The following is a 212,856-nucleotide window of genomic DNA, read 5'->3' as shown; positions in this document are numbered from 1 at the left end:
CAATGCATTCGTTAGTAAAAAAGCAGTCTTGCATTGAAAAGACTATGAATTCAATATTTGAGGCACAATTATTTACAATTTGTTATATCACAAATATGTATGAAGCATATTGTACACAAAATTATAAAGTAACCTTTTCTTTAAATAATCATTTAATTACGACTCTATTCCGACTTCAATGCACATTATTGTATTTGCTCCAGTGTCATTACATCCCTTGTGAGATAATACACAGTTCCCGTGTCATTATATCTGATTATCCTTCGTGTTTGTTATTTAAAAATGGTTTGCATGCTATATTCTACAGCCAGGCGTGGCGGACAACGTCATCGCTTCCAGTTAACTTCCTCTATTTAAAAGATGCTCTTGCACATCTCAGCATCAAAGCCTCGCTGTGTGACCCGGGAGGGAGTATGTGACACTGACAGAGAGTGAGAGCATCAATCCGGGGGAACACAAACATGGTTGCGGGTGAGTCAGACAAGTGAATAAAAAAAGAGCAGGATTTAATTAAGGATGCTTATTTAAAAAAAATGCTGTTTTTATTCAAATGTTTTCAGAAATAATGAAGATCTTTTATTTTGCATTTTTGTTTTAAATCGAAGGAAAATCGTTCGTCTCTTTTTATAACACATTTTTTATTAAGACATATAGTTAATGTCGACATCCAGCTGTGGTTCAAAAATCCAGTATGAGGAACTTTTTCGAGGCTACCTTCGTGAGAGACTTTATCATTCATCATACAAAGGGGAAAAACACATTCAAGCCCTGGTATCAGTGTGTCCCTGTCATCACCAAATAAAATACTAAGTTATCAGGTTTTAAATTATGTTTATTATATAGTATTCTGTCCTTTATTAGCACTAAAAGAGTTTACTAGTAATCAAATATAAAGGTAATAATAAGCACATCAATAAAAGTCTAATTCATGAAATTAAACACATCTTGCAATGCAATCAATAAACCACTGGAAGTACTTTAACTAAGAAATGTGTTTGTGTGTTTTGTTTCTGCGATTGCATCCCCCCTATGTATTCATTTAAAATTGCCCCAGGCTGTTTAGTAAAAATATCTGAAATGAATTTACATGTTTCTTTTCCCCAGCTGTCGTTCTGCTGTGTGCTGTGTGGCTGCTCTGCTCTGATGGGGTGGCACCGCAGCATCAGGCCTGCCTGCCAAGTCCTGAGGTAAAAGCAGCAAAGATCTTCACTGTGTTTTAACAGAGAGAATATAAGTAGTTACTTTATATGTCTGAAACATTTTTGAGTTAAACAGTTATTCCTTGGTTAACGTGAGGATGATGTACAGGGACTGGAACTGAGGGTTGGACATGCAGGGAATTTACATAACAGGTTTTACAGATCATTTTGTGTTTACTTCTAATGCACGTTAGTCCAGCACATACGTTGTGGCCCAGTCTTTGCCCAGAGTCTCCCAGTCCTTAGAATTAACTAAGATGTACTGATTGTCTCTTAGATATGCTCACTTTGAAACCAAAAGACAAAACGTGAGAGCAACAAGAGGTTGTGAAACATCAGAAAGGGAAATGACAAAAACTTGACTAAAAAGGAAACATTGTATTTCTACTTGTCAGTTAAAAATCTGTCAGTTTATGTGTCATCTTTATAAAACTTCCTTAAGAAACACAAGCTGTTCAAGTCCCAGAAGAAGCATAAAGCTAGTAATATTGGTGTGGCTTTTTGATTAAGACATCTCTATATAATCCACAGACCTTTAATGTGAACTGTCCTTTTGAAACGACTGGTACAAAGTGCGCTTTCTTGTAAATGTATTTGTGACACCAACACAAAATCTTGATCTTGATACCTTACCAAAAGCTACTCGATGCAGTATTATTGAATGTTAAGTTTCGTCTTTTAGGTGGCGTGTTTTGTACCTGCGGACTATCTGAATGCATCTGGTTCAGTCAGCGTTGAGATGTCTGTCGGTCAGAAACTCATCATCTCCCTGCAGCACTTCTCCGAACACCCTGTTTGCCACTGGATCCGAGCAGCAGACCCAGTAATCACAGTGTAAGTTCATTTTAACACAGCTTTTTACAAATGTTTTTGATATGTGTTTTTTATATATTGAATGATTTTCTTAAACCTCATCAGAAACGGGAGTGATTCCATGGTCCTACCAACGTATTCTGAGGCCTATTCAGGGGAGTGCACACTGAGATGTGAAACAAGCGATGGGGCTGGTTCCTCGATGAACGTGGCTCTGAAAGTGATGATGAGTAAGTTCCAGCTCTCTCATATCTCCTCACATCTCTGATATGCTAAGTCAGACAGCAAACCAACACTTTAATGCTGAAAAATGAAGTGAAATCTTTGTTTTTATAGAACGTCCCTCAAAACCAAAGCTGACCATTCAAAAAGATGGACGCAATCAAAACTCCCCTTCTTTGACATGCATCTCTGAGGGCTCCCCAGAGCTCACTCTTGAATGGTCTGGGTAAGGTTAGCCGATAACAACGTATTCTAACTCTCGTAAAAGTTGGATTTCCTAAATGTTCATCTTCCTTTTGAACAGAGGAGAAGGTAGAGTGGTTTCTGCAAACAGTCGACCTGCAAGAAGCTCTTTATCCACCACTCAATATTCTGAGAAAGGAGTGATGTGCTGTGCCACTAACGCTGCAGGACAAGAATGCTCCCAACTCTATGACTACGGTAATTCAATATTTCAACAAATTAATTCAATACACCAATGGTCACAGCTGTACACTTACCAAGTTTCCCATTTGAACCACCTGAAACGTGGGAGGAAAAGCAGTTTACAGCCAATGAGTGAATATTAAATCAGGTGCTGGCAAATAGTTATGAGTAAATCAAGACCCTACTCTGTGTTTCAGACCTTGACAGAGACTTTATGAAAGATTATGAGGTTTCTAATGTGACCGTGAGCCCTGGTGAGCCTTTACTCCTTCGCTGTCGAGCAAAACACCCGTCTATGAGGTTGAAACTTGGGTGGGAAAAGGACGGAAGAAAATTAGACATTGAAACATATGGATGCTCTTCAAATGTCAAGAACGAGGTATTAACACCAATTCACCTTTAGTAATGCATACATCCCAAACTATTGCATCATTCAAACAATATGACACGTGTTTTTATCCCAGATCTGCATTAAATCTGACTCTCATGAAGGAAGTTCGATGTACTACCTGTTTTTCGAATCAGTTGGCCTGGACCATAGTGGCACATATACCTGCAGGACACCACACAAAAAAACAAAGTCTGTCAACATTCACGTCCAAGGTCAGTTTCACCTGATTCAACTTTCTCATTTACACCTTTAACATGTTTGTACTAGATGTTCAATAACTGATTTTGTTCCTGTGTTGCCTCAGCTGAGGGTTTCCTCTCCGTCCAGCTGAATAAGAGCAAGATCATCCACGCTCACAACGCCTCCAGATCCTGTCTGCAGGCCAGTGTTTCCTACCACCCTGTGCTGCAACACTGCTCCTGGGAGACTCCTGATAAAGAAATGATCCAATGCCAAATGAAAACTTGGGTTACAAAACAAAGGTAGTTGTGTACTGATGGCAAAATTACTGTATAATCCCGTGACTTGTACTATTCACGAGGCATGACTGGTTTCATATTTATTTTCTCAGGACTGTGATGCTATGTGATACCCTCAAATCAGGGCATTATAAACTGCACCTGGAAGCTGGAGGAGTAAAAGAAACAAAGACTATTTCAGTGTGTGTTGTAGGTAAGAGAGAGGGTGTCTAGTTTCTACAAACGCATGCACAACTATATCTGAAAAAGGAGATTGACTATTGACTTTGTTGCAGACCCGCCAAAGTTAAGATTCAGGATTGACAACAACTATGACAACTTGACCTTTGAGACTGAGACTCTTGTGCCAGCAAACTATACCTGGAAGTCTTGTGTGATGTCCAACGACAGGTATGCTCACTGTCAGACTGTCACATTACAGCCTCTGTTGTACACCCATATTTTCCTCAACTCCCTGCTCTTTGTCTCAAAGCAGCAGTGAAACAGAGTTTAACTGGAACGAGATCCCTGAAGGCTCTCACACAGACTCTGACGTCTCATGTCAGAAGACGATCAGGAGCTCTCTGAGCAGAAGTCTAGTGAATGGACACTGCGTACAGTTCTGCCTGACAAACTCAGTCGGCTCCTGGTGCGAAACGCAATACTTAATAACGGACCATACACGAATGTCCCCCATAGGTAAGGAGATTAATCTTCACATTTAAATCATAAAATGAAAGTGCTGCTACTCACGATCCTTTCCTCTCTCTCTGTTTTAGCTGCTCTAGATCTTGATAACAAAACCATATTGTTGCTGAAAGTTGGCAGCTTGCTTCTGGTGCTGGCTTTGACAGTAGTTGTCGTGGCGCTCATATACTTTGTCAAAAAGAAGGTATGTTTTGCACACTGACACACACAAAACACACACACACACATGAGGATATGACCGTTACTAGTTTGTGTTCCCAATAGAAACCTAAGTACCAGTCTCAGCTTCAGATGATCCAGATGGTTGGACCCAATGACAATGATTACATCTACATTAACTTCAAGGAATTTGGTTACGACAAGCAATGGGAGTTCCCCAGGGAGAACCTGGAACTGGGTATGAACTGCAACCACAAACATGATAGCAGACTTCCGGAACTATACACATCCCTTACTTGAGTAAAAATAAAAAAGCTACTCTAAAATGTAGAAAGGAGGTAGACCTAAATGGAATACAAGTACCTCAAAAGTGTGCTGAGTGTCCCTGTGTCCTCCCCAGGTCCAGAACTGGGCTCGGGGGCTTTTGGCATGGTGGTCCAGGCTACGGCTTACGGCATCCACAAGCCTGGAGTCTCACAGCAGGTGGCCGTCAAGATGCTTAAAGGTCAGCTTTCATTTATTTATTCCGTGGAGGATATGCAAACATGCTATGAAGGTCATTTCAGCAGCTGTTGTGATATTTGACGCTGCAGAGAAACACCAGACGGTGGAGAAAGAGGCCCTGATGTCCGAGCTGAAGATGCTGACTCACATCGGTCAACACGCAAACATTGTGAACCTGCTCGGGGCATGCACAGACTCAGGTGCAGTTGGTGGAAATTGTTAGCCAATCCCACACATTTATACACACTTACAGCATCACTAATAATCTTGCCTGTCCCAAAATGTGTTTCCCCGATGCAGGACCCACATACCTGATTTTCCAGTACTGCTGTTATGGAGATATGCTGAACTACCTGAAGACCCACAGAGAGCTCTACCACAAGTCTGTCACCGACGCTTTCACCAAGGACCGATTCAGCAGCATTTACCACAACCTGCGGCACAAGAACAGCTCTAGGTGGGGACAGGGGGAAACAAGGGGTGGGGGGAGAAATATTGGGAATAATCTGGCAAAAAAGGGACAAGGGTAGATCAGGCATATCTGAAAAAAAGACTGAAGTTCACCTGTGTGTTTCCTTCAGTGAGGGAGACAAAGCAGTGGATAATTACGTGCCCATGCACAGCTCTATCACCAGAGGGCAGGAGGACATCGCCCTGCTCCCCATCAACCCCGGCGACATGGACAGTATTGAAGGTGATACAATACCTCCTGCATGTCAGACCACTTTCAGTTCTCCGTGCACAGAGTAGCAGATCCACTAACTGGTTCTGGTTTCTCTGCAGACCCTTTGATGTATGAAGACCTGAATGATCTGATTGAGGACACGCAGACTCTGACCTTCAACGACCTGCTCAGCTTTGCCTTCCAGGTGGCCAAAGGCATGGAGTTCCTCTCCTCCAAGAATGTAAGAGACGAAGGGCCACACTGTTGAAACGTCCCACATTTACACTGGTCAGCCACTCACTTCACTGTCACAAACAACTATATTTATTAGCGATAAATCATTTGTTTTATCAAGATAATCAACGGTTCTACCTTCTTTGAATTACTAAGTATTAAGGGAAAGAAAACAAGCTGATTGATGAATTAAGGAAATAGATATGGCCATTTCACACAGTTAGAGAAAAAGAGTCCTTTGTAAAGAGAGGGACTTCCTTTATCAATATGCTCTCACACTCTTGGATTGTAGATTTAACTTTATCCTTTCTTTATTAAACATTCCTAACCTATTATATTTCCAAATCCAGATCTGTTTTAGCCAGGTTTTTAGGGGTATTATAAAAGATAATTGTTGTCAACCTCCAAAACTAGCATTTTAGTCCAGTAAATAGACAGATTCATGAAGAATACAAAATGTGTAAATACCGCACACCTAGGCCTGGTCTATCTGTGTTTGCATCCTGATTGGTCCGTCTGTCTGCAGTGCATCCATCGAGACCTGGCGGCCCGTAACGTGCTGGTGACGAAGGGCAGACTGGTGAAGATTGGCGACTTCGGACTGGCTCGGGACATCGACAACGACTCCAACTACGTCGTGAGAGGAAATGTACGTCAGACATTTACATCGCAGCATTTATTGGTTGTATTAGTTTTATCCCTTCTCACACATTTAATGGGTGAACTGGCCTTGCAGGTGCGTTTGCCAGTGAAGTGGATGGCACCAGAGAGCACCTTCCAGGGCATCTACACCATGAAGAGTGACGTCTGGGCTTATGGCATCCTGCTCTGGGAGATCTTCTCACTTGGTAACCCTTCAGAGGTTTTTAAAATGAGCTGCACATTAAAAACACAAGCACATAATCAACTCTGTGTGTGTGTGCGTGTGTGTGTGTGTGTGTGTGTGTGTGTGTGTGTGTGTGTGTGTGTGTGTGTGTGTGTGTGTGTGTGTGTGTGTGTGTGTGTGTGTGTGTGTGTGTGTGTGTGTGTGTGTGTGTGTGTGTGTGTGTGTGTGGCTCTCAGGTGTTACTCCGTACCCGGGCATGAAGGTGGACCACACGTTCTATTCGATGATCGAGAGAGGATTTAAGATGGAGTGTCCTTACTACGCCAACGACTCTGTGTGAGTGTCTCCTGTGTGCAGCCCTTGTTGTGTTTCATCAGTATAATCACCATGAGGTCGAAACTGTTTAAATACGCATGCTGCTTTAGATCAGCGACCACATCTGTAGTATGTGGTCGCTGATAGAAAGTAACTTGGTATATTTTTACGGTACTTTACTTGTTTCCGTTCCTTTTTTCCTGTTTCTACTTCCCTACATTTATTGGGAAATGTTGTCCTTTTTATTTCACTACAGTTATTACAACAACCAAAAAAGAACCTGAGAGTGCATTAAGAATTTCCAGCCTGTTGAATTTTTGCGGGCTTTTGTTCAAGATAGCTCCACCACGATCAGCGGCAACGGGAAAACACACTACTGCTTTTCTATTTTACGGAACAGGATTAGGACGATGGGAATGTGAACTTATTTTATTCTGTGAAATCCTTTTGGGGGACAATTTAGATTCTCTCTGAAAAATCAAATTATTTCGCATGTGGCCCTAATCCTCTTCCATACTACCTAAATATTTAGCTTGTAATGGAATATTTTACATTGTTATAATATATCATTCCACTTCAGTAAAGCATCTGACTGATTCTTCCTCTACTGTTTTCAAAACCAAACAGTAGTCCAGCGACCTGTTGACCTCTATTTATCACTGGTAAATCAGAATCAACTTATAAAATCTGCTTTCTCCATGACTTACTTCTGCAGGTACGGGATGATGTGTAAGTGTTGGGCTCTGGATCCCTGCGACCGGCCAACTTTCTCCAAACTGGTGTCCTTCGTGTGTGACCAGCTGACAGTCAGAGAGGAGCAGGTGGGTCAACACAGTGTGGGTAGAAAGGGGGAACACTTTGCACCTCCACAGCTGGACAGAAATATTAATATTCTTTCTCTCCTCTTCCTCTTTCAGCTGTACCATAACTTTCCCGACCAGACATCCAGCGACTACCAGAACGCCTCGACCATTTTGGACATTTCTGCCTTGTCACAACAAAACGAGAACAAGGCGGCCAACAATTACTGTCAAACCCACACCACTGAAGAAAGCAAAGCAGAAGTGTCCGACTCTGAGGCCGCAGAGGAGAAGCTGAAGACCTCTGAGGCAGACTGATAACCTTTCACTGGATGCACTGGAGAAAAACACGCATTAAATATTCAGACTTTGGTATTTTTCTCATAGTATCTCAAGATAACTGGAGAATGCACTTGCTTTATACCCTTTTATTATATCATCACAAAATAAGATTTTATGAAATGTGGCCTGAATATAAAAACGTTGTTGAATATTGTTCAGATGTGCAGCTAAAATTAGAAACTGTTTCAATGATACAAATTCTCAGGACTGTAGGCATGTTAAAGATGGAGTTGTTATTTTTCACGCATGCATGCTGTAGCAACTGTTTGGTTTTACATTTGATCATTATGACATGTATTTGTATGCTATGGTTACAATTATGTGTGTGTTTTTTTTTATACTATGTCAGCAGCTATTACTTAAACCACATTTTGTGCACTTATATATTGTTAACAAAACCAGCCTTTTCTACTGAGAAAAAAAATGGTGGATTTCTTATTTGTCTTTTGTTTTTTAAGCATTCGACCTGCAATAACATGCACATTTCACAATAAAAGGTTAACGACGATGAGTGAGCATGTTTCCGATGTGTGAAAAGTGATCTTCATACTACGCAATAACACTTTGGGTCATAATCTCTGGGGGGAATAAGGGGGTTATCCATGTTTTTCACATGGCAAGAGTGTAAAAGGGTAAATAAAGGTGTCAAACAAATATAGTGGAGGAGCTAAAAAGCACAATATTTGCTAGAGGACTAAAGTAGCATCAAATCTGAACAAATGCAGTTACCTGTATTGTGTATATTCCAGCAGTGCAGGAAATGAAACCTCTGTAATAAGAGTCCTGAGGAGTAAACCGTGTACAGCAGGCGGAGCAGTTTCACCTTCCCTCGGGGCAGGGAGTGTTGGGTAATGGAGGAAGTGAGTTGCGTTTAAATACACAGTTTACCTGGGAAAGGCTGAGCTGCAGATCGTGAGCACATTTATAAACAATTACACATTTTTAGGAAGCACAAAACCGTCATAAATATTACATTAATTAAGATAAATTAAAGGAAGAAAGGAGACAGCTGTTTGTTGAAGTTGCCTCTAAGTTGCATTATGTACCTGGTTTCCACTTGCAAATTGAGTCAATTTCCTTCATATGTAACCAAGCATTTGTTTATTTTCATTCTATAGGCATGGATGAGAAATAGAAAACGTAAAGTAAAGACCCCACCAATTCCAGAAAAGACAATAAATAGCCTAACACAGAAAAAAGCATTTCGAGTTGTGGGTTTCCTTCTCCACGCGCTAGGGGGCGCCAGAGCTCAGTCTGCATATTGGAGAAGCGTCTTAATTTTGCACCTTTCAACTCTACAGCAAACTCCTCTTTTCAACACCAAATTATTGGCTGCAGATTTGACAAAGAAAATATTAACCACAGCAGGGAGCTTTTCCTCTGTGTGTCCAACAGTGCATTAACCCCTTGGTACAAACTTGTGTCCGAAGGTCATTTAAACGCTGTCCAAACTATTGGGAGAGTCCCTGCACCAACATGGACATCGCAACAGTAAACGCTCTCCCTTACGAGGATTTTGTGGATATTCTGGGCAATGTGGTGGAGAAGTGTCCCATTATAACAGCTGCTGTGTGGTCGGGGCGTCCCTTTCTGAGCCTGGCTGCTCTGGAGGCTGCAATCAGTGAATTCATCGATGCTCTCCCAGAATCAGGTGGGATAAAGACCTAAAAGAAAGTGTGACTTGGCTCTGATACACAGTGTTTGAATCTTGTATATTCACTCGAGTAGCTACTGTACTTATTTTATCCTGCTTCATACTTATGCCTCACAGATTTGGGAGCTGTTATTGTACTTTTTACTGCATTACATTTACCGGGTTAAAGATTCTGATTATAGCAGATACAAAAATATATATATCAACCAATAAATCAGCTATGATATATTATGAGTTAAGATATCCAGCATGAAGGTAATGAACTTTACCAGCTGTGATAACCATATTAATTCATAGTGATCATAATCTGGTAAATGATGTGATTCTGAATTGGGCCATAATAAATACCCAGTACTTTATAATATATTTTGATGCCAACACTTTTTGTACTTTTACTTAAGCAAGATTTTAAACGAAGGACTTTTACTTGTAACAGGGTATTTTAAGAATGTAGTTATTGTACTTAAGTAAATGACCTGAACCTACTTTCTCCACGTCCAGGTAAAGAGGGCATCCTCAGGTGTCACCCAGATCTCGCGGGAAGAGACCTCCAGAGCGGCTCGTTGACCCGGGAGTCTCACGAGGAGCAGGCCGGGTCCGGGATGAACGCTCTGAACTCGGGGGAAGCCTCGCGCATGGCCCGGCTCAACCAGGAGTACAAGGAGCGCTTTGGGTTCCCTTTTGTGATCTGCGCCCGGATGAACGACAAGGAGAACATTTTACGACAGCTGTCCGCGCGGTGCCAGAACGAGCGCGCTGTGGAGAGGGCGTGCGGCATCGAGGAGGTGAAGAAGATATGTCACCTGCGTCTGCAAAGCATCGTGCTCACTGACAACAAGTTATGAGACTTTACTGGAGTTTATGTTGGATTTGTATCAGTGTGACCCGGCTGTGAAGACCGCCATTGTTCCCAGACCTGATAGGCTTTGTGATAGCTTTATTCCAAATGTGTGTTAATCATACTGTACAATGGATTCAACAATAAAATATATGCACCATTGATTCTAATGTATCAATTTACATTATATAACCTATATACAAGCGGATAATATGGCAAATACAGTCATATTACGCATATATACAACCATAAAGTTAGTGTACTAGTCCCATGTCTGAGGTGTAAAGCTTGATTCTATTATAGGTGCCACTGAATCCATGACTGTGGGGATATGAAATAGTCCCTGCATGATGTGGTTGTCTCAGCATGCAAGGTGCTCCAAAACTGAAAGAAAGGTCCCTCCTGACAGAAGTTATAAAGGTTCATGAAAAACTGGCACTTAATTGAAATTGCTTAACTCTAAAGTCTGCACGATCAATTAGGAATCTTTGTTCCTAAACAAAATACTCAGATTACCTGAGAACGTGGATCTGAAGTCCATTTCTGGATGGGCTTCCATTTAAACAAAGTCAAATGTCCCTGCAATATGAGTCTAACGTCGGCACTTAATTAAAGTGACTTCACTCAAGAGACTTTTGGGTTTTATCCTCAGTATTCCTAAATATGTAAATCCTCTGAAATTGGAATTCCTGAAAAGTGGATGAAAGTCCAGTTGGGTTTCCATAGAAACAAACTAAAACGTCCTGCAGGATGAGTTAAGTCTATGCGGTCTCTCTGGCTCCAGCTGCCGGGAGGGAGTGACCGTGCAGCGGGGAAACAGGAGGAGAGGTGGGGGGAGGTCCGGTGGTGGAGGTGAGACCCGCCGCCGTCTCCCCCTGGTCCCCGGAGGTGATAGAAGAGTCCTGGTCTGGGTCGGTCCCCCTCCCCCTCCTGCGGTCCTCCTCCTTCTTCCACTTCATGCGCCGGTTCTGGAACCAGATCTTGATGTGTCTCTCCGTGAGGCTGAGGGTCAGCGCCAGCTCCACGCGCCGCGGCCTCGAGATGTACCTGTTGAACAGGAACTCCTTCTCGAGCTCCAGCAGCTGGGCGCGCGTGTAGGCAGTCCTCGTGCGTTTGTTTTCCTCAGATTCCGCCATCACGTATGGTCCTGGAAAAACAGAAAATAAGTGTTCTTAAAAGTTTGGAAATCAGCTGATAAAGACATATGGTGCTTTTACCTTTTAGAAAGTACAAGAAACATAAAAAACAAACACAATTACAAACAGTTCGGGTCTTAAATAATAATAAGTGAATGATTACAACGTTCTCTGTGTTGCATGACAGGGGAGAATATCATTAAACTCACTATGACCATGTTTGCTAAACTAATTACTGCTGATTTATTTTGAATAGTTGATGTTTATTTTTTTAATAGAAAATGTTTTATATTTATTACATTTTGTTTTAATCTTCGTGGTTCTCCCCGTCAGTCTGGTTGTAATGCACGATAGCAAACCTTTAATACAAAATAAAATATGTTTTCTTTTACAATTGAATAAATCAGAATCACGTGTTTGAAGTTTTTTTTTTAAGAATTACGTTTTTTGAATCTTGAAACCAAGCTTTTGAACAGAAGGAAGCGTGAGTCATTTATCAGGGGCACTGTTTATAGGCTCGCTTCTTCCCCATATCTCAAGCCCTGTCATTGTACATTTGAATTATTATTATGAATACATATTATTATTATACATTCGAGGCTAAGTATTACATCTGTATTTGTTATAAGCTGAATTATTTAACAGGCAATGAAAACAAGGTGTACATGTGTGTTCTGATTGCCAGTAAAGGACACACTCATTTCTCTGGTAAATGTTACAGAAATTCACAATTACTGGAGATCTGACCGGACACCAAACTCTGTCTTAGTCCGAGTTGGAACAGGTGAAAGCTGAGAGATGTATTGTTTTTAAACCACAGAATTCTTCATATTACAATCAGGAAAGTGAATCCAAAAATCATTTAATTCCAGGAACATAATCAAAAAAAATATTGGGAAAATATGAACTTAAACTCGTACTATTTTGCTTCAAACACAAAATCAATTGAGTGGTGTACTAAATGAGCAAGAGAGACAAATTAAACTTTGAGAAATATCTGCTATTACGTCCCGAAATTGAAATTGAGACAGTAAGATCAACTTTAACTACTTTTTATTAGATTAATTACTTGTATTGAGCATTTTTTGGGGGGGGATATAATCAATTTATCGTAATGCGGATTATTAGCCTGCCACTTATTTATAAAACTTAATTCTCCTCTAAAGAAAAACCTCAGTGTCAAATTAAAAACGTATATTTACAGAAGTAAATAACACATCTTCGCCACACTTCAGTCATCAATCTCAACAACTGTGCGTAAAATAATCCAAAAGTATCCAACGTCACAGAGAAGTCTGTTTCCGGACTTTGAATAAAGGACCAAATGAATACCTGCATTTGTATTATAAATGTTCATTGATATGACAATGGACAGAACACTTTACAGATATTTTAAACCAAGACACTTTGTGCTATAGTCTTTATTCTCCTCACGTTTGGAAACACGCTAGTCAGAAAACACATTTAAAGTCCAATGAAAAAAAGCTAACAGTCAAATCAAATAGCGTCACAAAGAGAACATGATTTAATTAATGATCATTTAATTTAAACTTTACTCAATTTATTTTCTCAGATCAAAATAGATCGTAGTAGATTTGGTTTGGTGTTTTTAACGGCCTAGTATACTCTATAGTAGCTATACAGCCTATTGATGATAAGATTGGTGTGAATATGTTTTGTAAAGACAAAAAAACCCACATTTTTGATCCGATAAGACCTGATAAAGGCCAGCGCTGACCTTCCGGGCCTTTTACACTTTGACTGACAAGGTAAACTGAAACACCCAGGACCATATTGTTGGGAGCATGATGTCAGAGGCCTGAGAAACTCCGACTCGCTGTGCTATGACTACAGAGGGATGTATACAACTGTTCTGAATTAAGCTGAGGAGAAACAGATTCATTTTCCATTATGATCCTAAAACACTTCATTAAAGGGTTACTCACAATGACAGATATTGGCTATTTAAGAACCTCAAATGTCTCCGTGTTGGGAATGTAAAGTTAAATGTAGATTATATTCTAACAGTTACTTCAGCTACACGTTTAACTAAATTATGGGCCGCTTTATTTGAGTATTTTTCGGCAATATCAGCCCTTTCATCCTTAAAAACCGATATGTATAAAAGCGTTACCTGCCCACTGCCCCTTCCAAGTGTGTGAGTGAGACTTGGTGCTTTTCATCCAGGGGAAAGGCAGGTGATACCTGCTCTGGTCCCCCGTGTCTCCATAGCCTGCAGCGGGCTGGAGAGGCTGCTGCTGGAGCCCCGGATGCTGGTGGTGGTGCAGCTGAGGCACACCTGGGTCTTCCCGCATGGGGAGACTGTAAGAGGCCGAGATGTCAGGAAGGCTGGCGGTCTCCAAGGCTCCCATGGCCGGCGGAGTGTACACGGAGTGCCGGCTCATGTAGAGGCACGGCGGCGGGCTGTGGCTGTAGTCCTCCGCCTGGGATCTCTGGTAGGCACAGGAGTCTTTAAAAACCTGGGAAGGGTAGTAATGATCTTCCCGATTCATGGCTTCCGAGGACCCGCACATGTACTGTACCTGCGTCGTTCTGCTCCACCTGAAAGTGGCGCAACTGCGAGGCCCCGGCGGGTCCACGCAGGTGAGTCACTTTGACACCATGTGACTCCGCAGCGCACAGGCCATTGGTTTCACTGTTTGCAGACCTGCAGAGCTCAGTTTCCAGGATCTTCTGAAGCTTGTCGGATTTTCAGTAAATCAATGGCACTCTGTAAATACCTGGCACCCACCTGTGTTTGGAGACAGGTGAATCTGTGAGAAATGGTTATAGAGGTCTGGCAGGCTTCTCTTGCAGGACTGTCCTCAAACAATGCGCCATCGACACTTTATATGGATATCCCCTGTCTGCACTGCATCAATCGATATGTATGGGTGCAAACATTGGCTGACCCACCAGATAAGAGACCTGGATGGAGGGACAGTTGTCTTGGAAACTCTGGTGAAACGCTCAAACAACATACAGCCTTTCTGTTTCATTTGTCTACACTTTTCTGAGTTTAAGATGTACCCAATGCTTCATTTAACACCATTTAGCACGCCTGGGCCCTGCACGAAGGGCCCTCGGAGTTAACAAACACAGGGTTGCACTCTCGCCATGTTTGCTGGCCATTAGCCTTTAGCAGGTGTGTGTCCGCCCCATTAAACAGCCGCTCTCCTGGTTAACCAATTAAGGTTGGAGTGAGCAACAGAACTCAATTAACCTGCACAGTGACCCCACAACCTCCCCAGCTCACCTGCGGGTTTATGCAACATTTCTAGTCGCATCATCAGAGTGATTTACCTATTTTTCATGTACATTATGCAGGCTTTTACCTTGATAGTGTGTATCAATAGTCTATTTGCACAGAGTTCTTCAAAAGCAATTATGGCACTTTCCACGGTATCTTAATGGGGCACTCAGCGATGCAATAAAGTTCAAGTAAACCAATTCTATACAAATCACCCCCTGCACTATGCCTTAATGGTGTTTATATTTGATCATTGTTCTAGAGAGGAAGGAAACAGTTAACCCGAGCTGCTCTCCACCACACTGGAGGTTGACAATGAGATTTATGAAGCATGAGGATGTTAAACGCATTTTAGCTGACTTTTTCCAGACACAAAATATGAAGTAATGGCTCGAGCGAGGAGTAATGCAGCTTCATAATACATCCACGGGTAATCGTGAACACAGAATGGCTGTTGCCTAGTTTATAAAACGCTGTTGTAAAAGCTACACACATGGAGACACGCCACAGGGAAGACATAAACAGCATCTTGTTCAAGCTTGAGTACATGTCCATCTGCTGTCCTGAAACCACAGTGACCCCACTCAAACACATGGAGGTTTTATCGCTGCATTATTAGTATTATAGTGAAGTTATCATTATTACAGGCTTATTAAATCACTATTAATCCACCGATGGAGATCGCTTGTTCAACAGGACTCAGGAAAACACTATTTCTTTTCTCCTTTGACAAACAGAACCATTTCTGATAGCCGGTGTAAACATGTCCAAAAACTTTGACACGCGATAAAAAGTGCTCACCCAGTGGCGACAGCAGCGCGGCTTATGTAAACATTATGACCGGTGGATAATGACAGAAGAATGGTAATGACATTATAATAGAAATCAAACCTGCTCGGCTGTAGGTGAAACGTCATAACAACTATGAGTCCTGTGAGGGGGGGGGGGCAAGAATCTGTATTGTGAAAAGTGCTGGGCTGCAACGGCAACTTGATATTTTATTGACTCTGCTTTTAGTGGAAAATACGGGGTGAAAGAACATTGAAAAGGTCATCAAATCAACTTCATTACTACAAAATGGTTCATTTAAAAGTAAACAGTGAGAACATTTTCCGCCAACAGGAAGACAAACTTAAATTAAAGTCTCCCCAGACAGGTAGACAGAGGTCTGTCAGTGTGCCAGCAGCTCTGTGAGGCGTTCAGTGTTCTCTGTGCAGGTGGTGTAAAATAAGATGTCCTCCTCTGCAGTCGTTACTCATGAAGCCTGTCTTTGTCTCTGTTGTGTCCATCCCTCCCATGTCTCCGGCCCCCGTTGTCCTTGTGGCTCCTCTCTTTGTCTCGATCCTGCTTCTTGTCTTTGTGTTTGCCACTGTCCCTGTGATGGTGTTTATGGTCTGTGGGATGGTGATCTCTGGGAGGGGTTCTGCTACGATGGCGGCTTCTCTCCGGGGACTCGCTTCTCGTCCTCGAGTGTCCGTCCCTGGAGTCTCCGCTGCGTCGCTGAAGGTTGGTGGAGCGCAGCGTGTTGAGGAGGAAGCGCTTGTTGGTGCTCCTCAGGGGACACTTTAACCTGGAACAGACAACCTTTAAAACTCTCATTTACCTCTGATACCTATGGATGCTGACTACTAGAGAGCAGTCTTTGCATTCAAAGGGCCATGCTCATTAAGATGTTGTAACCAGAAACGTAACATTTTACACATATGGCCTATTTTCCTCGTATTGTGCAGCCCTATCATGTTATATGAACCTTCTATGTAGTGTTTTTCGTTGTAGTGTTATGATCACAGACCCTGGGGAGAGTAATGTGTAAAGCAGCAGCCACTTGAGATCCTAAACAAACAAACTAGTTGAGAATAAAGCATAGAAAGGAGACAGATTGTACTGAATCTTAACACAACACACTCAAGCACGAGAAATGTCCTCAGTGCATGCACAGCTAAGCAGCCGGCACATGTCCAATGACAGCTGATACAGATGGCATGTCAAACACATTACTCACCATCCTGCAGGGCCCATCGTCTCCGCTCTCACTCGCGCTCTGTCAGTCTCCTTCAGCAGCTCCTCCACTGCACGCCTTCACAGGACAGGACACGACAGGACAAGAGAGAAGGTGAGGACACAGACGTGGTGTAAAGTAACTAAGTATATTTACTCAAGTACAATTGCGAGATATTCTGGTTTTCTTGCTAGTTTGTACTCATAACCCACTACAATTCAGAGGTAAATCATGTACTTTTACTCATCTAGATTGATTTAATACCTATAGAGATTAGTATTAATGATGGTAAATATAATCAGCCCTTAAATCAGACTGTAGTTCACCTGGAGTAAATCCAGCAGCTACCCTGCAGTATACAAAGCCATTCAAACTAGCTGCACCTTTACCAGCTCTGAGAACACTTTAATGATCAATCATTATAAAACATATCAGAGATATTATTCTGAAATGGACCAATCAAACAATGACTACTCTTACTGTCGCTACTTTAAGTACATTTAGAGGAGAATACTTTTCTACTTCAGTAACACTTTGAATGAATGACTTGACACAGATAGCACAGACCCTAAAGGGGGAGATCATTTAATTTAGAGAAAGAAAGCGGAGTGATACAGAGGAGAAAGTGAGTCGTTAGTGTCCTTGTTTGACCCAAGCTGCTCAATCAGCATCAGGAAAGGAGGTCCACTCATTTTAGCCGACCTTTGACCACAGCATAGGCGACTAATAGGGGGTTTCATTACAACCACACACGTCTTACAACACAGTAAATTCAAACAGCTGTGGACCAGAAATATCTCCGTCCTAACTGATGGAGGAGTGCTACGGTTTTACTAGCTAGAAGTGTAGGCAGCTGTTAACAGAAGACTAACAATAAAGTAGTTCCTCACTTTTCCAGTTCGTTATCCTCTCCCATGGCGTTATTGCAATTCACACACTGTTAAATAAAATAAAGTTAATTCGACCAAAATCGATAGTTTCTTAATTAACGCGAGCAAACACTTGTGTTTACTTCACCGCGAGGTCCTTCGGGCGAGGACCCTGTGTCTTTAGCTGTCCTTAGTGATGCCTGACAATAAAGCCACTTTCGATCTTTTTGTGATATCAAACACATTGTTATGCATATATCTTCATATGAAAAGTAACTGCAGCAATACATATAATCTGATACTGGTGGTTATTGATAATGGGGAACTGATTTGATAGTTTATGAGCCATTATTAGTTGTTTCTTAACATCCAGATCTACAGATGATTTAGTAGACAGTAACTACAGTTTATACGATTGCACTCTTTTCTACTGACACATTCTAAAATGTCTACTTCTTCTAAAATACTCCAAACATTAAGTTAATATAAAAAGACTTACTTTCACAGTACAGTTATTAAGAAGAGGTGAGTGAGGGTTTCTCTTTTTCATTTCGAGCAGGCTCTTTGAAAGCCACCTCGGATACTTCTCTGGATTGACAGCCACAAGTCCCGCCCACTCCCATTGACTGACAGCAATGGGCGGAGTCAGCGCCTCCAAAGGCACGGGGGCGTTTTCGTGCGGGTTTGCGGAACGGGCCGTTGCGGTGAATGCGTGATTGAGGTCCTAACAATCGTCCCCCTTTTTGGGGACGGAGTGCACGGCACGGAGGAGAAGCATCCAGAGAAGGTAACATCACATCTGTTTCTATTCACATCCTGCAGGAGAAGGTGTCAGTGTGGCTTTGCATTGATATTGCCATTGTCGCCTCATCTGTTTTCGCTTTTCCTGCTGCTGGAGGGTGGGATGGACTCAGACAGATGGGGGGCAATGATTACAAAATGTCTAATTGAATGTTTTAACGGGATACTAAAAGACCATGACACTTCACATGTAGTGTTGCCATGGTGAATTGGAACTATGACAGTGAAACAAATCTGATAATTATCAATTAAATCGGTGTCCGTTTTTTGTTGTTATCATTGCATGTCTGACTGTTTAGCTCATTGCAAACGGACCTTGCAGAACAGCAGCAGCAGGCCTGCTCTTGCAAGTGGCTATCAGCCTTTGTAGATTCTGTTTTAAGATAAGGGACGATGAGATGGGGTTTATTGAAATGTAGGGTAAGCCGACTGGACCAGAGTTTTTAAATCTGTGGCCTAAAACATCATCTCATCTTGTTTGAAAATGTCATTCCTACAAGCGAGGTTGTCCATGGCTTGCTCTGTGCTGTAAGATTAAATTGTCATCTCTGGAAAAAAATGAAAAACGAGCAGAGACAGGTGCAGGGCCAAGAGTGTTATTTATTAATATGGAGAAAGCAGTGCAATGACAATAAAAGCATGGCCTTGGACTGTCACTCAGAGTCTCACAGTGGGAAAAGGGAGATATTTCACCTGCATTTGATAGTGTTCTGATGACTTGCGTCAAAGAGTCTTTTCCTACTATGTTTAAAATAGATTTAAGTGCTTTTCATGGCAGGGGCTCTTAACAGCTGCCCCAGTGAAAACCTGAAGATGTTACTTATTGATAAAGACTATTTGCAGGACCCAAACAGCTCTTGTGAAGGATGTGTTTTTGCTTCTTGGCTGTGAAGACTTCTACTTGCATGTCTACAAGTCTGTGTGTGATGTGGTGATGTCACAGCTTTGTTACAGGAACAGAGAAGCCTTGTGTCCTCATGATTAATTCATGTCCAGCTGCGGGATAGAGACAGAAGCAGCCAGTCACACACAGACAGGAGCACGTACTTAAAGGAGGCTGAAATAAGTAACTACCGGTCCGGTAGCCAAGGAGACAGGGGAGACAGGTTGTCACAGAAATGGGTATAGCCAGGGAAGCAGACAAAAAAGCAGCTAAAACCAAGGGATGCTCTCATCATCGTGGAGCTTTCGGGCTGCAGAGCATCCTGCTCAGAGAAATCAGTCAGAAACAGGTTTAATAGGTTCACACATACGAGGAATATGCCTTGGGGTATATGGTGCATTCTTAAACAGGGTTAAAGAGGATGAACTGTAAGAAAAACAACCCAACCCAAAATGGAAATGCATGAAATATAGATAAACAAAACATTACGTACAGTATACTATAATAAAATACTGTGCAGTATTGTTATGGAAAGTGGAAAGCTGTGCAGATATTAAGACAGATAGATACTTTATTGAGCATACCAACATAGGAAAGTATATATAGAGGTAGCTTTATATACAAAATATTCAGACGGTGGTGCAGGACTGACGGAACTACGATGAATTTAATAAAAAACAAGACATTGTTTGCATCGTGGGGGTCCGGGGCCTTGTTGATGAGGCCGGTAGCAGACGGGGAGAAAATGCATCTGTTGTGTGTCTCCTCTGCATCCTTTTCCTCGGCTACACTCTGAATGTCAAGCCCCACTGAGCAGAACAGGCTCCAGGTCGTCATGGAGACAAGAGCAGACCCCCGCTGCAAACAGAGGCAGGTAGTCAGTGTGTCTTGGCCGGGGCCTGCTGCGAGCCGAGGAACGCCCTCTGCTGTCCACCCATTGCATCAGGCCCGGGGGGGGGGGGGGGGGGGGGCTTTGCTAACAGAGCGTCTGAAGGTCTTGAATGTGAAACGCTGTGGAAATGATCACACAGTGCGTCGGCTCTGGGGACGCACTCTCCTCGTGGAGTGCTTTATTTCAAGACTTTGCTGTAGGCATGTTCTCTGCAGAGGAGTGCATCTGCTGCGCACGGACAGAAATATCAGGCTGGCTGAGGGGAATGTGAAAGAATTGATTCTGTGTTCTCTTCCAGAGCCTCGCACATCTGTCTCTTCTTCTTGCCCTGTGCCACTTTCACATGTTCACATCCATTAATCTCTCTATCCCCTCATTTTATTCCTTACTCCCTCTTCTTGGCTCAAGCCTCTGCTCCTTTTTTCTACCCCCGGCTGCCACGACTCTTCCTCTCTGTTGCTTTCCCAATCCCACTTCCTCTGATCTGTGTCCTCCCTCTGCCTCAATCCCAGATAATTCCCTCTCTGTGGAATTGGAAGATTGCAACAGGCGAGAGCAAAAGAGAGATTATACTGCCAGATTAGTAGACAGGAGCAGCAATACATAATCTCAGCACACACACACACACACACACACACACACACACACACAGTGACCCTTTTGATCACGTGCACAAAGCGTTTGCCACATGAATAAACGCACGAGCACATAATCAGACACTTGTTGTTTTCCCTGAAACAGCTGTTTAACCCTCTGTCTCTGACCTCTGACCTGCATGGTGATGTGCCATCAGCCACAGGGGGGCATCTGTCCTCTCTGCCACCTCTTGTGTGGCCTGAAACATTATCTCATCTAGTTTTGAAATGTCAATCCTGCAAGCGAGGTTGCTCATGGCCTGCTCTGTGTTGAGAGATTATATTGTCATCTCTGAAAAAAAATCTACAGAAAGCGGTGCAGTGAAGAAATGCACATAGTCAGGCACTTGTTGTTCTTCTGAAACAGCTGTTTAACACTCTGACCTCTGACCTGCAGGGTGATGTGCCATCAGCCACTGGGGGGCATCTGTCCTCTCTGCCACCTCTTCCTCTTGTGAAGCTTTTGGGACAGGAGTGCGGGTGCCCCTTCCCAACACTGCAGCCCCACTGGAGTCATTCGTGCCAAAGCTAGGTTGCGTGGAAGCAGCGGAGATGGGCAGCCCGGGCAGTGAGGTGGGTCTAACCGGGCCGGTGGAGCCAGCTTTAGAGGCTCTGTGTCCCGAGTGTGGCCAGATCCACCGCAGCTGGGAGAACCACCTCTACAACTACCGCCTGGAAGTGGACGACGACCTGGTGTGCCACATCTGCCTGCAGCCGCTGGTGCAGCCTCTGGACACGCCGTGCGGACACACCTTCTGCGCCCGCTGCCTGCGGAGCTTCCTGAAGGAGAGGGACTTCTGCCCGCTGGACCGGACGCGGCTGCAGCTGCAGGCCTGCCGCAGGTCCAGCATACTGGTGCATAAGCTGCTGGACAAGCTGTCCGTCTCCTGCCCTTTGACCCCCATGTGCTCCCTCAGCATGCCGCGCTGTGACCTGGAGGCTCATCTCAAACACAGGTAATGAAGCTCACATGATGAATGCTTTCATTAAAGCCAAGTCAAGCAAGATTTCACAAGCCCTTCAGTTTGTTGTAGATGAATTGAAATGAATTGCATAATTAACGATGAGACTATGATGTAATGGTTTGAGAAAAACATTTCATTTAAGGACACTTTGGGCCCATTCTTTTTCAATTTTCTGGACTATCTGTTAATGGATAAATGAATTGATGGATTGATAATGAAGAGTAAATCTCCTTTAAAACTGTAAACAGTTGAAGCACCTCCTCCCTCGCAGTCGGCTTGTTTCTGCCAGGAACTCTTAGAGATGTTCTAGTTCTTACTGCGGAGCATTTGGACTCACCTGCCACCCTTAACCTAAAGGGTTTCCGTTCCTTTGGCTTTTGGCCCATTTGGACCAGGTGCTGTGAGACCCTGAGGGGATTATTGGGCTGTATAGGTCATGTGACGGGGGATTAGTGTTTCCCTACCGCAGTCATGGGTTGACTGACCAGGAGCTCCATATTCTCATTCTGCCATCATGCTGAGCAACTTCAACACCAGAGACCTTTTCAACCACTTCTTCTGCGAGACAGCCAAAGGCAACCCTGGCCTGTGGTGAGTCCGACACGGCGGGGTGAGGGTCGGCGTGACTTGGGATGGCACTTTACGCTCTACCTTTCCTTCTGTGTGTCTCTTTCTGACTTGCTATGCTGCCCTGTAATGCAAGGTGGTGTGTGATTTGGATTGTGCATCAACGTTGCCATAAGTTAGGCTGCTGTTGTTGGGTGGATTCAGTGTACAGCATATCAGAGGTAAGCAGTGTTTGCAGAAAATACACATCATGAAGTAATTGTAGTTCTTGGTACGAAGTTGTTGGTCTTTTGGTAAACTGAGCTGTAGTTGTGAGGACACATACTGTGGAAAACATCTACAGTTAAATTAATTGAGATGGTGTCTTTGATAAGTAGCCATCCATCCTAATTGGCTTTCTTATTTCCCTGTATCCAGTGATCACCTAACACCAGAGTTAAGTAAAGTAGATTTACCATAACAAGCTCACTCTAACAGGCTATTGCCAACAAGGTGTCAAAGTCTTTTTTGGTCAGTTGTTTTTAAACCGCCACAAAAATCACGTCTTTAGTGAGACTTTAGCCCCTCTAGGAAGTCACTTAACAGTAAAAAATAAGCAGAGGAAAGCCATTCAAAGTCAGCAATCTGACTCCGTTAACACGTCGGTAACAGCAAAGTGTCTAAATGTAACTAACGTTTGCTAAAATTAGCCACCGTAAGCTTCCAGTCACAACAGACCCCAACCTGCAGCAGTGAAATCCCTGAGTCTGTTTCAGGCAGTGAAGGTGTTATTCTGGGACCGGTTATGTCTTATCAGCAGCCTGATGAAGGGCTTTTGATCTACAGAGCTTTTACCCCATCACATGAGCAGAATGGTATGTCTCAGCGAAGGTGGCACGCATCATGTCGGTGTCTAAAGGACAGGGGAAGGTGGTTTAGGAGGGATCAAACGAGGTTGATCTGAGGACTAACGTGACATTCCTCAGTGGAGATTAAACCTCTGAGCCGCGCAGGTTTGTCGCTCCTATACTCTGCAGGTCTTAGATAGCAACAGGAGTCAGGAGAGGAGACACAAGATTAAAAGATGAGAGGTCAAGCCAGGACACTTTGTTCCACGGTGGGGAAGGTGAGCTGGATGATCTGATCACTGGAGACACTTTCACTCTTCCTGGACAAGAGTGATTCAATTAAAGCCTCTATAAAAGTTTGGATTTTACATATTGGTTAGAAAGCTTTCCCCTTTTTGGTCTTGATGGAAATGATAAAGATGTAACAGTGAATTCAAAACTATTGTAAGTATTGCAAGAGCATATTATCATAGGACAGCAATACACATTTCAATGATTCAATAAGCTCATAGCTGCCATCTGCAGTGAATACCTCAGAGTCAATTAAGAGTGAGAGCACATTGATCCCGTTTGTCTGTCTGGGTTTATTTTTAATTGTCTCGCAGTCAACACTTTCTATTTGTGGGACAGAAGTCTTGGAATGGCTGAACCTTTCAGGGTTTTATAACTGACTGTTATGTCATCATCAGTGCCGCCGCTCCCATAACGCGCATTACGCGCTGTGCGTAGGGCACCAAGTGTCGAGGGGGCACCACCAAAAATAGCCTAATGAAAAATCGTCATAATAATTATAAGGCCGAAATTATTTCAGTAGACTATAGAAATATGAGGCACTTTTTAGGCATACTACTCAAAGGTACCGATGGTGCCCCCCTCTCCCCTCCCCCCTCCCCTCCCCACTCACTCATCACAACTAATAATGTTTTTTTATTGGGGGGGGGGGGGAGGGCATCATGAAGGAATTATGCTTAGGGCACCAAAATGGCTAGCAGCGGCACTGGTCATCATCCAATCTTTTAGCCCAACAAAATGCATAATTTATACTGGTTTCAGCTTCTTAAATGTGAGTATATCCTGGGTTCATTGGTTTAAACTGCATCTATCCACTTATTGTTGGGCTTTTTTTTAATTATTTCCGAATCCGAACCAATGAGTATATCTTGAAATATGATTGAAAATGTGTTAGTGCAGCCCTACATAGAGTGGACGATAGGAAATCAAAAATATGAAGCAATGTTCTCTGGTATTTTTCGCTGTAATCATCAGTGTGCCTGATCTTTTCTACACAAATACTTCTTCACTGTTTCTGCTGAATCCCTCCATGTGGCCCTAAGGAGGGGACACACAAAAAGAGTCTCTGATGGGATCAATTGCATCACATTAAATTAAAGGTCCAGTGTGTAGGGTTTAGGGGAATCTATTAGCAGGTTCTCATTAGAGTTTAATGGTGTGTTTTTGTTAAGAGCCCTCCATAAACACATCAAGTGAGTCCTCTTTCACCACCATGTGCTCAGAAAGGACCAACCTAACGCTCTAGAGACGGCCTTTCACACTACCTGAAGTGGAAGGGGTGTTGAGTTTGTTGCAATCTGCCACCTCGCCACTAGATGCCACTAAATCCCACACACTGGACCTTTAACTGATGCTGAACCTGATTTTCTTTACACGTCAGATGGACTAACAAACTGACGCCTGTTGCTTGGTGAAAGGTGTCCCGGGACGAGGAGTCAGCAGACCAACGTGGACGGTCCGCGGTGTGAGAGCGGGGATGAACGCGTGATGGTGACCAGCCCCCCCAGGTCGCCCCGCTCCCCACAGACCGTGTTGAGGGACCGCACGCCCTCGCCGCCCTCTGGGTCTGATAACACCGGCGGCAATGGGCCCGTGTGGACGGACGACGCCGGCCTCGATAACCCCGCCTTTGAGGAGAGCACGGAGGAAGAAAGTGAGTGGATCTGGGCTTGTAAGAAGGGTCAGTCAATACAGGTTAGATTGAGATCAAATTAACCACACAGTAGAAATAATCCAGACCAGACCGGATTCGAATCCTCCTCGTGGCTTTTTGCTCCATCCTTTCTCCCCATTTCCTGCCTCTCCTCCTCTACAAGGAGCGCCCATATGATAACCTTCAGAAAAATAAATGATCCATCTCTTACTCTACCTCTAGGTGTGGTAGGTCTGGAGTGTGTGGTCCCCAGGGTGAAGCGGCCCCTCAGTAACCCATGCATCCACCTGCTCCGCTCAGTCAGCTCCACCTCCTCCGGATGGGACTGTCCCGAGTCTCCGCCCCTCTCTGCTGAAGAAGGTATGACATCTCTTCCTGAATTTGACTGAGGTAATCACATCCAGGTGACATTAGGAGTTTTGAGATTCAGCTGTGCGTTGTGATGTGTGTGTTTCCATGAAGGCTGTGTAAAGCTGCCCTCGCTTCCTGAAGGGGAGATAACTGCCATCGAGGTCCACCGGGCGAACCCGTACGTGGAGCTGGGCATCAGCGTGGTGGGGGGGAACGAGACGCCGCTCATCAACGTGGTGATTCAGGAAGTGTACAGAGACGGGGTCATCGCAAGGGACGGGAGGCTGCTGGCCGGGGATCAGATACTGCAGGTAAACCAAAACACCATGACTCATTTCATACAGGAATGGAGCGTCTCAAACATGTGAATGAGATGTTTACTGTACATTCATATGTGACTATTGGACTTATTTGTCAGAGAGAGAGACAGACAGAAAACTCCAAATGTGAATGCCTGAATATCATTGGCCAAAATAACAAACGACTGCATAATTAAAAATGTAATTCTCATCCTTTCTTTGACCCGTTTCTCCCAAGGTGAACAATGTGGACATCAGTAACGTCCCCCACAGTTTTGCCCGCTCCACACTGGCTCGCCCCTGCACCACTTTGCAGCTTACGGTGTTGAGGGAGCGCCGCTGTGCCTCCCGGGCACCTCCCTCCTCTTCCTCCTCCTCCACCCCCGCTGTGCCCCACGCACCCTGCTCCACCCCCGAGGGCGCCCCCTCTAGCCCCGCCACCCTGAGGATCACCCTGCACAAGCGGGACTCCACGGAGCAGCTCGGCATCAAGCTGGTGCGGCGGACGGATGAGTCCGGAGTGTTTGTGCTGGATCTGCTGGATGGAGGCCTGGCAGCGAAGGACGGCCGGCTGAGGAGCAACGACCGCGTGCTCACGGTCAACGAACAGGACCTCCGGCACGGGACCCCGGAGCAGGCGGCACAGATCATACAGGTGAGCAGGGCTTCCTATGGTCTTCAAACCAAAAGTGAAAAGCCATAAATAACAAAATATGAATAAAGAGGCATGCATAAAACATTAAAGATAAAAACAATAATTATAAAGCCCAAAGTATTTATGTTGCACATCAGAGGTGTTATACTCTAATGAGAAATTAAGTCCATAAAACTCTGTCCTCCCAGGCCAGCGGAGAGCGAGTCCACCTCACCATTTGCCGACCCACCAAACCAACTTCTCCTTCACCGCCTAAATCCAGCTCCACCCGAGACCTCTACTGCCTTGATCACTTCCTGCCTAACCACAGCTGCACCCCGAGCCCTGTGCCCGTCAACCTGTCCCGCTCCAGCACCCACAGAGTGAGCAGTGTGTGTGTGTGTGTGTGTGTGTGTGTGTGTGTGTGTGTGTGTGTGTGTGTCTTTGTACACATTAGGTTGGAGAACACATGTCTTTCCTTTTACGTTTTTATCAAATTGGTTTAAAGCTTTGGTTTCTTTGAGATAAATATGGGTGATTTTTGTTTGGAAATTAGTCCAAACTGAAGCTTTGTGTCCCCAAGGACCTCTCCCAGTGTGTGACCTGTAAGGAGAAACACATTACGGTGAAGAAGGAGCCCCTCGAGTCTCTGGGCATGACGGTGGCAGGAGGGCGGGGCAGTAAGAGCGGCGAGCTGCCCATCTTTGTGACCAGCGTCCAACCACATGGCTGCCTGGCGCGGGACGGGCGAATCAAACGAGGTGAGCACCTCCTTTAGTAACGACAAGAACAGGAACAATTCAGATCAATAATCATCATACATCTCCAATAAAGGCAGGAACTACAGCGTCTTCCTCTCCCTCCTTCAGGTGACGTGCTGCTGAGCATCAACGGGCAGGACCTGACGTACCTGAGCCACAGCGAGGCGGTGGGCACCCTGAAGGCCAGCGCCGCCTCGCCCTCCGTCCAGCTGCGGGTGCTGGAGGTCAGCATGGTGGTGGAGGAGCACGACCGCGACGAGCTGCTGCCTCACACACACGACAGCGACTTCGATGCTAACTGGTCTCCATCATGGGTCATGTGGCTGGGATTACCCAGGTGGGCACATTTGAACAGACAGAATTGTCTCATCACATTGATTATAACAAACTTAAATAATGGTATGATGATGTTTGAAGGATTAATCAGCTTCATTCTCTTCCTGCAGCTACCTGCACAGTAGTCATGAGATCGTCCTGCGGAGGAGCCACCCGGGCAGCTGGGGCTTCAGCATCGTGGGCGGTTACGAGGAAACCCATGGCAACCAGGCGTTCTTCATCAAGACCATCGTCCTCGGCACGCCTGCGTACTACGACGGCCGCCTTAAGTGAGTGATCGGTTCATCACGTGACTGTCTGTGGCTTCTGTTAGCAGTGAAATGAGATGGGGATTTTAACATTAAAGCATGGAGACATGTCACAGGAGAGACAATTACTAAATGAATCCGAACAGGAACTCAATAGAGCCCCTTTAACGGTCATTTCAAGCTCCCTGCCCCGCTGACTGTCTTCAAAAGATGTTCTGTAACGTAGAGCTGTTTGAAAGCCATCTCTACTCGCTGTCAGGTCCTGTTTATAATCCCCACTGACCTGTCTCTCCGCGTCGCTCTAGGTGTGGAGACATGATCGTGGCAGTGAACGGCCTGTCGACAGCAGGGATGAGCCACTCAGCACTCGTACCCATGCTGAAGGAGCAGCGCAGCCGGGTGGCGCTCACTGTGGTCTCCTGGCCCGGCAGCCTGGTGTAGCCGGGGCCGAAACCACACCACACAGAATGTTTCTATATTGGGAACGACCTTGGCCAAAGTGAACTGGTACACACTACTGTACATCGCTCCATACCGGGCTTAATCCAGGACCAAAAGCATCCAGAACTGTAGTAGACCCAGCAGGACCAGGTGGGAACTGATCCAGACCGTGCCATGTCACCTGACAGACTCACACACACTGCTGTGCTCATATGGTCATGTTGTTATCACTCCTGCAGGGGGAGGGGGGCGGGGGGGGACTGGTACTGCAGGGTCTGTGTTCACCTCACCGGGCAGTTGCTGTATTCAGGTGGATGCATGGCAGACATATTCAAATAAATTAGCCATGATCCTCCATCATCTAGGATAACAACTCGTAATCAAGATGCTCTGCAGCACCATCCAGCTGAATAAGCCTCGGGCCTTATTAGAAAAACCTGCCGCACCCTGGGGGGGGGGCTCGACTGCCCTTAGGCCTCATCACCATGACAACCAGCTGTCCCATCAGCCGGAGTTTTATACATGTGTGTGAATGTGTATACCGTTTGTTTAATAAACACATTTCCTTGGAAGGATTAATGGCTCTACAGCGTGCTTTTTAACCGGGCGAGGGGGGGTTGTGTGTCGATGAGAGAGGCAGTTTACTAGGATAGTGCTGAAATAAGGAGGCTTTATTTTCACATTTCCAACAGAAAATCATGTGAACACGTGCAAGCAGATGTTTATATAATGAAGCCTCAGTTGGTTTTAGGGTTTGTCTTGTAGAGTTGTGTTGCGCAGCTTCGCAGTGAGCTTGGTGGTCTCTGCTTGATAAACTGCCTTTCTGAGCCGCTTTAAAACACGCCAGGGCTGGTTCTTGTTCGGACGCAGTCTCTGCAAGAGGAGCACAAATATAATTATAATACAAGGACATCATGGAGGGGAGAAAAGTCACATTTACCATAAAAACAGAGATGCATTACCTTCAGCTTTCTCTTTGCTGGGTCATGCACCACTCCATGTCGCCACAGGCTTTCCTGATAAAAATGAGAGCAGTTACCCTTTACACTGTGGCAGCAATTTAACAAAGCTCCCAGCATCTCAGGAACACTTTTTTGTGTAACAATTTGTAGTTCAGTTTCTTATTTTCTAATACTTGTATAAAATATCTGACAAGCCAATGAGACCAGTTACCATTTACACTGTAGCAGCAATTTAACTATTTAAAAATCTCCCAAAATCACAACGTTAGTTATACCAACAATGTTTAAATACAGGTCTTATTTTTAGGGGTGAGTGTTTTGTAATATCAAGTGGCTGGAATTGGGTTTGTGCTGTTCAAAACACCTTGAGAAAAATGTTAAAAGTATTCTTGCCAAAATCAATTTCCTGTTTCTCAGGATAAACGCAATCTCATTCAACCCAGTTCATTCTGTAAAAAATGTCCCTAAATTCCAGATAAAACTACCTCACAGGGAGTAAGGTCTACATAATCCAGAGAAATTTAAGAAATAAAACCGTAAGCGAGTAAAACCCAAACTATCAGGAAGGATGGACATCACTTTGACCCAGCATTTTATATCAAATTGCAGGCTTACCTTCATGGCGAAGCTCTTCCCACAGCCGGCGTACAAACAGCTGTAGGGCTTCTTGCCCTCATGCTCTCCTAGAACATGACTCTCCAGGTTAAAGCGACGACTGAACGTCTTATCACAGCCGTTCCTGTTGCACGAAAGCATCCTCTTGTCCTCTGAGTGCACGCGCAGCTGGTGCTGCTGTCTGAACCAGGCGTTGTTAAACAGCTTGTTGCACTCTGCACAAAGCACCTTCACTAAAATAATAAAAAGGTATTAAATACAAGCGCCATGTGAGTAATGTTTTGCAGCACTACTCTACCTTTATGTTCTTTTCTGTGCTTCAGATGTTGGTTCCACGTCTTTCCCTGAAAAGGACACGCTTCCGTCTCACAAGGGTAACCTGCAGGAGAGAGTTTTGTTAAAACGCACAAACAAAGAAAATATTTATGGTTATCAACTCACCTTCGTGTACTTTCTGATGATGCTTCAGCTTTCTGAAAGAGGGAAATTCTCTTGTGCAGCCACTGGCAGTACAACTGCATTAGAAGATAAATAAAATATCAGATATCACATCGCCAAGGACGGATACTAATGCATCAGAGGTGCAGCTACTCACTGAAATGGCAGAATCCCTAGGTGTTCACACAAATGGGCTTTCAGCTGGTTCCTCTTGCTGAATTCTTTACCACAGCCCTTATGGTCGCACTGAAAGAGAGCAAAGACGAACCACTACATCATCACACACCCAGACCTACGTGTGATAAAAGAAAAAAATGCACATTTTAGGATTATCCTACTCGATATTGCTTCTTCTTGTGCTGGTGAACTCGAGCCATGTGGTTCTTCATGCTAGTGTTTGTGACAAAGCCTTTGGAGCATCCATCAGCCATACACCTGGAGACCAGAGAGAGGGTAACAGTTCAAAGCAATGCCAAGGTTACATGTTATTATGACCAGGCATTTTAAATAGGGAACACAGTGGCTTACTTGTGTGGTTTTTCTCCACTGTGATTGAGCTCATGTCTGGTGAGTTGATAGCGAGCGCTGAAGCTCTTGTCACAGTTCTCACATGAGAAGGTTTTCTGAGATTTGGGAAACATGTGTCACATTACTCCACTTTCTCATGTGTCTTCTTCTGTTTGGCCACTTACCAATCCTGTGTGTTTGCAAAGATGAGCCTCAAGCTTCCATGACTTACTGAACAGAGCTTTACAATCAAAAAAAGCACAAACAAAGCTTTTGTGACTTTGCAACCTCTCCCCCATCTTTAATAAGAGATGTCAGATGTTGTGTTTTGGTCACAGACAATGCTATAGCCTAAAAGGGGCAGGACGAGTTCTGACCTACAATGCAGCTGCACCACCTGTGCCTAATTTATCTTATTGGGATGTACCAATTAGAGCAGGACGGGGGTGTCCTACTCCACTGAAACTGAAAAACCTGAAAGCGATTTGATAATCTAACATATTTACTACAATAAATGGATATTCTTTCTCACATTTACACACTTAAGCAACATATAAGCTGCTTAGATGATTTGGACCCCTGAGTTTAATCCCATTGACACTCAACCATTATAAACGCCCATGACTCTTTCCTCCACAGTGATTGATTCAGGCTTTAAAAATGTCAACCCGGCTCCTTCAGTGTGTGTCCCTATCTGCTGATCTGCTGTGTGTTTCTGTGAATGTGTGCATGTGTGTGGTGAGCAGAGAGGCGACTGTCTGTCTCCATTAATCACACACACACACACACACACACACACACACACACACACACACACACACACACACACACACACACACACACACACACACACACACACACACACACATACACACACACACACACACATACACAAAGAATTTACTGCTCTAATCTTAATCGTATCAACCCCCCAATATTGTTTTCTGATAGGTGTGATTTATTGTACACTGAAAGATCCTTTGTGACCAACAGAGCTGAAACTAAATCAAACTTTCTTAGCCCTTAAGCATTCTTTGAAAAAATGTAACAAACAACAAACAATCAGATATTACTCAACTAGAGATACTTGTGGGGTTTGATGACCACTAGCTAATGTTTGCTAATGTTAGCTTACTTTAAGAAAATGACGTAATACGACTCTTCACTATTTTAGCTAAATGCTAATCAGTGTCACATTAAAGCTGTGCTAACTTTAGCTAAACAGTAGCCACTCTAGCTACAATTGACAATAATGCTAAAACGTTGTATCAGTAGCACAAGTAGAGACTCATAAACCAGCTAAGTGACTCAGTAACTGACTCATGGACCAATATATGTCTAAGGTTAACTAACATAAGCTAACTTTAGCTGCTAATAAACTACTGGTCACCTCACTATTGAAAGCTGTACACGTGTGAGGTGTTTTCATTTAGGTGTAGAATAAGACCATTTCTTTCTTCTCTTAAAACTTAAATACAATCTCAATGCTGAAACTGTCAATTAATGATATCAGTCAATTAATAGACAGATTAAAGCGATACGTTTAGGTTAGCCATAACGCCAAAACCTTGTGTAAGAATATCACAACTCGAGAATTAAGTCATTGTCATTAAATCCAATAGTTATCATTGTTTGCAATACAGATACATCTATTTCAACCCTTTTATGAAATATTTAAATGAGCTAAGATTAGTCATATCTTTGGGTAGAATGCATCCATGTACCAGACAAGGTGAATTGAATTGAGAAGGGTGCGTTGCCTGTTTCGAAATTCAACTTTGCATTTGTAAGAACAGTTTTTTTGTACATGGACTTGCTTTAGAGACACTTTTAGGTCTTGTTGGAGAAAGACAAAGACACTAACAATCCAATAACACTATCTGCCTTGTCCAAACATTGGAGTTCACCCTCTGAACCCGTGCCATGCTCTCATGTGAAACCTTTGACTGACTCCTGTGAATGAGGCCTATTGAGAGCCTGTTGGGCGTTACCTCGCTGCCCTCCCACGCTTCAGGTGAGCAAGCCTGGGTCAGTTGACAACATTATCAGCCTCTCCTCATCCGGTCCCCCCACCTCAGGGCCAGGATCAATACAGCAGGCCCAATATCCACATATATGACCATGCCTGCCCCCGTCTCTGATAACCACACAGACTCTATCACCCCACCTATCACACACACAGATACAGCATGCACTCTGTTTGGCCTGCAGCGGGATTTCCTTGAGCCTTTGTCAAAGTTCCAGACCTTTCCCAAACACACACACATCATGTGGACATACACTGTTCACACCCATGATTTCATCACAAATATGACTTTTAAGACCCCTGAGGACATTTTTTCTACAAATACAGGCCTGGAAGGGGGTCAAGGGGATCAGTATGAAAGGGTTGCTACATCCAGATCATATATGAGTTTAATGAATATGATGCATTAATTGGATTAAATTATCCTAGTAGAAAAAAGGTTTTAATTAGCCCAACTTTGACCTGTCTCAACACAATGTTAAAAAGGTGTTTTTTATGCTTTGAAAACCACAAATGTAATCACTAATGTCCTCGGAGAAATCTCAGACACAATCAAGGCACTAGAACTGGACTTGAAATCTATATTTGACTTGATAACATTACAGAAAATCCTAAGATAACATGTTTTTTGTTATCTGGATGAACCTATCCTTTAAATTAAGTGAGATCAGGTGAAATAAATGTGAAATTTCATAAAGTGCATCATTTCCACACACGGCTCCTCTTGCATCAGCGGTGTCCACGTCCAATTATCTGTTTGTGTGTGTGTGTGGTTAATGTGTAACACCGCGGGTCGATACGGCTGCTGGCTGAGCTGACAGACTCAATCTGTGTGTGTCAAACATGTGTGATTAAAGAGTTCATAGTGCTCCACGGCTTTTATCCACCATCATCTTCCCTCCCTCTGGCCGGCTTTCTCTCTGCCTCTCCTTCTGTTTACTTTTTCCTCCTTCAATCAGTAACCTCCATGAGTCAGTGTATCTGTGAGAACACACACACACACACACACACACACACACACACACACACATACAAAGGGCTCACTGTAAATGTAAAGGCCGGATGATGCTATAAGAACAAAGCTGGAAAGACTTGCAATCCACATTTTTGCTCATTTGATACATTTTTTAACTAAAAAGTGGGAAAACACAGAAAAATATGGAGGGATTTTTCACCTTATCTCAAAACTACAAGCAAAACCCAGATCAATACAGAGGGCTTTGGCTGCCACCCGCTCATTGATTGATGGTATTTTATTTTTCCATCTGTTTTTTCCTGATTCCCTTCAGGTTGTTGGATACTTATTACTCGGTCCTGATAAGAGTTGAGTCTGAGTTATCTAACCTGAGGCCTGCAGGGTTATGAAGGTGATGAAAGACAACCAGTGCAGGTTTATCTCAACACCATTGTCCAGGAGGACAGTACATCATCCATTTTGCCTTTCCTCATTTAAAAAAACAGCTCACTTCCAGATACTTTTAACTGATGCATCCACAGAAATGGAATATAATCCTAGAGCTGGTTCCCTGTTGGCCTTCTCGCTCCTGACCACACACACTTCACGCTGTCAGCTGCTCCCTATCTCTGTAAACTGGTCCTAATTCGTGTCAATATTGGGTAAAGTACTGAGGTGCAATGAGATAACCTATTTGTCACATAACCAGCCAGCCATTCAGCCTCCACTGATTAAACAGCACACATCAAGTGGTCTACCACACACACACACACACACACACACACACACACACACACACACACACACACACACACACACACACACACACACACACACACACACACCGTGACAGGCAGCTCATATACACACAGGTATGACTGATATATATTTTTTTATCTAGGGGAAAATACATAAGAGGATGAAGGTTACTTGGGAAATAAAAGCGATATGTCACTATAGAGGAACAACTGTAACTATTATCTTAATCTCATTCACAAAAATGACATGTATTGCCCATGATGTACAATTAATTGCTTTGTCGTGCTCATATTGTTTTCAGAAGTGAGTTAAAGTGTACATATTAATTACTATTTTACTTTCCCAGAAATGTTTTTGTAAATTAACTTCTGGCAATTACTCGAGAAAATATTTCAGATTTTGTGTTTGGATGGGGAATAACACATATGGTTCACAATTAAATTAAGGAAGCTTTGACACTGATTAAATAATTCAGGGGTTTATTGAATCTGTGCAGTGAGGAGATCGACTTTTAGCCATGTCCCGGTGCATGCTGCCACCCAGTGTACAATCCTTGTCACTACCTGAGGAATCTACTGTGTGATCGTGATACTCTGAACACAGGACATCGCCTTAATTCAAATTGACAGATGGTGTTTCAGGTGCGAGTCATTGAGCATGGCAATAGTGCACATAACATTTTCCCAAACTGGGAGCAAGAACAGTATATTCAATCTAACCTAATATTTCAATGAACTCTAGTCCCACTTATAACCAAATAGTTGATTTGATACATCCAGAATTTAAGTTTTGTTTACACAAGTCTTATGTTGAGGCTTCAATTTCTCATCAGTGGGCCTATAGGCAGAGGCTGCTAGTTGACGATGGAAACAGGTCAAACTTAGACCAGAGACCTGTGAGTGTGAGGATGTAAAATGCTTGTGCCACATGTGCTGGTCACTCTCAGATCGCCGGTGAAATATAAAAGTGCGTTTGATTTCATTTAGTAATCAAAGGAGGAGAATCATCACTGAGTGACAGCACATCATAACACGTAAACAGAAGTAATGTGTGAACAGATGAGAACTTGACAGCCAGTGTGTGTACAAATGGTTTTATTTTCATCAGCACTTTTTTATGCCATGAACTCATAGGGGATGGGCTCCAGCAGCTGGGGCACGTTCTTCTTGGTGGTGATGAAGTGAGCATCACGGGGAGGAGCAGGCTGTGGGGACAAGAAAGAGGGCGATTTTAGATCTACTTATACGACTAATATGACGAGACAATTTTGGACTAGACCATTGAGACATTCCCATTAGAATGATGCTTTAAATTGTTTTAGTTTGACGTAAACTAAACGTGATCTTAAATCCCTGTTTCTGCATCGCTTTCCTCAGAGAGTTTCTTTAAAACAAAGAATCCTACATACTTTCATTTAAAAACAAACATGACTAAATTTTGCATGATGTCATACCTGTCTCTTCAGCTCAATCCAGCTGCCCAACTGCTTGGCCTCCACCTTCTTGGCCTCGTTGGCTTTGACGCGCTGCAGGAAACTGTCCCTGCTCTTTGAGTGCTTCACATGCTCAATACGCACGTTAATCCTCTTGGCCAGGATCTTTCCCCTGTAAAAGACAAGTTCATATCAAACACAAGAAACTGATTGACATGTTTCAATTACTGCATTCCTGTCTTCTGTCTCCTCAACACAGCCCCAGGTCAAACAGGAGTCTGGATGGGGTGCTTAAGGATGAAATACTTTTCCCCATGTGAATGACCACTGAGGACATGAAGAATCCAGGTGGCAAAGTGAAAATGGGGGTCACATCCCACTGACAGTCGAGATAAGGAGTCTGAACACTTACACAAGATTGAAGACAGGATTTAACATTTCCTGGATTCATTTAAAGATTATAGTCACTACTTTCTGAAGGATGGAGGTGTCTGATTATCTATCCTAATCATTCAAAGGGCAATACCTAACCTCGACATCTTTCAAGCGTTCTGTAAATTGAGCATTAACATTTTCTCCACCCCTAAGGATAGTGAAGAACATGCTTTCAAACATTTAACTAATGCCAACTCTGTCAAAGACTGATCTGTCTAAAGCAGTCGTGAGACCACAGAAGAAAGAAAGTCTGAAACTTTGAACACTCAAGACCTTTGGTGTGTCTTAGCCTTCAGTCACAAGAGTATACTTGGGTAGGTCAGAAAATAAATGCCACTTCCTACTTACTTGACCTGCTTGTTGACAATGATGCCGACAGCATGTTGGGTAACGTTGTACACACGACCTGTCTTGCCGTGGTAGCACTTGTGGGGCATTCCCTTCTGGATGGTACCTGTGCCCTGAAAATAGAAAATACATAACATTTTAACGATAAGCAAAAGGTATATTGTTTACCATTAGGAGGACGCAGCATGGAACCAATGGAAAGTCAACATGGCAGATCAATACCCATTAAAACCTCAGTGTGCACCTTTATCATATTTTTAGTGTGCAGTTCCTTGGGAAATGTTCATCCAGACTAAGACCTACATGTCACAATTTAAGCACATCTCTCTACAACCTGGTGAATAATGTCAAGGAACACTTAATATTTCAGAGGACCTAACAGAACATAATATTCCAAGTATTTTTTATGTTAAAATGTAGTTGTGTTTTTGAGAGTGTGGACCACAGTAAATATGCATCATGTTTACCAGTAGGTGACTGTTTACATGCAGTTTAACATACTGGACACCAAGAACAAGGTTACTGTTCAACTCGTATCCTGAATCTTACCTTGATATCAACAATATCTCCTTTCTTGTAGATGCGCATGTAAGTGGACAGAGGAATTGGACCTGCGAAGTAAATTCAAACAATTAATTGATGATTTTAATGACTAAACAATCGTTATAAAAGCCCAATTTTGTCCCAGATGACATTAACAACAAGGGAAATAAACCAAAAGCATGGTTAAGCTGGTGTTTAACCGAGTACTCACCATGTTTGCGGAACTGCCTGCTGAACATGTACCTCGTCCCCCTCCTCTTTCCTCTGGTGTTCGTCATGATGCCTGATTTCTGAGAGAAAATTAACATCAGTTAGTCATGATAGAGCCTTCAGATTTACCTCTAATGTAAACTTGTAATACAACTATTAAAAGAGAGGAACAAGTAACGTCAACCGAGTGACAAATCACACTTAGGACCTAAGCTTACAGGAAAGAAATAAGCTCGTTGTATTGTAAGAACTGAGCTAATTGAATGACAACACACTTGGTGTATTATATTCCTGAAGCATGCACATACAGGTGTCTTGATCCATCACAATATGGCACTGCTAATTGCAACGACTGAGTTAGGGGAGATATGCTAACTTAAGGCTAGCAACAGAATACATGTCATGAAGAGGCAGAATTACCAGCTAGGCAGCACTGTAACGTTATCTGCAGTATAAAGCAAGCCAAAAATACCACTATAAGTAGTTTAACAGCGGGTGAAACTGGGTTTAAGTGGAAAAGACTGTTACTCTGCTATCGTTTCTCTGTCTGCCAGGCCCGCATGGAGAACCACGCTGTTCGTCCTGCTCACTTTCAACGGTAAATATCACTAAATCAAACGCTTTCTTAGGCTCTGTTAACCCACTGATATGTAAGGGAAGAGCTAAGACGCATATATGGATGCAATTGGGTATGAATGATGTGAGAATAAAGTAGAAAATAACAATTAATACGGAGAGGATCTTACCCCCGGTCTCTACAAGATGGCGGGTACGGCGAAAAGAGAGACTGAAAGACCCCAAACTCCGCCTTGTGAAATACAGTCAAGGTAGGCTACGACACTGCCTGAACAAAAGCCATGTAGGGGCTGGTATGCGGACCCACAGTCAACTCACGAATTACAACGAAACTTTGAAGTTCAATTTCCTTTAGCGAATTTGTCCTAAATCATGTAACATTTTTGTGATTTTCTGTATACTTTGTACGTTGGCGCAAACAGCATTCACAGCATGATGATGCGCATGCGCAAAAGGAAAGCTATCCTTTATTTTCTTTTGATGATGTTAACTTTAGCAAGTATTTTAATGATCTTTAATATGGCATATTCAACTGAGCTTTTTTCAGAAGGTAAGAAATGTATTATGAGACATTTGTAACCCTGAATAATGCGATCCACTTAAGCAGAGGCTGAAAAACAACTAGCAGTGAATGCTGTATAAAGATGTTTCCTTTATTTATTAAAGAACATATATAAACATCATATCTTCTGTATACAACAAAGTGGAAACCAGTGGTAGGTATATAAAGTAATGGGTCAAATAAATACAGTTTCATATTAAATATGTGTTACATAAAGATTTAGTTCTGATTGGCTTTTTATAATGTTTTTAACAGTACTACTTTTCATGAAGCCCAAAATGGAGCGACTGTAGATTCAGAAAGTACCCGGGTCATCCGGGGCCTTTTGTTTATAGAGCATGCGCACTAGAGTTTTCTCTTATGCCCCACCATTGATCTCAGCTCAGTCAAATAGGGGAGTATTTTTGTCTTAAATTACTTCTGAAATGACCTTTTAGTTAAACACATCTTTATAATCTGGAGGCACCAGGAAACTCAACATTCAGTGCTTAAAATATACCGATTTATAAAAAATATATAATTAAAAAAATATATATAAATATAAATACCTAAAAGACAGAAAAGGAAAACAATTCTGGATTCGGCTTTTAGCGCATTTTACAACTTTAAGGCCCTATTGATTTAAATAATGGCTACAGAAGTGTTCGTGCACGGTAGTTTATTTATCGTAATTACACATTGATTACAGGCATCTCTTTGCCAATGTAAGTCCATTTTAAAACGTCTTTATTGGGGCCAAAATGACGTCACGGCAGCTGTAGTACCACCACTTGGCCACTACGGTCATTCCAAAAATCCGCTTCAACGGCCGTCGCACTTCCTGGGACACGAGGGGAGCCAGCCCAGTCTTGTCAGCGCGCGGCGGTGGTTGAAGATGGCGCTAGCCGAATGGAAATCCTAATGACAGTCTCCAAATTTGCCTCTTTTTGTACCATGGTGAGTTCACTACAGCCTTTACGCTGACATTATGAAGTCTACGGAGTGATACGGAACTAGTGTCTGGACACTTATGGGCGTTTTTACCGTGTGTGGTTATAAATAAGAGCAGGCAATTCTGTGCTACCCAAGCAGATTTCCTAGCAAAAAGCGAGCAGAGATTCCTCGCTCTGATCTCTATTAGCTACTATCAGGGACGTCAGATTGTGACTCTTTAGTGTTATTAAACTCATACCTTGACGACTTATTTGGTTATATATGTGTCACAGCCTTTTTGAGAGCAGTGACATTGCACCTGCTGCAGCTGGGGTTCAAAGCAGCTAGGTGGCTAACGTGAAGCGTTAAAGCTACACCAATTTTACGTCCTGCCAACTGGAAAACAGCAGGGTAAGGATTCACTTTGGACCGGAAGGCGATTAATCTGCAGTATGTGGAGAAAATCTGTGGGGAAAAAGAGTAATTTACGTGTTGGCCTTTACTACCAGATATGATGTACGCAGGCTATGACGACATGGTTTATGTGCGCAGCTCCATGTCCACTCTGCAGTTTGTTGCTGTCCACAGATCGTACTCTGTTAACCCTTCATACATCATTAAGGGTGAATGCGTTTCCTCAAACAAATCCCGGGTCCTGTGCTAAGGTCAATGACATCTGCATTTATTTTATTTTCACACGTTTGTTATTTCAGGGGGTTTTGCATTTAAAACCTTTTTTTGGAACAGTGGTGCAAAAGTACATAAAAGTGTTGGCACCAAAATATCCTAAAAGTACTTGTTATGCAGAGTGGCCCATTCAAGCACCATATACTTTGAAATGTAGTGTTCATATTATTAGTGCATTAATGTGTTGATCACTTCAATGTTGCACTTGTTAAATATGTAGTTTATTTGAATCACCACTGGGTAGCTTGACCTATAATAATACTATATGCCTGCTTTGAGCTGAGAGGGCAGATTTTAAGTGGAAGTGAAATGCCTTGTCTTAATGCACCCATTAGTTTTATTTTGTATCGCTGTAACACAGTTCCTTAAAACTGCTGATCCAGTGCAACCTAAAATATGACTAGCTTTATGATAACAACCTGTGTATTTTTAGGGCGCCAATGCCTCTGCTCTGGAGAAAGAGATTGGATCTGAGCAGTTTCCGGTCAATGAGCACTACTTCGGCCTGGTCAATGTAAGTACATGATGCACAGGGTTTTTAGTTATTTATTGCTACCTGTATGGTTTCTCACACTCGATCTGACTGCTTAGCATGTGATTTCTTTTTTTAGTTTGGAAACACCTGCTACTGCAACTCGGTGCTGCAGGCTCTGTACTTCTGCAGACCGTTTCGGGAGAAGATCTTAGCGTACCGCAGTCAGCCTCGACGTAAGGAGAACCTGCTCACCTGCCTGGCTGACCTGTTCCACAGTATCGCCAACCAGAAGAGGAAAGTGGGCGTCATCCCGCCCAAGAAGTTCATCACACGGCTTCGCAAAGAGAATGGTAAGATGCTGCACGAGACCCTGAAGTACCCACCGAACATGTGTAATAGCTGAATTGTAACTCTTGACGTCTCTCTGGGATTTCTTCCACAGAGTTGTTTGACAACTACATGCAGCAGGATGCCCACGAGTTCCTGAATTACCTGCTCAACACCATCGCAGATCTGCTGCAGGAGGAGAGGAAGCAGGACAAGACCAATGGCCGCGTTGCCAACGGCACATTGGACTCTCAGAACAACAACAGCAATGCCACGCCCGCTCCAACCTGGGTCCACGAGATCTTCCAAGGCACTCTGACCAACGAGACGCGCTGCCTCACCTGTGAAACGGTAAGACGCATCACTGCTGTTTACTGGTTTTTTACACAAAACATCTTGTTCCGTGTGTCACCAGAGTCTTGTTCGAACATGTTTTATCCAAACACTCCTCCTGCAGATTTCAGGGATTATGAAACAAACACAATGCTCAGAGGAGCTTTGCTTTGTTTGTGCTTTAGTTTTTTCAGTGCAAACAATAATTTGTGTAAATGCAATATGGGTGCAGTATTTGAATTTATTTGCTTTTGGCTTGTTTTGACTCCCTCTTTTCGCTACAGATAAGCAGCAAAGATGAGGACTTTCTGGACCTTTCTGTGGATGTAGAACAGAATACCTCTATCACACACTGCCTCAGGTAATACACAGCATGTGGGAGCAGAACTGGCCCATTGATTGACTGAAAATGAGTCAGCAACTGTTATAGAAAGTCAATAATAAAATGCATTTGGTTGCTCCGGTTTCTTTTTTCTTTGTCTAACATTATAATAAACAGACTTTCTTTGGGATTAGACTCTTGGTATGACTTCAGATTGTGCTAATCCTTTCTTTGTGACTCCTCAGAGGCTTCAGTAACACAGAGACACTGTGCAGTGAGTACAAATACTACTGTGAAGAATGTAGAAGCAAGCAGGAGGCACACAAGAGGTCAGTCCACTTCTTTTTCCTGTGTGTTTTTCATGTGTATTAATGCATTCCTGTGTGTGGTTGGATGCTCCTATCTACCCTGTGATATTTGTGGCGTAGGATGCGCGTGAAGAAGCTGCCGATGATCCTGGCTCTGCACCTGAAGCGCTTTAAGTACATGGAGCAGCTGCAGCGCTACACCAAGCTGTCCTATCGCGTCGTCTTCCCCCTGGAGCTCCGCCTCTTCAACACCTCCGGGGACGCCACCAATCCGGAGAGGCTGTACGACCTGGTCGCCGTGGTGGTGCATTGTGGGAGGTGTGTAGGTGATCGCACAACCAGAATGCAACACTTTCTTTTAAAAGCAGTTTCCACAGCAACTGTAGAGAAAGGCAGACGCATACATGTTCTATTTATAAAAGGCATGTAAGGGAAAGATACATTAATATATCACATTCAGCAGGAGAACAAACACAGTGCTGGCGGAAACACACTCCAGCCCCTTGGTACGGAAGTCTATTAAATTAAATAGAGTTGAGAAATGAAGTCTGGAGGCCTCCTCTAAGTAGTCTGTCCTTTCCCTCTGAGATTTACTCCCAGTTGAGCTCCCTCAGCCGGGTTATTTTGGAAACGTATCATGAAATTGATGTCAGATTTTAGGCCAAATATCATCTGGGATTTCAGCAAACTAGGATCCTGTCGGCTATCGACGTTAGCCTGTAAGGGGAGAGTGAATATTTATGGGATATCAAAACTGCATCAAGACTGCCTTTTCTGTTTGCTGGTCATTGTTTACAATCCAATAAGCAACATGAGATGCGATGCGTCCTGCCTCCTTTGCCCTCCACACGGGCTGCAACCAAACAAAATCAGCCAAATAAACTTGGACTTTATCAACTTTGCCTACAGAGTCTGGATTCATGCATCTGTTCAAATAGAGATGCTTTAAGATATCATTTGGGATGGCACTGAATAGTAAATGAAATTCTTCTCCAACTCAAGGAAATTCCCTTAGCTCTGCCATTTTTGAGACAGTATAAAATAGACCATACAGCCTGTATCGTAAAAGAGGCTCTACGATATTAGTCAGACCAAAGTATTCACACCAAATGTAGTCCTTCACTGTCAGCTTTCCACTAAGTTTTTGTTTGCAGCTGCACATTTTTGTGTTCCTCTAAAAGCCCCGTACACCCACGCTGGTGCTTCCACCTAATGGGAAGGTGAGAGCGTTTACACACACCCACACAGGAGTCTGCTCGGGCAAATGAGTGGAATCACCTGTGTGGGTGGGCCTGTTTAAAGTGTGGGTGATATGGTCATAGAGGATAAAGCTTGCTCTAATAACCTGCTCTGTTCCTTTTCAGTGGTCCAAACAGGGGTCACTACATCGCCATTGTCAAAAGTCATGACTTCTGGTTGCTGTTTGACGACGATATTGTGGAGGTGAGTGAGTTCCCTTGAGGCTACGTTTTATTTTACGGCACATTTCTGTTTCTAACCCTGCTGTACGTCGTCCTCCTGTTGTAGAAAATCGATGCACAGGCCATAGAGGAATTCTACGGTCTCACGTCTGAAATCTCCAAGAACTCCGAGTCCGGCTACATCCTCTTCTACCAGTCCAGAGACTAACCGCCACCAGAGGAAGTCAATCTCGACGGCTCGCAGCGGACCCTGAACGCACCACAGCAGCCCGCCTGGTCTCACACCTGCTCAGCTGTGTTTCATACTCGTGCTTTTACATGCTGCAGCTAAACCATGGAAGTCTCCCCCATTGCCCCTGTCCCCATACCCAACCCCCTTCCTCCCCCGTTTTACTGGACGCTGCTGCCGGGACAATGAGACGATAATGAATGAAAACTGTGTCAAGATTGTTTTTAAAAAAAGACTTTGAATGAGGGTTGTACAGATATCGGTCGGTCATACGCGTATTAGGTTTTTCTTGGGTGTGGGGTATTTAATAATTCATATGATGTAACATCGGCCTGCACCCCCCACCCCCCCTCGCACTGTTATTCTGCACTGGGATTTACTGAGTGGCTTTTCATCATGCATGTAAAGGAGGATGGGTGGGGGGGTGAGCGTCCGTCTCACGGGGCGCCGGGCTTTCTACAGTGTACAGAATGGTATTTGTATAAATATTACAAGAAGATAATATTATTGGAAATTGTTAGACCTTGAAAAGATGTATTAACACTATGGTGCACTTTTGATACCGTTTTGTAGGTGTTGGCGAGTTTAATGTGAGGGTTTGCTTGAAAAGGCCTGTTGTAAAGCGATCATTTTCTGTTTTAAAGAAAAAGAAATAAAGCCAGTAAGATTGAAGCAGGGCGTGCTCTCCTTCCTCAGCCCACAGGTGCACTGATGACTCATAGGAGCTCAACATCGCCTCTCAGTGGTCACACCTGGGACCTCCCTGCAACAGGAGCTATTTTTAATCCATTCAGACACAAATGGCAGGTACTTTGGAAAAAAAACAGCCTGATTAATACTCGGTCAGCTCACTGCGATCACATGCACATCAGGAGAGGAGGCAGCGCCGCAAGGATGGAGAAGATGGAGGAGGAGGAGGAGGGGGGGGGGGGGGGTGACACACATCAGGGAGGCTGTTAATAGCACGGGGAGGACAGGAATACCAGGAGCCGCAGCATCTGAAGTTTGAGTCAGAAAGAATCAAATCGAAACAGTGCTTTGTGCAGATGAATCAGGTGAGCCGGTATTAGATGTATGGCTGAGACACGTGTTGACATTAAAAGAAGCACAATAACAGATGCAGATCAGATCAGATGGACCTTCATTGACCCCTGTAAGGAAATCCAGGTCGTATAGCAGCAACAGGATAAGACAGAAACACATGTGGTTCGGTAAACATCTCAAAATAGAAGATCAAACAGAAACAGAGTGAAAATATTCAAACTATAAACAATATACATATCCTCACTACACAACACGGATATTCAGAAGAAGAGACTATAAAATATACAGAATAAATTAGAATCATCTCTGAAATGCCTACTAAAGGGACATGGACATATATTTGAAGTGTGTTTAATCTGTAAAGTCTCTGAGTTTCTCTCTCGCACTGTTGCTTTTAATTCTAATTCTAATCTAAATATAGAGCAATGGACACACCTGTTTGTCCTTGAGCTCTTTACCGGGGTTCAGCCGGTCTCTTGGGGTCTCGCCGGTGTGGGACTCCTCCTCCTCCATCACCGACCCCCTCCTTCCTCCCCTTCTTTCCGCCGCTGCACAGCCGCAGTGCACGGCGATGCTCGGCGCTTTTTTTCTCCTTCTCCTTCTCCTTCTTCCATCCTCCCCGCTCTGAGGTACCGAGGAGCAGCATCCCCCTCCCCGGGCTCCGTCCCACCATCCCTCTCAAGAACATGGACTCACAGGGCTGTCGTTCTTCCATCTAGACGGGAAGTCTCACAGAGTCAAGGTGGGTTTCTGCAGGACTGGGATTATTGCGCATCCTCGACATGCATGTTTTTTCTTCCTGCTGACGTGGTCCTCTCGTGCAAGGTGCACAGAGTGTAAAGCAGCACCATATGGCCACCAGTGTGAGATGCATTTATGGCGGTGGTGGTTTTATTTCCATCGCGGCTGCGGTGTCTTCTGTTATGGAAAGCTGCATTATATGTCTCTCACAGCGGCGTGAATTCTTACCGGTTCCGGTGGAGGATCATGGATGTAATTTAGGGAAATGTGGCCTGAAATCTGCTGCAAAGCCTGCTGTGGTTTTCAATTATGCTCTTCAATTATGCTGTTCACCTGTGGTGTCGCCTCCAGGCCTCTGTTAGAATCATTTAATTCCCAGAGGAAAATACACGGCCTGTCTGGACCACCTTAAATGGACAATGGACTACAGATGTGAATGGGTTTAATTATATTACCTGGTCCAGAGCAACAAATGGTGATATTCATGTTTTTAACTGTAAATAGCCCCTCCTTAATAATATAAATGTACATTTCTATTGTTTAAAAAGAGACATTAGTTTTGGTGTTACTCAAGGTTTCTCCTCTTCTGCATAGCGTATACCAATACCTGTACCACATGTATAACCTTCTAAGGTTAACTATGAAGAATCAGTAAAAACCAACACAGACCCAGTGCCGTGCACAGAGGTGGGGTGGGTTGGGTTGGTTTGTGGGGGGGGGGTGCCTTATTTTTTGTGTTCAGAATTAGTAGAGCTAAAAACATTACCCAGGAATAGACGCTATAACTTATTTATGATGCTCCTTGAACCTGTTGGGGTTGTGCTTTCCTCTCAGATATCATTGTGTGTTTGTCCGTGTCAATTTCAGACGGGGGGCACAATGAGTGAAGAGCCAGCAGTCACCCAAAGCTGGCTGACCCCTGACCCAACAGCCTGGGCGAGTGGAGGCGGGGGTCTGATGGACAACAGCACCAGTCTGGGGACGTTTCCAGCGGATTCCCTCACGCCAAGCCAGCTGCCCCTGCTGGTGAACCCTTGGGACATCGTGCTGTGCACCTCGGGCACGCTGATCGCCTGTGAGAACGCTCTGGTGGTTCTGGTGATCTGGCAGAACCCGGCACTCAGAGCCCCCATGTTCCTGCTAATCGGCAGCCTGGCACTGGCCGACCTGTTGGCCGGCCTGGGCCTGGTGCTCCACTTCACCTGTGCCTACTTGCTCCAATCTGAATCGGCCCAGCTTCTGACGGTGGGCCTGGTGGTGGCCTCCTTCTCCGCCTCTGTGTTCAGCCTGCTGGCCATCACCATCGACCGCTACCTGTCGCTGTACTACGCCCTCACCTACAACTCTGAGCGCACCGCGGCCTTTACTTACACCATGCTGGTGCTGCTGTGGGGGCTCTCCCTGTGTCTGGGCCTGCTGCCGGTCACGGGGGTCAACTGCCTGGCAGAGGAGGCCACATGCAGCGTGGTGCGGCCCCTCACCAAAAACAACATCGCCGTGCTGTCTGTCTCCTTCCTGCTGCTCTTCGGCCTCATGCTGCAGCTCTACGTCCAGATCTGCAAGATAGTGATGCGCCACGCTCACCAGATCGCCCTGCAGCACCACTTCCTGGCTGCCTCGCCGCACTACGTCACAACGCGGAAGGGCGTCTCCACGCTGGCCATCATCCTGGGTACCTTTGCCGCCTGCTGGATGCCATTCACTGTCTACTCGCTGATTGCCGACTACACCTACCCTCCACTGTACACCTATGCCACGCTGGTGCCTGCCACCTACAACTCCGTCATCAACCCGGTCATCTACGCCTTCAGGAACCAGGAGATCCAGAAGGCTCTGTGGCTGGTGTGCTGCGGCTGTGTGCCGGCCAGCGTGGCCCAGCGTGCTCGGACCCCCAGTGCCGTCTGACCCAACAGACCCAGGTGGGAAGAGAGTGGCGCCCTGAGTCAGCTCTGCTCCTCGCTGGATGTGTCTGGTGTCAAAGGGAGCAGCAGTGGGGGGGGAGGCCGGGGGGAGGCAGCAGAGGTCCATGGTTTCAGCTCTGGGTGAGACTTTCCTGGCAGAGGCGATTTTGTAAGTTATCCACAGCCCACATGGATGGATTTTTTTTCTTTGTTGCACTCACCATATAGGGCAAGGTGTCTCACTGTCTTCCCCAGTACAGATGGCCACTGCGCGGGCAGCATCCCGCCCCCCTTCCAACCACGCCCTTCCTCTGTTCTGCAGAGAGCGCTGAGAGCCTCACATGTTTAACAGGCAGCAGCCTTATGTGCATTTAGCTGCCAGCACTGGAGCTTTGGTTGCTTGTTTTTCTTGAAATAGCGGAGGGATTGTTAGTTTGCACCTCTGTGCGTAAAAGCGCACGGAGGATTTATTGAATGCGGTGAGGAGAGGGAAGGAGAGAGAGAATTCTCACGCAGGCATTTCCAGATAAAGGCCGTCTGGATCCCGTCTCTCTGCTGCTGCACTCTGAACGTGAGTCGAAAGCTAAAGAGCCGCGGAGAGCTAAAAATAGATCCGGGACTCTGTGATCCTTCCGCGCCCTGCGTCCTCCACAGACGCTGGGGAAGAAACGAAGCCGTTTCTCCTCCTCCTCCTCCTCCTCCTCCTCCTCCTCCTCCTCCTCCTCCTCCTCCTCCTCCTCCACAGTCTTCTGTTCTCTACGGGTTGTACGTGAATGTGTTTTGGTCTATCAGACAGAGCCACAGGAGATCTCACCATTAACCCTTCCTCCATTTTTTTTACTAATTAACGGAGGCAGCAAACCGAGTATAAGCCTATCAGATTATGTAACCACCCTCAATCCCCTTTTTCACTTTTTAAATGGAGATTGCTAAAGACTTTTTGACTGTCTGGAGAATGTTATATCCTTTTTATATTGTAAAAATGTAGAAAATCCCTCAGATGTTAACAGGAATTTGAATTTAAAGGTCTTTTTGAATAGGATAACACACATGTCAAATGTCTTATCCCTATGGATATAACATTAGCATGATCAGATCACTACAAACCTGGAGCCAAAGTAGCACAATGGTGACTTTGTGTGAATAATTTACTTACTAATTTGATATTTCTGGCTCCTAATGAGCTCAACGCAAACCACATATCGGATGTGCATGCTGTGTAATTTGCATGAATCAAACACACATGCCCTTCTATTCCTCCTGAGGTCACATGCGCCACTGCCAGCCATGTGTCAGTGTACCCAGATGTCATCGTGACACTAATAACTCCTAGATGTGCTTATGTACACAGTGTACCTCACATGTATACCCTTGAATGAGCTACAATCATCCCTAGATGGTCACAAGAGTTTTGAAAAATGTGGATTTCTAGATATTTTGGCTGTATGGTGCCGATACATTTGTTAAGAGGCTTTAGAGTCACCATTAGAGTCCTGCTGAGTGTGAAGCCAAAATCATAACACCTACCAGCTGCTGTGAGTCATTCTTTTTGGGTCTTGAGAATGAGTTTGCAAACCCGAAGAACATGCTAACACCTTCATCTCTTCATATCTTGTCAGCAATAACTAGCCCCTGAATGGTAGTTATTATTTTTTGTAGATGTGAAGCAATACTCAGACAGCAATAACATCACGTCGCTCCATGACTTCTTCTGCAATGTGAAGCAGCGTACTGGCTGCTCAGGTAGGGCTGTGTAGTAGTGAATGGGCTCCGAGTGATGCTTCAGTGACACATCTTCAAAAAGGTGTTGGTGAAATCACTCGAGATCAAACGACTCATTTGTCACTGCCTCATTCTTCTGCAAAGATCTTTTCTCGAGCCAAAACCTGGCTCTTTTTATCGCGCCGGGTTGAGAAATCGTTTTGTTGCCTCTGCTTTTCTGTGAGCATACGAACTGTCCCGTGACTTCAAGTGTCGGTGTGTGATTGTGTGTTTTTCGTGCATACCGTATGAGTTGCATGGGTGTGTGCATGTTTGTGTGTTCCAGCAGCTCAGCAGACCAGGTTCTGTCTCCTTGTGCGGGGAGGTATATGACTTCCTGTTGACCCTCTGACCTTTGAGGAAAATGCTGCCAGTCTTCCTGTCAATCCTGAGAAAAGTGGCCTCGTTCCATGTTTGCAGAGCTCTTATTGGAAGGGAGATAGGACAAGGACGCTCCGGCACTTCAAGCCAAAGTGAAAGGGACTCTGAAGGTCCTAGTCCTGCTGTGCGTTTCCTGTCTCTAAATCACTTATCCTCCACTTTAAATCAACCTGATTGAGGCGTCCGCTAGGTGACCTCTGAATCATTCTATGAGCTAAAAATGGTCTCTTCCAGATACAAAGATAATGCTTCTTCTTTCATTCCTTGCTGCCTCTCCTCTAAGGGAGGAAGAGGCATTTGAGGAGCTCCGAATTATCATCTTTTTGGCCTCAAGAATAAGGGATGAATAGCATATCTGAGCACTGGAACGTGGACTTGTGTCAGACTGAATCCGGTCGCTTTATTTCCGAGGCCACCAGGTCAGACGTCACAAACCATCACAATTCCTTTTGGAGAAAATTCTATATTTTGTTATATTCATTGAAAAGTTCTATTTTTTTCCTCTCGAGTCTGGCCTGGATCCTTTCAGATTCTGTACGATGTAACGGCGCTGTAAAGCCTTTTTTCTGAATGTAGTAATAACTTGTTTATCTGATTCCCCCCCTCCTCTTCACTCTTGTTTCTGTAAATACGGCATGCCGAGGAGGAGGAGGGGCTTTATACCACCCTGCACGGTGCTACCCAAGTTTGGTTGCACCGTTTACATTTTTTTGAATGAATTTTCTCCGCCGTTGATGTAGAAACTTTTCTGTTAGGCTTCAATATGCACCAGTTTGTAAAGGCTGGATTAAACGGACTTGATTGGCTACACAGACGGGGGAGATATTCTCTGAATGTTTTCCTGCAGCAGACTGTGTTGTTCATGATGGAGCAGGTGTGAACAAGGGCTTTGTATCCAAGAATAGAAGTGATGTTGGATGTAGTACTTCTGTAAACACACACCTGTTAATCCAAATGCTTCACGGTGTAATAATGTGTAGCCAATGACTTGTTGTTCAGCTGGAATGGTTACCAATCTAGAGCTAAATACACTAAAGGGCCTGTGAATGTGTGTGTTTTGGGGGTGGGGGGGTGGGGGGGTGGGGTTGAGGTAACAGCATCTTGTGTAGATGTATGCGTAGTTATCAATGTGAAATGCACTTTATTTTTTGGATGAAAACGGCACAACAAATTCTGCAAAATGAAACACGATAATCAACATGCACTAACTTAAAAACTGAGATATTCTTAACAAAAAAACCCTATGTGTGTGTGTGTGTGTGTGTGTGTGTGTGTGTGTGTGTGTGTGTGTGTGTGTGTGTGTGTGAACGTGGTGTCTATTTTTAAAGGTGTTAGTTGTACTTTTTATTATTGCTTTTGGTTAGAGGTCGCTCGGTGGAGAGATCCTGTTTATTTTGTATTAAAGACAACCCAAACAAGTGCTGTGCAGAAAGACTCCCGCCTCGACTCATTTGGCTCATCCTCGCCGGTGTCAGACATTCCCGTTTCCCTGGCAACTCCCTTCTCAACTGTTCTGTTGCCATGGAAACTGATGAGCCAGGTACTGCGTGACGACGAACAGAAAAAGAGACATGGCAGCCCGAAGCCACGGTCCGTCATTCATCTTTTTTTATTTTTCTCCGGGTCAAAGGTTACAGAGCTCGCACTAGCATATGCATAACCCCCCCCCCACCCCCCAGATCCTCCCTCCCTCCCTCCCTCCCTCCCACCCCTCCCTCCCACACAGCGATGATCGATTGCTCAATCATGTTTATATTCAATATTACATTTCCTCTTTACTTCCAGTTAATGTTAATGTCTTGCCCGGTGATTCTACAGCAAGTGTTTCAGTATAAACATTTAAAAAAAGATGAGTACATTGGTTACCTCGAGAGGAAAAGCTGCTAATTCTTCTAACACTCTCAAGCTCCGACTATACATGGAATAATAAGCACCTTCACAGGGTGTCTATATAGTGTTAGAACAGGTACATCCACTGGGGTGTATTCACAAAGCTTTGAAGTACAGACTACATGTTAATGATTCAGAGAGTATGACGGCATCTTATCAGTGTCTTTACAGTGTTGAACACCCCCCCCCCTTTTCCAGTTTTGAACCATTCAGCTTATATCAACCTACAGCATGTGATTGTGTTTCAGTGTGTGGTAACCCGTGAGTGTGGTACAGTGGGCATTCTATAAGTGAGATTTGATTGTGTGTGTGTGTGTGTGTGTGTGTGTGTGTGTGTGTTTGTGTATGTGTATTATAAGTGGTTATCCTATTGGTGTGTGTGAGTGTGTGTATGTTAATCCGACCAATCGTTCTCCTCCAACTCGGAGTCGTCCTCGGAGTCCGAGTACTCCACAGCGATGCGCCGTGACAGGATGGTGGCCACGTCGTTCCCGACCGGCTCCCTCTTGGCCTGCTGCTCCTGCTGCTCCTGCACCTTCTTCAGCTGGATGCCTGCGGGGAAATTATGGGATGTGTTTAAAACTGGCATGCTTATAATATACACAGTGGAGATCACAGGACGAACAAAGGGAGGTCAATTAAGGTGTTTTTAACTTCATCACAGGATCAGTTCTGGATTGTTGACAAAGCTCAATATCAAAAATACTATTTTGTTTAAATAGGTTTGAGCATTTGTTGTAAACTAGTTGAAAAATCTAACCTAGATATAACTGAGTGATGGATAGAAGTACTAACGCTGTGTTGCTAAGCTGCTCCCTAGGTCAGTTTTGTTCTACTAGAGTAATAAATACAAGAGGTTTTCATAAAATGGAGGAAAACATTGTTGATTAAATAAAGAGGCATTCAAATGACACACCTTTTTAGGCATTATTTTCACTTCAGTATAAACCTCAGACATGGCTTACACAGGTTTTTAAACACGTGTATGATAACAGGAACCCTGCAGTGATACATCAGTGCAGATGTGAATACCCAAATAAAGATTTCTGTCTTTGGTTAAATATACATATTCATGTGTTTGCATGAACCCATGAATCATAGCGCTGCAGATCTCACCTTCCTGTCACATCACAAGTCACAATAAGTCACAAAAAAAATGAAGTCACACAGAAACTTACTCTTACCCATACGGATCGCGGCGAGCAGGTCGCTGCGGGCGTCGTTGACGGCGGCGCTCTCAGCGGGGGCAGAGGAGGACATCTTGTGGGAAGCACCAGCTAACTGGGGGAGAGGAGGAGGACCGGGGGGAGGCGGGACCGCCTGGGCTCCACCTAAAGGCGGGGGAGGAGGAGAGAAGCCACCGGCGCCGATCATCGGCATCGGACCTCCGGGAGGGGAGGCGAAGGCTGTGAGGGAGGAGGGGATGAGAGGGGCAGGAGGCGGGGGAGGGGGGCCAGTGTTGGCATAGCCATCCATGCTGCAAGAGAGAGGAAATAAAAGAGTGAGTGGAGAGTTTTAAGATGTCTGTAGTTTGGTTTGCTATCAAGTACATAATGAGCCACTAGGTGGCAGCACCGGCTCAAAGTTCATTCATAAAATAAGTTCTGAGTAAAGACACACACATCATTAGTGAGATATGAGCGCATAAGCTTGAAAAACAACACTAACAGCCCCTCAGATCCCATTGGCTCTGCTTGTACCTGTAGTCCATTGGTGGGAGGGACATGGAGCCCCCGTTCATGGCCTCAGAGGGTGGAGGAGGCAGTGGGTTTTGGTGGTGGTGGTGGTGAGTACGACCCAGTGTCCCACCCTGATAACCCATCATGGCCCTGCCTCTCATGTCATGTTCCCCACCTCCTCGGGGGGCGTGGCCCGCAGCCATCTGCGCAGCCAGGACGCTGGGCGGGGGGCCGGAGTAGGTGTGGGCGTGGCCGGCGTGGTTCATCATGTTGGGGTAGTGGTGCTGATCTGCACCGTGACCCCTGGACAGAAGAATATGGAAAGTAAGATCACCTTTTATAGTCACATGTCAAATATGTAGCCAGTAATCAAACTCTACTTGTGTCCTCAGGACCTCACCTGTTCTCTGGAGACATGGAGCCCTCAGAGGAGGCCCCTCGGTCTCGGTGAATGGTGTGTCGGTGGTCCGGCCTCAGCTCTTTATCCAGAGCCATCATGTTCCACTCCTGCCGACGGTTCCTCGCCTTACGGACCTTCTTCACCTCCCGCTGTAACGTCCCGTCGACGTCACGCTTCTGCTCCTGGAGGAAGGGAGGGTGGGAGGAATCAGTGTTTCAATTTTGTTAAAATGAATGTAAACTAGAAGGTGTTCTTAAATGGACAAGAATAGAATTACTTCCACTAAGAATAATCACCTGATATCAGTATTTGGAAAGTAATTTGGTCGGATAATTGACATGACATTGGACAGAATATCTGTGAGATTGTATATTTAACTATAGATTGCTCTGTTTCTCTAGGACAGAATCGTACCTTCTGCTTCCTCTTCTCTTTCCTCTTATCCTCGGTGTCCTGCAGCATCTTCTCCTTCCACAGGTTGAAGAAGTAGGACGGATCGGTGTAGAACTTAAGTGCTTCCTTCCCGTCATCCCTGCAGAAACACACAGCAAGAATTCAAACAGGCGCTCTAAAGTCTGTGTATACAAACATGTATGAATGAGAGGCAGACAGAAGGCCAGTATTTTACATGTGGAGGTATGAATATTGTAAAAGTAGAGGAGGCTGATGAACCTAGATAACTGGAACTGACAGGATGAAGGGCAGGGAGACAGAAAGAAAGGGAAACATGTGCCATGTAGTCGGGGTTAGGAGTTGGATTCCCACCGGAGCACGCCATGCTAAATATGTAATGCACCCAAAGCACTGGAAAGCACAGCGGATAAAAGCAGCAGCAGGAAATAGCACCAAATCTGCAATTTCACCGGGAATGTGGGTCAGAAAGGAGGAGACAAAATCCAATCAAGAACACGGGATGACTTTAAGTGGAACTGGAAAAGTAGAACGCATGGTTTTAAAAAAGCAATATGTGACAATTAACACGTGTGAATCTAATGTTCTAGTTTGGGGAGTGTGTGTGCATCAATAACCCACACCTGTACACTGAGAGGATGCTGAGGGGCGGGGGCTTGTCACTCAGATTGTAAATATCTTTGACGGGGTTGGGCACGCTGCTCTTGGACACCACCTGCTGGTCTTGAGTGGTGGAGCTCTTGAAGGCTTTCCTCATGTTGATGTCTTGTAGGGAAACTGAGGGCAATAAAATAAGTTCAAAAGGACCGGTAGAAACATGAGTGATAACACTTGGATGATGAACAATGTCTTCCTGAGCTTTAATTAACGATGCAACTAAATTAACACTATATTTCTTCATGATTTTCTAAAACAATGCAATAGTTTTTGCTATAGAATTCCAGAAAATAGGGAACATTTCACTAAATAACTTGTTCAATTTTTCCTTTTAAAATCAGCACATTTTCACATTTAGAAAACCAGAACCAGAGATTTTCTTGTACTTTTTAACTTAAAGCCATAAAATAATCTTCACCTTTAGTGTGAAGGAACTTTTTTCTTGCTCTTAAAGTCCCTGTTTTGACCTTATATTTTATAAAGTATCAGTAGCCATAGTGAAAACATAGTTTAAACTTGGACGATGAGTAATCACTTCCTGTGTCCCCCCTCTCACCTTCCTCCACGGTGGAGTCCAGCTGCGTGACCTTGACGGCCAGCCGGTCGATGCGGTCCTGCAGAGAGTTGGCTCGCAGATAGAAAATGTTGGCCTCTTTGAAAAGCTCGCCGAATATATCCTCTGCATGTTTACCTGGAGAGTGGAGAGATGGGAAATTTGAGGAGAAAGACGCAGACTTGCATCTGAAAGCCGTCAGAGACTGGTGTCTGATCGATGCCACGGTAACGTGACACAACGAGAAGCTGGAGTCTGAGCAGGAAATGGCATCTCATGCGGCTCCATTTAGCAACATCGCTCATCAATAAATGCATCTGCACTGCCCACAGAAATGCTGCTACATTACCTCAGGGGGGGGAGGTTAAAAGCACTGAACCATCTGTAGAAATATAAAACACTATCACCCTCACATCAACATCTGCAAGGCTTCTGATCCCATTATTCTAATCAGTAACTGGTCCTAACCAAGATTCCCACTTGTGTCTTTAACCCTGTGTTTTGGCTAATAACCCGGACAAGAAGGGATGACCCTGCTTTGAAACAGAGTTAAGTAATGGTCAAGGTCGGAAGTAAAGCATAATAAAAGTTGTAAGACTGTTAGCCCAGGATTTATGGCACTATAAACTTTAAGCGCTAGGGCTGTTAGCTCAGGGACTCATTAGTGAGAAAGGATTTAGAATACCAGATTGCTAAGCTAAAGAGATACTGCAATTGAGACTGGGATAGAAAACATGCCCAGAACAAAGTGTTTCAATAACATTTATCTGTTGTGTGTAAAACAGTGGCAGGGTAAACACACGCTCAGGGCTATTTGTGTCCCTCCTGCTGACAGGATGTGCTGCAGGAAAAACATTTGGAGGAAGGATGAAGCACGGATCCGGCATGCTGCGCCCGCTCAACTCTGACCTCTGTGAGGATCCTTGTGGTCCACTAACGTGCACACACACACACACACTTAAATATAGCCCCCACAGCTGCTGCTGAAAGGCCCACTCCCAGTGCAGGAACTTCAGGACAATAAGAGACAGAGACTGGAGAAACTGGGCCAAAACACACGGGGTCAATGGTGAGACGGAGACGGGTTGAGATCCATAAACACAGTGAGCAAAAGAGAGGGAAAACTGAGGGTGAGTGGGGGAGGGTAAATGTCAAACAACACATAACACACGGTTGACGCGTTATGAAACAAGGGCATGGAAACGGAAGATGGGCGAGGGGATGGATGCCCTTGGCGCTGTAATAACTCTATGGGATGCATTTACAGTCAGCATAACAATCAATATGAAACCCATCCGGGCCTACTTCACACTGTAACACACACACACACACACACACACACACACACACACACACACACACACACACACACAGCTGTCTTAACAAGTTTTGCAGAGCTATCTGAAAGGATTACATTTCCTCCCTTGATGCTGCGGTGCCAGCGCTCTTAAAAGTCTGCTGATGGCCCAGTGACCCCCCCGGGCCTCGTAACCATGACAACGCCCAAATCAATCACAGCTTCTGGTTTAGGGATGAAGCCATGTGATGCTGTCCCGCCACAAAGAGGCCACACACACACACACACACACACACACACACACACACACACACACACACACACACACACACACAGCGTGGTCATACTGAAGTGAGCGGGATCTGTAGCCCGAGGACGCTGGGAATGTTTTTAATGCTAACTCAAAAAGAGGTTTCTTTGTGTGTGTGTGTGTGTGTGTGTGTGTGTGTGTGTGTGTGTGTGTGTGTGTGTGTGTGTGTGTGTGTGTGTGTGTGTGTCTTACTGAGGCTGCTGAGCTGACGGATGATGGCGGAGAGTGTGTTGTTCATCACACACTCCAGCTCGCTGCCGATGCCCTCTGGGAGCTCCCCTCTGCAGAGGTGGCGGGGCTCGATGTTCCTCTTCACCAGCGGCATGGCGAGGCCTCACACCGTCACACACTGCAGGGACACACAAAAGCCCACACACGGTTTTTACACACTGGTACCCCGCTCACAGAGGATGAATGCAGGAAACCAGCGTGCCAGATGCCGGCCGACTTCATGTGATGTTCATGAGCATGACAGTCTGTACACATCTGCCACAGAGTGGGGGGGGACATATATCAACGTAACACAGAGGATCTGGAGGCTTTCACAATCCAATTAAGGCTGGACTAATTGACTCCTTATCAATTTATTTACTGATGATTTTCTAATTTAACTACTGAATCATTTGTTCGATAAAATATCAGAAAATAGGAACATTTCCGACTTGAAATATGAAATAGCTAGTATGATGCAACCAAACTCATAATGTTCCGCCTTTATACAAGCTAATAATAACATATGCAAAAGCTGAAAAAAAATATTCATCAATTTATCTTCTGTCAACTGATGAAATGTACTTGTTTTTATTAAACTCTTGTCTTGTTTTAAAGGCTTGAATACAGTTAAAACATCAAATTATTTTACAGTTTTAAACAGAAATGAACAGCAGATATTAGCTCCTTGCCAATTCACAATGATCCTCTTGAGTACTGAGTAACGACACTGGATTTTTCTGCAACACCGAGCCCTATTTGCCCCTGCATGAAGTCCAAAGATAATAACGGTGCAGTAAATAATCATGACCTCCCTGTCTACGTCCGTATCTCCCTGTATATTCATTTCCTTTCTTTGCGTTGCTGCTGTTGACGTAAGGGATGGAATTTTAATATGAGCTTATTGTGTTTCTAGCCTCTTCCTGTTTCTACAGTCCGTACAAACGCGGGGTGAGCCGGTGTTAGGGGGGACTGAGAGTGATGACCACCAGTGTCCCAAAGCCAGATGACTTGTGGCGACCAGCAGAGAGATTAAAGCATTAGGGAGAGGAAGATGCCAGCTTATCCCAGGCCGGCCTGTCAGACACCCAGCTGGAACCCTGACACACACACAGATCAGGGGCACGGTCCCACAAACACAAAAGAAAACCTAGCAGTTTCCTATTTTGAACTTTGCTTCTTAAACTAGACACTCTCTGTAGTTCAAAAACACTACAAACAATTCCCCAGAGCAGTAAAATTCCCAAGGTGCTTCAGAGCAGCCATCTTATCTGAGCCTCTTCCGGCTTCCTGTGTTTTTCGGCCTCAACCTGGCTCTCCTGTTTCCTCCCTGTCTCAGCTTCCTGTCCGAACACTCCGCCAGAACAATGCAATGAGAAGCGACAGATGGAAATACACTCAACCCGTTTTTAGATCCCCTCATCAAATGATTCCACCCTGATTGCAGTTCCAGACTTTCTTCCTGGTGCAAAAAAAAAGATGAAAAGTCAACTCCAGTGAAAAGCAGGTTGGAGAGACACGGGGGCTCTGGCAGCGGGACAGAGACTAATAATAGACGGCAGGTACTACAAATACAACTCTTTACTGTTGGACCGTGCAGATACTCATTTATAATCACAAAAAATAGACGAGAAGTAAGTTTTATAACACACGTTAAAACAAAATATGCCTTTTAAGTGGCTAACGAGAGTCCAAACAGTGAGCTAACTTATGTTCATTTAATACTACTTTAAACTTCTACTCTTCTACATTTTGGGAGCAAATGTTGTACTTTATACTTATTTTACACATTTATTACATGAATTCTGATTTTGCACACACAATTCTATGATTATGATGATTATCTGGTATAAATTAAACCCTCAAACATTAAATTTAAGTCACTAAAAGTGTATTAAAGGAACAATTATTGGACAAAGAAATGTTCCAGCTTCTATAATGCTTTTGTTTTAAAATATTGGATATGTTTTCTGCAGTGAGTGACTCGAGTGAAGACTCTGAGTACTTGTTCCAACACTGGTTACATCATCAGCACAATAAAGGACAGACGAAGCAAGCAGCTATCAGTGTCTCAGCACAAAAAAACCCACTTCTGTTCGCCGCCGCCAATTCCCACCAGCCGGGTCCTCATCTGGCCCCGTTATCTAAGCTAGCGACCCCCTACAAACCCTAGCGGCCCCTCACCAAAAACAAAGGGTAAAATTACACCACATAAAGGACACTGAATGCACCAATGAGGTTTGGCTTAGAGCCTCTGAGTCTAGCATTTAGAAACAGCGCGCTCCTCCATATGAGAGGGAGGGGATGCAAATGAGAAGATTGCATGTTTCTGCTTTTACTGTCTGGCTGGCATGACAATCACATCAATGAGGCGAAATAATGAGCAAACTGAAGGGGGGGGGGAGGAAGAAGAGGAGGAGGAGGGAGGAGGAAGCCTTGTCTGCTTGTGAGAAACGAGGGGAAAGTAGTAGAGGCAGGGACACCATGTGGGATACAAGTGAGACAGTGAATGAGGTGTTGTGTGAGACAGTGTGTGAGAAAAAGCGGTGCTGGATTAAAAAAAAGTGTGTGTGTTTGTGTTTGTGAGGGAGAAAAGGGTGTATGGGGTGGGGGGAGGGGTACGAAAAGGGACCTCGGGGAAGCCACTGTGAAAGGTTCCCGGGACAATAGAGCTTCGTTCACACGGCAACAGCACTAGCTCTCCCATGCATCCTCCCCCCTCCTCCTCTTCCTCCTCGTCTTCGACCTTCTTTAAGGCCCCCAGTACTCTTTGCAATGAACGCTGCTCTGCTCACATGGGGGAGAAAGAGAGGGGAGAGTAAAGCCCGAACATAATCCAGAGACACCACAGTATTAGCAAACACACACTCACATGCTTCCTGCACGCCTCTCTGTCATGTGTGGTTAATTCATACAACAGGCACACAAACACACCAGGTGGGCTTTAAAGTGTCCCGTTAGCAGCATGTAAGCTACAGTAAAGGATGTCCTGTGAGGGGGGACATGCAGGTTCAGGGTCTTCCTCTCGGTGAGGCCTTTACTACAGATGTGAACTCCATTAAAATCTGAGAGCGAGTCGTTATGAATGCATGAGCCGGTGCAGCTTCTCGTGTCGCTGGCTCCGATGGTATGAATAATGCAGGCCGGATTACGTCAGGTCACACTGCCCTAAATATGACGTCAAATTCTGCCGTGACACTGCGCCTGTCCAGGAACCTCACCTCGTCCCAATACTACTCAGAGGTAGTGAAACACCGAGGCACTCTGGGTAATAATATCTACTGAATAGTGGATCCTTTTGGTAGTTTCGAAATAACTTTGGCCTTCTGTTAGCAGCAAAATAACCTCTCTTAGCTCAGCGTTTCAGGATATAATGTTGTATTTCTGTCATGTATTACCTAATATAAGGAACATTGGGATTCCTTTGCACATCAACTACGTGATTTTGCCATATTTTCTGTTGATATCTTTTTAAAAATCCATCAATTCGACCAAATCCTTTTATCTGTTGAGTAAATCTGCAGGATTCATTTACTCAAATACCTGCCTAATGCAAACATGACCCCAAATCGGTCATAATCCTAATGGAGATACAATGCACTAAATAGCTGATTATTGTTGTAGAAGAGGATATGATGTATTAAAACATGCAGTGATAAATCAGATATTAAAAACAGTACATGCTTGACAGTTGCTTTTTTCCTCATGACATCATCAGTTGAACATTTGAAGCATTTCCCACATTGAGTTTTATGTTTTGCATTTGTTTAGTATTCATTTTGACATTTGATTAGTCAAAATCTATTAATTTAAGACTTTGAAAATCTATTAATTGACATTCAGTATTTGCAGAAAGATTTGAAACGATATTTTTGCTGTAAATAAAAGGTAGTTTCATTGTTAAGTCAGAATATTCTCTAATTATCACCACATGAATGTCATTGTAAAGGTATTAAACTGTAGTGTTTCTGCTGTCTTAAAATTCACAATTCATCCCCCCCCCCCACACACACACACACACACACACACACACACACGGACACACACGCGCGCGTGAACTAATGGCAACCGCGATCAATCAGTGTTCCGCACCGCCGCTTCCCGTTACTGATGGACTGACCCACATCTGTTCCTCCGCCTTCGGTTCTCGGGAATTTCTGCCAGTTTTAATCATAATTTCAATCCGCCGTTTTCTGCAGAGATGCCTCACAACCCAATATCCATTATGGAGTTAAAAAAAAGCACTAAAGTTAACCAGCAGCGGGGAGGATTTAGACTATTTAAGGCGGGTTTTGGTCACCCAGAGTCGGCTTATTATCCTTAACCAGGGGTCCGTATTAACTGACCACTCGGTTAGCTCGTCCAGTGGTCGAGTTATTATGGACCAATTAGACTACACTTAGCAGACATTGCCACACACATTTCATTATTTACATATAAGCGGTCATTAGAGGGTGTAAAAAGTACAATTAGACCCTCACCAGCACGTGAAATATTAGAAGAAATCAGCCCGTCCGCATGTCCTGTTAGATACTCCTATTAGCTCTTCCATCCTGTGTCCCCCAGCCGTCTGGCCGCTCCGGGGAAACAATCCTTTGAGGACGAGGACACGCCCATCGCGACACATGCACCAATCACATCGCCGAGCAGGGGATTTAACACATGACTGACGTTCAAATCAACCAATGGGAGCGCTCGAACAGGATGAGTGACAGGGAGACTCCCCAGCTCGGAAGCGGTGTTGCGAATGGAAGGGGCGGGGCTTCGGTTGGGCGTTGCTGAAGAGATTAACTAGGGTTTCTTTTTTACGCTATTAGACAGGTCCCATTCCTTGTGAAATTATAAAAATCTTCATGGGTCTCTGGGGATTTTGCAGACCTATTTAGATAACGCAGAGAAGAGGGAGCTTAAGAGGGTTTTTTTAGGAGCTTAAAAACATGCTCCAGACAGTGATGCTGAGAATGAGCTGGGTAGTATTGTGTAATAGACTGAAATATCTGGCCAGCATCCTGCAGGAAAAGGTTCAAAAGGAGGACTTGCTATACTTAGATCTTTACTCTCCTAGGTGTTTGTAGACAAAAAGGGAGAGGGGAATGGGAGACATCTAAGCAGGGGAAGGGAGCAGAGAAGTCTCTAGACGGTGGACTGGGTTTAGTCCAAAGGGGAAGGGAGTTTTCATTATTGACAATGCACTTATATTCCTTGACAAGGGGGAAAGCTACATCCTACATTTGTTATACAGCTGCCAGTTTAACATATATAATTGATTTAGCCATGAACGCCAAAGCACACATGTATGTGACTGTGTGATGGAGTGGTGCAGGCTTGCAGCCCTGTAGCTTTAAGCCTTAAAATAACTTACATTGCATCATATCAATGGGTCAATGGAACAAAAGCACATTGTAGTGTCTGAAAAATGGAGAGCCTTCCTGTGTAGTGTGAAGAATATCACAATAAAACATTGAGCCATTCAGCACATGTAGTCACTATTCCTGCAAACCATCAGGATAAACTGAAGTATAGAGAAATGATTAGCTTTGTGAAGTAGGGATTGCAATAGAAACAGGAAGTCATTGCAGGTGGCTTCCTACAAACAACTGGCAATATCAATGTTTCCACTTTTATTGTCAGGATACTTGCTTCATGTAAAATATTTCAATACAATACAGTACAATGCATGTTCCGCTGCCACCCTCCATGCGATTGGTGGGTTTCTCATCATGTAATGAGTCTTACCCACAGCGTACAGCAGCTGAGCGCTCAGCCGCACTCGCCGTTAAAAACAAAACCATGAAAACAGATTAAATTAACTACTAAAATATTTGTCTCTTTTTTTTTGTTGTCCTTCTGAACAAAAACCCTCAACGCCACAGCTGTGGGGGCTCCACATCCTCCCAGAATGCATCACAGCAGCTCAATCCAGTCCTCAGCTGAGCCCTCACACACAAAATAAACAGACAGACAGACAGACAGACAGACAGACAGACAGACAGACAGACAGACAGACAGACAGACAGACAGACAGACAGGAGGACAGTCGGACAGGAAGTCTGTCACCGCTGGCAGTCACATAGCAGCTTTCAATCTCATCCAAGCTTCGACGGGAAGAAGGTTGAGAAGGGCTGGGGAAGGTGGGGGTGTGGAGACAGGTGTAGAAAAAGAGGGGCGGAGATGACACAGCAGATTAAACCCCCCACCCCGAAAGAAAAACCCAGCCATCCTCTCTCGGCTGCTCTGAATAAGACAGGAAACAGGAACTGGTAGGACTCCCCCAGAGTGTCCGCTCTTCCGCCTGGGGAGATGTGTGTGTTAGCTTGAAGAAGTGCTGACCTAACAGCCTGCTGCAGAGAAAGTGCCCTCTGTAGGGTGGGGGGGGTTTGTTGCCTTGGACACCCCCACCACATCCCTCAGTACAGTCTTTCAGATGGGCAGGGTGAGGGCTGTGTATATACATGTATAATGTGTGTGTGTGTATGTGTGTGTGTGTGTGTTTGGGAGGGGTGTCTCAGTAGCGGTGGGTCTGGTGGGAGTACTGCGGGGGCTGCTGGGAGGTAGAGGAGTATCCCATGCTGCTTTGGGGCAGTGATGTGCTTGGTCCAGGGTTCTGGTAGGCAGCATGTGGATTGGAGCGCTGCAGGGAGGGGGAGAACAGGAGGACGTTACATCTAAAGTGTGCACAGGCGTGCTGATCGGAAACTGGTTCAAGGCTGTGATGGAGGAGAGACCTACCTGGTAGTCTGAGTTCATGATGAGGCCACCTGAGGTAGTGGTGGGGGGGACGACTCGCACTTTCTTCAGAGGCGGGCCCTGGGCGTGGCTGTTGTCTTGGTTACCGGTGTGCCCCGCCCCGTTTGTGTGGTTGTTCCCCTGTTGCTGCTGCTGGTTTTTCTAGTATGGAATAAGATAAGAACATTGGACTGCAAGTGTTATTTCATTACCGTCTTGATATCGATGTTTGCATTTTTGGATTTTTGTAAAGTTATGAAAGCGCTTTGATTACATTTCTTACTTTGTCTGCTTTGTCCTCCGGCTCCTCCTCCGTCAGGAACTCCCTCTTGGGGTAGGGGATCTGGCAGCCTGCAAACACACTGGAGAAAAACAGGCAAAGAGGCTCGTCAAACATTCATTCAAAGGGCTCCGGGCCAATTAGCGAGGGACTTGGGGTTGGTAGCGTCCCTCGGCTCATGTGACTCGAGCCAAGGAGTCTGCTACAGAATGTGTGTGTGTGTGTGTGTGTGTGTGTGTGTGTGTGTGTGTGTCTCACTCTGAAGTCGGCAGGGGCTCCTCTAAAAAGTAGGGGTCCTGCATGGCCTGCTCTGATGTGATTCTACGGATGGGGTCCATGGTGAGCAGCTTCTGCAGCTTTAGTGGAACAGGAAGCCGTTAATAGCAGCCCATAATGACAAAGCATGCTCCATTGGTCATCGAGAACCACACTTCATTGTTAGGAGTCTTTACATTATGCAAATGACATGCAATCGCCCCAATTCAAGGCATTTTCACTCACCAAGTGGAATGCTTTGCTGTCTGGTTTCACTTTATGTTTTTCCATGTACTTTATAAGGCTGCAGTTTGTGTATCTGTGAGAGAAAGGGAACACATGTTATTAATGCCATGCCTTCAGTGCTGCAACAAGCAGACTTATTACATGGTTGTCTTTCTGCCAGCAGACAGAGCACTTTGCTCTAACTGTTTCTGATCTTAGAGAAAAGTAGGACAGTGCTACTGTGCACACTCACGTGTTCCTCCTAAAGTCTTTCATCAGCGTGGAGTGTTCTGGCATCTTTTTGATGTCCTCCCAGTCTTTATCTGTCGAATGAAGGAAAGACAGGATTACAGCATGTCACACCCTCCCTCCCTCCCTCCCGTTAGGAGCAGATTATTAAGGTTAGAGGGTCTGGATTGCAATCTCTTGCTTACGGTTTACCCACAACAATCCCCTTGTTCCATCAGAAGCATCTTGAGTTTTGGGTTTCATTTACAGGGTAAGATCAGTTTCTGACATCTGCATGTTTTTATACAATAACATTTTCACTGATTTGAAAGTTTAATCATCTGACAGAATCAAAACAAAATGCATCAGAAAGAGAAGTGATTACACAACTAGAGCAGCAGAGAGGGTGGAAGCAGAGCTATCAGCAGCAGCTTAAGTGAACTGGAAAATATAGGCCCAAATGTAGCGCTGCAAGGAGAAGTTTGTGTTTGTGATTTGGCTTCAGATATCCTGTCAGTGGAGTGGTGTTCAGGCCCAACAGACCACAGTACTGCCTCAAGGAAAAATAATCTGCCTCTGCTAGGAATGGTAAAAGCCTTCTTCCAGAGTATTCTCCATTTGCAGCCCGTTGGTATGCTAGCAGCTGATGGCATTAAATACATGCATTGTCATAGGGACTAATTTCCCTTAATATCAAAAGCAATGAATCGTCTTTAAAAGCCTTTTTCTCTGAGCGTCCCCCCCCTCTAATATCTGTCAGCAGACAACTCTCACCTGCAGGGAAGCCCATGACGTTAAAGATGCGGTCGAGTTGGTCATGATGGTAGGGGTTACTGGTCTTGATGTCCTCCTGGCGACAGTGGAATATGGGCTCAGACGTCAGCAGCTCTGCAAAGATGCAGCCAATCGCCCAAATATCTGAAGAACAGAAGAGCAATGAAACGTTTTTATTTTATTAAGTGGCTGTAAGTGTGGGAAGAGGTGCAGACAGATGGTGTTGCACAATCCTCACCGATGGCTTTGGTGTAGTGCCGGGCCCCCAGCAGCAGTTCAGGTGCTCTGTACCAGAAGGTGACCACCACAGGGTCGAGATCGGCTAAAGGCTTCAGCGGTGAATTGAAGAGGCGGGCAAACCCCATGTCCGCTGCACGACACACATCACAGTCAGTAAGGTCATAGCAAACTAAAACGATTAATGATTTAATAAGAAGAGGAGACAATGCACACACCAATCTTTACTCTACCCCTCTCCGGCCCTTCTCCCATCACTAAAATGTTAGCTGGTTTCTGTGGAAGAGGGAGATATTTCAACAATGCAGATATTTTGAACATTTACAGAAAAAATGTGAGCTCATGATTTCACTCAAACCAACACTTACTATAATTAGAAGATGAGCTTTATAGCTACTGTAGCTAGCATAGACTGTGAGAACTGGATTTGTGAAGGAAACTGAATGAAATGCTTCTTCAGACTTTCCCGAAGACCTGCAGGTGTTACTAAAACTCTGTGTTGCTGTCCTCTAGTGGACAGAACATGCAGCCCACAGGAGGCATCCCTTTTCTATCTCACTTTGTTTAAACCGATAGTTTTTATTCCTGAAGACTTGTTTTGATGAACAAAATACAGGATTAGCTAGAAAGCTAGAAGAGCTAAGCTGACAAAATCTACAGAAATGGAAATACATTTCAGTTTTTAAGTAAAAAACCTTGAGCTACAACAACTAGAGAGGGTGTTTATGTTAAAATGCATGGCCAAACGTGGTAAAATGTCACCATAAATCAATGCACAATAACATTTCAGACGTGTAAAATAAGGTAGTTAACCAAAAACTCAACACATGTAGATTCATACAGCACCAGATGGTCGATCTCTACCCTCATCCCTAACAATGTTCCAGTCTTTCATCAACTGCTCCCTTCTCCCAAAATATTTTCCCTTTCCCGCCTCCTCCCTCATCAATCCTCTTACAAGGTCTCTGTGGAGGACCCAGTTAGCGTGGAGGTAATGGATGCCGTCCAGGATCTGGTAGAGCAGGGACTTGACCATTCCTCTGGGCAGCTGCAGGGGCTTCTTGTTGGCCTTGGATGCTCTGTGGAACTTAATGATGTGCTGCAGAAAGACAAGACAGCGGTAATTATGGTCTGTTTCTGCGCTCATTTTGTGCAATTTTCCTTATTTGCATGTTCACAAAAGTAATTCCACGCTGCAGGGAAGATGAGGCTGATGATTGCTGCATGTGTTTCCACTTCTTCTGATACCCTGCCATGGGTAATGCAGCAGAGCTTTTGCCACCAAACTCTTCTTGGTTTGGGTTTTAATGAGATTTAGCAATGCATAATGAAATCAGTATGTTTCAGTATGAGTGGTGAGTGAGTGTGAGTGTGAGTGTGTGTTTACCCAGAGGTCATGTTCGGCATAGTCAAAGAGCAGCCAGACTTTTCGGTCTGCGTGTGACAGGAACACCTTCTGCAGGGAGATGACGTTGGGATGCTTCAGCTCCCGCAGCAGCTGCAACACACAGATCCACTTAGAGGACACACACACACACTCTCATGGCAGAAAACATGGATGACAACAAGTTAAAGTGTGCTAGGTGATGTCCCTAGTGTCTAAAAGTGTGGGGTATTTACTGTGAGTGGACACAATATCGATCATAGACGATAAAATGCGGTCTCTTCCCTTTGCATGCATTAGACTAATGTCACTTTTCTTCTTCTGTAGTCCTGTATCATGTCTGTTGTTTACCTACCTAAAGCCACTTTGAGAAGGTTATTACATAAGCCATCTAGGAAGGGCATGAGTGTGCTGAACGAGACCGAGCAAAGGGACAACGTAAGCCTTACTGCGATCTCTCTGCAGGCTGACATGGAGATGCCGGTGCCTTCAATCTGCTTGAGGGCGTAGTCCTTATCATCCTTCCTGCAAACAGAGAGAGAGGCAGAGCAACATCAACACCAGACCAGACTGCGGGCCCCCTGAGAGCCGTCTGCACTTTGCAGCTGGCCCGGAGAGAAGAGGCCGAGTTGTATTACCTCCAGATTTGTGTAATCTAGCTCACCTCTGAGGCTCAAACAAAACAAGGGGAGAGGAAACAGGCACTGTATGGCAGCCAGCGAGGGACAAACCGAGCCCCGGGACTGGCTCTGACTTGAAAGAATTGGTTATAACCCCTCCCTCCTCCTGGCCTAAATCCTCTCATGTGCTTCCTCTGGCTCTACCCAAACACATTAGCTCACTGTCTCATAAACGTTAGCCTCCTAAAGCCAACACAAACATCTCTAAACTCTTTGGGGCTCTTCTGTGTGGCTCCGGCTGCCAGTGTGTCCGGGTTATGATAATGGGCCTGGATGGGCCTTGGAGCTGAAGCTGCCTACAGCTCTGATCCAGACACAGTTAAGACGGGTGTAAAGGGAGAAGGGAAATTAATGAAAGGTTTGGAAATTAAAGATGGGTGGTGCCTTGGTTTTCTTAGGGTTTAAGATACTGAACATGAGCCAATGAGTACAGAAAGTTTGAGACCAGCAAAGGATCATTTTTTATCCTTGCCTCAAATTTTAATGGCATCTCACAATTAAATTGAAGGAAAAAAGACAGAGAATAAACAGAAGGAGTGAAGATGGACGAAGGTTAAGAGTAAAAAAGAGCATGGAATCAATTGGAAAATAAAAGGCCAATTTTGTGGCAATCAACTGCAAATCCTCTTATGTGCACTAAATGTAACATGGCCTATCAGTGTGCAACAAAACAGGACAACATAGATGCTTTACAAACATAAAAGAAGGAGGAAGCCACAAAAAAAACACAACAGGAAGCTTCCTCAGCATCCTGACCATAAAGGGTAACTGCATTAAATGTCCCCCTTTTCTTAGAAATTAAACACATTTGGGAGAGGCAGGGGGGTGGAGAGGGTTCACTGTGTGATTCTGCGTACATTATGTGAGATTTTCTACATTTAACGTAAGTTTATGCCCCGGGGAAGATAAGGCTGCATGTGTTTCCACTTCTTTGTGGTGGGAAATGTGGGAGTGTTGCAGCTCTGTGGCAGAGAGCGGCTCTTTAACTCAGCTCTGATACCCCGCCAAGTTTAATGCAGCAGAGCTTTTGCTACCAAATTCTTCTTGGTATGGGTTTTAATGAGATTTAGCAATGCCTAATGAGAACCAGTTTCAGTTTCCTTCCGTACAATTGGGTGATTGTAAATGTGAGTTCACGTGTAAAGATATTAACCTTGAAAAAGAACATCCCTTTCTTTAAAACAGATCACCAGCCTGTTGGTCATCATGTCAACCACAACTTTATATTCTCTTATTTCTTGCATCTTTTGTATTGTTTCATATATATTTATGTTGCCTTGTTGGAGGATGCTGGGACATAAGATTGCCATTGCCATAACTAAACTGTAGCTACTCTGTATATGACCATAAAGCCTTTTACACACAATAGTGAAGCAGGTGTTTGAGTTTTTACGCACAACAGGATTTATTATCATCCAAAAAGTAAAGGGTTATTGCAATAAATGTCCCCATATTTCTTTAAATATTGCATACGAGGAAAATACCAGTAATTAAATGTATTTTTTAAAAACAAAACAACAAAATAGTGCACGAGTAGAAATGAAATAGTGCGAGTTTATTTTGCGAGACCAACTTGCAAGTAAAGGGCAATTGCGATAAGTGTGTCTCATCCTCTTAATATTGCATAACAGAAATTAAATGCATTTAGGAGAGGGAGGGGGGCTAGAGGCCTTGCACTCACCCATCTTTTCTCTTCGCCTTGTAAACATGACCGTAGGTGCCTCTTCCCACTTTGCAGCCTTCGTACTCGAACAGGTCCTCGACGCGCTCTCTTTCGCCGGTCAGCTTCACTTTAAAGTCATAGTCCATTTTCACCACAGATGAGGGTAAAGGGGTCTTCTCCTTCCCTTTTTAAAGCGTCACTTCTGGGAAGCAACAAGGCTACAACAGCGAGCTCGGTTCGGGTGATTTATCTCGTCCCCAGCCCAGCTTCCACATGGAGTTTTCCGGTTAAATTGTTCCTACCGGAGGGGATGCACGGTGCTCGGTGAGAGTCCAAGTGGGAAAACGAGACAGAAATGTATTCCTTTCTCTTGTTGCTGCGTTTCCCTCAGCCGGTATCTGGAGAGACGCACTTCGCGCTATACGGCACTGTCGCAAAACTGTCGTGAAGACAAGTCCTGCAGACGCAGCAGAGAAAGAGCCAAAGGGATTGTTTATTAGAATCAGAACACCTTTATCTGTCCCACAGATGGGACAGAACAGCCATAAATAGCAAACTATTAATAAAGAGGCATGCATAAAATAATAAAGATAAAAATAAAAGTTATGCAAATTTCAATTTTATAAAACTACACATCTAGGTGGACAACAAAAAGTACCAGTGACTATATATTTTAAGTGTAGCAAGAAGTGCAATACCAGACAGGTAACATAAGTGGAAGTGGAAGTGTATATTACACATTATTAGAGAGGCGACAATAAAAGTGTATCTTATCTTAAATAAGATCGTTTTTTAATGATCCATTTCTTTCAAACAACATTACATATTTGCCTATGAAATGATGTCAGTTCCACACACAATGGAGTAACTACTTAAGTCATGTTGTTACAATCAGTGCACCCATAATAAAACAAAACAAGGTTTGATATGTTCGGCGTTGCTGCGTTACGTAGGAACCAATATACCAAGAGAGGTTGTGTACGACGGACTGGTTTAGTGTAGCACTACTGGTCCCATCTTGGTTGAGAGAGAAGGGACAGCAAAGCAAACCGTCCATATTATCGCTGCTTTGTCAGGTAGTAAATTCCTTTTGACATCATTGACATCTCTTCTAAAACAATGCTGTGGTTGAGGGTTATGCTCCGTTTACATTGACTTGTTCATAAAACCGTTTGTTACATTTATATATGAGGAGTTATTCTGCTATCCGCTAACGTTAGATGAGCTAACATGCTAAAGCCTTGTTAGCTTATAAACCGTTGCGCATTTAAATGTCTGAAATGTTGAAATGTCTACAAAACTGTCTGTTGTTTTCACGCAGTTTGTCGTGGCCAGATTTGAACGTTTTAATAATCTATTAATGTCATAAAGCCGACTACATTCTTTGTCTTCTTTGCCCTGCGTTTACATGGAGACCTCCGCTTAGTTTTATCGGGGCCCGCCTTAGCAGAGCAGTGATTGGACGCTGAGCCTGTCCGTCATTAACTCTAGGCCTGTGATTGGTGGCTAACCAGGATGACAACGCCAGTTTTGTTGCTTTATTCCCCTGCTTTCAACATGGCCTTCCGTAGCTGCTGTTGTAACCTGGCTAACATTAGCTCACATTAAGACTACGTTGTTAAAGGGATCTTTATTGGCTGTCAGTGAATGAATTAGGATTTATCAACATACTACGTTGGTCTTTGTGCTAAAAGTTAGCAAGATTACTGTAGCCTTCCTCACTCTGTTGCTGGTGGAGTCTTTCGATAGAAAATGGATGTCGTCCTCGGTTAGAAATTAGTCAAGAGTGAGTAATATAAAGGCTAAGTTAATAAAACAATGCCTCTCTGCATTCAATGTTACCTATTATATCTTAGTCAAAAAAGGGAAAGATATATAACTCAGAAAAACTTTATATTCTTTATCTTTCCAAAAAAGAATCAAATAGCCATTTGCTTCAACAATATATTAAATGACATAGGAGCATGTCCACTTCCTCGGTGGAATTGCAGAGGCATAACATGTGAACTCAGCCCTTCTTTTATGATTGCTATATGTGACACTATAGTGGACATTCCAGGCCTGACTGACAATCCCTTCTGTCTGCCAGCACTTTTCACGGTGATGGACCCTCCTGGTGGGGGAGATGAACGGCGCAGGCAAGCAGAGCGTCTTCGTCGGGAGGAGGCATACTATCACTTCATTAATGACTTGAGTGAAGAGGAGTACCGCCTAATGAGAGACAGCAACCTGCTGGGCACACCTGGTGAGGACGGACACATGTTTGTATGTCATGTTAGATGACGTACTTGTATCACACAGATAACAAAGAGTACAATATGGGACTGTTTGATATCATAATCTGCTTTCACAATAGGACGTTTATTCTTGGCCCCTTTGCTGCTGACAGCACATGACAACCTCCATGCTCATATGTTTCACAGGGGAGGTGACTGCTGAGGAGCTTCGGCATCGCCTTGATGGCGCAAAAGAGCGCATGTCGTCTCAGCCACGCACTGAGCAGCGCCCACAGACTGCTGATTCTGGAGAACAGCAGGGCAGCAGTGGTGACGGAGAGGGGAGAGGGCCTGGAGGGAGACGAGGAGCAGGTAGGGAGGAGGCATTTATCTTTATCTGATCTTTATTACCTTGCTTTTAATACTATTAATATGACTTGAGTTATAGCAGTATTGATGAACAAAGAAGCCAATAAACATCACATAATAATATTACGTAATGTTGAAGGACTTGAAATAAAGTTGTCTCAAGGAAATGTCAATAGCTTTATAAAGGTTTCCCAATACAGTCAACTGATTTTGGGATATATACATGTTTGTTTACAGTCTTACCCATACTTACTTTTTTACAGGGGGCGCAGAGCCTGGGGCAGAAACGTCTAATGGTGACTCATTACTGGAGTGGCTTAACACTTTCAGACGCACTGGTAATGCTACTCGCAGTGGGCAGAGTGGAAACCAAACATGGCGGGCCGTCAGCCGGACCAACCCTAACAGTGGAGAATTCCGCTTTAGCCTGGAGATCAACATTAACCATGATCAGCCAGAGCCGGGGGAGCATAACGACGCTGCGGACTCTGCAGAGCTGCCAGTGAATGCCCCCAACACAACCTCACCCTCTATACGTACTGCTGCTTCTTTCTCCAGCCCTCGCCCTTCATCCACGCCAAGACAAGTCCCGTACCCCACCCCCCGCCCAGCCCTCAGTAGGAGGATGCAGACGCGCCGTACTCGCAGCAGCACTACCACTCTTTCCATGAGTCCCTCTGCAATTTCTGCACCAGCTGCCCCCCCAGCAGTAGCGCAGAGGAGAAGTGCCACTTTGCACTCTTTAGCTCCTCCCCCTAGTGTTCCCAACCCTCCTCTTGATCAAACTACACCTTTGCAACATCAAGGTGTGAATGCAGAGGTAGAGCAGGCCAGTGATGGTATGTCTGCTTCTATAGACTGTCCCCGTGTGTCACCGCTGGAAGGGTCTCCAGCAGATGGACTTGAATCTCGTGGCAGTAGGACTCGTTCCCGTGGTCGTGCACGCAGGGCCGCAACAGGGGGCGGGAGCTCCCCACGCTTGTCGAGGCGTAGCCGTTCCCCCTTGCACAGAATACCTGTTGCCGTTAACACTCCACCATTAAGCAGTGGAGTCAGTGGCTCCAGCATCCCCACTGCTGAGCCAGGCAGTGGCACAAGCTCTGTTTCCGTGGAGACCGTGGCAGAACCTGCAGTTCTATCTGAGCCAGCTGCAGAGACAGGAGAACGAGAAAGTGAATCGCATGCAGCGGGAGCTGGAAGTTCAGCGGTGCGACGTCACCCCACTATCATGTTGGACCTGCAGGTTAGAAGAATTCGACCTGGAGAAAACCGTGATCGGGACAGCATCGCCAGCAGAACGCGTTCCCGCGCCAGGGTGGCTGAGAATACCGTCACATTTGAGAGTGACAGTGGTGGATTCAGACGCACCATCTCCCGCTCCGAGCGAGCTGGGATCCGCACCTATGTGAGCACTATCCGGATTCCTCTCAGGCGCATCAGTGAGACGGGCCTGGGGGAGCCCAACTCCACCGCCCTGCGCTCCATCCTGCGCCAGATCATGACCGGATTTGGGGAGCTGAGCTCTCTAATGGAGACAGAGGCAGATTCTGAAACTGTTGCACCTAGCCACGCAGACGCTAGTGTTACAAATAGTAGCACCGGCCCAGCTAGTCGTTTACATACGACTGAGAGTGTAGCTGGCCAGGTTGGTACAGGTGGGGTGGATCAGGAGAGGGTGGGGCAGGTGGGAAGTGAGGAGGAACAGGGGGGGCAGGCCAGGCTGGGAGCAGCGGTAGTGAGTCCCACAGAGGGACGAGCAACCAGCAGAGACACCAACAACCTGGTAGAAAATGGTACCCTACCCATCCTGAGGCTGGCGCACTTCTTCTTGCTCAACGACGAGGAGGACGACGAACATCCTAGGGGCTGACCAAAGAGCAGATTGACAATCTAGTCACACGTACCTATGGTCAGGCCAACCTGGAGGGGGAGATTGGTCGAGCGTGCAGTGTTTGCATCAATGAGTATGCACAGGGCAACAAGCTGCGGCGCCTGCCTTGCTCCCATGAGTTTCACATCCACTGCATAGACCGCTGGCTCTCTGAAAACAACACCTGCCCCATCTGCAGGCAGCCCATCCTCGCAGTGCATCATGACTGACCTATTTGCTCACAAACACAACTACCAAGTTCCTGGCTGGCTGAACTGAGCAGACCCAAGTGGGCTTTGCATGTACATAGCGCTTTCATGGTTACATTTATTTGAAAATATCCATTGTGTTGAAGTGGAAGAAGGTTGAACCAAAAGTGCAGAAAAAAAAACCTATAAATGCAGAGAATTAATAAAACTTTATTTTTTTAGACTTTGTTTTCAGCAACTTCTTACTGTTTTAAGTTCATCTTCCTATGACCCGTTTAACTGGTCTCTGTCACAAAGCTTAAGACGCCCTGTCAATGGATGGCATTAATGCTTAAGGAGCTCCTGTAGCCGCTGCTGACTAGTCTCACTTTAATGTCTGAAACACGTGACGTCTCTTTGTCACAACTGGTCTTCACAAAACACTTCTAGATTTGATTTATTCTGTATAAGCTGTAAATAACTCGACACCGCTTGTGTTTAAGAGATTTAAAGCAAGCCGCTCCTCACATGCCAACTGTTTGAAATGGAAGCAGAAAACCTTTTCTTTTTTAAGTCACCATTTTAAAGCTTCGGCCTCCATTTTAAGGTGTCCCTTTACAGAGGGTTAAGAAACTTTGGGGATGTGTATGAGCTATGTATTTCATTTTTAAACCAGTTTTATTTTGTATGTTTAGTGATATTTGTTTAAGCCCTTTCGATGAACTTATTCTATATAATTGCAATACAGAATTCATCCATAAAAGTCCCTCAATGAAATGTTGGAATCATTACCAATGTGAGCAGCACAATTGAACTGAAATGCAGAAATCATGTGATAATCAGGAATTCAGAGATGTAAAATGTAGTATGAGTTGTGCAATACAGAGAGAAGAGACAGTGTTGTTTGTTTTGCTGTTCATTGTTGTTTACATTGTAATGCCTGATTATCATCTACACTTAAAAACAAAGTCTTGTTTACCCTGAAATCAATGTTTCCTCTTGGTTCCTGTTGCTGTTTCGTACCTGACCCATGGACCGGTGTTATTCCATTAAGTACCTTAAAAAACTTGGATCATGGTTTGAAAGAAAATAGATTTTTCAAGTGTTTTTTGCAAAATATCAAGTCATTGGATGAGACAGGCGCTGGAATATAATTTTTGAAGTAACTGCTTTAGATTTGGCTCCAAAACTTCATTTTGTGCAGTGTTGGTAATGTGAGTTCTGCACGCTCTTTATAGTTAGTCTTAACATTGCATTACGCACATATTGGCATTAATGTAGCACAGGTGAATTATTTGGCTGAAGTCAGTGTGTTGTCACCAGGGTCCCTTTGCACATCAACAGTACACAGGAACTACTACATCTCTGCAGTCACATGTCACTACAACTCTAAGAATGATTCAGCTGTATGTAAGAGTGAGAGTGGAGTATGTGTATGGGTTAATTGTGTGTGCATGTGAGTTTGTGTGTGTTCTGAAGGAAAGGGCAAGTGTCCCAGTAAACCCAGATTCTCTATAGGCTTCAGTTCCACTTTACAGACATTAGTTTGGGGCCATTGAAGTGAATATTTATTCTGTTATTCCTATTTAATAAGATTGAATCAAGTTTTGAAATATGTATGATGTTACAATGTGATGAGAGTAAACAGTTAAGATAAATATGTTACTATGTAATACATTGAAGACGAGGGTTTTCTTCTCTTCTCCTTAACAATGGAATAAAATGCAGCTTTGTTATGCTTGGAAATCTTGGTGTAAATGAGTATACTGTTTGTGTGTGTGCGCGCGACCGGTATCAACGGCTTTCCACCGCTGCTACCTACAGGCTATTTGGATTTCTCCATTCTGTTTTTACAAATCTGTTACACAAATGAAGACAGGTAAAGTGAAAGATGCTGTGTACTTTATTGTACATGTGTGTACACATTTTGGTAGGTGTAAGTTATATTGCCGTTAAACTGTTGACGATGGGGTGAGTACTAACGTAACGGTTTTACTTTGGCCCTCTCTTCAACATGTTTAAGTTAACTGCATTGACTAATCATGTAGTTTGATATTTTTTAATTAAGAAATAACCCATAGCTCCTGTAAAAAATGACAAGGTTAATTTCTAAACAAAATGAGTCCATCTTTCAATAAACACCAAGTTGACTGACTAGTAAAAATCTAACACATCTAGTTAGCTGTTATGAGCAAAGAATAGCGAATATTAGCAACTTAAATTAGATAACAGTAGCTAGATTTAGCTGTGCAGGGTGTTAACTGTTATTATTGAGTCAATTAAATTACTTGGGACTTTAGCTAACATAACGTTACAGGTGCTACTGTTCAACAAGCTACCTTTTGGTTTACTGTCATCCCTATTGTGCTAAATGACAAATTGAGCAGGTGTAAAATAAACCTGAGAGCCATATTTCAGTCGCTTACAAAGTAGTTTATTGCATAACAAGCCACATATGAGAGTATTTCGTGCCTTATTTCTTTTAATGGGTTATCTATTTTTATAAAGTGATAACATAACATGACTTTAATTCAGTTGTACTTCAATCTTTGTACTCAGAGGCCAGTACGCGCGTTCGCATCTGATCATACGATGCGCGCCCCCGTGGCTCCATTGAATGAATTGAATGGGCAACAAAACCGTAAGCAAGCCACAGAGGACCTGAGCGGAAGTGGGAGAGTTGGTTTTTCACAATAAAGACTTCAGATCAGACGCGGGGAACAATTGTTTTTATTATAAACAAAATTGCCAATGTTTTTATTTATTTATCAGCTAGTCATTTTGTAGTACAATGAGATAATGTAAAAAATGATCTATACAGGTTCCTCTACTGTGACCGGTTAAGCTTTCTGGACTAAACTTAACCCTGGCATTATTTTTACTAGTCAATATTTGTTTAAATAAGGGAAGCCTTACCTTAAAATGTAAACATCCTATTCATCTTACCTTTAGTCAAACGTATTTTATTTTGAAAGCAGTAACCGGAAGTATCACCTTCTTCGTACGGTCTATGGCGCTCTATGGTGGCTGGCTGCAGCTGCCCTCTATGCAACATTACCTCCGCGGACTAGCCGAGAAATAATGACCAGTGAGCCGCAGCCCAGACCCGGAGCAGCGGGCCCCTGCTCTGCCGGAGAACCGTGAGCATGCCCCGGCTTGGAAAACCTCTTCCCATCCTCTCAGGAAGCCATTCAAGATGTATTTCAACCGGAGAGCCAAGAAGATACACACCGAGGGGGGTAAGCTAAAAAACAACAACAAACACCTTATTTCATCTTTGCACAATCAAGCTTTCACCAGCCTTTTAATTCGAGTTCTGTCATCTGTCATTGCAAGATATCTGTCTCAGTGAAGATAACAGGCCTGTAAATGATATATAGCGGCCTGTAGATAATCGTGCGTATTTAATATGTGCTTGGCATAATAACGGGACTTGTTCGGGACTGCGGCATGCATGTGACTTGCTGTACCAGTACTTATCCTCCAGTCTCGACTCTTTTTTTGGCAGAGGATGCAAGGGCAAGCAGACTGCAAGTGTCTGCTTCAGGTAGCCCGGTATGCCCTTTATATGAATTCGCAATGTTACATAAGATAACACAACATATTTATTCCTGCTAGGATGAATCGGAGTATTGTGTGACTCACTTAAATATACTGTATTTCCCATGGCATCAATATGGTAATAGATAGTTGTGTTGCAACAGCCCCTTGTATCCAGGTCACCTGAATCACAACATATGGGAGATTTCCCTCTGGATTTACTTGCCTACATTTTTCCATTATAAATATGAGAAGGATTTTTAGCATTTGAAACCCCAAGCTCATATAGACCATTCCAAGAACAGCCTAAACATTGCTGATATGAAATCCATGTGACCATGTGGAAAGCACACCTGACCCGAAGGCCATCAACATCCTTTAGCAACAACACAGCTTTTAACAATGTGTTGGGAAGTGCCTGTTTCTGCAAGATACTGTTTGAACCAAAGCTGTTATTTATACTCCCCATGACTCACTGTTTAGTGAGGGCTATAGTCACACTTTCTGGTAAAAAATACTTCCTATTTCCCCAGGGAAGGAGCTAGAAACACAAAGCTGCATCGGATGATTTCACACGTCACAAACAGATGTCGGAATGGAGAGGAGCATGTGTTTTGCTCATCCAGGGGCTTTTAATAGTGACTGGCATATATTGTTGGGCTTTGCTTTGCTGATGTGTGTGTGTGTGTGTGTGTGTGTGTGTGTGTGTGTGTGTGTGTGTGTGTGTGTGTGTGTGTGTGTGTGTGTGTATTACTGTATATGTGGGACCGCATGCCTCACGCAGCTTCCAGAAATAGAAAGCAGGGCAAACTGTGAGAACACATGAGCGCCAACTGGGCCACACTGCCCCAGGCCAGAAGTTCTATCGTTACAAGCCATTATATATTTTATAGAATATATATATATATATATATATGCACAGTATATATATATCGCTGTTATATTGACCTATGTTGACCATATTGACCTATTCCAGCAGTGGCTCAGTCAGTAGGGGCTTGGACTGGGAATCGTAGGGTCGCCGGTTCAAGTCCCCAAACAGACTTGAAATATGGAAAGTGGACTGCTACTTGCAGAGGTCCCAGTTCACCTCCTAGGCCCTGCTGTGGTGCCCTTGAGCAAGGCACCGGACACCTCCCCACAATAGCTGCCCACTGCTCCCAGTACTAGGATGGGTTAAATGCAGAGGACACATTTCACTGTGTGTGCTCTGCTGTGTGCATGTGTGTGACTATAAAGAGGGTTTCATCCTCCGATTCTATGCATTCACTAGTTTACTTCTTGTTTGTGTGGAGTAACTATCGTGGGACTTCCAGTAACTCTAGTGTATACTTTATTGCTTTCGGGGAACTGAGGAGGGTTTACTACTGCCATATTTATAGCATGGGTGTGGAGTGGAAGCATGAGTGTCAGAGGCCTTCACTGTGTCCTCATGTAGCCTGACATCTCAAATCTTTGATCCAATTAGCAAACTTCCAACCTGTCATATCCCGGGTGATGACGTCCGCAGCTAGCAATCTGTCCCATTTACGACCATGAGTAGACCTTAAAAAGAGAAACAGTACTCACAAAGGTTAAGATAGCAGAGAATACTGTGGGAAACAATTGTTTTAGTAATACAAAAACCTATTTTCCTTTTTAAGAGCACATCGTACCCTGTGTTGATATCATCAGTTTGTGCAAGTCATGCAGCTCAGCCAACCGTCAACAATGCATCTGTTTGGGAAAGATAATGCCTGGTAGTCATGGCTACTTCTAAGCTAACAAGGTCTCATTGGGGAGATACACAAATAAATTGCAGCAATGATGTATTACAAAGGTTGGACACAGGGGGGCACTCCTGCTCAAGCTAATCTGTGTGCATCTCCTCAGGAGTACATCTATCACAGGCAGCCATGAAACCATCCCACTTTTAACGCATCCAGCATCCAAGCTCACGTTTACATTTGAGTGATTGACACATATTGTGTTTATTGACGTCCTGTCTTGTGTGTGTGTGTGTTGTTCTCTCCTGCCACGGCTCTCTGGTGCCCACAGAGCAGTTAGTGTTGACCACCCTTAGGCAGGAGGCTTCTGACCTGCAGGACCCAGGCCAAGGTGCTGCTATGTGTGCGCGCCTCACGGACAGGTTTGACAAAAGTGAGTTTGCTCGAATTAGACTGGATGACGCCACATTTGTGTCCGGAAGTCCTTTAGGTGCATGGCCATCAGCTGTAGGAGCAGGTGTCTCCAAACCCCCGGCCCTCAAGAGCTACATGTCCTGCTATGTCTCTAGTTCTTATCTGAAATTATTTCCCTGCTGTGGACCCTGATAATCTGTAGCTCCTCGGGGCCTGGAGTGATTAATGCAGAAACCTTTCACTGCATGTGCTTCAAGATAGTGGGGTCACGTCAGACAGAGGTGGGAAGTAACTAAGTACATTTACTCACTGTACTGAAGTACAATTGTGAGGTACCTTACTTGAGTATTTCCATTTTGTTGCTTCTGTATACTTCTACTCCACAACATTTATTTCACAACTTTAGCTACTTTTACTTAACTCGAGTAAAGCATCTGAATACTTCTTCCACCACTGAGTCAGACCATGCACACAACAGACTGATTTCACTGGCACTTCAAGCTAGATTTTTATTATCTACACACATGCATGCTGTTGAACACAACATCTCAATGTGTGTGTATACATGGCATGTCTATATACAGCATGGACATGAACACGGCTGCATGCGTGTATGACATATAGTGGATTTAGACAGGAAGCACGTTGGGTAGAAGCATGTAGTATTGCATGTTTTTCTGGTATCAAAACCTGTATGTTCACCCTTTTGTGTGAGAGACTGGTTCCATCACTCAATGTGTGTGTGTATATTTGTGAATATGCAGACATTAGTGTGTGCTGCTGGACACCTGTAGGATTATCAGGTTATATATTAGCAGCAGGTGAAGTTGCAGAGCAGACACAGAGGGGATTATCCTGCTCGTTACAGTGGCTTGTTAAGAGGCTTTCTTTGCCTTACTTCTTACTCTGTTACGGTTGCAAATGGACCCACTGGGACTGCCTGAGGCTAGGTCGACCAAGACTTGCAAATAGGGGCCTGCGGGTCGGGGACGGGGACAGCCATGGGACATGGACGTCACCCAGACGGACGATGCTCCGTTGGTAATGCTATTCTAACCACACTGCAGGGTCGTAGGGGGGAGATCTAGTGTTTTCTTAAGAGATTGAAATGTGGTCTTGAATCGGAGTTTAGCTCAAGAACACGTTGGCAGGCTCGTGGCTGTTAGGGGATTAAAACCTGAGACCTTGCTGTTACGGGGCAATGACTTTGCGGCCATGTTGCCAACTGGGGAAAACAAAATGTGCCGGGGTGTTCTCTGACTGCCAAAGTGCAATTGCATTTGAAACTGTTTTGACAGTTTTAACATACCAGCAATGTGGAGCCTGCCACCCATTAGCCTAATACAGTTATCTGAACTGCGTGGACATAATACATCGAATTAAAGTACGTTTTTCAGTGCAGCTTACAGGCTGCTTCAACAGCTGGGGATAATTGTAGCTATTCTACTGTAACCGCGGTTTGGATTATTTCCTTTCTGGCTCATATCCTTTAAACTCGGGCTGAGGTGTTGGAATGAAGTGCATTAAGCATGATTGAATTAAACATGTAAGCCCCGAAAAGGTTTTATTTATGCCGCTTAAAAGCACAATTCTGGCAAGTCTGTGCTCATTAACACGCCGGCTGTGATCGGGGCTGTTTCTAGAGTCTGGTAACCGAGGCACAGCTCCTGGTGAAATATGCTCTGCCATACTGGAAAATGTGGATGAATTATGCAGCCGGTCTCAATCAATTATTCAGCAGCCTAGCTTTTTAACAGGAAAAGTTTGGCTCCAGTCCAGGGAAACTTGAGGCTCAGCCCAAAAAGAAAAAGTTAATACTCCATATTAAGATATTATGAAGCTGAGTGAGAAATCTTCAAATGACATGATGGATGTAATTGTTTATTTCCCACTTGTTCTTCCAAAGGGAACTGGGGATTTGAATCCATTGTGTTAAGTATGACTGAAAGGCATTAATGACTGAAGTACATGTTAAGAGAGATGGTAAATGGGCTGTTAAGCTTCCCTTTAATGGACGGATGTTTGGCTTATTAATGTTGTTTAGAAGAAAAGGGACACGTCTTGTTTACGCCTCACCAACCAAATGGGTAGCTGGTAGCGCAGGGTATGAGATCAAAGTGTTTGTCGAGGTTCGGATCGGTATAGTCTTACCTGTTCTGGCCGCAGGTTATCGGACCTATGGTACCTGGACGCTTCACGTGTAATTGACCTGGGCTCTGCTCTGCCGGGGTTTTCTGCTGACTCATCAGTGGCGCATTGGTAATGAGTTAGGTTGACTGCGCTGCATCAGAGATGAGTAACCCAGGCATTGATCCGTCCTCAGAAGTGAATCAGAGCTGAAGTGGGCTGCTGAGAAAGACGCTATTGATCTGCTCAGAAAGGTAGAGGTGAAGGGGGGGGGGGAATAAAATATATAAACAGGATTGCTTAGTGATAGGTCAGATTGTGTGTTACCCTTCACTACCCTTTAACCTTTTATCATCTTTAGTCATCTCCACAATCACCTGCTATCTTGATTGACCTCAGTGCCGTTCGCAGTGTGGAGTGCAGGGCTGAGATTGTGACTTATAGCTCTGTTGGGTGCAGCAGGTAATAGCCCAGTCAGAGTTATAGAGATGAGGGATAGGCTGCCTCATTATCATTCTGCTTGGATAGACTTTGACCCTTGCTCTCTCGGCCTGGTTTATAGCACTGCCCTAAAGGTTTCAGAATCAGAATTCGTACTCCCAAAGCGGGGAAATGTTCAGTGTTACAGCAAAAGGAGCATAGCAGATACAAAAGAAATGCAATAATACAAAAGCACACATAAAGATGTAAAACAATATGTATTTTCTTACATAAAAGTGACTATCGCACCGTGCAAGAGTTGATACTGCACATTACAGTACATAGTAAACAAGCTGACTTTTTACCTGTAATTAATCCAAAATCCAAAGAAAGGTCTCCCCTTAGAATAACCTCCAGATGCACTCTAAAGTGTATTTTAGCCGTTTCCTGTAAAGAACCACAACCTTTTGTCTCTTTCTATGCTAAAGTGAAGTCTGATGAGATTATAGTGCATCCAGTGTAGATAAGCCGGGCAGTTTTTCGCTTACAATTCATCAGCCACTTCACAGCAGCAGGCTTGAGTGGCATATAATGATATTTTGGTTATTGAGGGGAGAGAAAGGCCCGGATTGTATAGTGCCGCAGAAAAGGAGTTTCAAGACTGCAGAAATTCAATCTGCTAAACCCTGCCAGTGCTTATTCGTTTCTAAATTATTCACAGCAATTAACCTGTTGTTGTTTTAACTTACAGCCTCGCTCACAGACAGAGGCACACAATGCAGCCATAGCAAGAAACTATAAGAACCCACAGAAAAATAATTACAATTCAGCTCTCACAGCTTGTGGAAGGTAACTTAGTAAATGTACTCAAGTACTATACTTAAACAGCAGTTTGACATCATTGTACTTTACTCAAGTATTATCAAGCAGAGGTTGAAAAGTAAACATGATATGTTTACTTTCCAACCTCTGCTTGTTGAAGTATCAGAACAATGAAAGGATTTGACCTGTAGCTTCCCACACTCTCTGGGTTATTATATTGTATCTCATTACTGGATTTGCATCCTCGCTATCTATGCAAACTATTGAGAATGTGTTGAATCCTGCAGTGAGTGGACAGGGTTGTTGAAATGATATTATCAAAACAATGACAGGATTTTGTGGCTTACCTGTAGCTTCCCAGATATCTGCACTCTAGGTTATTCACTTGATCTCATTACTGGACTTGCATCTGCGCAAACTACTGAGAAAGTTGTGGATCCTCTAGTGCTTTTAAACACGATCACAATAAGTGATCTCCTGATGCATGGCTCCTTCCTCATGCATGTCACTTGACCCGACCACAAGATCCAAGGAGATATCAGGCTTCTGGCCCTTTAAAAGCGGAGCCCAAGCCTTCCCCTCCGCAGCAGTGACTTACTGAAGGAGCTCCATATGGCTACTTCCTCTTGTTGTCTGCACTACTGAGGCGCTCGCCATCAAACCGGAGGAATAGGAGATCGTTTAACCCGAAAAAAATCCGTTTCGAGGCGGCAGGTGGCCAGATGACACGCCTGCGGAGCTTGCAGTATCTTTCACCGGGAGTTTACTCTGCAGCGAGGCCGAAGGAGGAGCGAGGAGGCACGCTGCATCTGTCCGCGCCCAGGTCCGCTGTAGCAGCTGAGTACACTGAGCAGACCTGTTTGCACTGCTCTCACTATCTCCCTGCAGAACCGATCTCAATACCAGCATTAAGGATAGAATAGAGTCCCGCTGCAGGAGAGCATGCAGGGAGATCCTGACGCGTTACAATGCCACAAAGCCTTGGCGGGGAATGGGGGGTGGGGGTGGGGACAGGAGAAGCGTTCATCCTCTTCCCACTTTTTTTAGCATAATTTCTGCATGTAGTGACAGTCGCGATGCACGCCGGGTCTTCTCCTGTGTTACATATGGAAAGGTTGCTGATAATGTAACACACGGTGTGTTTGTTCGCCATTGTGCATCCCTCAGCACATCCATTATACACAGGGGGTCCCGTGGGCGTGTGTGTGCATTGACGGTACCTGCATAATAATACTGAAAAACAAGTGGGGGGTTTATACCGGGAAACGTCAGTGAATCGACCGCACCGGCTTCAGCACACATCAGCACAGAGTATCCTCTAGTCCTGATTGGGAGCCTTTTGAACCACGTCCGTCTGTGTGTGTGTGTCTCTCTCTCCCACTATCTCCCTCCCTCTCTCTATCTCTCACCACCTCTCCGCTGACACTCACCCAGCCTCGCCTCTCTCCCATCACTCTAACGGTGCAGGACCTGCGTGCTCGTCCGGAGGATACCGAAAGGCAGATGATGAGATGTCCGGGACTACTTCCCAGGCGGAACCGGTAGACGCCACCGCCCGATCGGTGCTGCTCAACCGGGCACAGACCACCAAGTTCTGCGACAACCATGTCAGGTGAGTGGGCTGCTATAAACCATGTTTTGGTTTTGGTTCACCTTCTAATACAGCATGCTTGATAAACCAGGAGAGGAGATCACATCTTATCTGACTTGTATTTCCTTTTTATTCTGAGGTGGGGATAAGCTCATGTTGAGTGTCTAGCTTCAGTTTTAGTAGTATTTAAATAGTTGCTGCTTTATACTTCTACCTCATACAATTCATAGGTAATCATGTGATTTTACTCCACTGCATAAATGAACAGCTTTAGCTACTTTTAACAAAATACATCTCTATATCATCTATAAATGTAATTATGTACACACAGAAAGGCATCTGTTCTGCACGATGATTACTTAGCAAACAGCTGGTAGAGTAGATCAAAACTTTCTGTTTATTCAGAGGGGGTTTCAAGCTCTCTGTGTGTGTTAACTTCGCTTCTAGTATTTGGGTCAGAAAGGTCAGGTTCTAGGGATTCTGTGTCTTCCTAAAGGACACTCCAGCTTTCTGGATATTTGCTTTAGAGCGGCTTTACACCCGTATTGTCAGGTTGAAGGACAACCTGTTACAGCCTGTTTGTATGTTTTTCCTCCCGACATGCCATGTGCAACGAGCAGACTTTGGACCACTGTGGATTGACTTAAACATGTCTCTCTTTCTTTTAGTTTTGCTTTAAATCACATGTTAAGCTTTATTGATAAGGCTTTTTTTAATAACTCACTTATTAATACACCTATGACCTAGGAGACTGACGTATATCTCCACCTGAAGTCCACTTGGGAATCTCAGCTTAACCACTTTACGTGACAGTGTTGCTTATTAAGTACGTCCTAATGAATATTAAAAGGTGCCAATGAGTAAAGTAACCACACTGGCATGCGTTTATCTCAGAAAGCGCCTTAGCTGTGTGTGATTTCTGAATCCTAGTCCTTAATACTTGTAGTAAGGACTTCAGACCCCACTAAGTATTGAAACACACTTTAAAAGTTTGTCAGTGTTTCTCATATTGTGTAAACGTCTTTTGGAGGCTCTCTGTGAATTAACGGTGAATATCTGAATGTATTTCACACCGTGTTCTTATCTGTTCTAGGCAGGCAGGGCCTTATTAACAGCAAAACGGTTGTAAAAAATAAAAGACACAAGTGGGTGGTAGATTTACATCCCTAACCAACCAAAAACTATAGTAATTTATTAAGTGACTGGTCAATTTTTAACTTTTAACAGACATTTCGGTGTTCACCCAACACCACCTTTTCAGCCTATAGGAAGGGGCATGAGCAGTGTCATACCAAAGTGAGGAACTCTCTTTTATAAGTATCATCCTAACTATAGTCTGCATATTTCATGGGATGTTTGAGGCCGTAAATATTGTATTTGCAGTTTAAATTAGACATGCGGCAGTTTAATTTGTCCCTGTCTTTACCTTTTATTATTCCTATCCGTACTGTGCTTGGCGCCATAAGGCCGTTCTGTGAGTTGAATGTCATTGACATTCAGTAGTCTGCCATTTACTGTCAGGTGATTTAATTTCACTTTCAAAAGAGCCTATTTGAACTCTAGGAATAAGATTAAGGTGAGTGCTCCCTGGCTCCTCTCATTGGGTCACATGTGCCCTGCGCTGCGTGCTGATTGGACAGCCAGGAGCACTCTGATGCCCCTGTGTTCCTGTAACTCTGTAGTTTATGTTTGAAAGGTTCAATAGCATTATTGATTTCTCAGAGATTAAAGCCTTGTAGCTTTTATCTGTGTACTCAACTGGCCTCTTCTGAAATCCCTAGGCCTTCCACACTTTCATATTTCTCTGTGGATGTGTTCATACAAACTCAATGTTCACAAACGCAGCAAAGTCACCTGCTCTATTATCCTCAAATCTACCTGCCTTTCTTTTTCCTCCTCTAAAAGGGCTCGATTTCCCAAGTGTTTATTTCAGCCTACATAAAGAAAACAGAACTTTCCTTTATTCAAAAGCACGTCAGAACACACAGCTGCAGGAGAGCCTCCCCCCCTGTAGCTAACAGCTGCTAGCACTGCCAGTATGTTGGACGTCTACAGGATGAAAAATAACACACAGCTCGATGCCCAGTCCAATTGAAGTGTGTGTGTGTGTGTGTGTGTGTGTGTAATGTGATATCACTTGACTTTGATTAGATTAAGGCAGCATTATCTACTGGATCATAGGTGTAGTATCACCAACTCTGAGCTAGCCAGAGCATCAGGGTCAGGACAGTGCGAGTGTGTGTGACAGCTGTTGCTACTCTGTCTTGTGTGTAAAGTCGTGCTCTTTGTGTGTGTGTGTGTGTGTGTGTGTGACAGATGGAAAAAGCGGTTCACCTCATGGAGATTCTGGACTGTGATGGGAGGGTTACTTTTGACCCATTTGGTGCATGCGCTTGATGCACTCAGTATCCATTGAACAAACACTCCTCCTCTCACTCAGTCCACACAGGAAATAACAAGGCAGGCTTTTTAATTCAAGGCGGACTTTTTCATTTTGTATTTTTAGCGCCTTGAAAAGCTCTTAGCTCCTGGCTAAAACAGCGCTAATCAATACAGCTGTCTGATCAATACAGCTGATTGACAGATGAGTTGAGGTGGCCAAGGTTTATTTTATGGGTCTAAATTTGGTTTGCTGGATTTAAAGTATTTGATTTTTTATAGGTGTAATGTGTGTGCACCCCATCATGGCTCTAAATTTGCCCGATGGAGTGTTTCTAATAGATTTTTCAAGTGAAACCCAAATGGAGTCAGTTATTCAGCCGCTTGTCAGGTGAAAGGACCATTAGCACTCAACTCTTCCTAATGCACCACCTGGCTCTGTCTCCATCTGTCTCATTGTAAACAAGTAGTAAAGTGTCTTCTTCTTCTTCTCTTCCTCTGCAGTACCACCAAGTATGGAGTCCTCACCTTCCTGCCCCGGTTCCTGTACGAGCAGATCAGGCGGGCTGCGAACGCCTTCTTCCTGTTCATCGCACTCATGCAGGTAAACCCCCACGCACAAAACCAGGCCAGTGATCGCCGCTGATTCCCACACACGCTGTAGATGACGCATCCTGAAAATGTTGGATTAAAACATTCCCACATGCTCTGCTATTTTAGCTGCGTTGTATTGATTGTTGAGTATTTTTCTATATGCCTATATTTGGTACATTTGCTCAGAAAGCCTTTCAATGTGTAACAGAAGCTGTAAATTACTGAGTGTGGGAAGGTGGTATTGGTTATTTCCATCTGGTTAGTAATAGACATCTTGCCAATGCAAAGGCTTCAGGTCCAAAGGCAGCTGAGGGATGACATGCACATCTAAGCAATTGTATCATGAATCATTGGAGTAATGCCACCCTGTAATTGCTACCAACCTCCTCTCCCCCATGAATGGATGCAGAAGATGGGCACTTTCGTTTCTCCCTCTGTGTGATCCTCATAGTAAAAGCTGTACTTTCTCCCATCAAAGATTCATCACATACAGAACACTCATTCATTATCCTCCATTCCCTTCCTGTTCTAATGTTCGTCTGAGGAACTCTGTAGTGGTACCATTACGGTTGCTTTCAGCCACTCAACAACTGCACTGATAACTGCTCTCTTGAATCCTATCAGCAAATCCCAGATGTATCGCCGACGGGTCGCTACACCACGCTGGTCCCGCTCATCTTCATCCTCACTGTGGCCGGGATCAAGGAGATCATTGAGGACTATGTGAGTGTCTCTAGCAGATGGGATTACTCTGCTGTGGTAGTGAAGTACATTTCCAAATAAAGGAATCATCTGATGTATTAAAAGCTTATTTTCCTGCCTTTTTTTCCCCAGAAAAGACACAAAGCAGACAACACGGTGAACAACAAGAAGACAACAGGTAAGCGTGTCTGTGCTCGTCGCCTGTCCGTGCGCTTTTCCATGAGCGTGTCTATTCCTGTGTGGTTTTCCTTTCATGGCTGACTGAATGGCTGTTGTCTGTCACTCACTATAGTGCGTGCCCCAGACAAAAAAGTTTAGTGGCCATGAATACTGTATGAGTGTGGCTCTATAGGCTGACTGATGGCTGTGTTGTCCTTGTCTCTCAGTGCTGCGGAGCGGAGCTTGGCAGACCATCATCTGGAAACAGGTATCGCTATCATCACACCCTTCATCTCTCTCAGCCAATCAGACCTGTGCCTCGCCTGTCCTCGCCCAGTTTAACCATTGACTTTAATAATTAAAGAGGCCCTGTTATGCTTTTCAGGGTGCTCCCTTTCCTTCAGTGTCTTTCATAGCTTTCTGTGCAGGTAAATGGTCAGCAAAGGCTAAAATCCCAAAGTTCCCTCCAGTATAATAAAGGTATTGTAAAATGATACTGCTAGGGTAGATGCATTACGGTGAAAGCAAACACTTTAAACACATAAAGTACGTATGACGTAATAAATGTTTTGTTAAATTGGAGATTAAATATCTAATGTCTTGGCTTATTTTAAGTTATTCCATATATTCTGCTCCTGTGGCAGCCCTGTAGTCTCTCAGTCTGCTTTCGGTCAGGATCTGCCTGTAAAACGATACTAGTCCAATTAGTATTGACGCTTTACAGCCAGATAACAAGTGAGTTAGTGGGCAATCTTTCCAATATTCCCCAAAGTTTTCTGCACTTTCTCTGAACCAGTGAGCGATTTCTTCCAGTGCAATCCTCGCCAAGTGAGCAAAGCAGAATGAACCCCCTGTCTTCACAGAACAGTGCATGTTCACTGTGTCCTTGTACTACAGATAACCGTTTCCCTCTCGATGGGGTCTCTCTCTCTCTCTCGATTGTACTCATTAACCGAGTCCAGCTGTGTACAGTCTTGCTCCAGCGGCTCAAATCAAATCAAACTTGAGTCTTTGTTGCTTAGTGTACAGCAGGAATGTGGACCCCTTGTTACTCAAGGTCAGAAAAGGTGGAGGAATTTGTTCCAGCTGCCCCGCTGACTCAATACAGTCCATGTTAAAGAGAGGCAAGGTTTCCTGAAATGCTCTTTTTTTGAACACTTTTTTGCAAGAAACTGCTTTCTTTTTTATCTCCTTTTCTGTTATCTACATGCTTGTATTTATTTGTGCCTTTCTTGCTTTGGTTGCAGCCTAATGAAAAGAGTTAGAGCTACGCACCGCTGTGCTCTGTCACTTATCTCAAGACTTCCTCTCGCTCTGTTGGCTGCTTCTCAGTTGGTCACTAAATAACCTGCTTCTTGTTTCCTCTCTCCCCCCCTTACCCCACCCATGACCCCTTACCTGACCCTTAACCCCCTTCCTGTTCCTTCCCTCCACCTCCTTTCTCTCACGCTGTTGCACTGCTGCGTCCGGCCACCAGGTGGCAGTAGGAGACATAGTGAAGGTGACCAATGGCCAGCACCTTCCAGCTGACATGGTCATTGTGTCCTCCAGGTCAGACTTGAAGTGTGTGTGTGTGTGTGTGTATGTTTGTGTGTGTGTGTCATACAACTTGTTTCTAACTTGAAATAATATAAAGGTAGAGAATAATCATAATTGAGAAGCAATATTATTTATAATTATTTCTTAATTGATTATTTGATATTGTAATTGGTCATTGACTGATTTCCTGTTGATTGATCTATAACTCATCTTCAGCACTTCAATATGTTGATGCCTCTACTCCACAGCGAGCCGCAGGCCATGTGTTACACTGAGACCTCCAACCTGGACGGAGAAACCAACCTGAAGATCAGACAGGTACGACACCGAAGAAAGTCTTTGTCAGACACTGAAAAATGTTGGTGAACTTACTGCCTCCTACTCCTGACGTCTGCATCCACCTGTTTTGAATTATGATCCATCATTTATCAAAAGTACTCCATCACAAAACGTTCCTTGACTCATGACTTATGATTATTTCTCCCAGGGTCTCTCGCTCACGGCTACCTATCAGACCCTGGAGGATTTGATTGGTCTGTCTGGTCGTTTGGAGTGTGAAGGCCCCAACAGACACCTGTACGACTTCACTGGGACTCTGCGGCTCGAGAACCAGAAGTGAGACACACACACACTCACACTCACACTATCTCTCAGTCAGACAGTGTTCTTCCTGATTACAAATGTGTTGTATCTGCATTGATTTCTCCTGTGTTGTTGTTGATCACCTCCCTTCTCTCTCCTCAGTCCCGCTCCTCTGGGTCCGGACCAGGTGTTGCTGCGCGGCGCTCAGCTCCGAAACACGCAGTGGGTTGTGGGAATTATTGTCTACACTGGCCATGACTCTAAACTGATGCAGGTAAACACAGCCTCATGTCTGAATTCAGTACATGTAATACAATGTGCGAAACATCCTGGCTTCAAGGCAGGTGTAATTAGAATCTGTGTTACTAAGGAATGTGATTAACATAATTTGGAGCTTTTAACTGAGTGGCACATTGAGAACTGGGAGCACATCCAATTCCCTGTGTTGGGATGCTTACTGTTTCGTCTGCGAATTTGTAATCGTGTATGTCAAATTAAATGAGTGAAGCACAAAGTGTTGAGAGACTCCAGCTCTGTCCTAATGTCAGTGTTTTTATCCAGAACTCCACCAAGGCCCCCCTGAAGCGCTCTAATGTGGAGCGGGTCACCAACATGCAGATCCTGGTGCTGTTTGGCATCCTGCTGGTCATGGCCCTGATCAGCTCTGTGGGCGCCGCCATCTGGAACAAAGAGCACACCGAAGAGTCCTGCTGGTACCTGAACCGGGCCGGTGAGAAAACACACACACACACACACACACACACACACACACACACACACACACACACACACATTTCCCCAGAGATGGAAGGAGTACGCAGGTCTTAAGTTAAAGTAGAAGTACCAGAGTGTAAGATACTCTGTTACAGGTGATATGTTTTGAATATAATTACAGACGACATCTCCACCAACTTTGCGTACAACCTGCTGACGTTCATCATCCTGTACAACAACCTGATCCCCATCAGCCTGCTGGTCACTCTGGAGGTGGTCAAGTTCACACAGGCGCTCTTCATCAACTGGGTACGCTCTGTGTGTGTGTGTGTGTGTGTGTGTTTGTGATGCAAACTAACCTAACCTTTGTGTTGTCAACTGGCCGCTTTTGTCCTCCTTTTGTCCGCATACCGTATAAATCATATCTGAAATCTGCACTACCCAGTAAAGTCAAATTCATTCTGACCACAAGTTTGACTTTCATTGTGGAATTTATGGTCAAAGAACTAATTCATACAAAATTAAACCACGTTATAGTTAATGAAAGGCGTAAAGGTGAACTGATTTTACGATATTGACACTGGAAAACCACAGATGCTTTACATCCCTAATTCAAATTAGTGATCATTATTTTTTCTGCAAATAACGTCATACATTTTTGTCTGTTGGGAAGGTAAAGTCGTCAAATGTTCCTAATAACTAAGCTGCTATTTATACCCCCCCCCCCCCTCAGGACATGGAGATGTATTACGCAGAAACAGACACCCCTGCTATGGCTCGAACGTCCAATCTGAATGAGGAACTGGGACAGGTCAGCCCCCCCCCCCCTCTTTATAATCACTCACCTGAAGAGTGGAAAGATGAGCTGACAGTTGTTTTTCTATTTTCTGTTCCAGGTGAAGTATCTCTTCTCCGACAAGACAGGAACTCTGACCTGTAACATCATGCACTTTAAGAAGTGTACCATCGCAGGACTCACATATGGGTCAGTCATCTCTTTGTTTTGTACATTCTTCGGCTTTGTCTGTAATTCAAATCAACCTGCAAGAACAAATCTAGCTCAGAATCCCACTTAATGCAAATAACCTCCTTTTTAATCTCTATTTTTAACTTAATTCATGTCCCAGTCTAACTTGTATTAAAGCATCAGCTGTTAATACTTTTACTGAACTAATCAAATCATCAACTGATTGATTCCTTTTCCAACACACCCTCATCCATCACTGCAGCCACTTCCCTGACCTTGACTGTGATCGTTCGATGGAGGACTTCAGGTGAGCCTCCTCTGATCCGGCTTTCTGACTTTCTGACTTTCCTGTCATCCTTTTAGGCTTTGCATGTGTTTAATAAATGCACCACTGATCACTAAAAACTCACCTATCATAGCCTGACGTGCTGTTTGAGTTCCAAACACATTTTCTTTGCCATTGAATGTATGTTTCTTATCTCACAGCACTCTGCCGGCCAGCCCCAATAACTCCACAGAGTTTGACGACCCAACTCTAGTCCAAAACATTGAGACCCATGTAAGTGTGTGGGAGAGAAACTGAGCCTTTGCAGACCATTTACATGCACACACACTACAGGAAAGGGACATCCCCAAAAACCATAATAGAGTCTCTTTAAATTAAATATATCCTGCTCAAAAATGACGAGAGGATGCTAATGAAATGATCCGCTCTCAGTCCACGTCCCCTCAGATCTGCGAGTTCCTGACGATGATGGCAGTGTGCCACACGGTGGTCCCAGAGCGGGAGGAAAACGAGCTCATTTACCAGGCCTCTTCTCCAGATGAAGGAGCGCTGGTGAAAGGAGCCAAAGGACTGGGCTTCGTCTTCACAGCGAGAACCCCGCATTCAGTCATCATCGAGGCTGTGAGTGTGTGTCAGTGTGTTTCTCTGCAGGATGAGCCGCTTCTCACCACAGCTGACCGTCTGTTGTTTATTTCAGAGAGGAAAGGAGATGAGCTATGAGCTGCTGAACGTGCTCGAGTTCTCCAGGTAATAATATATCAATAAGTGACTCTGTTATATGAGACTGTACTGTGTTTCCAACCTAAAGCCACTGCTTCCTTCACAGTAACCGCAAACGCATGTCTGTGGTGGTGCGGACCCCCACCGGGAGGCTGAGGCTGTACTGCAAAGGAGCTGTATGTTATCTCCTTTATACATTTGATAAAGCAGTTCGAATGTCTTTAAAATGTTGTTGTTATTGATGGTTTTCTGTGTTTTTGCAGGATAATGTCATTTTTGAGCGCCTGACTGAGGCATCCCAGTACAAAGAATTAACTTTAGCTCATCTGGAACAGTTTGCTACTGAAGGTAAGAGACATTTGAGAGCAGGAGAAAGGAGACATAGCTGAGATGCTCTGTTTCTAATTGAAAATACTTAATCCCACATTTGGTTAAAGCTTGAATTACACAATCCTTCCTGTTTCTCAGTGTTTCAACTGAGTTAGAAACATGGTGTATTCTCCACTCACTGATCGTGTTGTCCTCCTCCCATCCGTCCAGGTCTGAGGACTCTGTGCTTCGCCTATGTCGACCTGGAGGAAGAGGCTTACCAGGAGTGGCTGAAAGAGTACACTACTGTCAGCACGGTGCTCAAAGACCGCGCTCAGAAACTAGAGGAGTGCTACGAATTACTGGAAAAGGTAAACACAACGTCAAGCGACACAAACGCACACTTCATGTTGGCCAGCAGGGGGCAGAGCAGCTCCATTGATTCCTACACTGATAGAAACATGATGCTTTCTCATTACTAATCACATCTGCAAACTGCAATACACAATTAGACGTCCCTTTTTACAAGTGTATGTACTTAAAAGCAGATTGTAAACAAAAATTCTGCTCTTTATTTAATGGTAATCTTGTATTTGTTTACGAGAAATAAAGCACTAAATGGGGAATACGTGAGAAAAATAATACAGCTGTTTCAGAAAAAGGGTTTTTTAAGAGAGTTGTACTTCTAGGGATGTATAAGGATTTAGAGTTAAGGGTCTAGGTGAGAAAAGTAAGTGAAGAGGGAAGAAAAGAGGAAGCAGGAGGAGTGGGGGGGGGGCTCAGACTGGGAGACCACAAGGGTAATTACCTGCACCAGGCTGCCAAAAGCCCCATAAAACCGAAGTCAACAACACTGCAGTGTTAACTTGTGTGTCTGTGTGAGCGTCCGAGTGCGTCTAATGAGGGTACATATGCATTTAAATGCTGAACAAATTAAAGTAGGGGGGGGGGGGGGTTAAGGTAATGGGTTACTTCTTGGCACGAAGACACAGAGCTGGTACAGAGCTGCCGTACCAACTGAACTCGCTGGCATGGTGCTCGTCCTCTAACTAGATATGGATGATGTTCTCTGGAGAGAAAGAGCCCTCACATGCCGCGGAGGAATCCTAAATATGATTTATTTTAACCCACTTATTCTGTGCCATTTTTAGCCTCTTTCAAAATAAAGAGAACTCAGAGATAACATAGTGTTCCTGCGTTGCTCTTGTTCAACCACCCGTCTTCCTTCTCAAATCACTCATTTGTTTATATAGTTTTCATTTAAAATGATCCCTTTCTTCTTCTCTTGTATCCCCCAACAGAACCTGCTGCTGCTGGGCGCCACGGCCATAGAGGACCGTCTGCAGGCCGGCGTCCCTGAGACGATCGCCACTCTGATGAGGGCCGACATCAAGATCTGGGTCCTCACCGGAGACAAACAGGAGACCGCCATCAACATAGGTGAGAGAATCCTCCCTAATGTGAGTCAAAGGAGGGCGAGCCATGGAAAGTAAGAGCTGTGAGGATGCTGTTAACTGGAAGTCCCCTTGTCCCTGCAGCGGCGTAGGAAACCGTATTTATTGTGGAGTTAATTAAATCACTGCAAGAAGAATAGCCGCCATTATGTGGGCTGTGAAATGCCAGACATGTCTCCAATCTCTAAGTGAAAGGGCCAGTGCACGCAGGGCAGAGGAGACTTTGGCTTGGCAGTAATTAGAGGAGGTTTGTCCACAATAACTCCAAGTAGAGTCTGGACACCCTCTGAACTGCTTTGTAATTTCTCCCTCGCCTTTTTATAATTAAACTGCTTCCTGAACCTGATGTTCAGGGGCTTGTTTTGCTGTTTGATCGCTGCATGATGCATTTGAAGTATGCATAACACACTACAACGGAGATAAGACAGTCCGGAGGCTGAGTGGAGTCGGATAGCTGTGGAAATCCAGGCGTACATGAGACCAGTTTCTCCCCTTGTGTTTTGGGTTTGAGCAAATCTAATCTCCCCCCCCCCCCCCCCCCCCATTCTCCACCTATCCGTCTCTCAGGTTACTCCTGTCGTCTGGTGACTCACGGCATGTCCCTCATCATCGTCAACGAGGACTCTCTGGATGTGAGTACACGTTATTTCTGTGTACAGGATTGGGATTTGTTGTGTGTACAGGAAGGAGGTTGATGTGTCGTAGGGTTTCGAGCATGTTACCGTGGAAACTAAGGTGTGGTCCGCAGCCAGATTGGTGGGTGGGGCTCTTTGTGTGCTCACAGGTGCAGGTAATTAAAGTCTCTGGTGTCCCGGTGGAGATGAAAAGAGACGAGTAGTGAAGCATCACATCTTCCCCTCTTCTTCTATCTAAATGTGAGCACAGACTGCATGTGTGTTCCTGCTGCTATTCAGAGGGACGTCTGAGCTCCGCACATTAGATCTGTTCCCCCGAGCTTCATGTTCTTTGCATTCAGGCTTCTTAACCTAAATGGTCTGATTCCTGTCATGTGTCTCTGTGTGTCTGTCTCGCTTTCACACACTCCATGACCCACAACATGTGTGCCCCCACACACACACACACACACACACACACACACACACACACACACACACACACACACACACACACACACAATCCCAGTGTGTTGACTTTTACAGAGTTTGTTTATACGCAAGACTGGGGAGATTATGCCTCGTAAACTTTAAGCGTCGGAAGTGTGTGTGTGTGTGTGTGTGTGTGTGTGTGTGTGTGTGTGTGTGTGTGTGTGTGTGTGTGTGTGTGTGTGTGTGTGTGTGTGTGTGTGTGTGTGTGTGTGTGTGTGTGTGTGTGTGTGTGTGTGTGTGTGTGTGTGTGTGTGTGTGTGTGTGTGTGTGTGTGTGTGTGTGTGTGTGTGTGTGTGTGTGTGTGTGTGTGTGTGTGTTTATGGGTGTGTATGGGCACAAAGAGGGATTTTTTTTTAGTCATAGCACAATCTTTAGAAACCTATATGTGGGATCCAGTGCGAAAACGTTCACTTTGTCCATAATTTCAAATGTAATTGCGCCACTTCACACCTATAACGGCTGCATTTTCTCAGTTATGCTAACTTCTACTAAAGGAAACGTATGGGATTTTACATTCCCATGACTCAAAGTGGGCCAGACAGCATGCAAGGCCACTCAGACGCTGGGTAAACTGAGCTGCACGGGGTGACCATTTAATGTCAAGGTAATATAGAAACTCAAGCCTGAGAACTGCCTACGCTATAAGTACGAGAGGGTAAAGCTAACACAGTTAGCACTCTTTAAGTGAATCATTGTTAATACGGTTTGGAAGATCTTATTAGCGGCCTCCACATACTGTACTCTTCTACTATAGACTTCACAGTCTGGTCGGCGGTCTGGGTCAGAGCATTCGGCTCCAACAGGTGACAAACTAAAAAAGTAGCTTCATGCTCCGCCGTTATTGCTTAGACATATTTGACATTCCTGTCCATAGGCTTTAATTGCCGTCAGAGGAAATGTTATACTTATCTTCTTTGAGAAATTCTTCTCCAGAGATTACACAGACATGGAGGTGGATCCAATAGCACTTAAGACAAGAGCTTCTTGTTGTCATGTAAGTCTCTTTCTGCACCTACATGCCAGAACCTCTCATCTGAAATACTTCCAGGCAGGAGAAGGACCTCTCCTACAGGTGAATGACATGTAATGAGTCAGGGTACGGCAGCGATGAAGGCCATCGTTGAGGTGCTGTTTTAAGACGGGACTTCCAGTATAAACAAATAGTACTTAGTGATTAGAGCTGGCGACCCGAGTACCCTGTCACTCACCAATAAAGCTAATCTGACTCAAAGAAAATACTCTGAAAACACAAAGAAACAACCAGTGGGAATATAGTGTGAGTCTATTGAAGGGGCCCTATTATGCTTTTTAGGGTTTCCCCTTTCTTGTAGTGTGTTGTATAGGTTTTAGTGCATGTAAATGGTCTGCAGGGGTGAAAATCCAACATTTCTCCACCTCCTTTAGACTCTTTTGTTTACTTCCAGAACATAGTGACATCACTATATAACATTGCACTTCTCTTTGCTTGCACATCACTAAGCGGTGGACCAATCACAACAGAGTCCCAGCCCCAGCAGAGTAGGCCCCTCTGAAATGATCCGTTCAATACTCCATTTAGCAGCAACTCAAAACAACTCGGTTCAGTCTGAAATCCATCTTTCAGCTGGCCTCGGTACACAGAAATGGCAAACATGCACCCTGCTGATGTGTCCTTGAGCAAGCTTTTGGAAATGCACCAGCTCAGGGTCATTATCACTCAGGAGGGATCTTTTGTAAAATAGTTGTACTGACATAGCTCTATATGGCACACGGAGACAGCAGAGTGGAGAGGGACAGCTGGGTGACATGTAACATAAACCACGGGGGTGGAATTCTACATGTGACGGGTTCATGAGCTACAGTATGCATGGCGCAAGCCTTCAAGAGGGAGGAAATGCAACGCAGCAAACATGAGAGAGGACAAACAAACGGCTGCATTCTAACCCATGTACAAAAATGAGAATAATGAAATCATCCCCTTATAGGATAACCCTTGATTGAGCAGCCTGGTCGCCACAGGCACAAACGATTGTCCGAGGTGCAACGATACACAAAATACAGTAATGCCGTCCCACTGACAGTCAGAGATACTTCAGATGAACACATCAGTAACTTGATTAGATGTATACTCCGAAATAGGGATGTTCAAAGGTAGCATGGTAGCGTGTGGTGTCACAGTCACGCCTGGCAGTCAGCAGGACTTCAAAGCGCTCCGGTGGTGACTGCTGGTCGGCGCGGATGAAAGCGACACAGCACAAAACTTATCTCACACTTAAAATAACTGCCACTGGCTCAGCTTCTTCATGGCCGTGGGACCGTCCTGAACGTGTTAGCGAAAACAGGAGCTGCTTATCGAAGTCTCACCTCCAATTTGACCTATTGCCCTCGTTTTAAAAACAAAAAAATAGTCCCACCGTATCACTCCCTTCCTGCTGTAACGGTGGATTTTGCAGTTGTTCAGTTTTAGCAGCAGATGCACTCCCCCCGTCACCACCCCTACTTTATTCCCCATGTCTCCTTCACACTGCTACCTCCACATCTGTCAGCACCCTCTCTGTGCACAGGAAGCAGCTATTCTAGGAAAAAAGTGTGTTTGTGTGTGTGTGTGTGTGTGTGTGTGTGTGTGTGTGTGTGGGAATCGAAGTGTTTATTGTACTTCATGTATGAGATGGACAATCTGGACGGACGAAGAAAGAGAGGGGGAAATGTGAAGGCGATGAGTGAGTAGTAATGCGATCTCCTTTTGGTGCTCCTCCTCATCAAAACAAACCGTGTGATCAGTGCCTCCTGGGTAAACGCTTCGCGACCGCTGAAGCTGTGACGAGCGCCATCTGTCACCTTCATCACATGCCACACACACACTGAGCCCCGCCCCCTTTTGTTTTAGTCTAGTGGTCAGCTCTTAGAGTCCTATTGTGCACCAGTACCCCAAAGTTTCATGTTAGAAATGTACAGTACGGGTCCCCAGCACATAGAAACTGCCGGATGCTGACGTGCATGTTGGTTAATTTGCACAATTAGCATAAGTTGCGTCAATAAGCAGTAATTGGCATAGGCAGACAATAGTTGAGAAATGCCTCGACTGATCTGGAGTGTTTTTTTTAGGTTACTGAGGATGTTGAATCAATTTCTGACATTTTCAGTATGAAGCACGGCAGCTTTAACTAGAAAGTGGCTACATTTGTACTCCTGGTGGGCTGATTCTGATCAATTCTGGGTAGATTTCAAAGTTTTAGGTGACACAAAGCTGCCATTTTTGTATCAAACATTGATTCAACATCCTCAATATATTGTGATGAAACTGTAAAGGAATACAGTTACCTTCCTTTGTGTCCTGATTACGTAATCCTGTTGCATGTAATCCATAACTCCTCAAGCCTGCATATTTCTGCCTCTAAAACAGTCTCTCTCTCTCACACACACACACACACACACACACACACACACACACACACACACACACACACACACACACACACACACACACACACACACACACACTGTTTACCCTAGATGCAGTGGCACATGATCACCCTGATCATCTCAATAGTTCTGAATATACATTACATCCAACTTTCCCACAACCCCCCTTTCCCGTCACGCTGCCTGCAGTACAACTCTTAAGCAAACAACATCTTTCTTCTGCTCATTAATCATCTTTATACACACACACACACACACACACACACACACACACATATTTTGAAGCGCATCAACTTGCATGCTCTGTGGCTCGGCCAAATTGCAAATTCTTATACGTTCTGAACATTTGTCTTCCCTTCTGTCCACGTGTGTCTGTTTGTCTATCAGCAGTGTGTGTGTGTGTGTGTGTGTGTGTGTGTGTGTGTGTGTGTTTGTGTGTGTGGGGCTCAGACAGCAGAGGATGTGGGTGTTTGCACAGATGCACAGTCTGATAATTAAACGCTGTATTAAATCTCAGTGGTGACAGAATCTGCACTTTGGATATGAGCTTCCTTTCTCCGCCTTCTCTTCACTCCGTCTCTTTTACTTTTTACCCAAGTTCACACTGCCTTTCCCTTTTGTCATTCCCTGATTTACAGAGGTAGATTGTTTCTAGCGTTTACCTTTGAACCTTGCTTCATGATTTTTTTGTATATTCTATGTACATTTGTCATGATTGTAGGAGAGATTTAGCTCTGTGGATGTAAAGGCTGGTCTGGAATGGATCAACATTTGGCTTCCCTTATCCTCCTTGTGTGCATTTATATATAAAGAGAGAGGTGTGTGTGTGTGTGTGTGTGTGTGTGTGTGTGTGTGTGTGTGTGTGTGTGTGTGTGTGTGTGTGTGTGTGTGTGTGTGTGTGTGTGTGTGTGTGTGTGTGTGTGTGTGTGTGTGTGTGTGTGTGTGTGTGTGTGTGTGTGTGTGTGTGTGTGTGTGTGTGTGTGTGTGTGTGTGTGTGTTTTAGGGTAAAGCATGCAACGAGAGAAGGTGACCTGTGTTATCTCAAACGGCCTCCATGCCCTTCTCATTTGCGGTCCAAATATAAACCTGATAAAATTCCACGCAGAAGGGGTGTGTGTGTGTGTGTGTGTGTGTGTGTGTGTGTGTGTGTGTGTGTGTGTGTGTGTGACCTCTTTCAGCTCAGATGCTTATGAAAAATAAACATTTGGTTTGGCACCGAAACGCCCGCTAATGACTTCTGTCTTATTGCACCCGGTGCAATCAAAGAATTCAGCTCATTTGTTCCTCTAACGTCTGCAGATCAGCGGGGAGTTCAGCGTGAGAAAGAGAAACGTTTCTCAGTAATGGATTTTCTTTTTCTACTCTCATGTTTGTTCTCGTTGAGCAAGTGTTAACAGATCGTAGTGGACCGTTTTGTGAGCTGTTTCCTTTCGTGTTCAGACCCTGCTCTTTCTCAGGAGGATGCTGTTGGGTCTGGACTTGCTGTGCTCGGGTGAATGGCCGCCTGTTTGCTTTAACTAGTGTTTGTACCTTAGTTACCTTTTTTTAATCTGCTATAGCTCCCTGCAGACTTAGCCTGGTTATTATCCCAGGTTATGTTAAGCTCTGACTTGACCTGCTGTGACAAGTCGCTGTGTTGTATTAGCACCTCACTGCTGGGCTGCTGAAATGTCTGCATTCACGTGAGGATTAAAGTGTGTGTGAAGTGTGTGCACTTTAATGCACTATTATGGATGGAGACATATCTGGCAATATATAGAGTTATTAAGGTCTTCTCATCCTTTAACAGCTGCAAAATGTAAATGAAACACACACACACACATGCATCACTTATTATAAACCAGGGATATAATAAATATTATTCCAAAAAGCTTTTACTTTTGATGCTAATGCTTTTCTACTTTGACTTGAATCTAGGACTTGTAACAGAGTATTCCTACACTCTGATCTTGTTCTTGAGTTAAAGTAGAAGTACCAGAGTACTTCTTCCCGCCCAAATGCACTGTTTTCATACACGACTCTTCACTTACAGCTGTTTACTTTGCTGCTGAGGCTTTCTGTACCCATTCCTCTGTGATGAAGTGAGGACAAGCTGGAGTCAGTTTTGTCAGATTCTCCTCTCTAACACGTGCATGACACACACACACACACACAAACACACACACACACACACACACACACACAATCCCAGTGCACTTACATACAAACACACACATGTTTCACTCCTCTGTAAAAACACACACACACACACACACAGAGTCAATTTGAGTTCCAGGACTCTGACAACCTGTAATCTCCTTTAATCCCTTCATTATGTTTTTGTTTTCCTTTCCCCCTGTTTGGGGAAAAAGGTGAATGCAAACAGGAATTCCGGCGTACAAAGAAAAACACACCGCCTCAGGCTGAGAAAACAAGAGCGGGGAACTTTTTATTTTGTGGGGGGGGGACACTTGCATGTGAGCATAGCTATTTGGCAAGAAGAAGAGAGGCCGCATTGTTCTTATGATTGGGTTACATACATGTATACGAGTGTGTGTGTGTGCTGCACATGCTGACCGGTAGACAGCGGGGTCGTCTCTCTGCGGGTCACTGACTCTCCGGTCCGATGGCCGCCAATAACCCACTGTGTGCATTCTTCACGCCGCCAAGCCTTCGAATGCTTGTCGCTCTTGTGTCTCTGAACGTTTGGCCTCGTGTCTCTGATGGCCGTGTGTTTGGCGGGGTTGGCTCCGTTTCCACAAACAGCTCCTGTTGTTTTGTTTCTGCGTCAGTTCTTATTTATTATGAGTATAAGCTGAACTCAACATGTGCGCCAAACAAAGCTGTCCCCTGATGGACGGTCGATGACCTGTTTGCTATAGGGTTTGACATTTGATGGATAAAACATCTGCTGAGTAGCTCTCACCTGGAGATCTCCTTAATGTAAAGCACACTCAACATTAGCTCCTGCTAACCACTGATTCACTGGTTTAATGACGACCCTTTTTTAAAGCTATTTCTTGTTGGAGAATCAGCTGGACCACACAAGGCAGGGATGATACATATTGAACCATTTTGATGCTCTGTAACATCGGGGCCGAGGAAATGCTAATTTCAGCTATCAGGTGTGTGTCAGTGTGTGTGAGTGTGTGGTAGCGTGCCTGCTCCTCCACCTGGAATTCATTACGACTCCGGGGGGATGTTTATTTTCTCTATTAATCCGTGTTCCTCTATTATCAAGAGCTCCATCAAAACTGCCCCAAACTACTGCCCTGCAGGAAGGCTGGCATCTACACAAACAAACACACACACATCATTTTTCTAGTCTTTATTCCCCTAGTGTGTGTGTCTTTGCATGTGTTGTAAAGACTTCAGATTTGACGCCGTGGTTCATCGTGTCTCCAGGTCTTCGTGTTGTGATAATGTCAAACACAACTGTGAACTTTATACTGACATTCTTCATTGTTTAGTACACAGAAGCGCATTCCTTCCCCAGATGAAAGCAGCTCTAGGAACCAGAAGCATATGTCTTCCATTTACCCGCAGCGATTCTGACCTTTTCTACAAATTTGTGTGTGTTTTGATTTGATTTAACAGAAACCTGAACATGCGCTCACTTTATGGGCCAGATTGCATCAGAAAAAGAGTCTTTTTCAGGGTCAAGGAAAAGGGAAAAACTAACCCCCCCCCCCCCCTCTCTGTTTCCTCGCAGGCGACCCGAGCCACGCTGACGACTCACTGCTCGTCCCTGGGCGACTCTCTGGGGAAGGAGAACGAGCTGGCACTGATCATTGACGGTCAGACGCTGAAGTATGCTCTGTCCTTCGAGCTGCGCCAGGCCTTCCTGGACTTGGCGTTGTCCTGCAAGGCTGTCATCTGCTGCCGGTAGGGAAGACTCATCCATCACACACATTCACACACATATTCCCTTACATAAGCAATCTATCATTCACAGGGTATCTAGACAAACTCCAATTGAGTGCTTGTTGGTCTTTTTAAGGTCTTTACTGTGCATGTAAATGGTCTGCAGAGGCTAAAATCCCTGTTCCGTCCATAGGGAGTTTTTCTCCAACACGGACACAATTAGCAGGCTCTGAAAATAAACTTTAATGCAGTATTTTAACCAACAAAGTCTCTGTCACGCAGACCCTTGTTTGGTGTGTGTACCTGCGTGTGTGTTTGGGTCGTCGGCTGCACACGGTCGGCACATGAAGGCGTGCAATAAAAGCCTTTCCCGCTGCACAGCAGGAGGAGGGTAATACACTGCATGGAAATGTCAAAGCCGTGACTCACTAACTGGTGGCACCCCAGGAATGGGCACCAACATACACTCACACACACACGTTGTCATTATACTGTACATTTCCATTCATACAAAGTGCACTCTGTTCCTAGAATGTTTACTGCGTGTTCCCTTTTTTGGTCATGTTCCACTCCGGCACCAGCTGTGATGTTTAACAAAGACTTTCCACCCGGCTTTTATGTGTGTGATCGTGCGTGCGTGCGTGCGTGCGTGCGTGCGTGCGTGCGTGCGTGCGTGTGTGCGTGTTTGTGTGTGTGTGTGTGATCGTGCGTGTGTGTGTGTGTGTGTGTGTGTGCGCGCAGCCAGAAGGGAAGTAATTGACTCTCCCTTACATATCCAGGCCATATCCGGACTCAGTCTCTCTGGCCTTGTGAACAGCCTCTCGCTTCCTTTCCTCTTTCCTTAACTCCATCCCTACTCCCTCCTCCTCTACATCTCCCGTGCGCTACCTTGCTTTGTGCTGGGAGACTGTAAAACAGATGTTTGTGTAGAGTAGAGGTATAAAAAAGCATAACATGTACTGCAAAATTGTACTTGGGTACAGTAAATGAACTTAGTTCTCCTCTAATTCTCCTCCACTGGGGAAATGCACACCCCAGGATGCTTTGGGAGGTCCCGACCTGCACTTTGGGAACCAGCGCCGTAGGTGATTCCCAATGTGAGAGTGCCATAACAGTGTTAATGAGGAGCCTGTATATAATGAGCGTTAGCTTTAAGACTTTAAAGGGTCGCCCCTCCTGTATGTGTGTGATGTTCGGAAATTTTGGAATTTTGGAATGTGTTTGTTTCGGGCGCACTCGTACGCTTGGCTTCCTGACTTCACTGTGCGTTTGTTTATAGGAGGACTTAGCGGCTGCTTATTTTCTGCTCAGTTCCACCGTGAAGAGCGCCGGGAGCCTTTCATCTCTCCAACGCCACTTTACACAATCCCAGACTCTGTGAGCGGTGTTTAGAGGAAAGGTAGAGCGGCGGAGAGGCGGAGAGATAAAGAGAGATTTGTGGTCGGAGGCCAAGAGACGCTCAGGCACACACACACTCTCCAAAAACACACTCACACACACTCACACACAACAAAGAGCAGAGGTTGGTCCCATCCTTCTGCAGAAACTGCTGAGGTTTTCCTCTGTGAGCTTGTGGGGGGAAGTCAGTGTGTTTGTGCGTGTGTGTAAATGTGTGTTTACGCACACGCCTGTGTATGAATACTAAGCAGACCACCCAGCTCTGTGATTCCAGCTTGACCGGCACATGATCCTTCTTACATATTCATAGAAGAGAGACCGTCTTTATGACCTGTTGGCTCCTGCCGTGTGTGTGTGTGTGTGTGTGTGTGTGTGTGTGTGTGTGTGTGTGTGTGTGTGTGTGTGTGTGTGTGTGTGTGTGTGTGTGTGTGTGTGTGTGTGTGTGTGTGTGTGTGTGTGTGTGTGTGTGTGTGTGTGTGTGTGTGTGTGTGTGTGTGTGTGTGTGTGTGTGTGTGTGTGTGTGTGTGTGTGTGTGTGGGGCATTCATCTGCTCATAATTAGGTTTTGCCATATCTGTATCAAAGCACCTCGCTGCATTCTGTTTGCATGTGACGCTCCATGCAGCTGCACATTATTAGATTTTCTAATATCATTATCTGAACACGGATGAACATGGCAGGGATTTAATGCGACACACACACACACACACACACACACACACACACACACACACACACACACACACACACACACACACACACACACACACAGATACAGTCGTTGTGAAAGTAACTCCTCCTCTTTTTTAGGAGAAGCCCGTGTTGATACTCTCACTATCACCTCATATATCACTGAGGCTCAGGTAATTACTATCATCTCTGAAATGTAAAGTAAATATTTAACACCTGGATTATGTTAATCTCTAGTAGTGCAGCCAACAGGCAAATGGGCTACTGTGCATCCACAATTTCTGAATGAAATACCACATTTTATAAACATTTTCAGCGTTGGTCTCACTCTACACATACTGTAAGACTCCTCTGTACTGTGGGAAATATAACATGCTTTGTTATACAGGTATCCCCACTCCCAGTATCACATGTCTCCTTCTTTGTAGATGTATGTGATTTCACAGAGCGATGCAGGTAGTAGGAACAAGGCTCACTTAAGCTGTGTTCATGAGAGTGACAGGCAGGCAAAGCATGTTATGAATGAGAGATGGACCAATCACTCATTTTCTATATTACACCATTAGTACACATAAATACTCCTGTTACTCTGTTTTTACGCCCACGTTTCACACATGGACACAAATGATTGTTTCCCAATGATAAAGAAACCATTTAAGGGTTAAAGTGCTTAGAAAAAAAGGAGTAAATCCCGAGTGAGACCATGTGATACGATGGTTGGAAGAAAGCCGTAACTGATGGGAGAGCCCCTTCCCAAACCTCCCAACAGAACACCAACCCACCAGAGGCCATGGGTTGGAGCCGTGTTCTCATATGTCTGCAGATGTAACACACTGCACCATAAAATGCAACACCTCCCCCGTCGTCTCTCAGCCCCTCCCCAGCCCCCGGAGGGAGACGTCTGTAATCGAGCCTCCCTGATTCCCTCATTGTCACCGAAGACACAGAACCGGTTATGAATAGAGGGATCAATGATACAGGTCAAGAGGGTGGAGTACCACTGGAAGCTCCCTGAACACACACACACACACACACACACACACACACACACACACACTGTACACATACACATATAGAAACGCAGCGAGTTTTATTAACAGTGAATCATTGTTTCCTCCTTTCTAGGGAGGAGTGTGCGTGTATTCCTGCCATCTTTCCTACTTCACCTTCAACTGTTTCTCACTTTTCAGGCTTTATTTTTCATCTCTAATTGCCGCCTTTTATTTCAAAATGTGTTTCTTGTTTTCCATTTTCCCAGTGTTCCTGTATGTGTACGGGTGTGTATGCCTATGGACCGTATCAAAGACTCCCCTCCAACACACACAAACTTGAGCCCCCTTCTCATGGATCCTTCCGAGGACAATCTGCCATCCCCTAATTTGACTAAAGTGTTCTGAATCTGTCCTCTCTTCTCCTTCTGCAGAGTGTCCCCGCTGCAGAAGTCGGAGATCGTGGACATGGTGAAGAAGCACGTGAAGGCGATCACGCTGGCGATAGGCGACGGCGCCAACGACGTGGGGATGATTCAGACGGCTCATGTGGGAGTCGGGATCAGCGGCAACGAGGGCATGCAGGCCACCAACTCCTCCGACTACTCCATAGCACAGGTGGGACGCAGACACGGAGACATGCAGAGGACAGTCCTTCATGCTCCATTAGGCTCGTGCAGATACGTTACAGGCTTCATGTGAACGTAGAGAATGGATTTATGCTCCGTCCTGCACCCTGATCCAGTGTCTTATGAATCCTTACCTGCTTAAACTGATCACAGAGGGTCATTCAATCTAACAAAAGACTGTTTAATCAGATAAGAAGAGTCCTACTTTAATAAATGCTTTCATTCCATCCCTTTTCCACACAACTCTTAAATAAGTTGCCCAACAGGACAGCTAAATAATCTAAAAAAGAGGATGCCTGTTAGAAATGTCCCACAGTTGTTCTTCTCATTATTAATAAACTCAATTTAGATTGATTAAAGGAGTCAAATATCGATTACACATCCTATGATTTTGGCTATTGTTTGACATTTTATAGACCAAACAATTGATTGTAAAAGAAAGACTCAGATAGATTTATAGCTATCATCTGTGTTACTCTACTCTCTGTTATCTGTGTGACCCATAACACCAACTTTATGCAGTTGTAAACGGGATGAAACCGGACAGTGTTCTCCTCATTACTGCTGACTCACTTTCACTGTTCTCTGAGCCTCTGGGCATCTCACACAGCTTGCCTGTATCAGTGGGAATCCTTGTTGTCACATTCTTTATGTTATCTCTGCTCCATTTCTGTCTCAAATGTTCTTGTTACCACTTTATGTTGTCTTTTATTTGTAGTAATGAATCTCTCTCTGCTCTCCTCTCCCCTGATTGGTAGTTCTCCTACCTAGAGAAGCTGCTATTGGTCCACGGGGCCTGGAGCTACAACCGTGTCACCAAGTGCATCCTCTACTGTTTCTACAAGAACGTGGTCCTGTACATTATAGAGGTAACACACACACACACACACACACACACACACACACACACACACACCGTTACATTAACAGAGACGTTCTGCAGCTGTTTGTCGACATGGCTGACAGTGATGGACGAGCTGCCCTTCTGGTGTCTGCTTTCTGTCTCTTTTAAACACACACACACACACACACACACACACACACACACTGAAAAGAAACGTGTGTTTAGATCAGCAGCTACGAGACCTTGGGTGTGTGTGTCAGCTGTGCTCCCCCCCCTCACCCTGTGTCTCACATTAAGGATGCCAGCAGGTGCAGGTCCTCATGGGAGACTACTGTCCCGCTCACTCCACAACTGTGTGTGTGTGTGTGTGTGTGTATATGTGTGTTTGTGTGTGTGTGTGTGTCCATGATTATCTCACATGATTGGCTCCCTGCAGGGCTCTGTGCCAAAGGTTAGAGACTGTCTCTGTCCACTTAGTGGAGACAGAATAAGGGGGATGGTTGTGTGTGTGTTTGTGTGTTTGTGGCTGTGTGTTTTTTGAGTATCTGACCTCACCCCTGGGCTGTATGCTGCACTGTATGCCCGAGGAATGCCACAACCCCCAGCAGTGGCCCCAAACATTTTCTCTATCTGCCCTAAGATCTGTGTGTGTGTGTGTGTGTGTGTGTGTGTGTGTGTGTGTGTGTGTGTGTGTGTGTGTGTGTGTGTGTGTGTGTGTGTGTGTGTGTGTGTGTGTGTGTGTGTGTGTGTGTGTGTGTGTGTGTGTGTGTGTGTGTGTGTGTGTGTGTGTGTGTGTGTGTGTGTGTGTGTGTGTGTGTGTGTGTGTGTGTCAAGGCGTTAATGAAGTCCTCCCCTGAGCCAGTCATATTTGGAAGCTGTGTTTTCAGTAAATTATCTTCTATAAAATCTGAAAACGGTCTCGGAGCCAGCCGCAACCTGCATGAAGAATGCGTTTACAGCTTCACTTTAATGGAGGCACAGGAAGTGCAACTGGCATGATTTATATTTAAAAACCAATGCAACACGGCCAGAAGAGTCATTACGCTTTGGGGTAATTAGGCAGAACAAATGGGAAACCGTCTCACATAAACAGAACTGTTTATTGCTCTCATGTTTCATAAAACCATGACCACACGATACCTGAACAAAGTACAAAATGTTCCGTGCGTGAACCTCTCATTTTGTAAACAGAAGCACACATTTGGCCATGCTGCTGTTTCCACTATCAGTACCTCCCTAAGGCAGATTTACCCCCCCGCCATTGTCCCTCTCATCCCCTCTCATCCCTCTCTTTGTGTCCCAGCTCTGGTTCGCCTTTGTGAACGGGTTCTCTGGACAGATCCTATTTGAGCGCTGGTGTATAGGCCTCTACAACGTGGTGAGTACCCGCCCTTACTCTTTCCCATTCCTCCTCTCAGTCCCACCCCCCCTCCCTGTTCACTTTAAGTGTGTGTCTCGCTCTCTACCTATCTCTACGTTAATCTCACTCTACTTTGTTTCCTTATCTCTGCCAGAAATGTTTGTATGCATGCAGAGTTTTCTCTTTTGGTATATGTCCCACTGCAGATTCATGGAATTCCTTTTAAAGGGGCCCTGTTCTTCTCATTCGGGTTCATATCAGCATGTAGTGTCTCTACTGTCACATGTTTGTATGCTTTAATGTTCAAAAAGCTCTTTACTTCTCTCATAGTGCCTGCTCTTTCAGTCTGCAGACCATTTACATGCATGCAAAACCTATAGAACACACCACAGGAACGGGAAAACCCCACAAGGCATAATAGGGCCTCTTTAATGCCGCCGCTGATTGTCAAAGTGTGCACATGCTGCTCTGTCAGGGTGTGTTTTAATGGCTGTGTGTGTATCTTGTGTGTGACGCAGATATTTACCGCCCTGCCTCCGTTCACTCTGGGAATATTCGACCGGCCGTGCAGCCAGCAGAACATGCTCCGATTCCCGCAGCTCTACCGAATCACCCAGAATGCTGAGGGCTTCAACACCAAGGTACACACACACACACACACACACACACACACACACACACACACACACACACACACACACACACACACACACACGCACACACACACAGTTGGGATTGACGGGTGATGCCTGCTGTTTGTTTGGGACGCCGGCGGATAAACAAGCGTGGCATAGGGGGACTGGGATGTTTCCATGGCTACTCCTAATGATATTCACAGGAATAATGAAGCCTTTCATTTTGGACGGTACACTAGCAGCCCGACCTACTGTGTGTGTGGGAGTGTGTGTGTGGAGGGCACTTCTGATGGCAGGAACACAGTGGAAGGTGTGTGTGGGGGCATATATGTGCTTTGGCATTAATCTCTACTGACTTGTTTCTCTACCCCCCCCCCATCCCTCTCTCTGTCTCTCAGGTGTTCTGGGGGACTTGTATCAATGCACTGATTCATTCAATTATTCTCTTCTGGTTTCCGCTCAAAATGTTAGAGCATGGTAAGAAACAAGACCGAGAAACTCACACACATCCTCATAATTCTGGCTGGTTTCACTTTGTCATGAGGTGTGTGTGTGTGTGTGTGTGTGTGTGTGTGTGTGTGTGTGTGTGTGTGTGTGTGTGTGTGTGTGTGTGTGTGTTCCCACAGACTCCCCGTTCAGCAGCGGTCAGGGAAATGACTACCTGTTTGTTGGGAATATGGTGTACACAGTAAGCATTTTACTTGTATTTTCTGTGTTTGTATTTAGTTTGTATTCCTGTCTTTTTACACACACACACACACACACACACACACACACACACACACACACACACACACACACACACACAGTATTTTTGTACACGGTGCAGCTTCCTCAGAGTCTCCAGTCGTCTAGCCACTCTGTCTCCCCCTCACATTCATCCCTCTCTTCTCTTTATTCACTCGTCCACTATCGTTTTACTCCCATACAGTCTGTCGTGAATGTCAGCAGAGTTTATTTGTTGTGTATTATACGTGTGTGTGTGTGTGTGTGTGTGTGTGTGTGTGTGTGTAGAGAGTATTTAACAGACATTGCTGAGTTTCCTATATAATGAATTATCTTATCATTAATGTTATCTCCACAGTCGCCAGAAAACTAATCCAGTTTCTCTCTTATTCTCGTGTGTGTGTGTGTGTGTGTGTGTGTGTGTGTGTGTGTGTGTGTGTAGTATGTGGTGGTTACAGTATGTCTGAAAGCAGGAATGGAGACCACCGCTTGGACCAAGGTAAGGACATTAACAAGCAACACCGCATGTGCTGTATTTTACTCAACGGTTGATAAATAAAGAGGGAGGTGGGCAGGGGGGGGGGGCACTGTGAGGATTTCAGTGTGAGGTTTCCATGTTACCTGCTCTAAATGCTTCATATTCAGGGCAGACGGTGTGGTGCACCTTGATCTGGTGGTAGGAGCTTGAGGTTTCTCTAACAAACTCACTGGTGGCTGCAGTTTCCCGTCATTCCTGTTCAGTATTTTAAACCTCTCCACTTACAAAAACACTGAGAAAATGTCCAAATGTTAATATAATAACACTTAAAAATCAATCAAAGGTATTCTCTGGGAAGCAGCTGCATGAAGTGTTGAATGTGCTTTAACAGATTGAGGATGGAATAGACGTCGAGGAGAAAAGCAGACCAGTGAGATTACCATCTGTTACAGCGAATACAGAAAGAGCCAATTCATTCAATTTAATTTAGAGCCCAGATGTTCCCCTTGTTTCTTAAAGAATAGTCCATTAAATTCATCAGAATTATTGTGTTTTGACACTCATCTAAACGGTTAGTGTCAAAACACACAACACACATCTGTTAGCTTTGGCTAGCTCACAATTAGCTTGAAGTTAGCTCTTGATTGTGAGGAATGACCTGTGTATAGTCCCAGACCCTGAACAGGCAGTATGGGTAAAAAGCATACTTGAAACATGTCTTATTATGGTGCCAAATAATATATCAGATGACTGAAATGTATAGGGGCTAAACTGGAGCCGCTGCATATGAACGTTGCCTATGTTGAACAGTTAAAATAATGATGTTTTAAACAGAGAAATGAAACCAGAGTATTTGGTTCAAAGTTTTTGGAACAAAGTCTTATGGATGTAGACCTTTCAATGGAGCCTGGTGTTTTCAGGTTCATATCAGTATTTAGTGTCTCTACTTTAAAGCTCTGTATTTATCGTCATTGATCAACCACTTAGAGATGTCCCGCCCCTTAGCCTATCACGCACAATGTGTTGGAGCGCTACAGTAGACATTTTAAGCCTTTGCAGACCCTTTACATGCACAGAAACCTACACTACAGGAGAGGGTCAAGCCCAGCAGGGCCTCTTTAAAGCAGCAGCAGCCATGACTGTGACACGGTTCGGAGAGCGGCGGGGTGGACAGGATGGCGCTGACACTTTTGTCCGCTCAGCTGTCCACACAACAGCCCGGTGGTAATGAAGCAATTCTCACTGGAATTCACACGGTGTCCCGTTTCAGCAGAGCAGGACGAGGACACGGGGAGCAGTGAGGGACTGGTTGTGTATATATCTGACCCACGCTGTATTCCTTAATCTCCATCCCCCTTTTACCCCCAGTTTTCCCACCTGGCGGTATGGGGAAGCATGGCGCTCTGGATGGTCTTCTTCGCCGTCTACTCCGCCATCTGGCCCTCCATCCCCATCGCCCCCGACATGCTGGGCCAGGCAAGTCTCTCTCCTTAAACATGTGTCAGTCATTTCAGTAACAGGGGGCGACGGGGGTTAAAATAACCCTCTCCTCTGCATCCGGGGGGTCAAACAGACGGGGGATGCAAAGTGTAAAAATGTATAGGTTATTATCCTCTGATTGTACTGGTCCCGCCCCCTTGAGATCAAATGTACCCCTGAACTAAAACGAGTGTGACGACCCGGCATCACTGGCCCCTCCCTTGTTCTCGGTTGCCACTACATGGCGCCTACGAGACTCACCTCCTGGGTGTTCTGCTGCAGCCCCGGGGGGGTAGATTTACGCCTCACCCAGCCCCTCGCACCAGGCTTCCTGCACCTGCTGCGTGTCACCCGAGCCCTGGATTTTTACTGCCCTCTGCGGAGGTGTTGACTCAAGAGCTGGTGATGAGGATCCAGTCGGGGGGTGAGGAGACCTCTTGATTGAGAGACTCATTTGAGAGTTTCGGGGGTGAGGCGAGGTGCCCCGCTGATTCATGGGAGGGGGAGCGGACAGGGCCGTCTAAACTCCCCTCAGCCCCATTAATTCAATTTGTGTCAGAAATCAGGAATGCGGTCGAATATCTCAGCAGCTGCTCAGACTGACTGGGGAATGGTCAGAGACACTCACCTCCCCGCCTCAACTCAACTATTCCTCCCCCCCTAACTACCCCATTACCTCTCTTATTTCCCCTGCTCCTGCTATCTATATTTCCATCTGTTCATGGGGGACAGGGTTTGGAAAAGAGAGGTATATTTCTGTGAGGTTTGGTGTGATTTGTGTTGATTGAGAAGCGGTGGAGACCAGGAGTCTGTTTCTGTGCGGCAACAAAGCAGAGAACATCATTTAGCTTTCCTCCGTCCTCAGACTGCGTACAGAACACGTGATATAAAGTGTGGGCTGTAGAAATGGATGTGCGTGTGTCGGTGTTTGTCACACAGAGGGACTCAACGTGGATCATCTGTGACTCGCTTGTGTTCCACTGGATATTCATTCTCCAAAAACCCCTGCACACACACTTCAATCAAGAAAGGAGTGCAGATCAAAATATGAGCCCATGTTCAGATTACGAGACAGTTTAATTTCTCAGTCCTATTTTTTTTAGATACATTTCCCGTAAACGTTGCTCCCCCCCCCTAGACAAAGACTTGTGAAACACCACAGAGCTCCTGCAGATAACCAAAGGATAACACATGAGAAACGGAGGGATTAACAGTGACAGGCGGGGGCAGGCAGCGGGAGATACACTCACTAATAATGAGAGGAGGTTGTGAAAGAGTGAGATTGCAGGGAGCCACAGGAGAGAGGAGAGAGGAGGACTGAGGAGGAGTCGTGGCAGACGGACAAATTGAGACAGTGGTTGGATGCATGATTAATCCCTGGAGACACACTGAGGAGGGGGTCAGAGGTCAAAAGGGTCTGTGGTTAGCAAGTATTTTAGCTCTTAAATCTGGTATTTGCTGTGTGAGAAAGCTCAGGGTTCCTGTAGAATATGCTAAGCTAACGTCGCTGTGAAAGGCTTTCAATGTGCTTTGTCTCCTCTTTCCACGTGTTTGAAAAATGACTCAATACTGGATCTGAATTAATATGCGAGGGAAATAAAGGGGCCTGTGTGTCGTCCCTGCAGGCTGGCAAGGTGATGCAGTGCTGGTACTTCTGGCTGGGTCTGATCCTGGTGCCGGTTGCGTGTTTACTCAAAGACTTCGCCTGGATCGCGTAAGTAGAACACATTTAATATAAATACGTGGGAAATCCATACTGAGGCTATTTAGCCGAAGCGAGGCGTTTAAATAACCCATATTGAGTCTGTGTCAACACTTCATGTTCTAAATCACACGTGTCGGCAGAGGAACACTCAGAGTTTCCTGCATGGTGTCTGACGGGCTTATTCCTGCTTTCAGCACCCGCCGCACTGTGAGGAAGTCTCTGCTGGAGGAGGTGCAGGAGCTGGAGGCCCGGGCTGTGGACCCGGGGGCCGCGGTGCTGAGGGACGCCAGCGGCCGCAGGTATGCACAGTACTGCAAAGCATCATGGGATCACACCTGCATCATCTACTACAAGCTGAAAATGAGCATCATATGTCCTCTTTAACACATTTACAACCAAAGACAGGTCATAATATGTGGCAGAACTTCTGTGTTTATGCATTAAAGTGTGTAGATGTACCCAGTCACCGTCTAAGGTACGTTTGTGAGTAAATGTATTTCTAACCCCCCCCCCCCCCCCCCCCGGTGGCCTCGTCCACAGGGCCGAAGCCAAGGCTGAGGTCCCATAGAGCCCCAGCTGTCACATGATCACAGAGGTAGTTTCTGTGTGACCTCAAACGACCTGTGTGCCCCCCTGTAAGCTCTGGAGTGACCTTCACCTCTTTCCCCACTAAATGAGTTCACACCTCCCTCTGTTTATCTTCTTATTCATCCTCTGTTTCATCTTTACATTTCTCTCCTTATTCTTCATTCCTCCATCTGTGGATTGCTTCACAGGTGGTTCAATGTGAGCTGCTGTGCAGACCTGGTGTGTTTCTGGACTTGTTTGTATTTCTCTGTGTGATGTAGTCGTGTTGTGTCACTAGAGTTAGACGAAAGACCCCTAAAAAATACCCTTTGATTATATTACTCAAAGTTATCATCGTTTTTTATGCAAAATGTAAGACTCTTTGCACCCTGATGCGAATACTTTGATCTTAATGAAGCATCTGAGTACTTTCTCCACCACAGTTTTGGTCATAAGGATTAATTTTTCTAATATTCTGCTGATATGACTCATTATAATAAAGAAGCAGCTGTGAGTGAGTCACAAGAAAAGCCTCTCTCTCTCAGAGCAGTTTCTGCATGAGGTGTGTTTTCAAGGGTGTGTAACCACAGTACTGCCCCACACAAGGCCCCGTCCTGGACTAACCCTGCTTGTAAAACCCAGGAGGAAAAAAAGAGGAATGGGTCCTCTCCATTTAAAATAAGAGAAGAAGAAGCAGTGGAGCAGAAAGATGGGGGGAAGCACATCTGTGTTTGTAGGCATGGGAAAGTTAGAGCACAGGAGCGCCTCCAGGGGAGGGTTCAGACGGAGCACATCCTCTGGGTTCTTTATATCAGAAAGAAACATTAAAGAGCCCTTCATCTCTTCGTCCTGCTCCATTTATTATTCTATCATCCACTCCGCACCGTCATCTATCCAGCAGACATTGAGAAGATCTTTAGGGAACTTCAGAGCCGCTCCTCTGTTCCCAACGGTCCCGCACAGTATTGAGAATTCCTAACCTTGGGAAGGCTGGCTGTGGTCCATCACTACTCCAATGATCATCACAAGAGTCAGTGTAGTGTGAGTGTAAAGCCCCCCCCGGCAGATAAGTGCAGAAACCGTATTCTTTCTCACAGAATTGGCCAAAAAAGCGACTTTTTGACGTGGCTGCTGGTCTCACTGTCCCCCGGTAACATCCAACGCCTCTGCTTAATGACTTTAATAGCGGTAATGATAGGTTTAAAAGTGGGATAGGTATCCGACTAAATTAGAGTGTGTGTACATGTGTGTGTGTGCATGCATTGCTGTGCAATATCTGGAAAGGGCTTAGTTATTTTTGGTCACAGGAGGAGAGGAGCCGTGACGGCGTGTGGTCTCCGAACACAGGATCCAGTCTTCTGCTCTGAAAGGGGGAGAGGAGAGGAGAGGAGAGAGGTGTTGGCGGGGGGGGGGTGGGCAGGCAGGGGAATAGTTTACTGTGGATGTCCTGTTAGCCTGCAGCCACTTTTTGAATTTCCGAGGGTTAAATTGCATCGTCAGGAGCCGTGTCTATCCAATCCCAACGTTTGGGATTTGAATCCACAGTATTCTGTTTGCTCATTGATCTGTGAAGGAGGAGGAATCCACTTTATTTTACACCCTTAAGTGTTCTGCTTAAGGACAGTTGAAGGATGAATGGTTGTCAATGGGAATTAAGGCATTAGTTTATTCAAATGTCTCAAAAAGCAGCAAAAAGTTCACCAATGCATCAACATGACCATTCCCCTGTAGCTAGTAATGGTGTGCTGCAGTAGTGTCAGTATTAAGGCATCTCTCTTTAATGGCTGATTGTTTAGTAGTAATGTGCCGTCACTGTGCAGCTACTGATCCTTCTTCCCTTCCTCTGCAGTCTAAACGAACGAGCCCATCTGCTGACAAGAGTCTTTAGGAAAGCGCCTTCTAGCGTGGGACGATCCAACTCGGTGCAGCAGACTGTGTCACGTGAGTGTCCTCTCCGAACACATACTGTAATAATAGTAATACCATAAAACACTTGGGTTTCATTTCTCTTATTGACCCGTTCATGCATGAAATGAAGTCTAAGACGATGAGAAGAAACACTGTTTGGACTCAGATTTGTTAGAAATCTGGTAAACCTTGCAGAGAGAACGAGGCGTGTTTCTATCCGCTGTAAACAACACATTTTCAAAACAATTCCCAGTTTTTGGCCCGAAACACATACACACATCTTTGCTTTCGTTTCTTCCAACATGTGTTTATTCCGGTGGCCGACCCGTGCAAACGCGCTGCTACACCTTCCGAAACGATCATAATATGTGATAAAGTTAGAACATTAACCCTTCTCTTTAATGTTGTAATCACTCAGGCCTCGGGTTGCCAGGTTCTCTGAAAGAGTCCCGTTATGTTTGTCATACTCAGTCTGATTGATCTAGATGTGAAATATTTCCTTATTCCTTTTGGCCGCATATCAAAACATTAGGAACTTCTCAGATGTTCAGAATCATAGCAGCTGATTTTTGCCTCAGTGTGGACAGAGAACCAGAACAGCACAGACCAAAGGTTTGAGGGGTTTTGGTGTTAGCAAATACCTTATCTTCAGAAAGTTATTTTTAGCTCACAAACAGCAGAACCGCTGAAGTAAAATTCAACTCTCATTTAAGATTTCCCTCCCCCCTTGTCTCCCTGCAGATGGATACGCCTTCTCTCAAGAAGAGCACGGCGTGGTGTCCCAGTCCCAGGTAGTGCGCTCCTACGACACCACCCGCGAACGCCCCAGCCTCTAGCCCCACCCCTGACCACGGCTTCAGCTCACCGTTAGCAACGGTTATCAAGGTGACAGCGGAGACAGACTCATGTGACACCTTCCCGCGGGTGACAGACCCCCTGCTGTGGCCTTACTGGAACTGCGACCCGACCCCTCGCCCAGGGAAGGGGCTCACGGTCAGGCGTGGAGGCCGAAGACTCGAGAGAAGGCCGACTATACGGGAAAAAAAACACTAAGCTGCACAGGCATGAGCGATCTTAACCACGCACAGACATGACGAGTCAAACTCAGAGACTGCTCCTCATATCCGTATACCCCTCAGACTGGGTTTGCTCCATGCCACTGTGTGTATATCCCTGTGTGTGTGTGTGTGTGTGTGTGTGTGTGTATCCGCCTGTGCATGTGTGTGTGCACGCGTTGGCGCTGCCGTGTTTGTGTGCATGTGTGTGTATTCGCTTCATCTCTTCTCAGGAGGGGGGTTCAGCTCGTCTGTCATCACAGGAGGGGAGGGGAGGGGAGGGGAAGTCAAAATAAACACACACACACACGCACTGATGAATTCCTTTAAAAAGAGAGGGAGGGACGGCCAGAGCCCTGAACCCCAGCTACTCCTCCACCCCCTCTATGGTATCGCAGCAGCAAGCCTCACTGCCAAACACACAGAGATGCCACTGAGGCTGAACACACACCGGACCACCCCCCCCGCTGCTTATCTCCATACTTGTCCCCCGTTATCTCCGTATCTATCTCCCCGCCGCGCTGCAGCCTCCACGTATCGCCGCCTCCTTGTCTTGGCCAGTTTTTAAATGAAATGTTGGTTTCCTGTCGTTGCTTTCCGACCGCTCCTGTGATTCCTGACGTCAGCTGACAGGCAGTAGAGCTTCCTCCTTCACTCATGTTGGATTTCCAATTTTACCTGGACTGTTTTCTTTTTTTATCATTATTATTATTATTATTAAAGTGGACATTAATGTGTAATGTGTTTTCCTCTTTTCATTCATGCCTGTTTTTGTACTCATAGAGGGAATATTTTACTTGAACTAATACACAAACTGAAGGGATCTGATGGAGACTGGATCATGTGTTCCTCTGGCTCTGGGATGGGTGTGACTGTAGCGTCCTGTGTATGTGTGAGTGTGTGAGAGAAAGGACACTGGTTCAGAAAGTGAGAGAGAGTTAAGGGTGGGAGAGAGGGGGTTGTCCATCCAAGTCCTAATCATTAAATCTAATCAATCCATGGCCTGACCCGGTGTCTCCGTCTCTTCACTGTGCGCTGTCATGTGATCAGGTGGTGTTTTTATTCAAACTGTCCCTACATCGTCTACTGCCAGCTCATGGAGTGCTATTGTGAACCTGGAAATGTTGAGTCCCGCAAAGTTTGGCAAACGTGCATAAATGAGTTAAAATTAGCATCTGCAGCTAATAGCACAGCACAATTTTGGAGGTTTTTCAGGATGCTGAGTCCATTTCAGACATTTTCAGCATCCTAAATGGCACTTTTAACCAGAAAGTGGACATATTTTTACTCCTGGTTGGGTGATTTAGATTTTTAGGGGACTCTGGATCCTTTGGGTTGGACAGATTGCTTATTTATTTGATGAAAAATGTCCACAGGTAATACTTTTCATCTTATGCTCTCTTTATCTAACGGTAAAACACTACTCATCAGCCCACCGAGAGTACAAACATGCCATTATTGATCCTGAATCTGTCAGAAATGGATTCAGCATACTCAATTACCCCCAATACCTCTCCTAGTCTGCAGAGGCTGTAATGCAGTTAATTGTTTATTAACACCGCTTATGCTAGTTGTGCAAATAGCCCAACATATGCAGGTGACCATCCGGCAGCTTCTATGTGCTGGGGACCCCTACTGTACATTTCTATCATGAAACTTTGGGGTCCTCTGGTACACTGACCGGGTAGAGGGAGAACAGGCTTGATTTGACATGAGATGTGTTTGATTTCCAACCTGTCCCACGCTCCCTCTGTTAAAGCTCCTGAGAGTCACCGCAGACAGAGCATTAGAGGATTCATACCCCCCCCCCCCTCTCCTTTCCCACCCACCTTCCTGGATGAGGCCCAGCCCAATCTGTTACAGCTGCAGTATGGAGAATGGATCGAGCCGTTTCTGCTTTTCAACTCCTCCCCTGTGGCTCCTCTTTCCAGATGATCCTGCAGGAGGCTGCCAGGGCTGCGCCTCCTCACGGTCGTAGCTTTAGAGCGCCCATTGTTGTGTTTTATTGTTCGTCCTCGGTGTGATCGACAGGTATCCACTGTGGGAGGTAGAGCTGTCTGTGGATGTGCGTAATGAGTGTTTCTGATAGCTTAACCAGGAGTTTGTTTGTGTTTCAACAGGATTAGGAGTGTGAGACAGTTCTTTGTGTAAAACCCATTCACCTCACAGATCTGTCTCTTTGTTAACAAAGTATGTAAATCTCATTCCCTCCACACAAAGCCCTGCCTGAGATATGCTTACGACTGTAGGTGAAACACATCAGCGCTCAGCACACCGGTTTCTGTTTAAAAGTTGTTTATTTTCTTTGAATTCATGAAAAATGACATCAAATTGGATCACTTTTCATACATCTGTCGGTGGTGTGTTACAGACATGGTGCTCGGTCGTATAGATGAGGAACACACACACAGTTTCAGTTCTTTGGGACATCACAGGCTGCAGCTCAGTGGAGCAGCACATTCCTCAGGTTGCATGTTACTGAATCACCAGTGACCCAGCTGCACAACAGAGCAAAGAGACTTATTTTTCTTGGATTAAAAAGCCTGAAACGTGCCATTTCTGTGCCGTTTCTTAAGTGGGAAATAATGAGTCAGAGCTGCCCTGAGCTAACACACTGAACTCTGGCAGTGTTAAATGCACACACACACCTCTGAGGGCAGTTTTCAATGTATAATTAACCTGCCTCTCACTTTCAAGGTACATTAACTGCGAGTCTTGGCTGAATATTTAAATTTTCTGTGTTTCTGCTCTGGTTTGGGAGGGTTCTTTGGTTTTGGGGGGGTTGTATGGCAGGGTGGAGCGTCACAGTCTACGTCCTGTGCTCACTTCATTACAGTTTAAAGGGTCTGCAGGGAGATGGCGACTGCCTTTCACATCACACCACCTGCATTTCCCATTACACACTCACAGTTACTCTGGACCACATCCCTCCGCACTCCCCACTCACTCTCACATACAGAACAAACATCTCCGACACGCTCAACACAAACAAACACACCGAGCGTCTGAACAAGTGCTGATGGCATGAGAACAGCATGTGGTCAGAACTTGTTTTTTCATTTCGCTGCTATAAATCATCCGGTCATCACTCATTCTGAATCTTTTCTCACAGATTTATTTGAGTGAGCCGTGCACGATGGCCCACCTGGGCAGTAAATCCTCCTTTATGCGAGACAGAAGTATTGTTTATGCATCCATCATCTCAGTCAGGAGATCACATGACACTAAACAGACACACACAACACACAAGGTGGGCCCTGCAGCCAGCAGCAGCTCTACCAGTCCTTCATGTGAGCTTCTCTTCCACTGTAAAAGTCTCTGGTGCGGCCCCCCCCCCCCCTCCCCCCTCAGGTTCAACTTCCCAACAGAGTGGTCTCCTCACACAGTCACTGCAGGGTATTTCTGCTCACTGTTGACACTGCACCCCATGTTGGGAGGAGGGCAGGGGGACTGCAGGGGTCTGTACCCCCCCTGAGTGGGGTCCATGAAGGTGGCGGCCGGGTGGGCGTACCCGATGTACTGCGGGTGCAGAAACTGTCCCTGGTGGGGCATGATCTGCGTGGCCTGCTGGCAGTTGAGCACGGAGAAGTTGGTGGGCATGTTGACGAAGACGCTGGCGTCCGGGGGGAGGCAGCAGGAGGCCTGGGCCCGCATGAGAGGAGGGGGGACGTTGCGGGGGGCGGCGGGCGGAGCAGAGGAGCTGGAGGAGGTGGCTGTGCTGGACTGACGGGACGAGGAACCCCTGGAGGTCCCGGCGCTGGACATCATAGGGATGGTTTCCAGGAGGCGACCCCCGCCGGACCCTCCTCCTGACGCCCCCCCTGAGGAGAGTTCCTGTTTGGGGCGGAGGCAGCGGCAGCAGCACACGGCCACCACGGAGCCCACCAGGATGAACGCCACGAACACGGAGCCCACGATCAGGAAGGGCACATAGATGGGCACTGCAGGGGGGAGAGGGGACAGGTTAGAGTGTGGAACACGTTTGTGATTATACTCCAAATCAGCCGAGTCATTTTTAAATCCACCTAAACTTCAAAGCCCCACATACACTCGTCTTGCTTCCCTGCACAGGCAAAGCTCCTACATGTGAGAGCAGATCTGGTGAGACAGTGAAACAAAAGAGTGAGCACAGAGGAGTGTTTGGACTCGAGTCCCCAGGGAGCCCCGGGCCCTCGTTAGCAGTTATTAACTTTGTTTTGATCTGTTTTAATCCCGAGCACCCTGCTGTGTCCCCAGCCTCGACCCTGCAGACCTGTGTGTGTGTGTGTGTGTGTTTGTGTGTGTGTGTGTCCGGGTGACATTCTTAAGCCCGGCTGGCAGCAAATATTTGTGACCCTCCTCCTTTTTTCCCTCCGTCTATTTATGAGCGACCCTTTGAAGGGGTTGAACTCCAGCACTTGGCTCCTGCTTAAAGAACGGTATTAAGGCTGATTCGAAGTAGCTGCTCATTCAGACCTTTTAAATAAAAGCGGTAAGTCAATTTCATCTAACTGACTTTCTGTTTAAAAAAGCAGATCAGACCGGTAAGAAAGTGCTCACCAATCAGTGTGATTCGCTGGGTCAAATAGCTCAGGCATGACTTCACAGATACACATCTCGACATTTTTACGTGTTAAGATCTCCGGTTCCAGTCTGATGTCTGTAAATTGGCTAAGTGAGGCGGAGAAGCTCCAGCAACAACCTTGAAACATGATCAACGATTAGTTTCCTTACAAAGAAATAACAGTTTTTGTTCTCATTCCACCTTTTAGCAGGAACAGGGTGACGTCACCTTCCTTATTCCCATGCACACACCTTACCAACACAATAACCATGTTACATTATAATTGATTAGTTTAGTTTAATTGTTCCCACAGGGTGTAGTTATTTTCCGCTCTGAATGTGCCTGTGTGTTATGAGGTGTAAGTGTAAGCCGAAGAAAGAGAGGTGGCAACGGGCTCCGGTTTCCCTTTGTCTCTTTGAAATACATCCAGGCGGCCTTGAGAAACGTTTCAAAATGCTCATCAAAAGTAGCGGGGTATTAGAGGGCTTACTGCGGGGAACCTGTGAAGAGCTGGGGGACATTCAAGTGCTCGGGCGGTAAGTCCAGGTGACAAAAGACACAGGCCAGCAGGACTCTGGGACATGAAACAAACCGGGACCTTGACCCGTTTCCTTTTACCACGGAGCGCTGTCACCTCCACTGGTTAATGCCCCTCACGGCTCCACAGTAAACAGGTCTTAACAGGAACTCTGTCATGGCTTTATGTGTAAATTAAAGAGGCCCTACTGTGCTTCTGGGGGGTTTCCCTTTCCCTGTAGTGTGTTATATAGGTTTTAGTGCATGTAAATGGTCTGCAAAGGGTAAAATCTCAAAGTTCCTGAGCATACTGACATCACTATGTACCACTCACGCTTGTATTGGCTAGCGCTCCGACACATTGTACGTGAAGGGGCGGGTCTTAAATACTGATATGAACCTTGAAAGAGCATTAAACTAAACGTCCTCTTTGAGAGCGAAATGTCTGCTTCTTTTCCTGCACTTATATGGCCTCCACCTCTCTGCCTCCACTCCCTTTTTTCTGCATGGCTGCTGAGGATTAGTAATCACAAAAACGTTTACTTCATCCCCACGTTTAACTGCAGAGCTGCTTTCCAAAACACTACGATAAATCAGTGATGCAGGGGGTGAGGGAGGGCTGCTGAAAGTTAACCAAACAGAGTGCTGCAGGAATACCCAGAAAGAACTCCTAAATATCACAAGTACAATCTGTGAGTGAAAAACGTTTAAATATATCGCTGTACGGATTATAAGGGTCATCTGGGACGTTGTGAACAAGGCAGGAAAGAAGCTCTGCAGATATTTGGATTGAAATCAAAGCATTGCACTTATTTAAATGATTTAATGATGACACTACATGGAGAGTGATGGCATGTCATTGACCTGTGGGGGGGACATAAATATTTAAAAATAAAAAATCCATCGCACAGTTCTGGAGATAAATCTGGTCCATGGAGCCATGCTTGTTAGAAATATGGAGAAGAAGAATCGAGCAGTATAAAATGCAAAGTAACCTCCAAACGGCCCGTTCAGTAAATGAACCTCACACTGCTGAGCGTGCACTTACTGAACCGGGACAACTGTTCCAACTTAAAAAAAAAAGGCTTGTGTTTCCTCCGCTCCTGCTAATGCGTGATGTTCTCATTCTGTGCCCACGGTGGTTAAACCCCGGCTATTGTTCGCTGTCACTCCTCCACACCTGTCGCTGCAGTTGAGCTGTGGCAGGCTCGGTAACAGCCCACCCCCCCACCACCTACTTAAGCTCTTGTTTTGGGCACGGTCTTTGTGGCTGGACTCTCCCTCGGATATCCCACGGGCGTTCTCCTGTTCCTAAACACCATATGTTCCTTCATGTTGAGCACATTAATAATTTCCTGTCTGTTACCCATTGACAATACACGGTGTATCTCTCCCGGATGATTAATAGCCTATGAAATGTAGTTTTTTGAGAGGAAAAAGGGCTGCTTTTCTTTAAGTTATCTTGGCTGCAGGCCACTGGATGAAATGTATATTCCTCTTCCTGCAGTGATAAGGCAGGATTGTCACAGCAAATGACAGATTATAGCTGGAGGTCCAAAAGAGGGCATGATTTCCTCCAGGGAAACACGAGGCAGGCCTGGGGTTCTGCCTCTCTTTATTTTATCTTTATGGTGATCTTTAATTCAACATATGATGCAGCTTCTAGGGCTTTATGGGGGATTAACTTGTGGGAATGTACGCATGATGAATGAGGAGAAAGCATTTTTACCTACTCCACTGAACAAGTTAAAAAGTAAGCGTTAAATGTTCAGGGAAGTAAGTCAATATTTGACTGCAGTTTTGGTAACGATGCCTCCTTTAATGCACTTTAAACGTGTCTTGTCTGAAGCAGGTGTGAATCCCTGAAAAGCCCAGAGACCCCAGAGAGTCTGCAGTGTGTGTGTGTGTGTGTGTGTGTGTGTGTGTGTGTGTGTGTGTGTGTGTGTGTGTGGAGGGGGAAGGGGGTTACAGGAGCAGAGGGACTCCTCGATCCTGGAAGGAAATGATACATAACGTGATTTGTGTTTTTTATGAGCAGAGCTGTCAGCGCCTTTGATGAACCACTGTCCAAGATCCGGTCAAGTCCAAACCTGATCCCCGTGGGGACGGGGCGATGTGAACCCGGCCCCTCCTGCCCTGTTACAGGCCAGAACAAACACAGCTATTTATAAGTGCAGCTCGGCGCAGTTTGCCATTTGTGAGTGGAGTTTAACTGGGTTTTTTTTTTTTTGGAGGAGTCTGCTGCTGTCTCCTGTGCAGCTGTCAGGACCGGCAGCAGATGAGCCTTTTAACGGGGGAGATGGGGGAGACACTGAGGGACAGTTGAACTCCTGAGGGGAAACCCAATAGGTCTGAAATGAACAATATCAGTCATTGCAGTCGTTTACTATCAGTTGACTCACTTCCAGCTTCATTCTTTTGGAATAAACCTTAAAAAGCAAAGGTTTGGCTGAGATTTAGTCGTTATTTGTTTGCAGATTGTACGTTTTATTTATGAGATTACATTTTATTTTCTCTCAAACTCTTCCTTCTGCGTGATACTGAAGAAGTGTTGCCTGATCTTAGTGGCACAAACTTGACTCCATAAGATAAACGCTTCACTCACCCCTGTGCTGAAGCAACAGCTCAATTAGTTTTAGTGCTACTGACATAAATCACAGTGAGACAGTCTGTGAGGGTTATGTATATAAGGATTAGTGGGCTTTTACAGTGCCAATACCCACTCCAAATCCTCCAAATTACATATTTCAAGCATCATCCTGTTATGTTAATCTCTCTATTGGATTGTGTTGTTTTACACACTAAGTACATTTCCCTCAAGTCCGGTACTGAAAATGAAATGGTGTAAGATCTGGATTTATGATGGTAAGTATAATCAGCCCTTAAATCAGACTGTAGTTCACCTGCAGTAAATCCAGCAGCTACCCTGCAGTATACAAAGCCATTCAAACTAGCTGCACCTTTACCAGCTCTGAGAACACTTTAATGATCAATCATTATAAAACATATCAGAGATATTATTCTGAAATGGACCAATCAGACAATGAGTACTTTTACTGTCGCTACTTTAAGTACATTTAGAGGAGAGTACTTTCTACTTTCACTGGAGGAACATTTAGAATACTTTTACTGAGACAGAGTATTCCTACACTCTGGTACTTCTGCTTTACTCAAGTACAACATCTGAGTACTTCTACTTTACTCAAATACAAGATCTGAGTACTTCTACTTTACTCAAGTACAAGATCTGAGTACTTCTACTTTACTCAAGTACAAGATCTGAGTACTTCTACTTTACTCAAGTACAAGATCTGAGTACTTCTACGTTACTCAAGTACAAGATCTGAGTACTTCTACTTTTACTCAAGTACAAGATCTGAGTACTTCTACTTTTACTCAAGTACAAGATCTGAGTACTTCTACTTTTACTCAAGTACAAGATCTGAGTACTTCTACTTTTACTCAAGTACAAGATCTGAGTACTTCTCCCACCTCTGATCTTGGTAGAAGTTGCTGAAACAGTAGAAGTTCTGGGTAAATACCTGCACCGTTGTCCTTGTCCTCTTTATTCCCGGGCCCGGGCGCCACAGCCTGCCGGTCGTTGTCACAGCTCCCCTGATCCAGCCGCGCCTCGGTGCTGGAGCAGCAGTAGCGAAGCTCACATTTCCCGCAGCAGATGATGGCATCCTGTCCATCGATCTTCTCTGGACACTGGAACCCTTCCTTCCACGCGCCCTGGTTGTCGTGCCAGCCGTGGCAATACTCCCCGCTGGCTTTCACGTCGATAATAACCAGGAGTAGGGTCACAATCGCGGTGACAGACATCGGGAAACTGCCTCTCCTCATCCTCGGGACGCACGCTGTTGCGCACAGAGAGAGACAGAGAGGCTTTCACTCCCCGCGTGTTACCCGGTGAGGGGAGAGATATGGGGGGTCGGTGAAACACAGGGAGAAGTGGGGATGATGAGAGGGAGGAATAAACCACTTAGAAGCTGTCATTTGTTAGAGAAATCCCGTGCGTAAAATTTGCGTAATTTTAGATCCAACGTATCCAAAATAGGCTCTGCAGTGTGGGCGAATATCCAAGAGTTGTAGAAACAAAAACGCTATGGAAAATTACATTAAAAATTCTCTAAGCTTAAGTAATACTCCAGTTGTTTTGCTAGAATCCAGTTTGGAGAGGCTAAATGATCTCTGGCACCGCAGAGAGGCTGCTCATGTCTCCAAACTCTTCAAATGGCTTTCCACAGGGATGCAGAGAATCCAACTCTTGTAGCCTGATCCATGCCGCTGTCACCCCTGAGACCCCTCACCGCCAAACCCCGTGCGTAAAAAGAAGATTTCAAACTTTTGTGACTTGGTCCGCATTGTTGGGCGTCAGAAGTGAGCCAGTCTAGTCCGGGTCAGAGTAGCCCGGTTGAACTAAAGCGCGCAGAGACTACCCAACTGTGCGTCAGAGGGAGAGGGGCGTGTAGGAAATCAGACGCCAATACACAACCTCCTTAATCAAGTTATACGTCTCCGGGACTACCAGTGTTAAGATTAAGAGTAACATATAACTTCCGGTACAAACCTATCAAATAAAAGTCCAATAAATGTGCTTGTTGCAACTTTATAGGCTATTTAAGTGAAGTGAGATGATTTAAAATACTGATTTTACAATAGAAAAGTATACATTGTTTGAGTTTGAGCACAAAAATGTCTATCTTGCTGGGAATGTTCTGATATAGTTGTTCTACTTTTCAGATCTGCTGTTTTACATTGGCTACACTAGCTATCAATTCTGAATGTGTTGGTTGTCAATATCATGTAGTTGTCCAGTCATGCCCTCTTCATGCTAAACTTAGCAATCAACCACTTTTTCGACCCCTATATTGTGCTTTTAATTTGAAATTAAATTACCTCATTTCCGGTTGCTCGTTAAGGCTGTCTTTACGCTGCTTCTGTCATTACTTCATCAGAGGTTTTCTTGAAACAAATGCCTTAGAGTTCCATTAAACCTCACCAGGGTTACTTTTGTTTGAGTTGTGTTGGTTAGTTTTCTTATGGTGGAATAAAGCTGAGACTTTTACAGTTCAACTCTGCTCCTGAAGTCTGGTAGCCCTCCTCTGCCCTCACCAACAGGGATTTACTTGGTGACAGCGTCCTCTAGTGGAGTTTCTAGATGCTATATCTCCACTTAACACCAGATAAACTTGATGAAACAATGAGTATATAATTGCTATATATAACTTTCTTGAGTATCTTCTTCTTTGATAACTAACTATTCTAATAACTCTTATCAACAACAGTAAATCTGCTTAAATGTCAATGCATCTGTATTAAAAGTACATGAATAAACACACAGGCAGGGCCATTCTACTTCATAGGGTTTTGTACTTTTGATATATTTGCCTAAAATAGGTCTTAATGCATGACTTAAGCTACTTTTAATAGATTTTTTTTTTACACTGTGGTTCTTCATAGCAGCATGTAAAGCAGTTAGCACCACTCAAACAGCTAGCTACAACATTAACATGCTGCTTAAATTGTGTGCATTTGTAATCACAACAACAACAACAACTACATAATAACACACTTATCGATGTAACACTTACTATGTCTGTTTCGCGGCATGATTAAACTTTTGTTTTGTATTCTTACTTATTTATTTGATGATTCCTCTTGCACCGCTGAGCCTCCATTTCTCAACAGAACTACAGTTCCCATAATGCTCTTCGCGGTGTCCGTGGGAACAGGAAGTGGCGCGAAACTGTTGAAAAACTGTCACCAAACCAACCTGAAGAGGATAGTTTGATGCTGTTCAGATTATAGTGTTGTTTTAAAGTTATACACAATTTAAAGCTCCTTAAATACGACTTACAGTGACTTCGCAACGGGAAACGTAAGTGTTGTTTCAATGTTTGTCCAGCGTTGTATGAAATTATCAGCTAAAGTTGAGCAAAGCGATACGAACCAGTGTAAACAGATAGCTAACTGTGTTACTGATGAACACATACAGCTAGTCTCATTAGCTGTGCGTTAAGTGAATGTATGAAAGTAAATGTATAAGTACAGTACTTGAGTACATATACTTAGCTACTGTACACCTCTGCTAAACTTCATATTGTGTGTGAGCAGATGTCGTTTATGAGAGGTGGGCGTCCACAACAACACAGCAAAGGAAAAAGGCCTGTTCGCCCCCCCAAGAAGGCAGCACCTACAAAGAGAGACTGGGTGGTGAGTACAGACACCTGCGCGAAAATGATGCAATGTCTTTGTTGAAATTGTATTTTCTTGTGTTGAATGAGTACTGACAGCCCTCTCTCTTTCAGAGCACTGTCAATGACCTGTCCGTGCACAAGCTGTCACCTGCAGAGCTGGTAAGGTTTTCGAATGTGTGCCTTGTTAGTGTGCGTCTAACTTATTATGATCAACTGTTTATAGTGCACATATTTCCTGCCTAATTTGCTTGTCTGTTTGATCTCTTCTGCTTCAGAGCCATCGCCATGAGATCCACAAGTCCCACAACAAGGCAGCGGCTCAGTGGGAGCTGAGAGAGAAAGCCCTACAGAGGCGCCTCAGACACGTGGGGAGCCCTGCACCGCTCGACAGCGCCAGCCTCAACATCATCAGGGAGGTGTGTGTGAGACGATGATTACCTGTTACCGGGAGTGTTTCTTTTCCTTACTCAATGTTTGTGTGGTGTTTTTTCACTGCTGCAGGTGTTCTCTGACCAGCTGCTGCTTCAGGATGTGCTGGCTCGCTCTGACAGAGCCATGGCTGTGGTCAAAGACTTATTTGGAGATGCTCCACGCAGGCAGACTGGTACAAAGATTCCCTTTCACTCTCTTGTAGCTTTGACAAAAGCAGACACAACATATTAAAGTATTGTTTTTATTGTAGAGTAGTATATGTTATTTATCTTTATTATTTCCTCCTGAGATTTTACTTGAGGTTTGTGTATTTCTGCAGGTCATCCCAGTGTGACGAGGGCTCCAAACTGCGGATCTGACTCAGGACTTCCTGTACTTCAAAGACCAGATCCTCCGACTCAGCTGTCCGTGCTCAGCCAGTCTATGATGGACCAACAGGTGTGGCAAGATATTGTCATATGTGTGTTTTCTTCATCAGCTTTGATTTTTAATAAAACATTTTTTGTAAAAACATTTAATGCAAGTCTGCGTTTTTTAACATCCTAGTTTTGCCTTCCTGGGTAAACATTTTGGTCCATATTAATGTGTTTTGCATATGTGTACTGTTTTATTCCAGGCTCTTAATGAACTAGAAGCTTCAGAGGAAGACTACAGCGATGAAGATACAGGTCGTACTTCCCGATCAGAATATCATGTAATCAAAAGGTGATTATACCTGCAAAACATTACACAATCTGAAACTGATTTGTGTAGGGGGGAAATATAAAATGTTAAGCTTTTAGTAAGTAGATTGTTTTGATGCTCTTCATTGCTTGTGATAATATCCTTTGCAGGGCCAATGTACGAAAAATAAAGGCAGAGTCTCGGGGTAGAGGGATACAGCGACAAAAAGCCAATCGTCCCAACTCTGAGCAGGCAGTCAGGGATAAAGCTCCTGTAACCCCCTGCACGTCAGACAGAGCTCCAGGACATGCAGGTAGGACGAAAAAGATGAGGATGACAGTTAGAAATCAGAAGGCAAATCCTCCACATCAACACTCATCCCGCCTTGTTTCAGCTCTCAATGCCACGGTGGCTGTTCAGCGCTTTAGATCCAGACAGAGCCAGTCAGAGGAAGCCATGGAGGAGCCGTCAGTCCTGGTTTCTCAGGTCTTGAACCCTGAGCCTCTAAACCAGTCAGGTAATAACAAGAAGCCATCTGTCTCTTAAACAGCAGAAAAGCTACTGACTCCCAAACAATGTATATGACCATTTTTCCAGGCAGGATCAGTAGTCGCCCCAGCAGGAACAGGAAGTGTGTTTTTCAGAGTTCACAGCTGGAAGGTTCCTCTGTGGACTCCCTCAGTGGGGACCAGTCCAGCCTTGGTCTGCTGCAGGCCATGCTGGGTCAGGTGGAGGCGGACCTGGATACTCTGAGTCCTGACACTGCACCACCTTCAGCACAGAGTCAGAATCCTCACAGAACACAAGGCCTCACTGGGTTCTCCGTTGCCTTGGTCTCCACCCTGGGACGATTGGCGCACCTCCTCAAACAGGTGCAGTAATGGACTCGCTCACTTACATGAATATAAAACCTGCAAAAACAAGGCTACTGTCATCTCAGTGCTATCTGAATAAACAGTAGCCTTTGGAACAGATCATTCCTAATTCCAATAATGCATTGGTCCTCAGAGGGAAGAGGAAGCTGATGGAGATGCTCGGGAGAGAAGAAGGCTAGAGGAGGAGTTGAAGGAGCAGCGTGGGCTGATCGATGCTCTCACTGCGGAGACGATGACTCTGAGAGAGGAGGCCGCTGCCCTGCAGGTGAGACAGATTCTACACGCGTCTGAAATTACCTTACTCCACATTTCAAACTGTGCTCATAACTTCTCTTTGTGTGTCTCAGGCCGGGCTGCAGCAGCGCACAGAAGAGCTGGAGCAGAAGTTGGACACAGTGGTGCTGGTGATGGGGGGACTCGGTCTACTGGAAGCTCACGTTGACCCCCCGCAAGACCCTCATGTTATAGGTTCGTCTTTAACAGCTTGTCAATCCGCACTCGTTGCTGAGCGAGATCCTCCACAACCACCAGCCTCAGCTTTTCCAGCTGTCCTACTCTCCTCCCCTCAACAGAGAGACAACTGGCGACAAATTCCTGGTAACAGCCGGATTCTTTTTCTGATTTAAGTTGAATACATTCATGTTATTGCACTCGTTCAGTTTTGAGAAGATTCATTTGACCCCTCTTTTCAGCGACACTTCCCAATCCAATGCACCGGGATCTTCCTCCTGTAGATATCCTACGTTCCCGAGAGGACGCTCCCTCCCACTGCTCTGCCTCCAGCCACTCCAGCCTTCCTCTCTCCAGCCTTCCTCTCGCCAGCTTACCCTCTTCTTCCTCACTATCGCTGACCTCAGACCACCTCAGCTCACAGCTCTCACCTGAAGCCATGCTGGCTGAGATCGCTCAGCTGAGCAGGCAGAACGACCTGATTAAGGCCCAGCTCAGCCAGGCTAAGGGCCCCAGGTCAGGGTCTGGAGGATCTCCTAACAGCAGCATAGAGCAGAGGAGGCTGAGCTCCAGCAGCACGGGGAGGGTCACACCACAGAGTGTCGGAGAGAGGGGGACGTCAGGGTCAGGCAGCAAAGGGAGGAGGAGTCAAACTGTCCAGGCAGCTGATCGAGAGCAACTGACCAATCAGGTGAGTCTCAAGTTAAAGGCTAAAATCTTTACACCATTGGACTCCTTTGTATACTTCCGTAACATAGTGACATCATTATAACACTTGTTCAACCAAGGATTTGTTTTCTCCTGCTCAGGCAACACCACCAAGCCCCCCCCCTGTGAGCACATTGGAGCAGCGCCTCCTGGAGCTGAACAGACAGAGTGCAGCAGCGCGGGGCCGACTGCTGGAACTCATCGACAAACAGAAGCAGAGTGTTGCAGCCAGAGTTTCCCCCTCTCACTCCCCTGTCCCTCCCTCAGCCTTCAGCCCACATTCAGCAGGTAGAATGAAAAACATGTTCCTGTCCAGCTGTGTGATGCCCTCTCACTGTGCAACATGACTGTATCATGTCATTCTCAGATGGAGGGGGGAGTCCAGAGGGCTCCATGCTGCTGCAGAGGGGAGGTGTGGAGAGACGGTGAGTCAGAGTTTTAAATGAAAGTGATATTCAGAAACAGTTCGCAGGGATTCGTTATATTGTTATATATCTTTGCTGCAGATCTGCTGGCTCTGAAGTGTCTTCTCACAGTCTTGGAGGAGAATCAAAACACAGCCAAACACAGGTATACACACACACACACACACACACGTTTACACACCGAACTGTTCCTCTTCTATAACTTCTTTTCTTTTCCACAACAGATGGAGAAACGTAGAGAGAGGGAGGGCTGGTTTTCTCTGTCCGCTCATGTGACATGACAAGAAGAAGAGTATTTATTAAACCTGTGTTTTTATTTTTGTGTCTGTGTTTTTAAATGACTGAATTAAATATGTTTGAAAATCTCATTTGTATTTTTTTTCTCATTGTTTCTATAAGTGATGTTTTAGACGCTTGTTGAATCACATCTCATCACGATGTGTGTATTTCTGTTTCTCTGCTTGTGTTTTGGTTTTAACTCTCACTGTTTCTAAGCCTTTGACACATTTTTGATATCTTTCAGTTCCTGTGTGTTTGTGTTTTATGTGAATTGTGTTCCAGTAGGTCATAAAGAACGACAGGAAAAGTGAGATGCTTCAACCCACTGTGTCTTCCTGTGTTGTGGCTGCAGCTTAAGTATGGCCTCTGCTGGCTATTTCTGGTACACAAAGATGTGATGCCTTCACACAAACATTTGTTTTCCTGCTTTTTTCAGAAGTCTTGGTTTATCTCTGTCTGTGGTCCCTGCAGTCATCATTTTTCCTTAAGAAATCTATGCCAGACAGCTCATTCTGACTGATTTAATGGCCTTTGCATCATTTAAATGGCAGAAATATAGCACTAACTATTTTTGTCTTGCTCTGCATATAGATACTTCTGCTTTGTCTGATTTCTGCATATTGTGATGACAGCTCCATGTTTCTGTATGAAGTGTTCATATGATATGCAACAGGTTGTGTTTGTGTGTGCAGGAGAAGATGGTGCAGTACCAACAAAGACCAGCAGGTGGCAGTCTGGAGTCATTTATCAGAAACACAACAGCAGGTAAACCAATTTTTAATGTCACCTGATCGGCTCAGAGTAAAATGCTTTTGCTTGGTTAAACTAAAGGGGGAGTAAGAAACACCAGGGTGAATTTGGTGAGATTATGAGCATTCTGTCCAAAGTTAGAGGGGCGGGTCGCCAACTCCAGCAGCTATAACACCAGCTCTGCCAGATCTAGAAAGCCCCCTTTAACAAGACTTTTGAAGTTAACGGTATTTTAATGTCCTTCTGTGTCTTATTTGATCTCTTTCTTATGTTATACAGTTTATAAATCCTGGTTTTCAGAGGAGGAAGCAACCAGATGTCCAGCTGAACTTCATACAGGTACATAAAGACTCAGGTTCAACACACACCACCATCTTCCTGATCCATACGTGGCAGGATATGAGGAATATAAGTGGATATATAACATAATATATAAGGGCAGGTTAGTATCAGTACTGAGTACACATCCAGTTTGCATTGTAACAGTCCTACAGGATCATATAACTGAGTGATGTTATGGTTATCAATAAGTAATAGAGTAAAAACAAAACATGAAATGTAAATATTCAAGTGAGGTACACTTATGTCCAAAAAGTACTTGAGTAAATGAACTTAGATGTATGATTTTTGTATTACTGTTGTTGTATTTCTTGTAGTTTTGATAATGTATACTTTTATTTCTGTTAGCGTTATGACCACCTATACCCTTCTCCGTTATGAGGAAGAGTTCTGCAATCATTTGCATTTACAGTACAACTTCAGAAGGATTTACATTGTCATTGTGTATTAAAGGGACGTGTTTCCACTTGATAGTAAAGATGCTGATGGGAATCAAAGGGGTACCGCAGCTGGAATTGAACCAGCACTCTTGATGTATTGACTCTGCACTGAAAGGCACTCTCCTGTGACTCCGTTCATTCATCGGCCGCTGCTCTTCTGTGCAGCTCCTTGTGCTCTGAATCAAAAAGCCATAAATAAGTGGTGTAAAGCGGACTCTTCCACTCCAGGTGGGGTTTGCTGAGGGTGGGGGGGTTCAGACGGTGCTGCTGGAGTAGGAAGGAGAGCACTTGAGTTTTCCAGTCACTCAGGAGTGCAGTGTGGGCATCCACAATGGCCGGCAGGGGAATCAAAAGGAGTAAATATTGCAGATAATAACAGGCCGGGGGCATAAAGGGGCCGGGGACAGCGGCCGTAATTGTGGGGTCAGAGGTCACCGGGGGGAGGCGGGCAGGGCTTATTGTGCCCGGCCAGGCTGAGTGAAGGACAGGGTGAATGGGGATTAACCCCAGCCCAGTGCCTCTCAATGCCCCCCCTCCACTACAGGGCAAGGAGAAGGTTCCCATGTGACTCCCACCACCCCCACCCCCACCCACCATCACTATCTGAGCAGCCTCCACACACCTCCTTCACATACACACACCTCCTTTACTCTTCATCCTCACACATCCATGTTTTTATAGCAGAGGCAAATCATTTAACTGATTTAATTATGAGTTCTTCAATTAAAAAAACACCCAATTAAACTGCAGTAAAGACACACACACACACACACACACACACACACACACACACACACACACACACACACACACACACACACACACACACACACACACACACACACACACACACACACAAATGTAGGGGTGTGGAGGATGGTGAGGAGAGGAGGGGGGTAGTTTTCTTTACTCATTTAAATGTGCCCCCACTTCACCTCAGTGAAGGAGGCTGAAGTCACTCAGGAAAACACACACACTAAAGCTTGTGCACACACTCACACACCGCTGCCTTTGATAGCATCCAAAGTGACGATGTAACAGAGTCTAGACTCCAGGAGCAGCTTCTTAAAACATGGGAGAGATTGTTATTCTTACTTCTGCTTTTTGTAGTTTTTACCATATGTTTTAGTTAGTTATCACAGGATGGATTTATTACGTAAATGCTTTTAGGATATTTCTTGTTTCTGCAAAATCAGTTGAACTGCTGTTGTTTCTTTAGTAGTTATTTTTTAATAATAATTATGCCAGAGACCATTTATCCAAATAACCTATCTGGATAACATAACCTCTGTGTGTTAATTAATAGAAGTTCAAATAAGTCATGCAATCTTTATTATAATATTGATTATTTAGTCTTATTTATTGAGATTTCCTTAAGTGCTGCAGTGGTGTAATCCTGCCACTAGAGGGCACTGTTCGTGTTCTGCAGAGGACTTTATGTTGCACTTTCTTACCAACTTTCTTTTTTCCCCAAAACATTTTATGAATTTAATAAAACTGCTCCTAACACTCACAACACAATAAAAAGAGATATATTCTTTGTGGTCAATAATACAATATTTTCAGCTTTTAACGTAGAAACGAGGCATTTAGATGAACCAGATTAAATTAAATGATCCAAGTTGTTTTTACCTCAATGGTTTAACTACCACATGTCTCACTGGGACATTAGAACATTTCTATTCTGTCATAAGTTTGTTTTCAGATGCATTTTGTTGAATCCATCCTGCAGCCTTCTCATCAAAAGAGCCTTTAATCTGTCTCATGTTTTAGAATCAGCGTGGTGTGACATGTGCGTGACCAGGAACCTCTGCGTGTGCGTGTGTGTGTGTGTGAGAGTTACAGTGTGTGTGCCCATGTGCTCAGGGGTGCGCTAGGCAGCTGTGCAGAGCTCTGATCTGAAGCGGGCTATTGCTTGCTGTAAAAATATTATTGCAAGTGTTTATTATTGCTGCTGTGTGTGTGTGTGTGTGTGTGTGTGTGTGTGTGTGTGTGTGTGTGTGTGTGTGTGTGTGTGTGTGTGTGTGTGTGTGTGTGTGTGTGTGTGTGTGTGTGTGTGTGTGTGTGTGTGTGTGTGTGTGTGTGTGTGTGTGTGCAGCACGGGCTGGTGGAGAGTATGTGGAGGGATAGTGGTGGTACTGGTAGTGGTGGGAGGGGAGGGGTGGTTGCTCTCTCTTCTCCACCTCTCTCTGTTTCCCACCGGCCAGCCCTCAAACCCGTGGCCCAGTGCACCCTGGGTAATGGGGAGCCCTATTGGAGTAGATTAGTTCCGGCTGGATCCCAGATAGAGTTCTGACAGGCAGGAGAAACGAGCTCTCAGCGTGACCCCCTACTTCCCCCACACACACCCCTGTCTCTGGCACAATGGGCAAGGCAAGGGAAGGGCTTTTTAAACAACTGGAGCTTCACTCTACTCCTCTGCACCCCACCCCCCCCCACCCCCGTTACACTGCGGCACACATTCAACCTTTGACTAGTCTCTTTTAAAACTAACCACCTTACTTTTCCCTCTTTCTGAATCTTGACAAATAAAACAAATCCCTCCCTCCCCAGGTCACCTTGTAGTAAATATGATACATGCAGCATGCTCTGTGTGGTGCATGCCTCAGTAGGAGCCACAGTGTATTTCATTCACACTCAACATGGATTTAAAGGATTTTCTTGACTCCAGTTTGAGTTCTTATATCTTGACTTCCTCTTCCTATGAAAGCATCGTCTGACCTTATGCTTCCTTTCCAACACTATTTGGGGAATGTAATGCTCCATGCTGTCTGTATCTAGCTCTGTGTGTTTGCCTGCACATGATGAGTTTTCATTTTGACCTTTTATCCTTATTTAAAGGATCTTTTCTCCCTCTCTTTCCCGTTTGAGTTCCTTTATGAACTTATGAACTGCCCTCCTGCTTTCTCCCCAGCACTATTGATGAGTATTGCAGATGCAGTGCTCAGTGTGCTGCCTGCAGAGCTGGCTGCATACATCAGGATCAGACGCAGTGCTTTGTGTCTCCCTGACAAACCCTCTCATCCACCATGTTGGACACCTGTGGCACACACTGACATCCATTAGACACATTCCTCTGCAGAGCGGCATCATTCACACACATTCCCCTCGGCAGCTTCATCCTCTTTTATTTCCCACTCCACCCCCCTCAGATCCTCTCTTTCTTCTCCTCTCCTTTTCCCTCTCCCCCTCTTTCTCCACACATAATTGATTAAGGGCCGTTTTCATAAATCAATTTGGGACGCACATCAGTCAGCCCTGAATGGAGGGAACCCCCCTCTGAGCAGCGATATTAATCTACCTCAGCATGCCCTGCCACTCTCACTCACACACACACACACACACACACACACACACACACACGCACACACACACACACACACACACACACACACACACACACACACACACACACACACACACAGCCGTAGAGTTTGTTTTCTTTACTCTGAGTTTTGGCCGTTGCAGGTCGGCAAACATGAAATATGCAAACGTTTTTTAGCAGTTTTGCAGACACACTAGGACCTCGAACCGGCGATCTCTCTCTCACACACACACACACACACACACACACACACACACACACACACACACACACACACACACACACACACACACACACACACACACACACACACACTTTCCACTTTCCACTCAGGCTGAATAGCTTTGCTTGTGTGAAGAAATTGGAAGAGAAATGTGGCTGTTGACGGGGGTAAAAGGGTTTGATGGATTATAGAGGAGGATAAAATCTGAGGCAAGCAAAAATAAAAAGTGGAATCTTTTTAATGGAAGTCCAATTCATTCACATGTCTCTGCCGAACATCCCTAAACAAACAAATATGTTGTTTTTACACTCAGCAGTCTGTCTCCAAGACAAACGCGTCTCACTGCTGTTTAGAATTACGCCGGTTTAATTGTCATTACTATTAAGTGACTTCATCTCTCTCTCTCCATGTGTCTCCAACTAGGAGCTGTTGTTTTGGATGTTTTGATATTAATGTAACCATGGCGCCGCCCTTTCTCATTAGAAAAAAACCCTGCAATGGATTCTGGGAAGCCTGCAACAGCTGCAAGTGATATGCCTGACTTTCCCCCTCGGTTTAGATTTTCTGACACTCTGCTCGAAGTTTTTCCTTCACCTTGATCTTTTGTTCTTTCTTTTATTACCTCCTTTGTACCCCCGTGGCTCCGGCTCTATTTGTTCCCTGTACCTTCCCTCCGTCTCCCCCCTGCCTTTCTCCGTGCTCCAGGGTGTTGGCTTTAGTGGTAGTGAAAGCTGCTTTGCCTTAAAAAACAGTTTGTCTTAATGAGTAGCGGGGGGGGGGGGGTGAGGCAGGAGAGAGAGGGCTGGGGGGTCACAGCTGAAGCCAATTGCGTCCCTTTCCTGTCTGAGGTGCTGCTGGCCGGGGTCAAGCTCAGGGTCACGCCGCTTCGTCACTCCGGTGCCGGTTCTGAATAGCCGCCAGCAAGTGTGTGAGTGTACGTGTGTGTGTGTGTACAAGCCGGCGTGTGTTTTCGTACGAGTTAAGAGAAGAGGGGCAAGAGCCACATCTGTTTCTGATCCCCCAGAAAGCCTTGCTCTCCGGACCTGGAGGTGCTGGCGTGCCTGTGGAGGAGAGGGAGGGGGAGAGAGAGGGCGAGTGAGCGGTCACACGCACATACAGCATGTGTCGGGTACGATGTGGCCTGTTTTTACTGCCTCCTCCACTTCCTCCCACTTTTACATTTGCAGAACGTTAAAATATAAGACGGCAAATATAGGACAAAAAATATGTGCCATAAACGGTCACTGTTAGCTTAGCTTAGCATATAGACGGGAAACATGGGCGAACAGAGCCTGGATCTGTCCAAAGGTCACTAAATCACCTCTTAAATTCACAAAGGAACATGTAAATACCAAATATTACATATTGTGGCACAGAGGTTATCTCCAGGACACTTTCCCTTCCCTGTAGTGTGTTATATAGGTTTCAGTGCATGTCAATGGTCTGCAAAGGCTAAAATCCCTGTGCTCCCTCATATTTTGAATTGTGACTTTTGCTTTTTTACCATATGACATTTTGTAATCCACAAACATAAAATATCTCACAACCTCCTGCACTGTGGGCCTCACTCCCCCCGCCCCCTCTATCTTCTTCATCCTCCTCCTCCTCCTCTTCCTCTTCTCCTCCGTCTCTGACTGCGTGGAGAAGGTAAGTTTGAGATGAAACACCACGTCAGTCTTTGAACGCAGCCCGTAAAACAGACGCATATTAACGAGCGTGACTAACAAGCTGCAGAGCTGGATCACACTGTGCACACACACACACACACACACACACACACACACACACACACACACATACTTTTTTCTGCTTGATATAGTTTTCTTTCTCTCCCTTTATATCTTTTTCTTCTCATTTGCAGATTTTCTCCATTTTCCACACGTTTTATGCATGATATATTTCACATCTGTTTTTAAACCTTTCTGAATTTTCTCTTTTTCTTCCAAAAGCATAATTCCAGCTCTGTTCAACTGGAGTCTTATTTTAGAAGCATAGTTTTGGCCACGGCTTCTATCGGTTGTGATAAGATTGCAGGCCACTCACCAGAGTAATTGCTGAGATCTGGGAGCACTGAGTCAACAACAAAGTCTGCAGAAAAACACAAGAGGTCAGATAACCAGACTGGTTGTAAAAGAATCGTTTAACCAGATCGTCTGGAAGGTAAAAACTAACTGTGAGCTCAGGAAAATTGGCCCTTATTATCCTAATTTAACTGAGGAACTACAGCAAGCACATTAGGTCAAAGTTCAATCGGGAAGTCTGTAAAGTATGATGGATGATTTGGGGCATAATTGTCCTGCTTTCTTTTGTTTTCTCATCTATATGCTCTGCTTTTTGTCCGGCTTGATTACTATTTAATCATGTTTTTATAAAACTGAGACCAGGTCTTCCTCTACAGAGGCCTAACCAATTAATGCTTAATATTAGACTTGAATGCTTTTGCTTTTTAATCACAAATCAAGTCTAAAAGCCAGATTGTGTAACTTTATTAGACTGCTTTTAAAAGAAGGAATACACAATCATCCTATTTTCTATAAAAACTTGATTTCATAAAAGATAAATGAAAGATTTTACTTAAAGAAGAACAGCTCAAATATAGACAGAGCAACGAGTTAGCTTAGCACAAAGACTGAACATGTGGAACCGGCTAGCCTCTGTCAAAATGTGACAAAATGTTGATTTCCCAGGAAAAAAAATGAGTATTACAGCTACGTTTTCATAGTCCATATTTAAGTCTATAGTTTTCTGACTTAAAGAAGTAACTGAGCAAGTTCCTTCCCCAGTTTGGTAAAACTATTTTTGAAAATATCTGACGCAGGTCCTCAGCTCACTACCTGTTTCCTTTCCTCTATCTATTTCTATTTTATCTCTTCCCCTCCTTCTCCATTGTCTCTATTCGTGTCCTCAAGGATACACACACACACACACACACACACACACACACACACACACACACACACACACACACACTCTCGCTAACTCTTTCCTATGACACACACTCATATCCCCCAGTCAGAGTCCCAGGCTCTCCGCCCGACACACCTGAGCTAATAAAGTGAAACTTTCTTGCCAGGAAAAGCTATTCCCCCCCTCCCCTCTCTTTTCTCCCCCTCTCCTCCCCCCTAAATGCCTCCATTTCAGTCCCTGAGGCCCTAAAAACTGCCCTATACTTAACTTCTCCCAAACCCCTGAACACCACCATGTCCACCATCGCCCCCCAACCTTTCTCCTGTTCCCTAACTCCTCTCTGGCTTCGTCCCTGAGGGCCTTAAGCCGCCGAGCATTAACCACTCCCCCCGTCTCCCCCCTTTTCCCCACTCCAGGCTACTCCAGAGAGGTTCTTTACAGCCCTGTCATCCCTGCCAGAGCAGTAAAAAACACATCTGGAACTGCACTCTACGTTCTGCGCTCTCACCCCGTGTTTAAGAAGCCCACCCTCTCTTACCTCCCCCTTCATCCCCACCCCCATCCCTTTCCCTCACACTGCGAGGGCCGCGCCACAGGAAAAACACCCCCATAACGAGCTACAAACACTGAAATAACACTGTTACCCTAAGTGAGATGTTCCTAATGAGGGCGGGAGAGGAGCGTGACAGAGAGGCACACATATTGGGGGGAGGAGGGGGAGAGAAAGGACGCCGTGAAACAGGCATGTTGGATTCGACTGTATTCATCCACCCACACGGGCCGAGGCCATTTTGGATCTCGGTTAAGCCTCCCTCCCCGTGTTGTTTCATGAGTTTGTCGTACGACCCCAGGTTCGCTCTGTTCGGGCTTTGTGTGAGAAAGTGTCTCCTGGTCTGAGGCGTGACTATATATACATTTAATAAGGGCCTGTGTGGCGGGGTAATGGGCGGTTGGGCTCGCCTCTGGTACGGGGAGGAAATGTCAGCAGCAGATAGAGAGCTAAGAGAGCATAGAGAAAACAAATTGATTCTCTGAAATTGCCACCTCATATGCTCTGATTGAGGTGTGTGTGTGTGTGTGTGTGTGTGTGTGTGTGTGTGTGTGTGTGTGTGTGTGTGTGTGTGTGTGTGTGTGTGTGTGTGTGTGTGTGTGAAGCACTTTCCTCCCTGTGTGAGAAACTGGGCTGTTGTTCATCTCCCTCTTTCTCCTTTTTCCGGAATTGGCTCCAGAGATGGATCATAAAAGCTTATGAAATCCTCCGGCTGTTCCACTCTCCCTCTCTTTTCTTTTTTTTAAATCAGGATGAGAGGAAAGAGGAGGATGAGTGAGTGAGTGGGGGGGGGGATAAAGTATAACTCCTCCTCTGTCGCATTTTCTGAAATGAAAGATTTCAAAATGAGACGAATAACTCGAGGAGAGATTGGATTTCATTCGGAGCCAAGAACCGTTTTAACCAAGACCATGTGCCACTTCTTGGCTGGTTTGTGTGTGTGTGTGTGTGTGTGTGTGTGTGTGTGTGTGTGTGTGTGTGTGTGTGTGTGTGTGTGTGTGTGTGTGTGTGTGTGTGTGTGTGTGTGTGTGTGTGTGTGTGAAACAGAGGGTCAGGTTTCTGCGCTGAGGGGAGGTTCTGGGTGCTGTAAGGGAAAGAGAGCAGTGCTGCGGTAGGTAAATAGGGCCTGACCCAGGCTTCTCCCTCTGCCAGAATCTTTTTTGTTTTGTTTTTGTGTTTTTTCTCCTTTCTGCAAATCTTTAGGGGGGGGGGAGGTGGGGGAAGAATGGAGGTGGAGGGGGAATGTGTGTGGGGGGGTGGGCTGGCTATTAACGAGCACCATCGTTTTTCTAATTAGTGCTTTGGGGAATATTTTCTTAAGGACTGTCGACCCTCCCTGCAGAGCTTTTTGGGAGAAATGCGCGAGTGTGTGCATGTGTGTACAGTATGTGTGTGAGTGCATGTATGTGTGTGTTTCTCTTTGTGCATGTGTGTAAAGTATGTGTGTGTGAGTGCATGTATGGGTGTGTTTGGTTTTCCATTTTCAATCTGCGTGTTTTGCATGTTACGCAGAGTCTGACTTTATTTTCTGTCCTCTAAACTTATTCATGACTCTACACATGTTCACACGACTCTTGTCACATCCCCAAAGGTATGCATGGACACACACACGCCCCCACACACACTCCGCACTCCCAGTTCATTAAATCGAGGGGTTTCAGATCGTCTCCCCTTCCTGTATTCTCAGAACTCAAGAGCAAAGGAAATTTTCCTTTCTCTTTTCTTCCCTCTCCAAACTTTCTTTTCTCCTTTCTGCTGTTTCTTTTCAGCGAGTCTGCTGCGCTCGTCCTCGCTTTGATCCCCTCTCTTCTCTCCCCCCTCATCCCCTCCCAGGGCCTCTAGCCAGCTCACTGGAGCGGTTTCCTGAGTCTGCCCAGATTAATGAGTGTAACTTAGTGTGTGTGTATGTGTGTGAGGGAGAAAGAATGCCTCAGTGTACCACAAATTGTGAGTGTGTGAGTTTGCATATACTGTGTGTGTGTGTGTGTGTGTGTGTGTGTGTGTGTGTGTGTGTGTGTGTGTGTGTGTGTGTGTGTGTGTGTGTGTGTGTGTGTGTGTGTGTGTGTGTGTCTGTGTGTGTCTGTGTGTGTGTGTGTGTGTGTGTGTGTGTTCTGCGGTTTCCAAACCAAACTTTATTTTGTGGATTTTCTTTCTTCAGAGATCATCAAAGTGAGTGATTCCACAGAAGGCTGGCGTACGAGTTGCATCTGGGCTGTTTGTTTGAGAAAAAAATCCCCAATCACGAGGATGCCGGGATACGATTGCAATCAAGCGGCAGACTTCTGCACAAAGAAGCCAAAAAATGCTCCTAAATTTCCCCTTTGTGACACCGAGGGTCAGTCTGTGAGTTCTTGGCTGGAAACTTCCTCCACATACTGAGATTGTGCAAAACAATCACAAGCCAACTGATTAGAATTCCTCCATGAAGTGCTAAAAATAATCCCCTGATTGGAGCCATGTGTTGAATTTGGGGCGGTGGGAGTACAGAGGTGTGTGTGTTTGATCCAGTGTGTGTGTGTGTACTGCGGTGGGTCGCACAGAGAGGCAGGAGGCAGCAGAGGGTGGGATGGATCAAACCGGAGAGAAAAAACAGTTTGTCTTTTCTCTGAGCTCTGATAATAACGCCACGTGAGTCCCCGCTGCACAGCGTTTATTTACTCTCACAACTCAGTGTACACACTTTCGCTCTCACACACACACATGCACACACTGTCGTCAGCACTGCAGACAAACACAAACACACACAAACGCCTTCCAGCAGACTTACAAATATGGACATAAACATGTAATCACAGCCATGCAGGGTCCAGTTTCCCATTCCTCTCTTCCCTGACACACACACACACTCATGCAGACACACACAGATGGGAGGAGGAGTGATGGAGTAAAGGGGGCTCATAATGGCCATGTGGATTCAGTTAGGATGTATTCCACCTGAGAGCATATTTAATCAAAGAAAAACGACAGAGTGAATACATTTTCTTTGCCAGGTAGGTTTCCAAGAAACTCAACTTGGGTGGTTTCTCATCTGTTCCAGTTAAGTGACATAAAACTGAAAAAAAGTAGAAGCCAGTTCTGTCTGTTTCTGTGATTCAGGACAGAGTTTTTACAAAGCGTTCTAAGAGATGCTTCACTACATGCATATGCTGAAGAATAAACCCTGCGCTGCATTAATTTTACTCACATTTTGATGCACAACAAAGATACAGTCATGGCACGAAGGGATGGTCTTGCTCAAGTGTCTGCTGTGACTCTCCAGACCCTTGTTGACTCATAAAGCCCCCATTGTGGGAGCCCCTATCACTCTGTCATAACTGAAGGGCGCTGGCATGGCAACAGAGAGGAAGCACTGTCCCATCTGCTCCGTATTTGAGCGCATCACGCAGATTGTAAATCAGGAGAGAAAGATTACTGTAGATTCTAGCAGTTGTTGTCATTCTGGATTTGGAAAACGTGTGAGTGGCTAATTTAGCTGTCAATCAACAAGGAGAGGTTTGAGAGCCTGGAGGAAAGTGGGCGGGATATCCTCTGGGAGTGTGTGGTTGGACAGCGGGTTGGAGGCAGTGTCTGCTTATTTGATAAGAAGTCGTCCGTCAGGAAGGAAAACAAACAGCCGAGCGTGCTGCTACTGCAGGGCCGGAGGAAGAGCTGTTACTAGAGCACAACACAATATTTATACTGCTGGACACACACACACACACACACACACACACACACACACACACACACACACACACACACACACACACACACACACACACACACACACACACACACACACACACACACACACACACACACTCTCACTCACTCACTCACTCACAGAAGCTCGCCAGGACATTTACCTGCACACATGTAGCGGTGGACAAACACTGAGATGTGTGTGCATACACAGAACCACAGAGGGGAAGCAGCTGCTGGGGGGGGGGGGGACAGAATCTGAAACACATGATTTTAGTCAGACAAACAACAGAGATTGTGGGGATGCGTCGGTGCAAATTGAGCTAGTTGGCCCTACATTTACCGTGGGAAATAGGAAGACAATGTCCTAATAGATCCAGTGCTTTACAGTGACTTAGATGTGCTCCCCAGGATGAGTCAGTAGCTGATTGACTGAACCTGCAGTCTGTTTTGAGCCAGTTCAGGTGTTGTTGTTCTGTATACCTCTGTAAGGTGTTCTTATTATTGTGTCCACCCCGTGTGCTCTCATGCCGCCTGTATGTAAGAGCATCTCGAGGATTTGTTTGTTTTAGTTTGGGAGCCGAGGGAGCAAGTGCCCTGACCTCCTGGCTTCAGAGCCCCGCCCTCCGGCTGTGACTGACGGATAGCATCAGTCCAGCTTCTTATCAGCTCCCTGCCCTCTGATCTGGGATCTGTGAGGAGGGAGGAAGGGTGAGGAGGAGGAGGAGGGGTAAGGGGGGGGACATGCCAAGGCAACAGGGCGCACAAGACAACAGTTATGCACATATATGGACAGGTAGAGCTCTGTTTCTCTGCTCTGTTTTGTGATTTATGAGACTATTTTTGTCTGACAGATATGACAAATGATCAAAAAACAACTGAGTGTAGTTTCTGTTTAGCTGAAGAACCGGGCAGATTTATTACATAGATTCTTTCTCCCTTGCTTTCTTTATCGTGTGTGTGTGTGTGTGTGTGTGTGTGTGTGTGTGTGTGTGTGTGTGTGTGTGTGTGTGTGTGTGTGTGTGTGTGTTATTGCGGCCTGTGTTTGGGAGTCTCTGTAAGTCATTTGGTGTGTTTTTTGGAGCGGGTGAGATCATGCTTCTGCTCTGACGCTGAACATAAAGAGTCATTGAGAGCAGTGTGGACCTTAGGCCAAGTCTGGAGGTACAGGGGAAACTGCACACACACACACACACACACACACACACACACACACACACACACACACACACACACACACACACACACACACACACACACACACACACACACACACACACACACACACACACACACACTTTCTGAGTGCAGGGCTCCCGAGGGCCAGGGGGACTATCGTTTTCTCCGTTAATTATGACCGTCTGGCAGGCTGGAGAGCAGGAAGTCAGAGAGGGAGAGATGGAAAGAGGGAGGGATGGTAGATAGATGATAGGAGCGAGTATAGGGTGGGGGGGTGAGAAAGCAAGTCAAAATAAGGGAGGAGAAAAACCAAGATGGATGATGGGACGAAAGAGGGAAAAGTATGAAGGGGGAGTCCGAAAAAATGATGGGGGAGAGCTCCAAATAAGACCATATGCGGGGAGTGTGTGGACGGTAGAACCAGGTGCTGGATAAAAGGTGGAATGCCATGTTTTTTCTTTTAGGTTTTCAGGCGTTCACTCCCTGACTGCTGATGTACGACTCGCACTCCCCGACCTTGGCTTTCAGTCGACCTTTTGACCCTTTCAGCAGCACCGGCTCGTACCTATAACTTAACTTTACTACGCAACCCTTTCTCCTCTGATGGGTCGTTCTTCATCTCACTCCCCCTAGAGCAGGAGCGGGATGTGAGGACGGTGGAGGCTAAAGCAGTCAGTGGTGGGGAAAGTATTCAGATTCAAAATGTAGTAGAGTAGAAGCATTGAGTAGCGTAACATTAAACTACTCAGTGAAGTACAAGTACCTCAAATGTGTACTTGTTCTTAGTAACCCCCCCCCCCCTGCTATATGAGCACAGCGGATTTAACCGGCTCCAGGGCCAATTAGGACAGTCGGCCACATCTGGACCCAGTTAGAGTAACAGTCAAAACTCACACTCCGCTCCAACAGGGATATAAAGTCACAACTTTTTAGACGACCGACTAGTTAAGCTTTATTCCACAAAGAGCAGGGGATATTTACGGCTCTGAGGCAGTCATAACATGGCTGCGCAGATAAAACCTGAAAGCGGAGAAGGCAGCGTGAGACGGAGCGAGGCTGGCTGTCAGATTATGTCAATAAGAGGATTTTATTTCCATGTTGCAACACACTGGTTATGTTTGAGGCTTTTGCTCAGGGCAAACAATTACTGGAAACAATCGCAAGATCTCTCGGCACTGACAATGCTCCGAGTTTTGCCTCCAAGTGTCTATTAAGATTACAGGCCCAGGCCAAGGAACACACTGATCATGGAAAGTTTGGATTCCAATGAGAGCACGGATCTTCTGGAATATATTTGATTTAAAAAAGAAAAGTAAAAATCAGAAGAAGATTATTATAATTTGACAGATAGATCAGCAGTCTGCCCGTTTCTGTTCCTAATGATAAGCTAGGCTAACCTCGTGCAGTTGTTGGTACGATTACCAATCAGAGCAGCCTGGGCTGGTTTCAGACAGAGGGTGAAAAGAGGAGCTGCAGCACAGACAGTCTGAGAAACATAAAGAGCTTTTTGAACATTAAAGCATGGAGACATGTCCCAGACATTACATACTGAAATGAAGCTGAACATTAGCACAGGAGAGAAATGGATCTCTCTTTTGGTCTAAAGAACTCATGTCAGCAAGCTTTTTTTAATAAGGAGGGTTTAAATGAATACCAGACTTTGACGCAGACTGCTGCACCAGATTTATAAATGAAGAAGCGAGGCAGCTAAGAACACCAAATGGAAATTGCTCATATATGAGTATTGGACCAGAAGCCTTTGCACTGTGGAAACAACAGCCAATGGAACCGGATCCAAACAGAAATGGAAAATTACACATTTCAGCTTCAAGCTATGTGACGACGACGCAGTGCTGGATAGTCATCAAGTTGCAAAATCTCTGGAACAAACAAGTAAACATAGCGAATGAAATAAATCAAACTGAGCTCGGCAAACAGATGCCATCACTGCTGCATGAAACTCCGCTACAATAAAAAACAGTTGCAGAAAATTGCTTCCCGGAGTCTCAGTGGAGAAGCGCGGCAGAAAAACAGCATCTAATCAGAGCCGTCACACACACATTCCTCACCATGACACACACTGCAACTCAGCCTGAGGTCCGACCCCACCTGAGTCTGGATCCCTGTCTCAACAGCTCAATCGCACTGGAATGAGAACCAATAACAGCCAATTACCCTCCATATCCCTCAAACACACACACACACACACACACACACACACACACACACACACACACACACACACACGGAGAGCAAGCTTTACATCAGTGAGAATGATAAAGGACAATAAAATCTCCGGATATGAAAAGCTCCTGAGGCAGCACAGTAAAAGTTCAAGATGCTCTCTCTCTCTCTCTCTCTGTGTGTGTGTGTGTGTGTGTGTGTGTGTGTGTGTGTGTGTGTGTGTGTGTGTGTGTGTGTGTGTGTGTGTGTGTGTGTGTGTGTGTGTGTGTGTGTGTGTGTGTGTGTGTGTGTGTGTGTGTGTGTGTGTGTGTGTGTGTGTGTGTGTGTGTGTGTGTCTGTCTGTCTGACAGCATAAATCTCCTCTCATGACTTGTACTGACACTTTTGATTGTGCGTCTTGATGTGAGGCCAGAGGCAGAATCATCAGCGTGTATTTATAAAAAAAGCTGAGTTAAGTTAAGAAATAGCACCTTCTGTTCATGGCAGTGATTTTCAGCTACTTAATTATATACTCCATTACGCTTATCTGATGCCGGTAGTTACCAACAGGCACACGTTCAAGCTTTGTGCAAAACTAAAAGCCCATAAATGCGATGTATTATTAGAGGAATTACTAAAGAATCTTTGCTTTGTTATGAAGGAACTACTAATTGTAGAATTCCAGTACAAACTCACCAGTTATTTTTGACAGATGATGCTTTATTTTGCTTGGGACGGCAAACAAAAGGGAACATTAGGGATTAATCAGTCCTACGTTTTACAAAAATAACAATTGAGCCTTTAGTATTCAGTGTATAGTTATTTTCTTTACTATAATGGAGCTTTTATGTCGGGGATCTTGTGCTTTTGTTGTCTTCTAACATCTCCATTGTATCGGACATTATGGAAATAACAATAATAATCGTTTGTAGTTTTTTTCCGTAAATGAATCAAACCTACAATAATACCCGCTCTAAAGCTCATTAATCAACACATTTTATCTCGTTTGTACTGTCCAGTCTCTATGCTAGGCTAGGCTAACAGCTGTAGCTTCATATGTACCATACACACGAGAGGAGCATACATTTTCTTTTCCCACCCTCTGAAAGAAACAAAACTATTTTTACTATTTTTTAATTTTAGAACATCACTGGCAATATCCGGGTTAAATCCTGGATCCCCCACAGTCCTCACATTGGACAGTAACAAATGTCCAACATGCTTTCCGTCCACTGGATTTGAGATAGATGATGTGCCTGAAGCTGCAGTTCAGAGGTCATAAAACTACCATTTACTTCTCCATATGAAGACATTTTCCCATGAGCTCCTCTGAGCCTTTTTATTATTATTTAGGAGTGCTGGAAAGAAAGTTAAGAGAAGTTGTGGGAAAAACAGCTGACTTTGAACTCCTCATCGGAAGTCTCTGATGTGCTCTGCAGACCTTCAGCTCCTGGTCTTTTTTGCTGTGCACATGCTGAATAAACGTCAGGAAGTCCTGCCACTGCGCTGCTGAATCTACCTCCTCTCACGCTTCATTTAATCCTTTATTCAGAAACTGTAATGGTATTATGTGTCGGGACAGGAAGGCCTTCAGCGTGTCGGCGTAGAAACACCTGTTGTTTGAATGTCTGGGTTTTTGTAAAGATTTGCACCATGACTGAGGGTGTGTGTGCAGTGTGGATGAACCCTGAAACTCACACAGAGCTTAAGGTTGTTGTTGTTTACCCGAGAAATCCACTTTATAGATTAGGCTTCAATTGTCTCCAGTGTTAACACATTAAAGTCTTCCATAGCTTGGATGTGTTGAACCCATCGAGTAAACTGTTGAAGATAGACGACAGAATCAGTGTTATTTTTATGCAAAGCCTAAAAAAGAGTAGGGTTAGGGTAAGTGCTTTTCCTAGTTCTTGCAGGTTCATATTTGTTTTCAGTGTCTCCATTGTGATAATGTTCAAAAAGTCCCAGTCTGCTCTGATTGGTTAGCTGGCTGAGGGGATTTCAGGCTTTGCAAAACCTTTACACGCACAAAGAAAACCCAAAAACCTGAAGAGGCACAAAGAAGTGATCCCTTTACGGACAGTATGGACAGGAGGGATGCCTTTACTCTGATAGTCTTACTGAAGACTTCACCCAGAAGGATCAATAATCAAACACGTTGAAAAGAGAGAGCTATGGTGCATGAGTCCTCTTCTGTCTTGCTCTTGTGAGCGTGAGAGTGAAAGTGTGCTGATGTAGTCCTCCAAAGACACAAGAGTGTGTTTGATTCAATCTGGTTTTGTCACAGTGAGGAAGTGACACAGCTGCTAAGGTCAGCAGGAAACAGAGAGGGAAGGAGAGAGTGGGTCGTTGTCATGGCGCCGGGCCAAACAATGGAGGGACGAGGTCGGAGAGGAGGCAGCATCGAGAGAGGAAAAATCACCTCAGACACACACACACACACACACACACACACACACACACACACACACACTCACACTGATGATGAACACACCGTTTAATGATGAGACACACTGGACGAGTTCACACCTGACAGCCAACACCTAAAGCTCTTCTTTGTTGGTGAAACGCACAAATCTCTCCCACACACCAACGCTCCCCGCTCTCCTCTACTTTCATAAACACATTTATAATCATCTACATGACAATCTGTGTGGGGCTCTATGGCGAGGCTCGGGGGTGACAAGGGTGAGCGCTGAAGGGAAGCAGTGCATGCTGGGATTGCGGCCTGCTGAGAGAGCGGCATTCTGGGAGGCGGTGTCCTGCGGGCAGGGCCTCTGGGGGATGCAGTATGGTTAATAGGCCTTTCATGGCCGGCCCACAAAGCCTTTTGTCCCGAGCTAATTCATCCAGCCCTGCATGGAGAGATGGAGAGGGGGGAGGGGCACCTTGGAGGGGTTTTTTGGGGTTGGGAGTCCCCCATTTTTTCTCCCTCTCTCTACTCAGTGCAGGGTGAGGGAGCCACATTCAAACAGCTCGGTAGCAACAGCACCAAAACATTGGCAGAGGTTGCAAAGTGCTGGCAGGCTGCAGCACAACACTGGAGAAAACGTCCTGACGCTGGAACATCCTGCTGTTTGGCCCGGTGTGTCACTCAACGATGCACATCATTTCATATTTTCTTTATTAAAAAAAGCTGATTGTCCACACACACACACACACACTTTCCCCTGAACAAGAGCAACAGGTGTTACAGCGTGTCATGTCAGTGAAGGCAGCCCTGCTGTGCTGCAACAACCCCTCAGGTACATCATGGTGGGAGTTCCTGCGTTCACGGGGGCGAGACGGAAAACTTCCCACCATCGGACCCCCCTATCAAACCCTGTGATCTGCGAATAGTCAGTTATTAATGAAGTGGACGGGAACGGCTCCCCCCGATTCAAAGTGTGCTGATTGAAGTGGAGAAGAGAATTCCAGAGCGAGAACACAGGGGGGATCGAGCTGTGATCACTGTTGTGTGTGTGTGTGTGTGTGTGTGTGTGTGTGTGTGTGTGTGTGTGTGTGTGTGTGTGTGTGTGTGTGTGTGTGTGTGTGTGTGTGTGTGTGTGTGTGTGTGTGTGTGTGTGTTGCACAGTCCTGACTGGTCCCGTCCAGTTCACAACAACACAGCACTGCACAGCTGCACTGGAGGGCCTGCAGGCTTCAATGGACGGGGGTCAATACAAACTCTGTGGGGACCAACATACCAAATCAGGGGGAACAGAGCAGGGGGAGGGGGAGGGGGCGCACTTTTCTCCTCCAGGACACCGTAGTTCTCAAGAAATTAAGTTTCAAGGACTCTTTATTGTGAAAGATACATGTATGTGGTGTAAAAGCCCGTGAACCGGGTTGCAGTTTTACGCACAACCTCTAAAGTCCTCTTGTGCTGTGCGTAAGGATCTGTGCAGAGCAGAAAAGGCGGTGCAGTACCCGACTCTGGGATTTTGGGAGCCAGTTCCTATTGTTCAGATCCCTCCTCCTGCTTGGGAAGTGGGAGGACCCGAAAAGGCGTCGCAAAAGGGAGAATTGTTTGAGAGCTCAGTCATCCAAAAACGGCCTTTCAATGTGAGAACTTGGGGAGCCGAAGAAAATGTCGGTGGCATCGCAGTAAATTACCAAAGCAGCGAGGCTTTAGAGGGAAAAGAGAAGTAAAAGCTTTTGTTTTTTGGGACTTAAACTCACCGCAGAGGAGGCGAAGAGAAGTTCGGTCGGTTTTAAACGCGGTGTGAGCACCAAATCCAGAAGTTTGGGTGAGTTTTATCCCTTCATGCGGTCCATATGTTTTTGCGGTGTTACGCTTTGTATCAGCATGTTTCACTAAGTTATTGATACAAGGAGAAGTTTGTTTGCAACTCGACGGAAGTTTTTACTCCTCACGTTTCAGTTACAGACATAGCTCTGATTTAGGTTTTAGATTACTACAACTGAATGCTGGGGACTACTTTGATAGCCGCATTTGTTTTGTTATTTTTCATCTTTTTGATGCGCGTCGACTTTACTACAACTTATCTATATCATAAATGTAGTTATTTCAGCGGAAGCGTGCGGCGTGGCTTTCGGATTTGGAGTTATTTATAATAAGAAACGTAAACTTTGCTTACGGTCTTAGCCTGTTGATTGGTTGAGCTCCTCGTCCAGATTTGACCAAAGTTTTACCTAATTTTCAGCCCGATATTTGCAGTACGATACATGAACATGGAGAGGAATCAGCTTTATGTGACACGTTGCAGAGTTTCACAGCTGTGTTTTAGCACTTTAAGTGCGTTTTTTGGTGGAAATGTGTGTGCTATTTGCAGGCCGCAGCCTATAGTCGCTCCCATAGGGTAACCGAAAACAGACATGGTGAGCTCTGCCAGATTTACCCCCATATTATCATCAGGCTGGGATCCAGTGACCATCACATTCAAAGGCTTTATTGCCATATGCAGAGAAGCTAAAGTGTAGTTCTGGCAATGCAAATCATAAGTCTCATGCTGCTCCAATAATGCAACATAAATCTATATAAGACATAAACAATAAGGAAATAAAAAACAATGCGAATAGTTCAAGGAATATCAGAATAGTGCAAGGAATACCAGAATAGTGCAAGGAATATCAGAATAGTTCAAGGAATAACAGAATAGTGCAAGGAATATCAGAATAGTTCAAGGAATAACAGAATAGTGCAAGGAATAACAGAATAGTTCAAGGAATAACAGAATAGTTCAAGGAATAACAGAATAGTGCAAAGCTGCAGACATGAAGGATGATTTCAAAAGTGCATCATGTTACTTAATAATGTAGATTTGCGTCATTTAAAAATAAGGATTATTTGAAAATGCATCCTGAAAATGCACAAGATAGGCTGCGCAGATTGTATCATTGGCAAAAACACAACACTACCTGAGTGCATTTCAATACAACCCCCCTCCCCCTGTTCTGAACCAAAGTCTGGTGAGAGAATAACCTAATTAAAGCTCCTATAAACTGACAGCTGCTCGGTGCACTTCTGTCCGGACAGTCTCCTGATTTCATCCTCTCTTTCAGGTTTGATTTAATGAGAAAATGTTTGCCTTAATCCCGGGGGCTGCTAATGAGTGTTTGGCCCGGTGTGTCACTCACCGTGGGGGTGAGGCATAGGGGGGTGAGTCCTGCAGGAACAGCCGCAGGGGCTCAAGTTTCCAACCCCAGGTGTCGTTTTGTTATTTGGATTACATTTAGCCTGCATGCAGGACCCTCAGAGATCCAGTGACAGACATGGCATCAGACAACAGGCTGCGATTGTTCCCCCTGAATCAATGTCACTTGGATTAAAAGTCGAAACGAATGGCCTGGCCTCCTCCAATTAGGCGCACAGTTTATACGGGAATTAATTGGTCTCAGTAAATAAAATAAAAAGAGAGAGAGAGAGAGAGAGAGCCCCTTGTTGTTGTTTTTGTTGTTGATCAGCTCTGGCAGGCGGGTGGATCAAAGTTGGGACTAATTGATTCCAGTCTGATTATCTGCCTGTTTCTCACACTGTCTGCCCTCTTTGATTACTGATGTGGAACCTGGAAAAACCCCATAATGGGGCGTTAATCAATCATGCAGCTTTTACATAATACTTCCACGTCAAGCAGTACTGTAGGCTGCGCATACGAGTCCTGCAGGGATACTACAGGGGATAGGAAAGAACAAGGAGACCCAGTTAAGTAAGGAATACCACAGATGCACTGTGAATCTCTATAGAAGCTGTATAATGTTTATTCAGTATACATTACTGAAGGAAAAGCTTTCAGGTAGTACCGAAATAACATCCAAATCGTTTTCTGAATACTTTGACCCCCATCATCAATTTATTTAGGCATATTTCTAACATAACGCGTCTCAAATGTGAGGATTTGTTGCTTTTCTGTATTTGTTTTGATCTTACTTTAACTATTTTGGACCAAATAAGTCACGCAGAAACTGGGATATAACCAGACAAATTGATGATGACACTGTGAAATGCAGCATTAGATTAGACCCAATCCATTACTGAATACCACAGGCACACTCTCAGGTCCCTTTGGAGTTTTATAATATACAGTTCAGGACGCTGTGATGACTGAAACGCTGTCAGGCTGCAGTCACACGCCAAAAACCTAAAGTTAATTTGTTCTTCTTTGATCGCGAAGTAGTTCCAATGAACAGCGTAAAACAGATGTCCTGCAGGGAGCGCTTATATCTACTCCTTCTTTGTCCATTAGGTGTATAACAGTCTGTCCGCTACACGTTTTGGACTGAAATGCTGATACCTCTAGACGAAAGAGACCTCTGCGTCAGGACAGGAAACCTCCTTTATTGTCTTTTGGTTACAGAGCCTGATTTGTGTCAGAATTTAAGTCATTTTCTCCCTCACAGTATCCAGCTGCACCTTTTTACAATGAAGCTTTAAATTATATGTGATTGATCTTGGTTACCTGCCAAACCGACTGCCAGTTTTCCTGACCAAGAGCTGGTGAATAGATTGTCCTGCAGTCTATAGGAGCTGAGTGTAAAGGAAAGTGTGGCTTTAGGTGTGCAGCCAATAGAAATAGTTTCTCCCTTGTATCTTAGTTTGAAATTCACTCCACATTTTGAACTGTGCAAGACACAAGTTGAAGGGTTTGACTTGATGTATTTTGAGATTGCAAACAGCCAGCGGTCCCATCAGGACGGCCGCTGCTGCTCCAGTTCTGACGTTTGCGAGCCTAACTTCCCCGAGCTGTGACCGCGGGGCTGGAAATCAGCATTGTTATTTTAGAGGGTGTAGCATTGGCGTTAATTGACAACGGCGAAAAAAGTCCCTCCTGAGGGCACGCTTTCATCTCTATGACAGCGGGTACACTCATGCAGTCATAACAGCCTGCAGGCCCGATCTGAGGGCCTTTCCTGCACAGATGTGTGTGTAAGTGATAGCTCCTGTCCAATCAGGATTATCTCTGTGCGCTGGAATGTATCGCTTGTCATTGTGGTGCTCACCTGCACGGTCGTTTTGAGATTACTGCATTAGAGGAAGAGGGAAAGAGTGTGTGTGTGTGAAAGACAGACCTTAGAGAAGTACTCAGATCTTGTACTTAACTAAAAGTAGAAGTAACAGAGTGTAGGAATACTCTGTTACAAATAAAAGTCCTGCATTCAAAATGTTCCTCAAGTAAAAGTAGAAACGTATTGGCGAGGTAAGGGTGTAGTTTACACTTTGTAGTTCCTTAGTTCATTTTCAGAAACCTCATCTCCAAATAAGGCTGGCTGGTTTCCTCGAGCCGGACATTATTGGCCCGTTGACATGCGCTGCATTAGTCCTCTGGCGCTGACAGATTGGAGGCTCTTGCCCCGGGAGGGTTTCTGTGTCCAGTCAGACATCGGAGAACCAGAGAGGGACACCTGGAGCAGCAGGTGGCCGGGCTCCAGGCTCTTCCCCTGGGGCTGCATACCTCTCTCCTCCTGATCCTGCCCAGCAGCCAGGACCACAGAGGAGGAGGAGGAGGAGGAGGAGGAGGTGGAGGAGGAGGAGGAATGTGAGGGGAAAAGTGAAGGAGAAAGTTCTGACAGCGAGTTGGAGAGCTTAATTAAAACCGATCAAACAGTGAGAGGTTAGGAAGGCGAGGGAGAGTTGCAAAGATGAAAACATGTGAGAGGCTTGATGTGTTCTCTTATTTTAAACACCTGGTAATTGATTAATGAACATGTATGGCAGAGGTGGTGGAAGTACTCAGCTCTTGTACTTAAGTAAAAGTAGAAGTACCAGAGTGTAGGATACTCTGGTACAGTACAATTAAACGTATTGGCATCAAAAAATTAAGAAGTACCAAAAGTAAAACTGCTAATTATGCAGATTGTCCATTTTCCAGTTGGCCAGTAGTTGAGTAGAAGTATGCAAGATTAAATGTCCTTTTTCACTTTTCCAACACAAACGCCTTTTCTGAAGTCCAATCTGTGGAACCATATGTCGATGCTGGTCCCGTTTGTATCTGTATCTCATAAATCTAATCACGCTCTCATTTGTTGTCCCAACAGCCTAATAAGGGATTATCCAAAGCATTCAAAGCAGCTGAGTTGATTTGTTCCACTACTTAAAGTAAAAGTCAAGAAGCTCTTGATTGGATAATGAAGTTACCTCTCTCTGTTACACACACACACACACACACACACACACACACTGTGAGTCCGCAGTGAGCGCTGTTAGATCATTGATCAACTCCAGACTCGGGTAAGAAAGCAACGTGTGTGTGTAGACAAATAGGCCTGTGTGTGCAAAGCAGATATTTGGACAAAGATTAGGGGGTGTTATTACGAGCCAAAAGCAACCCAGACACTCTAATAGATCACACACACACACACACACACACACACACACACGCACACACACACACACACACACACACGATTGGGGCTGCTCAATTCAGACCCCGGTCACTCTTCCCTGTCTTGATTGCATGCATTTTTTAAATCTGCGTCATTTCTGTGAGCTTTATGAGACATGCCTTTGCTTTTCGTGCACTTTAACTCTTGTTTTGTGCCGTTTTATTAACTGCGGAGTGTGTGTGCAAACAGTAAAAGCACCAATCTGGGTTGTGTTGCAGAGCTTTTTAACCAATAATCAGATTTAAAGTGTTGCCCCAGAGAGAGTAAAACTCATCATTGAAGAATGTCAAACTGGCAGGAGAAGACATGATTCAACAGAATAAATCACTGGGCACCAGATTAGTTAGTTATCGAGCCCCTGAGGTTATCACAACTGGAATTTTCCATCGGCAGCGCTCTTCTCTCTCTCTCTGTCTCTCGCTCTCTCTCTTTCTGTCTCTCGTGTGTGAGGTTTTTGTTCTATATTTCAGAGTTTTCTCTCCTGAGTGACGGGACACATGGGAGCTCTGGCTGCTACAGCTCAAATCCAGCTTCTGACAGCGCTCTTTGAAAACTAGCCTCTTACTCCAGCTGTTTCTCCTTTTTTAAGAAACCTGTCAGAGCAGCAGCTTTCACGTTATAACCGTGGAGCAACAACGCCCCGAATCTGTTTAATTTCCTGCCTCCTTTTTCTGATTCCTCTCGTATCTGTTTTTCCTATTCCGTTCCCCTCCAGTCGTTCCATAACGCTTTTTCTCCATCCCCCTCCTCCTTATCTCGATTTCCTAATGCCTCCTCGTATCTGTTTTTCATATAATATTTGACCCTCTCTGCTTTCCCCTTCCTTCCTTCGTCTCCCACTGAGATTTCTAGAGCCAGCCCCCCCCCCTCCCTCCTGGTTCCTGCTGAATAATGGGGAGAAATTGCTCTTGATTTATAATTGGTTCCATTCACTCTGATGCATGAGCTGCCAAAAGAGTTTGGGGCCCCTTTTCTCCCCCTCACATCCCTCCCTCCTCCCCTCCCTACGATGCAGGAACACACAGGGAGCTGCAGATATGTACAGCTATGAAAGTCCATATTGGCCTGTGTAGTTTATCTGTTGCCGGGCAGAAGTGGTAGTCTGTTTTGTTGCCTGTTGACGTTTGGTGTTGGAAAAACTTCCTGAGGTCTGCATATTTATGTGCCTCTGTGAGTATACTTTTACCATATAATAAGAGTTTGTGTGATTGCTTGCTTATGCGTCATCAATTTTGTGTGTGTGTGGTGTGTGTGTGTGTGTGTGTGTGTGTGTGCGCGCAGGGAAAGAATAGTTGTGGGTGAATGAAATATGTAGCTGCTCTGATGAGCACTGTGAAATCCTGGGTATTAGTTAGCTTTCCCAGCTCTGTATGGGAATGATTATGTGTGTGTGTGTGTGATACTGAGACTCACTGAAAGATGTGTGTGTGTCACTAAGTTAGACACACACACACACACACACACACACACACACACTCATCATCATCATAAGCTTATCATTAAATAGCTTGTTTTGTATGAGCAACAGTCCAGAGTGATTTAGTCTTATTTGAGAAACTGTAAACAGATAATGTTTTAAATAACAGGTAGCTGATTAACCATGTGTTTGCATGTATGACAGAGGTGGGAGAAGTACTCAGGTCTTGTACTTGAGTAAAGTAGAAGTACTCAGATCTTGTACTTGAGTAAAGTAGAAGTACTCAGGTCTTGTACTTGAGTAAAGTAGAAGTACTCAGGTCTTGTTCTTGAGTAAAGTAGAAGTACTCAGGTCTTGTACTTGAGTAAAGTAGAAGTAACTCAGATCTTGTACTTGAGTAAAGTAGAAGTACTCAGGTCTTGTACTTGAGTAAAGTAGAAGTACCAGAGTGTAGGAATACTCTGTCACAGTAAAAGTATTCTAAATGTTCCTCCAGTGAAAGTAGAAAGTGCTCTCCTCTAAATGTACTTAAAGTAGTGACAGTAAAAGTAGTCATTGTCTGATTGGTCCATTTCAGAATAATATCTCTGATATGTTTTATAATGATTGATCATTAAAGTGTTCTCAGAGCTGGTAAAGGTGCAGCTAGTTTGAATGGCTTTGTATACTGCAGGGTAGCTGCTGGATTTACTGCAGGTGAACTAAAGTCTGATTTAAGGGAGATTATATTCACCATCATTCATCCTAATCTGCCTAGCAACTGAAGGGATTAAATACATGTAGTGGAGGAAAAGTCCACCTTTTACCTCTGAATTGTAGTGGAGTAGAAGGAAAAAGTTAAGTGTTCTTTAAAATTACAGTTCTTGAGTAAATGTACTGAGTTACCTTACACCACTGATATGATATGTATACAGTTTGTTTTTAATACATTTTCCCAGTAAAAGTGTTGAAAATCTTCAGTTTTTTTAGATGTATCTAGCTGTCCATCCTTTGTTTTTATCCGTCCTTTTTCTGTTTATCTGCTTTTCTTTCCTTCTGTCTCCCGATCTTCTGTACAAAAAGGAGCAAAGAATGGATACACGATAGACTATCACCTATTTGTTTCATCCTATCATCCCTCTTTTCCTACAAGCATCTTTCCTTCCTCCTGTCATTTATCCATCTTTCCTACCTTCTCTCTATCCCTCCCTCCCTCCTGTTTGAATCAGAATCGTTTTATTAAGTAGGTTCACACATGCGAGGAATATGCATTGGTCTAAATGTCACATTCAAAGACCCAGCAAGAGGATTCTAGAACAATAATGAGTATATTATAGAAGCTACTGTGATTGGCTAACAGCACCAGCGTCCCTCTGGCTCTCCTGATGATCCGGTCCCGTTCCCATGGTCCTGGTGGGCAGGCTGGCATCCCTCAGCAGGAATGTGGGTGGGTGTGTTTGACGTGGCTCGGTAATTAGCTCTCCGTGGTTAATTCAGCTTCGTTATCTAAATTATGCAAATGCCTCGGTGCCTAATTGATTAGAACGCCCCCCCCTCTACATCCAGATCCCTCTCGTTAATCCTCGAGACGCTCGTTAGTGTCGGGTAAAGAGGAGGGGGGGCGGGAATTGGACGGGCATATAGCTCGTTAATACTTTGTGAAGCGTGTGTGTATTATGAAGGAGGAGGAGTGGGGGGGGGGTGGATTCCCAATCCCTCGTTAGGGATGCTGCGTTTGATGTGTAATTTTATGGCATGAGAATGTCTGGAGTGGAGGATTTGGACTCCACCTGTTGGGTTCCGGTGCCAAGACGAGACTCCACAAGGTTCTCTTGTGTCCGGCAGACAGATGGGAATAGATTTCCAGATCTGGACTCTGCCAAGTTTCTGCTCGTGTGAAGAACAACAGAGACCCTCCTCTTCACTCTGCATTATGTGATCCTTCTCCAGACATGTGATACCATGATAGACACATTGAACTTGTATTTTCTAGTTGAATACTCGATTCTGATTGGTCAATTTGGACATTTCAGAGGTGTTTAATCGATAACTCACCGCTGATGAGCAAAATAATGACTGTTGCTGAGGAGGGTGAAGGGAGAGAAGGGAAGAGGTTAAAAGTTACGTTGTTATCGCAGCCTTTGGTACGCCATGGAACGGACTACATCGTGAGTGAAGTCGTAGTTTATTTAGTATGTGGTCTAATAAGTGTCATTATTGGCCAAAAGATCTCCCAACAGAAGGGTGTCCTCTTTTTCTTTCATCCTTCCATAACGCACACTTATAGCAGTACCATTTGTTTTCTGACGATCTACAGACTAAGCTGTTTCATCAGTGTATTTAGTGGCTGGTCTGACGGTGTGTTTGTTAAGCACTCTCCGGTCCCTCCTCATCCTCCCCCTTTCCACTTTTGACATATTGAACTTATGATTTTATGTTCATCTCGTCTGGGAATTCATAGTCTGAAAAATAGTAGATTTTAGTTCATCATTATTAGATTTCCTATCCCTGATCACCTGTCCCTCCGCAAACCTCTCCCTACTCCTGGTTGCCCCCCCCCCCCCCCCTGTGTGATGGTCTGATGGTAACCCCGGTGTGTTTGTTAAGCAATCTCCGGACCCTCCTCACCCCCCCCCCCCTTTCACCAACAAACCCCGGGGCAACCCAGGAGAGCAGGGGGTACATTGACAGGGCCGAGAGGGGGAAAATGTGTTAGGACACTCGGCGACGCTCTCACACACTCCCTCACACACACACACACACCCTCTCATCGGCCGCCAGTTGACATCCTCTCCGTTCTGCTTTCTCACTCGCCCTCTCCACCCATAAACCCCCTTTTCCCCCACCCCCTCCCCTCCCAGAACTCTCAAACCTCTTTGGTCATTGAGCCCATCAGCTCTTCCCCGGGCCCTTCAGAGCAGCGTCTCCCCTTTTCTCCGGGGGTCCGCGGGGTCTTTGTCCGTGCGCCGGCTCACTGCTTTACAATGACTCTCCACTCTATTAAGGTGCGTTCTGCCTGTTAGCGTCGCCAGGGGCAACCGGCCTCCCGCATGGCAGCTATGCAGCGCGGCATTGTGGGCCGCGGGCCCCCGAGCGGAGCAGTTGAACCCCCGGCACTCCTCACACTTGACACCGCATGTGTTTATCTAAAGCGGGGGGTGGGGGCTTTGTGGTGTTTGGAGAACCTCGAGAATGGAGGGGGGTGGGGGGGGGGGTACTCGGGGTGTAAAAAGACGTAAAACTGGGTGAGGATTCAAGATTCAAGAACTTTATTGTCATTGTTAAAACACAACCAAATATATTTAGTGACGGTCCTGAAGCGGCAACACAGAGTAAAATACAAGTTTGGAAATGAAACGACTCTTAAAACCTAGAATTAGGAAAATATGTGGATTTAATTTAGAAAATTAGAGCAAAACTACATCTGAAAACTGATATTTGAAGAAAAATGATTTCCATTAATACAGGCCACAGCAGAACTCAGCTGCACCTCTTTATGTTTGACTTTATTTGTTATTCACAGCCCTTCATAGAGAAATAGAGAGACATAAGCAGCATAATCATAAATACATACAGCTGGGATAAGCACGTTAAACTGATCGAGCACCAATATGTTCGATGAGGATCGCACTTTATTCCACCTGATCATTTCAAACATTGTGGGAATTTCTCACTTGCTTTACTACTTAGGAAAACACAAACGATTCCTACTTATTTCTCGTAATAAGAATAACAAATAATTGAAAATGACAAAGAATTGGTTTGAAGATAATACCTTTAACAGCTCACAATGGAATTATCTAGTAAAGGACGTTTATGGGATGGAGGGGATAACGAGGAAATCAGAAACTAGCTAGTGTTTATTTAGTTTGCCTTGTAATCAATCATTTCTTAAAATGCAAATCGAAATAATAAAAACCTGGGTGAGTTTGTGGAGGTGATAAATATTCAACAGCTCCCCCCCCCACCACCACCACCACCACCAGCCCCTCCTGTGTGTCCTCTCCATGCCAGAAAGCAGATGGAATGTGAGGCGGCTCCAGTCTGGTTTTATCCAATTAGCAGGGTTGTCAAAATGAATTTATCCACGGAGGCAGCGGGACAATGGCAGTGGCAGTGGCCCCGGGAGAACAGGGGCCCCGGTGTCTTTACTTAGCACGCTCACAATGAACTTCTGTCAAGTGACTCTCCCACCACGACATATAAGGCCCTCGCATACCTACACACACATGCACGATGCATGCCTGCACACCATCACCCTCGTCCATCTTCAGGTCCTTAGAGTCAGGACACAGGGTATCCCCTCCAGGTCAGCTCTGAAGTCACACGCCTTTAAGTCCAAAAGTCGAGATGCTTCCCGAATGTGTACCGATATATTTCACAGCGTTGTCTCTCTCTTCCTGTTACTGACTCTTGTATCTCAGCCCAGGATAGCTTCCAAAAGCATTGATCAAATACCACAAGCGCTCTTTTATCCAAATTGTAAAACACTTTTTGTTGTATTACAAGGAACTTATCTGAATAAAAATGTGCATTTAATCTGAATCAGTGACATCATGGGGGATGTTATATTCACTTAAAGCATCTCAACATGTCAAAGTAAAAGAACAAAGTCCAATTATGAAACTGAAACCTTTGCATTGAAGGGCCCCTTTAAGGATGTCCTCACCTGCACGGTCCACCTGTTGCAGGGGCATGGTTTTGTTTAAGATATTTCAATAGTAAGGCAATGCAATACCTCATAACCAAATAAATACCGGAGTACTAATGTTCCTACAAAGCCTGTTTCTCATCCAACAACTAAAACAAAACCTCTCAAATGTTAAAAATCAAAGCAGATGTGCAAAACAACTATCATATGAATGATGGAGGATCAGATTGAACACCACAGCTTTGAATCGGACCAACTTCCTGCAGAAAAGACACGTTTCAATTGCTTACTATGGGAGTTTGTTTTACACATTTGAAATGTATTTATTTTCCTCCTTTTGGGTCACTCTGTCAGATCTCACAGTAGTTGAGTGTCAGTTCCTCCACATGATTACACAAATAGATGTACTCCCCTATAATCATCCTCCTGCTCCAGCGCTGGCAGATCTGAGAGCAGTTCACAGAGTTCTGCTCACTGCGCCGTCACTGAAGTATGTTTTAATTCAACAGTGTTGGACACGCAGTGCTCAGTTGAACAAAACAGTCACGGGAACACTTTAACACGCACACACATTCCCCCAGTTCTTAATTTAGGAGAGCTGTCCGTGTTGGGGCTCTGGTTTTTATCAGTTTCGCTGAAGCGTAGGAGGCTCTTCTCTGCGACTTCTCCGGGAACGATGGATGGAAAAAGTTGGACGTGGATGTCAGGGCCAACTCTTCATCTTGAGGCAGGGTATCCGCTAAGCAAACACAGGACCCAGCTGACCAATGAATCAGACCGACGGGCTCAGAGGAGTACGACTGTTTTTAGGGAGTGATGATGTACGAGGGGCCGGCTCATACTCTATCAGAGCTCTGTCTCTTCTCCTGTATCTCTTTCGTTTCTGTGGGAAATGTTCTCCTTGGGGAAGTAGTGTGTGTGGTTTACTGTTGGTGGCTCTCTCAGTTGGGACAGGTGCTGGGTACAGATGTGTGTTTTTATGGGCAGTCGTCCCATAAGAAAGCAGACTACTGAAGCCACAGACCTTCAGCTATGCTTTCAGGTTCCCCAGCAGCTAGTTGTTTGTTTACCCACTAAACCCACTACTGATGGGTCACTCTGAGAGAACGAGTGAGAGGATTACACTTTACATGTATCTGCAGGGCTCTTATCAAAGAGGCCCTGTTGTGCTTTCTGAGGTTTTCCATTTCCTGTTGTGAGTTATAGGTCTTTGTGCATCACATCAGACTGGGCTCTGGTCTCAGAGGGCGTTGCACAGGCAGGATGAGAGAAAGAGCTTTTTGAACATTAATGCTTGGAGACATGTCCCAGTAGAGACACTGCATACTGATGTGAACCTGAACATATGAATAAATGGCTTTTATCAATAAGATACATCTAAACTACTTGAATACCTGTCATAGCTCCTCCTTACATCTTATAAGTGCATGTTTTGTTTCACTTAGTCTAAAAACTGAGATTAAGTGTTCTTCTGCAGAAATTAGTTAAGAGCAACACATTTGAGAAGCCAAAGCTCATTTTTGGCATCTTTTCATGATAAATTTAGACATGAAAATAGTTATCTTCTGACTTTTTGTTTTAGTTTGTCTGGCCCACGACTTGATTTACTCTCTGCTCTCATGTAATTTGTTAGGTCACATCTTTTTTTCCAGCTCTAAAAGTCAACTGTAGCACAAAACAAAACACATCGATGAAATGTTGCTCGTTAATATCTTGAAGAATTAGCAGCTAAAGAGCCAAAAGAGATTTTGAAGTTGGACTTGCATTCATTAGTCAGAAACTGGACTCCACACGGCATTAGCCTGATAAATTAATAAGGCGTCTGTTGATTCACAGAGTAATTCATCGACTAGCCTAATCATTCCCGTTCTGTTGGGCTGGAGTTCATCACGGCTCCTTATGTCGTGAGAATTAACAAGCTGAAATTGTTTACGCACACTCATAATGTGCAATCAAAGCGCAGCAGAGCGATGTGTGGCGAGATCGACCGCAATTTTTCCGTCCTTCTGCTGCTTCGCTCATTTTCAATAAATGTGCCAGGCAGCCAAACATTTCCCCTGCTGCCATCAGATGATGAAGGTGCACTCTAAGAGTTTCCATTCTCTTACTGTGTGTGTGTGTGTGTGTGTGTGTGTGTGTGTGTGTGTGTGTGTGTGTGTGTGTGTGTGTGTGTGTGTGTAGTCCCTAGTCACTCTGAGCTTCATCAATCATCCCATTGCCATAATAAGATCAGGACAAATATGTATGAGAACGTTTTGTGCTCCATCGTTGCCCGTTAAGTGTGTGTGCATGTTCAGCGAAATGCATGTATACGATATAGGGAAGGGGGGAGAGGGGAGAGGGAGGAGGGGGGGGGAGTTCTGCAGGACCACCCTCCTCATCCTGACGGGAAGTTGTTAGTTTAACCTGACAGGAAAGAATTTGGAAAAACTTGGCAGTAAGCGACAGGGGAGAGAGAAAGCTCCCCTCTCTGCATTAACTGTTCATAGACTGTCCGTTACCATCTCCACCCCCCCCCCACCCCCCATAATAAAAACCCTCCATCTCTCACACACTCCCCGATATATATTTCACTCCCCCTCCTCTCACTGCCTCTCATTAGTCATTCTTTGTCCCGGCTCCTGAATGCACCCTGTGTGTGTTGCCCCCCCCCCTTTTTCCCCCTCTACCTGTATCGGTTTCACCTGAGCGGGAAGGTGGAGGGGTCGGGTTACGGCCCGCAGAATGAGGCGCCCCTTTGATGAGCGCTGGCTGGATGCAGGCGGAGGGTCAGCGTGGGATGGGGGCTGGCGGAAAAGAAAGGCTGTATTTGTGTCTGGAGTTTGGCTGCTGAGGGTAGCGGGTTGTGTTTCCTTTAATGGCCGACTGTGTGTGTGTGTGTGTGTGTTTGTGTGTGTGTGTGTGTGTGTGTGCTTGTACGAGGGTTACTTTAAAATGAAATCAGTTCTCAAATGGGAGAATTTGCTGCCCTTAGTCTGTTTTTAGATATAAATAATCTTTAGTATCCGTATGCACGAAGAAATGTCAAGCCGTGTGTGTGTGTGTGTGTGTGTGTGTGTGTGTGTGTGTGTGTGTGTGTGTGTGTGTGTGTGTGTGTGTGTGTGTGTGTGTGTGTGTGTGTGTGTGTGTGTGTGTGTGTGTGTGTGTGTGTGTGTGTGTGTGTGTGTGTGTGTGTGTGTGTGTGTGTGTGTGTGTGTGTGTGTGTGTGTGTGTGTGTGTGTGTGTGTGTGTGTGTGTGTGTGTATACAAGAAGCTTATGAATCAGCTGTTCAGACGCTTGATGCTGTTTGTTTTAAATGTACCAGCTCTGTGAGTGACCCCCTGACCCTCCCTGTGTGTGTTTCAGGAGGTAGTGTATGGAAGATGTCTGGAAAGCGAGACTGGACTCCGTGGATGAAAAAGAGAAGGGCTCCAGTGTTGTGCGCGCTGGGTGCAGTGCTGCTGTGCTGCCTGCAGGGCGGAGCCTCTCTCTCTGGTGAGTATTTACCTGCAGAAATGTTCCCTGCTCTCTGTCGGACTGTTTATGACTCGTGTATGAAGGCCTTATATTAGTTTTCCCAAACACCTGGTGCAGGATAAGTCTTGCCAAGAACCAAATCTCCTGGCTCGGTCTCAGGAAGGGATGGGGGGTGATTTATACGTGCGTTGGCAGCAGGAACAGCAGCTTACTTGAGATGAACTGAAGAAGTGGGCAGTTTGCATGAGTGGCACCGGCCAACACTAATGAAGTGAGAGAGAAAAGGAGTTCTGTGCTGCAGCGATCAGACCAGTGAGAGAGGAATGCATCATAAATTAATCGCAATCAAGTCCTTTTCAAACAGAAACGCCAAACGTTTGATGGTTACAGGTTCTCAAATGTAAGAATGAGCTTCTCTCTTAGCGCGCATTATGACTTCTTGATGAAGATACTGAGCTCCATGATGTTCCACAGAGTCACACTGCTAGGAAATGTTGACTCTATGCTGATTCACAAGTTTAAAAAGTATCGTTTATGTCCTTATAACCTCTCTGCTGGAATTATAAGCCACTAATTGAATGTTACATCGAAATTAAATTAATGGACAACTATTTTGAGGATGCATTGATTTAAAAAAAGTAGTTTTTTGAGCAAAACTCCTAAATTTTAAAGCTACAAAATGTGCTGCCCTGTTAGTATTTTTTGAGACTGGGTCATAATGGAAATAATTGTGGGCTTAAAAAACTGTGTATGTCCAAAGAAATTCCAAGGTGCCACATTCAGAAATGTCTTTGAATTCAGATGTTTTATTAGTTTTTAATCCTCTGTATCCTCTGTGTACCCTCCCCCTCAGATGAGGTGCCGTTCTTCACAGAGGAGCCCATGTCCGTGGTGCAGAAGCTGGGCGGCAGCGTGAATCTCCGCTGCAGCGCCCGGCCCTCCTCCGCCAACATCAGCTGGCGCCTGAACGGCATGGAGCTGCTGGACGGGTATCTGGGTGTGGTGTTGGGCCCCAACACCCTGTACATTCCCACCCTCTCCAACCTGACTGTGGGCCGGTACCAGTGTGTGGCCAGCACCGCCGCCGGGTCCCTGGCTAGCGTTCCTGCTAACGTCACCGCTGCCAGTGAGTAGACGCCCACACAACGAGAGACAAATAAACAGACACACACACACACACACACACACACACACACACACACACACAGAGGCCCCGCTGTAGTTAGTCAGCATCCAGAGACTTAATGTGCCTTGATTAAAACCAAAACATTGAGGGGGGAGTATTTGTTACGACTCAGTAAAGTTTTCCACTGCGGAGTGTCTAATCCTCACCAACTTCTGATCATAAACACATCGATGTAACCTCCTGATGTTGAGTGTGTGTAACAACAGCTGCTCCGTGTGTGTGTTGTATTTGATGTGCATCATGGGACCGAGCTGGGGGCCCGAAAAGCTGTGTAACTTGAGCCGGAGGAATGGAGGGGACCCAGGGGCCGGTCAGACCTGGGAAGAGGGGACTTCTAGCCTGGGGGCCCCCTGCTTCCATCGGCCCCTCTGCTCCACACAACACCACATTCCTCTCCACAGGGCCCGACAGCAGGGCTCGGCAAAAATTATGGCCCCGTAATTGGGTAAAGGGCTGGGGGGAGATAAGAGGGGGTGGACGGAGGATATGGCTCAGTAGAACACACCATTAGGTTTGAACTGGGATGTAAAGTATATTTACAGTTTTCCACTATACTTACAGTATTCCTACACACTTGTACTTAAACTGAAGTACCAGATCTGAGTACCCCCCACCCCCCCCGGGTACAAAAAGCTGTATTGTTTTACTCTTAAAGATGTGATGTACGAGGCTGGAGAAACTGGAGGAGTTTCAGACCAGTCGAGACAAGATCCTCACACAAGATGAGACGTGATGTCACATTCTCTGTCTCACACACACATTTCTCTCTCTCCACCCTGTCACTTTCTCTCCTCTCTTTCCTCCTCTCATTATCCTTCACTTTCCCCCACTCTTTTTATCATCCCCATTTGTTTTTTATCTGAATTCTCCTCTCCAGCGAGGCAGTTATTGATGGTGGATGAATCGTGTTGAGATAACCTCATGTGGAGCCAGACTGAGTGTCCCGCCTCCCCCCTAAAAATCCTCTCTAATTTAATAACGGTCTCTCCTCGGCCACCCCCGAACTGCCTAAGGAATTGCTCCGCGGGGAGTGTGTACGTGCCTGCTTTTCCAATCTCTAGTTGTGCGCACATGTTTTTTTTGTGCTGGGGAGAGGTTGATTCCAGACGTCTTCTCTCTGCAGGGCTCTTTTGGCATCGGTTAAAAGCTCCTCGTTTGAATTCTTGTGCAGACTCCCCTTCATCGTTGCAGAAAAACAGGGACATGTATCTGCGCAACATGTTGCACAAACATGTTATCATTCAGACACACACACACACACACACACACACACACACACACACACACACACACACACACACACACACACACACAGGCCTCTCAATGCTACACATAAAGATGATGAATCTCTGCAGAAATATTTTAGTCTGCCTTTTGCCAAGCAGCGCTGGGGCGGGAGGTCTGCTCCACTTTATGAACACCATCAATCCTCCATCCCTGCAGGATACACACACACATGCACACACATGCACGCTCACACACCTGAGAGGCACCGATGCGGGGTTCTTCCTGTGAAGAATGTGATCGGGGGTGGGGGTGGGGGGGTTAAAAGGTGTAACTGGAGGAATTTGGTAGAAGTAGGCAGGAGGAGGAAGGTGGGATGGGGAGATATATAAGGGGGAGTTGAGGGGAGGGTTGGGGGGTGGCTGTAAAAACAGCACCTGATTGATTTAGCAAATGGAGCGCCACAAGGTCCCTCTTTAAGGCTTTTTCACACACACACACACACACACACACACACACACACACACACACACACACACACTGCTCAGCTTGACATGTCTCGGCTGGGATTCTCATCTCTCAGAATAAGAGCTGAAACAGAGTTGTGTTTAAGTGTGTGTGTGTTTGCCATTAAAGCCTCCCCCCACCCCCCCCCCCCCACACACACACACACACACACAGGGACCTGCAGTGAGTAAATCACCGTCCCTATCAGTAGATCCCGGGCACTTAACTAAACTCTTCTTATTGAATCAGAGCTGTATACAAAGCCCCCGTCAGCAGACTGTAAACCAGGGAGGGGGGGCCGGTTACAGCACCTCTGGAGAGAATGAGAGCGGCCATGTTTGTTGGGACCGAATCACAGAGGTTTAATTTATCCTTCATTTCACTTTGTTTCCCCTGCTTCCTTCAGGCTCATTTTACTTTTCCTCGGCTACAAATCTGAAATGGCAGCAGCCCCCCCCCCCCCCCATGGATTTTTTACCCCGGCTTCTTAAGAGCAGAGTTTAGCCGCTTCCTCCCGAACCCAAACTGGATATCTTTCTTTGAAACCCTATAGGATGGACACCTCTCAACTTTGACCCTGTGTTCAGGCCTCCAGGCCGCTCAGGGGGAGGGGGGGGGGGTTTAGCAGGTCACAGAGGTCACATGAGTGTCTGTGCTGTGCAGACTGTGAGTCTGTGGGACACAGTCACAGCACATGGCCCTAGTAATCCCACCCCACCCATTTCCCACAGAATCTGAACCCAGGAGTGATGACACCTCCTCCAGCGGTACTGACACCACGCTCAGGCTTTGGACTCATCTGAAAGTGACAGCAAACTGAGAATCATTTACATAAAACTGAAAGGAAATCATGATATTAGAAGCGACGGAAAGATATTCCTTAGTGGAGGTTTTATTTTTTGGGAATGTGGTTTAGATGCAATATAAGAGCACACTCCCACTGAGCCACTGCTGGTTTTCTCCTTAGAGGTGCTTTGAAGGGGCCCTATTCTTTACTTATGGGGTTTCCCTCTCCTGTAGTGTTCTATATGTTTTGGTGCATGTAAATGGTCTGCAAAAGCTAAAATCCCCGCCTGAAATGCCTCCATTGGACTCCTCTGTTTACATCCGGAGCATACTGACATCACTATGAAACACTCGTATTGGCTAGCGCTCCAACAGATCTCTAAGCAGGTTGACCCATCACAACAGAGCCAGCCAGCTAACCAATCAGAGCAGACTGGGCTCTGGTTTCAGACAGAGGGTGAAAAGAGGTGCTGCAGCACAGGCAGTATGAGAAACATAAAGAGCTTTCTGAACATTAAAGCATGGAGACATGTCCCAGGAGAGACAGATATGAACCTGAAAAGGAGCACATGTCCTCTTAATAAGGAGATCATGATGATAAAAACTGAGGGACAGATATTTCTTAATGAGAATGTGGTTAAGACACAAAGAAGGAATATGGAGCAACACCCACAAAGCAGTTTATTATTCCTCTGTTCATTGTGGTTTTCTTCTTCTAATCGTGTCGTTAGATTCACTCTGAGTGTTAAAGACGATGAAAGCATGGCGACGGCGCTGACTTCCCCCTCTCCTCTGTGTTTGTTTCTTCAGAGCTGCGTGATTTCGAGCCGGACGACCAGCAGGACATCGAGGTGGACGAAGGCAACACGGCGGTCATCGAGTGCCACCTCCCCGAGAGCCAGCCCAAAGCCCAGGTCCGCTACAGCGTCAAGCAGGAGTGGCTGGAGACGTCCAAAGGTACCAGATCATGAGCGATCTCCCGCCCCACTTCCCTTTTAATTCCCATACTGTGTTCATAGTTTACTGGAATGCCATAATCCTGCTATCAGGCCCATTATAAACGCAGCGATAAGGGCATTATCTGGAGAATGTTGAAACATGGGAGTGCAGTTGTTTATTTTTCAAACTATTTACTGCCTGGCAGAGAAGAAAAGCTCCAGTGGATTGTGGCTGGTACGCTGATGATGCTTGGGAGCTGTAGGTACTGATATCTGCAGCTTATCTGCGAGGAAATGAAAACCACATTGACGAGCACTCGGTGATTGTTCGGGGGTCAGACTCCAGGGCGCCACCGTGTGGTCTCCGCGGACACTGGAATGACATATTACAGTTTCACAATACGGACTCAATCGTTCTGCGGCTCCTCTTTGTGTTTGTCATATTTTCTGGCGTGTATTTCCACATGCACATACTTCTCTAGTGAGGAGAAGTATGTTGAATATAATTACATGTTGCAGTATTGTGTTCCCAGCTGGGAGTCCTCCTCACCACCCTGCATTCTGCATCATTTAAGTGTACAGATGTTGTTGTATTGTTTTCTTTGCTTTTGTGACATATGTGAATTAAGATCCATTTGAATTACCCTCCATACTGGTTAGTATCCAGAATGAGTAATGCTATAATGCTTCAGCTTTGCCCAAAATAAAATCTAATAGGGAAAGAACTATTTTCAGAAAGACAATCAAACAGGTTCTACAGATCATGCATTGTTGAGGGCATGCTAACTCTTCTTACAGATAGTCATAGATATGAAACTATAAATTGATCTCCTTAAACATTACAATGTTTCCCGTCACACTGCAGTCCTTTCTGTCACAGCTTTTTAATTGAATTCTGATGTAATGGTTTGCTCATCTGACATCTGTTCTGTTTGTCTCTGCAGGGAACTACCTCATCATGCCGTCAGGGAACCTGCAGATCGCCAACGCCACTCAGGATGACGAGGGGCCATACAAGTGTGCCGCCTACAACCCCGTCACTCAGGAGGTCAAAACATCGTCCTCCGCCGACCGCCTGCGCATTCGCCGTGAGTCTCACAACAACAACACATCAAGTCCAGGGTCACACAGCAGCATTATCGTAGAGCAGACACATCTGGAGCACATCTGTGACTTCTATCCTCTTATCTCTGAAGCATAAATTGTGCGGGATCAAATCAGCTGTGATAACTCCACATACAGGAGAGACTTTTCCACCTCCATATTTACAAAGTCCTCAAACCTCATGTTCTCCAGGCTCTACCTCCGAAGCGGCTCGCATCATTTACCCCCCGGCGTCTCGCTCCATCATGGTGACCAAAGGCCAGCGTCTGGTGTTGGAGTGCGTGGCGAGCGGCATCCCCACCCCGCAGGTCATATGGGCGAAAGACGGGCAGGACCTGCACTCCCACAACAACACGCGCTTCTTGCTCAGCAACCTGCTGATCGACACAGTGGGCGAGGCCGACTCCGGCACCTACATCTGCCGAGCGGACAACGGCATCGGCTCGGACAGCTCTGCCAAGGGGCAGTACGAAGTGCAAGTGTTCGGTGAGTGGAGTAAAAGCTGCTTTAGTGAACGGAGTTTATTTATTTTCCTTTGTGAGTAGAGTTGTGTCTGTTATAGAAACATTAGGAGAGGAAATAACTGCTTATCACGACAGAAAGTGTGTGTGTGTGTGTGTGTGTGTGTGTGTGTGTGTGTGTGTGTGTGTTTGTGTGGCGAAGAATGTCAGCCCGGGCGGTGTTGTGTTAGAAGGAGTTTGTGGAGTCAGACACTCTATTCTGCAGCTGATTGAGTGTGTCTAGGTTATGGATGGCTGTTTTTACAGTGTGTGTGTGTGTTCTTGTCTCTCTGCAGCTGGCTCTAATTAAAGCCAGAGAGCTGCTGTAATGAGTTCTGTCTTTCCCTGATTCACAAGCAGCCAACCATCAACTCCCCGGCCGGGCCCCGCCTGCCCGGCTCCATGCCCCTCTGTCATACAGCACTCACACACACACACCTGCATGCATGACTGGGATTTCATGCAAACACACACACACACACACACACATGCTCACACATGTGATATTGTTTCAACTTGGTAGTAGTCATAGAAAAATGTTTGGTTGCCGTATGCCAGGGGTCAGAATACACAAACAAACCTCCCAGCTACCTTTTTAAGTTTAGACACGGCTGCTAACTGTCCACCCCCCCCCCCCCCCCCCACTGCAGAGCCTCCCCAGGTGACGGTGGAGCTGCACCAGCAGGAGGTGGTGTTCGGGGAGACGGTGCGTTTCTCCTGCCAGGCCGGCGGGAAACCCCCCCCAACAGTGATGTGGCTTCACAACGCCCGGCCCCTCGCCTCGTCTCCTCGCCACCGTCTCAGCAACCGGATGCTGCGCGTCTACAATGTGGGCCCCCAGGACGACGGGCTGTACCAATGCATGGCTGAGAACGTGGTGGGCAGCTCCCAGGCCTCCACCCGCCTCATCACGGTGTCCACCGGTACGTCAGATCACTTTCAATCTGTTAGAAATGAAGCCTTTTCTGAACTTCATTTACTAGACTCTTCCCTTTCTTCTTTTTAGGAATCACCTCCAGGGTGAAGCTGCCCCCGATCTACCGGACTCTCAGCCCAGATAAGGTGCTTAAAGAACAGCCTCCTGTGAGGCCTGGGGTTCAGGGGGTCATGTTGCCTCTTGACTGCTCTGAGCTGCCAGGACAGATCCTCCCTGCTGACGCTCCCATCATCCTCAGCCAGCCCCGCACCGGCAAGGCCGACTACTACGAGCTCACCTGGAGGCCGAGGCACGGGGTCCCTGTGCTGGAGTACATGGTCAAATACAGAAAGGTACCTCAGTCACTATTCACATTTAAAAATATGAATGATATTTGTGGCTAAGTTAGTCTGTGTTTATTGTTTAATTATCTCTCTCTCTCTCTCTCTCAGGTGGGAATCCCCCCCTCCGAGTGGACCTCCAGCAGTATATCAGGCGCTCTCCACAAGCTCTCTCTGGCCAAGCTGCAGCCGGACAGCCTGTACGAGGTGGAGATGGCTGCCAAGAACTGTGCCGGTCTGGGACAACCTGCCATGATGACCTTCAGAACTGGCAAAGGTAAAACAGCTGGCATGTTAGCATTAGCATTGAGAGAAAGTTAGCATGTTAGCAGTTAGCTCTGCCATGAATCAGTGAATCATCTGATATATCTAGTCACTTGACCTCTGATCTAACTGGTGTTTTCATCTGCAGGTCGCAGAGGTCCGGGTCAAATAGACCCTCCAAAGACTCCTGCTGTTCCTTCACCAAGCCTCTCTCGTAAGTGGACATCCCAGGGTCCAATTCCATCTCTTTGTCATACTAACTCCACTAAAATAACTGTAACATGTTACTGTTTCCTCCTCTTGACTAACCTCTCCTCTCTGTTTCCTGTCCGTCTGAAGGATGAGCTCTCAGTAAGTGTTGAGCGCAGTGTGTTTTTCCCCCGTCGTCACATTTAAAGCATGCTGTCTGAGAGTTTCTGTCCCGTCTGACACCGTCCCCCCTCCTCCTCTGCAGCTCCCGAAGCCCCGGACAAGCCCACAGTCTCCACTGCCACGGAAACGTCGGCGTACGTGACTTGGATTCCTCGTGGTAACCGCGGCTTTCCCATCCAGTCGTTTCGGGTGGAGTACAAGAAGGTGAAGAAGGCCGGGGAGGACTGGGTGACTGCGGTGGAAAACATCCCCCCGTCCCGCCTCTCTGTGGAGATCACGGGGCTGGAGAAAGGTCGGCCATCTTCTTTAAATTATTATTATCCACAGTTGTTTGTCCTGACTTGATGTTGTGGGGGTTGGGGGGGGGGGAGAGGATGCTGTAACGTATAATTACGGCGATGATGTCCTTCGTTATTCCATTCCCATGGCCTGTAAATTCATCAGCGTAATGAGTGTTGTTACATTCATTTCAGTAATTGCCGCCATCAATCACAGCCGGATCGCACAAAAGGAAAATACCATGTGAAGACAAACATCATCAGTGGGCACAAAATAGACCCCCACCCCGGAGACGCATTAATAATGGTTATCCCTCTCCCTCTCCCCGTAGGTACCTCCTATAAGTTCCGTGTTGTGGCGGTGAATGTAATCGGTTCCAGTCCTCCCAGTGCGCCTTCCAAGGCCTACACTGTGGTGGGGGGGAGGACCCACGAACGCCCCGTGGATGGACCCTACATCACTTACAATGAAGCCATCAATGAGACCAGCATCGTTCTCAAGTGGACGGTGAGTGACAGGCGGATGGATGATGTGGTTTATAAAAAAGGAGATGCTCAACAATGTGTTTGTTATTGCAGTGTATTTCCACTTCATTGTGATTGCAACATGATTTATTGTACCCCCCCTCCCCCCGACAGTACACTCCCGTAAACAACACGCCCATCTACGGTTTCTACATCTACTACCGGCCGACGGACAGCGACAACGACAGCGACTACAAGAAGGATGTGGTGGAGGGGGACCGGTACTGGCACTCCATCACTGACCTGCAGCCCGAGACCGCCTACGACATCAAGATGCAGAGCTTCAACGAGAAGGGCGAGAGCGAGTTCGGCAACGTGGTGATCCTGGAAACCAAAGGTGGGGTCCTGTTTTATTGTGGGGGGAGATTTCCCTGCAAAACACACCAGGCTGTCTGCTCTTTCAGCACTGACCCTGTTCCCATTACTGTTTACTTCCTGTCTGAGTTATTAGTCATTAATTCCCATATATATCAAAGCCTGTTAACTTGAGTCCAAGCTGTCTTTTTTTTTACCGTTTGTCCCACTTCCTGTGTCCTCAGCTCGTCCTCATTACCACCGACCGTCTCCCTCGGAGTCCCCCGATCAACCGGTGGGTGGCCCCAGTGGACTGGTGCCCCGGCCCGGCGACCTCCCCTACCTCATAGTTGGTATAGTCCTGGGAGCCTTCGTCTTTATCATCGTCGCCTTCATCCCCTTCTGCCTCTGGAGGGCGTGGGCCAAACAGAGTGAGTGCTCCCCACAGGGCTGTAACGCGGTAAAGCTCTCGGTTAATCTGGAAGCCGTAACTATTCAAACAATGAGTGCAGATTAACTGTCAGGCTTCCTTGTAAAAAGTAAAAACACATCTTCTTTGTACCTCTGCATCTGTGTAATTGTTTTCTTTGTGTTTTTTCCAGAGCAAACGTCCGACCTGTGTTTCCCCGCGGTGCCGGCCCCGGTGTCCTCCTGTCGGTACACCATGGTTCCCCTGCAGGGTCTCGCTCTGGTTGGCCACTGCCCTCTGGACAGTCGCATGTCGGCGCCACACGGCGTCCACCCGGCTAACGGGGAGTGCATCCCGAACGGCAAACCTCATCACAACACACACTGCCTGCCCGGCCTGCAGCAGGTACAGAAACAGACCAATGAACTGTATATTGTTAATGATGAGTCCATGTTTGTGTGGAATATATGATCTAAACGTTGTGTGTTTCTGCAGCAGGACTGTGACATGGAGTATGACACGCTTTTACCTCCGACTGGCTCAAACGGACATCTGCCTGTTTACCGCTACTCCAACAGGTGCGTTCACATACACACTCAAATATACACTATGTACTGCAATGTGTTGGAGGGCTATTATGAAATCATTTGAATAAAAAAAGCAGTCTTTTGTCTCTGAATGAGTCAAAAGACTTTTTTCATGCGCATTCAAATGATATGAAAATGTTGCCTGGGTGAATTTAATCATCATTGTAGTAAAAAGTACTGCCTTATACGTTGCACTGGTTTAATTTCTGCAAAACGGGAAAAGTGAAAGCAGATAAGCAGCTCCGTGTTTGTCCAGGATGCGTTCAGGCGCAGTATTGAGTGTCGGTCACCTGCAATTTGAGAGCACAGAACCTCATCACTGTGGCTTTTGCTTATCAAACATAAAAAATAAACCTGGAATCTTTGAAGTGTCACGTTGCAGCTTTTAAATGAACACCTTGTTTCTTTCCTTCCTCAGTGGTCCAGACCATCATGAGCAGAGTTGCTGTCCTGCAGACGACTCCACCCTGCAGCTCCTCGACTCATCCCATCAGCCCCTGGGTTCACAGGACCTGGGGGGGGACCCAGGAGAGTTTTATGGTGCAAAGGAAGCAGAGGATGACCTCACTTACAGTACGAGTGCACTCTTACCTTTGTTCTTTGAGATACTCTCAGCTAGAACGTAGCTTTTCAAACACAGGAAGTATCTCGCTCATTTACCCTCTTCCTTTTTTCCTGCAGAACCAGCGTCCTTTCCTCTTCTCTCTCTGGAGGACGAAGGGATTTTCACCACTCCGTCTTCAGCGGCCACGACGCCACAATCCCAGGACAGCTCGACGATACAGGAAGTGAACATCCTCCCAAATGAAGCCTCCCCCGAGGGCGAAGGGACAGCCAACACAACCGATGCATAGAGACTGTCAGAAAACAAGAGAAAATATTTATTTTTGTATCACAGATATTTATATATTTATGCTTTGTACATAGTGTCTGATTATACTGTATATAAGGTTATTTTCACTTTGAAAAAAAGGCTCTTGCTGATCTTCGTCTGTTTCCTGGGGAGGGAAGTACGTTTTATTCCTTGTGTGAAGATCAGCCTTCAGTCTGCGGAGGATTCCTCGCAGTTCAGCACTTCATGTCCTCGCACCATTCCTCCATCCTCGCTTTAAAGGGACCAGTGGAACCAGTCGCTGTAATTATGAGGCGCTACTTCGCTCTTTAGCTCTGTTTCTTTATCACCGCTGCCGTGTTGTATAGCAATAACCCATGTATTATGCATTGTTCTTCATTAACAACCTATTAACAAGTGTATGCAACATAAAGCCGTCTGTTTCAGTAGTGTGCGAGAGATTATATATTGTATAGTTATTTATTTTTTTAAATCACTGAATGGGAGAGATTCTGGAAAATATCTTTAACTCTTAAAGTCATTGATAAGCTGAACTTGATACTGCAACCACCTCTGTGTTTACGCATCAGCTGGTTATCAAATGACGGCCAGGTGAGGGCGCTGTGACAGGTGTGTCAGTATTATTCCTCCTCACAGGTCCAAGTATTAGTCTTTGCCAGAGACATCTGCAATCGAAATGAAGGAGATCCTGAATCTATTTCCCTTTGTCAGTGCGGCCGCTCTGTGGTTGCACACGCTGGAGTACTATTGCATGTAAATAAAAGCTTATAAAATTTAAACAGGTTTGGTGCGTCCTTTCAATGCTGGTAAATGTTCAGTCTGCACACTTCATATGATTTGTGGGGTTTCTACCTTTCCCTGAAGTGGTTTTTGTGCATGTAAATGGTCTGCAAAGGCTAAAATGTGTGTTATCACTAAGGCTAAGGTGCAAAATCATTATTTTAAGGTGGGAATTAATGTGGGTTATCACTGATTAAAGGAGCCCTTTTAAAAGGAACAATGTTCTGGTTCATATATGCTTGTGGTTTCAGACAGAGGGTGAAAAGAGGAGCTGCAGTATTACAAAAATAAAGAGCTTTTTGACTTTAAAAAGAGGCACAATGTACACGTAAGAACCTGAAAATAGTGTAATGGGACCCCTTCAAAACGCTTTTTCTATGCTGGTCTATGTCTTACAGTAAAAACAAATACTTGGCTGTGTAATTTACGCCCACAGATGTGGTAAGTTAAGTTTAAAAGCAACTCTTGGTAGACTGGAGTCACCACTACCACCACTAATTTCCATTGTGTCTCCCACTTGTGGATTTGCAAACCCCCCCCCCCCCCCCCCCCCCCCAGCCAGTGATGGAATGTCGGTGCCCTCTAGTGGAGGAATAAACACACGGTTCTTCAGTTTGCATCAAATACAAATGTCTCCTTATAAACTTTATTAATCAATCTTGTATTTACAAATACATAATCTAGCAATTCTGATATGAAACATTGGTATTTACAAAATAGCTCTTGGGGGGAAAAAAACATTCTGTACAATAAAACCTGATATAAGTTAGTAAATTACATCGGTGGGTAACTGCAGGTTCCTTAATGACCCAGAAATTCAACCTAGACTTAATGTTTTCTACCAAACAGTCAGTTTAACCAACAGCGTTTCTTGAAATATTACAAATTATGACCTCGACATCATACAGATGCCAAATGTTGAGATTGAAACTGTGAACATGTAAACAATCAGACGGACTTTGTGTCTTCATCACCGCTTTGTGAACACATCTTGCAGAACATGAGTTTAGAAGCAGCAGAGGCCTCCCTCACACGGCTGAGCTGCCGTCGTGGCCCAGGATGTGGCTGATGTTGTGCGCCGGGCGGTTGGGCTGTTTGCCCGAGTCTGCAGCCGAGGGGTTGGAGAGAGACAGCAGGGGGGACATGGGCATGGCCGAGCCGTCAGTCGGCATCCCCGTAGCGATTTCAGGGAACAGGGAGGTGAGGCTGAAGTTGGAAATGTGCGGGGTGATCCCAGAAGAGTTGGCGATGGGCATAGGAGGCATATCGGGTAGCAGGGGGAAGCTGGCCTGTCCGAAACCAACGGGGCGAGGGGGGGAGAGGATGGAGCCGAAGCGGTTGTTGAGCGGAGTGGCGCTGCCCTTGTCGTTGCTCGGGCTCGTAAACATCTGATTAGGAAAGTACTGGAGGGTGACGTCACTGGGGAGGCTGGGGTGAGCGGCGGTAGAATAAGAGGGGTAGAAGGAGGGTAAAGTGTTCTGGGGCTCCACTGGGAGGAGGGAGGGGGTACGGGAGGTGTTGGGCTGGCTGACGGGGGGGATGAAGGTGGAGTTGGCATTGATGGGAGGCGGGGGATTCATGCCTCCTTCAGGGATAAAGGGGAAACCAAAGTTCTGTGCGAGGTGCTGGTCAGGAACCAGGTTGTTGTCGCCGGGAACCTGACCTCCGTCTGCCATAAAGCGGACGATAGTGCTGCGCCTCGCCTCCCCTCCAGACTGGGGCCTGCCCAGCAGCACCCCCCCACCCGAGGGGAGAGGCAGGTGGCCCTCGGGCTCGAAGGGGTTGCTGTGCCTCAGAGTGCCCGACCGGGGCCGGTCCCCCGGTCTCAGCTTCGTGGATTGAGTGTCTCTGTTTATGTGGCGGGAGTGCTGGCTTACAGCGGAGGGGGGTCTGGAGGGGGCGGAGGAGCGGCCTGGTTCGGAGCTGCTGTGAGGGGGGGGAGGGTGGGGGAGACCTGCGCGCACACCTCCATGCATATTACTGCTGACCTGAGATATCTGGCCCTTGTTACCCTCTCCGAGCCGCATGGCCGGGGCCTTCTGAGTCTGGGGGACGCTGGGGCTCTTGGCCTGGATGTCTCCTGCAGAGCTGACACAGCTGTACTCCATGCTGACGGGGGGGCAGCACTGCACCCGCTGGTGGTTGCTCTGCTCGGGCAGATGGGGGGAGAGGAGGCTCTGCATGAAGCTCTGGTGACACACTTCCTGTCCCACCTGTACTCCCTGTGAGCCGGGATGAGCGGCACTGTAGCGGTTCCTCCCGTCTGATTGAGGGCCGACACCCATCCTGAACCCACCCTGCTGCTGCCCCTGAGAGCCCCTCTGGGAGGTCGGCACCGACTTAGCCGCCATGTCACTCCCACGAGACACCTGGACCTCGAAACCACCCAGCTGGTGTCCCCCTCCTCCCATAGCTTTGAATGGCGGACACTCAGAGACCCTCTGAACGTCAGCCGGTCCCGGATGCTCCGCAGGGAGGCGGTTCTGAGGGTTGTGAGCGATGTTGGTCTTCCCTCGCGACGTGTCCAAGTAACCGCGTAGATCCGGCTGCTCCTGTGCGGCGCCGCGGCCAGGCTGCAGGTGGAGCCCCATGCGCTGCTGCTGCTCGCCGCTGGTCGAGGTTTTACCGATGAGCGCCTCCGCAGAGTAGCTGGAGACGCGGTGACGCTCCTGCCGGGACGGAGCGCAGGACGGGTCGGAAGGGGGGCGGGACACTGGGTTACTCGGGGGAGGGATGAGCTGCTGCTCCAGAGTGTGCGTGCTCATCATCCTCTGCATAGTGTTGTGGTCCTGACCGGGCTGGGGGGTGAAAGAGTCCAAAGAAAATGAGTTATAACAGATCATCTTTAAAGTATATGGTTCATAGTGTACACTTTCATCAAACTGTCTTTGACATGTGACACCCACCTTGAGGTGCTCCTGCGGGGCCAGGTGTCCGCTGTGGTGGCCCCTGGGCCCTGCAGCCTCGCAGCTCTTCTCCTGGAGTCTGAAGTGCTGCTGCTGCTGCTGCTGCTGCTGCTGCTGCTGCTGCTGCTGCTGGAGCTGCTGCTGCAGGTGCTGCTGGTGTCTGGAGTGAGAGCTCTGCTGCTGCTGGAGCTGCTGCTGCTGCTGCTGCTGCTGCTGCTGCTGCTGCTGCTGCTGCTGGTGTTGGTGCTGCTGCGTCTGCTGTTGGTGTGTCTGCTGTTGGTGCTGTTGGTGCTGAGACTGTTGGTGCTGTGGGGGCTGTTGGTGCTGTTGGTGGGACTGTTGTTGGTGCTGCTGCTGCTGCTGCTGCTGCTGCTGCTGCTGCTGCTGTGTGTGCTGTTGGTGCTGCTGTTGGTGTGCGTGCTGCTGGACTCCAGACTTCTCCAGGTGGTGCTGCTTCTGCTGCAGGGAGGCAGATGTTTGACTCCCTCGGACAGGCCCCCTCTTCTTCTGCACATGCTGCTCCTGCTGCTGCTGGAGCGCCCTCTGGTGGAGGGAGTGGCGCTGTGCGGGATCAGGTTGTGTCAGGTGGTGCTGCAGATGGTACAGGTGGTGTCTCTGCTGCTCCTGTTGCTGCTGCTTCATGTACAGGTTTCCTCCCAGGTGCTGGCCGAGCTGGGGGACAGCGTGCTGAGGATGACCCTGAGGCAGGTGGAGCACCCCCGGCTGGTTCTGCTCTTGAGGGGCGCAGTGGCCCTCTGAGGGACGAACTACGGGGCTCATGAAGGAGTTTGTGGAGAAGAGGGGGCCGCTTTCTGGGTTAATCCTGGTCATGACAGAGGAGGATGTGGGGGGCAGCTGTCCCACCATCATCTGGCCGTGGTCCGGCACTTTGACGTCCATATGGCTAACTGTGGTAACCGACGGAGGGCAAGGCTTTGGCCGCTTCCCGGTGTTCAGCATCACCTCCTCCTGGGCCTGCCGCTTGGAGATGATCTTCGCTTGCCGCTCGCCGACCCCGACTCCAGCCCTCATCAACGCCGTCTTTAAGGGGGTGTACTCGTTCAGCTGGGCTGCGCCTGAGCAGGGAGGGAGGGCGTTGTTCAGGGGTTGGGATACGTGGGTTCCTACAGGGGAGGGGACTGAGCCCTGTTGTCCAGCAAGACGCGGAGAGGCGGGGTAGGGCTGTTGAGTGGAGCTGGGCCGGATCAGGTTGTTGACGCTGAGGCTGGTGCCGCTCTGAGAGGAGCTCTGAGGCTGGACCTGGGGGAGGGACTGGCCGTATGAGATGTTCTGTTGATGTCTGGGCCCCTCACCAGCCGGTCCCCTGACTGATACAGCTGGTTTCACTGCGTCCATGGGTTTAGTCGCTTTTCCCTGCTGTCCACCTGAGCTCCTTTCTTTACTGCTAGACACTGCCGGGGTTTTCGGGGGCTCCCATGTGGCTGCGGGGGGGTTTGTTGAGGCCATGTTGCCGGAGCAGCTTCCACTGCGCCGCCCCGGACTGTCCTGCTCGAGCATCGCCAAGGCCAGCATCTCTGCCTGCTCCGAAGTGAAGGTAAAGGTGCCGAATGAGCTGGAGGACGCACTGATTGTGTGACCCTGGGGGAGCATGGAGGCCACAGAGAACCCTCTGCCTCCCCCGGCCCCTGCAGACATGGGGGAGTCCGTCTGTCTGCTGGGGAGCTCTATCGTTTGATCGTCAAGGTTAGTGTACACCTGCTGAGACGAGGGGAAGTCCTTACGAGAGGGGGGGACAGAAGCCGCCGCCATGAAGCCGTCTTTCTCCGCTGCTGTGGAGCCTCTCTCTGCCTCCCTGTCTCTTCTAGCCGGCTGGGGAGGTTTGACTTCAGCTGGATTGCAGGTGGAGGGGTTGTGCATAGTGATGTCAGCCCGACTGGTGGAGACCTTTTTTCTAAACTCGGAGCCTGTTGAAGGAGCTGTATCAGAGCTGTGGGCTGCAGAGTAAGTGACTGCAGGTGAGGACGCAGAGGGGGAGGAGGCGGGCTGAGACTGAGCTTTAGAGCAGGGCAAAGGATCTTGGGTATTCGCCACCTGGGGACGACTTACTGAAGTGGTTTGGGTTGTCTGATTTAAACATACTGGTGCTGTTGATGGGGGGATGCAGACTGGGGTCAGGGATGCAGTAGAAGCCATGGGGGGAGTATAAAGTGTCTCCCCTGCAGAGCTGACCACACATTTGCTCTGTTTGGAAGCAGCAGGGGTGGCAGCAGACTTGCTTTGTGATGAGCTAGCTGCTGAACTGGTCGGCTTCTTAACATCTGGAGCTGAGGGCTTGGTTACCGTAGGAACAGCTGGTTTACTCTCAACGGCTGGCTTAACCAATGTAGCATTAGCCGCTACAGCAGTGTTAGCGTGAGTGAGTACAGCGTCAGTCTGAGTGACAGGGGCTTTAGACTGAGTCGACACACTCGATGAACACACAAGAGTGTTTTGTGTCGCGGTGGCTTTCCCTTCAGCTTCTCTACTCTCTGTGGTTGTGACAGTTGTGGAGCAGGTGGGGGGGATGTCTGTGACGCTTATAGTGGACGTAGACTTTAAAACTTGAGGTGCTGAGACTTGAACACTCTGACTACCTCCTGCAGCAACCACTGGCTGGGCTGACACAGCAGCAGCAGGAGGTGCTGGACTAAGCTCTTTTTTCTTGGCTGGTTTAGTCCTTTTGGCTGTAGCCCTCTTTGTGTTTGTGCGAAGCCTCTTTCCGGGCGTTTTAGAGGCATTAAGCCCTGATTTGACTGGTGTTACAGAAGGGACCTGTAGCTGGCGTGCAGGTAGAGCAGGAGTGTTTGACGCTGGAGCAGGAAGCTGCTTCTGCTGGACTCCTAATGGCGGTACAGCGTGGGGCGTACCGCTGTTAGAAAGTGTGAGTGGAATGCCCTGAGAGATGCTCTGATTGAGACTGCTGAGCGCCCCCAAACTGTTGAGGGCCACGTTAGTCGTTGGTTCTTCCGTAGTGGTGGGCTGGATCAGCTGCAGCGTGGCAGCCTGGGTGCTGGATTTGTCAGAGGTCTTCATGGGCTGCAGGGCAAACACCTGGCCGTTCACAGTGATGGTCTGCGGTGCCGAAGGAACCAATGGGGAGGAGGAAGAGGCCTGGGAGACCTGGAGCGGGAGGTTCATCTGAGGGCGAGGGAGGATGTGCACCAGCTGCTTCCCCACCACGCTCTGTAAGGACGCGACCGACGTTGAACTGCTGCTTGTTGGAATGTGAGTGGACACGACAGGAAGTGCAGCGGCTGCTGGCACCATGCCAACCTGAGGATTCTGAGAGGAGGGCGCAACCTGATTGGGTGCCTGGATGATTACAATATGCTGACACGGTGTCTGATTGGTTATTTCCTCCCTCACAACAGACTGCGTGGGGCAGGAGCTGGCCTGCTGCAGGATGACCACGCTCGGGTTGTTGGTGTTCTGTGAGGCTGTCACACCCGAGGACATCCCTCCAGTTGGGTTGACCTGCAGCACCTGCATGGTCTGAAGGAGAGGCAGCACCGTGGCCTGGGGCTGGGGCACCAGGGCAGACTGGGGAGGGATGAGGGCTGCCTGGGGAACCAAAGAGGCTGGTTGGAGGACAGCAGGCTGGGGCTGCGACGGCCCGACCGCAGGGAGGGGAGCGATGGCTGACTGGGAGAGGACAGCACAGCGTTGTTGGGGGGCAAGGATCGACTGAGGCTTGTTCAGGATAGCTCCCTGAAAGGGCTGCGCTTGAATGTGGGCTGTAATGGGTGCTTGCTGAACAGGCACATGCGGTTGCATCTGTATTTGAATAGGCTGAACGGTGGCTTTGTTGCCCATCGGACACACGGTCACCTGCTGGACAGCCTGGGTGGTGTTCATGACGTCTTGGGTTGGGAGACTCTGACAGACTGGCTGCACTGTGTTTCCTGCCATCTGCAGCGTCGTCCAGGTGGTCTGAGTGCTACCGGCCGCGCCCGCCCGGAGGAGGGCTTGGCTGTTGGGGATGGCAGTGTAGCTCACAGGCCTCATGGCAGTGTCCTGTGTGACCCAAGAGCAAAGCTCCGAGGCTCTGGATGTGGTGACAGCCTGGGTAAAGGTGGTGAAGTTGGACACTGGTTGAGCAGGGATTACAGTGGGGAGCTGTGAGGCCAAGGTGGGGGCCGGGGCGGCAGGCTGCGGTTGTTGGGGAAGGGCTGTGGTGGCTGCAGGGATCTGGAGGGTGATGTAAGACACAGAGGGTGGCATAGAAGGGGCTGCAGCCGGGGCCTCCACCACACACTGCTCTATCATCCTCAGGCCCGGTGTGGACTGGATGGCAGTGGACACGGGGAGAAGTGCAGGGGTGGATGAGGAGGTATTAACTTGTAGGAGGGTTCCATTAACCCTCAGCCTGGCCCCGCCCTCAGGAGGCGGTTGGAGAAATAATGTTTCAGAGGGCTGTTTTGCTGGGCTGGTCTCCTTCACATTGGGGTAGACGATGATCCCCTTTGGGAGTTGGTGAGTGGGGGTCACCTTTGCTACCTTGGCTGATCGCTGTTTGCCCTTCCACTGAATTGTGGGGTCTTCCAGGATGGAAATATCATTGGATTTGAGGAGGTCGATGTAGTGATCACTCTCTCTCCTCATCTCGTCCATCTGACGCCGCAGCCGACGGATCTCCTCCGCTGCACAGAGACCAAACACACATGTAATCAATCAGGTGCACATTACACTTTAATAACATCAAGTATACTTAAACTATGAGAAAATCTAATGTGCATAACTGAGAATGTGTGACATGTTGACATGTATTCACCTTGCACTTTATCTCCTCCTTCCAGAAGAAATGTGTCATTTTGTTTCTTCAGCTCCGTGATGTAGCGAAAAGCCTGGTCCAAGATCATGTTCTTACTCTACAGACGAGGCGATTAAAGGTCAGATATTAAAACATAAAACGCTCAACAGTAAACTGGCTTTAACAGACACTCAGTAATGATGTTTGTCTCCTACCTGCTTAAGTGCCTGGGAACAGGGGAGAAGATTACCAATGCGGTTAATCCCAGCATTGATCTTCTCTTTTCTGTGTCTCTCAACTACAACAGAGAAGAGACTAACCGTTAATGTCCTGTAACATTTAAAGTGACAGTTATATAGAACAGAATAATAACGATGCATTGATTCACCTGCATTGTGAGATTCTTTGTTTTTCTTCTTTCTGCAGAAGATGGGTTAGAGTTGTTATTAATGTATAAACACCAACAGAGTTTAGTGAAAATAACGATATAGAGCATCCTTACTTAGGTTTACGACCAGGTGTCTGAGTTTCAGTCATCTCTGGCATTCTGTCCTTACAGTTGCCTGTATGATGAGGAACCAGTCAACACATCTAACAGCTGGATCTTAAATCCCTTTCGTGGCCCTCCTGCGATCAACACATAAAAAACACAGTATGTATTTTTTAATTAGTATGATGGGACCAGACTGTAAAACACCAAATAAAAACCCATGCAGAAGCTACACAGCAGTGATGTTGTCATATATTATGATACAGCACACTTCAGCTAAAATACCTTGTTAAGACACACAGAGCTCCTACTATAACTACATGCTAACCACTGGTGTGGCTCAACATAGATTCAAAGCTAACAATATACTATTTTACCTGCATATTACAGCTTTATTACAGCACATGTCACACATTGCACACCTAGCTGTGGGTCCCGGTTAAAAAAGAGATGCTCATTATATTATTCCGTCACTCAACCAGCAAGAAACTAGCAACCTAAGCAATTAGCTACACAATTAGCATTATGTTAGCTTGCTGGCTAATAGCTAGCTTACTTTAACGTTACCGACATGATTATTAAGCAAATTAACGGTGTCATTATTTTCGCCCCTGCTGTTTATAGGCTGTTAATAGATGGTAGTTTGCACTGACCTCTAGCCTCTGCATTTTGGAGACTGTCTGTCGCTGCGAGTACTATTAGATTGGAAGCTAACTGTTGGCTAGCATAGCATTAAACTCAACTCATTTCTCAAAACAATCCAGATACACCTAACCCTGTACGGAAAGGGGAGGGCTCTGCCTGCGCTGACAGCCAATAGGATTCAGACGTGGGAGGTTTCAGCCAATCACGACACGACCTGGGCATCCAGTGTTGGGTATACAACGAAGGCACATAGGTATAATGTATATTTTATGCAGAAGATGTTGATTTTTAACCATAATGATGTGCATTTAGACAATCATTCTCAATTTGAATGAAACAGAATAAGACAGTTGGCAAAGTTTTTACTGCAAATAGTAATTCCTTTATTTAGACGTTAAAAAGTCTTACAATATAGAGCTCCAGAAAAGATAAAATTCTTCAAAGAAAGGAAACACATGCTTATACTACAGTGGAGAGGACACAACTCCCCATGCATGCAGAGGGAACAGAGCTTCCTCTGGGTAAGATACTGTTCAAGGGACCATAAAACCTATCAGCCGGGCTTCAAAACCTAATGATGTGTGAAACAGAAGCTGACTGAGAAAAGTAGTTTGAGAAACCCAAGTCTGAAGGGTGGCTACATAAGGTGCCAAATGTGTTTGAGGGTAGCTGTCTCGAAACATGTATTAAGAGACAAGACATCCTCACACACCTTTATTGTACTCCTGAAATAATGTCCCAAATCCAATTTCCAATCTTTAATTTGAAAACTCCTCACAAAAACACGTGGAGTGACATTCCTAGAAACACATTCAATACAATATTTTGTTTGTTTTTATTCTTTAATGTTTTCAGTTTGAGTAGTAAACCCAGGAGAACCTCTGAACCATTTGCCATTTTAATGCCAAAAAGTAAAAATGACAGTTGAAGGGGAATTAAATTAACAGGCTGGAAAATTAAGGTATTCAGAAACTATGAGAGGTGACCACGTCTTTCCACCACCTCGAAACCGTTCAGCCTCCTTTACGCCCGAACCGAGGGGACGCATTTCTGCTTTGTCCCCTCTGGACGTGACATATCAACAAGCTGGTCAGACTCACTTCCCGTAAATCCCAGGGTTTAGGTGGTGAGGGAATAGAGTTGTGCCTGTTCCTTGTAACATCTCAAAGCATCACTCCACACCGAGCAGCTGGGACCAGTGTGTGTCACTGATGGTCTCAACACTTTTACAGCTTCAGACCACCTGTTGTGTTTTGCTCAACAGTAAAGATAGTCCCATTGGCGTTATAACCGCATAAAAACAACTCAAACAAAAACAGTATGATTTGCAAACAACACCCCCTCCCCCGAGTCTAAAACGGTTGGCAACTTTGTTTATCGGAGCACTTTTGGATTCTGAGCTTTTTGTCATTTTCAATTATCTGTATGAGGAAAGGGGAGCAATAAAATATTCAAAAATCAAAGAGGGACCTCTTTGCAAAATAAATGCAGCATTTTTTTGTACTTTATATTTGTTTTCTTTTAGCGTCCTTTGAAGAAAGTGTTGAATGTGTCGACCCTGGGGCTTTTGTCACAGTTCTGTTTCTGTGGAGGCGGCACATTTGTGCTCTTTCCAAACGCTGCGCCCCTACTCTGCCTTCTGAAGCTCTCCGGTGGGGGGGGCACATGGGCTGCGCAGACTCTTCTGCAACACATGGGCGTCTGCGGGCTCTATCCTCTTGTAGTAATTCTTTTTCGTTTCGATGATCTCAAAGCCAAACTTCTGGTAAAAGTGGATGGCTGACTCGTTGCTGATCTGCACGTGACTGTGGAGAGGGATACAGGGAATTAAGTTAGTGATGGAACAGAGAATAAACCAAGACTGCATTGACATAGCCTCTGCGATCAGACACTCACAGGTAAATGTTGTCAAACGTGCCGTCCTTCTCACAGATGTTTAGCACATGATTCAGCATCTTTGTACCTGGAGAGAAAGACAAAGGGTGAAGCTAGAGACACAAGATCCCAAAGTGCACTGCAGCATCTTTTAGAGATCTGGATCTGCTTACCGATTCCAAGTCTACGGTAGGGTGCTAGACAGCCGAGCGTCATGATGTACAGTCTCTTCTGGTTCTGAGAGTGGTCCACTCTGCAGCACACCGCTCCCACTGCAATGTCATTGAAGTATGCTGCGAGACAAAGATGAGAGAAAACTAAATGATCACCAAGAGACAGGGCTGTGTCGCAGGGAGCTACGCAGGTAAAGAAGAATGCTTTTCATGCATGCGTTTCAAAGTTGTTCAAGCGAGTTTAATTACTGAGGTTTCTTACCTAGCTTTGCAAGCTCTCCAACCTCCAGGACATCTTTGTAAAACTTGTCGTTGTAGCTGACAGGGAAGATGACCTGGTTCAGGCGTTTCAGTTGCTTAATATTGTGGGGCGTAACGTCCCCCAGCTCGATCCGGCTACTGGAACAAGAGCAAAACGGTCAAATTACTGACAATCAGTACACAGTTATATTCAGGAGCATTGGGATTCACAAATGGTCCCTTTGAGAACTTGCCAAAACTGAAACAGTTAAATCAATTACTTTAGTCAATCAACTAAATGATTTTAAATGTATGTAATCTTTCGAACCAACGGTTATAAATTATTAAACATGCTGTAAATCAGACATATTTCCTAGTGTTTTTGCCTTATATTTACTAAGAACTGTACATGGCACAAGGATAACCTGTGAATATGTAGTGCATTATAATATAGAGCTTCAGTAAGTGACTTCAACAGTTCTTTGCAGCTCATGTGTATGATTGAGGGGTTCACTGTGGTATTTATAGTAAACTAAACATCCTAAAAACAGCTTTTGGTCACGTGTGTTGTTCATGAAAATATACACTGCCAGCATCCTTCTAAACTTCAAACAGCACCGCCTCTGAAATCCTATCTGAACATTCAGACACAGTTCAGCGTTGATCGCCCTCATGTTATCTGAGAATTAACACCGTGGCCAACCTTTTTTTTACAACGTTCATCACCCCTGCTGATGTGTTAACTTACTTTAACATGTCAGGTTACACTGAGCAAGCTGGAAGGGCCTCTGAAGTTGTAACGTTAGCAGGTAACTGACACAGGGTTGGCCAATATAAGCTTAATGTGCCTTTAGCTTTTATAGTAATTTGTTAACTGACTCTGCTACCTGCCTGCAGCTGAAGTTTAATTTAGCTGTTGTTGACCTCAGTATTATCTCACAGGCCATAATACTGGTATTGATCTGTTTACATCACACAAACTTATTTATTACTACAATGACCAATATTTGTTGATCTTATTCAGTTGATATATATATATGGACATCTACATTTATTTGGTCACTTGCTAAATTCTCTGCAACATTTAGCTTATTGCATTTTATTTGACTTATTTTGTATTACTTGCACATTGCTCTTGCAACATAATCTGCACAATTGTATTTCTTCTGATTCTTCTTGCACTATTTGTATTGTTTAAAAAATAGGGTTTTATGTCATATATATATTTATGTCGCACTGTTGAAGAAGCCTGGGACTTCATATTTTCATGGCCATGACTACACTGTCGCTACAGTTCATATGACAATAAAGCCGGTGAATCTCCAAAGTGTGTGTAGCTTAGCAAAGTAGGTTTACTGACTCAGCTCCCTAGTAGCAGCTAGCTAGTTAGCTTTGCTTGTTCGCTATCTAAACGAAACGACTTAAATCAACCAACACATCCTTCACAGAACTGTTTCTATAACGTTGCTGTCCTTTGTATTTTTTCCTCCTACAGCTTATTAAAAGTAGCTTTTCGAGCTAGCTAGCCTCGCCGTCTCCTCCCCTTGTAGAAAAAAAACTTTACTCGTGCTAAGCTACTTAATCGTGACTCAAAAGATTACACTCACCCTTTCATTGTAAACAGATATTATCCCTTATTTTCGATGATGGTGAACTTTAGAGTTGTTCTGGGTAAAAAAGGAGGGGTTTTGACAGAGTAAGGGTCGGGGATGCCTCCCGGTTTACCCTCCACATGTAGCTAGTTTTGCGGTGGTAGCAGATAGCTTAGCCGCCGCACTCCTTCTACGATTGGAAACTGTCAACCCTGACCCCGCGCATGCGCACAAACACGGTTGCTTCTTCTTTCCACGGTCTTATGAGGGGTGGCAACCGGCGTTAAAGGCTGCGTTACCGCCACATACTGTATGGGAGTGTGGACCAGAGATCAGGGAAAAAAGCAATGACCATGACAACAACAACAAAAAAACAAAATCATCTTAAATCGCCACTTTATGTTTTGGAAAAGAGAGAGAGCGATTTATATGGAGTAAATAATTCATCACAGCGATTTGTGATAACGCCTCCATTTTGGCTCAAACGTTCCTGCAAAGATATTAAGGTGCTTAAGAGATAGTCTCCTCTCTCATCCCGACAGTACAAGATACCAGTGTGGTAAATACTGATGTATATAATCTTATTTAATGGCTTGATCAGAAATAGACAAGATAAATGAATAGATTGTATTTATGCATACATGTAGATTGTGTTTTGATATTAATGTGTATATATCCCTTAGATGAGCAGCATACAATTGGAATATCATAACACTGTAAAATGGTGCTAGTGCATTTCCCTACTGGATTCATATATTTGTGTGTTCTTTGTGTTTATTCTTGTAAATCGAAGGTATTATTACTTGAGTTAAACAGTCAAATTAAACAGTTGTATTCTTGCATGTGCTGCAGACGAATATCAAGCCACGGTCGTCGATCTCTAACACTTGTAAACTCTTTACGGCAGACCCGGGGGCGGAGCCAAAATGGCGTCAGTTGCCTGGGCCCAGCAGTAAAACAGCAGTGAATGAAGTCAGCTGATCTCAGTCTGCTGTCACGCAACGCAGCAACCATCGTTTCCCTCTCGAGGCAAGACACTTAACCAACACTTCACCCCAAGACGGTAACTATAACCTTTTATGTACCTGTGTTGTTGATATTATGCACTTATATCTTTGTCGTGTGTTCAGAATGTGTAATTTGGTTGCACAAAAAACGGAGGAACCATCGATTGTCATCCAGGCCGAGAGACCTGCTATCGTTTTCACAACACCGAATAACCTTTAATCAATTTAGTGGGATGGAATGAAAATGTCATTCTGTATCATATTTTGTTGATTTTAGACTCATTGCTGTGTCAGTATGCGTTTGTAGTCAAGCTGTCACACTAAATATCCTGCATAAATACATTGTCACATATCATAAACAGGCCCCCAGGTTATTCTAAGGCCATTATATCTTTAATGTGGCATGGGCTTTAACATTAAAACAAAACCCTTAAACTACTGTCATGCGACCAACTACCTGCATGTAAGGAATTTGCAATTACCATCATTGTGTCAGGATGTTTTGCACTTACATGTGATATTTCTGAGCCTATTGTTGACACCAAGCCTAAACATATATGCTTCTTCCTAGTGTTGTTACCCCATTTTCCTTTAGCTCAAATATACAATAAGTGTGCCTTCAAGAAAAACAGATATACTGTACAGCTTACTGGTATATACGCCATGTTTCCAACAATTCACCATTCAAACCTTTCTTTATTACCCATCACACATTAACCAGCAGTATAGTAAGGAACGGTAACATTCTCTTTATGATGCCCCAGGATTGTAGTCATGTGGAAGAATTTGCGTTCAGTGTGTCTTCACACAGTCAAAATGTGTACTTCCCAGTTTTGCACCATGCTAGTTTTCCACTTCCTTAAAGACACTCATAGAGACCAGGCCAGCAAGTCATGTGCCAAGATCATATGATCAAGTGTGGTGTCTGTTGTTGCAGCAGGGATTAACACAGATTAATGTGTCCTTAACTGCTTTGATAAAATATGGGGACATTATAAGACCTTTTTCAAGGACGTAAATCTAGATTTGGAGATTGAAACTCATCTAGCAGATAGAGATTTGTCTGTGATAATATGTGAATTAATCACCAGAACAATAGACCTTATCTTCCCACTGTTTTCTCCTAGATATAAAAAAAAGGTAACTCTGAAACTTCAAGGCATTACTATTAATGTGGAGGTTGTGCTCAGTTTGCCTTTGAGACTATTCAGTTTTATTTGTATGTTTTGTTGTCTTTTTTTCATTCAAATGTAATGCTTGAAGAGCAGAGTGAAGCCTCTTCGGGGGCCAGTGTTGTAATTCCTGCATCGACCCTGTGGTGGAGCTGCCTATATTCCTGCACAGATGGGCTCAGCAGTCTAGCATAAACAGGAAGATCTGTGCTTCAGTGGGAAGGACAAGAAGAGGGCATGGATGTAGAGAACTGTATGTCGGATGTATTTATCAGATAGAGAACGATAAAGGGCACATCGAGCATGTTGAAGGGATAGCTGTGTGTGACGCCCACAGAATATTGCAGATAAAGCAGATTTTTAATGCGTGCATCTGCAGTCCGCTCTCTGTGGGGATGGGTTTGTGTCACGACTCATGACAGCTTGTTATTCCCGCAAGAGGACAGATGTGGAATCATGCACCACTTGGAAAACACTTGTCAGTCTGTCTGAGAAAAAGAGCATTTGTACACACTTTATAAACACATGCTGCTCTGTGGGATTCCCTTCTAAGGTCCTGTCACACTGACTGTCCTCCTGCACCTGAAGCAGGGGGGGGGGGGGGGCAGATAATGAGGCCTGGCCTAGAAAAGACACCGTAATGCTCATGAGAAATAGAGAGTCGTGAGCTGGGATGTTGCTGTTCTTTTACTAGCTGTTACCGTGGTTACATTAGGAGATGCGACTAGTGAGATATGTGGCACGATGCTACTCACGTGTTTACATCTGAATTTGTGGATTATTCCCATATAATCTTTATATTTTTAATACATTTTCTATTGGCTAGTCCGCTTTTATGGTGACAAAATGTATTTGTCCTAATGTGAAAAGCATTTTAGAGTTATACATCATGCAAAAAGGATGACGCAGCAGAATCACTCTACCTCTTAACAGAGAAATGTGAATACAACAGTTTGTGTTTCTATTTAGAGCTGTTCAAGTGTCTCAGCACTGTAACTGTGTGTGTGGTCTGAAAAGAACTGTAACGGCAGTAATCAAAGCGCTCTCTTGCCCACAGCTGCTTCTAATAAAAGCTCTCAATAATTAAAATATAGAAACACATTTAGTTTCTAAGTGTTTCAGAGGGAGGTCCGCCTTCCTGTGGTTCATTTCCTTCTTTCCTCTGAGTTCTGTGTGTCCTTACTTTGTTGGTTTCCTTTCAGTTAGACTCATAAACCGGTGAAGATGGACATGTCCAAACTGCCCAGGATCAGGGATGAGGAGAAGGAGAGCGAATTTGGATTCGTACATGGAGTCTCCGGACCAGGTTGGCTCACCCCCCCCCCCCCCCCCCACACACACACACACACACACACACACACACACACTTCCCGCAGAATTACTACAGGCACAATGCACATTCAATATTTGAGCTTCAACAAAAGACCTGTTCCGCTCTTCCTCTTCCTGGGGTCTGAATGTTTACCTGGTGTGTTTCTGCAGTGGTGACAGCTACAGCCATGGCGGGAGCAGCCATGTACGAGCTGGTGCGAGTCGGCCACAGCGAGCTGGTGGGAGAGATCATCCGGCTGGAGGGAGACATGGCCACCATCCAGGTCTACGAGGAGACATGTATCCTTCTGGCCATGTGACTGTGAATCCCCTGCCTCTTATTCAAGGTCAAAGCTTACATTGATCCATTTATGCAGCTATAAAGTGTCCTTTTCTTCCAAGCCATCAGATCTTAGAGCATGAAAGAGAGATACAACTCCAAGGAGGCTATCATAGGAGCTGTGAAATGTAATATTTATAGGAATCTGCATAAGAATGAGACAATATGAACATTTAACAGACAATATATTTAACATTAGCACAAAAATATAACCTGTTGTAATCCATCCAACACAGTGATTTAAATAGCAGAACAAAATAAAGTAAATATGTTCATACTAAAGTTAGAAAAAAGAGGAAGGAGAAGTGAATCAGCACATTTTCGGACCCATGAACTGTGAGAAAATACTGATGGTTGTATAAGTTGGCCTGTTCAGAGTGATCTCTGAGAGGTAATCATATTTTAACTCTTTAATAATAGAGAGAAATATTATTTTGCCGTGTTGCACGAATGCATAGCAGTATCTTGCATTTGTAAACAATCCCAAAGTCCCGTCCAGATGTTTTCCTGAGCGTGCGTGCAGCCGGTGTGTCTGTGGGAGACCCGGTGCTGCGGACGGGGAAGCCTCTCTCCGTGGAGCTGGGTCCAGGAATCATGGGCTCCATCTTTGACGGCATCCAGCGACCCCTGAAGGACATCAACGACATCACACAGAGCATCTACATCCCCAGAGGAGTCAACATCGGCTCGCTCAACCGAGACCTCAAGTGGGAGTTCACTCCCGGCAAGAGCCTGCGGGTGTGTGTCTGTGCAGAACACACACATTCATCTTGACATGTTTAACCTAATGTGTCTAAAGACTGTATTTAGTACATGGAACGAGCCACAACATTTGTTTTGATTGTCTTTAGGCAAACTTAGAAAACATCAGATTACACAGAAAGTCAGGATTTCTTTTAAAGCAGGAAATGAGCTGTTTTTAAATGTCTTTAAGACACATATTTTGCAAGGTAAATGAGTGCATATTTAATATTGATCTTTTCTGAAATGCAGCCATTTTCAAATCTATACTATATTTGGTCTTTGTGCACGTGGAACTAAAGCTTTCTCCTGAAATATAGTAAAATATATATATATGGAAAAATCCCATGTGCTCAAAGAACAACGTATTGTGATCAATTGAAAAACAAATCACTTTGCTGCTTTTGAAAATGTATTCAGATGTTTGCTTTGTTTAGTTTGTGACACAAATGGGTTAAATTATCAGATTTATGTCAACTTTTCTTCATCCCTGTCAGGTTGGCAGTCACATCACAGGAGGAGACATCTACGGCATGGTGTTGGAGAACTCCCTGATTAAACACAAGATCATGCTGCCTCCCAAAAACAGAGGCACGGTGACCTACGTGGCACCGCCTGGGAACTACGACGTCAGCGTGAGTCCCCCCCCCCCGCTGCTGAAGCTCAGGTTCTCACTGTTGGATGTCCCTTTGTGTTAATGCATTGTGTCTCTGCCCCAGGACGTGGTGATGGAGCTGGAGTTCGAGGGGGTGAAGGAGAAGTTCACCATGCTGCAGGTGTGGCCCGTCAGACAGATCCGACCCGTCACAGAGAAGCTGCAGGCCAATCACCCGCTGCTGACCGGACAGAGAGTGCTGGACGCCCTTTTCCCGTACGCCTCCTCCTTTATTAACCTTCATCGCTCAAGACATGTGGCTAATGTTAACCCCACTCTCCTCCCTCTGTGTGCAGGTGTGTGCAGGGAGGAACCACAGCCATCCCCGGAGCCTTTGGATGTGGAAAGACTGTCATCTCTCAGTCCCTGTCCAAGTTCTCCAACAGTGACGTCATCATCTACGTCGGCTGCGGGGAGCGTGGTAACGAGATGTCAGAAGTACTGCGAGACTTCCCCGAGGTGGGTCCTTTTGATCCCAGTTGCTCTGATTGGTTAGCTGGCTGATACATACACTAGAAGTAAACAAGAGTCCCCAGCCATTAAGTATTCACGCTTTGACATGCTTCCCCTTGATGGTGTTCAGAGTGACTGACAGTGTTGTCTGACCCACAGCTGACCATGGAGGTGGATGGGAAGACGGAGAGCATCATGAAGAGAACAGCGCTGGTGGCCAACACCTCCAACATGCCTGTAGCTGCTCGAGAAGCATCCATCTACACAGGTACGTGTCATGCGTTAAAATGAATGACATTTTTCCTGTGTTTGTACTCCTGGGTGCCGACTGGAGTTTGTACTTGCAGGAATCACGCTGTCTGAGTACTTCAGGGACATGGGATACAATGTGAGCATGATGGCCGACTCCACCTCCCGTTGGGCCGAGGCTCTCAGGGAGATCTCTGGACGTCTGGCTGAGATGCCTGCTGGTGAGTCTCCTGGAAATTATAAAAAGAACTGAAGGCAGATGATTAAAGCTTCAGTTTATCTGGCATAATGTTTATTATATTAGTTGGAAAAAATACAGCAAAAATGAAATGGCTCCAGGATCTTATATGTAAATATTTCTTGCTTTGATGGTGGACAGAGTTGTTTTTTTACCCGCTAAAGTGTTTCCTGTTTCGGCCCTTCAGACAGCGGGTATCCTGCCTACCTGGGCGCCCGCCTCGCCTCCTTCTACGAGCGCGCCGGCCGGGTGAAATGTCTGGGAAACCCTGAGAGGGAGGGCAGCGTCAGTATCGTGGGAGCGTGAGTACAGCCTCGGTCCACCAGAGGGAAACATTCCTCCACACGTCCTGCTGGGACCATCACTAACTACCTTAAATGTGTTTCTCTCAGTGTGTCGCCTCCTGGTGGAGACTTCTCTGACCCCGTCACTTCAGCCACCCTGGGTATCGTTCAGGTAAGTCATCAAATTCAGATGTTTTTTAGAGCTTTATTGATTGGAGTTGCTCAGGTCTTTACTTGATGTTCCTGTTGCCTCCTCCCTCAGGTGTTCTGGGGTCTGGATAAGAAGCTGGCTCAGAGGAAGCACTTCCCCTCCGTCAACTGGCTGATCAGCTACAGCAAATACACCCGGGCTCTGGATGAGCATTACGACAAACACTTCCCAGAGTTTGTGCCTCTGCGTACCAAAGCCAAGGAGATCCTGCAGGAGGAGGAGGACCTGGCTGAGATCGTGCAGCTCGTCGGAAAGGTATTTCATCATAAAGTCGGCAGTTTGATCTTTGTTGATTTCCTTTAATCTGATTGAAGCTTCAAAGTAAAAAATAAAATCACATTATACCATATCTTTTTTGCTCCGACACATTTCAACTTTTAATTTCCTAACAGGCTTCACTGGCAGAAACTGATAAAATCACCCTTGAAGTTGCCAAACTGCTCAAAGACGACTTCCTGCAGCAGAACGGTTACACTCCGTACGACAGGTAACACACTTTGGTCACACTCAGTTCAAAAAGATGAGGAGAGAAAGTGGACACCTCTGTTGAGTGTTTCCTGTGCATGTAAATCCCTAACCGACTGCTTTGTGTCCCTCTCCTCAGGTTCTGTCCCTTCTATAAGACGGTGGGCATCCTGTCCAACATGATCTCGTTCTACGACATGGCGCGGCACGCGGTGGAGACCACGGCTCAGAGCGACAACAAGATCACCTGGGCCATGATCAAGGAGCACATGGGAGAGATCCTGTACCGGATCAGCTCAATGAAATTCAAGGTGTGTATGTGCACGTATATGTCCCCATATGTTTGGTGCTTGTAGTGGTTCAATCCCAGGCCCCTCCTCTAAAGGCAGTGAGGCCTCCTGTCTTCTGTTCTGACTGTATCCCTCTGTCCCTGCAGGACCCGGTGAAGGAGGGCGAGGCCAAGATCAAGGCCGATTTTGCTCAGCTTCTCGAGGACATGCAGAACAGTTTCCGCACACTGGAGGAATAATCTGCCGCCTCTCACAACCCTCTCATCTTTCCACTGCAGAATCACATCCCCCCCCTCCCTGTACCCCCAGTGCTCCCTTTGTGACTGATTGTGTGAGTGTGTGCAAATTCATGTGGAGGGACAAGAGAAAGATGTACTGTATTCATTTATTTTTTGGCCTCATAAGAAGGCTCTGGATCCTCTGCATGGTTGTTGGTCGTGTGTGTGTGTGTGTGTGTGTGTGAGAGAGGGATCTCTTCCAGCCTGTTTCTTCCTTTCTCTGTTTACATGATTTCTCTGTGTATCCGTGTTGCTCTTCCTCGAGAGGATTATTCGGTTGATGTATTGTAACTCATGGACCATCTGTACAGAAGAGTATTGAATATACGATTTAATAAGATCAGCCTATTTATTGCCCGCATTCCACGTGAAGGCTTCGTCGTCCCTTTTTCTTTTTTTGTTTCTACGGTTGTGTTTCTCGCTGTGCCGTGTCGTGTTCTTTGCTGTGTGAATGTGTACGAGCCGACACTGCTGTCCGATTATTTCATCATGTGACTCCCAAAGAATTAAACATGGGGAAAAAAACTATGTGTGTGTGTGTGTGTGTTTGTCTTCACTCTTTAGGAGATTCAGTTAGAGCGGCTCAACAGGTCCGCCTGCATATCACGCTTTCTCTCCGGCAGCCTTTGTCCGTACATCATTTAAAATACTTTTCAATGTGTTGTTTCACATGCTCAGATCTTAATTTAGTGGTTATAATAAAATTGAGTTGATGAGGAGTTTGGATATAAAAATGTAATGGTATCCCAATGCTCCAGCTGCTCACCTGGATTCATGTGATCGTGCAATAATGAACAAAGTGAGAAGTAAGTAGACGTACTGAAGTACAATTTTGAGATACTTTACTGGAGTATTTTCCTTTTTTTGTACTTCTACTTGACTACAATTCAGAGATAAATGGTGTACTTTTACTCCACTACATTTATTGAATCCCTTCAGTTGCTAGGCAGATTAGGATGAATGATGGTAAATATAATCTCCCTTAAATCAGACTTTAGTTCACCTGCAGTAAATCCAGCAGCTACCCTGCAGTATACAAAGCCATTCAAACTAGCTGCACCTTTACCAGCTCTGAGAACACTTTAATGATCAATCATTATAAAACATATCAGAGATATTATTCTGAAATGGACCAATCAGACAATGACTACTTTTACTGTCGCTACTTTAAGTACAATTAGAGGAGAGTACTTTCTGCTTTCACTGGAGGAACCTAACTTTCTACTTCCTCTGATACTGTAGTGTGAATGGAGGTAAATTAGGAGCCTTTAGCATGTGAAGAGCAATGGGCGTCACCGATGTTGATGACACGGCAACTCCCTATAGGTATGTCTTCCTGTCGGGATGAGATGCACCTGCAGAAAGACGCGCGCGCACAACATTTACCTCCTCACCTTACTGCGTGGGAGAACGTTGATGCTTTCTGGGCTTTATTTAATGTTTTAAGTCGTCGCACAACCACAGAAAACCTGGGTCCCCTCCGTGTCAGGTGAGTGACAACCACAGTTTGAGCTCTCGCAGCCCGCATGTGGAGACATGTTGGAGGTTCGGCATGGTGCGTACAAGTTTTGAGACATACCGGCTGCACGGATCAGATAATCAGCTTTTATCAGTTTGTTGTTGTTGTTTGACTAGACTTTTCAAAGGTAGTTGTGATGGTTCCTACCAGCTGTTACACTCTAACAGGGTACAGATTGTTTTTAAGTGACAATAGGTTGCTATGCAGAAGTGGGGGAAGTACCAGAGTGTAGGAATACTCTGTCACAGTAAAAGTATTCTAAATGTTCCTCCAGTAAAAGTAGAAGTACTCAGATCTTGTACTTGAGTAAAGTAGAAGTACTCAGGTCTTGTACTTCAGTAAAGTAGAAGTACTCAGATCTTGTTCTTGAGTAAAGTAGAAGTACTCAGATCTTGTACTTGAGTAAAGTAGAAGTACTCAGATCTTGTACTTGAGTAAAGTAGAAGTACTCAGATCTTGTACTTGAGTAAAGTAGAAGTACTCAGATCTTGTACTTGAGTAAAGTAGAAGTACCAGAGTGTAGGAATACTCTGTCACAGTAAAAGTATTCTAAATGTTCCTCCAGTGAAAGTAGAAAGTACTCTCCTCTAAATGTACTTAAAGTAGCGACAGTAAAAGTAGTCATTGTCTGATTGGTCCATTTCAGAATAATATCTCTGATATGTTTTATAATGATTGATCATTAAAGTGTTCTCAGAGCTGGTAAAGGTGCAGCTAGTTTGAATGGCTTTGTATACTGCAGGGTAGCTGCTGGATTTACTGCAGGTGAACTACAGTCTGATTTAAGGGAGATTATATTTACCATCATTCATCCTAACCTGTACACCATTTTCCTCTGAATTGTAGTGGAGTAGAAGTATGAAAGTCCCTAAAAATACTTAAGTACAGTAGGCCTACTCTGCTTGGTTACTTTACACCACCATGTGCTTGTTTCTTAAAATGTTCTCAAATGTTTTAAACTTCTTGTGATCTTAGCGATACTTTCCCATTCGTGTCACAAGTGCATAAAGTTTCCTGTTCATTGAGATGAGTGAGTTGACTTCCAGCCTAACCCTGCTCGTCAAACCAGTTCTGTAGCCGTGATAATGACTTCCCCTGTGGGGCTGCAGCAGCCTCGTGACGATCTCCTCCGAGGTTCACGTTCTGGTTCAGCCCTCCAAAGACACACCAGTTAATCCCCCTCCAGTCACCTTAAGACACGGGGGCTGGGGGGAGATTTCACTTGGAAATGTAAATCTGCAGCTGGGTGAAAGATGTTTGACAGATCATATCTTTTGTATTTTATTTGAGCAGCACAGAAGAGCAGATGGACCAGGTATCAACCCGGTCAGGAGTGGGCAGTGATGATATTACAGATGAGTCCACGTCCATGCTGGATGTCCGGTGGAGCTCTGATGAAGAATTGGTAAAATAAAAACTGTCCAGTAAACACAAAGCTCTTATATATGACATTTAAGCTTAATTTAGAATACATTATGACATGGAAAATGTTTGACGGCCCTCCTGTGGGGCACGTTTCCCCTCACACAAGTGGGATTGCTGTTGCCTTTCTGATGCAAAGCCCCAAAGGCTCATAATGCTGTTTATCATCCGCTGAAACTCACTGGAGATCATTTCGCAATCTCCTCCTGTCTACCCTTTTCAACCTCAGATTGGAATTACATAGAAAGGCTTATCATTTGTTCCTAATGCTGAATAAAATATGTCTCCTCCTCAGTGTGTAATGTTTACATCTCCTCCATCAGAGCTCCGACCCCCAGGGCCAGTGTCTCGCTGCTCCTCAGACTCCTCTGCCGACGTACAAACAGAGGTTTGATGAATTTAGGAAGCTGTTCAGAGAGCTGCCGGAGTCCGAGAGGCTCATAGTGGGTGAGTAAAGTGTTTGTCTTTGACACAACAAAGTATTCCTCAGTGTTTCAATGTTCCCAGGTTTCACAAATATCACCTTGTTTTATTTAAATCAATGTTTAGCGTGGTGAAACAATATTTTAGACTAACTATTGACACTAAACTACACAGAAATGTGGACTGTGGAGACTCAGAGATCTAGGACTTTAATATTCATTTGTTTTGTTTTTTTAATACCTTTTCATTAACTGATGCAGAATATTTCTCAGAATATAAACCTTTATTATATCCATATTTTTCCATGGAGTATAGGTAAATCACAAAAAATGAACAAGAAGGAACTAAACTGAATATAAATTGAAAGAAATAATAATCAATAGAAACACAAACATCTAAATAGTAATATGTTTAGATTTAAATGAAAGCTGTTTATAAAGCAATCACTCATACAATTCCTTTTTCGACATGGGTCGAACAAACAGAGGGATGATTACACAAGTATAACAGTTTTGATTTACAAAAGAACATGAAATGCACAATAAATAACGTTTAATGCCGTAGTAATCTCAAAGAAGATGAAGGAGAACTCTTTATTGACTCATCACCTCACATCTATGATCTCACACACTACACCTGCATCTGTTAGTGTTTCATTGAAGATAAGCCGCCATGTTTTTATTAAATGGGAAGTGATCATGACTTGTGTTCATGACTTGTCATGTGACATCTCAACTGACAGTGAATCTGCAAACCTCCAGACTTTGACTAGAATTTATTAAAAGTGTTTTTAATCTTTGGAGAGGAAGGTCAGTTTATTTTATAATAAGTAGACCCTCTCTCTGCTACCACAACCTCCTGCCACGGGGACCTGTTTTATAAATACCAGCATGCAGACTCTCTTTTTTATTGATGGTTTGCCTGATATATATTTTTCCTCAGACTACACGTGTGCCCTGCAGCGGGACATCCTCCTTCAGGGACGCCTCTACCTCACAGAGAACTGGCTCTGCTTCTACAGCAATGTGTTTCGGGGTACAAAGGTGATGAGAGAGCGGAGGAGGACAGAGCGAAAGAGAGGAGGGGGTTTCAGTCTAGAGGCTGACTGTGTTCACATAACTGCAACAGCACATGTTTGGAGCAACAAAATATATTTGAAGATTTGAAATGGTTTCCAAATGTGGATTTATCTCTCAAGCATCCTTTAATGAGCACCCTGTAACCTTTACCTCTTCTCCAGATTACACTGACTCTCAAAGACGTCATCAATATGACCAGAGAGAAAACCGCTCGTCTGATTCCCAATGCCATCCAGATCTGCACGGCAACAGATAAAGTACATGGTGTTATAAGAACAGAGTTAATTTCCCATTTATGAGACACATAATCACTCTGTTTCTCTCTTCACACCTGCAGTTCTTCTTTACCTCCTTCTCGGCAAGAGAGAAGAGTTACCAGGGTGTTTTCCGCATGTGGCAAAACACCCTGTTGGACAAGGTACGGCCTCCTCCTCCTCCACTGATCATGATCATTACTCACTTTTCATATCCAGAGCCATTTTTAGCACAAACCCTGTCAACGCACACTTCTGTTGTACAGTAATTTGACTTGCGACTGCACCCGCAGCCTTCTGGCTTTAACAAATTCTGCGGTGCTTATGTAATCATTCAGAGTACACATAGCTGCCCTCTGAGGTTATCATACACAGATCTGCACAGTGAGGTTTGTGCATGAATCCAGCACAGCCTTTTCTTTGTTCCACATACGGAGGAGTGTTTTTATCTGGGTCAGGAACAGTGATGGGCAAGTTACTTCCAAAATGTAATACAGTACATATTACTTATTACTGTCTTTATAAAGTAATAAGTTACATTACATTATTACTGTCTCTGAACTGTAATGCGTTACACTACTTCTGCGTTACTTTGAGTTACTTTTACCAAAAATAACCGCAAAAGTTTGGCTTTAAATGCTAAAATGTAGTTTATTGCAGCTCATTAATTAAAGCTATCTATGGCAGTATGCTGAGATTAAACGTATGCACCGTTTAAGTGGGCTGAATAATAGTTGATACCGGTAACATGACGTCTCTGTGTGTGATTAATAACCCGTTAGTGGAGCCTCTCTGCACTGCCCTTTGACCTGCTGGATATGAACGAGTCTCTATGCAGCGTTAGCTCACCTGGTCATTGGTGTGTTAACGGGGATTTGGCTGACAAACTTTCTAAAAGCCGGCGATTCCACAGAGGACAGAGGCTGCAGATCTTCAACACTCTGCCACGAGGCTCTGAACTTGTCGGGGTTCAAGCAGCAGACCCAGAGAGAGTTTCCTTCTGTTGCTTTGGCCTGCACGCACTCCTGTCTTTCTCTGTTCTTTTCTCCGAGCCTGCAGCTCTGCATTGTGAGCCTGCAGCTCTGCATTGTGAGCCTGCAGCTCTGCATGGAGAGCCTGCAGCTCTGCATGGAGAGCCTGCAGCTCTGCATGGTGAGCCTGCAGCTCTGCATTGAGAGCCTGCAGCTCTGCATGGTGAATGTGTTTCTGCAGCCCTCTTAACCAATAGGAAACAGGCTTACTGAGTTACTATTCTACCTGCACAATTGTTTCTCTGGTGTCGGAATGTCTCGCGATGTTTGTGAATTGTTAGAAACTAAACACCACATCATTTCGGGTTCAAATGTGTTGAAACTGCGTTACTGAGAATTGTAACTGGTATTATATTACCCGCATTTCAGAAGTAATGCGTTATATTGCTTTATAATACATTACTGTAACCCCGTTACTTTTGTAACACGTTACACCCAACACTGGTCAGGAATATATTAACCCTCCTCCGCTCAGCCACATGTATTTGTGTTCAGCAGTCTTTGCTTTGTAAAAGTAAACACACAGAACAAGCCAATGTTCTAGTTTAAACACTGCAGGTGCAATCATGTAAGGTGTTGTATAGGAGCTGAAGTTGGAGGGTAATTACTTTTATGTTAGTGTTGCTTTATGTGGTAAGTTGAGTTGCATTTTAGTCAGGGTAATGCCAGACTCTTTACTCTCTTTTAGCCTTTGCAGACCATGTATATGCACAACACATGTATAACAAACTACAGGAAAGGGACAACCCAAACGACAGAATAGGCCCTCTTTAATATAAATTCACCCTCAGTCTGTCAGACAAGGGAAGTGGTTAAAATGAAACCAACAGCTGAGCATAGGCAGCGTTATTTTGAGAATTGGCCTTTTTGTTTGAATAAATCGACATTATTTAATGACTGGAGAAATGTACAGATTATAATAGGTTTAAGAGGGATAACCTGCAGCTTCGCTTACACTAGACTATTCTTAAAGACAGGCGCTATGGCAGCCTACCCAGGGGGTGTACGTCTGCAGGGATCCGCAACACAAACACCTGTTTTTAAAAACACCAGCTCCAGAGTTCATTGACCTCAGGTGAGGCAACGAGGGCTCATTTGCATTCTGCCTCAAAACCGCGCGTCACGCTTTGCTCGTACCGGACACGATTAACCGAGTCGTGTCAAAACAGGAGGTTTTTCTTGGCATGTTAACTGTCAGTGAACCGCAGTTTCCACAGGTAGAACAGCAGCTTCTATTTACTGTTTATCGCGGTGTAAATCTGGGCGGTGCGTCCTCAAACCCAGCACTTCCTGAATGCGAGTCCAGGTTACAGTTCAGTGTCGGACAGAGGAGCTCACAGCTGCTGCGGGGGAAATGGCCTCTGACAAGTAAGGAAAGTCCCTGTGAATGGATCTGTAACTTTATCTGCGTTTTGGATGCGCTAAAACGCCGTTAGATTCTATATTTAATAAAACTCAATTTCCCAGTCGGATTTTGCGCAACAACGCGTCGCTGTGGCAATAATACAGACTGCTTTATTCCTCCGCCATATGGAACCTCACGTCTTGTTTCATTATGTTTGCAAAGTTGTGCTTCTCTTTGTTTAACTGGATTGAGTGGTTGACAAATTGTTGGTTGTTTGCCACCCATGGAGATAAGAGTGTAACTGGTGCTGTGTGAAGGCTGCGTGTTTCCAGGTTACCTACTTTAGACTCTGAGTCAGCTACGGTTTATTGTTCATATTATGGTTTCTATCTGTGCTTTTATTATGCAAGAGGAACAGATATGGTTTCCAAACAAGCCCTGATGTTTCCATGTCTTCTCTCCAGCCTCTAACCAGCTTAGAGTTGTGGCAGATGGTCAAACTGCATTATGGGAACGACCTGGGTCTGAGCCACCAGGAGATGGAGAGTTTACACATATCAGAAACAAGCATGCAGAGCAGGTAGGTCCAGTATGCTGCTATTATTAAGTACTTTAGTATCTGAGTACTTCCACCGCTGTGTGCTGTGATCCCTGTGTGTGTGTGTGTGTGTGTGTGTGTGTGTGTGTGTGTGTGTGTGTGTGTGTGTGTGTGTGTGTGTGTGTGTGTGTGTGTGTGTGTGTGTGTGTGTGTGTGTGTGTGTGTGTGTGTGTGTGTGTGTGTGTGTGTGCGCAGCCTACAGACAGCGAGGCCTGGCGGGGATGAGGGTGTAGGGAGGCTGGAGCGCCCGCATACCCTTCGCCTCCCCAGCATGGAGAACGGGCCCTTAGAGGCCTCCACTCCACCTGGGGAGGACTTTCTTTCTCCGCTCAGCTCAAACAACTCTCCAAATATGGTATGACATAGTTTTCTTATAATTACAGTGAGTGTGCAAAGATATGTTATCCTTTGTATACCATTTCCATGCACTATATAACACACTACAGGAAAAGGAAACCCCAAAAAGCAAGGCCCTCCTTAATCATTTTTTTAATCTCCCTGCTGCAGGAAGATGCTCGCAGCCCCCCCACTCAGCGGCGCAGTCCTGCTCCCTCGCTGGACCGCCTCGCCCCAGAACGGGTTTCCAAACGCTCCTCGCTTTCTCTTGACCTCAACGCCAACCAGAACGACGCGACCGAGCAGAGTGGCTCAGAAAGTAATGAGGATGGTAAGAGGAGGCACTGGTGAATACTTGAGCTCATTTTCTTTTGTTTGTTAAATATTTCCCTCTCTCCTTCTAGTGGAGGAACGAGTGGTAATGCCCGAGGTCCAGGGTCGACTTTTTATAAACAAGGTGTTCCACATCAGCGCCAACAAGATGTTCGAGCTGCTGTTCACCGACTCCAGCTTCATCCGCAGGTTCATGATCGCCAGGAAGACAACCAGTGAGTGATATTAAGGCATAACCAGCATAACCAAGCATACACCTGTCTTATTAACGTTGCTCTTTGTGTCATCAGACGCCAGCTCTACTGCTTGGCAGAAAGACGCCTCGGGACACATGAAGCGGAGTCTGAACTACACAATAACCATCAACAACCCACTGATAGGCAAATCCTCCACTGCTACAGAGAACCAGGTGTGTTTTAAACCACTGTGAGATGTGTGTGTGTGTGTGTGTGTGTGTGTGTGTGTGTTTGTGTGTGTGTGTGTGTGTGTGTGCATGAATTGATTTCTAAACATGCATTTGTACTTGAATGATCGCTCAGACGCTGTACAAAGAATCCCGGGAGGGTCAGTACTACCTCTTGGACGCAGAGGTGTACACTCACGATGTTCCCTATCACGACTACTTCTACACTCAGAATCGCTACTACATCATCAGCAACTCGAAGCGGAAGTGTCGACTCAGGTAAGACAACATCATTCAGATTACTTTAGGGACTGTTAGATTTGCATAAAATGGAAATCTGTTTTTGGCAACGCTCATAGGACAACATGTACTATAACATCCCATCAGTGAGTGATACTCATCAGTAATTAATGATTAAGAACTATGATTACCACAATGCACTTTGCATCCATGTCTGTCCTATTCGAAATTTGTTGAAATTGTCATATTTAGCAAATACATTTCTGAGTTTGGGACAAAAATGTGTCGTGAGGCATTACTGACCTTGACCTTTTACCCCCAAATGTAATCAGTTTCTCTTTGAGTCCATGTACAGCACATTTGAAGAAATGCACTCATGCAGTTGCTCTGACATCATGAGAATGAGATGGACATGACTTCACAGTGACCTTGAACTTTTGACCAACAAATCTAATCAGCTTACCCTTGAGAGCAAGTTGACATTTGTGCCAAAACTGAAGAAACACTGAGATATTATCGCGTTCACGAGATTGGGACGGCGAGAGAATGCTATGCCTCCTTCCAGGGCTAATAAATGCACATATATATGAGTTATAGTGTTAACAAGCAGCCTTGACGCCTGGTAAGGGGCTTATGTCGGCTTATCTTTTGACTCTTTGCCATTTACACATGTCTGTTGTGCTGCCAGGGTGTACACCGATGTGAAATACAAGAAGCAGCCATGGGGCCTGGTCAAGTCCTTCATCACGAAAAACTCCTGGAGCGGCATAGAGGATTATTTCCGACAGCTGGGTGAGTGGAGGGCCGTGTTGACAAAGTGTGGGGGCAGAGGAATACACTTCCCTGTCTACTCTCATTTATTTTATCTCTCATGAACTCCTCCAACACACAAGGCTCCAAAGCACTGAATCATTTGAATGCTGCTTTTGCAAGAAAGTATAAGCGCAGTATAATGGGCTAGTATTAATTAGGTCCATTTTCTGCGAGGGTTTCTATGTTTTTTTGCTGCAATATTTGTCCAATCAATCAGTGTGTACATTGTTTCAGCCCTTCAACTTCTGCCCGTATCTGTGTTTGACTCTCTGTGGCCCTGTGTTGACTCTGAACAGAGGCAGAGCTGCTGGAGGAGGAAGCGGAGATGAACCAAGGAGGTGGAGACACCGGGAAGATAGGTGGTCTTCGGAGGAGGAGACGGACTTACAGCCGGACCCTGCCCGAGCACATGAAGCCCAATAAGCCGTACGGGCAAGACCCCCAACAGCGCAGAGATAGCAACATGGGTACATTACGTTAAACTGTATACAACCATTATGTTTGTTAAGAAGACTGATGGATTTCCCATGCCTGTCAGTCAGATGTGAAACTACAGCCAGGAGACAGTTTAGTTAGCATGAAGCTAGGTGACTTTATTGACCAGGAAGTCACTGTGTGGGAAAATCAATAGCATTTAACGCCATAAAACTACAATGTTAGTTTTTAACACTTTCCTTTTTGTACATAATAAACAAACAATACACTATTTGTTTAAACTTTGAAGGTGCTGGTAGGCAGAGCTTGTTACCTAACAGAGTCAGGCTGCTTCAAGTCTTTATGCTAAGCTAAGTTACTCCTGTCTCCAACATATAAGAGTATATCCCTTTTTTTGTATGCACATTTTGAACTGAAACATCTCTAGAGTTGAGGCTGCTCAGTTGAGATTACAATTTTAACATATTTCTTTAATCGGACTGATGTAAACTCTGAGCGTCCGTGTTCTTCAGCTCATTTTAAAAAGAACACTCAGCAGGTCAATCAGAGACGATAGCGCGTCCAAAATCCAGTTCCTGTACATTCTGTGACGAAGCATTTGAGGAACATTTTTAATGTGCAAGCTGCAAGACAGACGGCTGCAAGTTCTACAAGTAGACTTCTGTTACTGTCTCACTAGTTGCATGCTTGACCCCCCCCCCCCCCGTTCTGTTTTTCCAGGCCCCATAGAAATAAACAGCCCCCTCAGATGGAGCACCACAACAATAGTGATCGGGATGAGTTTGATGTAAGTTACCGACCTGAAAGCAATGTGTTGTGTATGTATTTGTTTTGTCTGAGTCATTGTGCAGTCAGATTAAACTCTGTTTTCTTCTCCTACAGTTTGCTGATTCTGACGTTGATGAATCTGGGTCTGTTCTTCAAGTTGTGGGCCATGGAGGACGTAGCGCACCGCATGTACCTGAACACCAAGCATCGGCTGAGGGAGAGGACTGAAGCCCGGTCAGATAGCTTTCTGCTCCTTTTGCACAATACTTATTTCTTCCCCCTTCAGTTATCACGCATCAGACAGAAGCTAAATTACTAGACACAATCACACAGGAAGCAGACGCCTAATGTGGGAAGGAGAGGGGAAGGGGTTAATCATACTTAACTTTTGTGCCTTATGAGAGCTCTTATCTAAGACTCTTTTTGAACCGTTTCATTAACACTACTCATGTAAGTGACATCATCTTTAACCTTCACTTTGTTACTGCCTCAGTTTTTTTGCTTTTTTGTGTTAATATTGTTGTTTTTAATCAGTACTTATTATTTTTGTGGTTTGTCAGCTTGGCCCCTGATTACGGGCCCAGACAGGGACCAGAGTACCAGAGCAGAGAGGATGCACAGCTGCTGAAAACTGTCCTGCAGGACTCCATCCACCTATTAGAACAGGTAGGACAAGCTGGAGATGCACTGCACAAATACAAAGTGTGATTGTACCTCTAATGTGGCCATGATTGTGGAGATCCTGCACTGCTTTATGCAAAATATATCAGTTCATCATGTGCTTTTAACAAACGTTATGTTAGGAAGCAGATGCATGCAGCTCAAAATTCATTAATGATAAAACACCACACCGTTTTTTAAATATAAAAAACATATTTCCGGCCGTGGCACAACTGGCTGGGGCACCTGCACTGTATGCCGGAGACCCGGGTTCGATTCCCGACGCGTGGTCCTTTCCGGATCCCACCCCGACTCTCTCTCCCCACTTTCCTGTCACTCTCCACTCTCTCTCTGATTAAAGGCAAAAAGCCCCCCCAAAAAATATGATGCATGAAAAACATATTTCACGCTTCAGACGCCATATCAACCTCTTGGATATGCGCACTAGAATCTGCTTTACGGCCTACAAAATCGGGGGTAAACATCTAAATGAAATTCAGAGTGGCTCTTCTCGTCTTGTTACACCTTTTTAAAAAACCCTAGAGCAGGTGCTGTAGCTGCTGAATCATCTATTTTTATCCTCACAGCTCCGCAGCTCTCTGTTGGTGCTGCACCAGAGCTTTGCTATGGCCAATCGCACGGCAGAACCACAGTGATGCTCCACACCTGGGCGCCTGCAGAGAGCCTGGTCCCGGCCCTGACGAGGATAAAGAAGGACTGCAGTAGTGAGCTGCCTCTGGGGAAATCTCTGTGATGTTGCTATATGGACGTCCCCAGACTCCTGACATGTGTTGCCAGGAGTTATATGGTGGGGGGGGGGGGGGACATCCAAAGCAAGGATTGTGGACTAACGGCTGCAAAAATAGGAGTCTGATGCACATGGATCACTATTTTCCTTAACCACGGCAATGGATATCAGGGATAAACCTCCAAATGTGCCTTCCTCTGTTCTGATGAGCCATGCCACATCAACTGAGCTATTGTAAAAAGTTCTATTTCCGTTTAAATGAATCAATATTATTTAAAAACTATTTACAATTTTGCACATTTTAATTTGTTGCACAGGTGCCTTGTAGATGAGGCTGTGTTTTAAATCTATTTTTAGGTTCTTTTTATAACAATAAATATTTTACAATCGGCGATGATTTATCTTGTTTTATATGCAGGAGAGATTTATGAGCCAAATCAGGTGTACAGAAGATACAGTTTTTTAACGCATATCAATCAATTATTCACCTTCCTGTTCATGTGTTATCACTCTGTCGTTTCCTTTTCTACTTACTGTCCCGCTCCCAGTGAAATACTCGGGGACGGGTCAGTGGTGCTCTCAGGTAATCTCAGCACTATCTTCCTGTCGACACTAAAGGACACTTGTTCTGGGATTTCTCTAATTGTTTTCGACACACCACTACTTTAGTTTTGAGCCTTGTTTGATGTTTATAGTGTTCCAATCACCCATTATGTGTGTTTCTTCAGGCCACCGACAAACTGGTTGTTTTGTACATATGTAGTAATAATGCAGTATGCTGTTTTAATAAACAAGATCTCTCGTAAAAGTTTTTGTCTTAAAATGTCATATTTTATAATTTACATTTATGCATTTATCTATTCTTGACCAAACCAAAAAGATTGTACTTTCTTTAGAAATATTAGAAGCTGGAATAAGTTAAATTTAGCCATTTTTACTTGCAAAAATGAACCAGAATACAGACTACAGAGCGAATGTGCGTACTGAAAACAACTCATGATTATATTAGGATATTAAATAGTAATGCTTCCTTAGCTTTGGGCAATAAACGGCCTCAGGACAAAGGGAAATAACCGTTCATTAAAACTCTGGTCACACTAAGGGCACGGGGATGTATTTCATTGACTCAGGATTACTGATTATTTTTCTGTTCTGTTATTTCTGAGGCTGGTAGGAACATCCTGTACTCTGCTGCTGGAACAGAAATGCAAAACTTTGCCAAATGTGTCTTTGTTCCTTTATCACAGGTGAAATACAAGACTGTCTTTAATTATTGACAGGGAGCAAGTCCTTATTTACTCCA

General features: G+C 45.4%; 20 protein-coding genes across 39 annotated transcripts; 11 read left to right on the top strand and 9 right to left on the bottom strand.

The window, feature by feature from the left end:
* Positions 1-316: 316 nt before the first annotated feature.
* flt3 (fms related receptor tyrosine kinase 3) lies at positions 317-8,569 on the top strand. Of its 4 annotated transcripts, none has more exons than XR_010168349.1 (24): positions 317-471; positions 1,105-1,187; positions 1,882-2,033; positions 2,118-2,242; positions 2,349-2,460; positions 2,539-2,675; positions 2,858-3,039; positions 3,125-3,263; positions 3,356-3,533; positions 3,623-3,723; positions 3,806-3,920; positions 4,006-4,208; positions 4,289-4,401; positions 4,482-4,614; positions 4,777-4,881; positions 4,970-5,080; positions 5,181-5,337; positions 5,462-5,574; positions 5,664-5,785; positions 6,305-6,427; positions 6,515-6,700; positions 6,821-6,940; positions 7,635-7,740; positions 7,837-7,971. XR_010168349.1 is itself a non-coding variant. In XM_063912382.1 (24 exons), the coding sequence occupies exons 1-24, from the start codon at positions 462-464 to the stop codon at positions 8,035-8,037; spliced, it is 3,033 nt and encodes a 1,010-aa protein (XP_063768452.1). In that variant the 5' UTR covers positions 320-461; the 3' UTR covers positions 8,038-8,569. The 4 variants fall into 4 exon arrangements, 2 of the variants coding, with proteins under 2 accessions (XP_063768451.1, XP_063768452.1); XR_010168348.1 differs by having other exon boundaries at positions 6,803-6,940; XM_063912382.1 differs by having other exon boundaries at positions 320-471; positions 6,515-6,626; positions 6,841-6,940; positions 7,837-8,569.
* A 377-nt stretch (positions 8,570-8,946) lies between these two features.
* urad (ureidoimidazoline (2-oxo-4-hydroxy-4-carboxy-5-) decarboxylase) lies at positions 8,947-11,018 on the top strand. The gene is made up of 2 exons (XM_063912274.1): positions 8,947-9,712; positions 10,217-11,018. The coding sequence occupies exons 1-2, from the start codon at positions 9,538-9,540 to the stop codon at positions 10,558-10,560; spliced, it is 519 nt and encodes a 172-aa protein (XP_063768344.1). The 5' UTR covers positions 8,947-9,537; the 3' UTR covers positions 10,561-11,018.
* pdx1 (pancreatic and duodenal homeobox 1) lies at positions 10,636-14,241 on the bottom strand. The gene is made up of 2 exons (XM_063912272.1): positions 13,824-14,241; positions 10,636-11,700 (listed from the first exon to the last, which is right to left on the bottom strand). The coding sequence occupies exons 1-2, from the start codon at positions 14,221-14,223 to the stop codon at positions 11,315-11,317; spliced, it is 786 nt and encodes a 261-aa protein (XP_063768342.1). The 5' UTR covers positions 14,224-14,241; the 3' UTR covers positions 10,636-11,314.
* A 1,628-nt stretch (positions 14,242-15,869) lies between these two features.
* si:ch211-140b10.6 (protein POLR1D-like) lies at positions 15,870-17,995 on the bottom strand. Its single transcript, XM_063873922.1, has 3 exons — positions 17,829-17,995; positions 16,942-17,016; positions 15,870-16,509 (listed from the first exon to the last, which is right to left on the bottom strand). Exons 1-3 carry the CDS (start codon positions 17,852-17,854, stop codon positions 16,191-16,193), a joined length of 420 nt encoding a protein of 139 aa, XP_063729992.1. The 5' UTR covers positions 17,855-17,995; the 3' UTR covers positions 15,870-16,190.
* A 444-nt stretch (positions 17,996-18,439) lies between these two features.
* On the top strand, positions 18,440-28,954 carry lnx2a (ligand of numb-protein X 2a). The gene is made up of 11 exons (XM_063873920.1): positions 18,440-18,594; positions 21,416-21,974; positions 25,087-25,322; positions 25,545-25,682; positions 25,785-25,984; positions 26,211-26,627; positions 26,816-26,989; positions 27,190-27,367; positions 27,476-27,704; positions 27,814-27,972; positions 28,257-28,954. Exons 2-11 carry the CDS (start codon positions 21,571-21,573, stop codon positions 28,390-28,392), a joined length of 2,271 nt encoding a protein of 756 aa, XP_063729990.1. The 5' UTR covers positions 18,440-18,594; positions 21,416-21,570; the 3' UTR covers positions 28,393-28,954.
* An 88-nt stretch (positions 28,955-29,042) lies between these two features.
* Positions 29,043-31,282, bottom strand: gtf3ab (general transcription factor IIIA, b). The gene is made up of 9 exons (XM_063873921.1): positions 31,100-31,282; positions 30,936-31,030; positions 30,746-30,842; positions 30,565-30,653; positions 30,411-30,484; positions 30,268-30,348; positions 29,970-30,202; positions 29,355-29,408; positions 29,043-29,265 (listed from the first exon to the last, which is right to left on the bottom strand). Exons 1-9 carry the CDS (start codon positions 31,211-31,213, stop codon positions 29,140-29,142), a joined length of 963 nt encoding a protein of 320 aa, XP_063729991.1. The 5' UTR covers positions 31,214-31,282; the 3' UTR covers positions 29,043-29,139.
* A 4,449-nt stretch (positions 31,283-35,731) lies between these two features.
* rpl21 (ribosomal protein L21) lies at positions 35,732-38,513 on the bottom strand. The gene is made up of 6 exons (XM_063912630.1): positions 38,369-38,513; positions 37,624-37,702; positions 37,419-37,480; positions 36,870-36,982; positions 36,108-36,258; positions 35,732-35,858 (listed from the first exon to the last, which is right to left on the bottom strand). The coding sequence occupies exons 2-6, from the start codon at positions 37,688-37,690 to the stop codon at positions 35,769-35,771; spliced, it is 483 nt and encodes a 160-aa protein (XP_063768700.1). The 5' UTR covers positions 37,691-37,702; positions 38,369-38,513; the 3' UTR covers positions 35,732-35,768.
* A 938-nt stretch (positions 38,514-39,451) lies between these two features.
* usp12a (ubiquitin specific peptidase 12a) lies at positions 39,452-44,446 on the top strand. The gene is made up of 9 exons (XM_063912629.1): positions 39,452-39,696; positions 40,793-40,873; positions 40,971-41,184; positions 41,277-41,512; positions 41,779-41,855; positions 42,062-42,145; positions 42,245-42,442; positions 43,489-43,567; positions 43,652-44,446. Exons 1-9 carry the CDS (start codon positions 39,649-39,651, stop codon positions 43,751-43,753), a joined length of 1,119 nt encoding a protein of 372 aa, XP_063768699.1. The 5' UTR covers positions 39,452-39,648; the 3' UTR covers positions 43,754-44,446.
* A 953-nt stretch (positions 44,447-45,399) lies between these two features.
* On the top strand, positions 45,400-48,131 carry gpr12 (G protein-coupled receptor 12). Its single transcript, XM_063873787.1, has 2 exons — positions 45,400-45,560; positions 46,427-48,131. Exon 2 carries the CDS (start codon positions 46,439-46,441, stop codon positions 47,462-47,464), a length of 1,026 nt encoding a protein of 341 aa, XP_063729857.1. The 5' UTR covers positions 45,400-45,560; positions 46,427-46,438; the 3' UTR covers positions 47,465-48,131.
* Positions 48,132-51,302: 3,171 nt separating this feature from the next.
* Positions 51,303-61,601, bottom strand: wasf3b (WASP family member 3b). Of its 2 annotated transcripts, none has more exons than XM_063912794.1 (9): positions 61,491-61,601; positions 56,992-57,148; positions 55,196-55,330; positions 54,606-54,759; positions 53,986-54,103; positions 53,572-53,753; positions 53,193-53,474; positions 52,671-52,969; positions 51,303-52,044 (listed from the first exon to the last, which is right to left on the bottom strand). In XM_063912794.1, the coding sequence occupies exons 2-9, from the start codon at positions 57,122-57,124 to the stop codon at positions 51,887-51,889; spliced, it is 1,461 nt and encodes a 486-aa protein (XP_063768864.1). In that variant the 5' UTR covers positions 57,125-57,148; positions 61,491-61,601; the 3' UTR covers positions 51,303-51,886. The 2 variants fall into 2 exon arrangements, with proteins under 2 accessions (XP_063768864.1, XP_063768865.1); XM_063912795.1 differs by having other exon boundaries at positions 52,677-52,969.
* A 1,014-nt stretch (positions 61,602-62,615) lies between these two features.
* cdk8 (cyclin dependent kinase 8) lies at positions 62,616-69,889 on the bottom strand. 3 transcript variants are annotated; one of them, XR_010168318.1, is made up of 13 exons: positions 69,480-69,889; positions 67,568-67,643; positions 67,122-67,232; positions 66,693-66,833; positions 65,953-66,010; positions 65,736-65,867; positions 65,498-65,641; positions 64,749-64,818; positions 64,517-64,589; positions 64,274-64,371; positions 64,019-64,097; positions 63,739-63,926; positions 62,616-63,640 (listed from the first exon to the last, which is right to left on the bottom strand). XR_010168318.1 is itself a non-coding variant. In XM_063912141.1 (13 exons), exons 1-13 carry the CDS (start codon positions 69,605-69,607, stop codon positions 63,515-63,517), a joined length of 1,404 nt encoding a protein of 467 aa, XP_063768211.1. In that variant the 5' UTR covers positions 69,608-69,889; the 3' UTR covers positions 62,616-63,514. The 3 variants fall into 3 exon arrangements, 2 of the variants coding, with proteins under 2 accessions (XP_063768211.1, XP_063768212.1); XM_063912141.1 differs by having other exon boundaries at positions 63,739-63,897; positions 64,010-64,097; XM_063912142.1 differs by having other exon boundaries at positions 63,739-63,897.
* A 529-nt stretch (positions 69,890-70,418) lies between these two features.
* rnf6 (ring finger protein (C3H2C3 type) 6) lies at positions 70,419-75,850 on the top strand. Its single transcript, XM_063912891.1, is given in 5 exon segments — positions 70,419-70,537; positions 71,551-71,706; positions 71,885-72,049; positions 72,310-73,911; positions 73,914-75,850. Coding segments are annotated over 4 exon segments (2,142 nt in total). The 5' UTR covers positions 70,419-70,537; positions 71,551-71,564; the 3' UTR covers positions 74,147-75,850.
* A 1,266-nt stretch (positions 75,851-77,116) lies between these two features.
* atp8a2 (ATPase phospholipid transporting 8A2) lies at positions 77,117-118,949 on the top strand. Of its 10 annotated transcripts, XM_063874007.1 has the most exons (37): positions 77,146-77,343; positions 79,682-79,783; positions 84,601-84,745; positions 87,608-87,707; positions 88,322-88,420; positions 88,532-88,577; positions 88,786-88,826; positions 90,036-90,109; positions 90,346-90,415; positions 90,585-90,712; positions 90,842-90,953; positions 91,241-91,409; positions 91,575-91,702; positions 92,127-92,204; positions 92,290-92,378; positions 92,623-92,667; positions 92,847-92,919; positions 93,079-93,267; positions 93,344-93,393; positions 93,473-93,542; positions 93,630-93,714; positions 93,907-94,046; positions 94,977-95,115; positions 95,697-95,761; positions 103,329-103,501; positions 106,991-107,174; positions 107,944-108,054; positions 109,333-109,407; positions 109,908-110,030; positions 110,423-110,501; positions 110,651-110,712; positions 111,193-111,249; positions 112,597-112,704; positions 114,333-114,421; positions 114,607-114,711; positions 116,829-116,920; positions 117,629-118,949. In XM_063874007.1, exons 1-37 carry the CDS (start codon positions 77,301-77,303, stop codon positions 117,721-117,723), a joined length of 3,633 nt encoding a protein of 1,210 aa, XP_063730077.1. In that variant the 5' UTR covers positions 77,146-77,300; the 3' UTR covers positions 117,724-118,949. The 10 variants fall into 10 exon arrangements, with proteins under 10 accessions (XP_063730081.1, XP_063730079.1, XP_063730077.1 ...); XM_063874011.1 differs by lacking the exon at positions 79,682-79,783 and having other exon boundaries at positions 77,117-77,343; XM_063874009.1 differs by lacking the exon at positions 79,682-79,783 and having other exon boundaries at positions 77,130-77,343; positions 84,568-84,745.
* A 1,271-nt stretch (positions 118,950-120,220) lies between these two features.
* Positions 120,221-128,676, bottom strand: LOC134883807 (protein shisa-2). The gene is made up of 3 exons (XM_063912233.1): positions 128,645-128,676; positions 126,544-126,861; positions 120,221-121,883 (listed from the first exon to the last, which is right to left on the bottom strand). The coding sequence occupies exons 2-3, from the start codon at positions 126,845-126,847 to the stop codon at positions 121,321-121,323; spliced, it is 867 nt and encodes a 288-aa protein (XP_063768303.1). The 5' UTR covers positions 126,848-126,861; positions 128,645-128,676; the 3' UTR covers positions 120,221-121,320.
* Positions 128,677-128,754: 78 nt separating this feature from the next.
* On the top strand, positions 128,755-133,125 carry spice1 (spindle and centriole associated protein 1). The gene is made up of 17 exons (XM_063912797.1): positions 128,755-128,885; positions 129,122-129,220; positions 129,316-129,363; positions 129,480-129,620; positions 129,706-129,808; positions 129,956-130,074; positions 130,253-130,341; positions 130,470-130,612; positions 130,694-130,816; positions 130,897-131,171; positions 131,308-131,439; positions 131,522-131,771; positions 131,867-132,315; positions 132,434-132,620; positions 132,700-132,757; positions 132,839-132,902; positions 132,982-133,125. The coding sequence occupies exons 2-17, from the start codon at positions 129,122-129,124 to the stop codon at positions 133,036-133,038; spliced, it is 2,337 nt and encodes a 778-aa protein (XP_063768867.1). The 5' UTR covers positions 128,755-128,885; the 3' UTR covers positions 133,039-133,125.
* A 19,417-nt stretch (positions 133,126-152,542) lies between these two features.
* boc (BOC cell adhesion associated, oncogene regulated) lies at positions 152,543-178,780 on the top strand. 2 transcript variants are annotated; one of them, XM_063873987.1, is made up of 18 exons: positions 152,543-152,819; positions 166,807-166,935; positions 167,771-168,043; positions 171,431-171,577; positions 172,503-172,646; positions 172,855-173,148; positions 173,813-174,085; positions 174,169-174,431; positions 174,531-174,696; positions 174,832-174,897; positions 175,138-175,347; positions 175,666-175,841; positions 175,973-176,195; positions 176,398-176,583; positions 176,755-176,966; positions 177,060-177,139; positions 177,567-177,721; positions 177,830-178,780. In XM_063873987.1, the coding sequence occupies exons 2-18, from the start codon at positions 166,824-166,826 to the stop codon at positions 178,000-178,002; spliced, it is 3,153 nt and encodes a 1,050-aa protein (XP_063730057.1). In that variant the 5' UTR covers positions 152,543-152,819; positions 166,807-166,823; the 3' UTR covers positions 178,003-178,780. The 2 variants fall into 2 exon arrangements, with proteins under 2 accessions (XP_063730057.1, XP_063730056.1); XM_063873986.1 differs by having other exon boundaries at positions 152,545-152,819; positions 177,057-177,139.
* Positions 178,781-179,418: 638 nt separating this feature from the next.
* On the bottom strand, positions 179,419-187,675 carry LOC134883768 (basic helix-loop-helix domain-containing protein USF3). Its single transcript, XM_063912173.1, has 7 exons — positions 187,581-187,675; positions 186,940-187,064; positions 186,826-186,857; positions 186,653-186,735; positions 186,459-186,555; positions 181,688-186,327; positions 179,419-181,579 (listed from the first exon to the last, which is right to left on the bottom strand). Exons 2-7 carry the CDS (start codon positions 186,981-186,983, stop codon positions 179,810-179,812), a joined length of 6,666 nt encoding a protein of 2,221 aa, XP_063768243.1. The 5' UTR covers positions 186,984-187,064; positions 187,581-187,675; the 3' UTR covers positions 179,419-179,809.
* A 256-nt stretch (positions 187,676-187,931) lies between these two features.
* naa50 (N-alpha-acetyltransferase 50, NatE catalytic subunit) lies at positions 187,932-191,717 on the bottom strand. Of its 2 annotated transcripts, none has more exons than XM_063912418.1 (5): positions 191,468-191,717; positions 189,883-190,019; positions 189,621-189,740; positions 189,469-189,535; positions 187,932-189,377 (listed from the first exon to the last, which is right to left on the bottom strand). In XM_063912418.1, exons 1-5 carry the CDS (start codon positions 191,473-191,475, stop codon positions 189,200-189,202), a joined length of 510 nt encoding a protein of 169 aa, XP_063768488.1. In that variant the 5' UTR covers positions 191,476-191,717; the 3' UTR covers positions 187,932-189,199. The 2 variants fall into 2 exon arrangements, with proteins under 2 accessions (XP_063768488.1, XP_063768489.1); XM_063912419.1 differs by having other exon boundaries at positions 189,883-190,016; positions 191,468-191,697.
* Positions 191,718-192,374: 657 nt separating this feature from the next.
* atp6v1ab (ATPase H+ transporting V1 subunit Ab) lies at positions 192,375-199,674 on the top strand. 2 transcript variants are annotated; one of them, XM_063912416.1, is made up of 15 exons: positions 192,375-192,515; positions 194,834-194,937; positions 195,114-195,242; positions 195,806-196,020; positions 196,521-196,658; positions 196,743-196,894; positions 196,975-197,137; positions 197,291-197,399; positions 197,479-197,601; positions 197,806-197,920; positions 198,011-198,074; positions 198,165-198,368; positions 198,506-198,600; positions 198,718-198,889; positions 199,015-199,674. In XM_063912416.1, the coding sequence occupies exons 2-15, from the start codon at positions 194,856-194,858 to the stop codon at positions 199,105-199,107; spliced, it is 1,854 nt and encodes a 617-aa protein (XP_063768486.1). In that variant the 5' UTR covers positions 192,375-192,515; positions 194,834-194,855; the 3' UTR covers positions 199,108-199,674. The 2 variants fall into 2 exon arrangements, with proteins under 2 accessions (XP_063768486.1, XP_063768487.1); XM_063912417.1 differs by having other exon boundaries at positions 192,409-192,515; positions 194,838-194,937.
* Positions 199,675-200,445: 771 nt separating this feature from the next.
* gramd1c (GRAM domain containing 1c) lies at positions 200,446-212,361 on the top strand. 2 transcript variants are annotated; one of them, XM_063912869.1, is made up of 18 exons: positions 200,446-200,635; positions 201,959-202,070; positions 202,411-202,534; positions 203,453-203,553; positions 203,751-203,846; positions 203,927-204,007; positions 206,684-206,799; positions 207,013-207,172; positions 207,325-207,472; positions 207,558-207,701; positions 207,777-207,895; positions 208,026-208,168; positions 208,818-208,921; positions 209,239-209,409; positions 210,098-210,164; positions 210,260-210,379; positions 210,706-210,811; positions 211,393-212,361. In XM_063912869.1, the coding sequence occupies exons 1-18, from the start codon at positions 200,451-200,453 to the stop codon at positions 211,459-211,461; spliced, it is 2,166 nt and encodes a 721-aa protein (XP_063768939.1). In that variant the 5' UTR covers positions 200,446-200,450; the 3' UTR covers positions 211,462-212,361. The 2 variants fall into 2 exon arrangements, with proteins under 2 accessions (XP_063768939.1, XP_063768938.1); XM_063912868.1 differs by having other exon boundaries at positions 207,325-207,484.
* The last annotated feature ends 495 nt before the right edge of the window (positions 212,362-212,856 follow it).

This window comes from Eleginops maclovinus, chromosome 21 (genome assembly GCF_036324505.1).
Source record: "Eleginops maclovinus isolate JMC-PN-2008 ecotype Puerto Natales chromosome 21, JC_Emac_rtc_rv5, whole genome shotgun sequence".
NCBI classification, from domain to species: Eukaryota; Metazoa; Chordata; class Actinopteri; order Perciformes; family Eleginopidae; genus Eleginops; species Eleginops maclovinus.
The sequence above is the reverse complement of the archived record's forward strand: the minus strand, read 5'-3'. Positions and strand labels throughout refer to the sequence as shown.

Coding starts and splice junctions, on each gene's coding strand:
- flt3 (XM_063912381.1), top strand. Junction 3,534..3,622: donor ACTTGGGTTACAAAACAAAG/GTAGTTGTGTAC, acceptor TTATTTTCTCAG/GACTGTGATGCTATGTGATA. Junction 6,941..7,634: donor TACTACGCCAACGACTCTGT/GTGAGTGTCTCC, acceptor TTACTTCTGCAG/GTACGGGATGATGTGTAAGT.
- urad (XM_063912274.1), top strand. CDS start 9,538: ATGGACATCGCAACAGTAAACGCTCTCCCTTACGAGGATTTTGTGGAT. Junction 9,713..10,216: donor CGATGCTCTCCCAGAATCAG/GTGGGATAAAGA, acceptor CTCCACGTCCAG/GTAAAGAGGGCATCCTCAGG.
- pdx1 (XM_063912272.1), bottom strand. CDS start 14,223: ATGTGCGGGTCCTCGGAAGCCATGAATCGGGAAGATCATTACTACCCT. Junction 11,701..13,823: donor TTGGAAGGGGCAGTGGGCAG/GTAACGCTTTTA, acceptor CTGTTTTTCCAG/GACCATACGTGATGGCGGAA.
- si:ch211-140b10.6 (XM_063873922.1), bottom strand. CDS start 17,854: ATGGGAGAGGATAACGAACTGGAAAA. Junction 17,017..17,828: donor GAGGATAACGAACTGGAAAA/GTGAGGAACTAC, acceptor TGTCCTGTGAAG/GCGTGCAGTGGAGGAGCTGC. Junction 16,510..16,941: donor ACGATGGGCCCTGCAGGATG/GTGAGTAATGTG, acceptor TGTCTGTTCCAG/GTTAAAGTGTCCCCTGAGGA.
- lnx2a (XM_063873920.1), top strand. CDS start 21,571: ATGGGCAGCCCGGGCAGTGAGGTGGGTCTAACCGGGCCGGTGGAGCCA. Junction 25,683..25,784: donor GCCCCTCTCTGCTGAAGAAG/GTATGACATCTC, acceptor GTTTCCATGAAG/GCTGTGTAAAGCTGCCCTCG. Junction 26,990..27,189: donor CCCGCTCCAGCACCCACAGA/GTGAGCAGTGTG, acceptor TGTGTCCCCAAG/GACCTCTCCCAGTGTGTGAC.
- gtf3ab (XM_063873921.1), bottom strand. CDS start 31,213: ATGGGGGAGAGGTTGCAAAGTCACAAAAGCTTTGTTTGTGCTTTTTTT. Junction 31,031..31,099: donor TTTGCAAACACACAGGATTG/GTAAGTGGCCAA, acceptor CCCAAATCTCAG/AAAACCTTCTCATGTGAGAA. Junction 30,485..30,564: donor CTAGGGATTCTGCCATTTCA/GTGAGTAGCTGC, acceptor CTTCTAATGCAG/TTGTACTGCCAGTGGCTGCA.
- rpl21 (XM_063912630.1), bottom strand. CDS start 37,690: ATGACGAACACCAGAGGAAAGAGGAGGGGGACGAGGTACATGTTCAGC. Junction 37,481..37,623: donor CAGGCAGTTCCGCAAACATG/GTGAGTACTCGG, acceptor TTTACTTCGCAG/GTCCAATTCCTCTGTCCACT. Junction 35,859..36,107: donor GGATTGAGCTGAAGAGACAG/GTATGACATCAT, acceptor TTGTCCCCACAG/CCTGCTCCTCCCCGTGATGC.
- usp12a (XM_063912629.1), top strand. CDS start 39,649: ATGGAAATCCTAATGACAGTCTCCAAATTTGCCTCTTTTTGTACCATG. Junction 39,697..40,792: donor TTGCCTCTTTTTGTACCATG/GTGAGTTCACTA, acceptor GTGTATTTTTAG/GGCGCCAATGCCTCTGCTCT. Junction 42,443..43,488: donor GTGGTGGTGCATTGTGGGAG/GTGTGTAGGTGA, acceptor GTTCCTTTTCAG/TGGTCCAAACAGGGGTCACT.
- gpr12 (XM_063873787.1), top strand. CDS start 46,439: ATGAGTGAAGAGCCAGCAGTCACCCAAAGCTGGCTGACCCCTGACCCA.
- wasf3b (XM_063912794.1), bottom strand. CDS start 57,124: ATGCCGCTGGTGAAGAGGAACATCGAGCCCCGCCACCTCTGCAGAGGG. Junction 53,754..53,985: donor AAGAGAAGAGGAAGCAGAAG/GTACGATTCTGT, acceptor CCCTTCCTCCAG/GAGCAGAAGCGTGACGTCGA. Junction 52,045..52,670: donor CGCGATCCGTATGGGTAAGA/GTAAGTTTCTGT, acceptor ATTTCCCCGCAG/GCATCCAGCTGAAGAAGGTG.
- cdk8 (XM_063912141.1), bottom strand. CDS start 69,607: ATGGACTATGACTTTAAAGTGAAGCTGACCGGCGAAAGAGAGCGCGTC. Junction 66,011..66,692: donor GGGTCCTCCACAGAGACCTT/GTAAGAGGATTG, acceptor CCTCTTCCACAG/AAACCAGCTAACATTTTAGT. Junction 63,898..64,009: donor AAGCAGACAAAGTAAGAAAT/GTAATCAAAGCG, acceptor ATTCCATACTAG/AAAAACCAGCAGCAGCAACA.
- atp8a2 (XM_063874007.1), top strand. CDS start 77,301: ATGTATTTCAACCGGAGAGCCAAGAAGATACACACCGAGGGGG. Junction 88,827..90,035: donor AGACCATCATCTGGAAACAG/GTATCGCTATCA, acceptor TCCGGCCACCAG/GTGGCAGTAGGAGACATAGT. Junction 111,250..112,596: donor AGACCACCGCTTGGACCAAG/GTAAGGACATTA, acceptor TTTTACCCCCAG/TTTTCCCACCTGGCGGTATG.
- LOC134883807 (XM_063912233.1), bottom strand. CDS start 126,847: ATGAGGAGAGGCAGTTTCCCGATGTCTGTCACCGCGATTGTGACCCTA. Junction 121,884..126,543: donor GGACAAGGACAACGGTGCAG/GTATTTACCCAG, acceptor TCCCCCCTGCAG/TGCCCATCTATGTGCCCTTC.
- spice1 (XM_063912797.1), top strand. CDS start 129,122: ATGTCGTTTATGAGAGGTGGGCGTCCACAACAACACAGCAAAGGAAAA. Junction 131,772..131,866: donor CAACTGGCGACAAATTCCTG/GTAACAGCCGGA, acceptor CCCTCTTTTCAG/CGACACTTCCCAATCCAATG. Junction 132,758..132,838: donor AGGGGAGGTGTGGAGAGACG/GTGAGTCAGAGT, acceptor TCTTTGCTGCAG/ATCTGCTGGCTCTGAAGTGT.
- boc (XM_063873986.1), top strand. CDS start 166,824: ATGTCTGGAAAGCGAGACTGGACTCCGTGGATGAAAAAGAGAAGGGCT. Junction 166,936..167,770: donor GGGCGGAGCCTCTCTCTCTG/GTGAGTATTTAC, acceptor CCTCCCCCTCAG/ATGAGGTGCCGTTCTTCACA. Junction 174,086..174,168: donor CCTCATCACGGTGTCCACCG/GTACGTCAGATC, acceptor TCTTCTTTTTAG/GAATCACCTCCAGGGTGAAG.
- LOC134883768 (XM_063912173.1), bottom strand. CDS start 186,983: ATGCCAGAGATGACTGAAACTCAGACACCTGGTCGTAAACCTAA. Junction 186,556..186,652: donor GTTCCCAGGCACTTAAGCAG/GTAGGAGACAAA, acceptor CCTCGTCTGTAG/AGTAAGAACATGATCTTGGA. Junction 181,580..181,687: donor CCCCGCAGGAGCACCTCAAG/GTGGGTGTCACA, acceptor TTCACCCCCCAG/CCCGGTCAGGACCACAACAC.
- naa50 (XM_063912418.1), bottom strand. Junction 189,536..189,620: donor CTACCGTAGACTTGGAATCG/GTAAGCAGATCC, acceptor CTTTCTCTCCAG/GTACAAAGATGCTGAATCAT. Junction 189,378..189,468: donor ACGTTTGACAACATTTACCT/GTGAGTGTCTGA, acceptor CCCTCTCCACAG/TCACGTGCAGATCAGCAACG.
- atp6v1ab (XM_063912416.1), top strand. CDS start 194,856: ATGGACATGTCCAAACTGCCCAGGATCAGGGATGAGGAGAAGGAGAGC. Junction 196,895..196,974: donor GTGCTGGACGCCCTTTTCCC/GTACGCCTCCTC, acceptor CTCTGTGTGCAG/GTGTGTGCAGGGAGGAACCA. Junction 198,075..198,164: donor CCACCCTGGGTATCGTTCAG/GTAAGTCATCAA, acceptor CTCCTCCCTCAG/GTGTTCTGGGGTCTGGATAA.
- gramd1c (XM_063912868.1), top strand. CDS start 200,451: ATGACACGGCAACTCCCTATAGGTATGTCTTCCTGTCGGGATGAGATG. Junction 203,554..203,750: donor ATGTGTTTCGGGGTACAAAG/GTGATGAGAGAG, acceptor CCTCTTCTCCAG/ATTACACTGACTCTCAAAGA. Junction 209,410..210,097: donor GCGCAGAGATAGCAACATGG/GTACATTACGTT, acceptor CTGTTTTTCCAG/GCCCCATAGAAATAAACAGC.